Consider the following 288,358-nt stretch of genomic DNA (forward strand, 5'->3'; position numbering starts at 1 on the left):
TGTGGGCACGTCGCACAGCAGTCGGTGCTCTGGCAGCTGAAACCGATGTTGCAGGGTCCTCAGAATGGCAGCGTCCGTGGTGGACTTGCGGAAATGTGCGCAGACGCGGTGCACCTTGCCGAGCAGGTCAGACAAGTGGGGGTAGTTTTTCAGAAAGCGCTGAACCACCAGATTGAAGACGTAGGCCAGGCATGGCACGTGTGGGAGGCTGCCGAGCTGCAGAGCCGCCACCAGGTTACGGCCGTTGTCACACACGACCATGCCCAATTGGAGGCTCAGTGGCGAAAGCCAGAGGTCAGTCTGCTCTGTCAGACCCTGCAACAGCTCGGGGGCCATGTGCCTCTTTTCACCTCAGCTGAATAGCTTCAGCACGGCTTGCTGACGCTTGCCCACCGCTGTGCTGCCACACGTTACCGACTGTTGGCGACGTGCTCACACTTCTTAATTGAGAGGTGGCGGAGGAGGAGGGGGAGGGTTTGGAGGAGGTGGCAGAAAATGCAGCAGATACCAGCACCGAGGTAGGACCCGCTCTTCTGAGTGTGGGTAGGACGTGAGCGGTCCCATGCTCTGACTTGGTCCCAGCCTCCACCAAATTCACCCAATGTGCCGTCAGAGAGATATAGTGGCCCTGCCTGCCAGTACTTGTCCACGTGTCCATGGTTAAGTGGACCGCGTTGGTGATGGCATTATTTATGTTGCGGGAGACGTGCTGGTGTAGAGCTGGGACAGCACACGGGGAAAAATATTGGTGACTGGGGACCGAGTAGCATGGGACCGCCACCGCCATCATGTTTTTGAAAGCCTCCGTTTCCACAAGCCTGTACGGCAGCATGTCCAGGCTGATTAATTTGGCAATGTGCACGTTTAAAGCTTGTGCGTGTGGGTGGGTGGCGGCGTATTTGCGCTTTCGCTCCAACGCTGGTATTAGCGACAGCTGAACGCTGCACTGAGAGACATTGCTGGATGGAGTGGAGGACGGTGGAGGTGAGGGTGTGGGTGCAGGCCGGGAGGCGCTCGTGCCTGTGTCCTGGGAGGGGGACTGGATCTGTGTGGCAGGTTGTGGCACAGGGGAAGAGTCAGTGGTGTGACCCGGAGACGGGGAATGGCCTTCATCCCACCTTGTGGGGTGCTTGGCCATCATATGCCTGCGCATGCTGGTGGTGGTGAGGCTGGTAGTGGTGGCTCCTCGACTGATCTTGGTGCGACACAGGTTGCACGCCACTGTTCGTCGGTCATCCGCGCTCTCACTAAAAAACATCCACACCTTGAAGACCTAGCCCTCTGCACAGAGGCTTGCCGCGAGGGGGTGCTTTGGGAAACAATTGGGGGATTCTTCGCTCTGGCCCTACCTCTACCCCTGGCCACTCCACTGCCTCTTCCAACCTGTCCTGCTGCTGCACTTGCCTCCCCCTCTGAAGCTCTGTACTCAGTAGGCTTAGCAAACCATGTGAGGTCAGTCAACTCATCGTCCAGCTGCTATTCCTCCAAATCCTCTGTGCGCTCCTCCCTTGGACTTACTGCCCTTACTACTACCTCACTGATAGACAACTGTGTCTCATCATCATCGTCCTCCTCAGCCACTGAAAGCTTTTGAGACAGTTGCCGGAAGTCAACTGTGGCTTAATTCACTGCACACAGAGACTTGTAGATAGAGGAGGTTCTATGCTGTGACTTGAAAAAAGTAACCCACTGTCTCGCGCTGATACCTAGGAGTAATTTACTGCTCGCAGAGACTTGTAGATAATAGAGGCTGTGTGGAGTGGGAGAAGACTCTAAAGCCAGTGGATAGTGCTGGTAACTGCGGCTATCTCAACCCCACCAAGGAAAGGGTATTGTGAGACGCTCTGCACAGTGGCAGAGCTGAAATACTTTGCAGCGGCCCCAATAATATTACAGTACTGTTTAGCGGTGAGACCTCTGTCTAATGCACTGCAGACACAGAACGGTATAACTGAAGTCGTTCGCAATAGGCTAGGAGATGTTAGAGAGCAGTTTCATGGTGAGAGCTGGTTGTACGGCCCTGCAGCCTGAGAATGCTATTTCAGAAAGGCTGGGAACAGGCCTAGATGCGTAATACAAAAATGGATGCACTACAACTCGCAGCAGGCCACAACTAAAATGCACACAGTCAGATGTAGCCCTAAGAAGGAACTTTGGGGTTATTGCACGGAGAATCAGGAGGACTGTATAGTGCACAGCTTTCCCTATAGAAGTGGCTGTGTCCCAACACTCTGTGTCTAATGCACTGCAGACAGAGAACGGTATAAATGAAGTCGTTTGCAGTAGGCTAGGAAATATTTGAGTGCAGTTTCATGGTGAGAGCTGGTTGTACGGCACAGCAGCCTGAGAACACTATTAATGAAAGGCTGGGAACAGATCTAGATAAGTAATACAAAAATGGATGCACTACTACTCCCAGCCAGCCACAACTATAATGCACACGGCCAGAGGTAGCCCTAAGAAGGACCGTTGGTGTTTTTGAAGACAGGATCCTACGCTAATACTTTCCCTATATAAGCAGCTCCTTCCCTAAACTCTGCATAATACACTGCAGACTGAGAACACTATAGATGTAATCGCCTGCACAGCCCGAGATGAAAAAAAAAATGGTGCACTACTGCTCCCAGCCAGCCACAACAGTAATGACAGGATCCTGCGCTAACACTATCCCTGTATAAGCAGCAGCACTTTCCCTAACCTCTGCCAGTATGTGTCTGAGGCGAGCCGCGGGCGGGACCACTTTAAGTACTCGGCAGTCACCTGATCTCGCCAGCCACTCACTACTGTGGGGTGGGATAGGGCTGGCACGTCACAGCAGGAAGTGGTAATGCAATTGACTCGAGTACCGTGTGGTGTTTGTCTCGAGTAACGAGCATCTCGAGTACCCTAATGCTCGAACGAGCATCAAGCTCAGACGAGTGTGCTCGCTCATCTCTACTGAAGTCCAATGTCCTGCCCAACTGTCGGCAGGGACCATACCACCCTTTACTCTGAAAAGGCACAAAGTCAATGTCTCTCTACCTGGAAAATCAGACAATCTATGTCAGAACTCAAACCTGGGAATTCCTGTTCTCTAAGCAGCAGTTCTGTAGGCTGAGCTATCCAGCTTGCTGTGTGAGGGTATATATATATATATATATATATATATATATTGCCATATGTGTTTTTTTATGCTTTTATACCTGTATGCAAGTTTTATTCAATTCCAAATGAGAGAAAAAACTTATATGTCGCCTTACATCAGATATTCGAAGGCTGAGAGGGATGTTCTAGAAATTCAGAGAAGAAGAACCAGACATGAAGGACGCGTGTACTTGGCCATTTTCCCAGGAACAAGATATCAAGATGTTCAAATGTACATAATTTTCACTGTCTTAGGCCCGAAATCCGGACTTCTTAGAATTGAGTGGATGATTCTTTGTACTGGAGTTAATTGAATACGTGATTTTCTGTACGTAAGCCAGAGGCGCCTCACTGTCTAAGGCGGAAATCCGGACTTCCCATATATGGTTATGAGCCCATCACCCCGTAGTGGGGAGGGGACAAAGTGTATAAGATCTCATGTAATCTGTAATAAAGCACGTTGACGTCAGCCGAGAGCCATGTCCCGTGTGAGAAACTATACCAGACCTCTGTGTGGTGTCTATTCTTACGGCCGGCAGCGGGGCAAGTGGGGTGGGCCCGATTGGTGCTGTACTTAGAAATTTTAACCCTCATAAATGGCGCAACCAACTGGGGCGGTAAAATCGGAGCTTACAGCGCAATTCACCCGGATCCACGCTACTGAGAAACCGTCCTGCTGCAAACCGAGCCTGATCAACTCACAAGAACTCCAGGTAAGACAAACATATATTTATGTTGTGTTTTACACTGCGAGTCTTGCAGCAGGACTGACTATCTGTGGTTTGTGACCGGACGGGTTGGGTTAAGAGTTCTACACGGTAACTCGTGTGGGCTCCGGGTTTGCCGTCATGGACCACTGACCGTGATATGCGCACCAATGGCTCACCCAGAAACTAGTCTGTAGTCTATTTGTTGTTGAAGTCCGTAGTGTTTTAGCGATAGTGGAGATTGTTTGATTGTTTGGTGTATCTGCAGAAGTTTTTTTTCTCTTTCTTTTCATTTAATCTCACAAGAGAAGGGACCCTCAGGTTAATTTAGTTAGTTGTTAATGGTTTAGCAGAGAGGGATGCATTTTGTGAGATAGGCTTCATAAGAAAAAAGGGACTCTCGGTCGGTTTGCCTTATATATGGGGCTAGCGATTTGATTTCAGAGAGATGCATTTTATGCGTCTGGTTCCATAAGGAGAAGGGACCCTCGGTTGTCTGCCGGTATATAAGGGGCTGACAATTTGAGAATTAAGAGGGATGCATTCTATGGAGCGTGTTATTATTATTATTATTATTGTTGTTGTAATATGCGTAAGATCTTATTAAAGAAGACAGAGCCCCTCAAGGGCTGCCGCCGTGTGGATGAATCTGTAAAATGTAAGAAAACTCTAATGAAAATGTGTGACACCGACCCGCACGGCAGATTACAAAATGGTGTCTGGGAGGAGGTCTTTAGGACCCAGAGGTGCCTTGAAAGACCAAGGTTTGCTAGCAGGAGAGAGAGAGACAGTCAGAGTAAGTTAAGTATATACACATTATTTGTTTAAGAAAGTATCCGTAAGTGAAATGTTGAAAAGTACAGTAAGTGATCAAGAGGGCGTCAGGAGAGTGTCTATTGAAGGTTATATTGGCAGTTAGGTAGGGGAGAAAAGTGCTGAAGGAGCAAGCAAGTCGATAAGTAAGTTACAATGCACGTGATTTGTTGGTAAAGAGAGATGAAATGTGTATAATACAAGATAGATAATATGTATAATCCATACTAGGTGGATGTATATGTGTATATATATATATATACTGTATGTGCAAATAGTTAACTGAGCTTGCTTGTAGGGGAGAAGAGTTTTTGTTGACATGTAGCTGTGAGCTTGTGTTCAGTCTCCAAGGTCAGGAAGATAACAGCGAGAGAGAAAATGCAATAACATCCTTGGTTAATATCTTGGCTTGCTTGCAATGAATTGAAATGAATTTAATTAGTTATACTGTCTTAGTAGGCAGGGAAATATAGTAATTTCTAATGTATATTCTTACTTATACAGGGGTTGAAAATGAATGTTGCAAGGTCCCAGCATATGTGTTAATTATGATTTCAAAATGCAGGCAATAGTTTAAGCTAAAATTTATTCAGTCTGTGTTTTCATATTCGCGGAGAGATAACAGTCAGGGTCACAAGGGGGGCAGAAAAATACCCAGAGATTCTAAAACACTTCAGCGTTTAATACAGCATATAATAGCTTCAGTAGATAAGAAATATAGAATATTTCAGTCACTCAGCAAACTTTTTCACATAATTTGTCAAAGATAGCGCTCATTCACAATCTCATCTCAATAGAATCATGTACTTTATGATAAGCACTCACCTCGGTGTTTTTCAGCTGATGATGTATGTTTGTCAAACTTTTTTTTTGTCCGTGCATCTGCATGGACTGGTACACCTTCAAAGGGGGGCGACGGAGCAGACTTGAGAGCATGGATGGATGAGAGTTAGTGACCCGTGTTCGAGCTGTGGTGGAATGTGTGATGCAGATAATTGACTGGGGATAAAAGTCCTCCTCATGCATGGGACTTTGCTTGGTTGTGATGTGGACGTGTGGACGGTTAAGCTGAAATTAAGTTGGGAAGACGGATGCACGGAGCCAATATCGAAGGGGTGGAGCTAGATGATGTAATAGTACGTAATAATGTTTCATCCCTTCTCTTGCACGAGGGAGGGGGTGAGGATTTTGAGCAGCTAGTTTTTTTTTTTGTTTGTTTTTTTTGTTTTGTTGTTTTTTCTCCTGTCTCAGATTTGATAAGAAATTGCAGGCAGGAACAGACTAATAATGAATTCACTTAAAGGGATCTCACATTTCAAATATTAATAGGTGTTTGTAGATTATTCTTCCCCGGTGTAACTCATGTTTCTGTTATAGGTGCTAACATTTTACAGGCCTTATCTGCATCCATCAAATCTTTTTACAATGTTGTACTACCTTGAAACCTGGTGCTCTTGTTCCAATTGAGTACCCTGGTTTAAAGGGGGGGAGGAGAAGGCATAGGTGATCTAGGTATTGCAAGTCAGCCATTTTAGGTATTGCAAGTCAGCCATTTTAGGTATTGCAAATCAGCCATTTTTAAATTTTTTGCAAGCCATTTTTAAATTTTTAATTTTTTGCAACAAGATTCTGATCTTTTTCAAATAGAATACCAGCATGATTGTCTAGCATTGATGCAACAAGAAAATTTAAGTTTTAAAAAGTTACTGAAAGCCCTTGTTAATAATGCATATTTTGAGTTGTTCTTTATAGATGGTACCCAGGGTGATTCACGACTCCACACTGGATATACAGTGGTTACACAACAAGATGTCCTAAAAAGCAGAATGTCTCCGCATGTCGCAGTACAAGAAGCGGAACTAAAAGCACTCACGGAGGCGTGTGGAGTGGCCACAGGTAAGACGGCAAACATTTACACTGACTCCCGGTATGCATTTGGCATAGCTCATGATTACGGCCCAACATGGAAGGCCAGACAGTTTTTTACCACAGCAGGACAGCCAATTAAAAATGTTGCAGCGGTGCAGGGTCTCATGGAGGCCCTACTTCTACCTGACAAAGTGGAAAGCTAACACCAATTCCTACACCGGAGAAACAAGAGGCAACGCCATCACAGGCCACACAGCAAAGGCAGCGGCCCTCAAGCCGTGAAAGAAAGAAGAAAAGAAGAATTTAACAATAATTTTGGACTTTGACTACACTTGGACTTTGATAACAACTTGGACTTTGATAATAATTTTGGACTTTGATTTGAACTTGGACTTTGATAAAAACATTGGACTTTGATATGCTAAAGACTTTACAGTTAAGAAAAAGACAAATGGACTAAAAAGGGACGGCGCATGGTGAACAGTCAACAGCACTTGCTTACCATAGTCCCTGTGCCTCATGATGGCCCAGCTGACGCACGGAAAGACGCACCTCTCAAAGCAGCAATGATGTCGTTGCTTGAACAAAGACGGGTGGCTCCTTGGTTTTCTGTAGCTGCTGCATCATTTGTCCAGTTTTGCATGATCTTTGCCGTAAAGCAACAGGGCAGAAGTAAAATTTGCCACACCACACTTGCCTAGACCACTCTACCCATTTCAGGGATTGCAAATTGGCTACACTCAGCTCCTACTTTTTGGGAAGCATGAATATGTGCTTGTTGTTGATTTCTTTTCAGGTTGGAGACCTACTCTGTTACCAAAGTAAATAAGCAGGTAACCGCACAGAAGCTCATGAATGAGGTAATCTGCAGATATGGGGTACCGGAAGTGATTGAGTCAAACAAAGGTACAAATGTCACAGATGAAATAATGCAACAGATCATGTCTGTTTTTGGGTATATTCCAGGCTTTCCACACACCCTACCATCCGCGGAGTAGGGGGAAAGTAGATACAAAAGGCAATGAAGGAAATGGTAAAATTTTGAATTGAGTGTCTTCTATTAGTTTTTCTTTTTCCAGGAGGATACATGCCACAGTAGCTGAGCTTGGGGAATGTTTTTCTTGTTAATTTTGTCATAGGCCTCTCCAAGGAATTGTCAATAATGCATTCTGCAGTCTCTGCTTTTCTCCCAGGTCCTACAGATGAGTGTCACAATCTAAAACCAGGTGACAGGGTCTATGTGAAAAAGTTTGAGAGAGAAACCCTGTTTGAATGTCCCTACCAGATGTTGTTCACCACCCCAACTGCAGCCAAGCTCGAAGGAAAGCCCACTTGGATCCACACTTCGCACTGGATAATGATCCTGCATATCCTTTACATGCTATAATGTGGTACAATTCCTCTAACACACACCTTTGACTACTGTACACTAGCCCCTGTTTCAGAACAAATTAATACAATCACATGTGCAATATGAAGAGTACACTGAGGGTGAGAATCCAACACCGCATCGTGCTAAGAGAGACATTGACAGTCAAGGTGGTAACTTTAATCCACATGTATACCTAGATGCAATAGGAGTGCCAAGGGGGGTGCGAGATGAATTTAATTCTAGAGATCAGGTTAAAGCAGGTTTTTGAGTCCTTATTTCCTATTGTCACTGTTAATAATAATGTAGATTAGATGAATTATATCTATTACAATCAGCAGAGGTTTGTAAACTACACCAGAGATGCTTTGCAAGGGTTAGCTGACCAGTTAGGGCCTACTGCATCCATGGCGTTCCAAAATAGAGTAGCCGTGGATATGATTTTAGCAGAAAGAGGTTGGGTATGTAATTTTCTGTATGTGTATTATCCCTTTGATCAAAAAGAGTATGAGTAAGGGACTGGACAATGTGACACCAATGTTTCCCTTGTTTGAAAAAAGATGAAGAGCCAGTTCCGATAATGCCAACCACGTATGTTACCAGAAGAATGGAGAGATGGACTAGTACTGTGTCTGCCTCAGTCTCATAAGATGGACTGTCAGTGGACTTCCCATTTGCCTAGGGAAAGTGCAGAAGACCTTAGGTTCCGGCGAGGGCACACCCTGTGGGGTGTTAACTTGTACAGATAGAGGGTATGGATGCCCGGAAATAAGCCCAGGGAATCCATGGCCTCCTTCTGAGGTGAGGTAGGGATCCCTCCCTTTTAGGAGTAGGGACTTACGGGCAGTGGAGAAACCCTGACGCAAGGGAGAGACGACCGAGGAAGAGTGCAAAGTCTGATGCTTGATCTCCATATTAAGTTTTTTAGGGGGGTTTGTGAGGGTATATATATATATATATATATTGCCATATGTGTTTTTTTATGCTTTTATACCTGTATGCAAGTTTTATTCAATTCCAAATGAGAGAAAAAACTTATATGTCGCCTTACATCAGATATTCGAAGGCTGAGAGGGATGTTCTAGAAATTCAGAGAAGAAGAACCAGACATGAAGGACGCGTGTACTTGGCCATTTTCCCAGGAACAAGATATCAAGATGTTCAAATGTACATAATTTTCACTGTCTTAGGCCCGAAATCCGGACTTCTTAGAATTGAGTGGATGATTCTTTGTACTGGAGTTAATTGAATACGTGATTTTCTGTACGTAAGCCAGAGGCGCCTCACTGTCTAAGGCGGAAATCCGGACTTCCCATATATGGTTATGAGCCCATCACCCCGTAGTGGGGAGGGGACAAAGTGTATAAGATCTCATGTAATCTGTAATAAAGCACGTCAACGTCAGCCGAGAGCCATGTCCCGTGTGAGAAACTATACCAGACCTCTGTGTGGTGTCTATTCTTACGGCCGGCAGCGGGGCAAGTGGGGTGGGCCCGATTGGTGCTGTACTTAGAAATTTTAACCCTCATAGCTGGACAGCTCCCCTAGCATTGTCTCGCTTCTGTTAAACCCAGTTCCTGTTTATCTGTCTGGCTCTGCCCATTCCCTTAATCAGGCACACTATAAAAGCCTGGCTTTGCGTCTCCCTCATTGCCTGTTTATTGTGTTCTGAGCCCTCAAAACAACTCTTACCTCTACCTGCTCCCTTTAACCCCTTAGTGACAGCCTATTTGCACCTCAATTACCAGGCCAAAGTTTGGAAATCTGACATGTGTCCCTTTAACATAGAATAACTTTGTAAAATGTTTGCATATCTAAGGAATTGTGACATTGTTTTTTTTGCCACATATTGTACTTCATTTCTGTGGTAAAAATTGACCAACAGAATTTGTGTATATTTATTAAAAGTGCCAAAATTAAAATGTTTCACATTTTCAACTGCAATATTTCAAATATATGCAAATATGCTGTACACATTTTGATGAGATATATATTTCTATCTCTTTACTTTATTCTGGAAGAACATTTTAAAATCTTGTTTTACCATTAGGGACAGGTACAAATTTAACATTATTAGAATTTTGAGAAACATTTGGTTTTCCTACAATTGACCCCATTACAAAATACACCTCTTAATGTATTCACTGAGGGGGATCAGGAGTAGTTTTACCCCACAGATTTTTTCAGAAGTTATTGCAATTTAGGGGAGAAAAAGTAAAATGGAATATTTTTTTGCAAATATGTCATTTTAAAGACAGTTTTTTTCTATACTGCACATGAAAATGACGATTTGCACTGCAAAATGGATACCCCTGTTTGTCCTGTGTTCAAAACATACCCATTGTAGCCCAAATTTTATGTATATTTGCACAACAGGGCCCAAGCCGAAAGAAGCAGCCGGTGACTTTCAGAACAGAAATTTTGCTTGAAAGTGTTTCCGGCCCCATTGCCCACTTGTAGAGCCCTTGAGCAATCAAAATGATATAAAACCCCCACAAATGACCTCATTTTGAAAATCAGACACCTTAATGAATTTATCTAGGGGTGTACTGCAGATTTTGATCCCACAGTCTTTGAATGAATCTAAGCAAAGCAGAAGGATGTTCATATTTTTTGGTAATTATGGCATTTTAAAGTTTCTTTTTAATACATCACACATATGAATGAAGACCTGCACCCCAAAATGGGTTTGTTTTCAGAAACATACCGGTTGTAGCCCCAGTCTTCTTCCTGGACACATGATTAGGCCAGTAATGGAGGGAACACCCATTGGCTGAATTAATCCCACACCCCATTGCACACTTGTAGAACCATTAAGGTAGCCAACAAGTAACCCCATTTTGAAATCTAGACCCTTTAGCCCATTTATCTAGGTGTGTAGTGTCATTTTTGACCCCACAGTTTTTTTCACAAAAATTATTATAAAGCAAATGAAAAATGAAATTTAATTTATTCACAAATCTGTCACTTCTATTACTGTATTTTTGTTTCTAGCAGGGAAAACTGGGAAGACTCACCCCAAATTTTATAGCCCTAATCTACTTACTGGACACATGGCTAGGCCTATAAACAAAGGAACCCCCTTTGGATTTCAGGCACAAATGAATAAGTTCCAGGCCCCATTATACACTTGTGCAGAAAAAAACGACTCCCTAAAAAAAATCCCCCCCCCCTTTTTGACATTCCCTGAATCTTAGATAAAAGTAGTAAAGTAAAACTGTGTGGTATGTCTGAAAACAGGGGGAAATACAGAGGCTGGTTGGGATGGGCACATGGGGCAATAAGACCGGGTATCCCTCCTCCTCCCATGCTTGCTGCAAACCCAACACTTTTTTTTAGGGTATTTCTTGACCTGAGTGGCAGGGATGGGGTGTAGGAAGTGGCGCTCTGTGAGTCTCCGTAATCTTGCTGAGGTGCGGCGGTCTCACACAGAAGGCGCTCGTCATGCAGCTCCTGGAACTGCAGGGAAGTGAGCGTTCCCAGGGCTTCTTGTAAATTACAACGCCGGGGTCACAGTGAATTCTATCTGTGAGCCCAGCCGTGACCATGCACACGGCCGCATATTGTACTGTGCATAACTGCGTACTCACGCAGGCGGTCATGCACAGTACACCTTTTTTGCTTGTTTATATTTCCTGCACCGTCACTTAGCAAAGACTCGATTACCCTCAGCTTGTACGTAATTGCATTTGGGCTTGAGAAAGGCAACATGCCGAAACGCCGCTGCTTGTTTATGTGATGGGAGAATGAGATCAATATTGGATTAGCACCACTTATGCTGCTGGAACTCCTTTTCTTTTGATTATTGGAGCCATTTAATGAATGACATCACCTACAAGGTAAGTATTAGGACACCCCCCGAAAATAAAACACTGTGCCTCTTTTGGAGCAAAAATTAATAGAAGACAGTATCTTTTTGGGGGGGAAACACAGTATTTAGTGCAAACATGATTTTGTGATTTTCATATGTTTGCCCACTAATATCCAGTTGGTTTCTCTCCTGAGCAGTGGTAGTCGGTATGCTCATGTCAGGGTTGGCGGCTATCGGGGTCACCGTGCCCGCACTGCTGACACTATCGCTCCTGCGGGCTGGTGTGCGGCACAGGGAAACTCCGGCGCTGGTTACCACTCCTGGCCACGTGCCTCCTATATGCCGCATAGGTGCTAGGGACGCGGCGGCTGCTGCCCGGCGCCACATTCCTGTAGCTATGGCAGCCTGCTGCACCTCCTCTGGCTTTTTCTGTCCTGCTAGTGCTGGAGGTGGTTCTCCCAGCAACCTGTGATTATTCTGCTGCTGTCAGGTGCTCCGCCCCAATCAGATGCTGGGGCGGGAGCTCTGACAGCATTTAAACCCCTCAGTTGCTTCCTGACACTGCCAGTGTTTGATTAGGCTTCCTGTCTCTCACTAGCGTTACGCTGCATTCCTGTTTGATAGTGTATTTGACCTTGGCTTTTCTCCTGACCTGTCTCTGTCTCTCCCTGCCTGTACTGCGTTTTCCCCGTCAAGTTCCCTAGCCAGTGTAGGGACTGTCACCCAGTCGCTGCCCAGGGGCTTAGCCCAGGGGGACAAGTAGGCAGGGACAGGGGTTGTGGGCTACATTGCAGGAACCCTCACCTTTTGCTTTCCCTGGTATCCAGATAGAAACACTGGCCAAAATGTTTTCTGGTTCTTACATCCGTCCAGCCAAACTAAGTCCATTTATGGAGGCTGTTTCAGCTCAAGCTAATAAGGTGCAGGTCCTGACAGGCATAGTGCAAGATTTAACCGCACATTTCCAACAGCAGGAACAGGCCGCGGCCAGCGCACCAGCGGTTCCTCCTCCCACTCATGCGGTCAAGCTTCAGCCCAAGGCTACCCGATTTTTTTTCCGGGGACCGGAGACAGTTTTTCTCTTTTCGGTAGGGCTGTAAGCTGTATTTCAGTTTGCGTCCGTACTTCTCTAGAACCGAGTTCCAAAGAGCTGGGATTGTTTTATGCCGCTTGAGAGGTGACCCGCACAATTGGGCTTTTTCCTTACTTACCGACTCACCCATCAGGCAGTCCCTGGACTCGTTCTTTACCGCGTTAGGCCAGATCTATGACGAGCCAGATCAGGCCGGGTATGCAGTCTCCAAGTTATTAGAACTGCGACAGGGTAGACGTGCAGCGGAGGAATACTGTTCCCAATTTCGACAGTATTGCGCTGAGTCAGCTTGGAACGACCGAGCCCTTAAGGACTTATTTCTGAAGGGTCCAAAGACAGACAGAAGAAGCAGCACACCAGTGGATTCTTTTCTTTAAAATGTATATAGCACCAGGAGATGCCTCCTTTATTAAGGTCTCAATCATAAAATGCATAAAATTCGAGGTTTCAGCCCTGCATGGGCCTTTCTCAAGCATATAGTTACAATGAACAGCAGTGCAACATATATAACACACCTCCACCATTCAATTACAAATGCAAATTACCTTTAAATTGGTAGAACCTGAGGGCATCCTCCTGAATGTGCTCATAATGACAATGTTACATAGACGACATCTTTTTCATATGGCAGGGGTCCGAGGATGAATTGCATGCTTTCCATGAGGAACTCAATAATATATACGATAAACTTAAATTTACTTTGAACTTCTCTACTAGCCAAATCCAGTTCCTAGATGTTCTTATCACCATCTCAGGGGATACATTAAAAACTGACCTGTATGTAAAACCTACGGATCGGAATAATGTACTATCTTTTGATAGCTTTCACCCCCCAAGTATAACTCGCTCCCTCCCTTGGAGCCAAATGTTACGGGTCAGAAGAATTGTTGAGGAGGAGGTGTTGGATACACGGCTGAAAAGCATGAGTGAGAAGTTTGTTAAGAGGGGATATCCAACCGCCTTAGTTCAAAAAAGTAGTGCTCAGGCTGCCACTGCACCACGAGAATCTCTTCTTGTTCCTAAAACCTCTGATCATAAACAGTCAAGGGTTCCGTTTGTGTCGACCTACGATATCAACAGCAAACGGGTGGCACACATTATTAAAAAACATTGGCCTCTTTTAGAAAAATGTAATTCTGACATTGAAATGTTTAAGGCCCCTCCACTACTTTCATACCGTCATCCAATATTAGGGATAAAGCGCACGATGGCCACTGCTCTCAAATCACCATATGAGCAGAAAATTACATCCAACCACAGGACTGGCCGTTTTCCATGCTTGGGCTGCACTCGGTGCGGCAATTTGCTAAAAGGTAATACATTTTACCACCCGCGTACTGGTGCTACTTTTCCTATCCATGGTAGATACACCTGTCTTTCAAGTTTTGTTATTTATATGATTATTTGCCCTTGTTGTCTAATTTATATAGGTGAAACTACCACGGATGGGAAGAGCCGCATCACGAAACATGAAAGCACCATTAGAAGTGGCAAAACTGATGTGCCTGCTGCCAAACATTTTATTCAATATAGCAACTAAAATTTCGCATTATCGATAATGTTCCCAAATCAATACGGGGCGGCGATAGGGAAAAACAACTTAAACTGTTGGAGCTTAGATGGATTTTTACCCTTGATTCCTTACAACCGGCTGGATTAAACATTGAGTACAACCCCACCCCTTATTTTTAAGTTTTTGTAAGGCTAGGTTCACACAGGGTGTATTTCCCGCGGAAGTCTGGCGGTTTTGCAACCCAGACGCATCTGCGGCAAATCCGCACCTAGTGCCTTAATTTTGATGCGGTTTTATACGCGTATTTTCTAGCGGTCTTACTGCAGCCAAATCTGCTAGAAAAGCGTTTCGGAAATTACCGCGGCGGAATTTACAGGATTGTTACGTATTTTCTTGCAGATTTCTCGTTGCAGATTTTGAGTAATGAACTGTTTCCTGTGATGTCATGATCCCTGCCCACAACAGGAAAGGAAGTTGGAACACGCTGTTGCAAATAGGCACACCACAGACCCCTTGCTCTGTGACGGGAAAGCACCAGAGCTTGGTTTTCGAGCTTGCAGGAAGTGGGTGAATTTGGTTTGCTGTTGCAAGATGGAAAGTGGCCGTAGAATTCGTCTCCGTAAAGCTTATAGGCGACAATTGCTTATATTAGTATTACTGATGGAGGCTGAAAAATCCAAAAAGGTGAGACAAATGTGACATGAAAATGTGTGTTTCACGTGCTTAACTTGCGATAGTAGTTCTAAAATGATGTATGGTACTGTGCTCTTATGTCCGATAGTGACCTAATCTCTGAAACATTTTTATCTTGCAGACCGGAAGTGCATCCCGCCGTCGGTATTAGGTGCATCCCCTGCTGAGCGAACGGGGGACGAAGGGGCACTTTGCAAGCCTTTACCAAGATTTGAAAAAGTATGTCTAGTATGGCACGAAATTTGGTTCGCCATATTTAAAACAGTACTGTAATGTAATCTCTGTCTCTGTCTCTCTCTCTCTCCCCATCTCTCTCCCTCTCTGTCCCCCCTCTCTCTTTTCCCCCTCTCTCTCTCTGTTTCCTCTCTCTCTCTCTTTCCCACCACCTCTCTCTCTCTGTTTCCCTCTCTCTCTCAGTTCCCCTCCCCCTCTCTCTCTCTGTTTCCCCTCCCCCCTCTCTCTCTCTGTTTCCTCCCCCCTCTCTCTCTCTGTTTCCTCCCCCCCTCTCTCTCTCTGTTTCCTCTCCCCCCCTCTCTCTCTCTGTTTCCCCCCCTCTCTCTCTGTTTCCTCTCCCCCCTCTCTCTCTCTGTTTCCTCTCCCCCCTCTCTCTCTCTCTGTTCCCCCCTCTCTCTCTCTCTCTCTCTGTTTCCTCTCCCCCTCTCTCTCTCTGTTTCCTCTCCCCCCTCTCTCTCTCTGTTTCCTCTCCCCCTCTCTCTCTCTGTTTCCTGTCCCCCCTCTCTCTCTCTGTTTCCTGTCCCCCCTCCCTCTCTCTGTTTACTCCCCCCCCTCTCTCTGTTTCCCCTCTCTCTCTCTGTTTCCTCCCCCCCTCTCTCTCTCTGTTTCCTCTCCCCCCCTCTCTCTCTCTGTTTCCCCCCTCTCTCTCTCTCTGTTTCCTCTCCCCCCTCTCTCTCTCTGTTTCCTCACCCCCCCTCTCTCTCTCTGTTTCCCCCCCCTCTCTCTCTCTGTTTCCTCTCCCCCCTCTCTCTCTCTCTCTGTTTCCTCTCCCCCCTCTTTCTCTCTCTCTGTTCCCCCCCCCCTCTCTCTCTCTCTCTGTTTCCTCTCCCCCTCTCTCTCTCTGTTTCCTCTCCCCCCTCTCTCTCTCTGTTTCCTCTCCCCCCTCTCTCTCTCTGTTTCCTGTCCCCCCTCCCTCTCTCTGTTCACTCCCCCCCCTCTCTCTCTGTTTCCCCTCTCTCTCTCAGTTCCCCTCCCCCCCTCTCTCTGTTTCCCTGCTTTCTCTCTCTGTTTCCCCTCTCTCTCTCTTTCTCCCCCCTCTCTCTGTTTCCCCTCCCCCTTCTCTCTCTCTCTGTTTCCCATCTCTCTCTCTTCCCCCCCTCCGTCTCTGTTTCCCACCCCCTCTCTCTCTGTTTCCCTTTCTCTCTCAGTTCCCCTCCCCCCTCTGTGTTTCCCCTCCCCCCTCTTTCTCTGTGTTTCCCCTCCCCCCTCTTTCTCTGTGTTTCCCCTCCCCCCTCCTCTCTCTCTGTTTCCCCTCCTCTCTCTCTGTTTCCCCCTCTCTCTCTCTGTTTCCCCCTCTCTCTCTCTGTTTCCCCCCCCCTCTCTCTCTCTGTTTCCCCTTTCTCTCTCTGTTTCCCCAACTCTCTCTCTCTATGCTTCCCCCCCCTCTCTCGCTCTATGTTTCTCTGTCTCTGTGTTTCCCCCCAACCCCCCCCCCCCTCTCCCTTTCTTTCTGTGTTCCCCACCCTCTCAATCTCTCACACACACACACTCTCTTTCTCTATAGCCATGCGGAGAAGTTTGTTCAGTTCTGTCGACTACCGATGGAGGCTTTCGAGCGTCTTCTGGAGCTGGTGCACGGGGATCTTACATTTCAGGACACCAACATGCACAAAGCGATCACTGCAGAGGAAAGGCTGCTCATCACCCTTCGGTATGTAACCTTTTTATGCTTTTTTTTAACAATAATCTATTGGTCCAGGCCGCCTGCAGACTGGTTAAATTGGCATGTCGCAAGTTTCCACTGGAATGCCGCTGTTGTAAGCTGGCATTGCATTTCAACCATGATGGTCTGCATGGATCATTCTGGGAGCAGGTTGGAATTTGAGCCCCTGCGGAGTGCTCCACTGACTCACTGTAGTTGCCAGTTCTGACTCGTCCATGTACATATGTGTGAGTCCTTGGAGTACTCTTCAGGTGCATGAGTCAGCTCCCGGAGTGAGCATTGGTTGTCGCTTTATATGAAACGGTTCACGTGTCTATAAATCGCTTGTTTGCCAATCGCGCTGTAGCGCAGACAAACCACGGACATCTAAAGTGTACTGCGTTCTTTTGTCTGCAATGAAATGCGAGCGGCAATGTGCCAGAATTGTGTTGGGAATCGTGCATCGGATGATTTTGAGATGCATAGTTGCTTGATACACCTATGTATGTGGGTCTCGACGACCTGACTTCCCTCCGAGGCAACGATGTCTGGAATGACCGCACACTGTTTTGCTGGACTGCATCTGCACCCAATCATCTGACATCAGACCAACAGACCCCTGCGGCCACACAATCTCTGAGCCGGGCGGCCGGAGAGAGAATCCAAAAATACTCCCACCAGTTTGCACCTACACCGCAAAGCAACATACAGCGCCCGAAGGGTGCAGGTAAATGATTTTTTTCCTAATTCTCTCTCCCCATCTACAACAAAGTTAAAGATGGAGAGAAAGGAAGAGAAAAGGAAGATAGTGTGCTGCAAATTTAATCTGTGGATATTTATGTGTTGTACAGATTTGGCTCTTTTCATTGTACTAATCCTTTTCCCCTTTTTCTCTGCTTCCTTTTCAGCTTTCTGGCCACAGGAGAGAGCTATGCATGCCTGCATCTCCAATTTCGGGTTGGTAAATCAACCATCACTGAAATTGTGAGGTGCACATGCAGCGCCATCTGGCAGAAGTTGCAGCCCATAGTGATGCCTTCACCATCTGAGGATACTTGGCACCGTGTTGCAGCAGGCTTTCAATCAATTGCCAAATTTCCTAACTGCATAGGCGCGGTTGATGGCAAACATGTCCGTGTGCTTCAGCCACCGCACTCAGGCTCTAAGTTTTACAACTACAAGAAATATTTCTCAGTTGTCCTGATGGCGGTGGCTGATGCACATTGCAAATTTGTTTGCATCCATGTCGGCGCCTATGGTAGTACTGGGGATTCTCGGGTGCTGCGAACATCACAGATTGGGATGCAAATTCTTCAGGATGGTGTTACGCTCCCAGCCTCACAACCTTTGCCGGGAACCACACATCCAGTCCCCTTTGTGATGGTATCGGATGAGGCTTTCCCGTTGATGCCAAACCTGTTGCGCCCATACCCGCGGAGAGGACTGAATGCCCGGAAAAGGATTTTTAATTATAGGCTAAGCCGGGCATGTCGAGTGGTTGAGTGTGCCTTCGGGATTATGGTAAGTCAGTGGAGGGTTCTAGGGACTACCCTGATGGTAGACTCTACCACAGTTGATGACCTTGTGAAGGCATGTTGTGTTCTCCACAACTATCTCCGGGAATATCGCTCCGAGGTAGATGACGAAGAACTCGACCCTGCCTTTGACACGGCCATCAACTGGGGTGCTGGTCGCCCGGCTGCTACCGCAGTGCAGGTACGAGAACACTTCACTGACTACTTCCTTAGTCCCGAAGGTGCCGTGCCATGGCAGTACTCCTGTGCCGGTGATGTGCAGCCCTAATTGCAGTTTGATCCCCCGGCAACCAACTCCAGAAGAACGCAGAAGACCACAAGTGAACCAAAAATATGTTTATTTTCTTAACATGGACCGCTGAATGCCATGACATGTACAAAAATGCACAGAAAAAATATTCTGCTGCTATTTCTACTGCTTTGCTTTTTAAAGTTGTTTAAAGGGTTACTTAATTTAAAAAAATGGTTGATTGAATAATAAGTGCCTGAGCAGTACAATTTTCTCATCAAACTTTATTGTGTATTTAGCCTCTGTTCTGTGTGCGCAGAAAGAAGTGCGAATGCGAGCCACAAACGAAGGAACAACAATCCTTTTTCCCATCAGGCACACTGCCGACTCCCCTCTACAGCTTGGGGTATCTCTGGGGGAAATCCGAACATTTGTCTCAACTTGCAAAGCAATGAACGAACAGCTAAATAATAAATAACAGAAGTCATGTCCTTTCAGAATATTTGTACCCCAACCTTGGAGGACAGCCATCCAGCAAGCAGCCAGACGATATGTGTTAAATAATCCACACAGAGGGCATAATTTACATACACAATACTTTCCTTCCAGTATGGTTGCTTAAAAAAAATCAATTTTCACAGCAATGATGCATAAAGCAAGGAATGTGTGGGATTTTGGCTTGTAGTAGCAGGACAGGGAGCACCGGTTCCAGCACATAGAATGTTTCACCAATCTTACTCCTGACCATTCCAGAATTGTTCCTGGGACACCCGGCAATCCCATGCAGTGTTCCACACGATTAGGGCTGCTGATAAGATGCAAACAGCATGTATCAATCACACGACATTGCAGCGATCCCCCAATGACGGTGGGGTCACTGCAGTGTCGTATAACTCCTGTACGTGCCTTCACCACTTTGCGAACTGCCCGCTGGTGAATACAATACTGAGGTAGCGTTTTGTGCGGTTTGTGTCAAAGGGCTATTCATCAGTGACATGAACGACAGCTGTGATGGGGAACCGATCGGCATGTTGTCTGTGAAACCAAAAATTCACAGCTGCAGGGGATCAGTAAATACTTGAATAATGTCACAGACTGTAATCCTCGATTAAAATTGAACTTTAATTAAATACTATATTCTAAAATCCTATCCGGAAAAGAGGGCTTTCATAAAAGAACCTTTAATAAATATGCAGATGATGCATTCCATTAACTCTTGTATATCCAATGAAGCGCCTTGATAAGTTTATTATAGAGAATCTGCTGTGAATGTGTTCCTTAGCAAGTACTCTTACATACAGTAATTAGCTTCTAGCCAGCTCCAGTGTATTTAGCGCACTATATATTGTTCATGCACTTTTTTTGCTGGTTTTTAGATATACACAAATATGATTTCAGTAGCTCTGATCCTTACTGTGTGATTCAATAATAGATATTAAAGATATTGAAGAGAGGTAGGTGGTCTCTAGAGATGAGCGAGCACCAAAATGCTCGGGTGCTCGTTACTCGGGACAAACTTTTCGCGATGCTCGAGGGTTGGTTTCGAGTAACAAACCCCATTGAATTCAATGGGCGACCAGAGCATTTTTGTATTTCGCCGATGCTCGCTAAGGTTTTCATTTGTGAAAATCGGGGCAATTCAAGAAAGTGATGGGAACAACACAGAAACGGATAGGGCAGGCGAGGGGCTACATGTTGGGCTGCATCTCAAGTTCACAGGTTCCACTATTAAGCCACAATAGCGGCAAGAGTGCCCCCCCCCCCCCACTGTCAGCATAAAGATCGTTCTCCTCTGCCACAGCTGTAACAGCTGTGGCAGAGAAGAACGATGTTAGCCCATTGAATTCAATGGAGCCAGCAATACAGCAGGTTCCACTGAAAGCAATGCGCTGCCGGCGATCGCAGGATGAATTGTCGGGAAGAGCGTATAAGGCGACGGGGCGACGTGCCTTCAGCCAATCACAGCCAATGACAATGATGTCATTGAATGGCTGTGATTGGCTGAAGGCACGTGTGTTTTCTGGAGGCGGGGATTTCAAGCCCTGTGTCCAGAAAGCAATGCTCTGCCGGGGACCAGGAGGGAGCGACAGCCTGCAGCAGCGCCGCAGAACGCCAGGAGAGTGAGTAATGATTTTTATTCTTTGCTCCGCTGTATTCCCGGCGTATAAGGTGACAGTTGGGGGGGTCATCTTATACGCCGGTATATATGGTATATATTTTTATTGTAACACATTTCTGGATGAATTGCAGAGAAGGGCTTATATATTTAAGCCCTTCCCGACAATTCATCCCGCGATCGCCGGCAGCCCATTGCTTTCAGTGGAACCTGCTGTATTGCCGACTCCATTGAATTCAATAGGCAAACATCGTTCTTCTCTGCCACAGCTGTTACAGCTGTGGCAGAGAAGAATGATTTGGCTTCTATATGTTCTCAATGGGGTCGGCGCTGCTGCCGCCGGCCCCATTGAGCGCATATAGAGAAGAGAACAGGAATCGCAGATCGCACATAGGTGCGATCTGCGATTTCTATGGCCTAAGAAGGACCGTTGGGGTTCTTGAAGCCTAAAATAACTCCTAACGCTCTCCCTATAGCAACAGCACCAGCAGCAGCACTTTCCCTTATTTATGTCAGAAGGCATCTGTGGCGAGCCACGGGAGAGCAGATTTTAATACTCGGGTGACACCTAATCTCGCCAGCCACTCACTGCAGGGGGGTGGTATAGGGCTTGAACGTCGCAGGGGGAAGTTGTAATGCCTTCCCTGTCTTTCTATTGGCCAGAAAAGCGCGCAAATTTCTCAGGGAAGAAAATGAAAGTGACTCGAACATCGCGTGGTACTCGTCTCGAGTAACGAGCATCTCGAACACCCTAATACTCGAACGAGTATCAAGCTCGGACGAGTATGCTCGCTCATCTCTAGTGGTCTCTCTTGGTTCTGTTCTATAAATAGCTCAACGCGTTTCTTCGCTTCCGCGATTCATCAGGAGTGACAGTGCCATGCACATAGAACCAGATAAAGGAATCAGGATCGAGCACTCTATTGTGAGTACATTAATCCAGTATGCCTTTGGATTAAATGTACAGAGTGCATAAAGTCAAATCGCTAGCGTTTGCACACTCAATAATGAATTTTGAGTTGGTTATGCTGTGCAATTTAATGATCATCCATCATGGTCACTTAAATTGGTTACAGCTAGGATGCACATCCGCTAGTGTCTATTTCTAGATGGAATTAGGCTGCCAGAGACCAATTTAGAGCTATTTAGGGTCTCAGACAACAATCTGGCTCAGTACTAGATGGTTTTTCAACCTAGCTTTCTAAGTACTGACCCTAAATTCTCAAGGTTGCAAGCCCTTTTGTACGTAAGGGTACCAATATTTCACCTAAGGTCCCTATCTGTACTCAGGCACTAGTACTAATCACCAGTAGCCCGGCTAAAGAGGGTGGTAAGCGATCCAAATAAACAAATAAAGAGGATCTGGCAGCAGCTCCAGCCTTAGTGGTAGGCTGGAGGCATCTGATGTGCAATTAGCCGGATGTTCATTTATAAAGCCCCAATGCGACACTCCCCCCTGTTGGTGTGTGCCTGCCAGCCAATCAGCTGTTACTGTAGTCCTTCAATGGGCCTGTTTATAAATGATGCCTTATCTATTGCATAATTGTACCAATCTACTAACAAAGGAGACTCCCCACTGGGAGCATATCATTGCATCCCCCTGTACCATCCGATCTGATGCAATAGTCTTTGATGATGTAAAAATTTGCTCCGCAAAACAGTGCGGTTACTTCCGGGGTCATGTGATTGTTATCACATGACCTACCGCATCATTATTTATCTTATGGAGCGTTTAACTAAATCATCCTTATTTACCTGTTTAGATGTGTAGGACGGAGAGATAACATGCCGCGCTGCTGAATCATAGAATATGAGCCTTGTAGGACTTATGATGATTGAAGTATGCCTGCCAGCAGAACGCCCATATGGCTGGCTCCGCCCCCGGCTCGGTCAGGTGGGGAGTTACGTCATCCCCTAGTTAGTCATGTGACCGGCCGTCATCCTGATCTTATCACGTGTACAGGCGCGTCATAGAAATAGACACTAGCGGATGTGCATCCTAGCTGTAACCAATTTAAGTGACCATGATGGATGATCATTAAATTGCACAACTTAACCAACTCAAAATTCATTATTGAGTGTGCAAACGCTAGTGAGTTGACTTTATGCACTCTGTACATTTAATCCAAAGGCATACTGGATTAACCCCTTCCCGCTCCAGGACGTACCGGTACGTCCTGGGAGCCTGGTACTTCCCGCAACAGGACGTACCGCTACGTCCTGGGGATAGCGCGAGATCACATAAGATCCAGCGCTATCCCGCAGCGGGAGCTGGCTGTCAGTCACAGCCGGCATCCCGCTGCAACAGCAGGGGGGCATTGGAGATGCGCCCCCCGCTGTTAACCCCTTCCCTGCCGCGATCTAAGTAGATCGCGGCAGGGAAAGAGTTCACAGAGGGATCGCGCTCCCTCTGTGTCTCTGGCCGGCTCTCGTGATGTCATTGCGAGAGCCCGGCCTGTCACCATGGCAACAGGACACCAGACACTGGCGTCCTGTATTGCCTATGCCTATGATCGCTGTATAAGCGATAAGGCATGGCAGAGGAGTAGCTCTGCCATGCCTTATGACAGCAATCATAGGCATACTGCTGCAAGTCCCTCATAGGGACTCGAATAGTGTAAAAAAAAGAAAAACATAAAAAAAGAAAAATGTAAAAAAATTTTTTTAAAAACCCTTTTTTATGCTTTTTCTAATATTAGCATAAAAAAAGGTAAAAAAAAATTAAAACCCCACATATTGGGTATTTGTGCGTCCGTAACGATGTGTACAAAAAGTTGAACACGCTTTTTATTTTGTACGACAAAAAGTGTAAAAAAAAACCGCTAAAAAACAGAGACAAAATGCTAATTTTTAGCATTTTGCCTCCCAAAAAATGCAATAAAAGTGATCAAAAAAGCCGTACATTCCCCAAAATGGTACCAATAAAAACTACAGCTCATCTTGCAAAAAATAAGCTCTCATAGAGCTCCGTACATAGAAAAAGAAAAAAGTTACAGGATTTTGAATGCAGCTATAGAGAAAAAAAAAAAGATTTCCAAAAAAAAAGTGGGTTTTATTGCAAAAAAGTGTAAAAACCTAAAAAAAATATAACTATTTTGGTATCGTTGTAACCGTACCGACCTGCAGAAGAAAATTAGTGTGTCATTTTTGCTGCATGATTAACGCTGTAAGAAAAAGACAAAAAAATCTAAGGCAGAATTGATGCGTTTTCTCTCCCTGTTATCATAAAAAAAAAATAATAAAAGTTTTACGATATAGCCTATGTACCCAAAAGTGGCACCGTTAAAAACTACAGCTCACCACGCAAAAAAGAAGCCCTTATACGGCCGCGTCCACGGAAAAATAAAAAAGTTATGGCTTTTGAAAAATGGAGATGGAAAAATCCAAAAAAAATAAAATAAAAATCGCTTGGTCCTCAACGCCAAAATAGGCCATGTCATTAAGGGGTTAATGTACTCACAATAGAGTGCTTGGTCCTGATTTCTTTATCTGGCTCTATGTGCATGGCACTGTTGCTCCTGATGAATCGCGGAAGCGAAGAAACGCGTTGAGCTATATATAATAGAACAGAACCAACAGAGACCACCTACCTCTCTTCAATGAGCTATATATAGAACAGAACCAAGAGAGACCACCTACCTCTCTTTAATGAGCTATTTATAGAACAGAGCCAAGAGAGACCACCTACCTCTCTTCAATATCTTTAATATCTATTATTGAATCACACAGTAAGGATCAGAGCTACTGAAATCAGATTTGTGTATATCTAAAAACCAGCAAAAAAAGTGCATGAACAATATATAGTGCGCTAAACACACTGGAGCTGGCTAGAAGCTAATTACTGTATGTAAGAGTACTTGCTAAGGAACACATTCACAGCAGATTCTCTATAATAAACTTATCAAGGCGCTTCATTAGATATACAAGAGTTAATGGAATGCATCATCTGCATATTTATTAAAGGTTCTTTTATGAAAGCCCTCTTTTCCGGATAGGATTTTAGAATTAGTCTGTGAAAGCACTATCGTGTGAGACATACTGGATGGGATAGCCTGGTGTCCTAGAAAGCCTGTCTGGTTGGTCAGGGTAAGATTGTGATGGAAGCAAGTTTCGTGTGGAGGGCTGGACAGCAAAGGCCGCATTTTTCATTGCCTTTATTATGTCGCAAAAGTCTGCGATAGGCCGTGGCGCCGCAAAGACCTCAAGAGCGGCATAAATAACTGGAGCCATTGCCCACTGACGCTCTGAGGATAATTCACAAATGTGTGCCGCCACTGCCGCACCCATCGTATCCCACTGATCTTCTGTGTCAGCGCGGCGCAACATTGCCAGTGCTTCTTCGGCTGCATCAGGCTGATTTTTTTTTTCCGGGGCCGAGCAGCTACGCTACGACCGGACCGCTCGGAACTGGGCTCCCGGTTGCTCCCTGCCCTGCTACCAGTACTACTGCTGCCCGACGCTGTTTGTCCCGCCACTTCCGTGGTAGCGGAAATGGGGTCCAAATCAGGTGCACTTAGTCGGCTGTCGTCCAAGGTTGGGGTACCTTCAGTAATTTCTGCATCAGCGGACAACTGTGGGGCCTGCTCGGTGGATTCTTGTGAAGCTTCTTGGCTCGCGGATTGCGACGGCTGCAAGTTGCCGCTGGTTCTGTGTAAGATAAAACAAGAATTATTTAGAGGAGGACAACAATTTTGTAAGTTACCAATGAGGCAGGGAGCGAAGAATTAACCTTACGGTCGCAATTGTCTTCCGCTTCTTAGGAACGCCAGTTCCTCGCCGTGTGGACATTTCTTCTTTGAGGGGGAAGAGCCACTTTTCTCACAGTCCTTCTCGTGTTTCTTGAAGTGATCGCGGACAGAGCGCCATCGATTTTTGACATCTTTCACTGCAAGTTGAAGAAAATAATTAGATACAAGGGCAATCTTTTTTTTTTTTAAACTTCTTTGTCTCTTTGGCTGCAAGGAAGAATTCAGTTAAATCAGAAACATTGTCGCTGGCAGAGCAAGCAATACAGCAAACCAGGTACATATAAATGTCTACTTACATATCTGACTTTGAAGGTCAGCTGTGGCGTTGTCCCAATCCGGATACATCCCCGAGCACACCGATAACCAGGCGTCCGCCTTCACATCGCGGTCGCTGTAGCCCTCGTCGGCAGAATTCCAAGTGTGTAACGCGTTCATAGACCAATCCAAAAGGCGGCAATTTGGCTAAGCCAGATTTCGCCCGGCCCAGAAATGGCGCGCCATTCTGTTGTTCTGCTCGCAGAGCCGCGCACAGAAATTTCACTCACCCGCCGCCTGCTTCAGGTCTTAAAATGCGCCACTCCAGGACATCGAAAGAGCTGAAGCTGACCGGCAAGTAGGCGACGGTTACTGCAAGCTCTCGGGTAGGGTCACGTACAGAGAACCGTCGCTGCCCCGTCCGACAAGCACCTCTGCAGGTGCCGAAAGCCATGGTTACTGCCTATAAACTCACCAGCATAATCATTCTGGAGACGTTAATCCCCATGCGCTGGTACCACGCCATCTCTTGTATTTGTCGAAGGTGCGGTAGATTGCTCTTAACTTCCAGGCTGAAAAACAAAAAGGGTAAAGCATGCTTGAAAAAGAAATACATTATAATTAGCCGATCCATTGCATGCAGAAGGGGGGAGTATTGCTAAATCTGATACCACCGCTACGGCAAATTCCATGCAACACTGTGCCAAATTGGTCATGAGCTTGGGAATGAAAAGCGGTGGCCATGCACTTGCCAAAGGTGCTCCTGCACTGCCTGTGCCTCCTCGTGGCGGTTGTAGGGCTGCTGCTGCTGGCGGTGATGACGGTGGTGGTTGCAGGGGTGCCCCCGTTGTCTGTGCTGCCGGTGGCGGTTGCAGGGGTGCCGCCGCTGCCTGAGCTGCCAGTGGCGGTTGCAGGGGTGCCGCCGCTGCCTGTGCTCCGGGTGGTGGTTGCAGGGGTGCCCCCGCTGCCTGTGCTGCCGGTGGCAGTGGCAGGGCTGCCGCCGCTGCCTGTGCTGCCGGTGGCGGTTGCAGGGGTCCTGCCGCTGCCTGTGCTGCCGGTGGCAGTTGCAGGGGTGCGGCCGCTGCCTGTGCTCCAGGTGGTGGTTGCAGGGGTGCCGCCGCTGCCTGTGCTCCGGGTGGTGGTTGCAGGGGTGCCCCCGCTGCCTGTGCTGCCGGTGGCGGTTGCAGGGCTGCGGCCGCTGGCTGTGCTCCAGGTGGCGGTTGCAGGGGTGCCGCCGCTGCCTGTGCTCCAGGTGGCGGTTGCAGGGGTGCGGCCGCTGCCTGTGCTCCGGGTGGTGGTTGCAGGGGTGCCGCTGCTGCCTGTTGCTCCAGGTGGTGGTTGCAGGGGTGCCGCCGCTGCCGATGTTGCTGGTGCACCCGGTGGCGATGCTGCCGATGCTGCTCACCCTGCCTGTGGTGCTGGTGCCACCGGGGACGCTGATGATGCTGCCGCTATGCCAATGCTGCCGGTGGTAGTGATGATGCCGGAGGAGCTCCTGCTCCCTGCTGCTTCTCGCCACGATGTCCCGCTGGAAATGGCGCCAGTATCATAAAATGGCCGCTGTAGCACTTCCTGTGGAACAAACTTTATTGATAATTTTTCAGAAGCGAACATTCTGCTGCGGAACCGCTAGGATAAAACGCAATGAAATAAGCAATTGCAGATTTTATAGCGGTTTTTGCTGCGTTCATGGGGGCCTATGGAGGAAAAAGCGCTGCGGAAACTCCAAGAGAATGGACATGCTGCGTCTTCAAAATCCGCGCCACAGTTGCTTATCCGCATTGCGGCTCAGCGGAAAAAAATACGCCCTGTGAGGACAGCATTTTGGCCAAACACATTTGCACTGCATTGCACTGCAACCGCAACGGTTTGGCCGCAATGCGGATATGCAACGGCAGACAGCAGCAAATACGGGCTAAATCCGCCCTGTGTGAACCCAGGCTAATACTTTTGTAATATTTTTGCATGATTTTTCCTATATGTTGACTCTTGTTTGTTTTTGTTTATAGGGAACCTGAGGACATCTCGCTTTGAATGTGCCCAGTTCTGCTTGACGTTCCGTCACATGTACCATAAATTATATTTTTTCTGATATTTACTTTACATGATTGATTGCCTCTATAACAAGGTTTTTTTTTTTTGATTAAGCAGTCGTTATTATGTACCATGATAGGTTAATCAATAATAAACTTCACTAGCAGCTTAACAGGATATACTCTTGTGTTTATTTAGTATATACAGTTACAAGGTCTGAGGTACAAATGATAAGCAATACCGATCTGCTATCTGTACGTTGCTTTTCATTAAGCACAGTGACATTGTGAGCCATTAAGCTTAAAGGGGTTGTCCCACGCCGAAACGGGTTTTTTTTTTTTCAATAGCCCCCCCGTTCGGCACGAGACAAACCCGATGCAGGGGTAAAAAAAAAAAACGTCCAGTACTTACCCGAATCCCCGCGCTCCCGCGACTTCTTACTTACCTTAGTAAGATGGCCGCCGGGATCTTCACCCACGATGCACCGCGGGTCTTCTCCCATGGTGCACTGTGGGCTCTGTGCGCTCCATTGCCGATTCCAGCCTCCTGATTGGCTGGAATCGGCACATGTGACGGGGCGGAGCTACAAGGATCAGCTCTCCGGCACGAGCGGCCCCATTCGGAAGGGAGAAGACCGGACTGCGCAAGCGCGTCTAATCGGGCGATTAAACGCTGAAATTAGACGGCATCATGGAGACGGGGACGCCAGCAACGGAGCAGGTAAGTGAATAACTTCTGTATGGCTCATATTTAATGCACGATGTATATTACAAAGTGCATTAAGATGGCCATACAGAAGTGCTGAACCCCACTTGCTTTCGCGGGACAACCCCTTTAAGATCTATTGCTACTTAAGTATATTTAAATAGGATGCTTCCTGTTGTCTTGATTGTTGCTAAGCTACAGATCTATATAATGTGCCAACCGAGACGGGCGTCTCCATGCATGTCATGGAGATAATCTTGAGATAATCACATGACTGGCATGTGTCTGACATCTGATGTCCTTCAGGCTTGATGCTCACATGAGGTCGGCGGAGCCAAGCCTGATCATGTGAAGATTGTCATTTGACCGCTTCCATGGTGCTCTCGCGCAAGTTTGCATACCCCTATAGTATGTGATACTTCATCCACAAAGCCCTCCACAGCGCAGCGCCCCCCTATATTGCCTCCCTCATCTCAATCCATCATCCAGCCCGGGCTCTCCGCTCTGCTAACGAAACCAAACTGAGCGCCCCGTTAATTCGAACTTCTCATTCCCGCCTCCAAGACTTCTCCAGAGCAGCACCGATCCTCTGGAACGCACTACCAAAGGCTACCCGGGCAATCCAGGACTCGCAGAAGTTCAGGCGTGCTCTAAAAACGCACCTCTTCAGGGAGGCATACCGCATTCCCTAAACAAACCCCTCTGTACTCCCCCTGATAACATGCTCCCTGACCTACTGACTGCAATCCCTGCTAGCCATCATAAACCGCTCCTGCAGTCATACTGATTCTGCCGTCACACGGCTAAATGTCTGACCATTGTCTATGTGTATAACATCCCTCACTCTCCACCTCGCCATACCGCGCACATCTCCAGCCCCTTTACCTTCTGTATCACCCCACTATTCGTAGTATGTAAGCTGGTTGGAGCAGGACCCTTACCCCTACTGTTTCCATCAATTGATTACTATGTAACTGTGGTTCTGAAATGTTTGTACTTTTGTCTTTCTGTATCCCCCCGTCTATGTAAGCGCTGCGGAATATGTTGGCGCTATACAAATAAAGTTTATTATTATATTATTATTACTACTGGCACCATGCCTGGAGGCTCTTACTGATGATGCCTGAGCACAGGTGAGCATTGGCATTTTAATTACTACAAGTTCTTTGTCATTATGAGCACATTCAGGCCGATGCCCTCAGGTTCTACCAATTTAAAGGTAATTTGCATTTGCAATTGAATGGTGGAGGTGTGTTATATACATTGCACTGCTGTTCATTGTAAATATAAGCTTGAGAAAGGCCCATGCAGGGCTGAAACCTCGAATTTTATGCATTTTATGATTGAGACCTTAAAGGGTTTGTCCTGCGGCAGCAAGTGGGGTCATACACTTCTGTATGGCCATATTAATGCACTTTGTAATGTACATCGTGCATTAATTATGAGCCATACAGAAGCTATTCACTTACCTGTTCCGTTGCTGGCGTCCCCGTCTCCATGGTGCCGTCTAATTTTCAGCGTCTAATCGCCCGAATAGACGCGCTTGCGCAGTCCGGTCTTCTCCCTTCTGAATAGGGCCGCTCGTGCCGGAGAGTGGCTCCTCGTAGCTCCGCCCCGTCACGTCAGGACAGTCAGGAACAATGGGTTCATCATCACAGGTTTCCCTTTTTTTCTGCAACTACGGGTTCCTTCCCCACTTTACCTTATCTGTCTCCTCGTCGTTGGATAATCCGTCGGCTGATTCCTTTACGGAAGAGCTGGACGCAGTCTGAGCCCAGGTTCGCAAGAACTTACTGGAATCGCAGAAGAAGTTGCGGAAACAAGACACTGGAAAATGCACTGACCCTTTTGTAGTTGGTCAACTAGTTTATCTGTCCACTAAAAATTTAAAGCTGAAGGCACCATCACTCAAGATAGCTCCTTGGTTTGTCGGCCCGTCGTCTATTTCCAAGATTATTAACCTCGTTGCCTATGAACTCCTGGAAAGTGCATAACTTGTCTTCCACAAGTCGCTTTTGAAGAGGTTTTTTCCCCCAGTATTGCCTACCTGCAAACCACCTCCTCCCACCCTTGTCCAAGGGAAGATGGAGTTTGAGGTAGAATGTATTCTGGACTCCAGGCGTGTACGGGGCACTTATCAATATTTAGTGCACTGGAAGGGGTTTGGACCCGAGGAGCGGTCTTGGGTTCTGGCCCAGGATGTCCATGCTCCGCGGCTAGTCTGTTGCTTTCAAAGAACCTACCCCCTCAAGCCAGCGCCGGGGGCGTACTGTCAGGGTTGGCAGCTATTGGGGTCACCGTGCCTGCACTGCTGACACTGTCGCTCCTGCAGCTGGTGTGCGGCGCAGGGGAACTCCGGTGCTGGTTACCACTCCTGGCCGCGCGGCTCCTATACACCGCAGAGGTGCTGCCCGGCGCTGCATTCCTGTTGCTATGGCAGCCTGATGCACCTCCTCTGGCTTAGTCTGTCCTGCTAGTGCTGGGGGCGGTTCTCCCAGCAACCTGTGATTATTCTGTTGCAGTCATGCGCTTCACCCCAATCCGCTTCTGGGGCGGGAGCTCTGACAGCATTTAAACCCCTCAGTTGCTCCCTGACACTGCCAGTGTTTGATTAGGCTTCCTGTTTGTCACCAGCATTACTCTGCATTCCTGATTAATAGTGATATTTGACCTCGGCTTTTCCCCTGACCTGACTCCGTCTCCCCCTGCCTGTACTGCGTTTTCCGGACTGATTTTAGTGCTTGGACCTTTGGCTTGCTCCTGGACTGGTTTTTTGTTTCCCTTGGTGCTGTGCTCTGGTTGTTTTGTTTGTCTGTCTATTCGTTCTCTGTTTCCAGGGATTGTGGTGTTCTACATCATTTTCCCTAGCCAGTGTAGGGACTGTCACCCAGTTGCCGCCCGGGGGCTTAGCCCAGGGGAACAAGTAGGCAGGGACAGGGGTTGTGGGCTTTCCCTGGTATCCTGACAGCTTATTCACACTCTTTTCAAACCAAATCATCTGGTGGAGAACATGATGTGAACCGCGTCAGTCATGATGTCTTACTCTGCGCATGTGTAACAATGCCTGTTTGGACGCCGAATTGCATTACCATCAGGCAGGTTGCTATGGTTTCCTGCGTGTTTGTGATCATGCTGCACTTGGGACCAGTGCAGGCGTTGTTCCCACTTGATCGCGGCAACATTGTGCTTATTTTCTGGGGTATAGTGTCCCTGTAGTTGAAAATGGGCTGCGTTAACAGGATCTGGAAACAAGGCAACAGGTATCCAAGGGAACTGTTCAAAGAGCTGATAGCTTAATAAGGAGGGTGACAGCTTGGAGTACAGGAGGTTCCTGGTTCGAGAGGCCTGACATAAACTATTGTCCCATACCATTCTTCACAATAGTAGTTTTAGATGCTCTGGTATTTGCAATTTTGCTAACAATTTCTGTAAAAGCTGCCGGATACTCAAGGTAAGTTCAAGGATCAGCAGTTGGCCACCACCCACACCTGACAGGCATTCAGAAGCGGTAGCCAGTGCTGAATCTGCAGTGACCTGGGGTGTGGCACTACAGTATAAAAGTCGAGAGCAACTGTCCTGGCTGCAGCTCATTTAGCAGAGGCTAGTGATGCCGGATTTCGTTTAATAAGAAGATGGGGCCAGAATAGGGAGTTAAATAGTTAATTTAACTTACTCATGTCAATGTAAAATAATGGCTGCATGATATGAGAATCTCTGGAGTAAGGAGCTTCCATGACATGTGAGATCTGACCTAGCAGGAAAAAGAAGCTCCCTGATTGGTTGAGGGGTGGAGCTAATCACAGCCCAGCTGTAATCAGAGCCTTGAGTGGAGGGAAATTGATTATTTCCGCTCTTCAGATCCGTGGCGCACTAGGAAAATATAAGAGTTGATAGGGATGAAAGATGCAGTTCAGTCAGAGTGGAGAGAGATGGAGAGACCGAAACAGGGGAATAATGCCTGCAGTCAGTGAAGCTATGCCAGTGTCCCCCCCCCCCTTCCCCGTTACTAGAGACACTTAATGACCACTTCAAGAAATGCTGTGTGCAGCTAATTATCAGTGTTGAGGGGCAAACACCCCGAAACAGCTGCGTATAGATTATGTCTTGGCTTTCAACTGGCAGTCATTTTTACAAGGCTTGTATAAAGAGTGTATTGTTGCATTTTCCTTATTTACATATTACCCAGAGGATCGTGAATGGCCTTATAAGTCTTCTCACTCATTCATCTCCTAGGTTCTCACCCTAAGGAGAAAAGATAGCGTTCCTGACCTACATCACAGGCCTCTTGCTAGCCAAGCCAGAAACCTACTGTACACTGATGAGGGACAAACACCCCGAAACAAGTGTCTGTGTATGGATTCTGGCTTGGCTGTCAATTCTCAGTCATTGTTACAAGGCTTGTATAAAGAATCTAACATTGACTTGCAGGAATGCTGCCTTCCCATAGGTGGTGCTGCAGAGGTAATGTTCCATTTCCCTTATTTGCATAATCATTTTACAGCTCAGTAAATGACACATGGAGGTTAATGGAGCTGATTACAGCCATTAATCTGTTTGTGTCATTTACTCAAAAATGCCGGGTAGTTCATTCATGCGATCTGCCATTTGTAAAATTATGTATGCGTGTAAAAGAGGCTTTAGTGGCAGCAGAGATAGCCCCCTGCATCCAGATGTCTTTCTCATCATCTGGGTAATGCGGGTGGTGTTGGCTGCGAGGCGTCTGCAGGGTAACCTGAGGAGGAGGGATGCCTGGCTCTGGTAGATGAGCTTCTTCACAGCACCAGGCCTAAGCCACGACCCCCCTCACGTGGGTTTAGTTTTTACAGCGCTCACGGTGCAGTAGCAATGGCATACAAGCATTGTTCTATGGGCCGCTTCACGTAAGGTGATACAAATCTAAATAAGTTTTATAATGTTTTTTTTATTTTTTAAAAGTACAAACTTTTCTTAAATAAAAACTACTTTCCATCGTCATATTCTGAGACTTGTAACTTTTTTATTCTTTCATGGATTGCGCCGTATGGGGCTCACATTCTGCGGGGTGAGCTGTAGTCTTTATATTTACAATTTTGTATCATATACTACAATACTTCAGTATCACAGTATATAGCGCATTCAATGTTGCCTTTGAAGCCTTAGGCATCCATGTGTGGCAGCCGTGAGAGCTTTCTGTAGGTTTTGGGCGGCCATGCTAACTCATCAGCACCCACCGATCGCGCAGCTGGGGGTGCTGACAGGGCGCAGGAGGGGCACCGCCTTGTGCTGACTGTTTAGACATGCGCTCAGCTTTGACCGTTACAGTTAAATGGTTAAGTGCTACAATCAGAATTATCTACAGAAGCCGGCAGCTGTGAAAACAGTCTATAGCTATAGGGCGGACTCGGCTAACGAGCCAGCTTCACACAATTCAGGATCGCAGGGCGTTTATAGTTGGTCGGCGGTCCTGAAGTAGTTAAAAAATCTAAAATATTTCTGTTCAATTGTGTTCTGCTTCAATTGCATTTTTCAAACATAACAAGTAATGCGCCGTGGGTTGTACCAAATCAGTGGCGCCGTGTGTTGTACCAAATCAGCGGCGCCATGTGTTGTAACAAATCGGCAGTGCCACGTGTTGTAACAAATCGGCGGCGCCACGTGTTGTATCAAATCGGCGGCGCCACGTGTTGTAACCAATCGCAGCACCACGTGTTGTAACCAATCGCGGCACCACGTGTTGTAACCAATCAGCGGCGCCACGTGTTGTAACCAATCAGCGGCGCCACGTGTTGTAACCAATCAGCGGCGCCACGTGTTGTACCAAATCAGCGGCGCCACGTGTTGTACCAAATCAGCGGCGCCACGTGTTGTAACTAATCAGCGGCGCCACGTGTTGTACCAAATCAGCGGCGCCACGTGTTGTACCAAATCAGCGGCGCCACGTGTTGTACCAAATCAGCGGCGCCACGTGTTGTACCAAATCAGCGGCGCCGTGTGTTGTACCAAATCAGCGGCGCCGTGTGTTGTACCAAATCAGCGGCGCCGTGTGTTGTACCAAAGCAGCGGCGCCGTGTGTTGTACCAAATCAGCGGCGCCGTGTGTTGTACCAAAGCAGCGGCGCCGTGTGTTGTACCAAAGCAGCGGCGCCGTGTGTTGTACCAAAGCAGCGGCGCCGTGTGTTGTACCAAAGCAGCGGCGCCGTGTGTTGTACCAAAGCAGCGGCGCCGTGTGTTGTACCAAAGCAGCGGCGCCGTGGGTTGTAACAAAACAGCGGCGCCGTGGGTTGTAACAAAACAGCGGCGCCGTGGGTTGTAACAAAACAGCGGCGCCGTGGGTTGTACCAAATCAGTGGCGCCATGTGTTGTACCAAATCAGTGGCGCCATGCGTTGTAACAAATCAGCGGCGCCATGTGTTGTAACAAATCAGCGGCGCCATGTGTTACATTTGAAAAATGGAATGGATTCAAATGGCAATATTTCCCTTAAAAACAAACCTTGAAATCACTGTGAAAACAATAGAAACGTTTAATTTAGTTTTTATATTTCATCTCTTCTAAATGAAACTATAGAGAAACAACAATGGTTACCTGAGGCTGATACCAGCGAGAACGAGCCCTTAGCTGTATTTTCTTATTATTGCTGTTTTTCAATTTTATAACAAAAAGATCCCCAGAACCTCCCCGGACGTCTCCTGAAGCCTGGGGGGCTCTGAGGTCTGCTCCAGAATGCTGTCCTGTTGAAAGCTTCAATGCCCTCCGAGCTTCAGCCTCCTCACAGAAGACATGATGTATATTCCATCTTGTCCTCCACACCCTGCAGTGAGAGGAAGCAAAGCAGCCTCAGATTATTACCAACCCACCGCCATGTTTCACTTTAGCATCACAAAGCCAGCACCATGACTGATCCGCCGCTCAGTAATATCGCAAGCTACCTATATTGTCAAGAATTCAACCCAGGACCTCCTGTACTCCAGCCGGCATCTCTCCCTGTTGTGCTATCCGGCTTTTGGACAGTTTCTCTGCATACATTAACCTTGTTGCTGGATTCTGTGATCCAGTCTCTGTTCTGGCTCTGCCCTGCCTCTGATTAGGCTTGCTATATAAATCTGTCCCTGCTCTCTCCTTTCTCGTATCATTATTCTGCTTCACAGCACCGTTTGATGTAGCTCCACTTGCCTGTTCCTCTGCAGTTTCTGCAAGACCTCCTGATACTGACTTCTGGCTTCCCTTCTGACTTTGCTACCTGCCTCATACCTCTGCACAGCAAACCTAGACCTCCTGTTACTGACTTCTGGCTCTTTCTTGAGTAATAGACTTGCAGCTATTACACCTTAGGCTCCACCTTAGTGCCTGAAATCGCAACAGCTATGCTTCACTGTCACATCACCGAGCCACCCCCATGCTTTACTGTAAGACCACTGAACCTCCGCCTTGCTTCACTGTAGCATCACCGAACTGCCGCCTTGCTTCACTGTAGCATCACCGAACCACCGCCTTGCTTCACTGTAGCATCGCTGAGCCAGGGCCATGCTTCATTTTAGAATCACTGACCCACCACTATGCTTCTCACCAAGCCACCGCCTTGCTTCATTGTAACATCACCGAGCCGCCATCTTGTTTCACTGTAGTATCACCGAACCACCGCCTTGCTTCACTGTAGCATCGCTGAGCCACCGCCTTGCTTCATTGTAACATCACCGAGCCATTGTCAGACAAATTGTTTCTCATTTTCATCTTTTGTGAGAATGTTATTGCAATCCTGAATGAGTTTGACATCTTTCTGCAACGTCATTCACAACTGTCTTCCCTGTTGAAGGGTCTTTGTCGAGAAAATCAGTAATGATAGAAAGTTTTTGCACCAGGAGTTACAAAAGATGAAAACTCGATGTTTGTAAAGAAAGAAAAATCTGTCAGAGTGTGCTGCTGGGATCTGTAGTACTAAGGTTCCTAGCAGCACAGCTTCATAGGTGAGGGCTAATTGAGCTGGCTGGGTGTGGTAGTCTCCAGCAGCCAATTCCCTTTAGCCTGCAGCACATAAAAAACAGCATCTCTCAGCAGTTGATGCTGGTCATTGTACTGTTCGGATATATCTGTTTTGTGCCCACTCAGAGCTGTGTCTGCATGTAGGCCTGTTGTGTGTCTCTCTGCTTCCTAAAGATGTTTGGACACCTGTAGTCGCTGTCTGTATCATATGCAGACCCCCTCTTCCCATTCTCTGACAAGTGTGGCCTCCAAACATCTGATGTCTCGTCTGTGTGGCAGTTGGTGGATCTCTGACACAGTTCCCTATGTCAGCGAGGTGGCTAACTGTCTATCCCCCTGGTATGAGGATACTTTTAGACTTGCTGTGAGTTTCATCTGTGTGCATGTGAACTCTGGGTGGAGTCATGTTGTATGTACTACCTGTTGTAGTCAGGTGTGAGCAGTCCTGTTTAGTGCTCATTCTGTCTCTGTTTGTGGTGTGAATAGGTTCTATGTGTGGTGGCTGCAAGGAAAGTTGTGTTGCAGCTTATTGTGTGACCTGTGTCCTGTTGTCTGTTCTGTACAGTTTGCAGTGTGTCTTGTGTCCTGTTGTCTGTGCTGTTGCAGCTTGCAGTGTGAACTGTGTCCAGTGCTGCTAGACTCCTGGCTAGTGTAGGGACTAGCGGTATAGCCAGGAGCCTTGAAGTGGCCCGCTAGCTTCCATGTATTGATCAAAATTGCAACTAATACCTGGTATTTATATTCAGCTTTACTATCTGCTACTAATGGTTGCATTTTTGCTGCCGTATGCTGTGTTTTCTGGCTCTGTGTGTCTTCTTGTTCTGTACACTTGTCCCCGTCATGTGGCATGTTTATGTGTCCTGTTCTGGTGCGTGGTTCCTAGGAGCAGCAAGGGCCCAGATCCAAAGACCGCTGGGCCGCCCTTTATGGGGGCAATGTCCCCGCTTAGGTATGTCTGTGTCATCCTCCCTGTAGTTCAGGGCCAGTTGTCTGAAAATTTGTGTGCATCCATCTTGGTTAAAGTCGTGTGGGCCCAGTGCTTAGTTGCCCACACGATTGTAACAAAATCATTTTGGTGCAGAATGTACCTCTTCAGTTTATTTTCTTCCTCTTCTTCACCTTTGTTCGCTTTCACCAAATTTGCCTTAGCTGCGGTTGGAATATTGTCATCAACTAAGAATGGAGCCACAATTTCGAGAACTAAGTACCAGAGATGGTTGAAAAAACTTTCGCAGCAGCCTTAGGGCTCAGTCACACGGGCACTTTTTTGCCTGATTTGCAGATGCGCTTGCGATCTGCAGATATATATACCCAATGCTTAGCAATGGGATCGGTCACATGGCCGTTTTTTATGCGGATATGCCGAGAATTATATGCCACAACGATTTGCAGAACGCATGTAACTGCGTTCTGTGCAAATCGTTGCTCTTGTATATGCGCTCAATGGGGTCAGCAGCAGCTGTAACAGCTGTGGCAGAGAAGAACGATGTTCTCCCATTGAATTCAATGGAGCCGGCAATACAGCTGGCTCCATTGAAAGCAATGGGCTGCTGGCAAGCGCTGGATTAATTTTCCCTGAAAACCATCCAAAAAAGTGTAAAAAAAAAATAAAAAATATATATATATACTCACCTTTTTGTAGGAGATCAGCCGTGTCCAGCCGGCTCTTCTCCTGAACTGCTTTCTGTAGAATTCCGCTGTCATTCAATAGCTGAGAGCTGCCTCTGGTCACAATGCTCAGCCAATCAGAGGCAGCACTCACTCACCCATTCATGAATGGGTGGGTGACAGCTGCCTCTGATTGGCTGAGCACTGTTTGGCCTCAGATTGGCCTCTGATTGGCTCTCTGCATGCAGAAAACTGACTGTATCGCCCGGTGTGAACAGGCAGTCATTCATCTATGTACAATTGCCGATCTACTGTGAATGGAGGCTGGAACAATCCTCGACCCTCTCCACCTCCATTCACTGAGCGATGCTGTGTAAAAGCAAAGTAAGGATTATTGCTGGGACGACCTGTTGGACATCTGCATCCAATAGGTCATTCCGTGTAAAAGGGCCCTAAGATCAGGAAGGAGGGGGGAACAACACATTCAGTAAAGTAGTGAAGCAGCAAAGCCGTGGGGATTATGGTCTGTAGATTGCTGAGGGGCAGCCAAGGGGCCCAGATTAGTTTATATTTGGCACGCTGTCTGTTCTTCCTGGCAGCTTCCCTTCTGCAAAGGGAATCAAACCTGCTGATCCATATCTGTATGGGTGGAGGTTCGCCGACTCCAGCACGCCGGGATTAATAGTTTTGTTGCTGTAATCATTATGGGGATAAATGATCTCCCGTAAGATAAAACGGGTTTGAGGGACCCCAGAGTAACAGTAGTCACCGTGTGACATCTGCCTGTAGTTTGTTCAAGAAGTCGGAGACTTCATTCCAAAAACCTGGAATCTCAGGACAATCCACCCAAATATGGGACATTGTGGAGTGTGATGGCGGCTTCACATCTGCGTCGTCACTTAGAATTTGTTTGACGTTTTTTTAAGTTAAAAATACAGAAGCAAATTGGGACAATACAGAACAATACATATTATTTGCTCTCAGTTTGGGTTCAGTTTGGCTCTGTTCCGTTCACTTTCAACTTTTGGAAATTGAGTGGGGAAAAAAGCGCAGCTTGCAGATTTATTGTTCTTATCCAAAGAAGGAAAAGCAAATGGGAAACAACTTTCTGCTTTGCTTTTTGCATTAAAGTCAATGACAGACAGAAACAACTGGTAACCAGAGAGGGAGGGTAAGAAGAGAAGCGAAGGAAACCCCCGGGGAGAGGAGGGGTAGCGAGAAGCGCCAAAATCCAGGGGAAGGGGAGGAAGAAGCCCACCAGAAGCCAGGAGTGTGCATTGTGTGACTTGGAAGAAGAGCTCTGGCAGACACGTGTGGACTCTACAAGGACCAGAATATCCAGTAATCAGCTACTCTACCCCCCAAAAAAGGTATGTCCATGTACGCGAGCAGTGTGTTATGTGTCACATGTGCGCTGGATCCTCCATTCAGAGGTGTAGTTGTAGATCCGGGGCAAATCACTGTAAGGAAAAGTTTTGCATGCAGGACTTCTTTGTCTGTTAACCTGCCGGACAGCTGAACAGCAAGCAAACGGACCCCATTAAAGTCATAGGGATTCATTTGGCAAGATCACACGCACAGAGCTAGTCCATCCATCCTAACCCCTCACACATCGCACACACATCCTTCTTTATATCCTCCACACATCACACAAAATGCTCTACTCGAATCCATCCTGATCCCCACACATCACACACACAGCTCTACTTAATCCATCCTGACCCAAACACATCACACACACAGCTCTACTCCATCCATCGTGATCCCCACACATCACACACAGCTCTACTCCATCCATCCTGATCCCCACACATCACACACAGCTCTACTCCATCCATCGTGATCCCCATACATCACACACCGCTCTACTCCATCCATCCTGAACCCCCACACATCACACACACAGCTCTACTCCATTCATCCTGATCCCCCACACATCACACACACAGCTCTACTCCATTCATCCTGATCCCCACACATCGCACACACCGTTCTACTCCATTCATCCTGATCCCCATAGAACACACACACAGCTCTACTCCATCCATCCTGATCCCCCACACATCACACACACAGCTCTACTCCATCCATCCTGATCCCCACACATCACACACACACAGCTCTACTCCATCCATCCTGATCCCCCACACATCACACACACAGCTCTACTCCATCCATCCTGATCCCCCACACATCACACACACAGCTCTACTCCATCCATCCTGATCCCCCACACATCACACGCACACAGCTCTACTCCATCCATCCTGATCCCAACACATCGCACACACCGCTCTACTCCATCCATCCTGATACCCCACACATCACACACACAGCTCTACTCTAACCATCCCTCACACATCACACACACAGCTCTACTCCATCCATACTGATCCCCCACACATCACACACACAGCTCTACTCCATCCACCCTGATCCCCTCCACACATGACACACACACAGCTCAACTCCATCCATCCTGATCCCCACATATCACGCACACAGCTCTAATCCATCCATCCTGATCCCCACACATCACACACACAGCTCTACTCCATCCATCCTGATACCCCACCACACAGCTCTACTCCATCCCTCCTGATCCCCATACATCACACACACAGCTCTACATCATCCATCCTGATCCCCCCCGCCCACACACACAGCTCTACTTCATCCACTCTGATCCCCCACACATCACACACAGCTCCCCTCAATCCATCCTGATCCCCACACATCATACACATAGCTCTACTCCATCCATCCTGATCCCCCCCCCCCCCCACACACACACACAGCTCTACTTCATCCACTCTGATCCCCCACACATCACACACAGCTCCCCTCAATCCATCCTGATCCCCACACATCATACACATAGCTCTACTCCATCCAACCTGATCCCCATACATCACACACACAGCTCTACTCCATCCATCCTGATCCCCCACACATCACACACACACAGCTCTACTCCATCCATCCTGATCCCCACACATCACACACACAGCTCTACACCATCCACCCTGATCCCCCACACATCACACACACAGCTCTACTCCATCCATCCTGATCCCCCACACATCACACACACACACACACACAGCTCTACTCCATCCATCCTGATCCCCCAGACATCACACACACACAGGTCTACTCCATCCATCCTGATCCCCACACATCTCACACATAGCTCTACTCCATCCATACTGATCCCCCACGCATCACACACAGCTCTACTCCATCCATCCTGATCCCCACACATCACACACACAGCTCTACTCCATCCATCCTGATCCCCCACACATCACACACAGACACAGCTCTACTCCATCCATCCTGATCCCCACACATCACACACACAGCACTACTCCATCCATCCTGATCCCCCACACATCACGCACAGCTCTACTCCATCCATCCTGACCCCCACACTTCACACACACAGCTCTACTCCATCCATCTTGACCCCCACACATCACACACACAGCTCTACTCCATTGATCCTGAGCCCCATGCATCATACACACAGCTCTACTCCATCCATCCTGACCCCACACATCACACACAGCTCTACTCCATCCATCCTGACCCCCATGCATCACACACACGGCTCTACTCCATCCATCCTGATCCCCCACACATAGAGCTCTACTCCATCCATCCTGATCCCCCACACATCACACACACACAGCTCTACTCCATCCATCCTGATCCCCACACATCACACAGCTCTACTCCATCTATCCCGATCCCCCACACATCACACATACAGCTCTACTCCATCCATCGTGATCCCCCACACATCAAACACACAGCTCTACTCCATCCATCCTGATCCCCCACACATCACACACACAGCTCTACTCCATCCATCCTGATCCCCCACACATCACACACACAGCTCTACTCCATCCATCCTGATCCCCCACACATCACGCACACAGTTCTACTCCATCCATCCTGATCCCCCACACATCACACACACACAGCTCTAGTCCATCCATCCTGATGCCCACACATCACACACAGCTCTACTCCATCCATCCTGATCCCCACACATCACACACACAGCTCTACTCCATCCATCCTGATCCCCCACACATCACACACACACACAGCTCTACTCCATCCATCCTGATCCCCACACATCACACACACAGCTCTACTCCATCCATCCTGATCCCCCACACATCACACACACACACACACACACACAGCTCTACTCCATCCATCCTGATCCCCACACATCACACACACAGCTCTACTCCATCCATCCTGATCCCCCACACATCACGCACAGCTCTACTCCATCCATCCTGACCCCCACACATCACACACACACAGCTCTACTCCATCCATCCTGATCCCCACACATCACACACACAGCTCTACACCATCCACCCTGATCCCCCACACATCACACACACAGCTCTACTCCATCCATCCTGATCCCCCACACATCACACACACACACACACACACACACAGCTCTACTCCATCCATCCTGATCCCCACACATCACACACACAGCTCTACTCCATCCATCCTGATCCCCACACATCTCACACATAGCTCTACTCCATCCATACTGATCGCCCACACATCACACACAGCTCTACTCCATCCATCCTGATGCCCACACATCACACACAGCTCTACTCCATCCTTCCTGATCCCCACACATCACACACACAGCTCTACTCCATCCATCCTGATCCCCCACACATCACACACAGACACAGCTCTACTCCATCCATCCTGATCCCCACACATCACACACAGCTCTACTCCATCCATCCTGACCCCCACACATCACACACACAGCTCTACTCCATCCATCCTGACCCCACACATCACACACAGCTCTACTCTATCCATCCTGACCCCCATGCATCACACACACGGCTCTACTCCATCCATCCTGATCCCCCACACATAGAGCTCTACTCCATCCATCCTGATCCCCCACACATCACACACACACAGCTTTACTCCATCCATCCTGTTCCCCACACATCACACAGCTCTACTCCATCTATCCCGATCCCCCACACATCACACATACAGCTCTACTCCATCCATCGTGATCCCCCACACATGACACACACAGCTCTACTCCATCCATCCTGATCCCCCACACATCACACACACAGCTCTACTCCATCCATCCTGATCCCCCACACATCACACACACACAGCTCTACTCCATCCATCCTGATGCCCACACATCACACACAGCTCTACTCCATCCATCCTGATCCCCACACATCACACACACACACACAGCTCTACTCCATCCATCCTGATCCCCACACATCACACACACAGCTCTACTCCATCCATCCTGATCCCCCACACATCACACACACAGCTCTGCTCCATCCATCCTGACCACCACACATCACACATACAGCTCTACTCCATCCATCCTGATCCCCCACACATCACACACACAGCTCTACTCAATCCATCCTGATCCCCCACACATCACACACACAGTTCTACTCCATCCATCCTGATCCCGCACACATCACACACACACACACACACACAGAGCTCTACTCCATCCATCCTGATGCCCACACATCACACACAGCTCTACTCCATCCATCCTGATCCCCACACATCACACACACAGCTCTACTCCATCCATCCTGATCCCCCACACATCACACACACACACAGCTCTACTCTATCCATCCTGATCCCCCACACATCACACACACACACACAGCTCTACTCCATCCACCCTGACCCCCACACATCACACAACCACACACACAGCTCTACTTCATCCACCCTGACCCCCGCACATCACACACACAGCTCAACTCCATCCATCCTGATCCCCCACACATCACACACACACAGCTCTACTCCATCCATCCTGATCCCCACACACACACCCAGCTCTACTCCTTCCATTCTGATCTCCCACACATCACACACACACAGCTCTACTCCATCGATCCTGATCCCCACACATCACACACACAGCTCTACTCCATCCATCCTGATCCCCCACACATGACACACACACAGCTCTACTCCATCCATCCTGATCCCCAAACATCACACACACAGCTCTACACCATCCACCCTGATCCCCCACACATCACACACACAGCTCTACTCCATCCATCCTGATCCCCCACACATCACACACACACACACACACACACACACACAGCTCTACTCCATCCATCCTGATCCCCCACACATCACACACATACACAGCTCTACTCCATCCATCCTGATCCCCCAGACATCACACACACACAGGTCTACTCCATCCATCCTGATCCCCACACATCTCACACATGGCTCTACTCCATCCATACTGATCCCCCACACATCACACACAGCTCTACTCCATCCATCCTGATGCCCACACATCACACACAGCTCTACTCCATCCATCCTGATCCCCACACATCACACACACAGCTCTACTCCATCCATCCTGATCCCCCACACATCACACACAGACACAGCTCTACTCCATCCATCCTGATCCCCACACATCACACACACAGCTCTACTCCATCCATCCTGATCCCCCACACATCACGCACAGCTCTACTCCATCCATCCTGACCCCCACACTTCACACACACAGCTCTACTCCATCCATCCTGACCCCCACACATCACACACACAGCTCTACTCCATTGATCCTGAGCCCCATGCATCATACACACAGCTCTACTCCATCCATCCTGACCCCACACATCACACACAGCTCTACTCCATCCATCCTGACCCCCATGCATCACACACACGGCTCTACTCCATCCATCCTGATCCCCCACACATAGAGCTCTACTCCATCCATCCTGATCCCCCACACATCACACACACACAGCTCTACTCCATCCATCCTGATCCCCACACATCACACAGCTCTACTCCATCTATCCCGATCCCCCACACATCACACATACAGCTCTACTCCATCCATCGTGATCCCCCACACATCACACACACAGCTCTACTCCATCCATCCTGATCCCCCACACATCACACACACAGCTCTACTCCATCCATCCTGATCCCCCACACATCACACACACAGCTCTACTCCATCCATCCTGATCCCCCACACATCACACACACAGTTCTACTCCATCCATCCTGATCCCCCACACATCACACACACACAGCTCTACTCCATCCATCCTGATGCCCACACATCACACACAGCTCTACTCCATCCATCCTGATCCCCACACATCACACACACAGCTCTACTCCATCCATCCTGATCCCCCACACATCACACACACACACAGCTCTACTCCATCCATCCTGATCCCCACACATCACACACACAGCTCTACTCCATCCATCCTGATCCCCCACACATCACGCACAGCTCTACTCCATCCATCCTGACCCCCACACATCACACACACAGCTCTACTCCATCCATCCTGACCCCCACACATCACACACACACAGCTCTACTCCATTAATCCTGAGCCCCATGTATCATACACACAGCTCTACTCCATCCACCCAGATCCCCCACACATCACACACACAGCTCTACTCCATCCATCCTGATCCCCCACCACACAGCTCTACTCCATCCATCCTGATCCCCACACACACACCCAGCTCTACTCCATCCATCCTGATCCCCCACACATCACACACACAGCTCTACTCCATCCATCCTGATCCCCCACACATCACACACACAGCTCTACTCCATCCATCCTGATCCCCCACACATCACACACACAGTTCTACTCCATCCATCCTGATCCCCCACACATCACACACACACAGCTCTACTCCATCCATCCTGATGCCCACACATCACACACAGCTCTACTCCATCCATCCTGATCCCCACACATCACACACACAGCTCTACTCCATCCATCCTGATCCCCCACACATCACACACACACACACACACACAGCTCTACTCCATCCATCCTGATCCCCACACATCACACACACAGCTCTACTCCATCCATCCTGATCCCCCACACATCACGCACAGCTCTACTCCATCCATCCTGACCCCCACACATCACACACACAGCTCTACTCCATCCATCCTGACCCCCACACATCACACACACACAGCTCTACTCCATTAATCCTGAGCCCCATGTATCATACACACAGCTCTACTCCATCCACCCAGATCCCCCACACATCACACACACAGCTCTACTCCATCCATCCTGATCCCCCACCACACAGCTCTACTCCATCCATCCTGATCCCCACACACACACCCAGCTCTACTCCATGCATCCTGATCCCCCACACATCACACACACACACACAGCTCTACTCCATCCATCCTGATCCCCACACATCACACAACCACACACACAGCTCTACGTCATCCACCCTGACCCCCACACATCACACACACAGCTCAACTCCATCCATCCTGATCCCCCACACATCACACACACACAGCTCAACTCCATCCATCCTGATCCCCACACACATACCCAGCTCTACTCCTTCCATCCTGATCTCCCACACATCACACACACACAGCTCTACTCCATCCATCCTGATCCCCACACATCACACACACAGCTCTACTCCATCCATCCTGATCCCCCACACATCACACACACACAGCTCTACTCCATCCATCCTCATCCCCACACATCACACACACAGCTCTACACCATCCACCCTGATCCCCCACACATCACACACACAGCTCTACTCCATCCATCCTGATCCCCCACACATCACACATACACACAGCTCTACTCCATCCATCCTGATCCCCCAGACATCACACACATACACAGCTCTACTCCATCCATCCTGATCCCCCAGACATCACACACACACAGCTCTACTCCATCCATCCTGATCCCCACACATCTCACACATAGCTCTACTCCATCCATACTGATCCCCCACACATCACACACACACAGCTCTACTCCATCCATCCTGATCCCCACACATCACACAGCTCTACTCCATCCATCGTGATCCCCCACACATATCACACACAGCTCTACTCCATCCATCCTGATCCCCCACACATCACACATAGAGCTCTTCTCCATCCATGCTGATCCCCCACACATCACACACACACAGCTCTACTCCATCCATCCTGATCCCCCACACATCACACACACACAGCTCTACTCCATCCATCCTGATCCCCACACATCACACACACACAGCTCTACTCCATCCATCCTGATCCCCACACATCACACACACAGCTCTACTCCATCCATCATGATCCCCCACACATCACACAGACAGTTACACTCCATCCATCCTGATCCCCCACACATCACACACACAGCTCTACTCCATCCATCGTGATCCCCCACACATCACACACAGCTCTACTCCATCCATCCTGATCCCCCACACATCACACACACAGCTCTACTCTATCCATCCTGATCCCCCACACATCACACACACACACACACACAGCTCTACTCCATCCATCCTGATGCCCACACATCACATACAGCTCTACTCCATCCATCCTGATCCCCACACATTACACACACAGCTCTACTCCATCCATCCTGATCCCCCACACATCACACACATACACAGCTCTACTCCATCCATCCTGACCCCCACACATCACACACACAGCTCTACTCCATCCATCCTGATCCTCACACATCACACACACACAGCTCTACTCCATCCATCCTGATCCCCACACATCACACTCAGCTCTACTCCATCCATCCTGACCCCACACATCACACACAGCTCTACTCCATCCATCCTGACCCCCATGCATCACACACACGGCTCTACTCCATCCATCCTGATCCCCCACACATCACACACACACAGCTCTACTCCATCCATCCTGATCCCCACACATCACACACACAGCTCTACTCCATCCATCCTGATCCCCCACACATAGAGCTCTACTCCATCCATCCTGATCCCCCACACATCACACACACACAGCTCTACTCCATCCATCCTCATGCCCCACACATAGAGCTCTACTCCATCCATCCTGATCCCCCACACATCACACACACACACAGCTTTACTCCATCCATCCTGATCCCCACACATCACACAGCTCTACTCCATCTATCCTGATCCCCCACACATCACACACACAGCTCTACTCCATCCATCCTGATCCCCACACATCACACAGCTCTACTCCATCCATCCTGATCCCCCACACATCACTCACACAGCTCTACTCCATCCATCCTGATCCCCCACACATCACACATAGAGCTCTACTCCATCCATGCTGATCTCCCACACATCACACACACACAGTTCTAGTCCATCCATCCTGATCTCCCACACATCACACACACACAGCTCTACTCCATCCATCCTGATCCCCCACACATCACAGACACACAGATCTACTCCATCCATCATGATCCCCCACACATCACACACACAGTTACACTCCATCCATCCTGTTCCCCCACACATCACACACACAGCTCTACCCCATCCATCCTGATCCCCACACATCACATACACAGCTCTGCTCCATCCTTCCTGATTCCCCACACATCACACACAGCTCTACTCCATCCATCCTGATCCCCCACACATTACACACACAGTTCTACTCCATCCATCCTGATCCCCACATATCACACACAGGTCTACTCCATCCATCCTGATCCCCACACATCACACACACACAGCTCTACTCCATCCATCCTGATCCCCCACACAGCACACACAGCTCTACTCCATCCATCCTGATCCCCCACACATCACACACACAGCTCTACTCCATCCATCCTGATCCCCTACACATCACACACAGCTCTACTCCATCCATCCTGATCCCCACACATCACACACACAGCTCTACTCCATCCATCCTGACCCCCACACATCACACACAGCTCTACTCCTTTAATCCTGAGCCCCATGCATCATACACACAGCTCTACTCCATCCATCCTGATCCCACACATCACACACACAGCTCTACTCCATCCATCCTGATCCCCCACACATCACACACAGCTCTACTCCATCCATCCTGATCCCCACAGATCACACACAGCTCTACTCCATCCATCCTGACCCCCACACATCACACACACAACTCTACTCCATCCATCCTGATCCCCACACATCACACACACACACACAGCTCTACTCCATCCATCCTGATCCCCACACATCACACACACAGCTCTACTCTATCCATCCTGATCCCCCACACATCACGCACAGCTCTACTCCATCCATCCTGACCCCCACACATCACACACACACAGCTCTACTCCATCCATCCTGATCCTCACACATCACACACACACAGCTCTACTCCATCCATCCTGATCCCCACACATCACACACAGCTCTACTCCATCCATCCTGACCCCACACATCACACACAGCTCTATCCCATCCATCCTGACCCCCATGCATCACACACACGGCTCTACTCCATCCATCCTGATCCCCCACACATCACACACACACAGCTCTACTCCATCCATCCTGATCCCCACACATCACACACACAGCTCTACTCCATCCATCCTGATCCCCCACACATAGAGCTCTACTCCATCCATCCTGATCCCCCACACATCACACACACACAGCTCTACTCCATCCATCCTGATCCCCACACATCACACAGCTCTACTCCATCTATCCTGATCCTCCACACATCACACACACAGCTCTACTCCATCCATCCTGATCCCCACACATCACACAGCTCTACTCCATCCATCCTAATCCCCCACACATCACTCACACAGCTCTACTCCATCCATCCTGATCCCCACACATCACACACACAGCTCTACTCCATCCATCCTGATCCCCCACACATAGAGCTCTACTCCATCCATCCTGATCCCCCGCACATCACACAAACACAGTTCTACTCCATCCATCCTGATCCCCACACATCACACAGCTCTTCTCCATCTATCCTGATCCCCCACACATCACACACACAGCTCTACTCCATCCATCCTGATCCCCACACATCACACAGCTCTACTCCATCCATCCTGATCCCCACACATCACACAGCTCTACTCCATCCATCCTGATCCCCCACACATCACTCACACAGCTCTACTCCATCCATCCTGATCCCCCACACATCACACATAGAGCTCTACTCCATCCATGCTGATCCCCCACACATCACACACACACAGTTCTAGTCCATCCATCCTGATCCCCACACATCACACACACACAGCTCTACTCCATCCATCCTGATCCCCCACACATCACACACACACAGATCTACTCCATCCATCATGATCCCCCACACATCACACACACAGTTACACTCCATCCATCCTGATCCTCCACACATCACACACACAGCTCTACCCCATCCATCCTGATCCCCACACATCACACACACAGCTCTACATATATAGGTATCAGTCAAATACATCGTTACAGAGTTTTCGTAATATGCCGATAAACATTCCAAAATTAACACTAGTGCAGCGATATATATTTTAAATCTGGTTGATTGCTCTTTGAGATTTGGCAATATGTGAAAGAGTTCAGCAAAACAAGTTTAAACATATCAGAACTTATTTTTCAGTTCAAATTTCTGCCAATTGTTCCAAATGCTATTAAACTTAGATATACGGTTGTTGAATTTTGCATAAATCTTTTCATAAGAGTAGTGGTCTGAAACTGCGTCTAGGAGGTCCCCAATTGAGGGAGGGGGAATCTTCTTCCATTTTTTTGCTATGATACTTTTGGCGGTTAGTAGACAGTGGCATATCCACCCTCTTTTCTTTTTTGGGATAATTTGACAGTCAATGAGAAGGAGTGCCAGCTGAGGCGAACACACCAAACGTATGCCAGTTATGTATTGAATGGTGTTGAATACCTCACTCCAATAACCATGAATTTGGGGCACTCCCAAAACAAGTGGTATAAGGTGCCTACTTGACCGCAGTTTCTCCAACATAAATTTGAGTAAGTTGGGAGAAATCTTGCCATTTTTGAGGGTGTACAATACCAGTTGGTTAACACTTTATACTGGGTTTAGAGAATGCTGGCTGAACGAGTGGCTTTATTGGCCCATTCAAAGGCTTTCAGCCACGCCGGTAGTGGTGTGGTTTTTTTTAAATGTGTATTCCCAATTTAGTAGACGAATCTTCTTTGCTCTATTTGCATTTTGGGTGATTGTGCTATAGAAAACTTTGATTTGGGAAGCATGAGAGTTTTTGCATCTGAGAAATATGTCTTCTAATTCCTTCGGGAAGGAGAAATTGTATATGTCAGCCCGTTTGAGAAAGGAGAGAATTTTTATATACGAGAAAGATTCTGAGTCAGGTATACCAAATTTGTTTTGGATTGTTTGAAAAGGAAGAGGTTTAGGTTTGTTCAGTATGTCAGAGATGGATTTTACTCCCCTTGACAACCACCTGTTTAGGTTTAGATCCCGGATGAAATATGAGAGGACTTCAAATGGAAGCTCAGCCGGGAGGCCTCTGTATTCAGCTCTACAGCCAAGTGCCAACTGATTCCAATATTGGAGGGTATTTGACATTAATATAGAGATATCTTGGAGATTTATTAGCGGTGAGATCTTTGGAGTCAGGGCTCCAAGAATGGAGGCCTTGATTAAAGGGGTTGTCTCACGCCGAAACGGCTTTTTTTTTTTTTTAATAGCCCCCCGTTCGGCGCGAGACAAACCCGATGCAGTGATAAAAAAATAAAAACAGATAGTACTTACCCGAATCCCCGCGGTCCGGCGTCTTCATACTTACCTTGTGAAGATGGCCGCCGGGATCTTCACCCTCGGTGGACCGCAGGGCTTCTGTGCGGTCCATTGCCGATTCCAGCCTCCTGATTGGCTGGAATCGGCACACGTGACGGGGCGGAGCTACGAGGAGCCGCTCTCCGGCACGAGCGGCCCCATTCAGAAGACAGAAGACCGGACTGCGCAAGCGCGTCTAAAATCGCCAGAAGAGGCGATTTTAGACGGATCCATGGAGACGAGGACGCCAGCAACGTAACAGGTAAGTGAAATAACTTCTGTATGGCTCATAATTAATGCACAATGTATATTACAAAGTGCATTAATATGGCCATACAGAAGTGCTGAACCCCACATGCTTTCATGAGAAAACCCCTTTAAGGAGTCCAGGTGTCTGTCTCCATTCCTATTTTTCTCTATATGGCACCAAGATGAGGATAATTGGGATTTTAACCAAACACCAGATTGACTTAGTATAGAAGCTTTGTAGTAGGTTTGGAGATTGGGTACACCAAGGCCTCCCTGTTTCTTATGTAGGTATAGTATTGACGCTGCTAATCTCGTTTTTTTGTCACACCAAATAAAGTTAAGTAGTTGTTTCTGGAATCTTTGAATCGTGAGTGGGGGAACTGGGTAGGACCATGTACGGAAGAGATACAGCACTTTTGGGAGTAATAGCATTTTATAAAGTGCTATTCTGCCGAACCAAGATGGTTCCTTTTTCCCCAATTCTTCCATCTCCATTTGGAGGGAGGTATATAGGGGATCAAAGTTCGCGGAAATTGTTTCAGGTAAGTTTTGGCATATTTTAGTACCTAAATACGGTATCTCAGTTTTCCATTGGTAGGGAAACTCCCTCTGTATATCCAGTTTTAAGACAGGATCAAAATTGATACCCAATATCTGGGATTTATCAGAGTTTAATTTGTAAAGAGAGGCGTTACTGTATTGCGTGATGCAATTTTTTACACCCCTTAGAGAGTTCAGAGGGTCTGTCATAGTAATAATAATATCATTGGCAAAAATACCTATTTTGTGTTGTCTCAAGCCCATAGATATACCTCTGATCTCTGGAGAGGTTCTGATCATTTCTGCAAGGGGTTCTATTGTCATAACAAATAGCAAAGGAGATAATGGACATCCCTGTCGGGTACCATTTGTTATGTAGAAAGATGAGGACAACACCCCGTCAACCAAGACTTTAGCTGAGGGTTTTGTATATAAAGCCTGGACCGCTCGCAGGAAGCACTCGCCCACCCCAAATCTCCGTAGCACTTCAAATGCAAAGCCCCAATGCACTCTATTGAACGCCTTCTCCGCATCCAGGGAAAGAGCAGAGAAGGCGTCCAACTTGAGGTGATTTGATCCAGCAAGTTTTGTATCTTGGGTGTGCCATCTGTGACACTTCTTCCCTTCGTAAAACCCACTTGATCGTTATGTATGACCTTGGGTAGGACCTCCAAAAGTCTATAGGCCAATATTTTAGCATATATTTTTAGATCAGAGTTCAGGAGGGAAATAGGTCTGAAATTTGCTGGTGTTGTAGGGGGTTTGCCTGGTTTGGGAATGGTTACGATAGTGGCTTGAAGTATTTCTTCATGCGTTGAACCCTGGTCCATCGCTTCGTTAAATAGTGAATTTAGGTATGGGGATAGCAGTTGAGCGAAATTCTTGTAGTACTCATTTGAAAGTCTGTCAGGTCCAGGGGATTTGTGATTTTTTTTTTTAATTTTTTTTTTTAACCCCTTCCCGACCAAGGACGTACCGGTACGTCCTGTGGCCGTGGGGTATATATGAAAAGAGGTTGCGATGCAACCTCTCTTCATACAGTGCGGGCGTCAGCTGTTTATAACAGCTGACACCCGCGGGCAATAGCCGCGAGCGGCCGCGCGGCCGATCGCGACTATTAACCATTTAAATGCCGCTGTCAATTCTGACAGCGGCATTTAAATTCTCCGAACGATGTTCGGGGGTCCCGCAAGGCCCCCCCCGCGGTGAGATCGGGAGAGCCGTGCAGGTGTCATGGCAGCCGGGGGCCTAATGAAAGGCCCCAGGGCTGCCTTAACAGACTGCCTATCAAGCCATCCACACAGGGTGGCTTGAGAGACTGCCTGTCAAAAAGCAGTATGACGTAATGCTATAGCATTACGTCATACTGCAGGAGCGATCAAAGCATTGCATCTTAAAGTCCCCCAGGGGGACTTCAAAGTAATGTAAATAAAAAATCAATAAAGTTTTTTTCTAATTGAAAAAAAAAAAGTTGTAAAAGTTTAAATCAAACGCCTTTTGGCATATCTATTATTAAAAAATCTAAATAATTAAAAATATGTATTTGGTATCGCCACGCTCGTAAAAGTCCGAACTATCAAAGTAGCACATTATTTTTCCCGCATGGTGAACGTCGTCCGAAAAAAAAAATAAAGAACGCCAGAAATGCACTTTTATAGTTACCCTGTCTCCCAAGTCGTATGTATTCCAAAATGGTACTATCAAAAACTACAGGACATCCCGCAAAAAATGAGACCTTGCTCAACTACGGCAACGGAAAAATAAAAAAGTTATCGCGCGCACAAAATGACGGCAGAAAATAATTGAAAAAAATTTAATGTCTTTAAAAAAAAAAAAAGAGGAGTATAGTAAAAAAAAATCTATACAAGTTTGGTATCGTAGTCGTACCGACTAGAGATGAGCGAACGTACTCGGATAAGCACTACTCGTCCGAGTAATGTGCTTTATCCGAGTATCGCTGTGCTCGTCTTGAAAGATTCGGGGAGCGCCGAGGAGCGGGGAGCTGCAGGGGAGAGCCGGGAGGAACGGAGGGGAGATCTTTCTCTCCTTCTCTCCCGCCCGCTCTCCCCTGCTCCCCGCCGCAACTCACCTGTCAGCAGCGGAGCGTCCCGAATCTTTCTGCACGAGTACAGCGATACTCGGATAAAGCACATTACTCGGACGAGTAGTGCTTATCCGAGTACGTTCGCTCATCTCTAGTACCGACCCATAGAATAAAGTTATCATGTCATTTTTGTTGCCGTTTGTGCGCCGTAGAAGCAAGACACACTAAAAGATGGCGAAAGGTCTTTTTTTTTTTTTTCTTTATACCCCACTTAGAATTTTTTAAAAGTTTTTCAGTACATTATATGGTACTTTAAATAGCACCATTGAAAAATACAACTCGTCCTGCAAAAAACAAGCCCTCATACAGCGACATCGATGGATAAATAAATAAGTTACGATTTTTTTAAAGGGGGGAGGAAAAAACGAAAATGGAAAAAGAAAAATGGCCGCGTCATTAAGGGGTTAAGATCCTGTATGGCCTTATGGATTTCTGCATTGGAAATTGGCTTGTTTAATGTTTCTTTTTGGGTGTCCAATGTGGGAAGAGCTAATCTGTCTAGAAAGTTATTTATTAACTCCGGGGTGGGCTGGAAGATGCCGGGGTTATCTCTAAGGGTGCATTCACACGAACGTATATCGGCTCGGTTTTCACCCCGAGCCGATATACGTTGTCTCTCTCTGCAGGGGGGGGTGGAGGATGGAAGAGCCAGAAGCAGGAACTGAGCTTCCGCCCCCTCTCTGCCTCCTCTCCGCCCCTCTGCACTATTTGCAATGAGAGGAGGCGAGGGCGGGGCTAAGGTCCGCGAATTAGCCACGCCCCCATCCCACCTCTCCCCATTGCAATTAGTGCAGGGGGCGGAGAGGAGGCAGAGAGGGGGCGGGAGCTCAGTTCCTGCTCCTGGCTCTTCCATCCCCCCCCCCCCCCTGCACACGAGATCGACGTATATCAGCTCGGTGTGAAAACCGAGCCGATATACGCTCGTGTGAATGCACCCTAAGGTTGTAAAGGTTTTCGTAATAGTCCTTAAAGGAGATGTCTCATGAAAGCATGTGGGGTTATACACTTCTGTATGGCCATATTAATGCACTTTGTAATATACATTGTGCATTAATTATGAGCCATACAGAAGTTATTTCACTTACCTGCTCCGTTGCTAGCGTCCTGGTCTCCATGGTTCCGTCTAAAATCGCCTCTTCTGGCGATTTTAGACGCGCTTGCGCAGTCCGGGTCTTCTTCTTTTCTCAATGGGGCCGCTCGTGCAGGAGAGCGCTTCCGTGTAGCTCCGCAGGAGGCTGGAATCGGCAATGGACCGCACAGAAGCCCTGCGGTCCACCGAGGGTGAAGATGCCGGCGGCCATCTTCACAAGGTAAGTATGAAGACGCCGGACCGCGGGGATTCGGGTAAGTACTATGCGTTTTTTTTTTTTGATCCCTGCATCGGGTTTGTCTTGCGCCGAACGGGGGGGCTATTAAAAAAACAAACCCGTTTCGGCATGAGACATCTCCTTTAAACTGCTCAGCTATTTTCTGGGGGTGGGAAATTTTTACTTGAGGGGCGTTGTTGCTGACGATGAATGGGATTTTTGTTTTCATTAGTTTTTTTTTTACCAGACTTGCCATCAACTTTGAAGGTTTGTCCATGTAGGAATAGAAATTTGCCTTGGAATACATCAGACCCCTATTATAATTGTCTAGTAGCGTTTTTTTTAGTTCTCTCCTCAAGAAAGATAGCTCTATTAAGAATTTGTTTTGTGAAGATTCTTGATGGAGTGATTCCAGCTTATTTATTTTTTCTAGTAAGAGGTCTATCTTTTTCTGGTTTGTTTTTATTTTGTTGTATTTTGAGTTTTATTAGTACTCCTCTCATAACTGCCTTGTGGGCGTTCCACAATGTGGCATTGTTTATATCAGGGGTGGAGTTAAGAGAGAAGTATTCCTCCAAGGCTTTATTGATGATTTTTTTGGTTTTCAGGGATATTATACAGATTGGTGTCGTTGCGCCAAATCTTCGCTAGGGTACAAGGCATGCCCACGTTTAGTTCCATGTATATCGGTGCATGGTCCGACCAAGTGGAAACTCCTATCGTGGAGTCGGTAACTGAAGTGAGAGTTTCTCTGTCCACCAGGAACATGTCTATCCTTGAATATGTTTTGTGCCTCGGGGAGAAAAAGGTGAATTCCTTTGAAGAGGAATTGAGACATCTAAATGTGTCATATAAACCCTCTCTGTGTAACCAAGGGTGGAGGAGCGACATGCTCCTGGTGGATGCTGTGGAGTCTATTTCCTTGTCTGCTATTATGTTGAAGTCTCCACACATAATCAATTTGCCTGTAAGGACTCTTTTGATTTTCTTTATTACCTTGTTCAGAAAAGAAATTTGGGATTTACTAGGTGCATAAATGTTCACCAAAGTGATCGGTGAGTTGTTTATAGAGCCTTGCAATATCAGATATCTGCCCTTGTCATCTGAAATGTGTTTATTAACCCCTTGAGTGGCACGCCCGGAAATTTTCCGGGACGAGCTCCACTGCCCATAGCGATATAGCCCGGAAGATTTCCAGGCTATGTATCACTATGGGAGCTGCAGAGCACAATGCCACAAGCCGTGACATTGTGCTCTGCCTGCACAGTCCCACAGAGAACAAAGCAAGGGCTTTGAAAAACCAGCAGAAGATATTGCCAATCTGCCGGCAATCTCCTGCTTCTAAGTCTCCTGCTTTGTTTATAGGTTGCCATAGAGACCATCGGCTTGTCAGAAGCAAGCCGATGATCTCTGTGGCAGGGAGAGCTAGTGCTTGGCTTTCAGAGGACAGCTAGGTACTAGCTCTTACAGCAGAGATCAGAGAAAACCTCCGATCTCTGCTGTGTTAACTAGAGATGAGCGAACGTACTCGGTAAGGGCGATTTCGCAATCGAGCACCGCGATTTTCGAGTACTTCACTACTCGGGTGCGCCGGGGGGCAGGGGGAGGCGCGGCGGAGCGGGATGTAGCAGCGGGGAACAGGGGGGAGCCCTCTCCCTCTCCCCCCCACTCCCCTCTGCAACCCCCCGCTCACCCACAGCGCACCCGAGTACTTTTCACCCGAGTAGTGAAGTACTCGAAAATCGCAGTGCTCGATTGCGAAATCGCCCTTACCGAGTACGTTCGCTCATCTCTAGTGTTAACCCTTTACATGCTGCAGACTATGTGACTGCAGCATGTAAAGGGCTGTCACTGCAGCATGTAAAGGGCTCTCACAATCGGACCCCCGGAATGTGATCAGGGGGTCCTGATGGGTCCCTGTGGAAGTCCTCTAAAGGGACGTAAAAAAAAAAAAACAAAAGTAAAAAAATTATTAAAAAAAAAAATAAAAACACTTGTCTCCCTTTACTTGGTAAAAAATCAAAAATAAAATCACACATGTGGTATCCCTGCGTCGTAATGACCCAGAGAAGTAAGTTAATGCATTATTTAACCCCTTAATGACATGGCCCCTTTTTTTCTTTTTTCCCCATTTCTTTTTTTTCCTCCCCCCTGTTTAAAAAATCACAACTTGTCCCACAAAAAACAAGCCCTTATATGGCTTTGTCAATGGAAAAATGAAAAAGTTATGGCTCTTGAGACGCAACTGCAAAATTAGTTGAAATTCAATGATTAGACCATTTTAAAAAACCTGCCCTGGTGGGTACGACAGGGTGGTAGGAAACCCGCCACTCAAGGGGTTAAGAGAAAAATGAAGACTATCTCTCAGGGCGATTAGTACCCCAGCGTGTTTTTTGTGGGCATTTGAAAAGTAAACCTGTGGGTATTGTTTATTTGAAAATTTAGGGCAAGATTGTTGGGCAAAGTGGTTTCCTGCAAACATATAATATCTATATTGGACGCTTTAGCATCCTTCCAGACCATTGAGCGTTTGAATGGGGAGTTTAATCCCCTAACGTTTTGGGAGCAAACTTTTATATGCATTGTAAGAGTAAATTATGAGCGTATCTATTTGGAACACATTAGCATCGTAGCATACATATGAACTTAAAACAGAAGTACAGGCGGAAACAGTAATATGCCTGTTAACATTAAGTGGTATATGAGCTGCAATATTCATACTATTCAGGAGGGCAGACCTAAGATAGTCGATCTTATTGCTAGAAAGCATCAAGATGAGCCCTCCAAGGAAAAGGCAGTAAATCTAAATGATTAAACAGATAAAACTTTGGAGAAAAGCAGGTATAAAAACCTGAATCCTGTTGTTGGGGGGAAAGTTCGGCTTGCAGACCCTCAGCCAGGTATTGAAGGTCAGCGTAGAGTGTGTCCAGCGTCCTGTGAGGAAGAACCCTTGGGATGCTTAAGTCGTTTTCACGGAGGAGTGGAAGGGAGCGTGCAGCGATGGGAGGATTTCAGGGGTCTCTGAGACTTACTTGCTTGCGGTTCCTCTGGGAGTAGGATATTCCATTTTGTAAGGACGTTGGCGCCATCTTCTGGTGAGTTTAGAGCATGCACTGCGTTATCTTTGTGAACTATTATTTTAGCAGGGAAACCCCATTTGTAGGGTATTTTTGCAGCTGAGACATCTGGGAGGAAGCTTTTAATTACCTTGGTGAGGAAGGTTTTTAGGTCATGCTGTGGGACACTCTCTGGGATGCCTCTGAACTTGACGTTACATCTCCTGCTCCTATCCTCCAGATCTGTGAGTTTTTTCTTTATGTCTTCTACTTCCTCCTCCAAGGAGTAGTGTGCATCTTTTAGCTTATTGTGGGATGCAGTAACTTCTCCCATTTTGGTTTCAATATGATCAGTCCTCTCTTCCAGATCTTGTATAGAGGTGTTTAGGGTGTTTGACAGAGACTTAATGTCCTTTTGCAGAGATCCCCTTAAAGCTAGGATCATTTGTTTTATAAAATCTTCTGTAGCAGGCATATTGGATGATGGGACACTTATGATGGGATCAGGCTCAGATGTGGGGTCCCCTTGTTGTTGGTTGGTGTGTGGGGAGAGTCGGAGGTGCTGTTTTTCAGGGCTTGATAACGGGGTGGAGAGGGCAGATGATGGTTGAGCGCTCGCCGGTGCCATTTTACGGCCATGTGGAGCTGCACTAGCATTTTCCCCAGAGGTAACACTCACCCCGCGCCTGGATGTGATCTTCGGTGTCCCTTCTCCTTGCAGCTCTTGGTCAGCCTCTTGATTTGTCACGTCTGGTGACCGAGAAGGGGAGACCTCCGCATCTTCTCTGGAGCTTGCAGGTGATGGGGAGCCCTCTTTGCTCAGTGGACCCCGTCTTCCCGGGGCGCGGGTGGTGAAAAAGTCTGAGACTTTGTTTAGTGGCGGTTTGATGCTCCTTCTTTTAGGCATTTTTCTGGAAGGAGCTTTCGGTCTACTTAGATGTTTTTGAGAAGGTTAGGGTCGTTTTTGTTTTTTTTACTGTATAAACTGGAAGGAATCAGAGCTCCTTGATGTATAACTGTCGTTCAGTCCACAATCCCTCCAATGGGGTTTTTGCCTGGCTCAAATACAGTGAAGCAAAGCAATGCTCATCTCAATGTAAGATCAGCTTCAACTCACACACCCTTATGGGAGCTTAAACTATAAGCTTTAGTATGGGGAAGTCGCAATCTTCAGGGCCTCTGTCACTGGCTCATGGGTGCTGCGGAGCTATTCTCCCTGTTATAAGGTCGTTGTTTAAAGTAGGCAGCAAGTTTATCTATGCCCAGCTTTTGGGAGTGGGTAGTCAGCTGTCCTGGGCTCACTTATGTCGGGAGGTTCGGGGAGGCAGTGTGCGGTCTGATGATATCGCTGTCAGTTCTCACTGCACACAGCGTTCAGCCGCGGCCACCGGAGACCAAAATGGCGCCCGGTTCGCCGCGCTTCAGGAGGCTTCTAATTATGTCAGCTCACCGGGAGATCTAGCGGAGGCTGCGCTGGAGCTCCGAACACTCTCCTCCAATATAGAGACTTACTTTTAATATGGGTGAGTCCTCCGGTGTGGCTTCAGAGGTCTTCACCTCTCCGGTTGTGTTAGATGACGGCAATCTCTATCTCTCCCGGTCCCCCCCCCCCCCCTCAACATCCAGATTTTGCTTCTTTCTTTTCTTTGTAGAGATCTTTAGGATTAGTTTTAGCTAATTATTTGCGCTGGAAGTGCATTTAACGTAGCTAGAATACCGGGTATGAGTAGAGCTTAAGGAGACACGTCTGCTCGGGTCTGCATCTACGCCACGCCCCCCACAATAGATACATTTGAAATAAGCAGAACAATCTATAATATGTTAGCCTCCAGGCTGATAACAGAGAAACAATAGCTTCTAAAGCCCTATTTACACGCAGCGATTATCGCTCAAAATTTAAAAACTATGGCGTATGAGTGATAATTGTTGTGTGTAAATGCTACAATCAGCTGAACAATGATTTGTAGGTGATCATAAAATCCATTGTTCAGCTGGAGAGTAGATAACACAGACGTTGAAACAGGGCGCAGAGATAGTAGACCTTCCCCATCTCTATGGCCTAGGTGCAGGAAGTCAAACTCAACTTTCATCTTGTTCAGCTTTCCAACAGGCTCCAAGTTCTCAGCTGGGGTAGTACCCCCTATAAAGTCAGATTGCTGTGTAATGTAACACTACGGTATTACATCATACTGCAGGAGCTATCAAACTATCAAAAGCTCTTGTCCCCTATGGGGACTAAAAATAAAAAGTAAAAATTAGTTTTAAAAAGTTTAATTAAAAAAAGCTAATACGTTTCTTTATAATAAAGAATCTAAATAATAAAACCCAAAAACATATATTTGGTTTCGCCGTGTCCATAAAAGTTTGCTCCATTTTAGTAACACTTTATTTATCTCGCTCCGTGAACTTCGTCAGAAAAAATAACGCTAGAATTTAGCTTTTCATTTTCACCCTGTTTTCAAGAAAAAATGTAATAAAAATTAATCAAAATTCATATGTACTTAAGAACAGTACAAATAGAAATTGGAGGATGTCCTACAAAAAATGAGCCCCCGTACAACTATGCTGACATAAGACCAAAAATTAACAGCTGTAAGAAGATGGAGGCAGAAAATATTTACATTTTTTCCAAAGATATTTTACATTTTAAAAGAAATACAGCAAAAAAAGTGCTACAAGTTTAGTATGGTAGTAATCGCACTGATCCACAGAGTTACGTTGTTGTATCACTTTTGCTGCAGTGTGTACGCCGTAGAACCAACGCCTCCCCCAAAAGATGGCGGAGTTTCATTTTTTTTTTCCATTTCACTCCGCTTAGAATTTTTAAAAAGTTTTTCAGTACATTATGTGGTATATTAAATAGTATAAGTGAAAAATACAACTCGTCCCGCAAGAAACAACCCGCAGACATCTACGTCGATGGATAAATAAGAGTTATGAATTTTTAAGAGTGAGCAAAGTTCTTTTTAAGAGGTTAAAGATAACTGGGATCCTGGTGACATCTGGGATACGGCAGCTTCTACAGATGTGGAAGCGTTATATAGCTGCGTTGTTCATGAAGATGGTCTTCAAGCCGGTCGATCATTTGTAGAGACTCGCAGTCATTTTCTATCTAAGCATAATGATTGTCCTGGGTCTTTGGCGCTGTATACTTACCCACAATTATTCTGTTATCAGTGTCCGGGTCTTCCACCAGCTGTGGGGTACAGCAATGGGGAGCCCCTGTGCCCCACTTATTCTAACCTGCACCTCGGCTGGTGGGGGGTCTACTCTGATGATGGTGGTCGGTGGACGGAGCAGATTGTATTCTGGACTCCATATATTGATGACATTTTTGTGCCATGGCCGGGATCTACAGAGAGCTTTGGTGACTTTGTGTCCCGGCTGAATATCAGCACTAGGGATGAGCGAACCTACTCGGTAAAGCACTACTCGTCCGAGTAATGTGCTTTATCCGAGTATCTCTCTGCTCGTCCTGAAAGATTCGGGGCGCGCCGCTGCTGACAGGTGAGTCGCGGCGGGGAGCAGGGGAGAGCGGGCGGGAGAGAAGGAGAGAGAGGTCTCCCCTCCGTTCCTCCCCTGCAGCTCCCCGCTCCGCGGCGCTCCCCGAATCTTTCAGGACGAGCAGAGAGATACTCGGATAAAGCACATTACTCGGATGAGTAGTGCTTTACCGAGTATGCTCGCTCATCCTTAATCAGCACACTAAAAGGAGATTTTTGGGGGAAATAGTATTGATGACCTATCCTCAGTATGGGTCATCAATAGTTGATCGGCTGGGGTCTGTCGCTTGGCCCCCCCGAGCGATCAGCTGAGTGGGCACATGCTGTCAGTGCTGCATATACACTGAGGTCAGAGCGGAAGCAGAGGACGCCCCAAGGGGAACCATGTTAGGGTCTTTATAGATTAGAATTTAATAGGGTTTTGGTGGTTCTCATTTATTAATTTCCACATAGTCCTGGATGGACAACTTCCAAAAGCCTATGTTTTAGTGTGTATAAGCACAATTACACACCTGACACTGGTTGATGACTGCTGGTCACATTTCAAATCTACAACCATTTGCCCCTTTGTTTTAAATATCATTGGATGTTGTCTGCCTTTTTTGAATAATAAAGTATTTAGATTATATTTTAGGGGATATTACCTAAGGGTGTTTTTGCCTTTGGCAATTAGAATTGTGTTTATATAACCCGGAGTATTCTCATGGCAATTTCATGATATATTTCTGATCTCTGTATAGGGGCTAATGCTTGTGTAGTGTCCGCAGAGCAGGCCCATCGCCAAGGAGAAAGCGGGGGTAGAGATGGTCACTTGTCACGGTGGTCCTATTGTCCCCACCCCAGTTCTGGGTATCACAGGACCCGTCATGTCGCCACAAGGGGGGGTCATAGGAAAAATTAATTGGGATGGTAATCGGACAAAGTTACTTGAAAGTCTTTAGTTGTCACGGGTGATACCACTGTTCCTTTCCTTTGATGGGGCTGCTCCTTAGATTAATTAGAGCCCACACAAAGTAGTACTTTTCTTGACACACTGGGAACAGTCAATGATGTCTGCTTTACTGAACTTGGTAAATCCAACAAAGAATACAATCCAACGATAGAATAGGCAAAGCAGCAGTGGAGGTACATGGGGCTTACATACAAAGTCCACAGTCCCAGTTATCTGTGTCTTGCTTCCTCTACTGGAATCAATGCTCTGAACACTGGCTTCATACAGTAACTCACTGACCATTTGCATACGAACAGCTCCTTCTCTCTCAGTACCCATCATTAGCACTGAGAATGCTTTGCATTTTCCACAGAGGCAGAACATCCGGTAATCTCTCGGCCTTCTCTATTTTCTCCACATACAGATGAATGGTGTCTGTGTGCAGACAGCCTCTCACTCAACTAACTACTTTGCTAACTCTCCATCGCACTCCCTTCCATATTCCATACACCTTGCAAACACACAATCACAAGATTAACAAATGATACATACAAACTGCTACATTTTCCAGACATACGAAGACAATTAACCCTTGAGATGCTGCAGACATGCAATCCACATAATGTTGATTTATGCTACAAGCAAAACAGGGACATTACAAAGGCACAAGACAGACATAGATCATTCAAGCACACTCTGGAAACTTCCATTCACTTTAGCCACTACACTGGTAACTTCAGGCATTGCTCTCATTGAAATCAATACAAGCTCTGCCTGCAGTAACAAGCAACGGCCACTACACAGAAGTCAGCCCGGAGACTTCCTTTGTTTTCTCTACGACCTCTGTGTATTTGCGTCAATGACAGCATGCGCCCGCTCAGCTGATCGCTCAGAGTGTGGAGAGACGGACCCCAGCTGATCAGCTACTGATGACCTATTCTGAGGATAGGTTGAAGAATGCTGTCAGTAGCAGGGTGCACCTAATCACAAGTACATGGTCTGACAAGCATGGCCGCATAGCCTTAAGAGCACACTGGGTTAGTATTAGTGTATCATGACGCCACCAGGAAATCCTGGGGGAGTCAAGACTGACAGGGGGTGACGCCTTCCGAAACTGATTGGTTGGGCAACTGCCAAGGCAGTAGGTCATGGAAGGTGATGAAATGTGTTTGAAAAAGGCATACAGCATCAGCGTCTGCTGCCCCAGCCTAGTAAGCAGTGAGGCAAAAGAGCTGTGAAGTGGCTTCTCCTGAAGCCCACTTGTGCGACTTGATTTAACTTACTGATTCTGGCCGCAGCAGGGGCAACACCATAGAGGGGGGAGGCGCTATCACTGCCAGCCGGCCGGACAATACAGCAGCAGTGTGTGGCGGGACAGAAGCAGGATCGTGAGCGGCGGCGCCGACACATTCTCACAGCAGTCGGCTTCTCGTGCAGGACAGCAGCGGACCCCAGTATTTCACTTACTCATGCCGCCCGCAGCATGGAGGGAGTTGGGGAGAGAGAGATCTCCCGCCTGTTCCACCCCGCACCCCCCAAGTCTTTTCGGACGAGAAGGCAGTTACTCGAAAAAAGCATTGCTCGTTTGAGTAATTGCTCTAAACGAGCATGCTCGCTCATCTCTATTAAGTTTTAATACAAAGCAAAACAAAGAAGCAGGCAGCATCAATGGTGAAAATTCATCCCAAAGGACATAACTTTATTTCTCACCAGACCATCAGCAGCGACGTTTCGACTCGCATATGGAGTCTTTATCAAGATATACACGCAGCAAACCAGAAGCGATAACAGAGTTAAAACCTCCCCCATACAGGTGAAAATCACACCTGCCATGAAGATAGGTGTACGAGGGGCACCAGAGTGCCATCAGATCCTGCTCCACTCCATAGGGTTCAACCGCGGTGTCCCTAATGTTAAAATGCGCATGCGCGGGATCCCTGTTGGTTTTGCAAGGGCTGTCAGGGTGAAAAGTACCAGCTGACGTCATGGCTGCATCTGATGAGTCCAGCTGCGCATTCGAGGGATTCCACATATCCCCGGCGGCGCTATCATAGAAGACAGAGCGGAATCAGTTAGCAAGTCGCTACGACACAGGGCATGCGCGAGACATGACAACTCTCGCGTGAATACTTCATCTAATGTGCAGCAGGCTAGAAGTATATTAACCCCTCTGTGTCATAAATGTCAAGGAACTAGACATGCATACCGATATTACTGCAAATGACATATTAGGATCTACATCTTTGTGTAAGGACTTAACATCTATATATATAAAATTGAATGTATGCGTGTCTGTGTGTGTCTGTCTGTGTGTGTGTATGTTTGTCCTTTATGCGCTACTACACCATTCATCCGATCGCCATGAAACTTTGGGAAGTTGTTGCGTACACTCCAGGGAAGATTATAAGCATAGTACATTTATGCTACGATAAATGGCACGCGTGCGAGCGTCGTCGACAGTTACGACCCCCCCACGTAGATCGTTCGATTTCCATCACTGCCACTAATTCTCTCGCTTCCCAATGTCATAGAAACTTGAAATTTGGCACAAGCATTGATTATGTCAAAAATAGGAAAAGCTAATGGGTCCCAACTCGATTATTCAATTGTAAGCACCAAAGAATTAGCGTCCAAATTTTACGTACGGAATCGAATTCTCTCGCTTCCCAATGTAATAGAAACGTGAAATTTGGCAGGAGCATTGATTATGTCATAAATAGGAAAAGCTAATGGGTACCAACTCGATTATTCAATTCTATGCGCAAAAGAATTAGCGTCCAAATTTTGCGTACGGAATGTAATTTTCTCACATAGAAACTTGAAATTTGGCACGGGCATTGAATATGTCACAAATAGGAAACGCTAATGGGTCCCAAATCAATTATTCAATTCTATGCGTAAAAGAATTAGCGTCCAAATTTTACGTACGGAATCTAATTTTCTCGCTTCCCAATGTCATAGAAACTCGAAATTTGGCACGGGCATTGATTATGTCATAAATAGGAAAAGTTAATGGGAAGTTGTTGAGTACACTACTGGGAAGATTACTGGCATAGTACATCTATCCTACGATAGGTGGGGTGCATGCGAGCGTCGTCGACAGTTATGCCTCCCCAGACAAAGATCGTTTGATTTTCATCTCAAGCACAAAAGCAAAAGGCATTACGAGCAACAGAATGCGTCTTCAACTACAAAATGATGCATCCGCCGAACGTATCACAAGACAATTCCTGGATATTGAGAATGCTGAGGTAAAATAAAAGCTGTGCTGTGATTGGTTGCTATATATTATACCGCTGAGGTAAAATGAATGCTGCGCTATGATTTGTTGCTATTTTTTATATTGCTGAGGCAGAATAAAAGTTGCGCTGTGATTGGTTGTTATATTTTATACTGCTGAGGTAACATATAAGCTGCGCTGTGATTGGGTGTTATATATTATAAAGCTGAGGTAACATGAAAGCTGTGCTGTGATTGGTTGTTATATATTATACCACTGAGGTAACCTAAAAAAGCTGCGCTGTGATTGGTTGTTATCTAGATATATAAAAACGAATGTATGTCTGTCTGTCTTCGCAGCAACGCGCGATGGGTAAACTAGTATATATTAAACAGACACGTGTGTTGATGTTCGTTGACTGAGACACTTTAACAAATGTAGTCCAAAACAGAGGACAACGTGTCATGTTACGCTGTAAGTGAAATGTGGGAAAGTGCATCAAGATCGAAAATCTAGTTAGTTTTTTTCTTTTAAGTATTTGTCTTTATCGCCACCTGTAATTTTCTTAGGGACATGACCGATGCCCCTAAATTTCAATTGGCAGATTGTATGACCCATGACCAGGAAGTGTTTTGGGATGTGAGATCCTCTTTCTTTGTACGTATTGTACTTTTATGGCTTATTACATGAAATCTTATCTCCATTGTCGTCTCTCCAATGTATGGGAGACCACATGGGCAGGAGGTCTTATAAACAATAAAGGAGGATCTACACATATACCTGTTAAGTATATGAAACCTCTCCCCCATGTGTGGGTGGTAGAACTTGTCACTATTGATGAGCGAGTATACTCGCTAAAGGCAATTGCTCGAGTGAGCATTGCCTTTAGCTAGTATCTCCCCCGCTCAAGACTGAAGGTTCGGGTGCCGGCAGCGGGCACGGAGCCACGGGGGAGAACAGGGTGGAACGGAGGGGAGATCTCTCTCTCCCTTTCTTCCCCCCTGCTCCCTCCTGCTGACAGCCATTACTCACCGCTCCCCCGCGCCGGCACCTGAACCTTCTGTCTCGAGCGGGCAGGTACTCGCCAAAGGCAATGCTCGCTCGAGCAATTGCCTTTAGCAAGTATACTCGCTCATCTCTACTTGTAACCCATAGCCATATTGTTACGGCATGAGCACCCTAAGCACGGGAAATTCTCACTTTTTGTTTCTATTAAAACGCTTTTCCCTACAGCCTTTGATGGATTATTATACGACCGAACGAGTTTATCTCTCAGGTTGGGGCCGCGCCTGTATGCCATCATGGGCAAGGTTTTAAATTCCTCTTCCTGAGGGCAGTTTTTAGTAAAATATTAATCAGCAGCACTTAGCAGCCACTTCATGGTGGAGAGATTTATCAGATGCACGCCTCCAGTGGATCAGACCCAGATCCAAACTCCAACAATCCAAATAGAAATAATAGAAGGCACTATCAGCGATGCAAGATGGAATATCCCAAAGGATTAGTTTTATTCCACATGGTTAATACACATCAACGTTTCAGCCTCTGTCAGAGGTCTTTATCAAGCTGCTCCAACATATACAAAGTGCCCAATATATACATCATCCCAAGTGTACACCCATTTTACAATGCCTCCCCCTCATCAGATACACAATTTACCTCTTCAGGATGCAGGTGGATGTGTGACGCCTGGCAGCTACAAAGTCTCAATTCTTCACACAGCCATAATGGCAATTTCAGCGTATCCCAGCAGGCCATGCACATGCGCCATATATAGTCCTCTGTCGGCCCCCGTACAAAGTTCCCGCACTGTCATACATGCGTCATCGGCCCCGCATCATAATGAGTGTGTAGGCGCAAGATAGATCTGGTGTTAACGTGATCCCCAGCACTGTCACCTATGCATCATCCACCGCGCATCGCAATGAATGTGTAGGTGTACGTGTAGATGGTCCCGGCTCTTGCGTAATCCTCAATAAATCGCACATGTGCAGGGGGATCACTCATTCATGCAATACCATATGCTCACTCTAATGAGTGTTGATTAACCATTTTTTGTTCCAAAATGCAGAATAGCAGCGATACCCATTTAATTAGAGCAATGTATAAATATGGGGCGCAAAAAATATATGTGCAGGTTCTGATAGATCAGCTCCACGTTTATGAATGTATGTGATTTAGCTGAAAATCCACTGTCAGTCACCACACCTATGTTCACTGTTCAATGTATTTTAGACCGATGTCTAAATTCACCTGCATATCCCTTACTTATCAGCTACCTGTATCAATTGCATCAGTTAAGATAATAAATAGAGATGAGCGAGCATGCTTGTCTGAGCTTGATGCTTGTTCGAGCATTAGCCTGCTCGATGTACTTGTTACTCTACTTGTTACTCGAGCCGAGCACCACGCGGTGCTCGGGTGCTTGAAAAAATTTCACCCTCTCCTTCCCACATGTTTTCAATGGAGCCGCGGCTGCTGTTGGCGGCTCCGTGGAAAACAATGGTCTGCCAGCACCCCTAAGTTGTTTTTCATGGAAGGGCTTAAACATAAGCCCTTTCCTGAAAAACAATCATTTTAGTGTAAAAAATAAACTTACCTCTCTGCCGCTGCCGTGTTCCCCGCATGCGGCAGATGTTTGTTTCAGTCCTGCTAGTAAAAAGAATTCTCTGCTGCTACATCTGCCACATCTGTGACAGATGCAGGAGGGGAATTCTTTAATGACAGCTGCAGTAGAGGATCCTGACACACATGACAGCTGCGGTAGAGGATCCTGCTGCCGGCACCCGGTAATTGTTTTTCAGGGAAGGGCTTTAAACATAACCCCTTCCCTGAAAAACAATAATTTTAGTGTAAAAAAAAAAAAAAACTTACCTCCCTGCCGCTGTCGTGTCCCCCGCGGGGATGAAGAACACATCTGCCGCATGCGGCAGATGTTTCTTTTCTCCCTGCGAGGAAAAGGAATTCCCTGCTGCACCTGCCACATCTGTGACAGATGCAACAAATTAATTCTTCATCCCTGTGGGGAATAAAGAATTCCATACCACAGCTGTCACAGATGACAGCTGTGGTAGGGGATCCAACTGCCGGCATCCTGAGATTGTTTTTCAGGGACGGGCTTTAAATATAAGCCCTTCCCAGAAAAACAAGAAGAAATGGTGAATAAAAAAAAAAAAAAAGAATACTCACCTTTCTTCAGCTGCCGGTGCATGGGTAATTTCCATTTTTAGATGTTATGCCTTTCCTCTGTGCCCCCATCTTTGTTAATCCACTGTTAGAATGGACAGGTTTATCGCTAATGTCGGGACTCCGCCTGTAGGCTATCATAGGTGCAGTTCTGAACTCATCTATCTGGGGCCAATTTTTTACTTGAAATGGGCCAGTATCGTCTGAGAATCGCATTAATCTTTACACTATGTGGACTGTATGTTGACATAAAAGACATACGTGGTGCCCTTGTCTCCCTGGTTTTAGGGCTCAGCAAATCCACCTCGGCCAACGATCGTGCTTTTTCTGACAAATTGAGACTATCTCTGTTGGATAACCCCTAGTAACAAACTTTTGGCATTTCTGGGTCAACCTGCCATCTACATAATCGTTATGTGTAATCCTACAGACCCTCAAGAGCTAGCTCCATGGCAATAATGTCAACATATATTTCGTGGATGACAGCTGTCAAACTAAAGAAGGTTATTATGATCAGTCGGCTTACAGAATAAATCTGTCTGCAAAACTGAACCTCTCTTTATCACCATAACGTCAAGAAATTGTATCATGTCATATTCTGGGAATATGTTGTCTAATATGCCATGAAACGTATGGAGGGCAGTTTTTAGTGAGAATGGGTCAATACCATCTAAGAATATTGGACACCTTCCCACTAAAGAGTTCATACGTTGATACAAATGGTATATATGGACCCTAGTGTCAGGGTAATAAATCAGTACAGCATCAATCAAATCCCACCCTAAGATCCCGTGGTCGACGGTAAGGAAAAACACCACACACAGGCCTGGTATGCTTCCCTGTACGGGAGTAATGGCGAATGACTTTACTGGCTTACACAGGGTTGTATACCCTCCTGTTGCAACACAAAGCATATAGCATCTCATTGGTCCAGATATATATAGCATTATCATATATGTCCATAATACTGTCCACAGCAAAAATTAATTAGACAGGCAGCTGTATCAATCACATGTTCCTTAGTCGCAGCAGACACTTCTCTTTTTTTCTTCAGACAAGATGTTGCAACTTCCTTAAACTGCCAAGCTAATCGCCGTTGCATCTTGTTCCTTTTTGTAATTCCCAAGACAGTCTACTTCGCCTTGCAAAAGCTCTTTGTCATATCTGATATGATTTTTTAAGGATGCATATTACGTATTTGAATATTTAAGGTTTTTTTTCACAAAACATTGCATAAAATTTGCACGCAGGTATAAAGATATAAAAAGAAAACATATAGCAATATATACACGTGCCCTCACAAACCCCCCTAAAAAACTTAATATGAAAATCCCGCATCACGTCCCACATCTGTTCCTGGTCATCCCTCCTGTGTCAGGGTTCCCTCACCGCCCACAAAGCCCTACTCCTAGGGTGGTGGGATTCCTACCTCACCTCAGAAGGAGGACATGGACCCCCCGGACTATGTTTTTCAGGTATCCATGTCCTCTATCTGTACGAGTTAACACCCCGCAGGGTGTGCCCTCGCTCGAACCTATGGCCTTCTACACTATCCCTAGGCGTATGGGAAATCCACTGACATTTTTAAAACAGGAGACCGGAACAGACGCAGTCTTAGATGTCAGGCATCTCCACCACATCTCCATCTTTTTGATAACGTACTGTAGTTGGCATCAATGGGACCGGTTCTTTTTCTGCTTCTTCTATCTCAACCAGGGGGAATGTCGGTGTCCCATTGTCTAGTCCCTTACTCATACTTTTCTTGATCAGGGGGATAATACACGTACAGGAAATCAATAGGACTAACAGAACAATACCTAGGACCACACCTACTTGTACCAGCATTTTCTGCCATCCTTTCAACCACGAAAAGTACTGGTCCCAGGGATCTGTGACCCCGGAATTTCTCTTGAGTTCCTCTGACAAATCGGTTAGTTTCTTAATGGCAACAGTCACTTTACCTGTAGGCCCAGTATTATCAGGGATATAGGTGCAACAAGTCTCACCAATCATTTTACATACTCCACCTTTTTCTGCTAAAATCATATCCAGGGCCATTCTATTCTGGAACGTCATGGATGCAGTAGGCCCTAGCTGGTCAGCTGATCCCTGCAGAGCATCTCTAGTGTAATTGACAAACCTTTGCTGATTGTAATAGATGTAATTTATCCAGGCTACATTTTTGTTAGCAGTGACGATAGTGAACAAAGATTCAAATCCTGCCTTCACTTGATCTCTAGCCTTGAATTCGTCTGGCACCCCCCTAGGCACTCCTATTGTATCTATGTACACATGGGGATCAAACCTGCCACCTGGATCGTCAATTTCTCTCTCAGCACGATGCGGTGTTGGATTCTTACCCTCAGTGTAGTCTCATTGCACACTTGATTGTATTGATTTGTCCTGGTCCCTGAAACAGGGGGCTAGTGTACAGTAGTTAAAGGTGTATGTGGCTACTTGTGTGTGTTAGAGGAATTGTACCACAATGTCACTGTGACATCCACTTCCGCCCAGGTCCCAAACCCTGCCCATAGCATGTAAAGGATATGCAGGATCATGAGTTCTGTGCTCCGGGACCCAGGGCCTTTTTGCAGTGCGAGGTGTGGATCCAAGTGGGCTTTCCTTCGAGCTTGACTGCAGTTGGGGTTGTGAGCAACATCTGGTAGGGACCTTTAAACCGGGCTTTTCTCTCAAACTTTTTCACATAGACCCTGTCACCTTGTTTCAGATTGTGACACTCGTCTGTAGGACCTGAGAGAGAAGCAGAGACTACAGAATGCGTTATTGACAATTCCTTGGAGAGACCTATGACAAAATTAACAAGAGAATCATTTCCCAAACTCGGCCACTGTGGCATGTACCCTCTGGAGAAAAAGAAAAACTAATGGAAGACACTCAATTCAAAATTTGCCCATTTCCTCCATTGTCTTTTGGATCTACTTTCCCCCTACTCTGTGGATGCTAGAGTGTGTGAAAGGCCTTGCATATACCCAAAGCAGACATGATGCATTGCATTATTTCACCTGTGAAGTGTGTACCTCTGTTGACTTAATCACTTCCGGTGCCCCGTATCTGCAGATTACCTCATTTATGAGCTTCTGTGTGGTTATCTGCTCATTTACCTTAGTATCAGGGTGGGCCTCCAACCTGAAAAAGACTCGAGCAACAACAAGCACATATTCATACTCCCCAACAGGTGTGAGCTGAATGTGGTCAAATTGGCAATCTCTGAAATGGGTAGAGTGGTCAAGGCAAGTGTTATATGGCCACCTTACTTCTGTCCTGACTCGCACATGACAAAGATCATGTTAACTGGACAAATGATGCAGCAGCTACAGAGAACCTAGGTGTCACCCATTCTTGTTCAGTGTCGACGTCATCGCTGCTTTTGATTCTGTGTACCAGCTGGGCCATCATGGGGGACAGGGACCTCTGTAGGCAAGTTCTGTTGATTATTCGCCATACGCCGTCCTGTTCTGTTGCTCCCGTCTTTTAGCCCATTTTGCTTTCCTTCCTCGTTGACTTGTAACTGTAAAGTCCTTGACATATCAAAGTCCAAAGTTTTTATCAAAGTCCAAAGTTTTTATCACTGACTCATGCTGTCAGTATCTATTCTTCTTTCTTCCACGGCTTGAGGGCCGCTGCTTTTGCTGTGCTGTTGGCGAGGGTGTCGTCTCTCGCTTCTCCATTGTAGAAATCGGTGTGAGCTCTCCATTGCCAGGTAGTAGTAGTAGGGTTTCCATGAGACTCTGCACCGCTGCACCATTCTTAATTGGCTGTCCTACTGAGATAACAAGCTGTCTGGCCTTCCATATTGGGCCGTAATCATGAGCTATGCCAAATGCATTTCAGGAGTCAGTGTAAAGAGTTGCCGTCTTACCTTCTACCACTCTACACGCCTCAGTGAGGGCCTTCGGTTCCGCTTCTTGCACTGGGGCATGCGGAGGCAGAGCTTCTGCGTTTAGGACATCTTGTTGTGTGACCTCTGCATATCCGGTTTGGAGTCATCAATCCTCACCCTGATACCATCTACAAAAGAAAACTCAAAATATGCATTGTTAACAGTGGGTTCCAATAACCGTTTTTTTTTTTTTGTTTTTTTTTTGGTATGAATTTTCTTGTTGCATCAATGCTAGACAATCATGCTGATATTCTATTTCAAATAGATCAGAATCTTGTTGCAAAAAATTAAAAAATAGCTGATCTGCAATACCTAGGTCACCTATGCCTCCCCCTCCCCCCTTTGAACCAGGACACTCAATTGGAAGAAGAGTAGCCGGGTTCAACAAGCCAGAGATTAAGTGCTTGGGTTGCACTTGTGTGCATATGCTCTGGATGTCATCACCATGCGGTAGGTGTCCACACAGACATCTCTTTGTATCTTTTCTTGACTGAAAAAGAGGGGTGTTTGCTGGAGGATGTATTTCACAGCAAAACCCCCATTGGAACCAAGTCTCCCACTTGTCCCCAACATATCTTGTGGAAAACTAAAGGGATACTGTTCAACCCAGGAGTGTGTACCCTGGTTTAAAACACATCATCATAGGGGGTACATTCAATTTCCCTATGTCTGTCTTGGGGGTGGCCAACAATTTGTCGGGGCAAATACATGAACCGGGTCCACCAAGAGAACAGTTAGTATACAAAATTTTTCTGAACTGGCACCTGAGGTCTTAACCTGTACCGATCCATCTGGTGGGAATTTGATAGATGCAGATAAGGCTTGTAAAATGTCAGCTCCAGTAACAGAGACATGAGTTACATCAGGGCAGAATAATCCACAAACATCTATCCATATTTGAAACGTGATATTCTTTAAGCAAATTCATTATTAATCTAATCCTACCTACAATGACCGGAAAACAAAAAACAAAACTTTTCCTGGCTGTCTATGATTCTCATCCCCTCCTTTGTGGACAGAGAGGGAGGGGATGAGGGATGACCCATTACGTACTTTTGCATCATCTAGCTCCACCCCTCTGAGTGTGGCTGTATACCTACTTCCTAATATGTTCATTCAAGGTTTGTAGTCCTCGGATACACATCACAAACAAGTAAAGTCTTATGCAGAGGGGAGGGGGAAAATTGCAGTCAATATCTGCATCACACATTTTACATTAATCACAGTGTGAACACGGGTCCAGTCTGCCCCGTCCCTCCTGTGGATATACATATATGTCTGTAGCCGTGTTATAAGCAGACATACATCAATTAAAAGACATTAAGGTGGGTGTTGTAATATTATAAATTACATGATTCTATTGAGATAATATTGAGGTGCCAATTAATATGGAAGAGTGCTATTTTTGACAAATTGTGTGAAAAAGTTTGCTGAGTGACTGAGATATTATCTCCTTATTTAATAAACTGTTAGATTAAACGTTGGTGTCTTTGGCACGCGTGTGCACCGATGCCATTTTAGCCCCCCTTCTCTTCTTCTGACTGACATTCAGGAAGATTCTAACGTCTAATATATATATATATATTTTACTATGTTGTAAATTTACGGTCACAGTTGTGATTACAATTGAATTACTATAGTTTAACTATTCCTTGCAGTTAATTAACATATGCCAGGTGCTTCTGGCAACGCAACATTTTTCTGCATTCCTTAATAGAGATAAGCGAGCACCAAAATGCTCGGGTGCTCGTTACTCGGGACGAAATTATTGCGATGCTCGAGGGTTCGTTTCGAGTAACGAACCCCATTGAAGTCAATGGGCGACCCGAGCATTTTTGTATTTTGCCGATGCTCGCTAAGGTTTTCATGTGTGAAAATCTGGGCAATTCAAGAAAGTGATGGGAACGACACAGCAACGGATAGGGCAGGCGAGGGGCTACGTGTTGGGCTGCATCTCAAGTTCACAGGTCCCACTATTAAGCCACAATAGCGGCAAGAGTGGGCCCCCCCCCCTCCCAAAAACTTTTACTTCTGAAAAGCCCTCATTAGCATGGCATACCTTTGCTAAGCACCACACTAGCTACAACAAAGCACAATCACTGCCTGGATGACACTCCGCTGCCACTTCTCCTGGGTTACATGCTGACCAACCGCCCCCCCCTCCCCCCCACAGCGCACACCAAAGTGTCCCTGCGCAGCCTTCAGCTGCCCTCATGCCACACCACCCTCATGTCTATTTAGAAGTGCGTCTGCCATGAGGAGGAACCGCAGGCACACACTGCAGAGGGGTTGGCACGGCTAGGCAGCGACCCTCTTTAAAAGGGGCGGGGCGATAGCCCACAATGCTGTACAGAAGCAATGAGAAATCCAATCCTGTGCCACCGCCATCAGGAGCTGCACACGTGGGCATAGCAATGGGGAACCTATGTGCCACACACTATTCATTCTGTAAAGGTGTCTGCATGCCCCAGTCAGACTGGTAATATGTACCTTAACAGTAACCGCGTTGGTGGTAATGTGGTGGTGACTGCGGACCTAGTAGCGCGGTTTTATTTTGTTGGTTTTCGGAATGTGGCCAGGATTAAGTGGGCCGTGGCGGGGGGATGGTGGGGGGGCTCTCTTGTAGTGTCGGTAAAGGTGAAATTCTTGGACTGCCACCAGACGAACCAATGCAAAGGCATTTGCCAAGAATGTTTTCCCTGTTGGAGGAGGAGGGGGATGTTTTTGAGGCACTACGTGTCCTCTCCACGTGTCCGTGGTTATATGCACCTTAACAGAAACCGCGTTGGTGGTAATGTGGTGGTGACTGCGGACCTAGTAGCGCGGTTTTATTTTGTTGGTTTTCGGAATGTGGCCAGGATTAAGTGGGCCGTGGCGGGGGGATGGAGGGGGGGCTCTCTTGTAGTGTCGGTAAAGGTGAAATTCTTGGACTGCCACCAGACGAACCAATGCAAAGGCATTTGCCAAGAATGTTTTCCCTGTTGGAGGAGGAGGGGGATGTTTTTGAGGCACTACGTGTACTCTCCACGTGTCCGTGGTTATATGCACCTTAACAGTAACCGCGTTGGTGGGAAATGGCCTCGCCGCCATCATGTCTTTGGGAAGCCTCTGTTTCCACACCCCAGAGACATACCATTAGCAGCGGTATAGGCAGAGCCCATAATTCGTAACATTTCAGCCGTAGCATTAGGACAGGCCCCACTAACATATCACAAGCAGCATTATAGCGGGAGCGCAGTCTTCGTTCCATGTCAGCAATAGTAGCACTCAATACAGGCCCCAGTAACAATTCCGAAGCAGCAGTATAGCGGGAGCGCAGTCTTCCTTCCATGTCAGCAATAGTAGCACTCAAAACAGGCCCCAGTAACAATTCCGAAGCAGCAGTATAGCGGGAGCGCAGTCTTCGTTCCATGTCAGCAATAGTAGCACTCAAGACAGGCCCCAGTAACAATTGCGAAGCAGCAGTATAGCGGGAGCGCAGTCTTCGTTCCATTTCAGTAATAGTAGCACTCAAGACAGGCCCCAGTAACAATTCCGAAGCAGCAGTATAGCGGGAGCGCAGTCTTCGTTCCATGTCAGCAATAGTAGCACTCAAGACAGGCCCCAGTAACAATTCTGAAGCAGCAGTATAGTGGGAGCGCAGTCTTAGTTCCATTTCAGTAGCTGCAGTATAGCCAAGGTCCAAGTTACATTTATGTAGCTAAAGTGTAGGCCAACCCCACACACACTTCTGTACCATGAGTGCAGGCGAAGAACATACAAATTGCTATGATTACACTGTAGGTGAGGGCCCCAAAAAATTGGTGTACCAACAGTACTAATGTACCTCAGTAAAAATTGGCCATGCCCAACCAAGATGGCAGGTGAAACCCATTAATCGCTTTGGTTAATGTGGCTTAAGTGGTAATTAGGCCTGGAGGCAGCCCAGTTTAACGAAAAATTGGTTCAAGTTAAAGTTCCAACGCTTTTAAGAGCATTGAAACATATAAAAATTGTTTAGAAAAATTAGATGAGTGAGCCTTGTGGCCCTAAGAAAAATTGCCCGTTCAGCGTGATTACGTGAGGTTTCAGGAGGAGGAGCAGGAGGAGGAGGAATATTAGACACAGATTGATGAAGCAGAAATGTCCCCGTTTTGGATGGTGAGAGAGAACGTAGCTTCCATCCGCGGGTGCAGCCTACGTATTGCTTACGTATCGCTGCTGTCCGCTGGTGGAGAAGAGAAGTCTGGGGAAATCCAGGCTTTGTTCATCTTGATGAGTGTTAGCCTGTCGGCACTGTCGGTTGACAGGCGGGTACGCTTATCTGTGATGATTCCCCCAGCCGCACTAAACACCCTCTCCGACAAGACGCTAGCCGCAGGACAAGCAAGCACCTCCAGGGCATACAGCGCTAGTTCAGGCCATGTGTCCAGCTTCGACACCCAGTAGTTGTAGGGGGCAGAGGCGTCACGGAGGACGGTCGTGCGATCGGCTACGTACTCCCTCACCATCCTTTTACAGTGCTCCCGCCGACTCAGCCTAGACTGGGGAGCGGTGACACAGTCTTGCTGGGGAGCCATAAAGCTGGCCAGCCCCTTAAAGGCTGTTGCACTGCCTCAGCTGTACATGCTGCTCGATCTACGCACCTCCCCTGCTACCTGGCCCTCGGAACTGCGCCTTCTGCCACTACCGCTGTCGGATGGGAATTTTACCATCAGCTTGTCCGCCAGGGTCCTGTGGTATAGCAACACTCTCGAACCCCTTTCCTCTTCGGGAATGAGACTGAGAAGGTTCTCCTTATAGCGTGGGTCGAGCAGTGTGTACACCCAGTAATCCGTAGTGGCCAGAATGCGTTGAATGCGAGGGTCACGAGAAAGGCATCCTAACATGAAGTCAGCCATGTGTGCCAGGGTACCTGTACGCAACACATGGCTGTCCGCACTAGGAAGATCACTTTCAGGATCCTCCTCCTCCTCCTCAGGCCATACACGCTGAAATGATGACAGGCAAGCAGCATGGGTACAGTCAGCAGTGGGCCAAGCTGTCTCTTCCCCCTCCTCCTCATCCTCCTCATGCTCCTCCTCCTCCTCCTGAACGCGCTGAGATATAGACAGGAGGGTGCTCTGACTATCCAGCGACATACTGTCTTCCCCCGGCTCTGTTTCCAAGCGCAAAGCGGCTGCCTTTATGGTTTGCAGGGAAGTTCTCAAGATGCATAGCAGAGGAATGGTGACGCTAATGATTGCAGCATCGCCGCTCACCACCTGGGTAGACTCCTCAAAGTTTCGAAGGACCTGGCAGATGTCTGCCAACCAGGCCCACTCTTCTGAAAAGAATTGAGGAGGCTGACTCCCACTGCGCCGCCCATGTTGGAGTTGGTATTCCACTATTGCTCTACGCTGCTCATAGAGCCTAGCCAACATGTGGAGCGTAGAGTTCCACCGTGTGGGCACGTCGCACAGCAGTCGGTGCACTGGCAGATTAAAGCGATGTTGCAGGGTGCGCAGGGTGGCAGCGTCCGTGTGGGACTTGCGGAAATGTGCACAGAGCCGGCGCACCTTTACGAGCAGGTCTGCCAAGCGTGGGTAGCTTTTCAGAAAGCGCTGAACCACCAAATTAAAGACGTGGGCCAGGCATGGCACGTGCGTGAGGCTGCCGAGCTGCAGAGCCGCCACCAGGTTACGGCCGTTGTCACACACGACCATGCCCGGTTGGAGGCTCAGCGGCGCAAGCCAACGGTCGGTCTGCTCTATCAGACCCTGCAGCAGTTCGTGGGCCGTGTGCCTCCTATCTCCTAAGCTGAGTAGTATAAGCACGGCCTGCTGACGCTTGCCCACCGCTGTGCTGCCACGCCGCGCGACACCGACTGCTGGCGACGTCCTGCTGCTGCTGACACATCTAGATTGCGAGACAGAGGTTGAGGAGGAGGAGGAGGAGGAGGCTGCTTTAGTGGAAGAAGCATACACCGCCGAACATACCACCACCGAGCTGGGGCCCGTAATTCTGGGGGTGGGTAGGACGTGAGCGGTCCCAGGCTCTGACTCTGTCCCAGCCTCCACTAAATTCACCCAATGTGCCGTCAGGGAGATGTAGTGGCCCTGCCCGCCTGTGCTTGTCCACGTGTCCGTAGTTAAGTGGACCTTGCCACTAACCGCATTGGTGAGGGCGCGTACAATGTTGCGGGAGACGTGGTCGTGCAGGGCTGGGACGGCACATCGGGAAAAGTAGTGGCGACTGGGAACTGAGTAGCGCGGGGCCGCCGCCGCCATCATAGCTTTGAAGGACTCAGTTTCCACAACCCTATACGGCAGCATCTCAAGGCTGATAAATTTGGCTATGTGGACGGTTAACGATTGAGCGTGCGGGTGCGTGGCGGCGTACTTGCGCTTCCGCTCAAAGACTTGCGCTAGCGACGGCTGGACGGTGCGGTGCGAGACATTGCTGGATTGGGCCGAGGACAGCGGAGGTGAGGGTGTGGGTGAAGGCCATGAGACGGTCGTGCCTGTGTCCTGAGAGGGGGGTTGGATCTCAGTGGCAGGTTGGGGCACAGGGGGAGAGGCAGCGGTGCAAACCGGAGGCGGTGAACGGCCTTCGTCCCACCTTGTGGGGTGCTTGGCCATCATATGTCTGCGCATGCTGGTGGTGGTCAGGCTGTTGGTGGTGGCTCCCCGGCTGATCTTGGCGCGACAAAGGTTGCACACCACTGTTCGTCGGTCGTCAGGCGTCTCTGTGAAAAACTGCCAGACCTTAGAGCACCTCGGCCTCTGCAGGGTGGCATGGCGCGAGGGGGCGCTTTGGGAAACACTTGGTGGATTATTCGGTCTGGCCCTGCCTCTACCCCTGGCCACCGCACTGCCTCTTGCAACCTGCCCTGCTGCTGCCCGTGCCTCCCCCTCTAAAGACCTGTCCTGTGTAGGCGTTGCACACCAGGTGGGGTCAGTCACCTCATCGTCCTGCTGCTCTTCCTCCGAATCCTCTGTGCGCTGCTCCCTCGGACTTACTGCCCTTACTACTACCTCACTGCAAGAGAACTGTGTCTCATCGTCATCGTCCTCCTCACCCACTGAAAGGTCTTGAGACAGTTGCCGGAAGTCCCCAGCCTCATCCCCCGGACCCCGGGAACTTTCCAATGGTTGGGCATCAGTGACGATAAACTCCTCTGGTGGGAGAGGAACCACTGCTGCACAATCTGAGCAGGGGCCCGAGAACAGTTCCTGGGAGTGTTCCTGCTCCTGAGCAGGTGTCATTGTAGTGGAGTGAGGAGGCTGGGAGGAAGGAGGAGCAGCAGACAGAGGATTCGGATTTGCAGCACTGGACGGCGCAGAACTCTGGGTGGATGATAGCTTGCTCGAAGCACTTTCTGCCATCCAGGACAGGACCTGCTCACACTGCTCATTTTCTAATAAAGGTCTCCCGCGTCGACCCATTAATTGGGCGATGAATGTGGGGACGCCAGAAACGTGCCTCTCTCCTAATCGCGCAGCAGTCGGCTGCGACACACCTGGATCAGGAGCTCGGCCTGTGCCCACACCCTCACTTGGCCCTCCGCGTCCTCGGCCGCGTCCACGTCCTCTAGGCCTACCCCTACCCCTCAGCATGCTGTATTACCAGTGATTTGATTTCCCAGGCAGGAAATAAATTGGCGCAAGCCTGCAGGCCAAATATAATTTTTTCGCTTTTTTGCAAAGGGAGGGCCCCACTGCGGATATTCAATGAACAATACGTTTAATAACTGTGGTGTGGCCCTGAAAAAGTGTCACACAACTTTAGTGTAGCAGAGTTATTAACTCTGGCAGAGCAGGTATTTGCCAGTCAGGAAAGACAATGGCGCAAGCCTGCAGTAAACCGTAGCTGGTTGCGTTTGATTTTTGTACGTTCTCCACGCAGCACACACGTACACGGAGACCTTAGGACTGACACAGGCAGCCCAAATATAATTTTTTCGCAAATTTGCAAAGGGAAGACCCCACTGCGTGTATTCAATGAACAATAACTGTGTTATGGCCCTGCCTACACAATTCTGTCCCTGTAGTATCAATGGAGGGTGCAATGCTCTGCACAGACGATTTTTTGAAAAAAAAAAATATGCAACACTGCTAACAGCAGCCAGCACAGTACTGCACACGGTTAAATTTGGCCCTAGAAAGGACTGTTGAGGTTCTTGAAGGCTACACTCACTCCTAACACTCTCCCTGCCTAAGCACCACTTCTGTCCCTAATACCGGGTGCAATGCTCTGCACTGCCGATTTTGAGAAAAAAAAAAAAAAAATCCACTGCTAACAGCAGCCTGCACACACGTAGATGTGGCCCTAAGAAGGACCGTTGGGGTTCTTGAAGCCTACACTCACTACAAACACTCTCCCTACAGCAACTCTTATAGAACAGCACTTTCCCTCACTAACTCACACGGCATCTGAGCCGAGCCGCGGGAGGGGCCGACTTTTATACTCGGGTGACATCTGATCGCCCCAGCCACTCACAGCAGGGGGGTGGTATAGGGCTTGAACGTCACAGGGGGAAGTTGTAATGCCTTCCCTGTCTTTCAATTGGCCAGAAAAGCGCGCTAACGTCTCAGAGAGGAAAGTGAAAGTAACCGGAACACCGCGTGGTACTCGTTACGAGTAACGAGCATCCCGAACACCCTAATATTCGCACGAATATCAAGCTCGGACGAGTACGTTCGCTCATCTCTATTCCTTAACCCTCATATTCTTAAAAAGCCCCCATAGGATGTGAGTGGCATATAACTTTTTTTACACTTGTATGAAGGACGTACAACAAAGATTAGACTGCATAACATCAAGACATACAAACATCAAGACAAACAGTAGTTATTATTTGTCACAGACTCTCCATGAACTTGCTTCCTACTCCACCTGTTCTAACAATTTAGTTGATCACTTGAACGTCCATCTGTGACTTTAGACACCAAAAAAACGTACCTTAAAACTTCTAAGACCGTATAATTCATTACATTCATTATAACCTTTTTTATTATTATTAAAAGCAACAGAGCTACTTCCTAAATCAAGAAAGGAGGAAGTAAGGGGGGGGGGGGTCTAAGACCGCAGCTTCGAGCAAGAAGCCTTTCTCTCTCACTAAAAAAACTCGATTAACCCTTGTATACATTCACATACATCCATATCTATCTAACTAGTATCATACACATACTTTTACTATATATCTATAGGTGGCACATTTACACTCTTACACTATATATATATCTCTTGTCACATATCGATTCTCTCTGTTTGCCGCCAACGGGCACAATGTATCACATCTGTTCTAGGGGCGTGAAAATTAACACAGTATTGTACAGAGCGCGGATTCTGTTGACCACAATGGTGACATGTCCAGGATTCAGAACAATCGCTATTATGGGGCGTTGTCCGCTCATTTACAGTTACTTTATCAGGCAAATAATACATATACATATTTAACTTTCCCTAACTGTCCCTCAACTCTTCTTCTACCCAACCCTCCTTTGCAATGGCGGCCGCCGTTTTTCCCCACATTTCAGCACTTTCTAATAAACCTGCATCTTTCAGGGCACCTCTTTTAGTCCTAAGAACCTCTTCCCAGTTGCTGTATTGCAATCTACCATGTGCATCCATGTCACACATTTTCATAAGTCTTCTTACTTTTCACAAAATGAGACCCTTGTCTCTCTGACACCAATTCATCCGCTCGACGGTGGCCCTTAAGGGGCTCCGTCTTCCTTAACAAGGTCTTAAGCATAACAAAACAAGACACAACAACAAAGAGATTCCACAGAATGTACTCCTCTTCTCCAAATTATCAGCTCTGTATATATATAGCAAAATAACCGAGGACCTCTCCTCCTATGGAACCCGTCCCCACAGAATCAATCCCTCTAATCTAAATTGTCTGCCCTTGCACGTCTCACAGAGTACTTCTTCAAATCTAAATTATCTGCTTTTTTACAACAGGGTAACTGAGGACTTCTGCTTCTGTGAGACTAGTATATGGTAAGACAACCGAGGGCTCCTCTTTCTGTGTGAGACAAAAACCTCTGCAGACATATCAAACCATTCCCGCTACTGCTGAAACACTACAAGTTTCACAGTACAAAGTGACTATAGACTAGCCCCTAGGTGGGTGATTGATGCGCTTATCACGGTCAGTGGTCCTTTCCGGCGACCCCTGGGGCTTGCGAGCCACCGTGTGAAGCTCTAACCCAGCCCGTCCGGTCACAGAGCACAGATAGCCCCTCCCGCTGCAAGTCTCAAAGCGTAAAACTCAACACAGAAAATATGTTGGTCTTACCTTGAGTTTAGAGGTGATCAGTCTCGGTTGCAGCAGGGTGGATTCTCCGTGTAGCGGATCCGAACGGTCCGGGCTTTTGGGGGCCCCCCAAGGGCCAAAATAGCCAGAATAACACGTTGGGCGCCAATTGTCAGGGTAATAAATCAGTACAGCATCAATCAAATCCCACCCTAAGATCCCGTGGTCGACGGTAAGGAAAAACACCACACACAGGTCTGGTATGCTTCCCTGTACGGGAGTAATGGCGAGTGACTTTACTGGCTTACACAGGGTTTTATCCCCTCCTGTTGCAACACAAAGCATATAGCATCTCATTGGTCCAGATATATATAGCATTATCATATATGTCCATAATACTGTCCACAGCAAAAATTAATTAGACAGGCAGCTGTATCAATCACATGTTCCTTAGTCGCACCAGACACTTCTCTTTTTTTCTTCAGACAAGATGTTGCAACTTCCTTAAACTGCCAAGCTAATCGCCGTTGCATCTTGTTCCTTTTTGTAATTCCCAAGACAGTCTTCTTCGCCTTGCAAAAGCTCTTTGTCATATCTGATATGATTTTTTAAGGATGCATATTACGTATTTGAATATTTAAGTTTTTTTTTCACAAAACATTGCATAAAATTTGCACGCAGGTATAAAGATATAAAAAGAAAACATATAGCAATATATACACGTGCCCTCACACTAGGTTATATTCACCCTTGGTGTGAGCAAACCTGCTCTAGCTATTGATCGTGCTTTACCAGAAGGAAATGAAATCAACTCAGATGGGTACACCATTGCAAAAATTTTTTGACACATCTCAATAAGTCTCAGATCAACTTGTTCATTATTGACGATATGTCACTCTCTGATAATCTGGCTCATTGTAGGGATTCCAGCATACTTCGTGGATGATCACTATTAAACAGGAGTAAGTTGTTTCGGTCCATAGGCTTACAAAAGGGGTCCGTATCTAAGTTGTTTCATTCTTGACTATAAGTATGTCAAGGAATTGAATTTTATCAGTTGAATACATCAACATAAATTTCAACTCAGAAAGAATATTGTTTAGTTCGTCATGGAAGATAAGTAAATCATCATGCGAACTATTCCATAAAACAAAGACATCGTCAATATATCTCCACCATCTCAGGACCTTATGCCAGGATGGGGAGGTATAAATATATGTCCTCTCGATGTAATTCATAAAGACATTGGCATAAGTTGGGGCTATATTGGAGCCCATCATGGTCCCTCGACATTGGTCGTAGAACGTACCACAGAAGACAAAAAAGTTATTTTGTAGTATAAACTCCAGCAGGTCAGGATCAATTACATACAGTCATTGGACAATTATGAGGAAATTAAACGACCCAGTACAGCCCCAAGGCACTTCATGTATGTAATATTTTTATAAAGAGAGACTACATAGTGTGACAAGTATCATATTGTCACATACCATGATATACTGTAGCATTAGATGTAAGATTATGCATCTAAGACAAATTTTCTCAAGACACGATGCAAAAAACGAGAAGGCTTGTTGAATAAAGAGCCCTCACCCGAAATGATTGGTCTACCCTGAGGGGTTCTCAAGGCTCTTGTGTATTTTTGCATTGTCTAAGAGTCCAGTGCTGGTCTGTGTTTCCAGTAAACAAGATCCTAAAACACCTGATTGAGAATGAATGGAAACAGGCAGAGTAGAGGGTCTCTGTACCAAGGGAATTCAGAGAGAGGCTATTATTTGCCCCTGAAGATATAGACGCATATGACATCACTCCTAAAGTGGACATACAAGTTGCCAATGTGCTGAAGAGAACCTCATTACCGTTTGAGGATTCCTCACAGCTAAGGGATCCGATGGATAGCAAAGTGGAAAACCTGATGAAAAGGTCTTGGGAAGCATGTTCCTTTAGTCTTCAAACAAATGTTGCAGCATCACATTTTTGGTCCAGCACTGGATAAATTACTGGAGAACGCTGCAGATAAGAACAAAGGGTTTCCTATGGAAAGACATTATAAAAGACCATTTAAAGCCCGCTCATCTCCTAAAGAATATAGGGGAAAAGGAAAGACTGGACGATGGTCGTACCCCAAGGGAGGCAAGGGTGAGGGGTGACCTCCTACCCCCACAAAGTCCGACCCAAACCTAGGTCAGGTGGGGGGTAGGCTGTCCAGCTTTGGTAGTCAGTGGAGCGAGATCATCACTAACCCTTGGGCACTACAGGTCATAGAGAGTGGGTACAAAATTAAATTTTCTTCACAACCCCCTAGAAGATTCCGGGTTACCCCTGTTCAGTCAGCATTTCTTCAACACCGTCCTACCCAGGTGATATACAAGACCTACTAATGATGGGGGCCATAACTCGAGTAGCCACAGACGAAAATGGGCAGGGATTTTGCTATCCCCTATTTCTGGTCAAGAAATCCAATGGGTCTTATAGGATGATAATAAATTTAAAGGGGCTGAATAAATTCATCATACATAAGAAATTTAAAATGGAGACAATAAAATCTACCATTCCCCTAATTAGTAAGGATAACGTAATGTGCACCATCGATCTGAAAGATGCATATTACCACATTCCGATCCATCCATTTTACCAAAAAATCCTCTGATTTGCCATATACTCTAATAACATAGCCTGCCATTTTCAATTTACCTGTCTTCCTTTTGGGATTTCCTCAGCTCCTAGGATTTTTTCTAAGGTTGTTCTGGAGATGGAAGCCTATTGGCGTAATAGAGGTATTACCATCGTACCTTATCTGGAAGATATTCTGCTGAAAGTAGAAACTCCTAATCAGATTCCTTGGGTTGGCTGGTTAACAGAGAAAACTTTAGTCTTTTCCCATAACAAAAGAAAAAAATCTTGGGTGTCATCTTTGACTCACTCCCAGTGCTCATCTCTCCCATCAGACAGAAAACAACACATTTTGAAATTTGTTAATTCCTTTTATAAAAAGACTCAGGTCTTGATTACAGACGCCATGAAATTTTTGGGGCGAATGACGTCATGTATAAATATACCCTGGGTTCAACTGCATAGCCGATGCTTACAGTCCCTTATTTTGAAGAAGTGGGATAAACACCAATCCTCTTTAGACAAGAAAATTGGGATACCAGCTCAGGTTAAGAAATCACTACAATGGTGGATGTCCCCTAATAACCTCGCTTGACCCACATCATGGGTACAAGACCGACACGTGCTGCTTACAACTAATGCAAGTAAAACCGGTTGGCGAGCGCATATACAGGGAAAAATGCCCAGGGTTCATGGGACTTCCACATGAGAGCCCAGTCTTCCAACTTTAGAGAACTATGAGCAGTCTGGGAGGCTTTATGTAGTATGGTGTCACACTTTAAAGGGAAACATGTTAAGGTCTTTTTGGACAATATAACTACTGTATCCCTTATTCGCCATCAGGGGGGCACAAGTAATTCACGACTAGAATGTTTAGTGGACAAAATTCTGTTCTGGGCAGAACATCTCACCCTGTTTCTCACAGCTTTCCACATAAAAGGAGCAAAGAACACTGTGGCCGACTACCTGAGCAGGAAAAGGATAGACCCAGGAGAATGTTCACTTCACCCTCAGGTAATAAACAGGACTAAATACACTGGGACTTTATTATCTGTATGTAAAGAATGACTTTACTGTCTGTCTATGTTTCCTCCAGTTCAATCCAGTAAGAGAAGCCCACCAGAGAGATGTTCCCGTCCTCTTCTTCCACAGGACCATCAGGTAGATGGAGATGCCCCTCTGATCTGTAGAAGGCTGTGAAGCTCTTGTCTTCAGTCTTATTAGATGTCTTCTACATGATAATTAATGATCTTTTCTGGTCATGTAAAACCTTCCACACGACTTCTCCAACCGTCTGCTGACTTTTACAATATTTGTCTCACAGCTTTTGTATCTGGATGAAGATCTGACCAATATTAATACTACAGAGACAAATGTGAGGGCCGATCAGCAGTGTAAAGAGGGGATTCCTCCAGGTATCCGCCCAGGTGAGTAGTAACCACTAAATACAGCAGAGGAGTCACAGATTCTCCTAAGTCAGCAGCTGCAGATAGTTATGTAGACTGATAATCTCTGTGATCTGTCAGTTTCCGTTGGATGTTCCCCCATTCAGTCAAAGTACAAACTAAATGTGGATGACATGTGATACCGTTATAGGTGATAATACACGATGGGCATCTATGATATGAGTGTAAAATCCATCTGTAGTGTGGATATAAAATATATCTATGTGAACGAGGCCGATTACTTCACTGCTGCCAGTACTATTGAGAGAAGAGATCTTCCACTTTTAGAACTAAGGAATAGAGATGAGCGAGCACCAAAATGCTTGGGTGCTCGAGTCGAACTTTCCGCGATGCTCGAGAGTTCATTTCGAGTAACGAACCCCTTTGAAGTCAATGGGTGACTCGAGCATTTTTGTATATGACCGATGCTCACTAAGGTTTTCATTTGTGCAAATCTGCAAAACCTACGAAAGTGATGGAAATGACACAGATATGGATAGGGCAGGGCTGCATCTCTAGTTCCCAGGTCTCACTATTAAGCCACAATAGCGGCAAGAATGCCCCCCCCCCCTAACAATTTTTACTTCAGACAAACCCTCATTAGCAAGGCACACCTTTGCTAAGCACCACACTACCTCCAACCAAGCACTGCCTGCGGGACACACCGCTGCCTCTTCTCCTGGGTTACATGCTGCTAACCCCCCCACCCCGCGCGCGCGCACGACCCTGTGTGCGCAGCACACACAAAAGTTTCCCTGCGCAACCTTCAGCTCTTCAGCTGCCCTCATGCCACACGCTGACTGCATAGCCACACCACCCTCATGTCTATTTATAAGTGCGTCTGTGATGAGGAGGAACCGGAAGCACACACTGCAGAGGGTTGGCAGGGCCAGGCAGCAACCCTCTATAAAAGGGGCGGGGCGATAGCCCACAATGCTGTAGAGCATCAATGAGAAATTGACATTCAATCTTCATTCCAATCCTGTGCCACCTCCGTCAGGAGCTGCTAACGTGGGCTTGAGTTACATAGCAATGGGGAATCCATGTGCCCACACAGTATTCATTCTGTCTAGGTGTCGCATAGCTCAATCCACACTGCAAGGGGAAAGCCGTCAGCGCTCTGCCCCCTACCCAAGTCAGTCAGTGTCTTTGTGCCAGACAGGTCAAACACCGCGATGGGAACTAAGTGTGCACCAACAGCATAGGTGGGTCCTAGGCAACCCAAGACATGAACAAAAAATTGATCTGAGCGGCCAAACATGGCAGACTTGCACCGCGCCCACGACATAGGCCTCGGCCCACAGCTTCAGCAATCGTTGGCAGGAAGCGGACTTCGATGCTAGTTCATCTGTGACGGGCTCATTAAATCAGTTAGCTTTCCTTTCACCGCTCCAATGACTGGATTAGCAAAAAAAAGCTCCACAGCCCCAACCTGGCATCCTTGCACTTCCCTCGGGACATAGGCCTCAGCCCACACCCTCAGCAAACGCAGGCATGAACTGGACTTCGATGCTAGTTCATCTGCGACGGGCTCAGGAAATCAGTTATATTTCCTTTCACCGCTCCAATGACTGGATTAGACACGGAAAAGTTGCACAGCCCCAACCTGGCGCAGTTGCAGTTCCCCCGGGACATAGGCCTCGGCCAACAGCTTCAGCAATCGTAGGCAGGAAGCGGACTTTCACTGCACCCAGGACATAGGCCTCTGCACAAACCCTCAGCAATCGCGGGCCTAGAGCGGACTCTAATGCTAGCGTAGCTGTGACCATCTCATTAGCGCTGTATCGCTCCTCTTGTTTGTCCCAATGCAGTGCCCCGGATAGCTGAGGTAACGTGAGATAAAGTACAGGTTGGCTTCGGCGAACACTGCATGCCCTCATCAGGCTGGGTTTTTTTACAGTCACAGGTAGGTACAACTCCGCTATGGGAAGTCTGTGTGGACCCACAGCATGGGTGGGTCCCTGGAACCCACCGACGGTACATAAATAAATCCCATTGCAGTGCCCCGGATAGCTGAGCAAACGTCAGATAAAATACAGGTTGGCTTCGGCCCACACTGCATGCCCTAGTCAGTCTGGCCTTTTTTCATAGTCACAGGCAGGTACAACTCCGCTATGGGAAGTCTGTGTGCACCCACAGCATGGGTGGCTCCCTGGAACCCACCGACGGTACATAAATAAATCCCATTGCAGTGCCCCGGATAGCTGAGAAAACGTCAGATAAAATACAGGTTGGCTTCGGTCCACACTGCATGCCCTAGTCAGTCTGGCCTTTTTTCATAGTCCCAGGCAGGTACAACTCCGCTATGGGTAGTCTGTGTGCACCCATAGCATGGGTGGGTCCCTGGAACCCACCGACGGTACATAAATAAATCCCATTGCAGTGCCTCGGATAGCTGAGCAACCGTCAGATAAAATACAGGTTGGCTTGGGCCCACACTGCATGCCCTAGTCAGTCTGGCCTTTTTTCATAGTCACAGGCAGGTATAACTCCGCTATGGGAAGTCTGTGTGGAGCCACAGCATGGGTGGGTCTCAGGAAGCCATTAACGGTACATAAATAAATCCCATTGCAGTGCCCCGGATAGCTGAGCTAATGTGAGATAAAGTACAGGTTGGCTTCGGCCCATACTGCATGCCCTAGTAAGGCTGTTTTTTTTGGGAAGGGCAGATACATAGAACACCGCGATGGGAAAACTTAGTGCACCCATACTATGCACAGACCCCTGTAATATTCCTGTTGCAAAGGTATAAGCTGACCCCACTAACAGTTATGTTGCAGAAGTCTTGGTAGACCCCAGTAACATTTCTGTAGTTACAGTATAGACAGACCCCAGTAACATTTCCGTAGCAGCAGTATAGGCAGAGCTCAGTAACATTTCTGTAGCTGAAGTATAGGCAGACCCCTGTAATGTTAATGCAGTTACGCTCCTCTCCTTTGGCCAGTTTCTCCAATAACTGTGGTAACACCAGAGAAAATACATGATGCGCATTGCTGATCCACTGACCCCAAGCGGGAGGAGGAGGTGGCATTACAAGGCCAAGACAGCATGACCAGGACCCGCTATAGTCTGTGTGGGAAGCACATTAGCGGGCCCAGGGTCAGGCTCTGTTCCGCGCCTCCACCTTGAATTTTGCCTCCATGGGCATAATCAAACCTTCTGATACGACTAAGAGCCAATGGACAAGAGTAAAGCCACAGAACAAAAGTGGAAGCGACAACAGCAATGTGGAAAAGCTAGTATTTTCTGAGACAAGAGGGGCATTTGATAGCAATGAAAAGGACATTCTAGGTGCTAAAAGTCTGAACTCCTCCTCATCTCAATCAGAAATATGGAAAGGCTTCATTCATATGTTTTCTGTTGACCATTTCAAAGTGTTAGCAATGCATGTTTCTGGCTATACCACTCATCTTTGTCAGGAATTACCAAAGATGATCACAAGTAAAGGCCTCATCAATCAGTCCAAAATCAGTCCAGCCTGCTTCCACCAAGGATATGTGCCTGCTGCTACTCTGTCCCCAGCCCTGCAGCGATGCTGTGTTCTATAGTCAGCTCTATTCCTACCTCAGCTGTACACTAAAATATGTAATTATTATCAGTACAAACAAGATGGAAGCCACTATTGCTCTACCGGTCGGCTGAATGCTTCAGCTAGGAATAATCGAATACAACCCCGTTGTATTTAGTTGGTTTTCAAAACTGTGGCCAGAATTAAGAAGGACGGCCGGGGGCATTCCTATTGTGCCGTTTTAGGTGAAATTCTTGAACCGCCACAAGACGGACCAAAGCTAAACCATTTGCCAAGAATGTTTTCATTGTTGGAGGAGGAGGAGGGGGAGGGTTTAGAGGAGGTGGCATAGACCGTCGCAGACACCAGAACCGAGGAAGGACCCGCTATTCTGAGTGTGGGTAGGACGTGTGCGGTCCCAGGCTCTGACTCGGTCCCAGCCTTCACCAAATTCACCCAATGGGCCGTCAGGGAGATATAGTGGCCCTGCCCGCAAGTACTTGTCCATGTGTCCGTGGTTAAATGGACCTTCCCAGTAACCGCGTTGGTGAGGGCACGATTGATGTTGCGGGAGACGTGCTGCTATAGGACTGGGACAGCCAACCAGGAAAAATAGAGGCGATGGGGGACCGAGTAGCGTGGGACCACCACCATCATGTTTTTAGAAAGCCTCCGTTTCCACAAGCCTGTACGGCAGCATCTCCAGGCTGATCAGTTTGGAAATGTGCACATTTAATGCTTGAGCGTGCGGGTGCATGGCGGTGTATTTGCGCTTGGGCTCCAACGTTTTCGCTAGCGACATCTGGACGCTGCGCTGAGAGACATTGCTGGATGGGGCCGAGGACAGCGGAGGTGAGGGTGTGGGTGCAGGCCGGGAGATGCTCGTGCCTGTGTCCTGAGAGTGGGGTTGGATCTGAGTGGCAGGTTGGGGCACAGGGGGAAATGCAGTGGTGCAACCCGGAGGCGGTGAACGGCCTTCGTCCCACCTTGTGGGGTGATTGGCCATCATATGCCTGCGCATGCTGGTGGTGGTGAGGCTGGTAGTGGTGGCTCCCTGGCTGATCTTGGCGCGACAAACGTTGCACATCACTGTTCGTAGGTCGTCCGCGCTCTCAGTGAAAAACTGCCACACCTTTGAGCACCTTGGCCTCTGCACAGTGTCTTGGCATGAGGGGGTGCTTTGGGAAACAGTTGGGGGATTATTCACTCTGGCCCTGCCTCTACCCCTGGCCACCCAACTGCCTCTTCCAACCTGTTCTGCTGCTGCACTTGCCTTCCCTTCTGAAGACCTGTCCTCAGTTGGCTTATCAAACCAGGTGGGGTCAGTCACCTCATCGTCCTGCTGCTCTTCCTCCGAATTCTCTGTGCACTCCTCCCTCGGACTTACTGCCCTTACTACTGCCTCACTGATAGACAACTGTGTCTCATCATCATCATCGACCTCCTCAGCTACTGAAAGCTCTTGAGACAGTTGCCGGAAGTCCCCAGGCTCATCACCCGGACCCCGGGAACTTTCCAAAGATTGGGCATCGGTCACGACAAACTTCTCAGGTGGGAGAGGAACCATTTTTTCCCAATCAGAGCAGGGTCCCGAGAACAGTTCCTGGGAGTCTGCCTGCTCATCAGAATGTGTCATTTTCATGGAGTGAGGAGGCTGCGAGGAAGGAGGAGCAGCAGCGAGAGGATTCAGAGTTGCAGCAGTGGATGGCGTAGAAGACAGGTTGCTGGAGACATTGCTGGATGCACTTTCTGCCATCCACGACAGGACTTGCACACACCTCATTTTGTAATAAAGGTCTATGACGTGGACCCAAAAATTGTGATATGAAGCTGGGGACCCCAGAAACTTTCCTCTCTCCAAATCCCGCAGCAGCCGGCAGCGATTCACCTGGACCAGGAACTCGGCCTATGCCCACACCCTCACTTGGATCTCCGCGTCCTCGTCTGCGTCCTCTAGCCCTACCCCTACCCCTCAGCATGGTGGATTACGAATAGAGCAGACACAGAGCGGTGTAAAAATTTTTGTGAATTATTGGCATGCAGTTGAAGGCAGACAGCGCTTATGTTACACAAACTGCAGCCTGAAATAAATTATATAGAAGGCTGCAAGCAGGCCTAGCTGTGCAATATGCAATAGTGATGCACCTGAACTCCCAGCAGCCACGCAGTGAAATGCAGATGGTCACAGCTAGCAGTAAGAAGGATTTTTTTTTTTGAAATGCAATGCAGGCTATATAGCGTGTATGTGACTTTCCCTCTATCAGGGGCTGTCGACGTACACTGTGCGTGCAGTTGACGTCAGACAGAGAGCGGTGTAAAACATTTTTGAATTATTGGCGTGCAGTTGGAGGGAGACAGCACTTATATTACGCAAACTGCAGCCAGAAAAAAACTATACGGAAGTCTGCAAGCAGGCCTAGCTGTGCAATAGTGAGGTACTAAAACTCCCAGCAGCCACGGAGTTAAATGCACACAGTCACTGGTAGCCATAAGGAGGACCGTTGGGGTTCTTGTAGACAGGATTCCACACTACCACTGTCCCTGCCTCCACACCACTCTCCCTATACTATGTAGTACAGACTGCAGCCTGAGAACGATATAGCCTGCACGCCCGATATAAAAAATAAAAAAAAATGAGCAAGACTGCTACCAGCAGCCAAAACAGTAATCCACTAGGTCAGATGTGGCCCTAAGAAGGACCGTTGGCGTTCTTGGAGACGCCAACACTCTCAGTATAGCACCAGCAGCACCCTCTCTAATCTCTGCCAGCATGTGTCTGAGGCGAGCAGCAGGCGGGACTGATTTAAATACTCGGCGGTCACTTGATCTCACCAGCCACTCACTGCAGGGGGGTGGGATAGGGCTGGAACGTCACAGGAGGAAGTTGTAATGCCTTGCCTGCATGTCTATTGGCCAGAAAATGGCACAAAACTTTCAGGGAAGGAAATTAAATTGACTCGAATACCGCGTGGTGCTTGTCTCGAGTAACGAGCATCTCGAGTACCCTAATACTCGAACGAGCATCAAGCTCGGATGAGTGCGCTCGCTCATCTCTACTAAGGAACCATTAGCTTCTATTAGACTACTAGAATACAGATTGTGGAGACATAGAACCGATAACAGAAGATTTCTTGGAGGATGGAAGGTTGGTGCTATGAGTGTCAGGAATGCTTCTCTCCAGAGACTGGAAAAAACAAATGGGTAGGAGAGCGCTCGGGAACGTAACCAAAATGCAATGACTATAGTGTATCAAACAACCAATAACTATACAAAATCCACTGATATGTGAAGACCTGCAGGCCCCAAAGAGGACACCAGGCACAGTGCCCAGGAAACAAACAGGGAATGAAAGGAAGAAACCTGTATTTTGGCTCATCATTATCGTATAACAAATCTCACTGCAAGCAGGAAATATTAATATCCTCTTCTACTCCTTGAGTAAAGTAGGGTATACAGTTGCAGATTCAATGGTTGCATTTGACGTCAACCAGGCTAAACAGAAACATGTCTCAACACTCATACACCTTTAATATCTGAATAAAATTGCACAACTGTTTATACTGCATGTATGATAATGTAAAGTTTTTAGCTCATATTTTGATCAAAACATGGGAGCCCATCCTCTGAATGAAGGTGAACCTTATTGGATGGCTTCCCATTTTCTAAAGACCTCTCTCTTTGGGCCAAATGCATCTTCAATGTAACAATATAGTCCGGTATCCTGATCTCCTCCTCCCCTCTACCTTGGTTTCATGATAAAGCTAATGTAGCTCTCAGGGAGTGTGTGAGATGGACACCATCTAATAGCACTGATTCACTGGAACCTTTTATAGTTCTCCACTGAGTATGTACTAGCAGCATTGTGACACCGACATATGAACCTATTGCATTTTTTATTGCATTTTGGTATGCGACTCATAATTCATATATAAATGTTCTAAAATATCAATATCAGTTTTACCTATGTTCAATAATACTGAAATCAGCTTTATTCTTGGCAGATGACGGTATTGGGAGCTCAGAGAGCCATCTGATATCTGTAGATTGTGAAGCAGTTGATAATAGTAAACAAGATGCATATGAAAAACCTGCCCTTATCACAGATATCCCCTCAGCCCTTGACAGCATCGATCCATCATCTGATCCTCTTATACAGTTCCCGTCTTCTGATTCATCACAGGCTGATAAGCAGAAGAAAACTCATGAAAGGCCAGAACATCAAAGAGCTCACAGAGGAGAGAAGTCCTTGTCATGTTCAGAATGTGGGAAGTGTTTTACTAGCAAAGGAAATCTTGTTGCACATCTGAAAATCCACACAGGGCAGAAGCCATTTTCATGTTCAGAATGTGGGAAGTGTTTTACTAGCAAAGCAATTCTTGTTAAACATATGAAAATTCACATAGGGGGAAAGCCATTTTCATGTTCAGAATGTGGGAACTGTTTTACTACAAAAGCACCTCTTGTTAAACATCAGATAACTCACACAGGGGAGAATGCATTTTCATGTTCAGAATGTGGAAAGTGTTTTACAGTGAAATCAAAACTTACTAGACATCAGAAAATTCACATAGGGGAGAAGCCATTTTCATGTTCAGAATGTGGGAAGTGTTTTATAACAAAATCAGATCTTGTTAGACATCACAGAAGTCACACAGGGGAGAAGCCGTTTTCATGTTCAGAATGTGGGAAGTGTTTTACTAGCAAAGCATATCTTGTTAGTCATCAGAGAATTCATATAGAGGAGAAGCCATTTTCATGTTCAGAATGTAGGAAGTGTTTTACTAGCAAAGCATATCTTGTTGCACATCAGAGAATTCACACAGGAGAAAATACATTTTTGTGTTCAGAATGTGGGAAGTCTTTTATTAGCAAAGCAATGCTTGTTGGACATCAGAGAACTCACACAGGGGAGAAGCCATTTTCATGTTCAGAATGTGGGAAGTGTTTTACTACCAAAACATATCTTGTTGCACACCAGAGAATGCACACAGGAGAAAATACATTTTTGTGTTCAGAATGTGGGAAGTCTTTTATTAGCAAAGCAAGGCTTGTTAGACATCAGAGAACTCACACAGGGGAGAAGCCATTTTCATGTTCAGAATGTGGGAAGTGTTTTATAACGAAAGCAGAACTTGTTAGACATCAGAGAAGTCACACAGGGGAGAAGCCATTTTCATGTTCAGAATGTGGGAAGTGTTTTTCTAGCAATGTATATCTTGTTAGTCATCAGAGATTTCATAGAGGAGAGAAGCCATTTTCATGTTCAGAATGTGGGAAGTGTTTTACAATGAAATCAAAACTTGCTAGACATCAGAACATTCACACAGGGGAGAAGCCATTTTCATGTTCAGAATGTGGGAAGTGTTTTTCTAGCAATGTATATCTTGTTAGTCATCAGAGATTTCATACAGGAGAGAAGCCATTTTCATGTTCAGAATGTGGGAAGTGTTTTACAATGAAATCAAAACTTGCTAGACATCAGAACATTCACACAGGGGAGAAGCCATTTTCATGTTCAGAATGTGGGAAGTGTTTTACAATGAAATCAAAACTTGCTAGACATCAGAACATTCACACAGGGGTGAAGCCATTTTCATGTTCAGAATGTGGGAAGTGTTTTACAATTAAATCAGAACTTGCTATCCATCAGAGAAGTCACACAGGGGAGAAGCCATTTTCATGTTCAGAATGTGGGAAGTGTTTTACAATGAAATCAAAACTTGCTATCCATCAGAGAAGTCACACAGGGGAGAAGCCGTTTTCATGTTCAGAATGTGGGAAGTGTTTTACAGTGAAAAGAGATCTTGTTATACATCAGAGAACTCACACAGGGGAGAAGCCATTTTCATGTTCAGAATGTGGGAAGTGTTTTACAGTGAAAGTAGGTCTTGTTAGACATCAGAGAAATCACACAGGGGAGAAGCCATTTTCATGTTCAGAATGTGGGAAGTGTTTTACAATGAAAGTAGGTCTTGTTAGACATCAGAAAATTCACACAGGGGTGAAGCCATTTTCATGTTCAGAATGTGGGAAGTGTTTTACTAGCAAAGTATATCTTGTTGTACATCAGAGAAATCACACAGGGGAGAAGGCATTTTCATGTTCAGAATGTAGGAAGTGTTTTACTAGCAAAGCATATCTTGTTGTACATCAGAGAATTCACACAGGGGAGAAGGCATTTTCATGTTCAGAATGTGGGAAGTGTTTTACTAGCAAAGCATATCTTGTTGTACATCAGAGAATTCACACAGGGGAGAAGGCATTTTCATGTTCAGAATGTGGGAAGTGTTTTACAGTGAAAGTAGAGCTTGTTAGACATCAGAAAATTCACACAGGGGTGAAGCCATTTTCATGTTCAGAATGTGGGAAGTGTTTTATAACGAAAGCAGAACTTGTTAGACATCAGAGAAGTCACACAGGGGAGAAGCCATTTTCATGTTCAGAATGTGGGAAGTGTTTTACTAGCAAAGCATATCTTGTTGTACATCAGAGAATTCACACAGGGGAGAAGGCATTTTCATGTTCAGAATGTGGGAAGTGCTTTACTTGGGAATCACAATTTCTTACACATCTAAGAATTCACACAGAAAAGTAACTATTTTCATTTTGAAAACTGATCTAATTTGCAAATTGTACAAAAAGGTGACTTCATTTATAGTATTTTTGAAATAAAATACCACATAACTAATGGCTTTCCCAGGCTTTTTTGACATCTAAGCCTCTAGAGGAAGAGAATATCGCCTCCCCCCACCCCACACTTCCACAAAAATTGAAGGAGCAGTGTTTTGTGTCCAAAAACAGGTAAAACCAGCTTTGAACAGCAGAAAACTTAACCAGGGCTCAAGCTACAGCTGCATGGCCAAAAGGAATGTCTTCGTGTAAAAGGGCAGGAAATGGCTGGCTGGAGAGAAACATAAAAGTATCTCCTTTGGACAAAACATCAAGAATGAATAGAGCATGCTCAAGAGAAGCTCCTCCCAGTTGAATGATCTCACAGCTACCTCACAAATACCTCCCTTTGAGAATGACCTATCAGCACACAACATGAATTACCTAACTTCCTGTGTGTTAAAGCTTAGAACCTTTTTGGTGCACATGATCTTTTTATGCGCATTTGTGCACCAAAGGTCCCGTAGAAAGTCACCGAGGCAGTGAAAATTCTTTTAATATAGTTAAATCAATCACCAGAGAAGAAATAAGATGTGACCTTTATTGATTATCTCATTGAAAAATATATATTACTTAGGCGGACAGATACTAAACATAGCGAACACGACCATATACTATGGAATGGGTTTATGGATGGTCACCCAGACCACATGTGCTTGGTCTGATACATAAGAGGGGAACTGAACGGCATTTATAGAGACCGTTAGTGCCGTCTGTGTCTACAGCAAAGGTTCCTATTCTTGTTTCACCATAAACAAATGTTTGATTAAAAAAAGTTATGTCTCTATAATAATGTCTTGTGAGTCACAGCTAATGCTACAATAGCTCCTTGCATTAGCTCTCGTATACCCCTACAACATATACACACATTCAATCTCAGTCTCAGTCTAGTGTATGAAACAAGGCGGTAAGTCCATGTTCCAGGATGCCCACCTTCTACCACGGCTGATCTTTAAATAATGGTAATCCATGATGTCACTCAATCGGGTGCCTACAATGGATATGACTGCCGGGGTGGAAAATATCCATTTCCGGGGTTAGTATTAGCAGCCCGCAGCATAGGGGCTTGTGGGCGTCACTAAACGGCGCAACACGCATGCGCCGTATCAACTGAGTCACAGTAACTCCTAGAGAAAGGAAGCCGTGTTGTGCGCATGCGCGAGAGCGTCATCGCGTAAAGCATTACTGCGTGATCGCGTCGTCACATGACAGACCGTGTCCTCCAGTCCATTACCATTATTTAAAGATCAGCCATGGTAGAAGGTGGGCATCCTGGAACATGGACTTACCGCTTTGTTTCATACACTAGCGGTATGTATTTTATCTTTTCTTGTATGTACATATTTCACTAGGTTTTACTATTTTGGTTCCTTTTATGGGACACTCACTAATTCAAATGTATATGCATGCATGTTTTGTCTGTATATGTTATATTTACTTTCTGTATTGTCTGATGTTGATTTGTAGGCTTGATAAAACCGTAAATGGTCGAAACGTTGCCTTTCTTAACGATGAAACAATAAAGTCCTGTTTTTTACAATAATGTTTTGAAGCACGGGTTATGCTGCCACCTCCTTGATATCTATACATTTGATCAGTTTAAGGGATTGTTGGTCTACAACCTTGACGGTGGCTTGGCATTCTTTGCGATTTTTGACACACCTGTTTTTCTTCCTTCCCCAGTTGGGTTTGTCCTTCTGGGGATAAGTCTGAGTGCTGTTGCTACACTAATTTTTGGAGCAATTTTCTAAGGAAAAGGGAGATATCTTTCACCCAATGGTTGGAGATGCAGGGCTTGGGTAACTATCTAGAGCAAAGGATCAAGTCTATAGAAGGTACACAGTTTTGTTTTTTTTATTAAACCTGAGTTAACATGTATATTACACCATGCGGAGGAGAGCTCCGATGTGGGACCTCTGTTCTGCATAGTGTTAGAAACGTGTTGGACCTCACCTGACATGGGAGCTATGCAGGGAAATCTCAATGTGATCTGACAATAGATTCAAAAGGGTGAAAAACTATTAGATGGCACTCGTATGTCCTGTGATGTGCATGCGTGTGCGATGTGAGGATTTCCATTGCACTATTTTCACACATGTGAAATCTGCATATGACTATTGCAATTTTTACAGAAGTGATGTGATGGGCTTTAAATTAAAAAGCCTAAAGTGGCTCCCAAGGTGGTCTATATGGACCCCCAGCGGTCAATTTTTGACTTACTGGGGGTCCATGTCGGCAGGAAAAAAAATTGGGGTGCACGAGACATAAATGGAGGTCCACGTGAGCCAACTACATTTGGGCAGGTCATCAACATTAAGGCTTTCTGTAAATGACATAATCCACCTTCCACAGATTGCGCACATAATGCTTATAAGAGACATAGACATTACTCACCGCTGTTAGATTTCATAACATTGTTTATGCAGAGTTCACGCAAAACTTCTTGGGCTCTGGCGATAGACAAAACAGACCTGCGCAGGAGCTAATTTACCTATAACGTTTCTACTGCGCATCATTTTCACGTGATACGCCAGAGCTCAAAAGGTTTTGCGCGATCTATATCTGCTTTGTGGTCGGCCATGTTCATGATTTACAAGTTCTCATACCGGCAGCAACACATCGTGCGCGGACCTGTGGCTTATCCTGCAGTATGGAAAGGGGTTTTAGCGCGGTTGCCAATCTTCTTACGAAAAAAAGAAATCGCTTGCAAATCACTGAATGTGGAGGTCTGAGACTAAACCTCACTAATGTGAAGCCAAATATTGAACAATCGCTATCAGAGCGCCCGGCTCGTCCCGCCCATTAATAGCATTATTTGTGCAGTCGTTTTATGTAAGAATTTTACTGGGTTCTGATTTGTTTTGTCCCAAATGTTTACTTGCATTTTGTGTCTTTTCAATAAAGATCTAAATAAAAATTGTAAATCATACATGTTTTTCTTTTTTTTACGATTGTCCACTCTATAAAAAACCTGATCTAAGTGAACTGCCAGCTGGGAAAAACCCAATGAACTTTAAGAGCTCAGTCAGACAAGCGTTTTGGGGGTTTTTTTGTGCGCCTATGTGCGCCAAAAAATGCACTCCATGCATGTTGAAAATGGGCATGGCTGCAGCACCGGGTCAATTGCTTTCAATGGGGCAGGCGTTGCAGCCGTCCCATTGAAAGCAATGGGTTGCAGGCAATCCCTGCAGTGATTTTCAGGGAAGAACTTGAAATATAAGTCCTTCCCTGAAAATCATCCCTAGCTGCTGTAAAAAAATATATACATCACCTGTCGTTGTCAGGGCTCCAGCACTCCTTCTCGCTGGCTCCCCGACACTGTTCTGAAGTGCTTTCTCCTGGCCAGGGACTGAAAAATCCCCGCCTCTTAAAAGTGCTGGGTCTGATTGGCTAAGTGCTCAGCCAATCACAGGCAGTGCTCAGCTATTCATTGAATGAAAGCTGAGCGCTGCGTGTGATTCGTCACAGCGCTTAACCAATCAGAGGCAGCGCTTAGACATTTATTGAATTCAATTAATTGCTGAGCGGTGTCTCTGACTAGCTGAGTGCTGTGACCAATCACAGGCAGCGCTTAGCTGTCATTCAAACTCTCTCCCTCTGCCCGATGGTATCGCGCGTGCAGTGTATGCATGCTTCCTCCCAAACTTGGTGACGGCTGCCTCTTTTCATGCGATTTTCAGCCACGCTGTAAATCATTGTGCCCATGTGAAAGCGGCCTCAGTCTGTGACATAAATAACAAGTAGTCTTCATTTTTCAGGTGACTGCAATGCCATGTGATAGCGTTATATAAAAGTAGGGTGAAGTAAAAGTCTGTCTGTTTAACAGGTTTTATAATGAGAAAACGGATCTCCAATGTGTGAAAGTATTAGGGCTTCTACCCAATGGCGCTTTGTTACGCTGCAATATCGCTACGTTTTTTCATGTTTCATGGGACTTTTTAATGTTAAAATCGCATCCCACAAAAATCAAAAAGCACAAACTTGTGATTTTTGTGCTTTGCGATTTTAACATTAGAAAGTCCCACTGGAAAAAACACAGTGATATGGCGGGATTAAAAAAAAAACACTAATGGGCAGGCTCCCTCAATTGGGAGGGAGGTTATATTTTTTGGTGGAGATTTTTTAGTAAATGTATCACATAACTCCTTCCCATTTGAAAAGGCCACCAAAAACATTTTGATTAAAAATGCAGTCTTCCTCCCAAATACTTTCACAGACCGGAAATCAATTATCTCATTTTTACACCAGTTAAACGGATGTTTCCAGACTTTTGCCTCACTATGTATAATATTTTCCTAAGAGAACTAAGCGCACCCCACCTTCTTTGAATTCTATGGTTTTACAGGTGAGGGAGATAATAAAAAAAAATCTGGCCTTTATAAGGTCTTAGCCCAGTGATGGCGAACCTTTTAGAGACTGAGTGCCCAAACTGCAACCAAAACCCACATATTTATTGCAAAGTGCCAATACATCAGGGGGCGGGGCTTATCACGACGTATGATTTTACCTCTGTCGTTCTAAAAAGGACAGGGCTGTTTCAAAATAGACAGGGGGCAGATTTTGACTACTTTTTGAATACAGAAATGCTGCAGAATTTGGCACAGAAATTTCAGCTGAGGACATTCTGCCGCATTTCTACCATGTGTAAACATACCCCAGCGTAACAGTGACCCCCACGGCGGCCCCAGCGTTAACAGTCAGCCCTGCCCCAGGGGCTCCAGCGGTAATAGTGACCCCCCCCCCCATAGCGGCCCCAGTGGTAATAGTGACTCCCCAAAATTCGGCTCCAGCAGTAATAAGTAAAAAGCCGCAATGGTAATATTGACGCCCCACAGTGGCCCCAATGGTAATAGTGACCCCCCATAGTGCCCCAGTGGTAATAGTGACATCCCACAGTGGCTCCAGTAGTAATAGTGACAACCCACACTGGCCCCCAGCAGTATTAGTGACATCCCACAGTGGCCCCAGCAGTAATAGGGACATCTCACAGTGGCCCCGGCAGTCATAACGACACACCACAGCAGTAATAGCGACATCCTACAGCAGCCCCAGCAGTATTAGTGACATCCTACAGCAGCCCTTGCAGTAACAGTGACCCCCCACAGTGGCCCCAGTGGTAATAGTGAGTCCCCACAGCAGCCCCCAGTTGTAATAGTGACCCCCAACAGTGGCCTCCAGCAGTAATAGCGACATCCCACAGCAGCCCCCAGTAGTAATAGTGACATGCCACAGCGGATCCCAGTAGTAATAGTGACATCCCACAGCAACCCCAGTAGCAAAAGTGACATCCCACAGCAACCCAGTAGTAATAGTGACATCCCACAGCAACCCCAGTAGTAATAGTGACCCCTGAGACCCACATACTTACACCTTTCTACTCGTCGAAGCGCTGCTGCTCCTCTGCTCGGTGCAGCTGATGTCACTGATCCTGGGTGCACACTGTGACATCAATGTGCTGCTGGACACCTCCTCCCACTGCTCTCGCGGAACTTAAATGGAGATGTCAGGGGAGGGGTGTGCGCCTCACAGTGTGCGCTGGGATTAGCACCGCTAGCAGCACCGCTGACGGAATACCAGCAGGGGAGTCGTGGCACCCCTGCCAGTATTCACTAACATGGTGAACGGCCAACAGAGGCACGTGCCAGCAGGGAGGGCTCTGTGTGCCGCAGGTCACCACCACTGTCTTAGGCTAACTTCACACGGGCGAGCACAATATGAAGTCATGAATCCTTCTCCCGTATTGCGCTCACCATCTATGTGAAAGCCCTGAGGATGCGAGACATTTTCATGTGGAAGTATCCTCGCATCACTTGGGCGGGAAAGGAATTGCGGAGTTTCTCCCATTGTTTTCAATGGGAGTTCTTGCATTGCATTGCGTGCACTTTGTAAATGGCACGATGCTGCCGCCGACCCTATTGAAAACAATGGGAGCTGCGATGCGAGAGCATTCAGTAAGATAGAACAATGGGAGCTGCGATTTGTTTCCTGCACATGTTTACCCTCCTGAGTCAGTAAGTATATGGCAGTTTTCAGTGATTGTGTTTACATTTCCCTTTTTGTGAGGCATTAATATATTAGCATATTTTTCTTTCTCCACTAATTAGCGGAGTGATGTCTGTCTAGTTTTTTTTATGGAGCAATATGTATTTTTTATCGCTAGCTTTTTTGGATACTTGCAACTTTTTGATTCATTTCTTTTCAGAAAATGTGAGGCGTACTTTCTAAGAGGTTTTCTTCACATAGCAAAGCAATATGTAGGGGATTTTTCTCATTATAAAATACTAATAAAAACTTTTTTACATTTTTTTTTAAATCAATGAACAAGAAAATAAATGTAATAGACTCAGTTTGTGCTCTGTGATTTCACATGAGGTCAGTATGTCTAAAAATAAATAAAAAATGTACTCAAAGCCTGATGTTGTTACGGTATTAGGCCTCGTGTCCACGGGGACAATCAGCCCACGTGGATTTCTGCTGCGGATGCACTATAATTGTCTTTTTTTTTCATGCAGGAGATCAATTGAGATATGAGCTCTATGAGCTCCTGCACACGTGATCTGTATTAAAATGGAGCATGATGCTTTTTTTCCCCCACACGTGAAATCCGCAAATCACTTATAATACCATCCGCGGCTATTTATTTAACCGTGAATGGTCAATGCATTTCTATGGGATGCGGATTCGCTAAATATAATTTCCCTGTAGATAGGAGGCCTTAAATGGGAAAAGAAAACCAGAAATGTGAGGAATTGTAGGAACAGACGACTCAAAACTTTTCCCCTCAAATTATTAGTTTTCCCCCAACGGAAGGACATTTAACAGACCCGCGTTAGACCGCCTTTAATGGAAAAAGAAAAAGACAAATGACGAGACACTGAGGAAGACGGGTAAAGGCAATAACCAAATCAGAGCCCACGTGGGACAAGAACAGGACAATGTCAGAGTAGATCAACTATTACCCACTGAGACAAGGTCATTAGAGATGAGCGAACCTACTCGGCCACGCCCCTTTTTCGCCCGAGCACCGCGATTTTCGAGTACTTCTGTACTCAGCCGAAAAGATTCGGGGGGCGCTGTGGGTGAGTGGGGGGTTGCAGCGGGGAGTGGGGGGGGGAGAGGGAGAGAGACGGCTCCCCCCTGTTCCCCGCTGCTACCCCCCCCGTGCCGCCACGCCTTCCCCGCCCCCTGGCGCCCCCCGAATCTTTTCACCCGAGTACTGAAGTACTCGAAAATCGCGGTGCTCGATCAAGTAATTACTCGAAACGAGTAGGTTCGCTCATCTCTAAAGGTCATCCTTCTGGGATCATCTTACAGATAAAAGCTGTATGGAGAAATACTAATAATCTCACAGAGGCATGGGGCATCACAAGTACCCGGGATTCATTGTGACAACATGACATATTTATAGTCTTGTTTATTAGCAGTTGCCCTACTGCGGTTGTGCACAGAATATACATAATGGTGGAAAAACAGGAATTTCCTCTAATTAGTTACATTTTACATCTGTTAATTTTAATTAAAATCACCATCTTTGGAGCCTTTGCTTTGGAGATGAGCTACCCCTGAAAACAACAGCAGCGAAGAGAAGAAGGTAAAGAAGAAAACCTTTATACAGGAAAAGTAAGTTTATGTTCCCAAGCACCCTGATCTGGCTGCTGACCCTGGTATGCCCCAAGGCCATGACTTGTCCCAGTAGTGGGAATGGAGGAGTGAAGAAGGTATTGGACAAGTAGAAACAGCAGAATTAAGAGTCACGGCCAATCAGGAGCAGGTCTGACTTGGCTGTTACTCCTCTGTCCCTGAAACACCTGTCAGCTGTGGGAGGAAAGCAGAGGGTGGTGGGCGACTCCGCTGATCGTACCACTCATCCTGAATATCCTGATACAGAACAGAAGATCCTAAAGCAAGAAGAACTAGTCTTCACAATAATGCCACGGATGATATTCTGGTATATTAGCGCGGGTCTCCAGCCTCAGCCAGTGATATTTGTCGGGGAAGTGTTTTCCTTGCCTTCAGGCTCTGAGGATAGCACTTTGCAACAGCACCTCCTGGAGGCCTGGGTGTGAGACTGGGGGTGGGGGGGTGGAGGAATGACTGTAGAAGGCAGAGTGAGGGAACTGACTTAACCCCTTAGTGACAAAAGCTTGTTTGCGCCTTAGTGACGGAACCAAATTTTGGAAATCTGACATGTCACTTAACATATCATAACTCCGTAAAGGTTTTGCATATCCAAGTGATTCTGACATTGTTTTTTCCCCACATGTTGTGCTTCATTTAGGTGGTAAAAATAGACTGATAGAACATGTGTATATTTATTAAAAGTGCCAATATTGGGAAGATTTTGAAAAAATTCTCATTTTTTCACATTTTCAACTGTAATTTCTCAAATATGTGCAAAAATATTGTACAAATTTTTGCTAAGATATATATTTCCATCTGTTTACTTTATTCTGAAAGCACATTTAAAAAACTTTAGTTTTTTTTAACCATTTAGGAGACGTACAAATTTAACATTACTTTTCAGCATTTTGAGGAACACTTTGTTTTCCTACACCAAGCCAAGATTGCAAAGACTCATAGCTGTCAGAATGATAGATACCCCCACAAATGACCCTATTTTAAAAACTACACCCCTTAATGTATTCACTAATGGGGGTCATGAGTATTTTGACCCCACCGTTTTTTTAGGAATTAATGCAATTTAGAGGAAAAAAAAAAAAAATTTCATATTTTTACAAATATGTCATTTTAAAGACATTTTTTTTCTATAGCGCACATAAAAAAAGGGAATTGACACCCCAAAATTGATACCCCTGTTTGTCCTGTGTTCAGAAATATACCCATTGTGGCCCTAATATTATGTCCGCATGCACAACAGGGCCCAAAATGAAAGGAGTAGTCAGTGTTTTTCAGAACAGAAATTTTCCTTGAAGGCCTTTTATGCCCCATTGCCCACTTGTGGAGCTCTTGAGCGGTCAAAACCATAGAAAACCCCCACAAATGACCCCATTTTAAAAACTAGACCCCTTAACGAATTCATCTAGGCATGTACTGTGTATTTTGACCCCACAGTTTTTGAATGAATTCAACTAAAGCAAAAGTATAAAATTGTGATTTTCGTTTTTGTGGCAATTCTGTCATTTTTAAAACAGCTTTTTTTGTACAGCACACACATGAATAAAGACTTGCACCCCAAAATGGCTACCCCTGTTTCTCCCGTGTTCATAGACATACCCATTGTGGCCCTAATTGTATGTTTGGGTGCACAAAGGAGCCCAAATGAAAGGAGTAGTCGGTGGCTTTCCGAACAGAAATTTTACTTGAAGGCCTTTTATGCCTCATTGCACACTTGTAGAGCTGTTGAGCATCCAAATCCATAGAGAACCCCAACAAATGACTCCATTTTGAAAACTAGACCCCTTAACGAATTTATCTAGGGGTGTACTGCCCATTTTGACGTCACAGTTTTTGAATGAATTCAAGCAAAGCAGAAGGAAAAAATTGTGGAAAAAAAAACAGACCTTGATGATCTTGAAAAATGAAACAGAAGAAACAACCTGCTCATTAGGGGAATACCAGAAGAGGTAGAGGGGCAACACCTTGACGCATGGGCGCAAACATTCTTCCAACAACTGCTAGACAGACCTTCAGAGCACCCCATAGAGATTGACAGACTCCACAGGGCCTTGGAACCCAGAGCGCTTGACCCCAACCGACCCAGGGACATAATTTGTAGAATCCACTTTTTTTAAGGTAAGGACGTCATTCTACGTAAAGCCAGAGAGAAAGACGAGTTAAAATTCAAAGGTAGGTCTATCCTGATACTGCAGGACTTGGCACGCCATACTCTTCGCTTGAGAGGAGCACTCAAACCACTACTGACAGCCATGAAAGCACAAGGGATCACATATAGATGGGGATTCCCGCTTTCCCTGACAGCGAAAAAAAGAAGGAAAGACAGCTGTCTTCCGCACACTGGGAGACCTGCCATAACTGTTAGGAACTTTCCAATTGCCAATGCTGTCATTGCCAGACTGGCCTGCTGTACCAACAGTCTTAGCACACACTGCCCAGGAGCAATGGCAAACCATGCGTTCTAAACCACATTGAGAGAAACGCAAGATAACTGAAAGGAACACTTGAAATTATAAGCTAAATCAGCCATGGGAAAAAAGTTATTATCTTGATTGATGCCGAGCAAAGATGTCTCTGTGGCAGGCAAGAGAGGCTACGACTTCCACAGCAGAAATTTGAGTGCTATTTGAGACGCTCAAGCTCCCTATTCTTCTCTTCACATCCTCCGTGTTTTTTTTTTCTTCCCCCCTTTTTCTGCTAGCTTAATATAAATGGACATAGTTCGAATATGGACGTTAATGTTAACAATTTTCTCTTTCAGAATTTAGATTCTGGGATTCGAGATTTAGGCAAAGAAATAATATCAGAGCCCTTACAGGTTTGTCTTTACTATATTCCTACTGATTATCTCACAATCTCAATAAATAAATAAGCCGTCCTTAATAGAGATGAGCGAACGTACTCGGTAAGGCCGGTTTCGCAATCGAGCACCGCGATTTTTGAGTACTTCACTACTCGGGTGAAAAGTACTCGGGGGCGCTGTGGGGCGGGGCGTGGCGTGGTGGAGCAGAAGGTAGCAGCGCGGAACAAGTGGGAGCTCTCTCTCCCTCTCCCCCCACTCCCCTCTGCAACCCCCCGCTCACCGACAGCGCCCCCGAGTACTTTTCACCTGAGTAGTGAAGTACTCGAAAATCGCGGTGATCGATTGCGAAATCGGCCTCACCGAGTACGTTCGCTCATCTCTAGTCCTTAACCATATATTTACTAAATTCCATTTTCCCACCCCCATTTTTCTTTTATGTTTCTTTAGTTTTACTAATTTTATTTGGTGTCCTTGAGTCGCTCTGGCAGCCCTCTTGTTTCTCCCTCCAAAGAGAGAGACAGAGCAATCAATAGGTGCCTCACAAGTTCTTTTTTTTTGTTTAAGACTCCAGGTAGGGGTTTATCGCGAAGCTTTATTTTGTTTCCTATCGCCCGGGGTGGGGTGTGAGGAGATACACTTGTCCTTGTTAGAACTTCTTAAACCCCGAACAGGGTGACCAACTTCATTTTGGGCAGATGCTGGCAGTAGGTGGGCCAGCAGTTCACTCTGACAGTAACAGCAGCTACTCAATGCTGCAAAAGGTTTTTCTCACTAAACCTTTTCTGTTATATTTTTCTCTCTTTTTTTAATTACTATCCTAGCGCTCTACTTTCCTACCCATCCTACTTCCCTCTCCCTACATATACCGGCCATCATCTATATCCTGTACCCAGAAAATCCAATGGCTTACCTAACGTTTGGTACTTGCAACGTAAGGGGTTTGAATAAACCAGCCAAAAGGAATCCAATACTCGATCCTTTAAATCGCAATAAGATCATGATCGCTCTTATTCAAGAAACGCACTTCCAGGACACCAAAATCCTAAATTGGTAATCTAGATATTATATGACATGGCACCATAGTCCTTACTCCTTGAAAAAGGCAGTGGACACATCAATCGCAACACATAAGCAGTTCCCTCATAAATTAATATCGACAGAGAGGGATATTGAGGGACAGTATCTTTTCCTTAAATTTCTAATACTTAACGAGATAGTTACTGTTGCTAATGTCTATTTCCCAAACCAGGATCAGAAGCGCTTTGAGGTCCTAGGGCTGGGGGCACTGACGGCCTTTGCTGATGGGTCCAAGAGTATACTTGGAGGGGACTTTAATGTCAGCATGGATCCGACACATGACTCCTTAGGGGGGGGAAGACCGGGGTTTCCCCCACCCCATTACATAGACTGAAGTGAGAGTTAGCAAATTTTCAATTAGTGGACTTATGGAGGACACTACATCTGGGGAAGAGAGATTATAGCTTCTACTCCCCTATCCACAACAGCTACCATAGATTAGACTATATATTTGTGTCTCACGGCTTATTAGACAGCGGCCCCTCCTGCTCCATAGGATCATTTCTTTGGCCAGGCCAAGCTCCTGTTGGGGGTCCCTGAGGATGGCACAGGGAGCCCAGATGGGTTACAATTGGCGCCTCAATGATAACCTACTAGACGATCCGATATGTTTGAGGGAAATTATACAAGCCATAGATAATTTTCAGACAGATCATGGGACAGATACCACCCCGGCACCCATGAAGTGGGAGACGCTCAAATGCCTGATTCGGGGGATTTTCATATCCCACGGCACCCGACTTAAAAGATATAGAACAGCAATACTGAAAAGACTACAGGCACAACTGGATAGTCTGGAAACGACTAACAATACAACCCCCCACAGATTAATTGGCGGCGGAAATCTCAACCCTGCACCATGATATACTGAGTATACTAGATCAAGCCTCACTATGCCAATGTGATAGATCAAGGGGAGAATTCTATGAATTTGGGAATAAGAGCAGCAGGGGTCGGGCAAGGACACTTAACCTAAGAACGCCCCAGATATATGTATTTGCGGTCAATGCCCCGGGGGAGGCGCTGGTACATGATAATACAAGGATATTAAAGAGTTTCCACACATTTTACCATGACCTGCATAACTTACAGCAGGGAAAAACAGAGGTGGAATGGGAACTGGAGAAAGAGAGGGATGAATATATAGCAACATTTGCTCAAAACATATTACAAGTACAGATAGGCAAGACCTTGAGGAAGACTTCACTATACAGGACTTAAAGGAAGCTGTTTCATCTTTGAAACAAGGTAAAAGCCCAGGCCCAGATGGCTTCACGCCCCGATTTGTTTTAATCATTTGGCCCCATTAATGCTGTCTGCCTTCAATGCAGTTTCTACATCACACCCCTTCCCTGCTCAAGCTTTACAAGCAGTAATTACAGTCCTCCCGAAGCCCCGAAAGGACCCTGCAAGCTGTGGGAGCTACAGGCCAATAGCATTATCAAATGTGGATATTATATTATACTCTAAAATGCTAGCAGTCCACTTGCAGCCACATGTCCCATAGCTGATACACGCAAACCAGGTGGGCTTCGTACCAGGAAGAGAGGCAGGGGACAATACTATTAGAACTCTGGCTCTCGTGTCCAAAATTTCTGGATCTAGGGATCCCCTCTGTCTCATGTCTGTAAATGCCGAAAAGGCTTTTGACAGGGTGGATTGGGGATTCTTGGAGGCAGCTCTTAGACAAATAGTCTTGGGCCCCAAATTTTTGATGAACCCACCCTCCCCCCAACTGTGCGACAAGTAATGGTGACAGCCCCCCCGCCCGACAAGAAATGGTGATGGCCCCCCTCCCCCAGCCGTGTGACACGTAATGGTGACAGCCCCATCCACCCCCGGGCAACAATAATGACAGCCCCCACCAACTGTGCAACAAGTAATAATGACAGCCCCCACCTGACAAATAATGGTGACAGTCCCCCCTCCCCCCACCTGTGCAACAAGTAATAGTGACTGCCGCTTCCCCCATTCACCTTGCGACAAGTAATAATGATGGCCCCCCTCCCCCCACCCGACAAAAAATGGTGACAGCCACTCCTCCTCTCCACCCGACAAGTAATGGTGACAGCCCCCAGTAGTAATACTTACCCTCCAGCTGGTGGACGCTCCTCCTGGATTAGCTTCATTGCAAACTGTCGCACGTTCCCAAGCCAGCAGGTGATGCTGCGCATGCGCGAACAGACAGGACGCGCGTCCACGGCCCGAGAAGCACTAATGACAGACCCCACCTGACAAATAATGGTGACAGCCCCCCTCCCCACATCCATGCGACAAGTAATGACAGCCCCCCTCCTTCCCCCCAACCACTGTGCGACAAGTAAAAATGACAGCTACCACCTGACAAATAATGGTGACAGCCCCCAGTAGTAATACTTACCCTCCAGCTGAAGACTGGTGGACGCTCCTCCTGGATCAGCTTTATCGTGAACTGCCGCACGTTCCAGAGCCAGCAGGTGATGCTGCGCATACGCGAACACATGGGACGCACGTCCACGGCCCGAGGAGCACTACTGCGCATGCGCGAACAGGCAGGACATGTGTCCACAGCCAGACAAGAGGAGCAGGCAGAAGAAAGAAATTTGTCAGACAGCAGGAATGATGGAATGGTAGGCATATAATAGTGGAAAGCAAATAATAGTGACAGCCCCCTCCCCCCAGCCGTCAACAATAATGACAGCCCCCCCCCCCATCCCCCACTCACCATGGGACAAGTAATAATGACAGCACCCACCCGACAAGTAATGGTGACAGCCCTCCAGCTCCCAGTAGTAATACCTACCCTCCAGCTGAGGACCGGTGGACGCTCCTCCTGGATCAGCATTATCGCAAACTACAGCACGTTCCAAATGCTGTTGAAACAATCTGCACAAAACCTGTGCAGATGACATGTGGTCCTGGATTTTATTCCGCAGCATGTTAATTTTAATGTGTATTAATAGCCCATCCAGTAATCCAGCGTTCCTCCCTGTATTTTTTTAATGGCCCTCTCCGTTTTATAACGATAGAAGTAAAAAATCATATGTCATAATACGCCACTCCCCTAATCCTCCCCTGACCACACCTTGGGGCTCCATGAGAAACTTTTGCTTCAAAAAGGGCTCGACGCCTGAAAAAGTTTGGGAACCACTGCTGTAGACCAAGCCCTCCTTTTTATATCAACCCTTCATCTCAATCTCTTTTACCAAAGTCCAGGGATTTAGGCCTAACCAAGTCATCCACACCAGAGCGGTGTTAGCCAAATCTCTTCCCCCTCCCCCCCCCCCCCCCCCACTACCCTCTGCAACCCCCCGCTCACCTCCGGCGTCCCCCGAATCTTTTCGCCCGAGTAGTCAGTTACTCGAAAAAAGCGGTGCTCGATTGCGAAATCGCCCTAAACGAGTACGTTCGCTCATCTCTAATCACAATCTGTGCTTACAGATGAGTTTTCAGGAAGAGCTATTATCCTCCTGTCATTCACAGCGAGTCTACAAGCCATCATAAGGTGGGATCTACACGGCCGATAAATGGTTCAGATTCCTCAATCCAGCTAAAATCTGAACGATGAGCGAGAATTCTCTCCGCATGCAGAAAACTGACTGTATCGGCCGGAGTGAACAGGCAGCCGCTCATCGATGTACAACGGCCGGTCTACTGTGAATGGAGGCTGGATCGATCCCCGACCCTCTCCACCTCCATTCACTGAGCGATGCCGTGTAAGAGCACAGGAAGGATATCGCTGGGACGACCGGTCGGACATCTGCGCCCCACAGGTTATTCCGTGTAAAAGGGCCCTAAGATCGGGGAGGGGGAACAACACATTCAGTAAAGTGGTGAAGCAGCAGAGGCGTGGGGATTATGGTCTGTAGATTGCTGAGGGACAGCCAAGGGGCCCAGATTAGTTTGTATTTGGCTCGCTGTCTGTTCTCCCCGGCAGCTAACTCTTCCATCCTGCAAGGGAATCACATTTGCTGGTCCATATCTGTATGGGTGGAGGTTCGCCGTCTCCAGCCCGCCAGGATTAATAGTTTTGTCGCTGTAATCATTGTGGGGGTAAATCATATCCCATGGGGCAAAAAGAGTTTGAGGGAGTAACAGTAGTGACCGTGTGACATCTGCTTGTAATTCGTTCAAGAAGTCGGAGACTTCATTCCAAAAACCTGGGATCTCAGGACAATCCACCCAAATGTGGGACACCGTAGAGTGTGATGGCGGCTTCACATCTGCGTCGTCCCTCAGTATTTGCTTTCCTTAAAGGGGTTGTCCCGCGGCAGCAAGTGGGGTTCAGCACTTCTGTATGGCCATATTAATGCACTTTGTAATATACATCGTGCATTAAATATGAGCCATACAGAAGTTATTCACTTACCTGCTCCGTTGCTAGCGTCCTCGTCTCTATGGCTCCGTCTAATTCTGATGTCTTCTGGCATTTTTAGACGCGCTTGCGCAGTCCGGTCTTCTGCCTTGTGAATGGGGCCGCTCGTGCCGGAGAGCTGGTCACCTCAACGTCATCGTAGCTCCACCCCGTTACGTGTGCCGATTCCAGCCAATCAGGAGGCTGGAATCAGCAATGGACCGCACAGAGCCCATAGTGCACCATGGGAGAAGACCCACGGTGCACCATGGGAGAAAACCGCGGTGCACCATGGGAAAGGACCAGCGGCCATCTTAGGGAGAAGATTTTTATAACTTCATATTTCGTCAGATCGGTGAGTAGCAAGCGGTTTAAAAACCGCTTTAAATTGCTATTTTATGCCAGGGGGACAGGGGGAATGGGGTAAGGTAAAATTTTGATGTTTGCCGCGAGACAACCCCTTTAAGTTAAAAAAAAACAGAAGCCAATTGGCCCAACAGAGAACTATCCATTGTTCTGCTCTCCGTTTGGGTTCAGATTGACTCCGTTTCATTTACTTTCAGTTTTTGAAAATTGAGTGGAAAAAAAGCCTCCTTGTTCTCTGTAAGGCCTCCCTCACACGGGCGTTTTTGTACTGCGTTCAGCCATGCGTTTTCAGCGCTGCGCTAAACGCTGTACAGCGCTCCCATTCATTTCTATGGGACTGCTCACACAAGGCTGAAAACGCTGCGCTTTGACAGCGATGCATGTTCTATCCTTGGCCGATTTCAGTCCTGCGTCGCCCATTGAAATGAATGGGCAGCGGTTTCAGCACTGCTGAAAACACGGCAGAGCTTGGTTCCCCCGTTTATGGCAGTGTTAACCGCAATAGATTTGTCAGTGCAGGGGAAGCCTGGAGCAAAGCAGAGATCAGCGACCGCGACCCGGACGGCAGAGGCTAGGTGAGTATTGATTTTTTTTTTTTCTTTCAGCATCCATGGCTGCACGCAGGCATAAAGAATGGCAGCGCTGCTGAAACCGGGTGGGATCTGGAAACACTGGAGAGGAAGAGGGAGGGAAAAGAAGGAGATCCCCAGGGAGAGGAGGGGGAGGGAGAAGCCAGAGAATCCTGGGGAAGGGGAGGAAGAAGCCTACAGGAAGTCAGTAGTGTGCCTTGTGTGGCTTGGAGGAAGAGCTCTGAGACACGTGTGGAGTCTACAAGGACCTGGATATCCAGTAATCAGCTACTCTACCCAAAATAGGTAACGTAGTAACATAGTATATTAGGCTGAATGAAGACAATGTCCACCTACTGCATACAAATAACAGTGTGGGAAAAGTGTCCTGGGTCAGAGAACGCGTTTCGAACTCTTATGGAGTTCTTGATCACCTCAATGTTCCTTGAACATACAATTGTTTAAATAGACTTAAGTAACTAATTATAAACAGCACCTGACCTTTAACCCCCTCTGTTGATCACCTCTAGTACACATATGATTAAAGAGGGCCTGTTCCTACAATCAGGCAAGCAGTATGCATGAATGGCATAGTGTTACAATATACATTCATGATAAGGTGTGGTACAGGTTCCATGTAGAAGACTTGAAGGTGTCAGAGGTAGCAGAGCTAAACTTGTGCTATGTAGCAGTAATGAGTCTGCCCTTTGTAGAAAAGCTCAATGTTTGCATTGTAGCAATGCTGAAGGTGTAAGGTGTGGTACAAGTTCCATATAGGAGACCTTGTTGTCGTAGAGGTAGCAGAGCTAAACTTGTGTCATGTAGTAGTGATGAGTCTGCCCAGTGTAACAGAGTTGAATTTGTCCTATACAGCGAAGCAGAATGTTTTTTTTTTTGTTAATATAAGTAAGAAGTTTAGTCTCCATTATTAGTGCGAGACACATATTAAAGAATTTCTATAGAATATATATTATAGTTAACATAAAAACAGGGTAATATTCTTTAATTAATATCCGTAGTAACGATCTATAAATAACAGGTTTTGGGAACCAGTGACACCTGAAGATATGAAAATAAGAAACAATAAATATAAATGAGAACAGCATTCAAATTAATGGATGCTTATTAGAGGTGAGCGAACCTACTCGTTTCGAGTAATTACTCGATCGAGCACCGCGATTTTCGAGTACTTCAGTACTCGGGTGCAAAGATTCGGGTGGCGCCGGAGGGAGGTGTGACGGAGCGGGGGTAGCAGCGGGGAACAGGGGGGAGCCCTCTCTCTCTCCCTCTCCCCCCCACTCCCCGCTGCAACCCCCCACTCACCCACGGTGCCCCCCGAATCTTTTCACCTGAGTACGGAAGTACTCGAAAATCACGGTGCTCAGGCGAAAAAGGGGCGTGGCCTAGTAGGCTTGCTCATCTCTAATGCTTATTTATATAGCAATGGCTGTGATTGGCTAACGCAGCACCGGCTTTCATTGGCTGACGCCGTGCTGAGTTAGCCAATCAGAGCATTAGCTTGAATGCCCCGCCTCCAGAAAGCAATGCTCTGTCGGCGTGGAGGAGGGAGAGACGGCCTGCAGCAGCGCCACGGGAGGTGAGTGGTGATTTTTTTTTCTACACTGTATTCCCCGCATATTAGCCTACAGTTGGGGGTCGTCTTATACGCCGGAAAATACGGTATATTATCTTTTAGGGGATATTACCTGTGGGTATTTTTTGCCTTTCACAAGGGGGGGAGGGGGTTGGCTTGCAGTCAGTTTGCCGCTTCTTGGCCGCTTCTTTTACCTATTAAAAGACTAGTGTGTGTCATATTAGAGCTCCCTGTCTGGTCACAAAGAGAGTGAAACACACAAACTTGTGGTGTTAGCTGTATTGTCTGCCCCCCAATCTCACGCACAAGTTCTTCTGGGGCAGTGCCAGATACTGTGCAAAAAGTCAGAATTAGACTCGGAACATCGAGGGCATGCATGCAATCTTGTCGGGCCTCTGGGATGTGAATCCATATATTGCTCCATGTATAATTGTGAAGTAGGTTTCTCGCCATCTTTCATTTGTAACAGCTTTTCTTACAGAGGCCCACCCTTCAACTATTCCCTGGGGTATCTCCGGGTCCCATAGCGCTCTGACCCATCTCCTGAACAGCAGAGAATTGTCCTGTACCTCCCATCCGTCCCTAAATCTAGAGTACAGATCAGAGATTGAATGCCTCCGTGAAGTATCTCTGATAAGTACCATGTTTCCCCAAAAATCAATCCTACCCGACCTACCAGCTTTTCGGGGGAGGCTTGAAATATAAGGCCTTCATCGAAAATAAGACCTAGCTAACATGCCCCCCCCCAATCAATAATCACCTGGTCCGCTTCGTCCCAATGGTCTCCGGCGGCACTGCGGCAAACTGCTGAGTCCTCCCCATCTGCTATCTTAGCTTCTGCTGGTGACTGGGCTTTGTAAACCCCATCTCCAGCAAAGTGAGCTCTGTGATTGGCTAATTGAGTGCCATCAGCCAATCACAGCTGGCGCTTGATTAGCCAATCACAGCGTATTCAAAGCCCCCTCACCAGGTAGAAGCTCAGCTGTGAGACGAGGAGGACACAGTTTACCACAGTGCCGGCGAAGACCATCAGATGCCGCGGACCAGATGAGTATAAGCCCCCGCAAAATAGGACACTGCGCCCTTCTGGGGCAAAAATTAACATAAGACAGTGTCCTATTTTTGGAGTAACACGGTATACCAATAGGGTTAGGTATCGCCTCCTTGGAGATGTCAGCCAGTCTAGCATGTAGAAAGCTCCGGATTTGTGCATAAGGTAGACAGTGAGATGCAGGTAGATCATATGTGTCGCACAGCTCTTTAAACGTTCTGTATCTAGGTTCTTCTTGATGAAGGTGTTGTACCATCACTATGCCTCTGCTACGCCAGAGCGCGAACATTGTGTTAACCTGGCCCTCCCTGAACTCCGGATGGCCCCATAGATCCATGTGTTTTGACAATTTGGAGGAGAATCCATAAGCTTTACGGGTTATTTTCCAAGCGGTAATAGTATCTTTTATCATAGTGGAGTGTTTAGCCCCTGGTGGGAGACTAGAGAATCCCGCGTGTAAAAGAGCGTTTGGGCTCCACGGATGTGATAACCCTGTTTCACGTTTGTAGTATGAAAAGTTGTCGGCTTTCTGCAGCCGGTCCAAGGAGAGTCGCATAAGACTCGCCACATTGTATGTGCGCATATCCGGGAAATTGAGCCCCCTCCCCCCATTTTTGGAAAGCATAAGCTTTTTCAAAGTGATACATGGGTGTTTGTGGGACCAAATAAACACTGAGAATGCGGAGTATAACTTTCCCAAATCCTGTCTGTGTAACAAGAGTGGGATAGTTTGTAAAGGATAGAGAAGCTTCGGGATACTGAGCATCTTGATGAAATGGAAGCGCCCCAATAATGATAGTGGGAGGCTAGTCCATCTGTTAAGTCTGTTGGTAACTTTGTGTATGATTGGGGGGTAGTTCATCTTCTATAAGCTTTCGAGGCTCTTACCTATGTTTATTCCTAGATGTTTAATAGAGGTCTTTGCTACGGTGACAGGGACTCTTTTAGGATCTATGTTATTTGCTCTACCCCGGGGGGGTAAATATCCAATACTTCACACTTTGTAGTGTTAACCTTGAAACCTGATTGTCCCCCAAATGATTCGAGTAAATCAAAAACCTTCAGCAAGTCTCTATGTGGCCGTGCGAGTGCCAGTAAAATATCATCTGCGCCCAAAAACTTGCATAAAGAAAGGAAGAGAAGAACAGATATGTTAAAACCACATGAAAAACAACCCCTAGTGAAATTGAACCAATTTATATTTAAAGAATTGCAGAACACGGCTAGACAACCGACTATAGGCATGGGGGTGTATTATATTCAAGATTGAGCCCATGAGGGGAAAGTGTATCAAGATCGAAAATCTACTTAAGTTCTTTTCTTTTAAGTATTTTCTCTCTATTTCCACCTGTAATTTTCTTAGGGACATGATCGATGACCCCAAATATCAATTGGCTGATTGTATGACCAGGAAGGATTTTGGGATGGGAAGATCCTCTTTCTTTGTACGTATTATACTTTTATGGCTTATTATATGAAATTTTATCTCCATTGTCGTCTCCCCAATGTTTGGGAGAACACATGGGCAGGAGGTCTTATAAACAACAAAGCAGGATCTACGCCTATTCCTGTTAAGTATATGAAACCTTTCCCCCAGGGGTGTAACTATAGAGGATGCAGGGGATGCGGTTGCACCCAGGCCCAGGAGTCTTGGGAGGCCAATAAGGCCTCTCTTCTCCATATAGGGAGCCCAGTACTATAAGTAAAGCATTATAGTTGGGGGCCCTGTTACAGGTTTTGCATCGGGGCCTGGGAGCTTCACGTTACGCCTCTGCTTACCCCACAACCTTTGGTGGATTAGTATATGACTGAACAAGTTTCTCTCTCAGGTTAGGCCTGCGCCTGTATGACATCATGGGCAATGTTTTAAAGGGCAGTTTTTAGTGAGAATGGGCCAATACCGTCTAAGAATATTGGACACCTTCCCACTAAGGGGTTCATACATTAATACAAATAGTATATGTGGCGATTAGGTTATATTTGCCCTTGGTGTGAGCATACTTGCTCGTGCGATTGATTACGCTTTACTAGAAGCTGATAAAATGAACTCAGATAGATACCCCCTTGCAAGAAATTTTTGACACATCTCATTAAGTCTTACATCAACTTGTTCATTATTGACAATATGTCAAACTCTGAGAATCTGGCTCCATGGTTGGGATTTAAGCATACTTTGTGGATGACAACTATTCAACAGGATTACGTTGTTTCGGTCCATAGGTTTACAAAAGGGGTCCGTATCTAAAGTTGTTTCATTCTTGACTATAAGTATGTCAAGGAATTGAATTTTATCAGTTGAATACATCAACGTAAATTTAAACTCAGTAAGAATATTGTTTAGTTCGTCATGGAAGATAAGTAACTCATCATGCAAACCATTCCATAAAACAAAACCATCGTCAATATATCTCCACCATCTCAGGACCTTATGCCAGGATTGGGAGGTATAAATATATGTCCCCTTATCGTGGGACGAAAAAAAAAGTTTCAATTTTCAAAAGAAATTATGACAATTGAGGTCCAGTTGGAACCAGTTCATACTTGGTGTAATGACAAAAAATACAATCCTTTTGACAAAACATTAAGTTCAGAGTCTATGAGAGATTTAGCAGAAATGTTTACCACTAGTGGGGTTTCATGTCCTGAGGTAAGCGTCTGGACCCCAACCCCATCAATACTGTTCCCTTCCTCAAAGATTTAATAATAGGCCCTCTTGGGAAGCTTGCTTTTTCGAGGGCAGACAATCCAATTCGTCTGACAACTTTTCCCTCTTTTTTTACTTGCTCCTATACAGGAATAGACATACAATATGAGAGTTTTGGGGATTGTTAAAAAAGTACTACCCCCCAACTAATCCCAAGCCTGAAGGCAAGCATGGCACAGCTGTTGGTGATGGAAATGCTGCCCTTCAGCCTAGTGATGTCTCCTGCAATGTGATGCTCTGTGCTAACCCAGAGTACCAGATGCCCAGCTGCTATTTCTTTACCCTGGACCTCCATGTGAGTGATAGCATTCTGCCATGCTAGGGACAACTTGTCAGTTTTAGGGGGCACCTGACCACAGATACAGGGTCCAGCAAGCATGGCCAGGGACAATACATATTCCTAATCATACACTGGGTCAATGTCCTGGAGATGGGCTTAAAGCCATTAGAGGTGGCTCGTCTTTCATGGCACCTCAAAGACTTGTGGGACATTCATCTGTCTGTCCCCTCTTCACCCCCCTCCTCCTCTTCCTTCCTGTTTTTCTGCATTCACATCCAGTTGGTTCTCCTCTAGCAGACTTGTAGCGGCTGTTGGAGCTACCACCAAACTGCCTCATCTGTGATGTGCCTACATGGTGGGATTTCACATTCCATGTGTTGCTGAGGCTAAGCCAGCAGCAGAGAGCGGTCACGGAGTACCGGATGCTGGATGCACTTAGTAAATGTAAATGTAATTTTTTACTTTGGATTTCTGTGGTTTTTATATTGGATCGTCTTTCTGTGCACTCAGGTCCCCGCAGTTCAGGATCCTCTATTGTCCTTCACTACATAATTTCCCTGATCATCCCATCAAGGATGCAGAAGGACAGGAACAAGATGGCTGAAAGTGTATTAAATCTCTCCCTAGAGATAATATTCCAGCTTACTGGAGAGGTGAGAGATTCTGATGATGTCACATTACATCATTTTTATCTATGGTAATAACAGATGATGTCACTTGAGAAGGGAGTGATCCTGATGATGTTGCAACACCCCAGAGGGCTGACCTTGAGCACCTGGCTAATGTGAAGAGCTGGGAGGGATAAGTGCAGACTCGTTGCGGTGGCACTTACCAGGGTCTGGTCCCGGAGGGATAACAAGTTGCCAAGACCAGAGCAGGATTGCAGGTCAGCTTCGACCTGCATTTGTCACCAATCCTGGATTGGATTGGGAACACTCCAGAGGAGGATGGTGGGTAGGGGTCACTCCACAGACTCACTGGCAGACAATTATTAAACAAGGCTTAGCCAATAAACACCCCGCATGGCAGACGCATGGGTGTCACAATAAAGTACCTCTGTGTGGTGATCCTAACTACGGATGGACGCACAGGAAAAGCCTGAAGTGTGAACTGGTACCTGGTAGGGTGGGCTCCGGTATACAGAACTATTTGGGGCTGCTCTCGCTCTAGGGGTTTTGTTAACTCACTCCATCCACATCCAGACTCCACTCACTGTGGGATGTCGCTCCTCTTCCTCCATCTTCACCTACATGGAAGCTGAAGGTGCTTCCATGTGGCCCTGTATTAGGATTCTCAGGTAGAAAAGAAGAAAGACACAGATTGAAGACCTCTTCCCGCTCTTAAGCACTCACACTTATAACTTCACTTATACCACATGACATGAAAAACTGTTACATTCACTTGCATGCAATGATTTCATTACTGTTAACCTTTCAAGCGCTGCAGCTGTGCATCACACATACTTGATATGACAGGACAAGCTTTGCACAGTGAATCCAAATAGGACAAAACATGTATGAAATTTATGGAGGGAACCAGGATTGTGTTCTGGGCCACTGCAATGTCACATTACCTCATTCTTATTAATGGTAATTACAGATGATGTCACTGGGGAGCTGATGGACTTTGGAAATGTCTGCAGTGATCTTTATTACTGTCTCCCCATATCAAGGATTACACAGTAGAGAAGAAGACCTCTAGTGATGGCTGTCGGGCCCCTGTGTATGATGGATGCGGAAGACCCCTGAGCCCAATCATGGGGCCCCCATCTCACCCCCTGATACATGAGGACATCAACGTACAGAAGATTCTAGAACTCACCAACAAGATGATTGAGCTGCTGACTGGAGAGGTGACGCTGCAGGGAATGCTGGGACATTATACAGTAACAGCACTGGAGGCTTCTGGGTGATGACTTTATATTGTGTTGTCAGGTTCCTATAAGGTGTCATGATGTCGCTGTCTATTTCTCCATGGAGGAGTGGGAGTATTTAGAAGGACACAAGGATCTGTACAAGGAGGCCATGATGGAGACCCGCCAGTCGCTGCCATCACCAGGTAATAGACAGGACTAAATACACAGGGACTTTATTATCTGTATGTAAAGAATGACTTCAGTGTCTGTCTGTGTTTCCTCCAGTTCCATCCAGTAAGAGAAGCCCACCAGAGAGATGTCCCCGTCCTCTTCTTCCACAGGACCACCAGGTAGGTGGAGATGTCCCTCTGATCTGTAGAAGGCTATCTTCAGTCTTATTAGAGGTCTTCTACTTGTGTGATGAGGCCGGTGGAGATGGCAGGATTACCGCTGACCAAAGACATTACATGTTCTCTGGAACTTCTCCCAGTTTTCTGGCGGTGGAGACTGCTGGTGGGAATAAGGAGCCAACAGGTTGGATTTATATCTATCTGCTCCTTTATTTTCCCCGAGACAAGCAGCGGATGTGTCTGGTAGACGCTGATATCCTCCACTGAGACAACGTGCAGCATGTCCAGCCATGCCGAATATACATGTGTATGAGGTTCCTGAGGGGTCATTGAGCCGCCATCTAATGTCTATGTCAGGCTACTAGACCTGCAGCTATGTGGCACAGATAACTACTCCTGTCAGGTCATTTTGGGTTATAATGATGATTAATGATCTTTCTGGTCATGTAAAACATTCCACATGACTTCTCTTCTGCTGACTTTTACAATATTTGTCTCACAGCTTTTGTATTCAGATGAAGATCTGATGAATATTAATACTACAGAGACAAATGTGAGGGGCAATCAGCGGTGTAAAGAGGAGATTCCTACAGGTAACCGCCCAGGTGAGTAGTAACCACTGAATACAGCAGAGAAGAGTCACAGATTCTCCTCGGTCAGCGGCTGCAGATGGTTATGTAGATTTATAAGCTCTGGGATCTGTCAGTTTTCGCTGGATGTTCCCCATTCAGCCAAAGTACAAACTAAATGTGGCTGACATGTGATACCTTTATAGGTGATAATACACGATGGGCATCTATAATATGGGTGTAATTATGGGCACCACATCGTAATAATGACACCATTATCTTATGTATTGTATCCATTAGAAGAATAAACGTTTTCAAATAGAATCTGAGTGTAAAATCCATCTTTAGTGCGGATATATAATATATCTATGTGAACGAGGCAGATTTCTTCATTGTTTGCTGCCAGTTCTATTGAGAGAAAAGTATCTCAACAAATTTTAGAACTAAGAAACCATTAGCTCCTATTAGACTCCTAGAATCCAGATTGCGGAGACATAGACCCGATAACAGAAGATTCCTTGGAGGATGGAAGGTTGGTGCTACGAGTGTCAGGAATGCTTCTCTCCAGGAACTGGAAGGAAGAAACCTGGGTGCCAGATCATCATTATAGTAAAACAAAGCTCACTGCAAGCAGGAAAGATTAATATCCTCTTCTACTCCTTGAGTAGAGTAGGGGATACAGTTGCAGATGCAATGGTTGTAATTGACGTCAACCAGGCTAAATAGAAACATGTCTCAGCACTCGTACACATTTGATATCTGAACAAAATTGCACAACTCTTTATACTACAAGCATTAAAATGTAAGGTTTTTAGCTCCTATTTTGATCAAAACATGGGGGCCCATCCTCTAAATGAAGGTAAACCTTATTGGATGGATTCCCATTTTTTAAAGACATCTCTCTTTGGGCCAAATGTATCCTCAATGTAACAATATAGCCCGGTATCTTGGTTTCCTCCTCCCCTCCATCTTGGTTTGTGATAAAGCTAATGTAGCTCTCAGGGAGTGTGTGAGATGGACACCATCTAATAACACTGACTCACAGGAACCTTTTATAGTTCTCCACTGTACATTTACTAGCAGCATGGTGACACTGATATATGAAGCTATGAAGACAGAGGCTTCACAACAAAAGGGAAAAGAAGCAAAAGAACACCTTTGTGGCTAAACATCACAATCTACTAGTCCTCACTCTGAGCTCTACTGTTAAAATGTGATCTATTTGCTTATTATTGTTTAATGGCATTTTGCTATGCACCTCATATTTTAAATAGAAATGTTCTAAAATATCAATATCAGTTTTACTTATGTTTAAAAATACTAAAATCAGCTTTATTCTTGGCAGATGATTATACCGGGAGCTCAGCGGGACATCTGATATATGCAGATTTTAGCAAACAACATACATATGAAGAACCTGCAATTATGACAGATATTCCCTCAGCCCTTGACAGCATCGATCCATCATCTGATTCTCTAATACAGTTAACATCTTCTGAGCCATCACAGGCTGCAAAGCAGAAAAAAACTCATGGAAGACGAGAGCATCAAAAAAGAGCTCACAGCGGAGAGAAGCCGTATTCATGTTCAGAATGTGGGAAATGTTTTATTAGCAAAGCAATTCTTGCTGCACATCAGATAAGTCACACAGGGGAGAAGCCATTTTCATGTTCAGAATGTGGGAAGTGTTTTACTAGCAAAGAAAATCTAGTTGCACATCAGAGAATTCACACAGGAGAAAACACATTTTCATGTTCAGAATGTGGTAAATGTTTTAATGTGAAATCGCATCTCCTCATACATCAGCGAAATCACACAGGGAAGAAGCCATTTTTGTGTTCAGAATGTAGGAAGTGTTTTATTAGCAAAGCAATTCTTGCTGCACATCAGATAAGTCACACAGGGGAGAAGCCATTTTCATGTTCAGAATGTGGGAAGTGTTTTACTAGCAAAGAAAATCTAGTTGCACATCAGAGAATTCACACAGGAGAAAACACATTTTCATGTTCAGAATGTGGTAAATGTTTTAATGTGAAATCGCATCTCCTCATACATCAGCGAAATCACACAGGGAAGAAGCCATTTTTGTGTTCAGAATGTAGGAAGTGTTTTATTAGCAAAGCAATTCTTGTTAGACATCAGAGAAGTCACACAGGGGAGAAGCCATTTTCATGTTCAGAATGTGGGAAATGTTTTACTACCAAAGGATCTCTTGTTGCACATCAGAGAATTCACACAGGTATCAATCCCTATTCATGTTCAGAATGTGGGAAATGTTTAAATGTGAAATCACAGCTTACCAGACATCAGAGAACTCACACAGGGGAGAAGCCATTTTCATGTTCAAAATGTGGGAAATGTTTTACTAGCAAAGCACATCTGGTTAGACATCAGAGAATTCATACAGGCGAAAAGGCATTTTCATGTTCAGAATGTGAGAAGTATTTTACTAGCAAAGCATATCTTGTTGCACAACAGAGAATTCACACAGGGAAAAAAACATTTTCATGTTTAGAATGTGGGAAGTGTTTTACTATCAAAGAATATCTTGTTGCACATCAGAGAATTCACACAGAGGAAAAGCTATGTTCATGTTCAGAATGTGGGAAGTCTTTTACTAGCAAAGTATCTCTTGTTAGACATCAGAGGACTCACAAAGGGAAGAAGCCATTTTCGTGTTCAGAATGTGGGAAGTATTTTACTAGGAAAGCATATCTTACTGCACATCAGAAAATTCACACAGGAGAAAATACATGTTTGTGTTCAGAATGTGGGAAGCTTTTTAGTACCAAAGGATCACTTGTTGCACATCAGAGAATTCACACAGGGGAGAAGTCATTTTCATGTTCAGAATGTGCGAAGTGTTTTATTAGCAAAGCAATTCTTGTTAAACATAGGAGAAGTCACACAGGGGAGAAGCCATTTTCATGTTCAGAATGTGGGAAATGTTTTACTACCAAAGGATCTCTTGTTGCACATCAGAGAATTCACACAGGTATCAATCCCTATTCATGTTTAGAATGTGGGAAATGTTTTAATGCGAAATCGCATCTTACCAGACATCAGAGAAGTCACACAGGGGAGAAGCCATTTTCATGTTCAAAATGTGGGAAATGTTTTACTAGCAAATCACATCTGGTTAGACATCAAAGAATTCATACAGGGGAGAAGCCATTTTCATGTTCAGAATGTGGGAAGTGTTTTACTAGCAAAGCACATCTGGTTAGGCATCAGAGAATTCATACAGGCAAAAAGGCATTTTCATGTTCAGAATGTGAGAAGTGTTTTACTAGCAAAGCAATTCTTGTTACACATCAGAGTGTAACTCACACAGAAAAATAACTATTTTCATTTTGAAAACTAATCTAATTAGCAAATGGTACAAAAAAGGTGACATCATTTATAGCATTTAAAAAAAAAATAAAATACCACATTACTAATGGTCTTTTCTGTGCATTTTTTACATTATTTCCTTCAAAAACTGCTATGATTGGATGTTAACTAAAGGTCATTAAGGAGTTAATAAATATGCTGCAAACAGTGGCTTTTTTTGCAATTGCTGAAGGGGAAAGGTTTGGAACTTCTTATTCTGCCATTTTTCTAATGGCTTCTTTATTAGGGCGGCTTCATACGACTGTATTTGCATACTGTAGCAAGGTAGTTCACAGAAAAGACTGCAGAGGGTGTGAACTAATGTACTGCACACTAATGAGCAGGTACAGCCACTGGCGTAACTATAGGGGATGCGGTTGCACCCGGGCCCAGGAGCCTTAGGGGGCCCATAAGGCCTTTCTTCTCCATATAGGGAGCCCAGAAATATAAATAAAACATTATAGTTGGGGCCCTGTTACAGGTTTTGCATTGGGCCCCAGGAGCTTCAAGTTACGCCTCTGGGTACAGCTGTATGGGTGTGTCTGGAAAAGGTAAAACCTCCAGACACATTCCGTTTCCTGCTGAAAGCCAGAGAGAAAGGCTGTAGTTAGGAACTGGGAGCCTAAGATCTGGTACGGACCAGACTGTTCCAATTACGTATCTGCCAGGAAGGATGACCCCTAGATACCCTTGGTCAGGATAGTGACAGGGACCCTGGGGGTTTTGTAAACCCTGAAGCTGTCATATATTCCAGCGTGTTGATGCTGTACCCTTTTTGCTGTGGTAAAGCTGTCAGAAGCCAGAGTTTTAACTGATCTAGTCTCCTGAGTCTCTACGGAGTGGTGCCAACCATCATAGATGGAGAAGATGGCAATACCGTAAGGGAGTAACCCCTAAGTGTCGTGGCTTGTCGGTCGCAACAGCGTCGTGACATGGTGGCTTCAACACAGGCAAAGACCTGTTGCCTTGTTAAGCAGGTAAAGGGTTAATGCACCATGTGCAAAGTCTTCTAGTTCAGTCTGCCTTTGGTGCATGGTTGCATGCTGGATTAGTCATGACTGGGAGTAGGGTGGAGGCGTGGTTTTTCTATTCACTCAGGTTCAGAAGGACTATATATTCTCACCCTTCCTAGTGATCAGTGCTGCTTATTCCTTTCCATAGTGGAGAACTTTGAGTTTGGAGGTCTGCTATACTGGGTGTCTTTTTTTACTTGCAGATAAGTCACTGCGGGTTTTTTTCAGTTGTATTGTAGCTTTTCATTTCTGTTTGCTTTGCATATCGTTTCATCTCTCCAGGGGGTTCCTATAGGGACAATCAGGGCCCCGAAAGAAGACCATGATTTTATTGAGACAATTTCCCCGCTTCAGGCAGGGACCTGTCACCCCCCTACCCCCTGGTAGGATAGGGCCAGGCTTCCTTCCACCTCTCTGGAGTGGTGCTACCATCCCGCATAGCGTGGTGTGTGGCTTTTTTTACAACTTTGTGTACGTTCCCTGTTGCCATTTTGTACCTTGCATCTACACAGAAGACACGACATATATGATTATTATGGAGGGGCCAGAGATGCGTGTTTTGGGCCACTACAGGGGCTCGTCCTTAGTGCTCCAATCAGCGCTGACCTGTCAATAACAAGTTCACGCACTAGTATTGGTAGATCGCACATTCGTGCTAGAGTACAGCTGCCATCTCCCCCTGGGGGCTCATCCTCAGTGCTCCAATCAGTAAAGACCTGTCAAACAACAGGTCCTCTCTTCTAATCTCATGATGATATCAGTGCATACGTGCATGATCTCCCTCTAATGTAAGTAGCAGTCTAAACAAAGCATCCATACTGCCCATGCTCAGATTCTGTGAGGCAGGGGTAATAGGTCCTTGTATATACCGCCACAGTCTTGCGCATGCGTACTGCATTATGACAGAACAGGGCTACAACAGGATGCTGTGACTTTGTGTCTCCCAAAACAAGGGAACATACGAGGTAATAATGCGTGGAGCTCAAAGCTCCTACTTAGATGGAATTATTTGATTATAAGATAGAATAAATAGAAGATCATCATACTGTAATGCCCCAATAAACTTATTGTCCATATGGCTGGAGGCCTAGTCCTTGTCACGTGATGCCAACACTCTAACTGGACACTCAGGATGATATAGCGCAGAAATAACGGAGACGAATCCAGTGGTATTATAGTAATCAGAGTGTGCAGATTTACTAACTTTGAAAATTGCAGTAACAACTTAGATAACTTTTCTCTGAAATATATTTGCAGCAAATACACCAAAATGCAACAGTAAACAGACAATTTTCAATCTATATTGCCCCCTCTCCCATTGGGTTTTATCATTTTAATGCCTTCGAAAGTTAGCACATCAGGATCATCATTATGATATAGTCTGATACGTGTGGCCAGGCTCGTGTGTTCCCCTCTGTTTGTGTGTCTTACATGGGACAAAATTATTTGTCTCAACTGCTGCACTGTTTTTCCAATGTAATCTTTAGGACATGGGCATGAGGCTAGATATACCACTCAATAGGTTCTGTAGTTAATGAAGTCTCTTATTTTGTATGTCCTATTGGTCACAGAGCTCGTATATCTAGGCCCTCTTTTGATGAATTTACATGCTTTGCACCCTCAGCAGGGATCATAGAGTTGGAAGCGACCTCCAGGGTCATCAGGTCCAACCCCCTGCTCAGTGCAGGATTTACTAAATCATCCAATACAGATAGTTTTCCAGACTTTGTTTGAATACTTCCATTGAAGGAGAACTCAGCACCTCCTGTGGCAACCTGTTCCACTCATTGATCACCCTCACTGTCAGAAAGTTTTTTTCTAATATGTGTCTTCTCCCTTTCAGATTCATCCCATTGCTTCTAGTCTTTCCTTGTGCAGATTATAATAGGGCTGATCCCTCTGCCATGTGACAACCCTTCCGATATTTGTAGACAGCTATTAAGTCTCCTCTCAGCCTTCTTTTTTGTAAGCTAAACGTTCCCAGATCCTATAACTGTTCTTCATAGGACATGATTTGCAGACCGCCCACCATCTGTAGCCCGATTGGATGAAAGCCATGTTTCTGTCATTGGTCCTGGTGTGAAGTGGCTATGAACCAGGCGGTCTCGTAGGTTCATTGAGGGATTCCACCAGATCTTTGTCCCTCCACAAGACATTTCAGTATTTATTAATGACCATCCTCACATGTTTTGACTGATCTATAAAAGTGCCACTGACTCTGATCTGTTGCTGTTTGTCTATTTTATGTTTGTCAGTTAGGAGCTCCATTCTAGTTATTCCTTCTACTGACTTAAAGGCTGTTGTCACAATTTCTTCTATCAATGAATCTTTCTGTCATCTCTACTGCTTTAAGGCCAAATTTCTGATCATCTGGACAGTTTCTCTTGGCACGTAGGAATTGGCCTTTGGGGATGCCCTGTATTTGTGGAAGTGGGTGGTGACTACTCCACTGGAGTAGGTTATTAGTGGCTGTAGGTTTACAATATATCATCATTTGCAAGACCCCTGTGTCGGCTTTTGAAAGTAATAGATCCAAGAAAGTAATTTCTTTAGGGTTAATCTCGGCTGTAAAGAATAGACCCAAACTGTTTTGATTTAAGCAAGCCACAAAATTATGAAAGTCATTTGTAGAGCCAAACAGTCACTGAAAATGGCCATATACTTACTGACTCACGAGGCCAAACGTGCACCACCTCAGCATGCAGATAGCAAACTGCTAAATGAGGGAGCTAATTACACCTATGAGGGACACCTGATAAAACAGCCGCTCACACAGCCTCTTAATATAGAGGGAGGTGGCTGCTTGGTGTATACTCTCACACGGAGTAGATACAAAGTGGCAGACCTTCTGATACATGTAGTCCACCATGCAGACCAGCAACCTATTAAAGACACCATAATAGTTCAGAGGGTTGCCCTGCACCTCAATAAGTGAGGTGTAGGTTTATTTTACTGTATATTTTGCACGTGCCAGTTGTACGCCATTCTATGCCAAAAAAACACAGACCGATGCTCTCAGCCATTGGAATGGCCAATTAGTTTCATGAGTTCAAGATGTGTTCTCTGCCAGTAAGGGCTTGCTCTCCCGAGTGATATTCTTGCACTAGTTTTATGCGATGCGCACAAAATCCGCACGAATGTGAAAAATTCCTCTCAATGGATTCATTCATTCATACTGGGGATTCTTTTACTCCTAGCATCACTGCGAGGAAAAAAGCAAATCGCAGCATGTTTTATCTTTGGTTGTGCCCTCAGAACGCCTCGCCCATTGTATTCAATGGAGCCTTAACTCTTTGCAATCCAATTTCGCTGCCACCCACACTCTCGAGCTCCTATTTATTTTTAGTGAGAGAGCGTGTTGTGGATTCCTTGGAATTACTCAATTACAGAAACACAAATAAATGGGGTAATGATGATTTTATTAGCATTTTTTAAAATGAAACGTGAGTTAATATGTATATTACACCATGCAGATGAAAGCTCCAATGTGGGACCGCTGTTCTGCATAGTGTTAGAAACATGTCGGACCTCGTCTGACATGGGAGGGAAATCTCAATGACAGATGAGGTCTGACACTGGATTGGAAAGGGTTAAAAGCCATCATATGTCCTGTGATGTACATGCCAATGCGATGAATTCCATTGTGCTATTTTCACACGTGTGAAATCGGCATATGACTATTGCAATTCACCGAAGTGATAGGTTTTGAATCAAAAACTCTTCCCATCGCCAAAATCATTGGTTCCCAAAGTGGTCTGTATGGACCCCCAGGGGTTGATTTTTGACTTGCTGGGAGTCCATGTCAGCAAGAAAAGAATTTGGGGGTGCACAAGATGTAAATACGGGGCCACGTGAGCCAACTACATTTGGGCAGGTCATCATCAACATTAAAGGGGTTGTCACGCGGCAGCAAGTGAAGTTAAACACTTCTGTATGGCCATATTAATGCACTTTGTAATATACATCGTGCATTAAATATGAGCCATACAGAAGTTATATACTTACCCCCTCTGGTGCTGGAGTCCCCGTCTCCATGGCGACGATCAAACTTATCCTCTGGTCACCGCAACAGTCGCGCTTGCGCAAAGAGGAATCCTCTTCTGCAGGCTCCAGGCTCACGAGCTGCGTCCTGGCTCCTCCCCCTGCTCAGCGTCATCGCGTAGCTCCGACCCAGTCACATGGTGCCGATCAGCCAATGAGGTGGCTGTAATCGGCAGTGGAGCTCAGACTGGAGAAGAACATCCACGGTGCACCATGGGAGAAGACCCGCAGTGCACCATGGGAGAAGACCAGCGGTGCACCTTGGGAAATGACGGTGGCCATCTTGAAAGAAGATTTTTATAACTTCATGAAACAGCGTCATGGTGAGTAGAAACGGTCTAAAAAAACGATTTACATGGGTAGTTTGTGATGCTTGCTTAACATGGGGGACTGGGGTGTGAAAATTTTTTCGTTTTGGCCGCGGGACAACCCCTTTAAGGCTTTCTGTAAATGACATAATCCACCTTCCACAGATTGCACACATAATGCTTATAATAGACATAGACATTACTCACCGCTTTGATATTTCTTAACATTTTCATAAAAATGCAGAGTTCGCGCAAAACTTCTTGGGCTCTGCCGATAGACAAAAATGACCTGCGCAGCTACTTTAATCTATAATTTTTCTACTGCACATCTTTTCTCAAGATCCGCCAGAGCTCAAAAGGTTTTGCGTGATCTATACCTTCATTGTGGTCGGCCATGTTTATGTTCATGATTTACAAGTTCTCATACCGGCAGCAACACATCGTGCGCGGACCTGTGGCTTCTCCTGCATTATGGACTATCACAAGAAAGGTTTTGTTAGCTCTTCCATCGTCATACCTCGTGGAAAGGGGTTTTAGCGCGTTTCTTACGAAAAAAAGAAATCGCTTGCAAATCACTGAACGTGGAGATCTGAGACTAAACCCCACTAATGTGAAGCCAAATATTGAACAATCGCTATCAGAGCGCCCGGCTCGTCCCGCCCATTAATAGCATTATTTGTGTAGTAGTTTTATGTAAGAATTTTACTGGGTTCTGATTTGTTTCGTCCCAAATTCAAGTATTTACTTGCATTTTGTGTCATTTCAATAAACTGATTTTTAGTATTTTTGAGCTCCATAATCATGTGAGGGATTGTTTGATGCTAAATGAGTTCTGGGTTTAACGGCTCCATCACATATAATGTATTCCATCTTCAGCCATTCACCATGTGACATAAATAGAGATGAGTGAGCACCAAAATGCTCGGGTGCTCGTTACTCGGGACGAAATTATCGCGATGCTCGAGGGTTCGTTTCGAGTAACGAACCCCATTGAAGTCAATGGGCGACCCGAGCATTTTTGTATATCGCCGATGCTCGCTAAGGTTTCCATTTGTGAAAATCTGGGCAATTCAAGAAAGTGATGGGAACGACACAGAAACGGATCGGGCAGGCGACGGGCTACATGTTGGGCTGCATCTCAAGTTCCCAGGTCCCACTATTAAGCCACAATAGTGGCAAGAGTGGCCCCCCCCTCCCAACAATTTTTACTTCGGAAAAGCCCTCATTAGCATGGCATACCTTAGCTAAGCACCACACTACCTCCAACAAAGCACAATCACTGCCTGCATGACACTCCGCTGCCACTTCTCCTGGGTTACATGCTGTGAGTAGTATTCAGCTGCCGGGGATTTAAAATCCCCGCCTGCTGAATGAGTTGCTTCTGATTGGTCACAGCCTGACCAATCAGAGGCAGCCCTCACTCACACCCATTCATGAATGGGTGAGTGAGGGCTGCCTCTGATTGGCTCGTGAGGGCTGCCTCTGATTGGTCAGGCTGTGACCAATCAGAGGCAACTCATTCAGCAGGCGGGGATTTTAAATCCCCGGCAGCTGAATACTACTCACAGCTGTTCAGAGCAGTTGAGGGAAACTGCAGCCTGCTGTGCTGAACTCCGTCTGCCGGGACCAGGTGAGTATATATATATATTTTTTTTTTCCACATTTCTGGATGAATTGCAGGGAAGGGCTTATATATTTAAGCCCTTCCCGACAATTCATCCCGCAATCGCCGGTAGCCCATTGTTTTCAATGGAGCCGGCTATATTGCCGGCTCCATTGAATTCAATGGTCAGTGCTCGTTTAATCGAGACGAGTACCGCGTGGTGCTCGTCTCGAGTAACGAGCATCTCGAGCACCCTAATACTCAAACGAGCATCAAGCTCGGACGAGTATGCTCGCTCATCTCTAGTTAAAAGCCATCATATGTCCTGTGATGTACATGCCAATGCGATGAATTTCCATTGTGCTATTTTCACACACGTGAAATCCGCATATGACTATTGCAATTCACCGAAGTGATGTGATGAGTTTTGAATCAAAAACTCTTCCCATCGCCAAAATCATTGGTTCCCAAAGTGGTCTGTATGGACCCCCAGGGGTTGATTTTTGACGTGCTGGGAGTCCATGTCAGCAAGAAAAGAATTTGGGGATGCACAAGATGTAAATACGGGGCCACGTGAGCCAACTACATTTGGGCAGGTCATCATCAACATTAAAGGGTTTGTCCCGCGACAGCAAGTGGGGTTAAACACTTCTGTATGGCCATATTAATGCACTTTGTAATATACATCGTGCATTAAATATTGGCCGTACAGAAGTTATACACTTACCCCCTCCGGTGCCGGCGTCCCCGTCTCCATGGCGACGATCAAACTTATCCTCTGGTCACCGCAACAGTCGCGCTTGCGCAAAGAGGAATCCTCTTCTGCAGGCTCCGGGCTCACGAGCTGCGTCCTGGCTCCTCCCCCTGCTCAGCGTCATCGCGTAGCTCCACCCCAGTCACATGGTGCTGATCAGCCAATGAGGTGGCTGTAATCGGCAGTGGAGCTCAGACTGGAGAAGAACATCCACGGTGCACCATGGGAGAAGACCCGCAGTGCACCATGGGAGAAGACCAGCGGTGCACCTTGGGAAATGACGGTGGCCATCTTGAAAGAAGATTTTTATAACTTCATGAAACAGCGTCATGGTGAGTAGAAACGGTCTAAAAAAACGATTTACATGGGTAGTTTGTGATGCTTGCTTAACATGGGGGACTGGGGTGTGAAAATTTTTTCGTTTTGGCCGCGGGACAACCCCTTTAAGGCTTTCTGTGAATGACATAATCCACCTTCCACAGATTGCACACATAATGCTTATAATAGACATAGACATTACTCACCGCTTTGATATTTCTTAACATTTTCATAAAAATGCAGAGTTCGCGCAAAACTTCTTGGGCTCTGGCGATAGACAAAAATGACCTGTGCAGCTACTTTAATCTATAATTTTTCTACTGCACATCTTTTCTCGAGATCCGCCAGAGCTCAAGAGGTTTTGCGCGATCTATACCTTCATTGTGGTCGGCCATGTTTATGTTCATGATTTACAAGTTCTCATACCGGCAGCAACACATCGTGCGCGGACCTGTGGCTTCTCCTGCATTATGGACTATCACAAGAAAGGTTTTGTTAGCTCTTCCATCGTCATACCTCGTGGAAAGGGGTTTTAGCGCGTTTCTTACGAAAAAAAGAAATCGCTTGCAAATCACTGAACGTGGAGATCTGAGACTAAACCCCACTAATGTGAAGCCAAATATTGAACAATCGCTATCAGAGCGCCCGGCTCGTCCCGCCCATTAACAGCATTATTTGTGTAGTAGTTTTATGTAAGAATTTTACTGGGTTCTGATTTGTTTCGTCCCAAATCCAAAATATTTACTTGCATTTTGTGTCTTTTCAATAAACTGATTTTTAGCATTTTTGAGCTCCACAATCATGTGAGGGATTGTTTGATGCTAAATGAGTTCTGGGTTTAACGGCTCCATCACATATAATGTATTCCATCTTCTGCCATTCACCAAGTGACATAAATAACACGTCGCCTTCATTCTGCAGGTCAGTGCAGTTACAGCAGGACCAAATCTACGCGTTTTATACATGTCCTAGTTTTTGTAGAATAGAAGCATTTTTCATAAAAAAAATATATACTTTGCATTAATAGATTAGAATATTTTTATTTTTCTATCAACAGCTGAGTGAGGGCTAATTCACACATCTGTATATCGGCCTAGTTTTCATGCCTGGACAAACAGGGGGATCCATTTTGGGGTGTCACTCCTTATTCTCATGTGAACTATAGAAAAAAAATGTCTTTAAAATGACATATTTGCAAAAATGTGAATTTTTTTTTCTCTTCTAAATTGCATTAACTCCTGAAAAAAAACTGTGCAGTCAAAATACTCATGACACCCCTCAGTGAATACATTAAAGGGGTTGTCCCACACCGAAACGTTTTTTTTTTTTATTCAATAGTTCGGTGCGAGACAAACCCAATGCATGTGTTAAAAAAAACAAAACGTTTAGTACTTACCCGAATCCCCGCGCTGCGGTGACTTCTTCCTTACCTTACTAGGATGGCCGCCGGGATCTTCACCCACGATGCACCGCGGGTCTTCTCCCATGGTGCACTGTGGGCTCTGTGCGGTCCATTGCCGATTCCAGCCTCCTGAATGGCTGGAATCGGCAGACGTGACGGGGCGGAGCTACGAGGACCAGCTCTCTGGCACGAGTGGCCCCATTCACCAGGGAGAAGACCGGACTGCGCAAGCGCGTCTAATCGGGCGATTAGACGCTGAAATTAGACAGCACCATGGAGACGAGGACGCCAGCAACGGAACAGGTAAGTGAATAACTTCTGTATGGCTCATAATTAATGCACGATGTACATTACAAAGTGCAATTATATGGCCATACAGAAGTGCTGAACCCCACTTTCTTTCGCGGGACAACCCCTTTAAGGGGTGTAGTTTTTAAAATGGGGTCACTTGTGGGGGTGTCTATCATTCTGACACCTATGAGCCTTTGGAATCTTGGCTTGGTGCAGGAAAACTAAGTGTTCCTCAAAATGCTGAAAAGTAATGTTAAATTTGTACATCTCCTAAATGGTTAAAAAATAACACGAAAGTAAACTGATGGAAATATATACCTTAGCAAAAATTTGTACAGTATATTTGCGTAATTACAGTTGAAAATGTGAAAAAAATGACAATTTTTTCAAAATTTTCCCAATATTGGCACCTTTAATAAATATTCATAAATACGATCAGTCTATTTTTTCCACCTATATGAAGTACAACATGTGGCGAAAAAACAATGTCAGAATCACTCGGCTATGTAAAGCCTTTACGGAGTTATGATATGTTAAGTGACACATGCCAGATTTTTACAATTTGGCTTCATCACTAAGGCGCAAACAGTCTTCGTCACTAAGGGGTTAAGACCAAATATGTAGAATCCAGATGGGTTATCAAGCTGGAAATAGAAAAGTGCCTGATCTTGGATATTCTTATGGGAGGTCAAGAGTTGTGCCCCAGCCAAACAATGGGTGCAAAGACCTCATAATGGGAATTAAGCCTTATCTTTTTACAAGCCGGCAAGTTGTCTTTGGAGGATACTTTAATAATGTCAGGAGGTTCTGTGAATGAGGAGGTTCCAATGACCAACTGGCCTATGATAGCTTTGCGTTAAATAGCATAGTTAGTGAGGCACACCTTGTGGGACTCCACGTTCGGCACACCTCAGGGCGCACAGGGTTCACTTACTTCAAAGGTAGTTATTGCAGGTCTAGAATAGATAGATTTTATTTACAGGAGGAAGCTGTCTCCTCACTATTATCAGTGGTGGGGGTAGAGTTCTCCAATAACTGTATGATTCTTTTTTCTCTGAATGTTACAGAGACCCCTCATATGAGTAAATGTTTATGTAAGCTAAATCTGTCATTTCTGGAAGAAACTGAAATAAGACAGTCATTTGAGGATTTCCTTCAGAGCCAGAAACCACTACTGGGCCTAATGCAGCAGTAAGTTAGAGTGGTGGGAGCTGTTCAAACATTGGGTGAGCAGGTTCTTTCGACAGCTTTCCAACCTTAGAAGCCTGAACAGAAAACATATGTATCAGCGGCTGAGGAGGAAACTCAAGCATTTGTTCTTGACTGGGGGTAGCCATGAGGAGATCTCCAGGGTGAAATTCTTGCTCAGGAGATGTCAGTATGATAGACACGCATCTTTGGTTCTTGAGGGGGATTTTGGGAAGTATCGCTCACCCAACCCCTACAAGAATTGTAAGGTGTCAGTTAGTTGTAAATTGGTCATGGTCTCTTAGTACAGGGTCCCTATCAAAATGTCCAGATCAGGGATTCTGGGGATCGTCATATCCTTCTACTCACGTCTCTTGGGTGGGAAGGAACTTAATTGGGACAGAGTCTTAGCTTTCCTACTGGAGACCATTCTTGAACCAGGAGTAAACCCCTCTTTCTGTGTTTTGACAGAAGCAATTACAGAAGAGAGAAATGGACTGGCGATCGATGGGCTTAGGTCCAAAACGTTGCCAGGCCCTGATGGTTTAACATCTGAGTCTTATAAAGCCCTCAATAAAACTTTGGTTCCCCTCTTGACTGAGGTTTTTAACGAATGTCTATTCTCAGGCATTCTGCCTGAGTCAATAAGGAAGTCCACCCTAATTATTTTGTCAAAAGGTAACGATCCATTACGGATTGAGAATTGGCGTCCCATAGCCCACCTCAATGCAGACAGATTCTGGCAAAAGTGCTATTCAGTAAGTTAGTGAGATTTGCACCCCGGCTCTTTTCTGGGACTCAGCACTGTTATGTTTCTGGTCAAAGCACGTTTAGCACCATGCTGAGTGTTCAGGAGGCTGTCTAGCAGGGCAGGACAGGTCTCTGGAAGGGGTATTTACTTTCCCTAGATCAAGCAAAAGCTTTTGATCAAGTAAATCATCAGTATCTTTGGTTTGTCCTTTTGAGTTGCTGTCTGCCGGTAGGGTTTGTAAATTGGTTAAAAAAAATTTGTATTCAGGGGCTGAAACTTTCCCACTTTTGAATGGTTGGGTTGGCTGTCCTTTTCGGGTCGGGTTTGGCGTCCGCCAGGGATGCCCTCTGATTCTCTTTCTCTTCACATTCGTTGTCGATTCCTACATCAAAAGGGCAAATGGGGGACCATTGGCAGGGGTGGGCATGGACCTGGGGCTCCGAAGTTTAGACTTAAGGACAGTGGCATACACTGATGATGAGGTAGGGTGGGTGATGTTGGAAGTTGACTGCTACTAGGAGGTCTCGGGTCAAAAATCAATCAGGTAAAGTGTGAGAGTCTCTGGCTGGGAGGGGAAGATCTGGGATTTGACCTTCCGGACACTCTCCCAGAACCTCAGGTCTCTGCTAAAACTTTAGCTATTGAATTTGACCAAGGGAATTATCCCAAGAAAAACTGGGAAGGCATATTGAGGAATGCCGCCCAAAAGGTGGATCAATGGAAAGGGTGGTCTTTGACCCTGAGAGAAAGGGTCTGCTTGATCAATACCTACCAGCTTCCTTAGTTATTATATGTGGGAAGTGTACGCATTTTGCCAAAACCTCTTTGACCATAGGTCAACAACCTGTTTTTTTAGCTGTTATGGGGAAATAAGTTGAACTTAGTCAAAAGGGAGGTTACTTACTGTAGGAGGAGACTAGGCAGTTTGGTGACCTGGTGAAGGTGCATTCTCTGGAGTTTGAGAGGCTGGGTGGGCCTAGAGTGGCCTTCCTTAGGAGGGGGTTTTGTTTTTAAGTTGAAGTTGATTGTAAGGCTTACATGACTTGAAGCAGGGCTGGAGGGCCATAGAGCCCTAGGAGGTATTGATTATGTTTCATCATATGTATTTATGCCCGGAGGTCAGGTATTATTTACTTTTATGTTAAAAAAGGGGGGCGGGTGGTTATTATGTCATGGGAAAGGGGTGGTATTACGTTGTGTGTTATAGGAAAGTGTCTGGTATGTGTTAAAGAAGCTTGGTTTAGAGAGCAAGAAGAGGAGACCTAATGTTTATATTCATATCCCCAAAAATCTTTATATTATATTTCACGTACTGGTAGTTGTTGGCAGTGGACCAGGGTGTGGGTATATGGTGGGTATGGGGTTTATGGTATGGTATAAGGCACATATTTTTAACTATGATAATTAATATGTGTTTCTATGTTTTATTTTAGCACATGGAGTCTGTAGAACGATCAATTATGTTTTTGTTTGTAGATAAATTGGTATAAATGGGACATGCATAAATGGTTTTGTGGCCGGACGGACTCTCTTCTCTTGGTTTTATAATATATTGTAAATTTATTTTATTTGCTTTTGATTTTTGCATATTTTATGACTTGGACTGCTATATTATGCTTTATTTTGGCAACTTTTCTGTTATTTTATTATGTTTTTTTTACTTTTCTAATAAAAAGATTTACATCCATCCTGATCCCCAAACATCACACACACAGAGCTCTACTCCATCATCCCTGACCCCTACATCACACACAACTCTACTCCATCCATCCTGATCCCCACACATCACACACACAGCTCTACTCCATCCATCCTGATCCCCACACACACAGCTCTGCTACATCCATCCTGATCCCCACCCACAACTCTGCTACATCCATCCTGATCCCCACACACAGCTCTGCTGCATCCATCCTGATCCCCACACACACAGCTCTGCTACATCCATCCTGATCCCCACACACACAGCTCTGCTACATCCATCCTGATCCCCACACACACAGCTCTGCTATATTCATCCTGATCCCCACACACACAGCTCTGCTACATCCATCCTGATCCCCACACACACAGCTCTGCTATATTCATCCTGATCCCCACACACACAGCTCTGCTACATTCATCCTTATCCCCACACACAAAGCTCTGCTACATCCATCCTGACCCCACAGACGTGACACACACAGCTCTACTCCATCCATCCTGATCCCCCACACATCACACACACAGCTCTACTCCATCCATCCTGATCCCCCACACGTCACACACACAGATCTGCTCCAGCTATCCTGATCCCCCACACGTCACACACACACAGGTCTACTCCATCCATCCTGACCCCACAGACGTCACACACACAGCTCTACTCCATCCATCCTGATCCCCCACACATCACACACACAGCTCTTCTCCTTCCATCCTGATCCCCCACACATCACACACACAGCTCTACTCCATCCATCCTGATCCCCACACAGCTCTACTCCATCCATCCTGATCCCCCACACATCACACACAGGTCTACTCCATCCATCCTGATCCCCCACACATCACACACACAGCTCTACTCCATCCATCCTGATCCCCCACACATCACACACACAGCTCTACTCCATCCATCCTGATCCCCACACATCACACACAGCTCTACTCCATCCATCCTGATCCCCCACACATCACACACACAGCTCTACTCCATCCATCCTGATCCCCACACATCACACACACAGCTCTACTCCATCCATCCTGATCCCCCACACATCACACACACAGCTCTACTCCATCCATCCTGATCCCCCACACATCACACACAGCTCTACTCCATCCATCCTGATCCCCACACATCACACACAGCTCTACTGCATCCATCCTGAGGTGGACGTGTCAGAGTGCAGCAGTGTGTGCTCAGCTGTTGGAGAGTGAAGACGTGCAGGCAGCCTCTCCCTCTTCCAGGGGGAGAAGGTCTGCTTTTCCCCAGCGAGTATGCAGTCGCCTGGGGCATCCACTGCCTCCCGGGATGGACCGGCGGGGGGCAGCGAGAGGCAGCCGTTCCAAGAGCCAATACAGAATTAAGGAGGTCGCAGAGACTGAGAGTGCAAGCGGCAGAAAATAAAGGTAAGCCCCAGGTGGAAGATCTGTACTCCTGGGGTGAAAGAAAGGATGGAGAGACAGCGGAGCAATTAGCCACCCGCTTTAATAAGTACAAGCGGGAGTTTGAGGCAATAAGCGGCAAATTGAAGAAACTGCAGCATGAAGTGCAGGGTCTGAAAGCCGTGCTAGAGACATGCTCAAGAGACCAAAAGAAAGACTATCAGGACGAAATAAAGAACATAATGGAGGAAATTAGGAAACTGACGGCAAGAAAAGACGCTATAAAGGCAAACGGAGGCAGCATGTCGGAGAACTGGAGACACCAGGAGCGCTTTAATAGGAACATTCTGTCCTATACCAGCAGTGAAGAGAGTGCAGAGGAAGGCTGCAGAGGGAAAACCAGCTTTTTACAAGCCTGCAGCAGCATTCAAACACTGCTAGATCGCAGGGGGTTAATGAACAGAGCCCCGGAGGCAGCCAAGGAAAGCAGAAGACGGGTCATGAGTCTGACGCTAGCATCCCGGCAAGACAAGCCGACCCGCCCCTCTCAGGTTCATCCATGGAAGAGGAAAGTGACAGCGGCGGGTATCTACTTAGCGAGATCCCTAAAATGGAGGCCCCCCCAGGATTTGAGCAAGCTGTGTTTTGGGAACGAGACACCTGAAAAGGACACCCGTATCCGCGCAAAAGGCCAGGCGAAGAAGGCTACAGTGGAAGTGGTAAGTTTAAGATATGTGCCACTTCCTGATAATGCAATCCCTGCGGCAGGGGGTCACCCGGTGTCTGAAGTGGCACCGGGAGCCAGTCAAAAGGGAGAGAAAATAGAACCATTGGTAGCCCCCCGTGTCCAGTCTGGCAAGGTGCTTGCTGCAGGGTCAGACTACAAGGGGGAGGGGCATAGTAATGATGGTTTCGCGGGCTCGGTGGAGCAAGTACAGTCGGATCATGTAATTAAGCAGGTCTCCTCAGACCAGGCTACTGTGGTGGAGGTACAGGAGCCGGGTGAGGAGACAAATGATGCCATTGAAGATATGGATTGTTTGCCAACAGTAGATGAGCAGTGCCCTGGAGGGGGGAAGAACGCACAGGTGGCAACGCAGCAGCGGCCGGTGGTCTCTCCTCTCCAGGACAAAGGAAAATATACTAAAACAAAAGAATTTAATACATCAAGAAAGGGCAGAGGCGATGCCAGTGTAAAATCAGCAGTGCCAGCAACATGCAATGTAAAATCTGAATCCCAAACTCTCTCGGCTCATACAGACATGGGGCTAGTGTCCAGCGGGGAGTTAGGAGTTAAGGCAGCGGATCGGGCACAGGAGATGGAGCGGCGGGCAGCTGAAGCAGCGGGGAGTGGAAAGGCAGGAGTGATTAAAAAGGGGCAGCTGATGAATGAAAGTAAAAAGCAGTCCGGGGTTCTCAGCACTCAGAGGGTTAAAAATGTCCAGGAAAAAAAAAATAGATGTAAAAGCAGTAGCGCCCAGGGAAGGTGCTACCGGGAAATCAGTTGGGGCAAGTAAGACAGCGCCAGGCCCGAGTGCTAGAGAAACCGCGCCAAAGTCAGTCTCTCTGGAAGATGGTAAAATGAGAAGAGCTGCGAGTTGTAAGAGTGTGGCTAAAATAAAGGAGGGTAAAAGAAGAATGAGTGAGAGCGGTCGGGATGGCCGGCTGGGGGGGACCAATGCCATGCTGCAAGAGGCTCGTCGGGGACCCTTTCGGTGCAGGCCAGCCCAAAGAAAGCAGCAGGGAAGACAGTACAGCAGTTTCCCAAAACAAGAGGGGAGGGGGAACTGAGGAGGGACAAAAGGGAAATAAAAGAAAGAATGGTGAAGTGCATGAGGGGATGAAAGTCATAAAGCAAGTAGAAGCAGAGGGAGAGAAGGAGATTATAATAGATAAGGGAAATGAAGGGCTAAACACTGATAAAGGGGAGGAGGGGAGTGTTGAAAGAACAAAACTGAATAAAATGCAGAATAACAAAGGTGTGGAGGTTGAGGAAAGTAGGGGGAGTGAGGGGAGGGGGAAGAGCGTGGGTGCAGGCGAGAATGCAGGTGAAGGATGTGGGAGTGCAAAAATTATGGAAGGGGGAAAAGGGGTTAAGCCTCCCCAGCAAGGGAGCAGGAGCAATAATGAAATGAGTGGAGATGAGAGGGGGGCTATGCCGGGCCCTTCATCTAGGCCCTCCCCGCAGTAGTAGCCCCCCGGTGGCCCCTGGGGCAAAGAGCTATGCTGGTGCAGTTCAGGGTGATGCGAGGAGGGTTTTGTCTGGTGGCACGGATAGGGATTTAAGACAGCAACTCACGGCCGCTCTGAGACGGGGCGAGAGGTCTGCCCTTATAGATGGTGAGCAGGTGGATTTAAGTTTTTGGGTTCAACGGTTTGGTCTTTCTGCCTTCCGAGAAAATACGGGAAATTGGTCACTCCCAACAGGCGGGCCTAGGGGAACCAGAAGGAATGCAGTCCGTCTTCGGTGGGAAAGTGATGAAACATGCCCTAGGAGGAGTGAGGTGGTTGAACTACTGCTGAATATGGGCTTCAGGGCACATAACATCTTTGCTCTGATCCATCCCTTCGGTACCCCGGAGTTCGACATCAGTTTTGTAAGGCCAGAGGGTTTGGAACTCTTCTAGACTAATTACGAGCTGGTGAAGAATCGGCCTGGCTGGCGGGATTTCAGGGTCTCCCCCCTGTCCCACCAGGACGATGTAAAAACGGTGACTGTATTAACGCGTAATGAGTCTCTGTCTTCGCTTGATATCATGACCTGGTTAAGTCGTTTTTGAGAAGTTAAGGGTGCCCCGGTGAAAAACCGGGATGAATATGGTATCTGGTCCGGAGCATGGACTTTTCTGGTCCAGCTGAGCCGGGCGGGGAACTCAGTGACCCACATCCCCTCCTCGGCCTATCTGGGTAGGGACAGGATCTCGGTCTTCTACCGGGGACAGCCAAAAGTGTGTCACCGATGTGGCGACCCCACCCATTTTAGTGCAGACTGCACTCAGCAGGTGTGCTTCTCATGTGGAGGGGTAGGCCATACAGCCGCATCGTGTAGGGACATACGCTGTCACCTGTGTGGTGTTCTAGGACAGCCCTACAGCCGCTGCCCTCGTTCTAGTGCCAACGCGGCCCCTGAACCCACGGGTAGACCTCAGGAGACGCAGGGTGAAGGTCTGCCAGTGGGGGAGGGTGTTGACGGGGGTACTGGGGCTGAGGGTCCAGTGAAGAACGGCAGTAAGACAGCAAGTCAGATGAGACGCTTGGAAGCCAGGAAGGCGGCAAGGGCAGGTGAAACATCTGGGAAAACCATTGGTACGGTCCCCGCCCCTGCTCTTGGGAAAGCTCCTGCTACTGAGGCTCCAGGGGAGAGCGAGTTGGAGACCGAGAGACTGCAGAGGGAAGAGGGGTCTGCCTCTGGCGCCGCTCTGTCATCAAATGAAGATGGCAGAGAATGGCTGGGAAAGAGGCGGAAAAAGGATGTGAAAAAGAAAAAACAACCAGGTAAAAGGAAATCTTCTCCTGCCCCGGGTCAGAAACTCTTTCAAACCGTTTTCAATCCCTTGAGGGGGAACCTGAATCTCCCTTGCTGGTGGGGGTGACGGGGGAACCCAAGAGGGGTGGGGAGGGGCCGGAGGATGTGACCCCCCCCCCTCCCATCCTTGGGAAGACTGAGTCCCAGGGGAGGGAGGAGGTACCGAAGCCACCAGACAAAAGTTTGGCGTCCCCTGAAGAAGGAGGGGCAACAATCAAGGGCATGGATATGTCTGCGTCATTAAAGAGAGGAGGAGAGGAATGTGGGTTTTCGGGTGAAGAAAGGGGAAGGAATAAGATAACAGTCATCCAACCTTAATCACCTTAGATGGCGGCACTCAGTCCTTGACGCTGGCGACCATTAATGTAGCCAGCATTAAGTCAAATACTGCAAGATTTATGGCCTTTGATTTTTTCAGCCGTGTTGAAGCTGATATTTTTGCAGGAGACCAGGCTAACAGATTTAGCCAGTATATATCAGGCAAAGAGGGAGTGGACGAGTGGCCCTTCCTATTGGTCTCTTGCAGCCGAGCAGTATAGCGGAGTGGCGGTTCTTTTTAATACCGCAGATGTCACATGCCGACGGGTGATTGAGGTGGAAATGGGGAGGTGTTTGGTCCTAGACGTCCTTGTGGGAGGTCAAGAGCTACGACTGATTAACATCTATGGTCCTCAAAGTCAATGTGAGCGAAAGGACCTTTTCACAAGGATCAAGCCGTATCTTTTTTCAAGCCGGTTGGTAGTCTTTGGTGGAGACTTCAATAACGTCACGAGGCTCTGCGATAGGGGAGGTACCAAAGACAGACTGGATTATGATAGCGTTGCTTTGAATAGAATAGTCAGTGAGGCTCGCCTGGAGGACATCCACATCAGGCATGCCCCAGGCAACATGGTGTTCACCTTCCATCGAGGTAGTAGTAGGTCTAGGATAGACAGGTTTTATTTAAAGGAGGAAGCTGTCTCTTCACCTTTATTGGTGGTGGAGGTGGAGTTCTCCAACCACTGTTTAATTATGTTTACTTTGAATCTTACAGATACCCCTCGGATGGGTAGAGGTTTATGGAAATTGAATTCGGCCCTAATGGAAGAGGCGGAGATAAGACAGTCCTTTGAGGAGTTCCTTCAGAGCCAGATTCCGCTTATGGGCCTATGTAACAGTAAGTCAGAGTGGTGGGAGATTTTCAAGAAAAGGGCAGAGAGGTATTTCCGTGAGCTCTCTAACCTCAGATCCTTGTCTTGTTATCGTTTATATCAAGGACTGAGGAGGAAACTCGAGCGGCTTGTCTCGGCAGGGGGCGACCGTGAGGAAGTCTCCAGAGTGAAATCCCTGTTAAAAAGGTGCCAGTATGATAGGTACACATCCTTGGTTTTTGAGAGGGATTTCGGGAAATTCCGCTCGCCCGACCCCTACAGAAACTGTAGGATGTCAGTAAATAGTAAGATGGTTACAGGACTGATTGATAGTACAGGGTCTCTGAAGAGGTCCAGTTCAGAGATCCTGGAGGTAGTCAGATCCTACTACTCGGGCCTTCTGGCAGGGAAGGATCAAGATCGAGACAGGCTGTCGGCTTTCCTGGCTGAAACCATTCCTGAAGAGAGAGTGACCTCTGGGCTTGACGTTTTGACAGACGCTATCAGAGAAGAGGAAGTGAGACTGGCCTTTGATGGGCTTAAGCTCAAGAAAACGCCAGGTCCGGATGGCTTATCATCCGAATTCTACAAAACCTTTAAGGAACAGTTGGTTCCCCTATTGACTGAGGTATATAATAATGAGTGCCTTTCCTCGGGTACTCTGCCAGAGTCAATGAGGAGGTCAGCCCTGATCATCTTGTCAAAGGGTAAGGATCCGTCCCGGATTGAGAATTGGCGTCCCATAGCGCTGCTCAATACGGACCGGAAGATTTTGGCTAAGGTGCTGTTTAATCGTTTGGTGCGTTTTGCACCGGAGCTGCTTTCGGGTGATCAGCACTGTTCTGTTCCAGGTCGAAACACGTTTAGTGCTGTGCTGAGTGTCCGGGAGGTTGTGGAGCAGGGCAGGGCTGGGAACTGGAGAGGGTTCTTGCGGTCCTTGGATCAGGCAAAGGCTTTTGATAAGGTTAACCATGAGTACCTCTGGTCGGTGGTTTTGAAATATGGTCTGCCGGTAGGGTTTGTCAATTGGTTAAAAACTTTGTACAAAGGGGCTGAGAGTTTCCCGCTGGTGAACGGTTGGGCTGGGCACCCCTTTTTTGTGGGCCCGGGGTTCGTCAGGGCTGTCCCTTAAGCCCCCTGCTATACGTGTTTGCGATCGACCCCTTTTTAAGGAGGTTGGGTTGTGGGCCGTTGGCGGGGGTTGGGGTGGGCCTGGGGGACTCTGGGCCGGCACTAAAGGTGGTGGCCTACGCCGATGATGTCACGATTTTCGTCTCTCCTCGCGAGGAGGCGGGATGGGTGATGTCGGTGGTTGTGGAGTATTCAGAAGTAACTGGATCCCAGCTCAACTGGGATAAGTGTGGAAGTCTCTGGTTGGGAGAAGGAGATCCTGATTTTAGTCTCTCGGACACCCTCCCAAGACCCCAGGAGTCATTAAAAATTCTGGGCATCCATTTCGGCCAGGGAAATTATCCCGAGACAAATTGGGAAGGCAGACTAAAAGATGCTAGTCAAAAGGTGGACCAATGGAAGGGATGGTCTTTGTCCCTGAGGAAAAAGGTGAGCCTCATCAAAACTTTCCTGCTCCCCTTATTTATCTATCTAGGCAGCGTGTGCATCTTGCCAGTCTTCTTGGACACGGATCTATAGCCTGTTCTTCCAGCTGTTATGGGACAACAGGCTGAACCTAGTGAAGCGAGAGGTTACATACCGCCCAAGGAGACTAGGGGGATTGGGTATGGTCAATCCAGTGGTGTTTTTAGTCAACACCTTCTTGAAGATTAATCTAGTCAACTTCCGCAATGAGGAAAGGGCTCCTTGGTGGGTAGTTTCCTCTAAGTCATGGTTTCGGCCCTTTCTCCAGGATTGGGTGAGAGGAGGGCGAGTGAAAGACCTACGCATGCCGCAGGGACATCTCCCGGCTTACGTTACTCCGGCTCTGAAGCTTATCCGTCGATGGGGCTTGGGGGCTGTGGAGGTTGAGACTCTTTCGAGGAGGTTTCTTGATAGGAGGGTCCTGACCTCCCGTTTCCAAAAGCCATTGGCCCTCAAGGACTGCCCAGGCCAGGACCTGGAGAGTGGGTTGGTTTTGTTAAATTTAGTGAGGGTCCCTATGAAGTTTTGGGATTTGGCCTGGCGCTCTTTCCACTGAAAGCTGTATGTGAGGGACAATCTGAAGTATAGGAGCATGGAGGAAAGAAATTGCCCCCGTGAGGAGTGTGGCTCTACGGTGGAAACCATGGAGCATTTCCTACTTCAATGTCCCTTCAATACAGAGGTATATAGAAGGGTGGGGATTTCCATCGGCTGGCCCCGGCTGGCTGGACTCTCCTATTCGGAGTGGGCATATGGAGCTTTCAGAGTTCTGGGTGGCCGGGATAAATGCACGTTATATTTAGTCAGCCTAGTGGTTAGATATTTCTTGTGGCACACAATGTGTCTAGTTTCGACGCGTTAGAAAATCCTCCCGGTGGAAATAGTATGTAGGGGCATTCTTGATGACCTGGGGAAGGTACGTTCTTGGTAGGGCAGCAGGTTGGGAGCGTCAAAGGCATCTCGGTTATGGAGGGGCCTTTCTTTTGCGGTGCCCTAGCCTGTTTCCCTTTCTGATTCCTGGTGGTGGGCTGGTTTTTCTCACACTAATAGCTTTTTGTTTTGTTTTAAGTACAAAAGGAGAAATAGGGCTTGCAAATGACTGAACCAGGACTCAATGGTAAGACGGTGATGGTAAGAGGGGGAAGGTCATTTTCTTTATATTGAAGAGAATTAAGTGTGTAACAAGAATTTAATTAAATTATATTGAGAGAAAAAAAATTATAATTTGTGTATATATGTATATAATATGCTGTAAATATTAAATTACAGTTAGTGTTGGGGGAAAAAAAAAAAAAGAAAAAAAATGTAATTAATTAAAAAAAAAAAATTGTAGGAAGGTTATAGTATAACTTCGTAGGGGAACAGAAAATTGTAGAAATAATGTAAATATTTCATGTTATCTTCTTTTCATGTCTTAAGGGCCCGGCCTAGCGTAGGGGGGTTTATGAGGGGAATGTTCTAGGTGGTACTGTTATTTCATTTCAAATGAGAGAGGAAAAAAAAAAAAAAAACTGGCTTTAGATTATTTTTATTTATTTGTTTGTTTCTCTTTCTCTGGGGAACGTATACTGGCATTGCTGATTTGTCTGGCATCGAGGATCTTCTGGCACCAGAGAGTCCATGGGCAGTAAGGGAAGATACGGACAGAAAAACTAAAGCAGAGGAGGCAAAGAACAAAAGAGAAGCTCAAGAAAGGTCAAGAGAGGATGAGGAGGTCCTTATTTTTCTGTTTTGTTCAGAAGAAGCAAGCTTCCTGAGCGGACATTGTACGGACTGGAATACACATGTTGTGTTAATTTGTGTTTGATGCTCCAAACTGTGGAGAGAGTCATACTTTTGTTTTGACAATTACTGTTATGTTTCCTAATTTTATAATAAAATAGAGTTCCATCCATCCTGATCCCCACACATCACACACAGCTCTACTCCATCCATCCTGATCCCCACACATCACACACAGCTCTACTCCTCCATCCTGATCCCCACACATCACACACACAGCTCTACTCCATCCATCCTGATCCCCACACATCACACACACAGCTCTACTCCATCCATCCTGATCCCCACATATCACACACACAGCTCTACTCCATCCATCCTGATCCCCACATATCACACACACAGCTCTACTCCATCCATCCTGATCCCCACATATCACACACACAGCTCTACTCCATCCATCCTGATCCCACACATCACACACACACACACACACACACACACACAGCTCTACTCCATCCATCCTGATCCCACACATCACACACACAGCTCTACTCCATCTATCCTGATGCCCACACATCACACACACAGCTCTACTCCATCCATCCTGATCCCCACACATCACACACACACAGCTCTACTCCATCCATCCTGATCCCCGCACATCACACACACAGCTCTACTCCATCCATCCTGATCCCCCACACATCACACACACAGCTCTACTCCATCCATCTTGATCACACACACAGCTCTACTTCATCCATCCTGATCCCCCACACATCACACACACAGCTCTACTCCATCCATCCTGATCCCCACACATCACACACACAACTCTACTCCATCCATCCTGATCCCCACACATCACACACACAGCTCTACTCCATCCATCCTGATCCCCACACATCACACACACAGCTCTACTCCATCCATCCTGATCCCCCACACATCACACACACAGCTCTACTCCACCCATTCTGATCCCCCACAGATCACACACACAGCTCTACTCCACCCATTCTGATCCCCCACACATCACACATACAGCTCTACTCCATCCATCCTGATCCCCCACACATCACACACACAGCTCTACTCCATCCATCCTGATCCCCACACATCACACACAGCTCTACTCCATCCATCCTGATCCCCCACACATCACACACAGCTCTACTCCATCCATCCTGATCCCCCACACATCACACACAGCTCTACTCCATCCATCCTGATCCCCCACACATCACACACACAGCTCTACTTCATCCATCCTGATCCCCCACACATCACACACACAGCTCTACTCCATCCATCCTGATCCCCACACATCACACACAGCTCTACTCCATCCATCCTGATCCCCCACACATCACACACACAGCTCTACACCATCCATCCTGATCCCCCACACATCACACACACAGCTCTACTCCATCCATCCTGATCCCCACACATCACACACACAGCTCTACTCCATCCATCCTGATCCCCACACATCACACACACAGCTCTACTCCATCCATCCTGATCCCCACACATCACACACAGCTCTACTCCATCCATCCTGATCCCCACACATCACACACAGCTCTACTCCATCCATCCTGACCCCCACACATCACACACAGCTCTATTCCATCCATCCTGATCCCCCACACATCACACACACAGCTCTACTCCATCCATCTTGATCACACACACAGCTCTACTTCATCCATCCTGATCCCCCACACATCACACACACAGCTCTACTCCAGCCATCCTGATCCCGCACACATCACACACAGCTCTACTCCATCCATCCTGATCCCCACACATCACACACACAGCTCTACTCCATCCATCCTGATCCCCACACATCACACACACAGCTCTACTCCATCCATCCTGATCCCCCACACATCACACACACAGCTCTACACCATCCATCCTGATCCCCACACATCACACACACAGCTCTACTCCATCCATCCTGATCCCCACACATCACACACACAGCTCTACACCATCCATCCTGATCCCCACACATCACACACACAGCTCTACTCCATCCATCCTGATCCCCACACATCACACACACAGCTCTACTCCATCCATCCTGATCCCCACACATCACACACACAGCTCTACTCCATCCATCCTGATCCCCACACATCACACACACAGCTCTACTCCATCCATCCTGATCCCCACACATCACACACACAGCTCTACTCCATCCATCCTGATCCCCACACATCACACACACAGCTCTACTCCATCCATCCTGATCCCCCACACATCACACACACAGCTCTACTCCATCCATCCTGATCCCCCACACATCACACACACAGCTCTACTCCATCCATCCTGATCCCCCACACATCACACACACACACAGCTCTACTCCATCCATCCTGATCCCCCACACATCACACACAGCTCTACTCCATCCATCCTGATCCCCCACACATCACACACACAGCTCTACTCCATCCATCCTGATCCCCACACATCACACACACAGCTCTACTCCATCCATCCTGATCCCCCACACATCGCACACACAGCTCTACTCCATCCATCCTGATCCCCCCCACATCACACACAGCTCTACTCCATCCATCCTGATCCCCACACATCACACACACAGCTCTACTCCATCCATCCTGATCCCCACACATCACACACAGCTCTACTCCATCCATCCTGACCCCCACACATCACACACACAGCTCTACTCCATCCATCCTGATCCCCACACATCACACACAGCTCTACTCCATCCATCCTGATCCCCCACACATCACACACACAGCTCTACTCCATCCATCCTGATCCCCATACATCACACACACAGCTCTACTCCATCCATCCTGACCCCCACACATCACACACACAGCTCTACTCCATCCATCCTGATCCCCCACACATCACCCAGTAGGGATTACAAGGAGCACAGCAGCGTCCTGTATACACTGATCACCTCCTGGTCATGTGACCCCTGACTCCTCCCACACAGGTGATCACATGATGGTGACATCATCATAGGTCCTGTAAGCAAATAGCTGTTGTCCAGCTCTGCGAGTGGAGTTCTATGTGTCAGGTCAGTGAGAAAAGATTAACCCCTTCATGACTTCTGAGATAGGAGACAATTGATTGGGGGAGGTGAGGATTAACCCCTTCAGTCCTGACAGTTTGATCCTAATAATAATAATAACCTAATCACTGATATTGTTCCCGACTTAAGCAGCCCCTAATCTGTGGTATGTTGCTGCGCTGATCACGGATCTGACCCGGACCAATGGTTATGGGCGCTCGTTCTGAAGATAGTTTATAAAGATATTCATATAGATATTTCAGTTATAGTGTGTTATCGGACCCCCCGGTACGATCTGATGACCTCGCTGCCAAGTTGGTAAATATGGAAGCCCGTGATGAGGAGATTTGCTAACAATTATCTATCCATAGCATGAAATCACTCCATGTTATGTTAAGACTAGAGATGAGCGAGCATTGCTCATCCGAGCAAATGCAGGGGGGCAGCGCATTTGCTCGGACCGGCATTGATTATGTCATAAATAGGAAAAGCTAATGGGTCCCAACTCCATTATTCAATTCTATGCGGAAAACAATTAGCGTCCAAATTTTACGTATGCAATCTAATTCTCCAACTTCCTGATGTCATCTATATATATAAAATTGAATGTATGTCTGTCTGCGTGCGTGCGTGCGTGTGTGCGTGCGTGCGTGCGTGTTTGTCCTTTATGCGCTACTACACCATTCATCCGATCGCCATGAAACTTTGGGAAGTTGTTGAGTACACTCCTGGGAAGATTATAGGCATAGTACAAATATCCTACGATAAATGGCGCGCGAGCTTCGTCGAAAGTTACGCCCCCCCCCCCCACGTAGATCGAATAAGTAAGCCACCTGCTATTGTGATGTCATCACTGATGTCATCAACATCGGACGCCCTTGAACATGCCCCAACATGTTCTATAAAGCGGCATTGTGATGTCATTAAGGCTCTATTATGACACGTACAGCTTGGAACCACTAGAGCACGCCAGCCAATTACCATTGGAGTTGGAAGTGGGTAAACAAGTACTAGGATATCTTCCTAAGAAGCCACAGCAGCCGGATAAATTGTATGTTCCACCCAACGGCTATTTTATTCAGCCCGCAAGGGGGAAGCAGCGGCCTACAAAATCTCATTCAGGTAGGTAGGTTCAGTTCTTGGAGGTTGGGGAATGCTTATGGGCAAGGCCTTATGTCTCATCCCAACTCGATTATTCAATTCTAAGCGCAAAAGAATTAGCGTCCAAATTTTATGTACGGAATTTAATTCTCTCATTTCCCAATGTCATAGAAACTTGAAATTTGGCTCGAGCATTGATTATGTCATAAATAGGAAAAGCTAATGGGTCCCAACTCGATTATTCAATTCAAAGCGCCAAAGAATTAGCGTTCAAATTTTACGTACGGAATCTAATTCTCTCATTTCCTGATGTCATAGATAGATAGATAGATAGATAGATAGATAGATAGATAGATAGACTGTATGCAATAACCCAGATAGATAGATAGATAGATAGATAGATAGATAGATAGATAGACAGACTGTATGCAATGACACGTACAGCTTGGAACCATAAATACTAGAGCACGCCAGCCATTTACAGTCAGTCTCCATTGGAGTTGGAAGTGGGCAAACATGTACTAGGCTATCTTCCCAAGAAGCCACAGCAGCCGGATAAATTGGATGTTCCACACAACGGCTATTTTATTCAGCCTGCAAGGGGGAAGCAGCGGCCTACAAAACCTCAGTGGTCGCTGCTGCCGTCATCTAGATATATAAAAACGAATGTATGTATGTCTGTCTGTCTTCGCAGCAACGCGCGACGGGTACGCTAGTTTTATATAAAGGAAACGTCGCATGGTTACCTCCACGTGGTGTTTCCTGGGTAACGCAGAGAACTATGCAAAATGGTGAACATATGTTTTTTCCTCAGTATCTCTAAAGTAACCACGACTTCATAAGATTTTCCGTGTGAACACCAGATAAACACCAGTACCAAATTAACTCGGGCGAAGCCGGGTATATCAGCTAGTAATATATATATATATATATATATATATATATATATATATATATATATATATAATATTAATTGTGCACCAAGAACAATGGAATGATGCGATTCCTCCTGTAGTCTGGTTTTTGGCTTTAAACTCATTTGTCCCTCCCCCGGGTACCCCTATTTCATCACTATAAATACCTGCATCTAAAGATCCACCCAGTAGACGACGTCACAGTCTACGCAGAGATTCTTCATGTCCTGGTGGGGGTGTGATTGTGTGTCCTGTCCACCCAGCTGCGAACAGCTGAAAGGGGAGGAGTACTCTTGTAGGTGCTCACTTACCTTTCCAAAATTTGGGCAGGGTTGCACGCATCCTACCATCACCACAAATCCACCAGACATCCTGCAATGGAGGTAACACATGTTCAAATTGCGGCTTCCTTCACATGAGCGCATATGAAAGTGGGATCTGAGTGTGAAATGGTTGGCCGATTTGCGCTGTGATCTGATGCATTAGATTCCAATGCATCAGATCACATGGGCGTATTTCGAGACGTATATACGCCCAGGCAAGCCAATGTAGGCGTTTTTATGTCGGGCCCAAAGATAGTCCTGGAACTATCTTTTGGGCTGGAATACGTTGGCCGCTGCATGGCCTCCTATGGGAGCCCATGGCAGCGGCCACAGGTGGGAGGGAGTTTAGCAGTGTAGCCAGTTTTTTCTCCCCAAATGTTGTGCATATTGGCCGGCCGTGAAAACGGACAGCCGATATGCGCTCATGTAAAAGAAGCCTGAATCTGTAATTGCTCAGGAAAGTATAGGGCTAAACGAGGTGCTGAACCAAACAGATTCTCAGAAGGACTGAGACCTCCCTGATTGATGGGTGTGTGTCTTATCGAAAAGAGAGCCAAGGAAAGACACTCAGGCCAAGGTTTAGTGAATTCAGTCATTGCTTTCAAAAATGTTTTTTATTTTTAATTTCTGGTCCCATTCAGCCTCTCTACTCTCCCACTGCTTTGAGGATGGTAGGGTGTGTGGAATGCCTATTCTATGCCTAACATCCCTGCCATCTCAGTAAAGTGAGTACCATGGTCCCTCTCAATGGTTTCTGGGACACCAAACTTACAGACCACTTCAGGAAGAAGCTTCTTGGCTGTATTTTTGGCATTAGCCACAGAAATACGAAGATGTATTGTAACGGTCCAGATTGAAGAAGTTGTATGTAGTCGATTGGCAACCTTTGGAAGGGGTACAAGGGCCTAGGAGTGTGTTTAGAAGGGGTTTTAACAGTCCTACCTGGGTTGGACAGTACTAAAGTTATACATCCCTGAGTATAAGGCCGCCTGCAGATGGCCGGGTCAGATCCCGCTGCAAGAATTCTCGCAGCGGGACCCGACTTGCACCCATGCAGCGACCAGTGCAGGTCTTACCTTCTCCCGCGGCTCCGGCTCTTTGATTTGCCAGCTGCCGGCCAGCCGGCGCATGCGCAGAGCAGAGCCGGCGGCCCGGGAGTGACACTTCTGTGCGGGCCTCTGCGAGACCCGCACATGAAGTGTCCACATGCCACTGGAATCTGAAGTGGCTCCTTTTGCTTACAAACCTGACACTTCATAGGAACATGCTTGTTTATAAAAAGGCAAAAGAAGATGTTGTGAGTAGAGATGAGCGAGCACCAAAATGCTCGGGTGTTCGTTACTCGAGTCGAACTTTCCGCGATGCTCGAGGGTTCGTTCAGAGTAACGAACCCCATTGAAGTCAATGGGCGACCCGAGCATTTTTGTATATCGCCGATGCTCCACTAAGGTTTTCATTTGTGAAAATCTGGGAAATTCAAGAAAGTGATGGGAACGACACAGAAACGGATAGGGCAGGCGAGGGGCTACATGTTGGGCTGCATCTCAAGTTCCCAGGTCCCACTATTAAGCCACAATACCGGCAAGAGTGGGCCCCCCCCTCCAAACAATTTTTACTTCTGAAAAACCCTCATTAGCTATGCATACCTTAGCTAAGCACCACACTACCTACAACAAAGCGCAATCACTGCCTGCATGACACTCCGCTGCCACTTCTCCTGGGTTACATGCTGCCCAACCACCCCGCACGACCCAGTGTCCACAGCGCACAAAGTGTCCCTGCGCAGCCTTCAACTGCTCTCATGCCACACGCTGGCCTCATATTTTTATAAATAGTCACAGGCAGGTACAACTCCACAATGGGGATTCCATGTGCACCCACAGCATGGGTGGCTCCCTGGAACCCACCAGCTGTACATAAATGTATCCCATTGCAGTGCCCAGCACAGCTGAGGTAACGTCAGATGAAATGCAGGTGGGCTTCGGCCAAAACTGCATGCCCCAGTCAGACTGCGGTTCTTTATAAGTAGACACATGCAGTTACAACTCCGTGTGGACCGACAGCATAGGTGGGTCCCAGGAAGCCACCGGCGGTACATAAATAATTCCCATTGCATTGCCCAGCACAGCTGAGGTAACGTCAGATGAAATGCAGGTGGGCTTCGGCCCACACTGCATGCCCAGTCAGACTGGGGTTCTTTATAAGTAGATACATGCAGTTACAACTCCATGTGGACCGACAGCATAGGTGGGTCCCAGGAAGCCACCGGCGGTACATAAATAATTCCCATTGTATTGCCCAGCACAGCTGAGGTAACGTGAGATGAAATGCAGGTGGGCTTCGGCCCACACTGCATGCCACAGTCTGACCGGGGTTTTTAATACATAGACACTGGCACGTACAAATCACTAATGTGAAGTCCGTGTGGACCCACAGCATAGGTGGCTCCCTGGAACCCACCGGCGGTACATAAACAAATCCCATTGCAGTGCCCTGCTCAGCAGAGCTAACGTCACATACAATACAGGTGGGCTTCGGCCCACAGTGCATGCCCCAGTCAGACTGGTAATATGTACCTTAACAGTAACCGTGTTGGTGGGAAATGGCCTTGCCACCATCATGTCTTTGGGAAGCCTCCGTTTCCACACCACAGTGACATAGCATTAGCAGCGGTATAGTCAGAGCCCAGAATTAGTAACATTTCAGCGGTAGCATTAGGGTCAGGCCCCAGTAACATATCACTAGCAGCAGTATACGGGGAACACAGTCTTAGTTCCATTTCAGTAGTAGTAGCAGTCAAGACAGGCCACAGTAACATTCCCGTTGCAGCAGTTTAGGGAGATAGCAGTCTCTTTCACGTTTCAGTAGTTGCAGTATAGACAAGGCCCCAGTTACATTTATGTAGCAAAAGTGTATGCCAACCGCACACACCTTGCTGTACCATGAGTGCAGGCGAAGCCCATAAAAATTACTAGGATTACACTGTAGGCGAGGGCCCCAAAAAATTGGTGTACCAACAGTACTAATGTACCTCAGAAAAATTGCCCATGCCCAACCAAGAGGGCAGGTGAAACCCATTAATCGCTTTGGTTAATGTGGCTTAATTTGTAACTAGGCCTGGAGGCAGACCAGTTAAAATAAAAATTGGTTCAGGTGCAAGTTTCAACACTTTAATGAGCATTGAAACGTATAAAAATTGTTTACAAAAGTAATATGACTGAGCCTTGTGGGCCTAAGAAAAATTGCCCGTTCAGCGTGATTACGTCAGGTTTCAGGAGGAGGAGCAGGAGGAGGAGGATGAATATAATACACAGATTGATGAAGCTAAAAGGTTCCCGTTTTTTATGGTGATAGAGAACAATGCTTCCATCCGCGGGTGCAGCCTACGTATTGTTTAGGTACCGCTGCTGTCCGCTGGTGGAGAAGAGAAGTCTGGGGAAATCCAGGCTTTGTTCATCTTTATGAGTGTAAGCCTGTCGGCACTGTCGGTTGTCAGGCGGGTACGCTTATCTGTGATGATTCCCCCAGCCGCACTAAACACCCTCTCTGACAAGACGATAGCCGCAGGACAAGCAAGCACCTCTAGGGTATACAGCGCGAGTTCAGGCCACGTGTCCAGCTTCGACACCCAGTAGTTGTAGGGAGCAGAGGCGTCACGGAGGACGGTCGTGCGATCGGCTACGTACTCCCTCACCATCCTTTTACAGTGCTCCCGCCGACTCAGCCTTGACTGGGGAGCGGTGACACACTCTTGCTGGGGAGCCATAAAGGCCTTGGAGAGTGTTCCCCTGCCTGCGCTGTACATGCTGCCTGATCTCCGCGCCTCCCCTGCTACCTGGCCCACGGAACTGTGCCTTCTGCCACTAGCGCTGTCGGATGGAAATTTTACCATCAGTTTGTCCGCCAGGGTCCTGTGGTATAGCATCACTCTCGAACCCCTTTCTTCTTCAGGTATGAGAGTGGAAAGGCTCTCCTTATACCGTGGGTCGAGCAGTGTGTACACCCAGTAATCCGTAGTGGCCAGAATGCGTGTAACGCGAGGGTCACGAGAAAGGCATCCTAACATGAAGTCAGCCATGTGTGCCAGGGTACATGTACGCAACACATGGCTGTCCTCACTAGGAAAATCACTTTCAGGATCATCCTCCTTAGGCCATACACGCTGAAAGGATGACAGGCAAGCAACATGGGTACCCTCAGCAGTGGGCCAAGCTGTCTCTTCCCCCTCCTCCTCATGCTCCTCCCCCTCCTCCTCCTCAACGTGCTGAGATATAGACATGAGGGTGCTCTGACTATCCAGCGACATACTGTCTTCCCCCGCCTCCGTTTCCGAGCGCAAAACATCTGCCTTTATGCTTTGCAGGGAACTTCTCAAGAGGCATAGCAGAGGAATGGTGATGCTAATGATTGCAGCATCGCCGCTCACCATCTGGGTAGACTCCTCAAAGTTTCCAAGGACCTGGCAGATGTCTGCCAACCAGGCCCACTCTTCTGTAAAGAATTGAGGAGGCTGACTCCCACTACGCCGCCCATGTTGGAGTTGGTATTCCACTATAGCTCTACGCTGCTCATAGAGCCTGGCCAACATGTGGAGCGTAGAGTTCCACCGTGTGGGCACGTCGCACAGCAGTCGGTGCACTGGCACATTAAACCGATGTTGCAGGGTGCGCAGGGTGGCAGCGTCCGTGTTGGACCTGCGGAAACGTGCGCTGAGCTGGCGCACCTTTCCGAGCAGGTCTGACAAGCGTGGGTAGCTTTTCAGAAAGCGCTGAACCACCAAATTAAAGACGTGGGCCAGGCATGGCACGTGCGTGAGGCTGCAGAGCCGCCACCAGGTTACGGCCATTGTCACACACGACCATGCCCGGTTGGAGGCTCAGCGAAAGCCAGCGGTCGGTCTGCTCTGTCAAACCCTGCAGCAGTTCGTGGGCCGTGTGCCTCTTCTCTCCTAAGCTGAGTAGTTTCAGCACGGCCTGCTGGCACTTGCCCACCGCTGTGCTGCCACCCCGCGCGACACCGACTGCTGGCGACGTGCTGCTGCTGACACATCTTGATTGCGAGACAGAGGTTGCATATGAGGAGGAGGAGGAGGAGGGGGGTGCTTTAGTGGAGGAAGCATACACCACCGCAGATACCACCACCGAGCTGGGACCCGCAATTCTGGGGGTGGGTAGGACGTGAGCGGTCCCAGGCTCTGACTCGGTCCCAGCCTCCACTAAATTCACCCAATGTGCCGTCAGGGAGATATAGTGGCCCTGCCCGCCTGTGCTTGTCCACGTGTCTGTTGTTAAGTGGACCTTGGCAGTAACCGCGTTGGTGAGGGCGCGTACAATGTTGCGGGAGACGTGGTCGTGCAGGGCTGGGACGGCACATCGGGAAAAATAGTGGCGACTGGGAACCGAGTAGCGCGGGGCCGCCTCCGCCATCATGTTTTTGAAAGCCTCCGTTTCCACAAGCCTATACGGCAGCATCTCCAGGCTGATCAATTTGGCTATGTGCACGTTTAACGCTTGAGTGTGCGGGTGCATGGCGGTGTACTTGCGCTTGCGCTCAAACAGTTGCACTAGCGACGGCTGGACGCTGTGCTGAGAGACATTGCTGGATGGGGCCGAGGAAGGCGGAGCTGAGCGTGTGGGTGCAGGCCGGGAGACGGTCGTGCCTGTGTCCTGAGAGGGGGGTTGGATCTCAGTGGCAGGTTGGGGCACAGGGGGAGAGGCAGTGGTGCAAACCGGAGGCGGTGAACGGCCTTCGTCCCACCTTGTGGGGTGCTTGGCCATCATATGCCTGTGCATGCTGGTGGTGGTGAGGCTGGTGGTGGTGGCTCCCCGTCTGATCTTGGCGCGACAAACCTTGAACACCACAGTTCGTCGGTCGTCTGCACTCTCAGTGAAAAACTGCCAGACCTTTGAGCACCTCGGCCTCTGCAGGTTGGCATGGCGCGGGGGGGGCGCTTTGGGAAACAGTTGGTGGATTATTCGGTCTGGCCCTGCCTCTACCCCTGGCCACCGCACTGCCTCTTCCAACCTGCCCTGCTGCTGCACGTGCCTCCCCCTCTAAAGACCTGTCCTCAGTAGGCTTAGCAAACCAGGTGGGGTCAGTCACCTCATCGTCCAGCTGCTCTTCCTCCGAATCCTCTGTGCGCTCCTCCCTCGGACTTACTGCCCTTACTACTACCTCACTGATAGACAACTGTGTCTCATCGTCATCGTCCTCCTCACCCACTGAAAGCTCTTGAGACAGTTGCCGGAAGTCCCCAGCCTCATCCCCCGGACCCCGGGAACTTTCCAAAGGTTGGGCATCGGTCACGACAAACTCCTCCAGTGGGAGAGGAACCATTGCTGCCCAATCTGGGCAGGGGCCCGAGAACAGTTCCTGGGAGTCTGCCTGCTCCTCAGAATGTACTCCAACAATACATAAGTGCCTGCAGCACTACAGCAAACCCTTATCCAAGGGGAAGCTCTCCCTGCCTGCTCCTCAGAATGTGTCATTTTCATGGAGTGAGGAGGCTGGGAGGAAGGAGGAGCAGCAGCCAGAGGATTCAGAGTTGCAGCTGTGGACGGCGTAGAAGACTGGGTGGTCGATAGATTGCTGGATGCACTTTCTGCCATCCATGACAGGACCTGCTCACACCGCTCAGTTTCTAATAAAGGTCTACCACGTGGACCCATTAGTTGTGAGATGAATCTGGGGACCCCAGAAACTTGCCTCTCTCCTAATCCCACAGCAGTCGGCTGCGATACACCTGGACCAGGAGCTCAGCCTGTGTCCACACCCTCACTTGGGCATCCGCGTCCTCACCCACGTCCTCTAGGCCTACCCCTACCCCTCAGCATGGTGTATTACGAGTAGAGCAGAAACAGAACGCTGTAATTAAATGTGCCGCTTATTGGCCTGTGGTTGGAGGCTGACTTCGCTTACGGAACGCACAGCGGAGCCAGGAAACAGTTATGCGCAAACCTGTAGTGAGACCTAGGTGCGTATGACTGAGCTACTGGAATTCACAGGGCAGAACCAGTCAAGTGGCCAAAGGCCAGTGGTAGGCCTTAAGTATTTTGCCTCAATTTTTTAAAATGGTGAGCTGAAAAACCAGAGACACCGCATGCAGCGGATATAATGTGTACTGTTTCCCTCTGGCAGGATGACGACAATGATGTTACGGAACGCACAGCGGAGCCAGTAAACAATTATGCGCAAGCCTGCTGTAACGCTTAGCTGGGTATTAATTAGCGACTACTACCCCCAGCAGACACGCAGTAAACTGAAGACGGTCACAGGCAGCCCAAATATAGTATGTTTTTGAAAAAGCCCACTGCCTATATAGCCAGTATACCTCTTTCCCTGTACCACTGACCCTGCCTCACCAGTACTGCCCCTATACTCTGTAAAATGACTGCAGACTGAGGACGCTATGGTCTGCACGCCCGATATACAAAAAAAAAAAATGTGCAAAACTGCTAAAAGCAGCCTCAACAGTACTGCACACGGTCAGATGTGGCCCTAAGAAGGACCGTTGGGGTTCTTGAAGACTGAAATTAAACCTAACACTCTCCCTATAGCAGCAGCAGCACTGTCCTTGATCTCTCTCAGCGTGCATCTGTGGCGAGCCGCGGGCGGGGCAGATTTAAATACTCGGGTGTCATCTGATCTCCCCAGCCACTCACTGCAGGGGGGTGGTATAGGGCTGGAATGTCACAGGAGGAAGTTGTAATGCCTTCCCTGTGCTTCTATTGGCCAGAAAAGCGCGCACATTTCTCAGGGAAAGAAATGTAATGGAGTCGAGCACCGCGTGGTGCTCGTCTCGAGTAACGAGCATCTCGAACACCCTAATACTCGAACGAGCATCAAGCTCGGACGAGTACGCTCGCTCATCTCTAGTTGTGAGACATTAAGCGATGGTGACATGTCTTCTTCTTGGCAGGTGGCCAGAACTGCTGGTGGGAGGAGTAACAAGGCTGCTTCTTTGGCTGCTTGGTATGCCAAGGCATTGGTCTGGCCTTAGCGTCTGGAGACTTGTCTTAGGTATGTGCTTTGACATTAAGGCTGGCCACCTGTTTTTGTAAGAGAAGGGCAGGCATTAGTGCTTCTACTTGTGACTGATGTCTTATTGGCTAGCCCATGAACAGATTGGACCATAGTCATGTGCAATGCCAAAGGCATATCTAGAGTCTGTGTAAATATTACTGTCTTGTGCCAGTGTACAGGCGTGTGTGAGGGCCTGCAATTCATCCTGTTGGGCTGAGACGTGTGCAAGTAATGACTGTTGATGAAAGACAGTGGTCTGTGTGGTGACTTCATATCCAGTGTGAAATAGTCCATCTACAGCCTACCTGGAGCCATCAACAAACAAGGTTAAGTCGGGACTGGGTAATGGAGTGTCCGTGATGGATCAAACGCACAAGTTTCCATCTGCATGCTGGGCAAAGTTGTGAGGTTCTTGAATCGCTTGGTCAATGTCAACCTGTTCTGGTAAGAGGGTGACGGGATTCAAAGTCTGATGGTGGGTGATGGTGACGTTGGCAGGAAGGCACATTGGAGTCTCAGATGACGGACTACAGACAAATGCTTAGGCTGAACCTGTGTTAGAATGAAAGAGATGTCATGTGGTGCTAACACTTGTACCTCATGATCCAAAACTAGGTCCACTGACTTGTCCAACATCCTGGAGACTGCTGCTACTGCTCGTAGACAGGAAGGTGATCCTCTGGCGATGGGGTCTAACCTACTGGAGTAGTAAGCTACAGGTCGTTGGTGCCCTCCGTGCTGCTGTGTGAGGACTGCTGCTGCGTGTCCATTGTTCTCATGGCAGTAGAGCCTGAATGGTTTGCCGTAGTTGGGCAGGCCCAAGGCTGGGGCCACCAAGATGGCTGCTTTAAGCTACATCAGCTGCAAGGCATTCACAATCCATGGTCTACAATAAGAAACAAGTCCTAGAAAGGTATGTAGTTTACAGTCAGAAGCCGCTACCTTAATGTTCATAATGGCAGATTTACGGTCCTGGGTGAGATGATGAGCTTCTGACGTGAGACAATGTCCAAGAAAAGTCACAGATGAACATCAGAATTGAAGCTTCTTCTTTGACGCCTTACATCCAGGAATCGGAGCAGAGAAATTGAAGTTTCTACGCATGTAGCTTTGTCTGGAGCACAAAGCAAAAGGTCATCAACGTATTGTAACAAAACAGCCTGTGATTCAGGTTGCCAGCCTTCCAACACTTGACCCATGAGCTGTGAGAACAGGTAGGGTGGATTCTGAGTTCCATGTGGCATCAGAACCCAGGTATATTGTTTGCCTATGTGTGTAAAAGCAAACAAATACCTGCTGTCTTTTATACAGAGGGATAGAGAAATACATGGCAATGGGACTCTTGGTTTCAACCTGACCTGAACTGGAATACTGCTAGTCTGCCTATATTCGTTGTTCCCTCACTCCAAAGGTGGGGCTAGAACTACTTGTAAGCATTGTTCCAACTCCTCCTCTGACAACAAATGTGTGCATACGGCTATAGGGGTTTCTGAAGACTGACAAAATGCAGCTAGTATACAGATTTCTTTCTATGTTAACTGACCCGTGATTTTAACTGACCCAACAATCGGGTAATCAGAGAATGGTTGAGTGTAAACTTCACTTCCATGGGTTTAGACAAAGGAGTATCTTTTGGTGTTCCATCTACACCTACACATGAAAGGTTTTGCTTACTGACGTCACTCTCTTTGACATGTCTGTGTATTACACTAGTGGCTGCTCTAGTGTCTACCAAAAAGGGGAGAGGACCTTATAAACCTACAGTCAGAGACAATAGGTACTGGGCTTCTTCTGGATTTGCTTACTTGCAAAGGGCAGATTACCTGTTTCCTAATGGTCAGAGGAGGACGTTCTGGTTTTAGACTGTCCATTCTGAGACTTAGGAGGTGCCCTACATTGTCTACGCTTGTGGCCCTGTTTGCCACAGTTGAAGCAAGTGATAGCTTTCCGGGATTCATGATTGCCCTGGTTTACAAATACTGTGTATCCCCAGGATGACTTGGGGATATATGGCTGTGAGGTGACAGAATGACATGAGGATATATATCTGTGAGGTGACAGGATGACTGGGGATATATAGCTGTGAGGTGACAGGATGACGTGGGGATATCTGGCTGTGAGGTGATAAGATGACGTGGGGATATATGGCTGTCAGATGGCAGGATGACGTGGGGATATATGGTTTTGCTTGACTTAATAGGAGTGAGCTCCTATTCTCTCCAGTAAATGTTAATTCTTTTTGATCTCTGTGGTTTTTATTTTAATTAATCTTCTTTCCTATCAGGTCCTACAATATAGTAATTATCTTCTGTATAACAATTTCATTGATTGACCAATCAAGGATGGAGAAGGAAAGGAACAAGATGTCGGAGAGTATATTAAATCTTACCCTAGAAGTAATCTTCCATCTTACTGGAGAGGTGAGAGATTCTGATGATGTCACATTACATCATTCTTATCTATGGTAATAACAGATGATGTCACTGGAGAGGTGATGGACTCTGGAAATGTCTGTGGTGATATTTATTACTGTCTCCCCATATACAGAATTACACAGTAGTGAAGAAGACCTCTAGTAATGGCTGCTGGGCCCCCGTATGTGATGGATGGGGAAGGAACTTGAGTCCAATGACAGGGCCCCCACTTCACCCCCTGATACATGAGGACATTAATGTACAGAAGATTCTAGAACTCGCCAACAAGATGATTGAGCTGCTGACTGGAGAGGTGACGCTGCAGGAAATGCTGGGACATTATACAGTACAGCACTAGAGGCTTCTGGGTGATGACTGTATATTGTGTTGTCAGGTTCCTATAAGGTGTCAGGATGTCGCTGTCTATTTCTCCATGGAGGAGTGGGAGTATTTAGAAGGACACAAGGTTCTGTACGAGGAGGCCATGATGGAGACCCGCCAGCCGCTCCCATCACCAGGTAATAGACAGGACTAAATACACGGGGACTTTATTATCTGTATTAAAGAATGACTTCAGTGTCTGTCTGTTTCCTCCAGTTCCATCCAGTAAGAGAAGCCCACCAGAGAGATCTCACCGTCTTCTTCTTCCACAGGACCACCAGGTAGATGGAGATGTCCCGCTGATCTGTAGAAGGCTGTGAAGCTCTTGTCTTCAGTCTTATTAGATGTCTTCTACTTGTGTGATGAGGCCGGTGGAGATGGCAGGATTACCGCTGACCAGAGACATTACATGTTGTCGGGATCTTCTCCCAGTTTTCTGGTAGTGGAGACTGCTGGTGGGAATAAGGAATAGCAGGTTGGATTTATATCTATCTGCTCCTTTATGTCCCCCGAGACAAACAGATGTGTCTGATAGACGCTGATCTCCTCCATTGGGACAATGTGCAGCGTGTCTAGCCATGCTGGATATACATGTGTATGAGGTTCCCAAGGGGTCATTGAGCCACCATCTAATGTCTATATCCAGCTACTAGACCTGCAGTTATGTGGCTCAGATAACTACTTCTGTCAGGTCATTTTGGGTTATAATTAGAGATGAGCGAGCATAGTCGCTAAGGGCAATTGCTCGATCGATCGAGCATTGCCCTTAGCGAGTACCTACCCGCTCGGGAGCAAAGATTCGGCTGCCGGCGGCGGACGGGGGAGAGCGGGGAGGAACTGAGGGGAGATCTCTCTTTCCCTCTCTCCCCCCTGCTCATGGCCGCAACTCACCTGTCACCTGGCAGCTGAACCTTTGCTTCCGAGCAGGGAGATACTCGCTAAGGACAATGCTCGCTCATCTCTAGTTATAATGATGATTAATGATCTTTTCTGGTCATGTGAAACCTTCCACACGACTTCTCCAACCGTCTGCTGACTTTTACAATATTTGTCTCACAGCTTTTGTATCAGGATGAAGATCTGACCAATATTAATACTACAGAGACAAATGTGAGGGGCGATCAGTGGTGTAAAGAGGAGATTCCTACAGGTAACCGCCCAGGTGAGTAGTAACCATTAAATACAGCAGAGAGGAGTCACAGATTCTCCTTGGTCAGTGGCTGCAGATAGCTATGTAGATTTATAAGCTCTGGGATTTCAGAGCATCTATAATATGGGTGTAAAATCCATCTGTAGTCGGGATATATAATATATCTATGTGAACGAGGCCGATTCCGTCATCGTTTGCTGTCAGTACTATTAAGAGGAGAGTATCCTCCCAATTTTAGAACTAAGGAATAGAGATGAGCGAACGTACTCGTCCGAGCTTGATGCTCGGGTGAATATTAGGGTGTTCGGGATGCTCGTTACTCTTAACGAGCACCACGCGGTGTTCGAGTTACTTTCACTTTCATCTCTGAGACGTTAGCGCGCTTTTCTGGCCAATTGAAAGACAGGGAAGGCATTACAACTTCCCCCTGTGACGTTCAAGCCCTATACCACCCCCCTGCTGTGAGTGGCTGGGGAGATCAGATGTCACCTGAGTATAAAAGTCGGCCCCTCCCGCGGCTCGCCTCAGATGCCTTGTGAGTTAGCTGAGGGAAAGTGCTGTTGTGTGGGAGCTGCTGTAGGGAGAGTGTTAGGAGTGAGTGTAGGCTTCAAGAACCCCAACGGTCCTTCTTAGGGCCACATCTATCCGTGTGCAGTAGTGTGGAGGCTGCTGTTAGCAGTGTTGCCCTTTTTTTTTTTTTTTCAAAATCGGCTGTGCAGAGCATTGCGCCCTGCAGTAATACTACAGGGACAGAAGTGGTGGTTAGGCAGGGAGAGTGTTAGGAGTGAGTGTAGGCTTCAAGAACCCCAACGGTCCTTCTTAGGGACACATTTAACCGTGTGCAGTACTGTGCAGGCTGCTGTTAGCAGTGTTGCATTTTTTTTTTTTCAAAATCGGCTGTGCAGAGCATTGCGCCCTGCAGTAATACTACAGGGACAGAATTGTGTAGGCAGGGCCAGAAGACATATATTATTGATTGAATATAGTCAGTGGGCCTTCCCTTTAAAAAAAAAGGGAAACATTCTATTTGGCCTGCCTCTGACAGTCCTCAGCGTTCTGGGTACGTGTGTGGTGGGTGGAGAACGTAAAGAAATCATACGCAGCAAGCTACGTTTAACAGCAGGCTTGCGCCAATTTATTTCCTGCCTGGGAAAAATCACCGCTCTGCTGCACTTCATATAACACTGCAGTTCTGTGGAACACATTTGTTATTGATTGAATATAGTCAGTGTGCCTTCCCTTTAAAAAAAAAAAGGGAAACATTCTATTTGGCCTGCCTCTGACAGTCCTCAGCGTTCTGGGTACGTGTGTGGTGGGTGGAGAACGTAAAGAAATCATACGCAGCCAGCTACGTTTAACAGCAGGCTTGCGCCAATTTATTTCCTGCCTGGGAAAAATCACCGCTCTGCTGCACTTCATATAACACTGCAGTTCTGTGGAACACATTTCTAATCTGATTGAATATAGTCAGTGGGCCTTCCCTTTAAAAAAAAAAAAAAGGGAAACATTCTATTTGGCCTGCCTCTGACAGTCCTCAGCGTTCTGGGTACGTGTGTGGTGGGTGGAGAACGTAAAGAAATCATACGCAGCCAGCTACATTTAACAGCAGGCTTGCGCCAATTTATTTCCTGCCTGGGAAAAATCACCGCTCTGCTGCACTTCATATAACACTGCAGTTCTGTGGAACACATTTCTAATCTGATTGAATATAGTCAGTGGGCCGTCCCTTTAAAAAAAAAAGGGAAACATTCTATTTGGCCTGCAGGCTTGCGCCAATTTATTTCCCGGCTGGGAAATCACTGGTAATACAGCATGCTGAGGGGTAGGGGTAGGCCTAGAGGACGTGGACGCGGCCGAGGACGCGTAGGCCCAAGTGAGGGTGTGGGCACAGGCCGAGCTCCTGATCAAGGTGTATCGCAGCCGACTGCTGCGCGATTAGGAGAGAGGCATGTTTCTGGCGTCCCCACATTCATCGCCCAATTAATGGGTCCACGCGGGAGACCTTTATTAGAAAATGAGCAGTGTGAGCAGGTCCTGTCGTGGATGGCAGAAAGTGCTTCGAGCAAGCTATCATCCACCCACAGTTCTGCGCCGTCCAGTGCTGCAAATCCGAATCCTCTGGCTGCTGCTCCTCCTTCCTCCCAGCCTCCTCCCTCCACTACAATGACACATGCTCAGGAGCGGGAACACTCCCAGGAGCTGTTCTCGGGCCCCTGCTCAGATTGGGCAGCAGTGGTTCCTCTCCCACCAGAGGAGTTTATCGTCACTGATGCCCAACCATTGGAAAGTTCCCGGGGTCCGGGGGATGAGGCTGGGGACTTCCGGCAACTGTCTCAAGACCTTTCAGTGGGTGAGGAGGACGATGACGATGAGACACTGTGGTGTTCAAGGTTTGTCGCGCCAAGATCAGACGGGGAGCCACCACCACCAGCCTCACCACCACCAGCATGCACAGGCATATGATGGCCAAGCACCCCACAAGGTGGGACGAAGGCCGTTCACCGCCTCCGGTTTGCACCGCTGCCTCTCCCCCTGTGCCCCAACCTGCCACTGAGATCCAACCCCCCTCTGAGGACACAGGCACTACCGTCTCCTGGCCTGCACCCACACCCTCACCTCCGGTGTCCTCGGCCCCATCCAGCAATGTCTTGCACCGCACCGTCCAGTCCTCGCTAGTGCAAGTCTTTGAGCGCAAGCGCAAGTACGCCGCCACGCACCCGCACGCTCAAGCGTTAACCGTCCACATAGCGAAATTTATCAGCCTTGAGATGCTGCCGTATAGGGTTGTGGAAACGGAGTCCTTCAAAAGTATGATGGCGGCGGCCCCGCGCTACTCAGTTCCCAGTCGCCACTACTTTTCCCGATGTGCCATCCCAGCCCTGCACGACCACGTCTCCCGCAACATTGTACGCGCCCTCACCAATGCGGTTAGTGGCAAGGTCCACTTAACAACGGACACGTGGACAAGCACAGGCGGGCAGGGCCACTACATCTCCCTGACGGCACATTGGGTGAATTTAGTGGAGGCTGGGACAGAGTCAGAGCCTGGGACCGCTCACGTCCTACCCACCCCCAGAATTGCGGGCCCCAGCTCGGTGCTGGTATGTTCGGCGGTGTATGCTTCCTCCACTAAAGCACCCTCCTCCTCCTCCTCAACCTCTGTCTCACAATCTAGATGTGTCAGCAGCAGCAGGACGTCGCCAGCAGTCGGTGTCGCGCGGCGTGGTAGCACAGCGGTGGGCAAGCATCAGCAGGCCGTGCTGAAACTACTCAGCTTAGGAGAGAAGAGGCACACGGCCCACGAACTGCTGCGGGGTCTAACAGAGCAGACCGACCGTTGGCTTGCGCCGCTGAGCCTCCAACCGGGCATGGTCGTGTGTGACAACGGCCGTAACCTGGTGGCGGCTCTGCAGCTCGGCAGCCTCACGTACGTGCCATGCCTGGCCCACGTCTTTAATTTGGTGGTTCAGCGCTTTCTGAAAAGTTACCCACGCTTGTCAGACCTGCTCGTAAAGGTGCGCCGGCTCTGCGCACATTTCCGCAAGTCCCACACGGACGCTGCCACCCTGCGGACACTGCAACATCGGTTTAATCTGCCAGTGCATCGACTGCTGTGCGACGTGCCCACACGGTGGAACTCTACGCTCCACATGTTGGCCAGGCTCTATGAGCAGCGTAGAGCTATAGTGGAATACCAACTCCAACATGGGCGGCGCAGTGGGAGTCAGCCTCCTCAATTATTTTCAGAAGAGTGAGCCTGGTTGGCAGACATCTGCCAGGTCCTTGGAAAGTTTGAGGAGTCTACCCAGGTGGTGAGCGGCGATGCTGCAATCATTAGCGTCACCATTCCTCTGCTATGCCTCTTGAGAAGTTCCCTGCAAAGCATAAAGGCAAATGCTTTGCGCTCGGAAACGGAGGCGGGGGAAGACAGTATGTCGCTGGATAGTCAGAGCACCCTCCTGTCTATATCTCAGCGCGTTGAGGAGGAGGAGGAGCATGAGGAGGATGAGGAGGGAGAAGAGACAGCTTGGCCCACTGCTGACGGTACCCATGCTGCTTGCCTGTCATCCTTTCAGCGTGTATGGCCTGAGGAGGAGGAGGCGGAGGAGGAGGCGGAGGAGGAGACGGAGGAGGAGGCGGAGGAGGAGGATCCTGTAAGTGATCTTCCTAGTGAAGACAGCCATGTGTTGCATACAGGTACCCTGGCACACATGGCTGACTTCATGTTAGGATGCCTTTCTCGTGACCCTCGTGTTGCATGCATTCTGGCCACTACGGATTACTGGGTGTACACACTGCTCGACCCACGGTATAAGGAGAACCTTTCCACTCTCATTCCCGAAGAGGAAAGGGGTTCGAGAGTGTTGCTATACCACAGGACCCTGGCGGACAAGCTGATGGTAAAATTCCCCTCCGACAGCGCTAGTGGCAGAAGCCGCAGTTCCGAGGGCCAGGTAGCAGGGGAGGTGCGGAGATCGAGCAGCATGTTCAGCACAGGCAGTGCAACACTCTTTAAGGCCCTGGACAGCTTTATGGCTCCCCATCAAGACTGTGTCACCGCTCCCCAGTCAAGGCTGAGTCGGCGGGAGCACTGTAAAAGGATGGTGAGGGAGTACATAGCCGATCGCACGACCATCCTCCGTGACGCCTCTGCCCCCTACAACTACTGGGTGTCGAAGCTGGACACGTGGCCTGAACTCGCGCTGTATGCCCTGGAGGTGCTTGCTTGTCCTGCGGCTAGCGTCTTGTCAGAGAGGGTGTTTAGTGCGGCTGGGGGAATCATCACAGATAAGCGTACACGCCTGTCAACCGACAGTGCCGACAGGCTTACACTCATCAAGATGAACAAAGCCTGGGTTTCCCCAGACTTCTCTTCTCCACCAGCGGACAGCAGCGATACCTAAGCAATACGTAGGCTGCACCCGCGGATGGAAGCATCGTTCTGTATCACCATCCAAAACGGTGACATTTCTGCTTCATGAATCTGTGTATAATATTCCTCCTCCTCCTCCTGCTCCTCCTCCTGAAACCTCACGTAATCACGCAGAACGGGCAATTTTTCTTTGGGCCACAAGGCTGACTCATATAATTTTTCCAAACAATTTTTATACATTTCAATGCTCTTACAAGCGATGAAACTTTAACTTGAACCAATTTTTCGTTAAACTGGGCTGCCTCCAGGCCTAGTTACCACTTAAGCCACATTAACCAAAGCGATTAATGGGTTTCACCTGCCATCTTGGTTGGGCATGGCCAATTTTTTCTGAGGTACATTAGTACTGTTGCTACACCAGTTTTTTTGGGCCCTCAACTACAGTGTAATCATTGTAATTTCTATGTTCTTCGCCTGCACTCATGGTACAGAAAGGTGTGTGGGGTTGGCCTACACTTTTGCTACATAAATGTAACTGGGGCCTTGTCTATACTGCAGCTACTGAAATGTGAAAGAGACTGTTATCTCCCTAAACTGCTGCAATGGGAATTGTTACTGGGGCTTGTCTTGAGTGCTACTATTACTGAAATGGAACTAAGACTGCGCTCCTCCTATACTGCTGCTTCGGAATTGTTACTGGGGCCTGTCTTGAGTGCTACTACTACTGAAATGGAACTAAGACTGCGCTCCTCCTATACTGCTGCTTCGGAATTGTTACTGGGGCCTGTCTTGAGTGCTACTACTACTGAAATGGAACTAAGACTGCGCTCCCCCTATACTGCTGCTAGTGATATGTTAGTGGGGCCTGTCCCTAATACTACCGCTGAAATGTTAATAATTCGGGGCTCTGCCTATACCGCAGCTAATGGTATGTCACTGGGGTGTGGAAACAGAGGCTTCACAAAGACATGATGGCGGCGAGGCCATTTCCCACCAACGCTGTTACTGTTAAGGTGCATATAACCACGGACACGTGGAGAGGACACATAGTGCCTCCAAAACATCCCCCTCCTCCTCCAACAATGAAAACATTCTTGGCAAATACCTTTGCATTGGTCCGTCTGGTGGCAGTCCAAGAATTTCACCTTTAACGACACTACAAGAGAGCACCACCACCATCCATCCCCCCGCCACGGCCCACTTAATCATGGCCACATTCCGAAAACCAACTACATAAAACCGCGTTACTAGGTCCGCAGTCACCACCACATTACCACCAACGAGGATACTGTTAAGGTACATATTACCAGTCTGACTGGGGCATGCAGTGTGGGCCAAAGCCCACCTGTATTGTATCTGACGTTAGCTCTGCTGAGTAGGGCACTGCAATGGGATATATTTATGTACCACCGGTGGGTTCCAGGGAGCCACCCATGCTGTAGGTGCACACGGAGTTTAACCTACATCTGTCCACTTCTAAAGAACCCCAGTCTGACTGGGGCATGCAGTGTGGGCCGAAGCCCACTTGCATTAAGCACGACATTACTACCTCAGCTGTGTTGGGCACTGCAATGGGATATTTTTATGTACCGCCGGTGGCTTCCTGGCACCCACCCATGCTGTCGGTCCACAGGGAGTTGTAACTGCATCTGTTTCCACTTCTAAAGAACCCCAGTCTGACTGGGGCATGCAGTGTGGGCCGGAGCCCACCTGTATTAAGCACAACATTACTGCCTCAGCTGTGTTGGGCACTGCAATGGGATATTTTTATGTACCGCCGGTGGGTTCCAGGGAGCCACCCATGCTGTAGGTGCACACGGAGTTTAACCTACATCTGTCCACTTCTAAAGAACCCCAGTCTGACTGGGGCATGCAGTGTGGGCCGAAGCCCACCTGCATTAAACATGACATTACTACCTCAGCTGTGATGGGCACTGCAATGGGATATATTTATGTACCGCCGGTGGGTTCCAGGGAGCCACCCATGCTGTGGGTCCACAGGGAGTTGTAACTACATGTGTCCACTTCTAAAGAACCCCAGTCTGACTGGGGCATGCAGTGTGCGCCGAAGCCCACCTGCATTAAGCACGACACTACTACCTCAGCTGTGTTGGGCAATGCAATGGGATATTTTTATGTACCGCCGGTGGGTTCCAGGGAGCCACCCATGCTGTAGGTGCACACGGAATTCCCATTGCGGAGTTGTACCTGCCTGTGACTATTTATAAAAAACCGCGGTCTGACTGGGGCGTGCAGACACCTTGACAGAATGAATAGTGTGTGGCACATAGGTTCCCCATTGCTATGCCCACGTGTGCAGCTCCAGATGGAGGTGGCACAGGATTGGATTTCTCATTGCCTCTGTACAGCATTGTGGACTATCGGCCCGCCCCTTTTATGGGGGGGTCGCTGCCTAGCCATGCCAACCCTCTGCAGTGTGTGCCTGCTTTTCCTGTGGCAGACGCACTTATAAATAGACATGAGGGTGGCGTGGCATGAGGGCAGCTGAAGGTTGGGCAGGCACAGTTTGGTGTGCGCTGTGGACACTGGGTCGTGGGGGGGGGTTTGGGCAGCATGTAACCCAGGAGAAGTGGCAGCGGAGTGTCATGCAGGCAGTGATTGTGCTTTGTTGGAGGTAGTGTGGTGCTTAGCTAAAGTATGCCATGCTAATGAGGGCTTTTCAGAAGTAAAAGTTGTTGGGAGGGGGGGCACCCACTCTTGCCGCTATTGTGGCTTAATAGTGGGACCTGTAAACTTGAGATGCAGCCCAACATGTAGCCCCTCGCCTGCCCTATCCGTTGCTGTGTCGTTCCCATCACTTTCTTGAATTGCCCAGATTTTCACACATGAAAACCTTAGCGAGCATTGGCGAAATACAAAAATGCTCGGGTCGCCCATTGACTTCAATGGGGTTCGTTATTCCAAACGAACCCTCGAGCATCGCGAAAAGTTCGTCCCGAGTAACGAGCACCCAAGCATTTTGGTGCTCGCTCATCTCTACTAAGGAACCATTAGCTGCTATTAAACTCCTAGAATCCAGATTGTGGAGACATAGACCCGGGTAACAGAAGATTCCTTGGAGGATGAAAGGTTGGTGCTATGAGTGTCAGGAATGCTTCTCTCCAGGGACTGGAAGGAAGAAACCTGGATGCCGGATCATCATTATCGTATAACGAATCTCACTGCAAGCAGAAAAGATTAACCTCTTAGTGACCACCCCATAGTGTTTTTAAGTCCTGGCTGGCTGGGCTTTAATATGCATATGCACCAGGCGTCATTACGTCATCTGCATACACATAGGGCTAGAAAACCCAGGAAATTTAAACATACCCTGCTCCCGGCTAGTACAAGTAGCTGAGAGCAGGAAACGGTTCCAAGTCACGTGATCGCTGTTATCCAATGAATAACAACGACTATGTAAAAGTAAAAAAGTGTAAATAAAAATTTTAAAAAGTTTGTTTTATGTTCCCTCACAGATCATATCCATGAGGGGAGATGAAATTACATACCTAGGACCCCGGATTTATCTGCGGACCTTACCCTGGCTTCTGCACAAAATGGCAGATGCATGCATAAAAGCTGCGAATTGCTGGCGTTATTTAAAATCTCCTTGTACCTGGCTATTAAACGTAGCTGCGAGCCTAGAGATTTCACAGGGGGTCACGGTACCCGGTCCTTGTTCATGTGATCGGCGTTATCCATTGTATCTCATAAAAGTAAATAAAAGTTAAAGTTTCACCTCCCTGTCACCGATCTGATCTGTGAGGGAAGGTGAAATTACTTACCTAAGGCCTGCGACGATGTCCCCCGATGGGATCCTTGTCCGCGGACCTTTCCCCAGCTTCGGCCGCCTCTACCTAATGGATAATGGCGATCACTTAAAAGTTAAGACCGTGAAAGTTTAATGCTCCTTTTGGTTTGGGCCCAATTGTGCATATGGACATAAGATTACTGCCCCAATGGGTATGTCTCTAGAGGCAAGACAAACAGAGGGGTCCATTTTGGGTTGAAAGTCTTCATTTATATGTGTGCTGTACAAAAAAATGTTTTTCAAATGACACAATTGTCAAGAAAATGAAAATCACAATTTTTTCTTTATGCTTTGCTTGGATTCACTCAAAAACTGTGCAGTCAAAATATGCAGTAAAGCCCTAAATGAATTCATTAAGGGGTCTAGTTTTCAAAATAGGGTCATTTGTGGGGCTTCTCCATAGTTTTGGCCGCTCAAAGGCTCTACAAGTGGGCAATAGGGCCTAAAATGCCTTCAAGCAAAATGTCTGTTCTTAAAGCCACCAGCAGCTCCTTTCAGTTTGGGCCCCGTTGTGCATGCAAAACATAATATTAGGGCCTGAACATCATGATCTACTGGTCCTCGCTCTGAAGTCTACTGTTAGATTGTGATATTATTGCTTATTATTGTCTAATTGAATTATTCTAAGCAACTTGTAATTTATATAGAAATGTTCTAATATATCAGTAACATTTTTACTTATGTTCAAAAATACTAAAATCGTCTTTATTCTTGGCAGATGATGGTACTGGGATCTCAGCGGGACGTCTGATATCTGCAGATTTTGAAATAGATGTTATTAGTAGACAAGATACTTATGAAGAACCTGCCATTATCACAAATATTCCCTCAGCCCTTCACAGCAAAGATCCATCATCTGATCCTCTTATACAGGTCCCATCTTCTGATCCATCAGTAACTGATGAGCAGAAGAAAAGTCACAGAAGACAAGAACATCAAAGCGCTCACAGAGGAGGGAAGCCGTATTCATGTTCAGAATGTGGAAAGTGTTTTACTGTCAAAGCAAATCTTGTTATACATCAGACAATTCACACAGGAGAGAAGCCATTTTCATGTTTACAATGTGGGAAATGTTTTAATGTGAAATCGCAGCTTACCAGACATCAGAGAATTCACACAGGGGAGAAGCCATTTTCATGTTCAGAATGTGGCAAATGTTTTAATATCAAAGCAAATCTGGTTATACATCAGCGAATTCACACAGGCGAAAAGGCATTTTCTTGTTCAGAATGTGGGAAGTGTTTTACTAGCAAAGCATATCTTGTTACACATCAGAGAAGTCACACAGGGGAGAAGCCATTTTCATGTTCAGATTGTGGAGAGTGTTTTTCAAAGAAATTAGATCTTGTTACACATCAGAGAATTCACACTGGAGAGAAGCCATTTTCATGTTCAGAATGTGGGAAATATTTTTCAAGGAAAACAAATCTTGCTGAACATCAGAGAATTCATACAGGGGATGAGCCATTTTTCTGTTCTGAATGTGGGAAATGTTTTAATGCAAAATTGAAGCTTACCAGACATCAGAGACTTCACACAGGAGTGAAGCCATTCTCATGTTCAGAATGTGGCAAATGTTTTACTAGCAAAGCAAATCTTGTTGCACATCAGAGAATTCACACAGGGGAGAAACCATTTTCATGTTCAGAATGTGGAAAATGTTTTACTTGGAAATCACAAGTTGTTTACCATCAAAAAATTCACATAGACCAATAGAGTAACCTTTTTTATTTTGAAAATTCATTTCAAATGTTACAAGAAATAAGTACAAAAAGGTGACTTCATTTACAGCTTTAGGCTGGATTCACACGAACGTATATCGGCTCGGTTTTCACGCCGAGCCGATATATGTCGTCTCTCTCTGCAGGGGGGAAACCTGGAAGAGCCAGGAGCAGGAACTGAGCTCCAGCCCCTTCTCTGCCTCCTCTCTGCCCCTCTGCACTATTTGCACTGAAAGGAGGCGGGACGGAGCGGGGCTAAGTTCCGAGAATTAGCCCGGCCCCATCCCGCCTCTCCTCATTGCAAATAGCGCAGAGGGGCGCAGAGGAGGCAGAGAGGAGGCGGGAGCTCAGAGCACTGCTCCTGGCTCTTCCAGGCTCCCCCCGCAGAGAGAGACAACATGTATCGGCTCAGCGTGAAAACCGAGCCGATACATGTTCGTGTCAAAAAACAGAGTATGCTCGATTTTTATGTGCATTTGTGCACGAAAGGTTCCCTGAGAAGTCTATGGGAAGGGCACAAATGCGCACTCAATACCCGTGCAATTCTTAGGGAAAAAAAACTTATATGGAACTCATTAGGCTACATAGTGTTTTAAATCATGGCACAAGCGTTTTCATACATACATTCGTATGAAGGTTCCCTTGGGCAGGAATCATAGCAAAAAAAATGCAATCTGAAAATGTATGTCAAAAAACAAAAAAATATCCCCAAAAGTGCAGGATGAAGAAGTGTGTAAGTCTAAGGCTGGGTTCACATGGGATGGATTTGCTGTGGAATTTCTGTGCGGAAAGTGCGCACGCAGCTCCTAAACCCGGGGTTAAAGGTGGCTTCATACGAGCGTGTTTTTGTGTGTGCATACGCGCACAAAAACAGGCGTCTATCACAAGCAATGCATTCTCTATGGTGTGTTCACATGTCTGTGCTTTACAGGCGTGCACAATAGGGAATGCACAGATTGTTTTCAATGGAGTTGCGGCTGCTGTCGGCTGCTCAATTGAAGGCAATGGTCTCCCGGTGCACCGAACTTTTTTTCAGGGAAGAACTTTAAATATAAGCCCTTCCCTGAAAAACAAACATTTTATTGTAAAACAAATTATATATATGTACTTACCTGTCCGCTGTGGCCGTGTCCCCCGCGGGGATGAAGAACACACCTGTGACAGGTGCAGCAGGGAATTCATTATTTCCAGCGAGGATGAAGAAAACATCTGCCGCATCACCCCAGCCTTAGGGGTGATACCACATTGTGGAAATTTTCTGCTAGTAAATTCTTGACAAAATCCGCACGTGACTTTGTGGCAGATTTTTGTGCAGATTATCACAGTGAATTTCACACATTGTATTAGGGGCTTGTTCACACCAGTGACATTCTTGTGTGAGTTTTATGCGTTGTGCAAAAAACTTGCACAAATATGGAATCTATTCTTTTGGATTGATTCATTGACACTAGCGATTTTTATTTATTTTTTTCTTCACAGCATCGGTGTGAGGTAAAAAAGGAATCTCACCATGTTCTTTCTTTGGTTGTTCCCTCGGACCGCCTCACCTATTGTTTTCACGGGGACCTTTAACCCTTTCCAATCCAATTTCCCCGCCGCCCGCCCTCTCCAGATCTTATATATTTGGGCTGGAAATACACGTTATGGATTCTTTAGAATTACTCAACAGAAACACAAAAAAATGATGTCCTGATGATTTTATTACAAATTTTTAAAAAGTTAAACGGGAGTTAATATGTATATTACACCATGCGGAGGAGAGCTCCAATGTGGGACCGCTGTTCTGCATAGTGTTAGAAACATGGGAGTTATGCAGGGATATTTAATGTCAGACATTGGGTTGGAAAGGGTTAAAAGCCATCACACGGCACTCGCATGCCTTGTGATGTGCATGCAACTGCGATGTCTCATTGAAATCTATAGGAGCCACTTGTAATCCTTGTTTATGCTTGAAACACTGGACTCACCCTCTGGGAGCGGCAAGTTTAACAACAGCAAAAATAGCACAGGTCCTGGTTCAGTAGATGATGGTACAGGTATGAAGGTTGCAAATAGTATCCCTGTTTCCTTAATGCCACCTGTTGAACAGGTACAGAAGGTAAGGGTGTGGATTGAGGTCCACTTGCCCCCTCCAGCAGCAACATCTGGCAGCCGTTATGCCGGCGTCACAGCTGGATGGAGGGGGAAGCGTCCTCCTTGCCTTCAGGCTCTGTGGATGGCAATTTGTAACAGTGCCTCATGGAGGTTTTGAGAAGGGGGAAGAGCACAATGAATGTAGGAGGTGAAGTGAGAAACATAACTTTCTGGGTAGAGAGAGATGGGCTTGATACCTTCCAAGAGCAAAAGGAGAGACCATATGGTCCCTGCTGATAGCTGGGCAGGATTTTGGTCTTCAATGGAGAAACTATTATACTTTCCCCTTATTGGCAAGGTGGTGGAGCTTCTACTGAAGATTGGTTTAAGGGTGGATGACATCTATGACCTGATCCTTCCCTGTAGCATGTCAGAGTAAGACATCAGCTTTGTTCACCAGGAGGGCATTAGCTCTTTTGAGGAACTATGAGCTAGTGAAATACAAGCATGACTGGTGAAGTTTCCCAGCACAAGTGGTGACCCATCAGAGTGAAATCAAGAGTGACCATTTTGACCCATAATGAGTCACTCTCTTACTATGACATTATGACTTGGCGCAGTTGGGAAAAGTGAGATGATGGACAAGCTCCCCCCCCCCCCCCCCCCCCCACCCTCTCAAAAAAAACAAAAACAAGATGAACATGGCATCTGGCCCAGAACCTGGACATTTATGGTTGAATTTAAATATTCAGGGAACTTGGTGGCCCACATACCATCTGCAACCTTCCTCAGTATGGATTTTATCTTGGCCTTTACCCGTATTATAGATGCCCATCGTGTATTATTGCCTATAACGGTATCACATGTCCATTTAGTTTGTACTTTAGCTGAATGGGGAACATCTAGCGGAAAATGACAGATCACAGAGCTTATAAACCTACATAACTATCTGCAGCCGCTGACCGAGGAGAATCTGTGACTCTTCTCTGCTGTATTTAATGGTTACTACTCACCTGGGCGGTTACCTGTAGGAATCTCCTCTTTACACCGATGATCGCCGCTCACATTTGTCTCTGTAGTATTAATATTGGTCAGATCTTTATCTGGATACAAAAGCTGTGAGACAAATAATGTAAAAGTCAGTAGATGGTTGGCGATGTCATGTGGAATGATCATTAATCATCATTACAACCAAAAATGACCTGACAGGAGTAGTTATCTGAGCCACATAGCGGCAGGTCTAGAAACCCGACATAGATATCAGATTGCAGCTCAATGACCCCTGAGGAACCTCATACACATGTATATCCGGCATGGCTAGACACGCTGCATGTTGTCTCAGTGGAGGAGATCAGCGTCTACCAGACACATCCGCTGTTCATCTCGGGGGAGCAGATAGATATAAATCCAACCTGTTGGCTCCTTATTCCCATCAGCAGTCTCCACCGCCAGAAAACTGGGAGAAGATCCAGAGAACATGTAATGTCTCTGGTCAGCGGTAATCCTGCCATCTCCACCGGCCTCATCACACAAGTAGAAGACATCTAATAAGACTGAAGACAAGAGATTCACAGCCTTCTACAGATCAGAGGGACATCTCCATCTACCTGATGGTCCTGTGGAAGAAGAGGACGGGGACAACTCTCTGGTGGGCTTCTCTTACTGGATGGAACTGGAGGAAACACAGACACTGAAGGCATTCTTTACATACAGATAATAAAGTCCCCGTGTATTTAGTCCTGTCTATTACCTGGTGATGGGAGCGGCTGGCGGGTCTCCATCATGGCTTCCTTGTACAGATCCTTGTGTCCTTCTAAATACTCCCACTCTTCCATGGAGAAATAGACAGCAACATCATGACACCTTATAGGAACCTGACAGCACAATATACAGTCATCACCCAGAAGCCTCCAGTACTGTTACTGTATAATGTCCCAGCATTCGTTGCAGCATCACCTCTCCAGTCAGTAGCGTCAGTTCGTGCCACGTGTCCAGCTTTGACACCCAATAGTTGTATGGAGCAGAGGCATCACAGAGGACAGTGGTACGATCGGCTATGTACTCCTCACCATCTTTTTACAGTGCTCCCTCCGACTCAGGCTTGACTGGGAAATGGTGACACAGCCTTGCTGGGGAGCCATAAAACTGGCAAAGGCCTTGGAGAGTGTTCCCCTGCCTGTGCTGGACATGCTGCCTGATCCCCGCGCCTCCCCTGCTACTTGGCCCTCAGAAATGCGTCTTCTGCCACTAGCGCTGTCAGATAGGAACTTAAGCATCACTTTTTCCACCAGGGCCCCGAGGTATTTCATCACTCTCTTACCCCTTTCCTCTTCGGGAATGAGAGTGGAAAGGTTTTCCTAATACCGTGGGTCGAGAAGGGTGTACACCCAGTAATCCGTGTTTGCCAGAATGCGTCTAACATGAGGGTCACGGGACAGGCAGCCTAACATGAAGTCAGCCATGTGTGCCAGAGTCCCAGTACACAACACATAGCTGTCCTCACTAGTAGGATGACTTTCAGGATCCTCCTCCTCTTCAGCCCATAGACACTGAACAGATGAGAGGCAAGCAGCATGCGTACCCTCTGCAGTGTGGCCAACAGTCTCTTCCTCCTCCTCCTCTTCCTCACCCTCCTCCTTCAAAACACGCTGAGAAATAGACATCAGGGTGGTCTGGCTATCAAGCGACATACTGTCATTCCCCATCTACTGTTCCAACTGCAAAGCGTTGGCCTTTATGCTTAGCAGCGAACTTCTCAGCAGGCAAAGCAGCGGGATGGTAACGCTAATGATGGCCGCATTGCCGCTTACCATTTGGCGCGGTGGGCGTGTCATGTGACGTGGCAGGCGTGTCACATGATGCGTCATGCGGGAGCGAGGACGCCGGATCCGCAGGTAAGTTTGGGGTCTTTGGGGGGCGCCGTGACGGGCTCCGCCGCGGAATTCACGCGGCGGAGCCCGTCACAGCCGTGTGCAGCCGGCCTAACACTTTCCCTGTATAAGCAGCAGCACTTTCCCTAACCTCTGCCAGCATGCGTCTGAGGCAAGCCACGGGCGGGACCAGTTTAAGTACTCGGCGGTCACCTGATCGGCCCAGCCACTCACTGCTGTAGATGTGTCCAAGGCTGGCACTTTACAGCAGGGGAAGGGAAATGAAATTGACTCGAGTACCACGTGGTGTTCGTCTCGAGTAACAAGCATCTCGAGTACTTTAATACTCGAACGAGCATCAAGCTCTGACGAGTGTGCTCGCTCATCTCTAGTGGACATGGAACCTGTCATCAGAAGCTGAGGCTAATTAAACCATAAAAGGGGGGGGCACTTGTCACTTTACTGGAAGTGGGTGTGCGATGAGATATGTAGATGTATTACTATAATGATTGGTCCGAAATTGATTTTAAGGGGGAACACCATGTGAGTTTGTTAGTTGTGATCAAGACATAAATGTGTTTTGAAATACGTGTAGATGTAATCATGGTGTTACACCGTATCTGCTATTTGTAATTTTATGGATTTTTTGGTGGATTAAAAAGTGTTTTTAAAGAGACGGCTTTTGTCCTTTATGTGCAGCAGATGTAATAAGTTATATGTAATGGTGCCATTAAAAACAGAACTCATTTACCAAAAAACAATCACATGATTATGTAGATAAAAAAATAATAAAAACAGGTTAGGTTGGAACAAAGTTTCATTGTTATTTTTCTCACATCATCATTCATTTGTGCTCTAAATTATTTTTTCTTCTTTTCTCTTGTGTGACATGGAGGGGCTGGCAAATTGTAACCTGGGGTGCAAGTACACAGCATTGAGCTAAGTCCAATGAAAAATAAAAAGTTCTAATATATTAATACAATTTTTTCAATCAAAAATGATTTTATTATACAAAAGTAGAAATATAGATTCGTATAAATACACACACATATATTTATATACATACACACATATAGAGTCATGGGAAAACTACGAACACCCTCCTTGCATCCTTTGGTTTTACATATCAGGACATAATAAACATCTGGTCATAAGCAGACCTTAACATCAGGTAATTATAACCTGAGATGAACAACAACACATGACAAAATACACCGAGTCATTAAGAAAAAGAAAGCCAAAATGCAGAAGCAGTGTGTGAAAAATTACGTACACCATTACTGCTTCAATAGAAAGTAAAAGGAAAATTAGCAGCCAGATGTAATAAAATATCCACCCATCACTTCTGTGATATTGCGATCCTCAGGCGCGTGTTTGATGTGCGCTAAAGGATCACAAGTGTTTCCCATTAATTTCAATAGGAAACATCACATTGCACTCGTTGCACTTAACACGGCATGCGAGAGCCATGCAATGTATTTTATTGTCCTATTGAAAACAATGGATGATGCATTACTAGGGAGCGCCAAAAGATAGAACATGCTACGATTTTTAACCTTGCAGTATCGCTGTGCGGGAAAACAAAAAAATTGCTAATGTGAATGACTCCATTCAAAAGAATGGAGTTCATATTCAAGCGAGTTTTGTTAATCTCACGATGCAGAAACTCACATGAGGCTATCGCTCAGGTGCATGTAGAAGGTACATGGGAAGCTATTTGGAAACTTGGCATTAGAAATCCAGGAGGACAACATCACATATAGAAGATTACCATTAGTCCTGTGGAACATTTTTAAATTGATCTTAAAAATGTCATTGAGGAACGTGTTAATTCAGACATCTTCAATGATAAGCAGGCAAACCCCTGTGTACAGAACATCCCGTCTAGAGATGAGCGAACGTACTCGTTTAGAGTAATTACTCGATTGAGCATCGCTATTTTCGAGTACCTGGCTACTCGGGTGCAAAGATTCGGGGGGCGCCGGGGAGTGCGGGATGGTGTGGTGGAGTGGGGGGGTAGCAGTGGGGAACAGGGGGGAGCTCTCTCTCTCTAACTCTCCCCCCCACTCACCTCTGCAATCCCCCGCTCACCCACGGTGCCCCCCGAATCTTTTCACCCGAGTAGAGAAGTACTCGAAAATCGCGTTGCTCGAGTACGTTCGCTCATCTCTAATCCCGTCACATCAATCTTTCATGTCTTGCCTAAGATCATAATTAGAGATGAGCAAGCATACTCGCTAAGGCTAACTACTCGAGTGAGTAGTGCCTTAGTCGAGTATCTGCCCGCTCGTCTGTAAAGATTCGGCTGCCAGCGCGGGTGATAGGTGACTTGCAGGGGGGAGAGAGGGATCTCCCCTCCGTTCCTCCCCACTCTCCCCCGCCGCTTGCTGCCCGCCGCCGGCAGCCAAATCTTTAGAGACGAGCGGGCAGATACTCGACTAAGGCACTATTCGCTCGAGTAGTTAGCCTTAGCGAGTATACTCGCTCATCTCTAATCCTAATTCCTTCAATAGACCACTATTGTGTCCCATCATTGCTGCCATTGGGTCTGTAAATGAGAACAAATGTAAATGGGTGGATATTTTATTACAACTATTGGTACCAAAAGCATCCGGTTACATTACGGATACTAAGGAGGTGCTGAAGGTCTTCCAGGATTATAATTGGAGGGAGTGCTTTTCATGGTTAACATGGGATATCAAAGCCCTATATTCTAGCATAACACACAATATAGCATGGTATGTGATTGAAAGGAGGCGATGGAAAGAGGAAGCTGTTACATATAGAAGCCTTTTAAATTTTTGAGTTGCGGTTTAAATTATAAGAATGACTAACCCCTTAGTGACAGAGCTTTTTTGCTTTTTTCCATTTTTGTTTTTTCCTACTCCCTTTTAAAAAATCGTAGCTCCTTTATTCCCCCATCGACGTCGCTGTATGTGGGCTTGTTTTTTGCGGGATAAGTTGTATTTTTCAATGGCACTATTTATTGTACCATATAATTTACTGAAAAACTTTTTAAAAATTCTTAGCGGAGAGAAATGGAAAAAAAACGACATTCCACCATCTTTCGGTGCGTCCTGTTTCTACAGCACACAAATTGCAACAAAAACGACCTGATATTTTTATTCTATGGGTCAGTACGATTGCTACGATACCAAACTTGTATAGTATTTTTTTTGCTGTAGTACTTTTATTTTTTTTTTAAGATATTTAATTTTTATCAATTATTTTCTGCGGTCATTTTGTGCGCGCAATACCTTTTTTATTTTTTCGTTGACGTAGTTGAGCAGGGGCTCATTTTTTGCGGGATGTCCTGAAGTTTCCAATAGTATCAATTTAGAAAACATACGACTTTTTGATCACTTTTTATTGCGTTTTTTCTGGGAGACAGGGTAACTAAAAAAGTGTATTTCTGGCGTTATTTTTTTTTTCAGATGGCGTTCACCGTGCGGGAAAAATAATGCACTACTTTGATAGATCGGACTTTTACGGACGCGGCGATATCAAATACATATTTTTATTTTATGATTTTGATTTTTTTAATAATGGATATGGCAAAAGGGGGGTGATTTAAACTTTTATAACTTTTTTTTTTTTTAACAATTAAAAAAACTTTATTGATTATTTTTTTTTACATTACTTTGAAGTCCCCCTGGGGGACTTTAATATGTGATGCTTTGATCGCTCCTGCAGTATGACGTAATGCTATAGCATTACGTCATACTGCTTTTTTACAGGCAGTATTTCAAGCCACCCTGTGTAGATAGCTTGATAGGCAGTCTGCTAAGGCAGCCCTGGGGCCATTGATTAGGCCCCCGGCTGCCATGACACCTGCACGGCTCCCCCGATCTCACCGCGGGGGGGGCCGTGCGGGACCCCCGAACAGCGCTCGGGGGATTTAAATGCCGCTGTCAGAATTGACAGCGGCATTTAAAGGGTTAATAGCCGCGATCGGCCGAACGGCCGAGCGCAGCTATTGCCCGCATGACCGCACTGTATGGAGGGAGATAGCGCCACTACCTCCCTCCATACACGTCCTGCAACAGCAGGACGTAGCTTTACGATAGGGCCGTCACTAAGGGGTTAATTATAAATTTACTGAGGGGTATTATAGAGGGTGTTTTTTTTTTTCCTGCCCTCTCCTCTCATTTCATCTGACACTGATAGAGTTAATGAAACATTTACATATCAGGTGATCTGTATTACTTTTAAAACTGAGTTTTTTCATTCAGTTGTATGGCCACTCTCACACGTGTTCAGAAAACGCTGCTCAAAATCACAGCATTTTTACCACGATTTCTAGTAGCATTTTTGAACGCAGTGTACAGCATTTGACAGCACTTTTTAATGCACCCCATCATTGACATGAAAAAGTAAATACTTACTTTTCTGTATGAGTTTTTAGATGGTTAAGAACTTGTGATTTTTGAGTAAAACATTTCCCACATTCTGAACATGAAAATGGCTTCTCCTCTGTGTGAATTCTCTGATGCATAACAAGTTGTGCTTTGGTAATAAAACATTTGTCACAATCCGAACAAGAAAATGGCTTCACTCCTGTGTGAATTTTCTGATGTCCAATAAGGTTTGATTTCTGAGTAAAACATTTCCCACATTCTGAACATGAAAATGGCTTCTCCCCTGTGTGAGTTCTCAGATGTGTAACAAGACTTGCTTTGCTAGTAAAACACTTCCTACATTCTGAACATGAAAATGGCTTCTCCCCTGTGTGGTTTCTCTGATGTTCAACAAGATTTGATTTATTTGAAAACCATTTCCCACATTCTGAACATGAGAATGGTTTCTCCCCTGTGTGACTTCTCTGATGTGCAGCAAGACCTGCTCTGCTAGCTAAACATTTGCCACACTCTGAACATGAGAATGGCTTCTCCCCAGTGTGATTTCTTTGATGTTCAACAAGATTTGATTTATTTGAAAACCATTTCCAACATTCTGAACATGAAAATAGCTTCTCTCCTGTGTGATTTCTCTGATGTGCAGCAAGACCTGCTCTGCTAGCTAAACATTTGCCACAATATGAACATGAAAATGGCTTCTCCCCTGTGTGAGTTCTCTGATGTTCAACAAGTTGTGCTTTTCTAGTAAAACACTTCCCACATTCTAAACATGAAAATGGCTTTTTCCCAGTGTGAGTTCTCTGATGTTCAACAAGATGTGCTTTTCTAGTAAAACACTTCCCACATTCTGAACATGAAAATGGTTTTTCCCCTGTGTGAGTTCTCAGATGGTCAGCAAGACTTACTTTGCTAGCTAAACATTTGCCACAATCTGAACATGAAAATGCCTTCTCCCCTGTGTGAATTCTCTGATGTTCAACAAGATTTTCTTTTCTAGTAAAACACTTCCCACATTCTGAACATGAAAATGGCTTTTTCCCAGTGTGAGTTTTCTGATGTCTAACAAGATGTGCTTTTCTAGTAAAACATTTCCCACATTCTGAACATGAGAATGGCTTCTCTCCTTTGTGACTTCTCTGGTGACTAACAAAATTTACTTTACTAGTAAAACACTTCCCACATTCTGAACATGAGAATGGCTTCTCTCCTGTGTGAGTTCTCTCGTGTGCAGCAAGACCTGCTCTGCTAGCTAAACATTTGCCACAATCTGAACATGAAAATGGCTTCTTCCCTTTGTGAGTTCTCTGATGTTCAACAAGACTTGCTTTATCACTAAAACATTTCCCACATTCTGGACATGAAAATGGCTTCGCTCCTGTGTGACTTTTTTGATGTTTAACAAGATCTGTTTTCAAAGTAAAACATTTCCTGCTTTCTGTACATGAATACGACTTATCTTCTCTGTGAGTTCTTTGATGTTCTCGTCTTCTGTAACTTTTCTTCAGCTTATCAGACTGTGATGGATTAGAAGATGAGACCTGTATAGGAGGAAGAGATGATGGATCTTTGCTGTGAAGGGCTGAGGACATATCTGGGATAATGACAGGTTCTTCACATGTATCTTGTTTATTATTATCTGCTTCATAATCTGCAGATATCAGATGTCTTTCTGAGTTCCCGGTACCATCATCTACTAAGAATAAAGCAGATTTTACTATTATAGAACATAAATAAAAATTATAATGATATTTTAGAACATTTCTATATAAATTACTAATCCCATAGAAGAATGCAACTAGACAGTAATAAGCAAAAAGATCACAATCTAACAGTAGACTTCAGAGTGAAGAGTAGTAGATCATGATGTTCCTCCACCAGGCTGTTATCTCAGTGTTTTCCCCTTCTGTGGTGAAGCCTCCATCTTCATAGGGTCATATGTCAGGGTCACCATGCTTCTAGTAAATGCTCAGTGAAGAACTATAAAGGTTCCTGTTGGCCAGTTCTATTAGATGGTGTCTGTCTCACATACTCCATGGGAGCTACATGCATTTTATCACAAAGCAGGGTAGAGGGGAGGAAGAAACCAGGATACCTGGCTATATGTTTACATTAGCTGATATGAGTTAATTTGGCACAGGTGTTTACCTATTGTTTACACAGAAAATTTTATGAAGTTGTGGTTAATTCAAGGGAACTGAGGAATAAAATATGTATACACAAAAGGAGCATTAGATTCTCTTCAGACTGCATGTACCGATGTGCCTCTGCAGGATGTGCCACCCCTTGCACTCTCCTCAATTTTTGCCTTTAAAGGTAAACCCCTTTTTATTCAAATTTACCTACAGACTGGAGATTGCAGCCATTTCTTAGCCTTAAAGGCATGCTCCATCCCTGCAGTCCATAGCCGCTTCCTTATGTACTTTACAGCTTTTAAATATATGCACAGAGGTCAGTTATATTCTCCTCAGTATATACACCCGGAGGTCAGTTATATTCTCCTCAGTATATATACGTAGAAGTAGATTCTTTTCAGTATATGCACATAGAAGAGCATTAGATTCTCCTAAGTATATACACATAGAGGTATGGTAGATTCGCTTCAGTATATACACAGAGGAATGTTATATTCTCTTCAGTTTTGTGAGTGCAATTTAGATCGGTTCATAGAAATTGGTTTATTTTGATGATCCCTTTAAGACATTTGGAGAGACTGTCATGCCCCGTTCATGAACCATGAAACACTTCGTAATCTTGTACTTTCCCAGAATGTTGGAGACACAATTATTTGCCAATTTATCTCAGAAATGGTATCAGGATGTGCTTAGAATTGCTGAGTGTGGAGGGGTTATCCTTTAATTGTTTTGTTTACACGACATCTGCAAATTCCAATGTGTTTACCCCAAAAATGATATTTTAGCTTGGGAAAATCATTTTGTAGCCAAAAATGTATATGACCATATATCTTGCATGAGTGACATTAGTATAATCCAGCCCATATATATATGATGGTTACGCCTTTCCTTCTAATAAAATTATGGTGTTGGGCGACTGAGATTCAGAACTTCATTACCATTAACTGGATTCAGATCTCTTGTCTGAGTTTTTGGTTAACGGCTACGTCACTCGTGACTCATACTTAACAATTTTACCTGATCTAGGTGTACTTCTTTAAAAAATCTTCAACAGTTTATACACATAGAGGTGAGGTAGATTCTCCTCAGTATATACACGTAGTGGTCAGTTAGATTCTCCTCAGCATACACATAGCTATGAGGAAGATTGTCTTGAGTATACAAATGATTTCTCTAGGCTTTATGGTTTCTGAGAAAATAATTATCTCATGTATGGTGGATTTTCACACAGTTTTTCATGCTTAAAATAGAATATTGAAGTTGAGACTCCTTTACTTTTCGTAGTGTCTTAAATGGCAGCTGATGGGCAACTGGTTGATACTGCATAAATCCTTATACCACAGCGACCCTTTTACTTTTCCTATTTACAACCTAAAGAATGGTCGTGCCAAATTTCACATTTGTGCGGTGTAGATGTGTGTTATTAGTTACATTACATAGGGGGGTCACTTACTTTTGCACTTAAAATTAAATATTAAAGTTGCAGCCCTTTTACTTTACATATTTAGGACCTAAAGAATGGTCATGCTAAATTTTATGATTGTATGACACCAGGAAGTTAGAGAATTAGATTATGAAAATAACATTGGGATCACTTGCTTTTGTACATAGACTTGGAAAATCAAGTTGTGACTCCTTTACTTTTCCTATTTAGAACCTTAAGAATGGTCATTCCAAATTTCAAGTTTGTATGACAGCAGGAAGTTAGAGAATTAGTGGCAAGTGAGTCAGTCAGTCAGTGAGGGGTTTCGCCTTAATAACTATAGATCTAAGATTCATTTGGAGACTTTTTTGGCCCAAATATAAATATCTATTAGAATTAGGAATCCAACCAATAAAGTGAATATGGTGGATTTGGCAGATATGGCATGCTTTGATAAAAATATGAGCTAAGAACCTTGCATTTTCCTGTAGGTAGTATAAACAACAGTTGTGCATTTTTATTCAGATATTACATGTGTATGAATGCCGAGGCATATTTTTGTATAGGCTGGTTGACATTAACTTCACTCATTTCATCTGCAGCTGCCTCCCCTGCTCTATTCATGAAGACAGGAGACTCCCTTTCCTGGCACACAAGGGCAATCTTGTTCTTACACAAAAACTTTAATGAAGGGGGAGGGAAACATCTTTTACCCTCTCCTTGGTCTGTTCTGGATCACTGCAGTTACCATGACCTTGCTTTTTATGCCTATTTAGGATCTCTTCCCTAGTACAGCAGCCGCTACAGTAAGACCAAAATTGCACTTAACCCACAGTGTACACCACATAGCATATACCAGATTTCAGCTAATGTACCATTTTGTGGTCCCTCATACACTAAATACAAGTTAGGTAATCTAGCCACATCACTGCTAGCAGGCACAAGGGGGACCAGTACCATCCTACCGTTCATCTCCAGTGGTGGCGCAACAGCAGCATGCTATGGGCACATAAAGAATTAATCACATCATCACCCATGTGGTGAAAGCAGGTAGGATTAGTCCCCCATTCACTAGTCAGAGAAACAGCATCATTCATTAACTTCTTAGGGTCAGTGTTGCAGCATCATCATCGTTTGGCTCTTCTTTAGGGATTACAGCTTACAGGCGCAGCCCAGCCCATCATAGCAGATCTGTAGGAGAACTACTTGATCTTCACCTGCTAAATTTATCTTCCTTTTGGACATTCCCCCACACACACTTATAATATTGCTTGATTATAAAAGTGGTACCAACCAAATATAACGTGTCCTTCAGTAAACAATCCCTCATGTGGACGTTTCCTAAGATGATATTAATCTTTGCTGCTTGCAGTGAGATTTGTCATATGATAATGATGATCCAGCATCCAGGTTTTTTCCTTCCAGTTCCTGAAGTGAAGCATCCCTGACACTCATAGCACCAACCTTCCATCCTCCAAGGAATCTTCTGTTATCCGGGTCTATGTCTCCACAATCTGGATTCTAGGAGTCTAATAGGGGCTAATGGTTCCTTAGTTCTAAAATTGGGGAGATACTCTTCTCTCAATAGTACTGGCAGCAAACGATGAAGGAATCGGCCTTGTTCACATAGATATATTATATATCCGCACTACAGATGGATTTTACACTCAGATTATAGATGCCCATTGTGTGTTATCGCCTATAACGGTATCACATGTCATCCACATTTAGTTTGTACTTTGGCTGAATGGGGAACATCCAGCAGAAACTAACACATCCCAGAGCTTATAAATCTACATAACCATCTGCAGCCGCTGACCGAAGAGAATCTGTGACTCTTCTCTGCTGTATTTAGTGGTTACTACTCACCTGGGCGGTTACCTGTAGGAATCTCCTCTTTACACCGCTGATCGCCCCTCATATTTGTCTCTGTAGTATTAATATCGGTCAGATCTTCACCCTGATACAAAAGCTGTGAGACAAATATTGTAAAAGTCAGCAGACGGTTGGAGAAGTCGTGTGGAAGGTTTTACATGACCTGAAATGATCATCAATTATCATGTAGAAGACATCTAATAAGACTGAAGACAAGAGCTTCACATCCTTCTACAGATCAGAGGGACATCTCCATCTACCTGGTGGTCCTGTGGAAGAAGAGGACGGGGACATCTCTCTGGTGGGCTTCTCTTACTGGATGGAACTGGAGGAAACACAGACAGACACTGAAGTCATTCTTTACATACAGATAATAAAGTCCCCGTGTATTTAGTCCTGTCTATTACCTGCTGATAGGAGTGGCTGGTGGTCCTCCATCATGGCCTCCTTGTACAGATCCTTGTGTCCTTCTAAATACTCCCACTCCTCCATGGAGAAATAGACTGCAACATCCTGACACCTTATAGGAACCTGACAACACAATATACAGTCGTCACACAGAATTCCTCCAGTGCTGTTACTGTATAATGTCCCAGCATTCCCTGCAGCGTCACCTCTCCAGTCAGCAGCTCAATCATCTTCTTGGTGAGTTCTAGAATCTTCTGTACATTGATGTCCTCATGTATCAGGGGGTGAGGTGGAGGCCCCGTGATTAGTCTCAGGGGTCTTCCCCATCCATCACACACAGGGGCCGGGCAGACATCACTAGAGGTCTTCTTTATTACTGTGTAATCCTGTACATAGGGAGACAAGATAGGGTGTGTGTGTCTTCTCTGCCGATGCGCGCCAACCTAAGCTCTCTTGATAAAGCCTATGTGGCGATACATGTTGGCAGGGCATGTGTTACATGTTTTTTAGATTAGTTTATGGATGGCTCAACTATAGAAATAATGATTATAGATAACTGGGCGTTGAGGCCGTCCTTTGTGGTCTGACAGAGACCTCTCTCACATCTGTAGCCTCGGTCACAACTGAGATTGTTGCATCATCAGCATATCAGTTTACTGGAAGAGTATTACAGCGTAATTTACTGGCAAGTGAAAAAATTGTGCCAATAAACTTCAAATCGCCAACCATTTTCAGTCGCTGGTTTTCCACGCTGCATTAAAAGATAGATCTTGGCCTATCTTTTAACGAAAAACGCTGGAGGCTCCCATAGAGCTGAAAAAAAGGGAGTAAGAGGGAGTTTACCTGCGTCCGATGCCGGGAAAAGAAGACAACTGACTTTACTTTAGCTATTTAGGCTAATAGAAGTCATTCTGCCAATTTTCCGCGTTGCAGCAAATTTTTCAAGCAATACGCTCACGTGAATGGAAAAGAAAGCACTAATTAAAGGGGTTGTCCCGCGATAGCAAGTGGGGTTATACACTTCTGTATGGCCATATTAATGCACTTTGTAGTATACATCATGCATTAAATATGAGCAATACAGAAGTTATTCACTTACCTGCTCCGTTGCTGGTGTCCCCGTCGCCATGGTGCCGTCTAATTTCAGCGTCTAATTGCCCGATTAGACGCGCTTGCGCAGAAGGGTCTTTTCCCTTCGGCTCGGTCCGGCAGCAGCGGCGTTCTGGCTCCGCCCCATTCTACGCATCATCGCGTAGCTCCGCCCGTCATGTGTGCCGATTACAGCCTCCTGATTGGCTGGAATCGGCACACGTGAGGGGGCGGAGCTACGTGATGATGCGTAGAAGGGGGCGGAGCCAGAACGCCGCTGCTGCCAGACCGAGCCGAAGGGAAAAGACCCTTCTGCACGAGCGTGTCTAATCGGGCGATTAGACGCTGAAATTAGACGGCACCATGGCGCCGGGGACGCCAGCAACGGAGTGGGTAAGTGAATAACTTCTGTATGGCACATATATTTAATGCACGATGTATATTACAAAGTGCATTAATATGGCCATACAGAAGTGTATAACCCCACTTGCTATCGCGGGACAACCTCTTTAATCTCGGGACTTTATCGCGGCTATTCTTCATGATTGTGATATTCGGACTTGTGTGGCCAGCTTGAAAACGCATACGATTGTGTGACTGAAGCCTTAAAATGCCTTTGTCTGTTTGAGCACATATGTCAATAAAGTATATAATTTTATATCATTCTCTTTGGGAGGGCATAACTATCAGACTATTTTTTTGCCATTGACAATTTTTTTTTTTAGAAATTATGCTTATTTAGCCAGGTATACACTAGGGCTGCTCCCTTTCTATACAATGATGTAATGTGACATCTTCAGAATCTCTCCCCTCCCCAGTGACATCATGTGTTATAACCACAGATAAGAATGATGTAATGTGATATCATCAGACTCTCTCCCCTCCTCAGTGACATCATGTGTTATAACCACAGATAAGAATGATTTAATGTGACATCATTGGAATGTCTCACCTCCCCAGTAAGATGGAAGATTATCTCCAGGGTGAAATTTAATACACTCTCCACCATGCTATCTCTGTCATTCTCCATCCTTGATGGGCCAATCGGGATAATTCTTTTACATAGAAAATAACAGAGGTTCCTGTATTTTGGGGACCTGAGTCAAAAGAAGATGAGAAAATGTAAAATAAAGAAAATAAGGGGAAACAATTTAGTAGATATTAATATAGAGACAGCCCATCCCCCGTGTAATCACCTCTGTATTTCACCTTCACAACCAGGTCCGTATTATCGTTAGAACAATTAGAGCACTGGTTTATGTCCCTATGATCTCGGCTTTTCAGGCGAGTCCCCAACTCTGATGGACTGAGGAAGGCCCCCAACACTGGTTCTCACCAGTTTGCTAGAATCGATGAGCAGCTGTTAAGCCCTTTTCTGTTGGTAGACCCCCCCCCCCCCCCAACAACAACAACAACGAAATCTACATACTCATCCATTTCTTCCCCAAGCCGCCCCAGACTGCTCCTTCCTACCTATGGGTATTTCTACATACTGTTACACATGACCAGCGCTGGACACTCTCGGATCTCAGACTCTGAGACCAGGAATTGGCCACAGCAGTCATGCGACAGCATCTACCCGCACTACCCGAAAGGAAGAAGAGCAGTCTAGAATGGATTGGGGAGTAAAGCAGGCAAGTGTGCCATTTTCTTCCACCAACAAAACGGACCCTAAAAGAGCTTTACTGTTTATGGAGGTAGAGAAGGCAGCAATATTAATGATGGTTCTAGTAAAGGTGGTATTGCCTATGGGAGCAGAAAGGATGGGATTATTAACTATAAAGGCAGAGAGGGGCATTATTACTTATGTGGGCAATAAAGACAGCGTTATTATTTGTTGGAGCATTATTGCTGATGGGCTATAAGCGTGATATTACTGATGGAGGCATAAATCAGGACACGATTACTGTGTGGAGGACAACAAATACTATATAGCACCTAATTACTGTCTGGGGCACTATGGATTGTGTAGAGGTGTGGAAAATGTAAGGTGGGTGATGGAAAAGCAAAGCGTTAAAGATATCTGTGTGTCAAATTCTGCAGAGACAAGCTGTGGCTGGAAGAAATTATCATAAGTCTGGGCCCGGATAGAGGAGAAAAGGATAAAACAATTACATCAACCAAAGAGGACACTAACTGTAGTCATTGGATTAAAGCTAATTTCACAGTCGATATCACGCTCGCCAGCATGTGATTTTGCAACGGATGTGAGGTGTTCTTGTTTCAAAACCACCTTGCATAACTTCCGGGTAGTAGCGATTCTCCATTGTGGCTGTTAGTTGCTGTAGAATATCGCGGAGTGTCTCCCATTGTTTTTAAAGGCAGACTTTGCATTGCACTCGCGTGCACCTAGCATGTCCTGCGATGTTTCCGCTGACCCCATTGAAATCAATAGGCAGTGCGATGTGATGGCATGCCAAAAGATAGGACATGCCATGATTTTTCCCACGCCACAATGTGATGCAGGAACAAAAAATTGCTTATGTGTATGGCCCCATTCAAAAGAATTGGTTTCACATTCGTGCGAGATTTGTGCGTCTCGCAATGCACAAATCTCATGCGATTTTCTCAGCCGTGTGAAAACATCCTAAAACCACTGCAATCACTATCACTGTTACAGCTGGTATCTATTATTTAGAAAAATATTAAGCCTCTGAGAGGGTCACTGAGGAGCACTAATACTGTGAGGGAGTCATTGAGGGACACTTATACTGTGAGGGTGTCACTGAGGGGCACTAATACTGTGAGGGAGTCACTGAGGGGCACTAATACTGTGAGGGGGTCACTGAGGGGCACTAATACTGTGAGGGGGTCACTGAGGGGCACTAATACTGTGAGAGGGTCACTGAGGGGTATTAATACTGTAAGGGAGTCACTGAGGGGCACTAATACTGTGAGGGAGTCACTGAGGGGCACTAATACTGTGAGGGAGTCACTGAGTGGCACTGATACTGTGAGAAAGTCACTGTGGGGCACTGATACTGTGAGGGGGTCTCTGAGGGGCACTAATACGATGAGGGGGTCACTAAGGGGCACTAATACTATGAGGGAGTCACTGCGGGGCACTAATGCTGTGAGGGGGTGACTGAGGGGTATTAATACTGTAAGGGAGTCACTGAGGGGCACTAATACTGTGAGGGAGTCACTGAGGGGCACTAATACTGTGAGGGAGTCACTGAGTGGCACTGATACTGTGAGAAAGTCACTGTGGGGCACTGATACTGTGAGGGGGTCTCTGAGGGGCACTAATACGATGAGGGGGTCACTAAGGGGCACTAATACTATGAGGGAGTCACTGCGGGGCACTAATGCTGTGAGGGGGTGACTGAGGAACACTAATATTGTGAGGGGGTCACTGAGGGGCACTAATACTGTAAGGGAGTCACTGAGGAGCACTAATACTGTGAGGGAGTCACTGAGGGGCACTGATACTGTGAGGGGCTCACTGAGGGGCACTAATACTGTGAGGGAGTCACTGAGGGGCACTAATACTGTGAGGGAGTCACTGAGGGGCACTAATACTGTGAGGGAGTCACTGAGGGGCACTAATACTGTGAGGGGCTCACTGAGGGGCATTAATACTGTGAGGGAGTCACTGAGGGGTACTAATACTGTGAGGGAGTCACTGAGGGGTACTAATACTGTGAGGGGGTCACTAAGGGGCACTAATACTGTGAGGGGCTCACTGAGGGGCACTAATACTGTGAGGGAGTCACTGAGGGGCACTAATACTGTGAGGGGGTCACTGAGGGGCACTAATACTGTGAGGGGGTCACTGAGGGGCACTAATACTGTGAGGGGCTCATTGAGGGGCACTAATACTGTGAGGGGCTCACTGAGGGGCACTAATACTGTGAGGGAGTCACTGAGCGGCACTAATACTGTGAGGGGGTCACTGAGGGGCACTAATACTGTGAGGGGGTCACTGAGGGGTATTAATACTGTGAGGGAGTCACTGAGGGGTACTAATACTGTGAGGGGGTCACTGAGGGGCACTAATACTATGAGGGAGTCACTGAGGGGCACTAATACTGTGAGGGGGTCACTGAGGGGTACTAATACTATGAAGGAGTCACTGAAGGGCACTAATACTGTAAGGGGGTCGCTGAGTGGCATTAATACTGTGAGGAAGTCACTGAGGGGCACTAATACTGTGAGGGAGTCACTGAGGGTCACTAATGCTGTGAGGGAGTCACTGAGGGCACTAATACTGTGAGGGAGTCACTGAGTGGCACTAATACTGTGAGGGAGTCACTGAGGTGCACTTATACTGTGAGCGAGTCACTGAGCGTCACTAATACGGTGAGGGAGTCACTGAGGGCACTAATACTGTGAGGGAGTCACTGAGTGGCACTAATACTGTGAGGGAATCACTGAGGGCACTAATACTGTGAGGGAGTCACTGAGTGGCACTAATACTGTGAGGGAGTCACTGAGGTGCACTTATACTGTGAGCGAGTCACTGAGCGTCACTAATACGGTGAGGGAGTCACTGAGGGCACTAATACTGTGAGGGAGTCACTGAGTGGCACTAATACTGTGAGGGAGTCACTGAGTGGCACTAATACTGTGAGGGAGTCACTGAGGGTCACTAATACTGTGAGGGAATCACTGAGGGGCACTAATACTGTGAGGGAGTCACTGAGGGGCACTAATACTGTGAGGGAGTCACTGAGGGGCACAAATACTGTGAGGGACTCACTGAGTGGCACTGATACTGTGAGAAAGTCACTGTGGGGCACTGATACTGTGAGGGGGTCACTGAGGGGCACTAATACTATGAGGGGGTCACTGAGGGCCACTAATACTATGAGGGAGTCACTAAGGGGCACTAATGCTGTGAGGGGGTGACTGAGGAACACTAATATTGTGAGGGGGTCACTGAGGGGCACTAATACTGTGAGGGAGTCACTGAGGGGCACTTATATTGTGAGAGATTTACTGAGGGGCACTAATACTGTGAGGGGGTCACTGAGGGGCACTGATACTATGAGGGAGTCACTGAGGGGCACTAATACTGTGAGGGAGTCAGTGAGGAGTACTAATACTATTAGGGGGTCACTGAGGGGCACTTATACTGTGAGAGATTTACTGAGGGGCACTTATACTTTGAAGGGGTCACTGAGGGGCACTAATACTGTGAGGGAGCCACTGAGGGGTACTAATACTGTTAGGGGGTCACTGAGGAGTACTAATATTGTGAGGGGATCACTGAGGGGCACTAATACTGTGAGGGGGTCACTGAGGGGCACTAATACTATGAGGGAGACACTAAGGGGCACTAATACTGTGAGGGGGTCACTGAGGGGCACAAATACTGTGAGGGAGTCACTGAGGGGCACTAATACTGTGAGGGAGTCACTGAGGAGCACTAATACTGTGAGGGAGTCACTGAGGGGCACTGATACTATGAGGGAGTCACTGAGGGGCACTACTACTGTGAGGGAGTCACTGAGGGTCACTAATACTGTAAGGGAGTCACTGAGGGCACTAATACTGTGATGGAGTCACTGAGTTGCACTAATACTGTGAGGGAGTCACTGAAGAGCACTAATACTGTGAGGGAGTCACTGAGGAGCACTGATACTATGAGGGAGTCACTGAGGGGCACTAATACTGTGAGGCGGTCTCTGAGGGGCACTAATAATGTAAGGGAGTCACTGAGGAGTACTAATACTATTAGAGGGTCCCTGAGGGGTACTAATACTGTGAGGGGATCACTGAGGGGCACTAATACTGTGAGGGGGTCACTGACGGGCACTAATACTATGAGGGAGTCACTGAGGGGCACTAATACTATGAGAAAGTCACTGAGGGGCACTAATACTGTGCGAGAGTCACTGAAGTGTACTAATACTCTTAGGGGGTCACTGAGGGGTACTAATACTATGAGGGGGTCACTGACGGGCACTAATACTGTGAGGGGGTCACTGAGGGTCACCAATACTGTGAGGGGGTCACTGAGGGGCACTAATACTGTGAGGGGGTCACTGAGGGGCACTAATACTGTGAGGGGGTCACTGAGGGGCACTAATACTGTGAGGGGGTCACTGAGGGGCACTAATACTGTGGGGGGGTCACTAATGGGGGAATAATACTGTAAGGGAGTCACTGAGGGCACTAATACTGTGAGGGAGTCACTGAGTGGCACTAATACTGTGAGGGATTCACTGAGGGGCACTTATACTGTGAGGGAGTCACTGAGCGTCACTAATACTGTGAGTGAGTCACTGAGGGCACTAATACTGTGAGGGAGTCACTGAGTGGCATTAATACTGTGAGGGAGTCACTGAGGGGCACTAATACTGTGAGGGGGTCACTGAGGGTACTAATATTGTGAGGGAGTCACTGAGGGGCACTAATACTGTGAGGGGGTCGCTAAGGGGCACTAATACTGTGAGGGAGTCACTGAGGGGCACTAATACTGTGAGGGAGTCACTGAGGGGCACTAATAGTGTGAGGGAGTCACTGAGGGGCACTATTACTGTGAGGGGGTCGCTAAGGGGCACTAATACTGTGAGGGAGTCACTGAGGGGCACTAAAAACTGTGAGGGAGTCACTGAGGGCACTGATACTATGAGGGAGTCACTGAGGGGCACTAATACTGTGAGGCGGTCTCTGAGGGGCACTAATACTGTAAGGGAGTCACTGAGGAGTACTAATACTATTAGGGGGTCCCGGAGGGGTGCTAATACTGTGAGGGGATCACTGAGGGGCACTAATACTGTGAGGGGGTCACTGAGGGGCACTAATACTATGAGGGAGTCACTGAGGGGCACTAATACTATGAGAGAGTCACTGAGGGGCACTAATACTGTGCGAGAGTCACTGAGGTGTACTAATACTATGAGGGGGTCACTGAGGGGTACTAATACTATGAGGGGGTCACTGACGGGCACTAATACTGTGAGGGGATCACTGAGGGGCACTAATACTGTGAGGGGGTCACTGAGGAGCACTAATACTGTGAGGGGGTCACTGAGGGGCACTAATACTGTGAGGGGGTCACTGAGGGGCACTAATACTGTGGGGGGGTCACTGAGGGGCACTAATACTGTAAGGGAGTCACTGAGCGTCACTAATACTGTGAGGGAGTCACTGAGGGAACTAGTACTGTGAGGGAGTCACTGAGTGGCACTAATACTGTGAGGGAGTCACTGAGGGGCACTAATACTGTGAGGGGGTCACTGAGGGTACTAATATTGTGAAGGAGTCACTGAGGGGCACTAATACTGTGAGGGAGTCACTGAGGGGCACTAATACTGTGAGGGAGTCACTGAGGGGCACTAATACTGTGAGGGAGTCACTGAGGGGCACTAATACTGTGAGGGAGTCACTGAGGGGCACTAATACTGTGAGGGGGTCGCTAAGGGGCACTAATACTTTGAGGGAGTCACTGAGGGGCACTAATACTGTGAGGGAGTCACTGAGGGGCACTAATACTGTGAGGGAGTCACTGTGGGGCACTGATACTGTGAGGGGGTCACTGAGGGGCACTAATACTATGAGGGGGTCACTGAGGGGCACTAATACTATGAGGGAGTCACTGAGGGGCACTATAGCTGTGATGGGGTCACTGTGGGGCACTGATACTGTGAGGGGTCACTGAGGGGCACTAATACTATTAGGGGGTTACTGAGGGGCACTAATACTATGAGGGGGTCACTGAGGGGCACTAATACTATGAGGGAGTCACTGAGGGGCACTAATGCTGTGAGGGGGTGACTGAGGAACACTAATATTGTGAGGGGCTCACTGGGGGGCACTTATACTGGGAGAGATTTACTGAGGGGCACTATTGCTATGAGGGAGTCACTGAGGGGCACTAATCCTGTGAGGGGGTCACTGAGGGGCACTAATACTGTGAGGGAGTCACTGAGGGGCACTAATACTATGAGGGAGTCACTGAGGGGCACTAATACTGTGAGGGAGTCACTGAGGAGTACTAATACTATTAGGGGGGTCACTGAGGAGTACTAATATTGTGAGGGGATCACTGAGGGGCACTAATACTGTGAGGGGGTCACTGAGGGGCACTAAGACTGTGAGGGGGTCACTGAGGGGCACTAATACTGTGATGGGGTCACTGAGGGGCACTAATACTGTGAGGGAGTCACTGAGGGGCACTAATACTGTGAGGGAGTCACTGAGGGGCACTAATACTATGAGGGAGTCACTGAGGAGCACTCATACTGTGAGGGAGTCACTGAAGAGGACTAATACTGTGAGGGAGTCACTGAAGAGGACTAATTCTGTGAGGGAGTCACTGAGGGGCATTGATACTATGAGGGAGTCACTGAGGGGCACTGATACTGTGAGGCGGTCTCTGAGGGGCACTAATACTGTAAGGGAGTCACTGAGGAGTACTAATACTATTAGGTGGCCACTGAGGGGTACTAATACTGTGAGGTGATCACTGAGGGGCACTAATACTGTGAGGGGGTCACTGAGGGGCACTAATACTATGAGGGAGTCACTGAGGGGCACTAATACTATGAGGGAGTCACTGAGGGGCACTAATACTGTGCGAGAGTCACTGAGGTGTATTAATACTCTTAGGGGGTCACTGAGGGGTACTAATACTATGAGGGGGTCACTGACGGGCACTAATACTGTGAGGGGGTCACTAATACTGTGAGGGGGTCACTGAGGGGCACTAATACTGTGAGGGGGTCACTGAGGGGCACTAATACTGTGAGGGGGTCACTGAGGGGCACTAATACTGTGAGGGGGTCACTGAGGGGCACTAATACTGTGAGGGGGTCACTGAGGGGCACTAATACTGTGAGTGGATACAAAGAGCGTGGCCTAAAATAATTTGCCATGTCATGCTATGCATGCTGCAAGGGTTTCTTTTCTATTCCTTTGCACATGTTAGAAGATATGATCTGGCTGCAGCTTTATTGCCAAAAGGTAAAAAGAAGTCATGGCCCAATAATTGTCATGATGGGGAATCATAACTGAACCGCCCCATGGTGGCGGCAGCCATTATTTTGCCGCTCGCAGGGTTTCCATACAACAGAACCTTCCCAACAAATCCATTTCGATTTGCTTGAGAAATGTTGTTGTTGAGCTGAATGTTCTGAGGGTGAAATAAAGATGTCGTCACGCAGTGGATGCGCTTCTCCTCGCTCTTTGGGCTATGAGGAGATATTGGGGTGTAGATGTTGGATTCTCTCTTTTTGTATGTACTGGAATATGGCAGCCGGCACAAGGTCAGTGGGCCCATAGAAGTCTATAGACGTGCCGAGCATGCGCAGTAAGAGCGCATCTCAGGGAAGACATTTCACTGCGCACACTCAGCTTCATGTTATATTATATGGGCTCCATTGATGACAATGAAACCCACAGACATTTATGGAAGGTGCCGAGCATCTTGGGAGCAAACGGATGATATCTGTTGTACAAGCAAGCACCAAAGTTTGGAAAGCGCCGCTCGGGTGAGAAAAGAGTGCGGCCAACAGTGCAGACTGGAGGGGAGAGCAGCGGGATGAAGATTGCACACACTGGACTCCGGGTTTGGACACACGGACTGCAGGGAATTACTGACCTCAAGAACTCTGCAATATTTCTATAATAAGTAAATTAGAAATTTTTTCATTTTTTAGATTTAAGATTTTTAATTGCATTTATGTTTATTGGACACCCCCTTAGTAGAGGCGCTCTGGTGGTCTTCTGCGCCCATATCCCATGGAAGCTGAAGACCGCTGCACTGACCTGCAGGATATGCGTGCGGAGCCTACTGCATTGAAGGTGGATGTGAAGTCGCTTGCCTGTTCGCACAGAAGATTCTAGCCAGATTCTAGCCACAATTGTATGTATGCCTGTCAGATGTTTGGGCGAGGGCGGAAAATCACATTAGATATAAAATTCCCTAAACGCTGAATAATATTAGCCCCTGGTAGGAAAACAGGTAACACATATCAGTCACCTCTCTCAAAGTATCACCGATAGTTTCTAGCGATTACTGGAATACTCAGTTCATTTTGACATTTGGCTGATTTAACGAAAATCATTGTCACTCAGGACAGTCAATTCCAACTCCCATTAAAGTTAATGGGATTAAAAATTGGATTAACTTATTTGCCCTCCAAAATATCTCTAATGCAGCCAGTGGTCCCCACACTGCATGGGAAAGCAGCCACACAATTGGGGAACATGGTGCTCCTCCAACAAATTGCTCAAAATAGTATACAGTGGTGTAGGGGTCTACTGTAGCACACGGGTGTCACTGAAAACAAAAGAAGGCCCACATAGTGATGTCATATATTTTGCAAGGACAAATTCTTCCAGGTGAACACAACACTCAAGCACGGACCTCCTCCAAGGAACAGCTGTGGAGCTACCAAACTTTTTGTTGTGCAAGACAGCACATATGCCCCACGGTCTTCTTTCTGGGCCCTGATTGTCCCTATAGGAACCCCTGGAGAGATGAACCAACGCGCAAAAACAGAAATGAAAAGTAACAATACCACTGAAAAAGAACCTGCAGCAACTTATCTGCAAGTAGAAAAACATCCAGCACAGCAGAGCTTTAAACTCCAAGTTATCCACTATGGAAGCAGCACTGCTCACCAGGAGGGGTGAGAATATGTAGCCCCTCTGCACCTAGAAAACTGGCAGAGTGAATAGAAAACCACACCTCCACTCTACTCCCAGGCATAACTAATCTAGCATGCAACCATGCAGCAAAGGCAAACAGCACCAGCAGACTCTGCACATGGTGCATTACCCATTCACCTGCTTAACAAGGCAACAGATCTTTTTCTGTGTTGAAGCCACCATACCACGACGTTGTTGCAACAGACAAGCCGCGACGCTTTATTTTGGAAGCTGAGGACAATATACAGTAATCTGTCAAAACAAGTTCCAAAGGACTCTTGGCTTAGCCAATGTCAAGACCACAACCAATCCAACCGTTTCGAAACAAGGGGATGCCACCAAATATAACTTTGCACCAGTAGGCTGTTCAAGACAGTTTGAAAACCCTTCCCCTGCTCCACCATTTGGTCCTCCCAATAGAGATTTTACCGGGTAATCAGAAGACGCAGTGCTCAGCAATGTTGGATTCAGGATCGGAAGGAAACTTCATGGACTTAACTTGTGACAAAAACATTGTAACCAGGCTAAAGCCCATACCAATTGATATGGAAACTGTGGATGGGTCAACCTTGTCCTCGGGACCCGTCACGCAGGAGATAATTGAATTGGAGCTCTGTATGACACCTGACCATCAAGAAACGATCACCTTCTAGGTCATCTCATTCCTTAAAGTTCCAGTGATTCTCTGGATCCCCTTGTACACATAATCTATCAACTAGGAATCAAGGACTATTGCCTTCCCTTCAGAATACTGTAAAGACAACTGCCAGATAGCACCATCCAACCCCTAAACCAGTGCAAGACCTGGAGGATGGTCAAGAAGACTTTGAGAAATTACCAGTTCAATACCATATGATCAGGGATGTCTGCAGCAAGAAGAAAGCTGACCACCTGCCACCTCATCGGCCATATGACTGTCCTACTGAGCTGCTCCATGGATCTTCTATTCCATTTGGGCGTATCTACAACCTTGCGGAACCAGAGTTAAAACCCCTTCAGGAATATTTGGATGAAGATCTAAAGAAAGGCTTCATCTAGCCTTACTCCGTCCCGGCGGGAGAACCTATTTCCTTAGTTGAAAAGAAAGACACTACTTTTCGACTATGCATTCACTGGGAACTAAGCAAGATTACTAATAATAATCACTATCCTCTCCCATTAATCCCAGAACTGCTAGAGAGGCATCAGGCAGCAAAAGTCTTTACTAAACTAGACCTTAGAGAAGCATATAATCTAATATGGATCCGCCCTGGAGATGAATGGAAGACTGCTTTCAGAGCGAGATATGGACACTTTGAATCTGTAGTGATGCCGTTCAGGCTCTGCAATGCCTCTGCTACCTTCCAGCACTTTATCAATGACGTATTTCGAAACCTGTTGAAACAATTCACAGTGGCATATCTCGACAATATCCTCATCTTCTCTGACAATTTAAAGGAACATCACAGGCATGTTCACGTGGTCTTGGAAGGACTCCAACTGAATAACCTCTACTTCAAACTAGAGAAGTCCGAGTTTGAACAGACCCAAATGCAATTCCTGGGATACATTATCTCCCCAGATTGCTAAAGCATGGACCCCAACAAGATTAAAGCCATCCTGGATTGGCCCATTCCAAGAAATCTGAAGGAAGTACAGCGCCTGATCGATTTCGTGAACTTCTAAAGAAGAGTTATCAAGGATTTCTCAAAAGTCATCTCTCCCATCACCTTTCTCACAAAGAAAGCACACGTTTTCCTGGTCCCCGGAGGTGCAAGTAGCTTTGGAGAAACTAAAGACTCTTTTTACTTCAGCACCAAGACTGATCTGTCCAAGACCAGAATTGCCTTTTGTAGAGGAAGTAGACACCTCCAACTCCGGAGTGGGAGCTATTCTATCACAACGAGTTGGCAATAGGCTGCAACTATATCTTCATGCATGTTTTTCCTACACCTTATCACCCACAGAGAAAAAACAATGATGCTGGAAGCAAGGAACTTCTGGCCATAAAGGTGGCTTTCACTGAATGGAGGCACCTCTTGAAAAGAGCCCATCACCTAGTGACGGTTCTTACTGAGCATAAAAATTTATAATTTCTCCGTACAGCCAAGAGGTTATCTGCAAGACAAGCAAGATGTTCTTCTCCAGGCTAAAATTTCATTGTGTCCTACTGTCCCGGTTCCAGAGATGGCAAGGCAGATGCATTGTCCAGGATATTTTCGGAGCCTGAAGAGCGGTCTAATACAGTCTACACAATTCTTGTCCCCCAACATTTTTTGGGGTATCCTGCACTCTGAAGACCTTCTAACAAAGCCTAAGGGAGGATACAAAAATGACCACTTCCTGAGTTGTCCCTCTAAGGATGTGAAGCTGTCTTTCAAGGATAGACTTTGGAGGTGAGAACACCAACTATATGCTCCCAAGGCTGGTCGACTCAAAGTTTTTAAAAAGGTCCAGGAGCCCTGCAAAGAAGTGGCAGACCGACATCATCAAGCGGCTCCTCCTTTCCAGGTTGGAAAGTAAGGTATGGAATTCTACCAGAAATGTGAAAACCTATGTACCTTCTCCAAAACTTGGGAAAACGTTTATTGGACCTTATCTAATTTCAGCCAAGGTTTGCCAAGTGGCTTTCAGCTTTAAGCTCCCAGGGAGCCTAAAGATTCACACAGTTTTTCATGAATTCCTACTGAAGCCACTCCGAGAGAATACCTTCACAGGTAGACAGCAACTGCCTCCTTCTCCTGTGAAGGTTTAGGTGCACGATGAGTACATTGTTGAAAAGATCTTGAACTTCCGAATATACTGAGGAAAACTGAGCCTTCTGTGGTGCAGAGTGTAAGCTCTCGCTCATGACCTGAAGGTTGCAAGTTTAATCCCCGTCTAGTTCAGGTAGCCTGCTCAAGGTTGACTCAGCCTTCCACCCGATGAGTACATTGTATACAAATAACTAGATTTTGTATTTATTTTATTTAAACTGCAGTACCTGCAGTGCATTTGCAGTAATATAGGCCAGAGGAAAACTTGTGGGAGCCAAAAGAAAACATACATGCTCCAAGGCTCTCAGGGGAATTTCACAAAAGTTATCACAGGAAACCAGGCCCGGGGATGTACATAGGGTATCCTCGAAGGAGCAGCCCACTGTTGGGAATTGAACCAGGGATCTCCTGCTCTCCGGTCAGTGGCTCTCACTACTGAGCCATCCATGCTGTGGACAGTACTCTTGCATTACTATCAGCCTTGTTCCATAATCCCGGTTATTTAGCTCCTTCTGGTCCTGACCCCGCCTATGTCTTGATTGCACTTGCTATAAAAGCCTGGACCTGCCACTGCACCATCACGTCATAAATCTGCTTCACTGCACTGTTTGCCGGCTTCTCCGCTATTCCTGTAAGACCTCCAGATACTAACTTCTTGCTTCCTCTCTGACTACGCTACCCACCTTATCCCTTTGTGCTGCAAACAGAAACTTCTCATTGCTGACTTCTGGCTCTCTATCTGACTATGCTACTGATCTTTGGAGTCAACAGGCACATCTTTTTTTTTGCAATTATGGTTTCCATCAGTGTTTGGGGTCATTTACTAAATCAATATTGAAGTTTCCCCAAGAAAATTAATTCCCATTCAGCCTCGAGGCAGTTTGGGAGGATTTATGAATTGGCCAATCAGTGCTGCAGCTCAGCCAATTCATAAATCCTGCCTCCACAATGCAATGGCTGTGATTGTCTGAGCAACAGTCGAAGAACCAATCATTGCAGTACTCAATGAACCAATCATAGCCATCCCATTGGTTCATCGTTCACTGCATTGATTGGCTAAGCAGCACTAGAGAACCTATCTGAGTCATTGCTTCCTGGAGGCGGGATTTATCAATCCCGTAACCAGGAAATGAACTTCTATGAGTGGCCGTGGACTGCAAGAAGCAAGACGGAGCTCTGGAGGGCAGCAGGAGGGACTTGAAGCGAGTCTACCAGGTAAGTATAAGACATTCCCTGAAAATAAGACCTAGTGCCCCTTTTGGGGCAAAAATAATATGACAGGGTCTTATTTTCAGGAAACACAGTATTACTACTGGGGCCGATATTGGGGTCACTATTTCTACTGAGGCCACTATGTGTGTGGCAGCATACCTTAAGCTGACTTAGAGTATGTTTATACGTGGCGGAAATACTGCAGAATGTCCACATAAATTTCAGCTGCAAATTCCGCAGCATTTCCATATCCAAAAAACTGTCAAAATTTGAACCATTGGTGATGATTTTGACTGAAAAATCAGCCATGTACCCACAGCTGATTTCATACTATGCAGCGCTCGCCCTTACCTTCTCTGTAGGTTTCCCGCAGTCAGCACTCTCCGGCTTCTGTTTCAGCGCTGCTGGTCAGGTGAGGCCACTACAGACTGCTGGGATCCGGAGAGCGCAGACAGTGGGATGCCTTCGGAGAAGGTGAGGGGAGTGTCACAAATTTTGACTGTCTTTTGGATGCAGAAATACTGTTGAATTCGCTTCCTGTCTTTTTTTGAAACAGCCCTATACTTTCTATAGAGACGGAGGTTAAATGCTGCGTCCTGATAAGCCCCGCCCCCTGGTCACACCCCTCAGTCCCGCTTTGACCCTAGGAAAATCTGGTCACCTTAGGCTGGCTGTCCGCAGGCGAGGTGTCAATGTGAGATCCGCGGCGATAAATTGCACGGATAGAAAGCGCAGCTTACTGGACACGAGCGGAGAGTCATAGCGGGACTAAAACTGCGGGAGGCTGCGATTCTCTGCGGTGAGCCTATCATTAATATAGGCTCATCACAGAGACCTTCTCCGCCACGGTGGAATATCGTTAGCGAAGTTCCGTGGCGGCCGTGGACAGGCAGCATTAATAGATGTGATGCGGTTTTTAACCCCTTAACACTACAGGGAATACAGTTATGTCCAGCAGGATCGGGTGTGTATGGAGGGGGATCGTGGGTAGTTCTCGCTCCATACAATGCGGGTGCCGGCTGTTTCTTACAGCCAACACCTGCCTCAAACAGCTCCGCTAAGCTGCGCCGCTCATTGGAGCCGTTTACCCTTTATATTATAAACTCCACTTATTAAATTATATAGTATCATTGTAAAATACAGCTTGTGCCACAAAAACCCCGAAACCGTGGACTTGGGGGGGATACGTTTGTTTTTTTTTAAATGGGGAGGAAGAACTAAAATAGAAGAAAAAAGCAAAGGGCCGCGTTGTTATGGGGTTAATCACAACCGCTCAGCATTGCCGTGTAAAGCGCACCCTGAGATGCACGGTTTCAGCCGCTGCTGGTGTGACTCTTTAGGCCCTTTTACACGGGACGATAGTCGTTGTGGCTATTCAGCCTCCTGAGCTTCTGCAGGAAGGGGTTGGTGTCTCCTGCAGTGGGGTCTGTCCCTGTGTAATAGGATTGTCCCTCTCTCTAAGCCCCCGACTAACAGAGACTAAAGGACAGATTACTGGGCTACTAGGGGTCTTAGGCCCAAACTCTGCCAGTCTAGAAGGGGTTAATCCTCCCCCCAGCAGTCGTGAAGGAGTTAATTCTCCCCTTTCTCCAGCAGTCCTAAAGGGGTTAATATTCCACTCCCCTCCCCCACAGACCTGACATAAGGGGGACACACAGATTCAGAGACCTGGACAGCAGCCTTGTACTTACGGGACCTGTGATGATGTCACTGTCATGTGATCAGTCACCTGTGTGGGAGGAGATAGGGATTACATGGGGGGCGGAATCAGTGGATACAGTGATCTGGGTGTCGGTTGTGATCCCTGCTGGAGGAGCTGTGTGTGATGTGTGGGGGATCAGGATGGATGGAGTAGAGCTGTCTGTGTGATGTGTGGGGATCAGGATGGATGGAGTAGAGCTGTGTGTGTGATGTGTGGGGATCAGGATGGATGGAGTAGAGCTGTGTGTGTGATGTGTGGGGATCAGGATAGATGGAGTAGAGCTGTGTGTGTGATGTGTGGGGGATCAGGATGGATGGAGTAGAGCTGTGTGTGATGTGTGGGGGATCAGGATGGATGGAGTAGAGCTGTGTGTGATGTGTGGGGATCAGGATGGATGGAGTAGAGCTGTGTGTGTGATGTGTGGGGATCAGGATGGATGGAGTAGAGCTGTGTGTGTGATGTGGGGGGGGATCAGGATGGATGGAGTAGAGCTGTGTGTGTGATGTGTGGGGATCAGGATGGATGGAGTAGAGCTGTGTGTGTGATGTGTGGGGATCAGGATAGATGGAGTAGAGCTGTGTGTGTGATGTGCGTGGGGGGGGGGATCAGGATGGATGGAGTAGAGCTGTGTGTGATGTGCGTGGGGGGGGGGGATCAGGATGGATGGAGTAGAGCTATGTGTGTGATGTGTGGGGGATCAGGATGGATGGAGTAGAGCTGTGTGTGTGATGTGTGGGGATCAGGATGGATGGAGTAGAGCTGTGCGTGTGTGATGTGTGGGGGATCAGGATGGATGGAGTAGAGCTGTGTGTGTGATGTGTGGGGATCAGGATGGATGGCGTAGAGCTGTGTGTGTGATGTGTGGGGATCAGGATGGATGGCGTAGAGCTGTGTGTGTGATGTGTGGGGGATCAGGATAGATGGAGTAGAGCTGTGTGTGTGATGTGTGGGGATCAGGATGGATGGAGTAGAGCTGTGTGTGATGTGTGGGGATCAGGATGGATGGAGTAGAGCTGTGTGTGTGATGTGTGGGGATCAGGATGGATGGAGTAGAGCTGTGTGTGTGATGTGCGTGGGGGGGGATCAGGATGGATGGAGTAGAGCTGTGTGTGATGTGTGGGGATCAGGATGGATGGAGTAGAGCTGTGTGAGTGATGTGTGGGGATCAGGATGGATGGAGTAGAGCTGTGTGTGTGATGTGTGGGGATCAGGATGGATGAAGTAGAGCTGTGTGTGATGTGTGGGGATCAGGATGGATGGAGTAGAGCTGTGTGTGTGATGTGCGTGGGGGGGGGATCAGGATGGATGGAGTAGAGCTGTGTGTGATGTGCGTGGGGGGGGGGATCAGGATGGATGGAGTAGAGCTGTGTGTGTGATGTGCGTGGGGGGGGGGGGGGGATCAGGATGGATGGAGTAGAGCTGTGTGTGTGATGTGCGTGGGGGGGGAGGGGATCAGGATGGATGGAGTAGAGCTGTGTGTGATGTGTGGGGGGATCAGGATGGATGGAGTAGAGCTGTGTGTGTGATGTGTGGGGGATCAGGATGGATGGAGTAGAGCTGTGTGTGTGATGTGTGGGGGATCAGGATGGATGGAGTAGAGCTGTGTGTGTGTGATGTGTGGGGATCAGGATGGATGGAGTAGAGCTGTGTGTGTGATGTGTGGGGATCAGGATGGATGGAGTAGAGCTGTGTGTGTGATGTGTGGGGTATCAGGGTGGATGGAGTAGAGCTGTGTGTGTGATGTGTGGGGGATCAGGGTGGATGGAGTAGAGCTGTGTGTGTGATGTGTGGGGGATCAGGATGGATGGAGTAGAGCTGTGTGTGTGATGTGTGGGGGTCAGGATGGATGGAGTAGAGCTGTGTGTGTGATGTGTGGGGGTCAGGATGGATGGAGTAGAGCTGTGTGTGTGATGTGTGGGGATCAGGAGGGATGGAGTAGAGCTGTGTGTGTGATGTGTGGGGATCAGGATGGATGGAGTAGAGCTGTGTGTGTGATGTGTCGGGATCAGGATGGATGGAGTAGAGCTGTGTGTGTGATGTGCGTGGGGGGGGGGGGGATCAGGATGGATGGAGTAGAGCTGTGTGTGATGTGTGGGGGGATCAGGATGGATGGAGTAGAGCTGTGTGAGTGATGTGTGGGGATCAGGATCGATGGAGTAGAGCTGTGTGTGTGATGTGTGGGGGATCAGGATGGATGGAGTAGAGCTGTGTGTGTGATGTGTGGGGATCAGGATGGATGGAGTAGAGCTGTGTGTGTGATGTGTGGGGGAACAGGGTGGATGGAGTAGAGCTGTGTGTGTGATGTGTGGGGGATCAGGATGGATGGAGTAGAGCTGTGTGTGTGATATGTGGGGGATCAGGATGGATGGAGTAGAGCTGTGTGTGTGATGTGTGGGGGTCAGGATGGATGGAGTAGAGCTGTGTGTGTGATGTGTGGGGGTCAGGATGGATGGAGTAGAGCTGTGTGTGTGTGATGTGTGGGGATCAGGATGGATGGAGTAGAGCTGTGTGTGTGATGTGTGGGGGGTCAGGATGGATGGAGTAGAGCTGTGTGTGTGATGTGTGGGGGATCAGGATGGATGGAGTAGAGCTGTGTGTGTGATGTGTGGGGGGTCAGGATGGATGGAGTAGAGCTGTGTGTGTGATGTGTGGGGGGTCAGGATGGATGGAGTAGAGCTGTGTGTGTGATGTGCGGGGATCAGGATGGATGGAGTAGAGCTGTGTGTGTGATGTGTGGGGATCAGGATGGATGGAGTAGAGCTGTGTGTGTGATGTGTGGGGGGTCAGGATGGATGGAGTAGAGCTGTGTGATGTGTGGGGGATCAGGATGGATGAAGTAGAGCTATGTGTGTGTGATGTGTGGGGATCAGGATGGATGGAGTAGAGCTGTGTGTGTGTGATGTGTGGGGATCAGGATGGATGGAGTAGAGCGTTGTGTGTGATGTGTGGGGATCAGGATGGATGGAGTAGAGCTGTGTGTGTGATGTGTGGGGATCAGGATGGATGGAGTAGAGCTGTGTGTGTGATGTGTGGGGATCAGGATGAATGGGGTAGAGCTGTGTGTGTGATGTGTGGGGGGTCAGGATGGATGGAGTAGAGCTGTGTGTGATGTGTGGGGATCAGGATGGATGGAGTAGAGCTGTGTGTGATGTGTGGGGATCAGGATGGATGGAGTAGAGCTGTGTGTGTGATGGGTGGGGATCAGGAGGGATGGAGTAGAGCTGTGTGTGTGATGTGCGTTGGGGGGGGGATCAGGATGGATGGAGTAGAGCTGTGTGTGAAGTTGTGGTGATCAGGATGGATGGAGTAGAGCTGTGTGAGTGATGTGTGGGGATCAGGATGCATGGAGTAGAGCTGTGTGTGTGATGTGTGGGGGATCAGGATGGATGGAGTAGAGCTGTGTGTGTGTGATGTGTGGGGATCAGGATGGATGGAGTAGAGCTGTGTGTGTGATGTGTGGGGGATCAGGATGGATGGAGTAGAGCTGTGTGTGTGATGTGTGGGGGATCAGGATGGATGGAGTAGAGCTGTGTGTGTGATGTGTGGGGGATCAGGATGGATGGAGTAGAGCTGTCTGTGTGATGTGTGGGGATCAGGATGGATGGAGTAGAGCTGTGTGTGTGATGTGTGGGGGTCAGGATGGATGGAGTAGAGCTGTGTGTGTGATGTGTGGGGGTCAGGATGGATGGAGTAGAGCTGTGTGTGTGATGTGTGGGGGTCAGGATGGATGGAGTAGAAGTGTGTGTGTTATGTGTGGGGATCAGGATGGATGGAGTAGAGCTGTGTGTGTGATGTGTGGGGATCAGGATGGATGGAGTAGAGCTGTGTGTGTGATGTGTCGGGATCAGGATGGATGGAGTAGAGCTGTGTGCGTGATGTGTGGGGGGTCAGGATGGATGGAGTAGAGCTGTGTGTGTGATGTGTGGGGGATCAGGATGGATGGAGTAGAGCTGTGTGTGTGATGTGTGGGGGGTCAGGATGGATGGAGTAGAGCTCTGTGTGTGATGTGTGGGGGATCAGGATGGATGGAGTAGAGCTGTGTGTGTGATGTGTGGGGGTCAGGATGGATGGAGTAGAGCTGTGTGTGTGATGTGTGGGGATCAGGAGGGATGGAGTAGAGCTGTGTGTGTGATGTGTGGGGATCAGGATAGATGGAGTAGAGCTGTGTGTGTGATGTGTCGGGATCAGGATGGATGGAGTAGAGCTGTGTGTGTGATGTGCGTGGGGGGGGGGGATCAGGATGGATGGAGTAGAGCTGTGTGTGATGTGTGGGGGGATCAGGATGGATGGAGTAGAGCTGTGTGTGTGTGATGTGGGGGGATCAGGATGGATGGAGTAGAGCTGTGTGTGTGTGATGTGTGGGGATCAGGATGGATGGGGTAGAGCTGTGTGTGTGATGTGTGGGGGGTCAGGATGGATGGAGTAGAGCTGTGTGTGATGTGTGGGGATCAGAATGGATGGAGTAGAGCTGTGTGTGATGTGTGGGGATCAGGATGGATGGAGTAGAGCTGTGTGTGTGATGTGTGGGGATCAGGATGGATGGAGTAGAGCTGTGTGTGTGATGTGTGGGGATCAGGATGGATGGAGTAGAGCTGTGTGTGTGATGTGCGTGGGGGGGGGGATCAGGATGGATGGAGTAGAGCTGTGTGTGATGTGTGGGGATCAGGATGGATGGAGTAGAGCTGTGTGAGTGATGTGTGGGGATCAGGATCGATGGAGTAGAGCTGTGTGTGTGATGTGTGGGGGATCAGGATGGATGGAGTAGAGCTGTGTGTGTGTGATGTGTGGGGATCAGGATGGATGGAGTAGAGCTGTGTGTGTGATGTGTGGGGATCAGGATGGATGGAGTAGAGCTGTGTGTGTGATGTGTGGGGACAGGATGGATGGAGTAGAGCTGTGTGTGTGATGTGTGGGGGATCAGGGTGGATGGAGTAGAGCTGTGTGTGTGATGTGTGGGGGATCAGGATGGATGGAGTAGAGCTGTGTGTGTGATGTGTGGGGGATCAGGATGGATGGAGTAGAGCTGTGTGTGTGATATGTGGGGGATCAGGATGGATGGAGTAGAGCTGTGTGTGTGATGTGTGGGGGATCAGGGTGGATGGAGTAGAGCTGTGTGTGTGATGTGTGGGGGATCAGGATGGATGGAGTAGAGCTGTGTGTGTGATGTGTGGGGGATCAGGATGGATGGAGTAGAGCTGTGTGTGTGATATGTGGTGGATCAGGATGCATGGAGTAGAGCTGTGTGTGTGATGTGTGGGGGATCAGGATGGATGGAGTAGAGCTGTGTGTGTGTGATGTGTGGGGATCAGGATGGATGGAGTAGAGCTGTGTGTGTGATGTGTGGGGGATCAGGATGGATGGAGTAGAGCTGTGTGTGTGATGTGTGGGGGTCAGGATGGATGGAGTAGAGCTGTGTGTGTGATGTGTGGGGGTCAGGATGGATGGAGTAGAAGTGTGTGTGTTATGTGTGGGGATCAGGATGGATGGAGTAGAGCTGTGTGTGTGATGTGTGGGGATCAGGATGGATGGAGTAGAGCTGTGTGTGTGATGTGTCGGGATCAGGATGGATGGAGTAGAGCTGTGTGCGTGATGTGTGGGGGGTCAGGATGGATGGAGTAGAGCTGTGTGCGTGATGTGTGGGGGATCAGGATGGATGGAGTAGAGCTGTGTGTGTGATGTGTGGGGGGTCAGGATGGATGGAGTAGAGCTCTGTGTGTGATGTGTGGGGGATCAGGATGGATGAAGTAGAGCTGTGTGTGTGATGTGTGGGGGGTCAGGATGGATGGAGTAGAGCTGTGTGTGTGTGATGTGTGGGGGGTCAGGATGGATGGAGTAGAGCTATGTGTGTGATGTGCGGGGATCAGGATGGATGGAGTAGAGCTGTGTGTGTGATGTGTGGGGATCAGGATGGATGGAGTAGAGCTGTGTGTGTGATGTGTCGGGATCAGGATGGATGGAGAAGAGCTGTATGTGTGATGTGTGGGGGGTCAGGATGGATGGAGTAGAGCTGTGTGTGTGATGTGTGGGGGATCAGGATGGATGAAGTAGAGCTGTGTGTGTGTGATGTGTGGGGATCAGGATGGATGGAGTAGAGCTGTGTGTGTGTGATGTGTGGGTATCAGGATGGATGGAGTAGAGCGTTGTGTGTGATGTGTGGGGATCAGTATGGATGGAGTAGAGCTGTGTGTGTGATGTGTCGGGATCAGGATGGATGGAGTAGAGCTGTGTGTGTGATGTGTGGGGGGTCAGGATGGATGGAGTAGAGCTGTGTGTGTGATGTGTGGGGGATCAGGATGAATGAAGTAGAGCTGTGTGTGTGTGATGTGTGGGGGATCAGGATGGATGGAGTAGAGCTGTGTGTGTGATGTGTGGGGGGTCAGGATGGATGGAGTAGAGCTGTGTGTGTGATTTGTGGGGGATCAGGATGGATGGAGTAGAGCTGTGTGTGTGATGTGTGGGGGTCAGGATGGATGTAGTAGAGCTGTGTGTGTGATGTGCGGGATCAGGATGGTTGGAGTAGAGCTGTGTGTTTGATGTGTGGGGGGGATCAGGATGGATGGAGTAGAGCTGTGTGTGTGATGTGCGTGGGGGGGGGATCAGGATGGATGGAGTAGAGCTGTGTGTGATGTGTGGGGGGATCAGGATGGATGGAGTAGAGCTGTGTGTGTGTGATGTGTGGGGATCAGGATGGATGGGGTAGAGCTGTGTGTGTGATGTGTGGGGGGTCAGGATGGATGGAGTAGAGCTGTGTGTGATGTGTGGGGATCAGGATGGATGGAGTAGAGCTGTGTGTGATGTGTAGGGATCAGGATGGATGGAGTAGAGCTGTGTGTGATGTGTAGGGATCAGGATGGATGGAGTAGAGCTGGTTGTGTGATGTGTGGGGATCAGGATGGATGGAGTAGAGCTGTGTGTGTGATGTGTGGGGATCAGGATGGATGGAGTAGAGCTGTGTGTGTGATGTGCGTGGGGGGGGGGGGGATCAGGATGGATGGAGTAGAGCTGTGTGTGATGTGTGGGGATCAGGATGGATGGAGTAGAGCTGTGTGAGTGATGTGTGGGGATCAGGATCGATGGAGTAGAGCTGTGTGTGTGATGTGTGGGGGATCAGGATGGATGGAGTAGAGCTGTGTGTGTGTGATGTGTGGGGATCAGGATGGATGGAGTAGAGCTGTGTGTGTGATGTGTGGGGATCAGGATGGATGGAGTAGAGCTGTGTGTGTGATGTGTGGGGACAGGATGGATGGAGTAGAGCTGTGTGTGTGATGTGTGGGGGATCAGGGTGGATGGAGTAGAGCTGTGTGTGTGATGTGTGGGGGATCAGGGTGGATGGAGTAGAGCTGTGTGTGTGATGTGTGGGGGATCAGGATGGATGGAGTAGAGCTGTGTGTGTGATGTGTGGGGGATCAGGATGGATGGAGTAGAGCTGTGTGTGTGATGTGTGGGGGATCAGGATGGATGGAGTAGAGCTGTGTGTGTGATATGTGGGGGATCAGGATGCATGGAGTAGAGCTGTGTGTGTGATGTGTGGGGGATCAGGATGGATGGAGTAGAGCTGTGTGTGTGTGATGTGTGGGGATCAGGATGGATGGAGTAGAGCTGTGTGTGTGATGTGTGGGGATCAGGATGGATGGAGTAGAGCTGTGTGTGTGATGTGTCGGGATCAGGATGGATGGAGTAGAGCTGTGTGCGTGATGTGTGGGGGGTCAGGATGGATGGAGTAGAGCTGTGTGCGTGATGTGTGGGGGATCAGGATGGATGGAGTAGAGCTGTGTGTGTGATGTGTGGGGGGTCAGGATGGATGGAGTAGAGCTCTGTGTGTGATGTGTGGGGGATCAGGATGGATGGAGTAGAGCTGTTTGTGTGTGATGCGTGGGGGATCAGGATGGATGGAGTAGAGCTGTGTGTGTGATGTGTGGGGGGTCAGGATGGATGGAGTAGAGCTGTGTGTGTGATGTGTGGGGGGTCAGGAAGGAAGGAGTAGAGCTGTGTGTGTGATGTGTGGGGGATCAGGATGGATGGAGTAGAGCTATGTGTGTGATGTGTGGGGATCAGGATGGATGGAGTAGAGCTTTGTGTGTGATGTGTGGGGATCAGGATGGATGGAGTAGAGCTGTGTGTGTGATGTGTCGGGATCAGGATGGATGGAGTAGAGCTGTGTGCGTGATGTGTGGGGGGTCAGGATGGATGGAGTAGAGCTGTGTGTGTGATGTGTGGGGGATCAGGATGGATGGAGTAGAGCTGTCTGTGTGATGTGTGGGGGGTCAGGATGGATGGAGTAGAGCTCTGTGTGTGATGTGTGGGGGGTCAGGATGGATGGAGTAGAGCTCTGTGTGTGATGTGTGGGGGATCAGGATGGATGGAGTAGAGCTGTTTGTGTGTGATGCGTGGGGGATCAGGATGGATGGAGTAGAGCTGTGTGTGTGATGTGTGGGGGGTCAGGGTGGATGGAGTAGAGCTGTGTGTGTGATGTGTGGGGGATCAGGGTGGATGGAGTAGAGCTGTGTGTGTGATGTGTGGGGGATCAGGATGGATGGAGTAGAGCTGTGTGTTTGATGTGTGGGGGATCAGGATGGATGGAGTAGAGCTGTGTGTGTGATGTGTGGGGGATCAGGATGGATGGAGTAGAGCTGTGTGTGTGATATGTGGGGGATCAGGATGCATGGAGTAGAGCTGTGTGTGTGATGTGTGGGGGATCAGGATGGATGGAGTAGAGCTGTGTGTGTGATGTGTGGGGGATCAGGATGGATGGAGTAGAGCTGTGTGTGTGATATGTGGGGGATCAGGATGCATGGAGTAGAGCTGTGTGTGTGATGTGTGGGGGATCAGGATGGATGGAGTAGAGCTGTGTGTGTGTGATGTGTGGGGATCAGGATGGATGGAGTAGAGCTGTGTGTGTGATGTGTGGGGATCAGGATGGATGGAGTAGAGCTGTGTGTGTGATGTGTCGGGATCAGGATGGATGGAGTAGAGCTGTGTGCGTGATGTGTGGGGGGTCAGGATGGATGGAGTAGAGCTGTGTGCGTGATGTGTGGGGGATCAGGATGGATGGAGTAGAGCTGTGTGTGTGATGTGTGGGGGGTCAGGATGGATGGAGTAGAGCTCTGTGTGTGCTGTGTGCGTGATGTGTGGGGGGTCAGGATGGATGGAGTAGAGCTGTGTGTGTGATGTGTGGGGGATCAGGATGGATGGAGTAGAGCTGTCTGTGTGATGTGTGGGGGGTCAGGATGGATGGAGTAGAGCTGTGTGTGTGATGTGTGGGGGGTCAGGATGGATGGAGTAGAGCTCTGTGTGTGATGTGTGGGGGATCAGGATGGATGGAGTAGAGCTGTTTGTGTGTGATGCGTGGGGGATCAGGATGGATGGAGTAGAGCTGTGTGTGTGATGTGTGGGGGGTCAGGATGGATGGAGTAGAGCTGTGTGTGTGATGTGTGGGGGGTCAGGATGGAAGGAGTAGAGCTGTGTGTGTGATGTGTGGGGGATCAGGATGGATGGAGTAGAGCTATGTGTGTGATGTGTGGGGATCAGGATGGATGGAGTAGAGCTTTGTGTGTGATGTGTGGGGATCAGGATGGATGGAGTAGAGCTGTGTGTGTGATGTGTCGGGATCAGGATGGATGGAGTAGAGCTGTGTGCGTGATGTGTGGGGGGTCAGGATGGATGGAGTAGAGCTGTGTGTGTGATGTGTGGGGGATCAGGATGGATGGAGTAGAGCTGTCTGTGTGATGTGTGGGGGGTCAGGATGGATGGAGTAGAGCTCTGTGTGTGATGTGTGGGGGATCAGGATGGATGGAGTAGAGCTGTTTGTGTGTGATGCGTGGGGGATCAGGATGGATGGAGTAGAGCTGTGTGTGTGATGCGTGGGGGATCAGGATGGATGGAGTAGAGCTGTGTGTGTGATGTGTGGGGGGTCAGGATGGATGGAGTAGAGCTGTGTTTGTGATGTGTGGGGGGTCAGGATGGAAGGAGTAGAGCTGTGTGTGTGATGTGTGGGGGATCAGGATGGATGGAGTAGAGCTGTGTGTGTGATGTGTGGGGATCAGGATGGATGGAGTAGAGCTGTGTGTGTGATGTGTGGGGATCAGGATGGATGGGGTAGAGCTGTGTGTGTGATGTGTGGGGGGTCAGGATGGATGGAGTAGAGCTGTGTGTGATGTGTGGGGATAAGGATGGATGGAGTAGAGCTGTGTGTGTGATGTGTGGGGATCAGGATGGATGGGGTAGAGCTGTGTGTGTGATGTGTGGGGGGTCAGGATGGATGGAGTAGAGCTGTGTGTGTGATGTGTGGGGGGTCAGGATGGATGGAGTAGAGCTGTGTGTGTGATGTGTGGGGGGTCAGGATGGATGAAGTAGAGCTGTGTGTGTGATGTGTGGGGGGTCAGGATGGATGGAGTAGAGCTGTGTGTGTGTGATGTGTGGGGGATCAGGATGGATGGAGTAGAGCTGTGTGTGTGATGTGTGGGGGTCAGGATGGATGGAGTAGAGCTGTGTGTGTGATGTGTGGGGATCAGGATGGATGGAGTAGAGCTGTGTGTGTGATGTGTGGGGGGTCAGGATGGATGGAGTAGAGCTGTGTGTGTGATGTGTGGGGGTCAGGATGGATGTAGTAGAGCTGTGTGTGTGATGTGTGCGGGATCAGGGTGGTTGGAGTAGAGCTGTGTGTTTGATGTGTGGGGGGGATCAGGATGGATGGAGTAGAGCTGTGTGTGATGTGTGGGGGATCAGGATGGATGGAGTAGAGCTGTGTGTGATGTGTGGTGATCAGGATGGATGGAGTGGAGCTGTGTGAGTGATGTGTGGGGATCAGGATGCATGGAGTAGAGCTGTGTGTGTGATGTGTGGGGGATCAGGATGGATGGAGTAGAGCTGTGTGTGTGTGATGTGTGGGGATCAGGATGGATGGAGTAGAGCTGTGTGTGTGATGTGTGGGGGATCAGGATGGATGGAGTAGAGCTGTGTGTGTGATGTGTGGGGGATCAGGATGGATGGAGTAGAGCTGTGTGTGTGATGTGTGGGGGATCAGGATGGATGGAGTAGAGCTGTGTGTGTGATGTGTGGGGGATCAGGATGGATGGAGTAGAGCTGTGTGTGTGTGATGTGTGGGGATCAGGATGGATGTAGTAGAGCTGTGTGTGTGATGTGTGCGGGATCAGGATGGTTGGAGTAGAGCTGTGTGTGTGATGTGTGGGGGGGATCAGGATGGATGGAGTAGAGCTGTGTGTGATGTGTGGGGGGTCAGGATGGATGGAGTAGAGCTGTGTGTGATGTGTGGGGATCAGGATGGATGGAGTATAGCTGTGTGTGTGATGTGTGGGGATCAGGATGGATGGAGTAGAGCTGTGTGTGTGATGTGTGGGGATCAGGATGGATGGAGTAGAGCTGTGTGTGTGATGTGTGGGGATCAGGATGAATGGGGTAGAGCTGTGTGTGTGATGTGTGGGGGGTCAGGATGGATGGAGTAGAGCTGTGTGTGATGTGTGGGGATCAGGATGGATGGAGTAGAGCTGTGTGTGATGTGTGGGGATCAGGATGGATGGAGTAGAGCTGTGTGTGTGATGTGTGGGGATCAGGATGGATGGAGTAGAGCTGTGTGTGTGATCAGGATGGATGGAGTAGAGCTGTGTGTGATGTGTGGGGGTCAGGATGGATGGAGTAGAGCTGTGTGTGTGTGATGTGTGGGGATCAGGATGGATGGAGTAGAGCTGTGTGTGTGTGATGTGTGGGGATCAGGATGGATGGAGTAGAGCTGTGTGTGTGATGTGTGGGGATCAGGATGGATGGAGTAGAGCTGTGTGTGTGATGTGTCGGGATCAGGATGGATGGAGTAGAGCTGTGTGTGTGATGTGTGGGGGGTCAGGATGGATGGAGTAGAGCTGTGTGTGTGATGTGTGGGGGATCAGGATGGATGGAGTAGAGCTGTGTGTGTGATGTGTGGGGGGTCAGGATGGATGGAGTAGAGCTCTATGTGTGATGTGTGGGGGATCAGGATGGATGGAGTAGAGCTGTGTGTGTGTGATGTGTGGGGGATCAGGATGGATGGAGTAGAGCTGTGTGTGTGATGTATGGGGGGTCAGGATGGATGGAGTAGAGCTGTGTGTGTGATTTGTGGGGGATCAGGATGGATGGAGTAGAGCTGTGTGTGTGATGTGTGGGGGTGAGGATGGATGGAGTAGAGCTGTGTGTGTGATGTGTGGGGGGGGATCAGGATGGATGGAGTAGAGCTGTGTGTGATGTGTGGGGGGTCAGGATGGATGGAGTAGAGCTGTGTGTGATGTGTGGGGATCAGGATGGATGGAGTAGAGCTGTGTGTGTGATGTGTGGGGATCAGGATGGATGGGGTAGAGCTGTGTGTGTGATGTGCGTGGGGGGGGATCAGGAATTGATGGAGTAGAGCTGTGTGTGTCGGGGGGGGGGCAGGGATCTCGATGGATGGAGTAGAGCTGTGTGTGATGTGTGGGGATCAGGATGGATGGAGTAGAGCTGTGTGTGTGATGTGTGGGGGATCAGGATGGATGGAGTAGAGCTGTGTGTGATGTGTGGGGGGATCAGGATGGATGGAGTAGAGCTGTGTGTGTGATGTGTGGGGGATCAGGATGGATGGAGTAGAGCTGTGTGTGTGATGTGTGGGGGATCAGGATGGATGGAGTAGAGCTGTGTGTGTGATGTGTGGGGGATCAGGATGGATGGAGTAGAGCTGTGTGTGTGATGTGTGGGGGTCAGGATGGATGGAGTAGAGCTGTGTGTGTGTGTGATGTGTGGGGATCAGGATGGATGGAGTAGAGCTGTGTGTGTGTGATGTGTGGGGATCAGGATGGATGGAGTAGAGCTGTGTGTGTGATGTGTCGGGATCAGGATGGATGGAGTAGAGTTGTGTGTGTGATGTGTGGGGGGTCAGGATGGATGGAGTAGAGCTGTGTGTGTGATGTGTGGGAGATCAGGATGGATGGAGTAGAGCTGTGTGTGTGATGTGTGGGGGGTCAGGATGGATGGAGTAGAACTCTATGTGTGATGTGTGGGGGATCAGGATGGATGGAGTAGAGCTGTGTGTGTGTGATGTGTGGGGGATCAGGATGGATGGAGTAGAGCTGTGTGTGTGATGTGTGGGGGGTCAGGATGGATGGACTAGAGCTGTGTGTGTGATGTGTGGGGGATCAGGATGGATGAAGTAGAGCTGTGTGTGTGATATGTGGGGGTCAGGATGGATGGAGTAGAGCTGTGTGTGTGATGTGTGCGGGATCAGGATGGATGGAGTAGAGCTGTGTGTGTGATGTGTGGGGGGGATCAGGATGGATGGAGTAGAGCTGTGTGTGATGTGTGGTGATCAGGATGGATGGAGTAGAGCTGTGTGTGTGATGTGTGGGGGATCAGGATGGATGGAGTAGAGCTGTGTGTGATGTGTGGTGATCAGGATGGATGGAGTAGAGCTGTGTGTGATGTGTGGTGATCAGGATGGATGGAGTAGAGCTGTGTGTGTGATGTGTGGGGGATCAAGATGGATGGAGTAGAGCTGTGTGTGTGATGTGTGGGGATCAGGATGGATGGAGTAGAGCTGTGTATGATGTGTGGGGATCAGGATGGATGGAGTAGAGCTGTGTGTGTGATATGTGGGGGATCAGGATGGATGGAGTAGAGCTGTGTGTGTAAGTGATGCACATGGAGCTGAGCTGGCTGGGTGTGTGGTATGTCCACGGAGCAGAGCTGGCTGGGTGTGTGGGATGTCCACGGAGCAGAGCTGGCTGGGTGTGTGCGATGTCAACGGAGCTGAGCTGGCTGGGTGTGTGGGATGTCAACGGAGCAGAGCTGGCTGGGTGTGTTGGATGTCAACGGAGCAGAGCTGGCTGGGTGTGTGGGATGTCCACGGAGCAGAGCTGGCTGGGTGTGTGGGATGTCCACGGAGCGGAGCTGGCTGGGTGTGTGGGATGTCCACGGAGCGGAGCTGGCTGGGTGTGTGTGATGTCCGTGGAGCAGAGGAGGCTGTGTGTGTGTGATATCCATGGAGCAGAGCTGTGTGTGTGTGTGATGTACATTACTTATTAGGAGCAGGCATGTTTATAGCTATACAAATGATAATTGAATATACTCCATATAGTATTAACCCATTAAGGATCAATTGTGATGAATATATGGCCAGTTTGGAGGAGGCATATGAAATGCTCTGCTGTGCCTCAGATTCAGAAACCGAGACAGACGCTTTCTCAGATATAGCTTTTTTCATGAGTGACAGCGACAGTGCTTCTGACTCTTGTAGGGCTGCCAGCGCAGACGTACAAGGAGAATTAGCAGGGCCCAGTAGTGCTGCAGTGCAGGAAATACCGGTTCCTCCCATTGAAGCCACCAGTCTTGTGTGGACACCCACCACATCATTTACCCGAAAAATAGCTGACTTCACCGCCACCCCAGGAATAAACCTGGATGTCACAATTTCTCCTTCATTGATTATTTTTCACATTTTATAAGTGATGAACTACTGATGAAAATAGTCCACAAAACTAATCTGTATGCTAGACAGCACATTGCTCAGCATCCCTCTTCTACGGACGCCAAAAAAATGGAAGGCCAGAATCCTGTACAAGTTAAAAAAAATTCTTGGGACTCACGTTGAATATATGGGGATTGTCAAGAAGCCCAGGATTAAAACCTACTGGGCAGCTAGTACCACGCATGCATTATCTGCAATAGGAAATTGGAAGATAACAAAAAAAATCTCTATGCGAGAATGTACGGGAAAAATTCTAGCAGGAACAGCAGATATTAGGGGAAGGGAGGAACTACAAGCTTCTATGTGCAAGTGGTCTGGTGTTCAAATTCCGGACTAGCTTATGCGATAACATTGTTGGTCTCAGGGGTGTGGCTCTGTTCATGTTGTTTAAAAAAGAAAAAAAAAGACGCCCCTTCCTCATCCGCAGCATGGTCCGTCAACACTCTTCAAGGGTCAAGGCCAGCAGAGTCACTGAGTTCCATCTCGGAGGAGTCCTTGGAACCCCTGTCAGAAGGGGAATTAGAGGACCCGCTGCCACAAGCTGAGGTTGATGAGAAATATTATTTCTCTTCAGTCGATTTGGAACACCTCATTAAAGCGGTGAGGGAGACCATACAGGACCGAAGAGGACCGTCCATCCAGGACAAGATGTTTGGGAACTCCGGTCCAGGAGGAAAACTATCTTCCCAATAAATTAGACCCTGCAGCAAGTCATCTCGAATAAATGGCAGGAGCCAGAAAAGAGACTTTCAGTCTCAAAAGAGATCAAAAAACGTCTGGCATTCGCGCCAGAAGATGTCCGCATCTATAGAGAAACCCCAAAGGTGGATATGCAGTTAACCAAAGTGGCTAAAAAACCCTGCTGCACTTGGAGGATGCGTCACAACTTTCAGACCCCATGGACTACAAGGTTGACTGACTAATGAATAAAATGTGGGAAGCGACTTCCTTAACCATTGAAGCAACATCAGTAACCAGGTCTATGGTCCTGTGGCTGAACCAGATGGAGACCTCGATAAAGGAACAGGCTCCCAGAGAGGAGTTAGCTAGCTGCCTCCCCATTCTAAAGATGGCTACAGGATTCCTAGCGGACTCCTCAGTGGAATCAGTCAGATACGGTGCGAAAACTGCAGTCCTGAGCAATAGTGCAAGGGCAGACGTGACTTCAAAAGAACAAGCACTGCGCGATTCCTTTACAGGGAGAGTACATGTTCGGTCCTGTCCTGGATAAAATCCTAGAGGAATCGGGGGACAAAAATAAAATCCTTCCAGATAGGCTCCTTCCTAAGAAGGATGCGGCAGCCACCTCCAGAGACCAGAGGGGAAAACAGGGAGGTGGGCGTACCCCAAAGGAGATCGGGGTAAGGAAATTCAGCAAGTTTCTGACCCAATTGTGGGGGTAGACCGTCACGATATCTGGGCCTAAAAGACTTAGGAGTCATTATGCAGGTTCCTGAACAGGAAAGGTGCAAGGGCTTTTATTCCCCACTCTTTCTTAATCAAAAAAAAACAAATGGATCTATAAGAACCATATTAAATCTCAAGGCCCTAAACAAATTTATTTCCTACAGAAAATTTAAAATGGAAACTGTCAGATCCACCGTACCTCTAATAGATCTCGACAGCGTCATGTGTACCATAGACCTTAAAGACACATACCACAATGTCCCAACAACTGCCACCCATTACAAATACCTAAGATTTGCCCTGCAAATGGGCAATGTAATTTTTCACTACCAATTTATGGCTCTGCCGTTCGATATCTCAACTGCCCCTAGAGTCTTCACGGAAGTATTGATAGAAATGATAGCCTACTTTAGGAGAAATCAAATCCTTCTCTTCCCTTATCTGAACGATATCCTGCTAGTGTCAAGATCAGCAGAAACCATATGTACAGACTTGTCCGTAGTCTTGTCTACATTAGACTACTTCGGACGGATAGTAAACAGACAAAAGTCAGACCTGATCCTGCGTATGCAGAAGATATATCTAGGAGTACTCCTAGATTCCTGCACCCAGGAATCACAGCTCCCCCCGTCCAGGAGTAAGGACCTTATTCAATCGGGTTTATTCCTATGTCAAGCAACAACAGTATCCATTAGGGAGGTAATGAAACTTTGGGCTTATTAATAGCTTGTATACAAATAGGCCCATGAGCCCAAGCCCATACCCGACAGCTGCAATGGTTTATCCTTGGCAGTTCAGACAAACGGCAAACCTCCCTAGATAAAAAGGTGAGGCTGACCGCTCAAGTCATGCAGTCCCTGCGCTGGAGGACTTCTCAGAGTAACCTTAACAAAGGTACCCCTTGGTTACGAGAACCATATATATCCATCACGACGAATGCAAGTAAGACGGGGTGAGGAGCACGAGTACCTGACTTTTCAGAGAACTTGGGACTCTCAAATAGCTGCACACTCATCCAACTTTAGGGAGCTAAGGGCAATATGGGAGGCCCTTTGTGTGGCAGAACCCCAGGGAACACGACACCCGCACCTTCAACAGCTGGCAGCAAGGATACTATACTGGGCAGAATCCACGGTGCTATTTCTCTCAGCGATCCACCTGAAGGGGTCTATAAATACTGTTGCAGATTTCCTCAGCAGGCAAAGCATCCTCTCAGGAGAATGGAGTCTGAATCAACCAGCTTTCGATCTCCTAATGGGTCAGTGGGGGCAACCACAGATCGACGTCTTTGCCACAAAAACAAATACAAAATGCCGGGACTTTTATTTCCTCAATTCAAGGGACAATCCATGTGGGGTAGACGCCCTGTCTCAGAGCTGGAACACAGATATGGCGTATGTGTTTCCCACCTTCCCACTGATCCCTCAAATCCTCAAAAAGGTTCAGGTCAGCTGAGCAGCGGTAATCCTAGTCACCCCTATGTGGCACAAGAGACCTTGGTATTCCCTACTGAAGACCCTAGCAATCCAGGGCCTGCTTCAGCTACCCGTCAAGGAAGACCTCCTATTCCAGGGTCCACTAACTTACTTGGGAGTTGGGAAACTGAAGTTAGCAGCCTCGATGCTGAAGGTATAATACTTCGGGAGAAAGGGCTCTCACGAAAAGTAATTACAGCTTTGGGTAAAAGTCACAAACTTTAACCACAGCTATTTACAATAAAGTGTGGGTGAAATTCTCGGAATACCGTAATCTAAATCGATATTGTGAGCCCCCAAACGTAGATATAACCATAATCCTGGATTATCTGCAAGCAGGCCTAGGAAAGGGCCTAAGTTCAAGTACTCTTAGAGTACAAGTGGCAGCATCAGGATTCTGTTTGGACTTTCCCTTAGCAGAGCATCACTGGGTCCACAGGTTCCTTAAAGGGGCTGACAGACTCCGGCCCTTTATCAGGGAAACCTTTCCTACGTGCGGCCTAAACTAGGTCCTAAACAGTTTTTAGGAAAGCCACCCTTTAAACCCCCTCTCCTAACTTTCCATAAAGTTGCTCATGCTTAGAATCTCTCTCCTGGTCGCCATAACCTCCGTGCGGAGAGTGGGGGAGATACAGGCATTATGTTGTGTGGAGCCACATATGATAGTACAAGGTGATAAAATCATCTTTAAGCAAGATCCCGCTTTTCTTCCAAAAGTCATGTCTAAATTTCACAGAGAACAGGCAATTACCTTACCCTCTTTCTGCCAGAACCCCCGTGATGACAAACAGAGAGAATTCCATAGCCTAGATGTCAGGACGACTGTTCTAGCATATCTAGAAGCAACCCAATCCTTTTGGAAGCATAATAACCTCCTTTGTCCAATTTCAGGGTCCTGTCAAAGAAAAGACAGCGTCTAAAAGTACCATTGCAAGGTGGATCAGGAGGGCCATCCAGGGGGTATACAACGCCCAAGGTCTTGACCCTCTGGAAAATATCAAAGCCCACTCTACAAGATCCCTCTCCTCCTCGTGGGCAAAAAAGCACAGGCCTCCGCTGAGCAAATCTGTAAATCGGCTACCTGGTCCAGTCTGCATACATTTATTAAGCACTATAGGGTTAATGTGCAGTTTGACAAAGACCTGGGATGTGGACGGAAAGTCCTCCAGGCAGTAGTCCCGCCAAAATCATATTCTGTAACAGTGTAAAATTGATACTTTTAGGGTGCCTCCACACTGGCGATTAAATCATCATTTCCCAGCGCTGCGAGAAATCGCAAAAATATGAAGCCAATGGCTTCAAATGGCTCCATGCACATGTGCAATGCTTTAACGCTTGCGATGCAGCGTTAAAACAAATTCGCAGCTTGTCCATTCTTTTTGTGATCTCGCCCTATTGTATCTAATGGGGCTGGCGGCAGCAGCACCAGCCCCTGTGAAATCAATGAGAGATGCTCACGGTCTTCTAAAACTGCTGTGACAGCAGTGGCAGGGGACTCCCCGTGGCAAGGATTTTTTGGGAAGGGGGGGGGGGGGGCTTGAAATATGAGCCCTCCCCTGAAAATAATTCATGAACTATAAAAAAAATACCGTATATACCGGCGTATAAGACGACTTTTGAACCCCGAAAAATCTGCTCTGCAGTCGGGGGTCGTCTTATGCGCCGGTAATACAAAAAAAAAAAAAGTGTAAAAAAAAAAAAATTTTATTACTCACCTCCCACGGCGTTCTGTCGCGCTCCGGCAGGATGTCGCTCGCTCCGGCAGGCTGTCGCTCGCTCCTCGTCCCCGCCGCAGCATAGCTTTCTGAATGCGGGGCTTGAAATCCCCGCTTCCAGAAAGCTAATACACACGCCGGCAGCCATGACAGCATTGAATGGCTGTGATTGGCTAAAGCACACGTGGCTTCAGCCAATCACACTATTCAATGACATCATTGAATGGCTGTGATTGGCTGAAGGCGCACGTGTTAGCAATCACACCCATTCAATGATGTCATTGAATAGTGTGATTGGCTGAAGCCACGTGTGCTTTAGCCAATCACAGCCATTCAATGATGTCATGGCTGCCGGCGTGTGTATTAGCTTTCTGGAAGCGGGGATTTCAAGCCCCACATTCAGAAAGCTATGCTGCGGCGGGGACGAGGAGCGAGCGACAGCCTGCCGGAGCGAGCGACATCCTGCCGGAGCGCGACAGAACGCCGTGGGAGGTGAGTAATAAAATTTTTTTTTTTTTCTCCACTGAATACCGGCGTATAAGGTGACAGTTGGGGGGTCGTCTTATACGCCCCGTCGCCTTATACGCCGGTATATACGGTATATATGTGTATATATATATATATATATATATATATATATATATATATCACCTTGGAAGCACTATCATCTCTGGCAAATCTTCTAGCAGGTCTCTGGCCCTCTTCTTCTCTTTCTCTTCTGGCCAGGAATTTAAAAATCCCCACCTCTTGAAAGCACTGCCTCTGATTGGTTGAGCGCTATGACCAGTCAGAGGCAGCGCCCAGCCGTCATTGAATGACAGCTGAGCACTGCCTCTGATTGGGGGCAGTTGTGGATACTCTTATGGCTAGTGGGGAAAAGTGACACCTAAAACTTATGTCACAGTGGTTAAAAAAAAAAAGTTTTCTTAGTAGTAAAAGCTATATGAATTTTGAGAATCCAAATACTAGAGTTCCTACAATGCGGACTAGGAAAAGGACTGAGTCCTGGAACCATGAGAGTACAAGTGGCAGCTCTTAGTGCCTTTTCTTTTTTTTACACCTGCTTTGTAGAAAATAAGCAGGTTAAAAGGGATTTAAAAGGGGCTGAAAGGAAAAAAACATTCATCAAGAAAATAGTCCCTCCTTGAGAACTAAATATCGTCCTAGGTAGTATTTGTAAAACCCCTTTCAAACCCATAACTGTAAAAAAATGTTATCCACTGCTAGAAGGATGGGGAAAGTACAGGCCCTATTGTGTAGAGAACCATTACTTAAACTTTTAGAAGACCATATAATTTTAAAAATGAAAGCCTCTTTTGATCCTTTCATGGAGAGCAGGAGATTATATTACCCTCCTTCTGTCAAACTTTTAAAAACCGTAAGGAGGAAACCACATAACCTAGATGTTAGATGAGCTGTGATGACATATATATGCAGGCGTCACAATCATTTAGGAGATCTGATAGTCTTCATTCAATTTCAGAGCCAAAACAAGGGGAAGGTGGCCACCAAAGATACTATTGCTATATGCATCAGAGAGGCTTATATATCTAAGAAGTCAGGTCCCCCGGAGCAGATTAAACCCCAATCCACTAGGGCTCTTGTGTCTTCATGGGCTGAGAGGACTGATGCCTCAAGCAAGCAGATATGTAGAGTGGCCACATGGACTGGTCTCCACACTTTCTAAACATTATCATTTAGACTTAATCTGGTAAGGATACTGTTTTCTGGAGAAAAGTCCTGCAGGCTGTGATTCCTCCCTAAACCGGTTTCCAATCTGGTATTACTTCCAGTAATGCTGTCAGGATGGCCAAAATGGAAAATGTAGTATTAGTTTTACCCACTAATTCCTCTTCCGTGAGTCCATCATGACAGCACACATTTCCCACCCGCTATGAATTATATTTTTGAGACGTAATGATATTTTATGTTATAAATAGAGATGAGCGAACGTACTCGTCCGAGCTTGATGCTCGGGCGAATATTAGGGTGTTCGGGATGCTCGTTACTCGTAACGAGCACCACGCGATGTTCGGGTTACTTTCACTTTCCTCTCTGAGACGTTAGCGCGCTTTTCTGGCCAATTGAAAGACAGGGAAGGCATTACAACTTCCCCCTGTGATGTTCCAGCCCTATACCACCCCCCCGCTGTGAGTGGCTGGGGAGATCAGATGTCACCCGAGTATAAAAGTCGGCCCCTCCAGCGGCTCGCCTCAGATGCCTTGTGAGATAGCTGAGGGACAGTGCTATAGTGTTGGAGCTGCTGTAGGGAGAGCGTTAGGAGTTAGTGTAGGCTTCAAGAACCCCAACGGTCCTTCTTAGGGCCACATCTAACAGTGTGCAGTACTGTGGAGGCTGCTGTTAGCAGTGTTGCACTTTTTTTTTTTTTCCAAATGGGCCGTGCAGAGCATTGCGCCCTGCAGTAATACTCCAGGGACAGAATTGTGTAGGCAGGGCCAGAAGACATATTTTATTGATTGAATATACGCAGTGGGCCTTTCCTTTAAAAAAAAGGGCAAAAATTCTATTTGGCCTGCAGGCTTGCGCCAATTTATTTCCTGGCTGGGAAATCACCGCTCTGCTGCAGTTAATAACACTGCAGTTCTGTGACACACAGCAGGGCCACACAACACATTTATTAATTGATTGAATATAGTCAGTGGGCCTTTTCTTTTAAAAAAAAGGGCCAAAAAATTCTATTTGGCCTGCCTCTGACAGTCCTCAGCGTTCTGGGTATGTGTGTGCTGGTTGGAGAAGGTAAAAAAAATCATACGCAGCCAGCTAAGTTTAACAGCAGGCTTGCGCCAATTTATTTCCTGGCTGGGAAATCACCGCTCTGCTGCAGTTAATAACACTGCAGTTCTGTGACACACAGCAGGGCCACAACACATTATTGATTGAATATAGTCAGTGGGCCTTTCCTTTAAAAAAAAGGGAAAAAATTCTATTTGGCCTGCAGGCTTGCGCCAATTTATTTCCTGGCTGGGAAATCACCGCTCTGCTGCAGTTAATAACAGTGCAAGACTGCAGTTCTGTGACACACTGCAGGGCCACAACACATTTATTATTGATTGAATATAGGCAGTGGGCCTTTCCTTTAAAAAAAAAAAAAGGGAAAAAATTCTATTTGGCCTGCAGGCTTGCGCCAATTTATTTCCTGGCTGGGAAATCAAATCACTGGTAATACACCATGCTGAGGGGTAGGGGTAGGCCTATAGGACGTGGACGCGGGCGAGGACGCGGAGGCCCAAGTCAGGGTGTGGGCACAGGCCGAGCCAGTGCGGTGGCCAGGGGTAGAGGCAGGGCCAGACCGAATAATCCACCAACTGGTTCCCAAAGCACCCCCTCGCACCATGCCACCCTTCAGAGGTCAAGGTGCTCTACGGTGTGGCAGTTTTTCACAGAGACACCTGACGACCGACGAACAGTGGTGTGCAACCTTTGTCGCGCCAAGATCAGCTGGGGAGGCACCACCAACAGCATGCGCAGGCATATGATGGCCAAGCACCCCACAAGGTGGGACGATGCCCGTTCACCGCCTCCGGTTTGCACCACTGCCTCTCCCCCTGTGCCCCAACCTGCCACTGAGATCCAACCCCCCTCTGAGGACACAGGCAGTACCATCTCCTGGCCTGCACCCACACCCTCACCTCCGCTGTCCTCGGCCCCATCCAGCAATGTCTCTCAGCGTAGCGTCCAGACGTCGCTAGTGCCACAGTTTGAGCGCAAGCGCAAGTACGACACCACGCACCCGCACGCTCAAGCGTTAAACGTGCACATTGCAAAATTGATCAGCCTAGAGATGCTGCCGTATAGGCTTGTGGAAACGGAGGCTTTCAAAAGCATGATGGCGGCAGCGGCCCCGCGCTACTCGGTTCCCAGTCGCCACTACTTTTCCCGATGTGCCGTCCCAGGCCTGCACGACCACGTCTCCCGCAACATTGTACGCGCCCTCACCAACGCGGTTACTGCCAAGGTCCACTTAACAACAGACACGTGGACAAGCACAGGCGGGCAGGGCCACTATATCTCCCTGACGGCACATTGGGTGAATTTAGTGGAGGCTGGGACAGAGTCAGAGCCTGGGACCGCTCACGTCCTACCCACCCCCCGAATTGCGTGCCCCAGCTCGGTGGTGGTATCTGCGGGGGTGTATGCTTCCTCCACTAAAACACCCTCCTCCTCCTCCTACGCAACCTCTGTCTCGCAATCAAGATGTGTCAGCAGCAGCAGCACGTCGCCAGCAGTCGGTGTCGCGCGGCGTGGCAGCACAGCGGTGGCCAAGCGTCAGCAGGCCGTGCTGAAACTACTCAGCTTAGGAGAGAAGAGCCACACGGCCCACGAACTGCTGCAGGGTCTGACAGAGCAGACCGACCGCTGGCTTGCGCCGCTGAGCCTCCAACCAGGCATGGTCGTGTGTGACAACGGCCGTAACCTGGTGGCGGCTCTGCAGCTCGGCAGCCTCACGCACGTGCCATGCCTGGCCCATGTCTTTAATTTGGTGGTTCAGCGCTTTCTGAAAAGCTACCCCCACTTGTCATACCTGCTCAGAAAGGTGCGCCAGCTCTGCGCACATTTCCGCAAATCCCACACGCACGCTGCCACCCTGCGGACACTGCAACATCGGTTTAATCTGCCAGTGCACCGACTGCTGTGCGACGTGCCCACACAGTGGAACTCTACGCTCCACGTGTTGGCCAGATTCTATGAGCAGCGTAGAGCTATAGTGGAATACCAACTCCAACTTGCGCGGCGCAGTGGGAGTTAGCCTCCTCAATTCTTTACAGAAGAGTGGGCCTGGTTGGCAGCCATCTGCCAGGTCCTTGGAAAATTTGAGGAGTCTACCCAGATGGTGAGCGGGGATGCTGCAATCATTAGCGTCACCATTCCTCTGCTATGCCTCTTGAGAAGTTCCCTGCAAAGCATAAAGGCAGACGCTTTGGAATCAGAAACGGAGGCGGGGGAAGACAGTATGTCGCTGGATAATCAGAGCAACCTCATGTCTATATCTCAGCGCGTTGGGGAGGAGCATGAGGAGGAGGGGGAAGAGACAGCTTGACCCACTGCTGAGGGGACAGATGCTGCTTGCCTGTCATCCTTTCAGCGTGTATGGCCAGAGGAGGAGGGGGAGGAGCATGAGGAGGAGGGGGAGGAGCATGAGGAGGAGGGGGAAGAGACAGCTTGGCCCACTGCTGAGGGGACAGATGCTGCTTCCCTGTCATCCTTTCAGCGTGTATGGCCAGAGGAGGAGGAGGAGGAGGATCCTGAAAGTGATCTTCCGAGTGAGGACAGCCATGTGTTGCGTACAGGTACCCTGGCACACATGGCTGACTTCATGTTAGGATGCCCTTCTCGTGACCCTCGCGTTACACGCATTCTGGCCACTACGGATTACTGGGTGTACACACTGCTCGATCCACGGTATAAGGAGAGCCTTTGCACTCTCATTCCCGAAGAGGAAAGGGGTTCGAGAATGATGCTATACCACAGGGCGCTGGTGGACAAACTGATGGTAAACTTCCCATCCGACAGCGCTAGTGGCCGAAGGCGCATTTCCGCGGCCCAGGTAGCAGGGGAGGCGCAGAGATCAGGCAGCATGTACAGCGCAGGCAGGGGAACACTCTCTAAGGCCTTTGACAGCTTTATGGCTCCCCAGCAAGACTGTGTCACCGGTCCCCAGTCAAGGCTGAGTTGGCGGGAGCACTGTAAAAGGATGGTGAGGGAGTACGTAGCCGATTGCAGCACCGTCCTCGGTGACGCCTCTGCCCCCTACAACTACTGGGTGTTGAAGCTGGACACGTGGCCTGAACTCGCGCTGTATGCCCTGGAGGTGCTTGCTTGTCCTGCGGCTAGCGTCTTGTCAGAGAGTGTGTTTAGTGTGGCTGGGGGAATCATCGCATTAACCACGACATTACCTCAGCTGTGATGGGCAATGCAATGGGATATTTTTATGTACTACCGGTGGGTTCCAGGGAGCCACCCATGCTGTAGGTGCACACGGAGTTTAACCTACATCTGTCCACTTCTAAAGAACCCCAGTCTGACTGGGGCGTGCAGTGTGGGCCGAAGCCCACCTGCATTAAGCACAACATAACTACCTCAGCTGTGTTGGGCAATGCAATGGGATATTTTTATGTACCGCCGGTGGGTTCCAGGGAGCCACCCATGCTGTCGGTCCACAGGGACTTCACAATAGGGAGTTGTACCTGCCTGTGTCTATGAATTAAAAACCGCGGTCTAATTCTACATTTTAAGAGGCAAAAAATAAGGTAAAATAAGTCCTTTAAAAGTACTAATATACAGGTCAGGTCAGTGGAGTGCATATTAACGGAAGGGATACATAAGGCATCCGGCATATTGAATTGCCAATAAAATGTGAGACCAGACCAAAGAACATTTCAAAGTGGCATATGTTGCAACAAGCTTTGGCTAGTATGATTTGTGCAACTAGCCCCTGTGTGAGGGCATGTGTATATATTGCTATATGTTTTTATATTTTTATACCTGCGTGCAAATTCTATGCAATGCTTTGTGACAAAAAACGTAATAATCAAATATGCATTCTTAAAAAATCATATCAGATATGACAAAGAGCTTCTGCAAGGCGAGAAGACTGCGTCTTGGGAAATTACAAAGAGGAACAAGATACAACGGCGATTAGCTTGGCAGTTTAAGGAACTTGCAACATCTTGTTCGAGGACTGAGGAGGAAAAAAGAGAAGTGTCTGCTGCGAATAAGGAACATGTGATTGATACAGCTGCCTGTCTGATTAATTTTGCTATGGATAGTATTATGGACATATATGATGATGCTATATATCTGGACCAATGAGATGGTATATGCTTTGTGTTGCAACAGGAGGGTATAAAACCCTGTGTAAGCCAGTAAAGTCACTCGCCATTACTCCCGTACAGGGAAGCATACCAGACCTGTGTGTGGTGTTTTTCCTTTACCGTCGACAACGGGACCTATTAGGGTGGGATTTGATGCTGTACTGATTCATTACCCTGACACCAGAACTGGCTATGTAGTTTTCGTTGGTAAAAAAAAGCAGTAGGACGAATTAGCAGAGGAATGGGACAAACGAAAGGATGGGTCACCTTAGCACAAACGTGCGCACATTTAGAAATCTATATAATGTGTAAGTGTAAAAAGAAACACTATATATATATATATATATATATATATATATATATATATATATACTGTATACAAAACACACACACACACATATTGTTGTAGTGTAGTTAGCAGAGTGACCAGTGGGAGGCTCCAGAACAGTCACTCTGCTAACTAATGAGAGAGAACACCTGTGTCAGTGTGGCAGGAAAGAAAGGAAAAGCTTTGGTTCCTGCCACACTCAGGAGGTTGTTGTGGAGTTCCTCAGTGTTGGAGGAGACTGCCCTCTCTGGGATAGGGGCTTGTTAGATCCCAGAGATGAGCATATAGAGGGATTGGTTGCCTTGGGACCCCTGGAGATCATGTGTTTTTGAGGCTGACAAGCTGCAAGGTCTCGACAGCGAAGACTCCCCTGAGATCACTCCATGAATTTGATGGTATGGACTTAGACTAGAAATGAGCGAGTATACTCGCTAAGGCTAACTACTCGAGCGAGTAGTGCCTTAGCTGAGTATCCTCCCGCTCGTCTATAAAGATTCGGCTGCCGGCGCGGGTGACAGGTGAGTTGCGGCGGTGAGCAGGGGGGAGCGGGGTGGAGAGAGGGAGAGAGAGATCTCCCCTCCGTTCCTCCCCACTCTCCCCCGCCGGCCCCCGAATCTCTATAGACGAGCGGAAGGATACTAGGCTAAGGAACTAGTCACTTGAGTAGTTATTCTTAGCGACTATACTCGCTCATCTCTAACTTAGACATATTGCTCTGATACGTTGAGGCAGTAGACCTGATAATTAGAGCTAAAGATCCTGTATTAGTTAGCAGCTAGACAGCCAGAGATTGTTTTGGCATGTGCCCTGTGATGCCTTTTACAACACTGTGAATACTGCTGAACTGCTGCAATAATAATAACTCATTACCACGGGTGTATTTTCACTACATATTACCCTGTGAATGGAGTCAATGAAGGTAAATGGATTTTCATTTATCCATTCACACTATTGTATAGTAATTGCATATGACACGTGTAAAAACAAATGCCAGCCTGCTCTTTTTATCGCGTATTATACACATAAGAGCCCTATTGATCTCTAGGAGTGCAGGTAATAGACAATGCTTATGCAATTATGTGTGTATCACTGGCATTTTTTTCATGCATTTTGCTAGGAAATATCCAAATAAAGTTAAAAAAATCAAAACAGAAAGAAGTTGTCACATGTGCTGTGCAGGGCTTGTTTTCACAATAGCCAGCACCTTTAATTTAGCAAAGCTCATAAGATTGATGCCAGAGCACCCAGCCATCTGGAACAGCAGTGTACCGGAGTGCCAAGACATTATTGCTGCTACAGCATATCTACAATCTGGATGACATTTTTGTGGAGTCTATTGATCCAGACTCCTGCTGTAGCTGGCAGCTCTGTATCTGTGGGTCCTACCTTATTGGTTCTGTGGAGGAGTGCTGTTCCCATACTACTTGTATGGAGTGCCAAGACATAGTGCTCTGGGACGGCGCCTGGGACTAGCTGGCAGCGGAAATGCACCCAGACTAGTGGGAGTCCATATCCAACAGGCAGAAAAGGGATGTGAGAGTTTTCTTTTCCTATATTTTGAGTGATGTATTTTAACCTTTTGTGCATTATCATTGTATGGTGGCTGGGTTCACATAATTTCAATTTTTTTTGCTGTTTGAACTATAGTTTAGCCGCTGTATAGCTGAAAGGACCACCACCGAAAATCCTCTGATAAACTTCCAATAGTAATTTGGGAACCTCAGAAACCTCTGAAACGTCTTCACATTCTCTGGTAACATCCAGTCCAGACCTCACCGAATCCATCTTGAAACCTCTTTGGGAAATAACTCTTCACTGTCAGGACTTTAAAACATAACCTTTAATAAAGCAATTAAAATTTAAAATAGTACTCACAAAGACCGACACACATAATACATAATGGTATGTATTCGAGGCAACGAATAACCGTTTTAGGGTGATAATACACCCCCACAACGGTAGTATCTACAGTCTTGGGAAACTGGTAGTGCCCAAGACCGAGATTATTTGTGCTTGGTATTAGCACCAAGAAGGCTTAATCAATATCTGGTCCTAAAACGGTTATTCGTTGCCTCGAATACATACCAGTTAAGGCATCACACTATACCTAGAAAGCACGATATATGGCATCTACATTTTCAAGAATCCTCTGAGATACACTTCCAGAGTTATTAATATTTTTCTTTATGTATTATGTGTGTCGGTCTTTGTGAGTACTATTTTAAATTTTAATTGCTTTATTAAAGGTTATGTTTTAAAGTCCTGACAGTGAAGAGTTGCACATAACATTTTGGACTTTACTTGCCCCCAGTGACTCTTTGGGAAATAAAGTGTCCTACAAATGGGATCTCTTCTATGGGAAAAAAAAACACCTTTTTCGCAAACTATTACCGCCCAAAGCTTGGAGGACCTGACGACCATGAGAAACCTGTGAATTGGAATCACATGAAAAGATAAGAATATCGCCGAGCTATACCAGAACGAAGTGGCCAATAATTTCATAGAAGACCTCATTAATAAAAGACTGGAGAACTGCAGGAGCGTTTGTTAAACCAAATGGCATTACCAAGTTCTCCAAATACCCTTCAGGGGTGTTAAATGCAGTTTTCCATTCGCCCCCCTCCGTAATCTGAATTAAAGGGGTTGTCCCGAGGCAGCAAGTGGGTCTATACACTTCTGTATGGCCATAATAATGCACTTTGTAATGTACATTGTGCATTAAATATGAGCCATACAGAAGTTATAAAAAGTTTTATACTTACCTGCTCCGTTGCTGGCGTCCTCGTCTCCATGGAGCCGACTAATTTTTGGCCTCCGATGGCCAAATTAGCCGCGCTTGCGCAGTCCGGGTCTTCAGCAGTCTTCTATGGAGCCGCTCGTGCCAGAGAGCGGCTCCGTGTAGCTCCGCCCCGTCACGTGCCGATTCCAGCCAATCAGGAGGCTGGAATCGGCAGTGGACCGCACAGAAGAGCTGCGGTCCACGAAGACAGAGGATCCCGGCGGCCATCTTCAGCAGGTGAGTATGAAGACGCCGGACCGCCGGGATTCAGGTAAGCGCTGTGCGGGTGGTTTTTTTAACCCCTGCATCGGGGTTGTCTCGCGCCGAACGGGGGGGGGGTTTAAAAAAAAAAAACCGTTTCGGCGCGGGACATCTCCTTTAAATGATATGCCCCTCGTAGATCTAATTTTGAAAACCAAACGGCACCACTCAACTGTGCGAACAGATCTGGAGTGAGAGGCAATGGGTACGGATTACACTTGGTCATCTTGTTAATCTCCCTGAAATCAAGACCGGTCCATAAACCCCCATCTTTTTCTTAACAGATGATTAACTTTATTTCCTGAAAATAAAAGGATCAAAAAGTTGCATGAATTCCAAAAAGCTAGCAATAAAATGCATACTGCCCCATAAAAAACTAACATCACTCAGTCGATGGAAAAATAAAAATATTCTAATATATTGCAAAATATTTTTTTAATAAAAAATGCTTTCATTGTATAAAAGGAGAACATCTATGAAACTTAAAAAATGTAGTATTGCGGTAACTGCACTGACCTGCAGAATGAAGGCTGCGTGTTATTTAAGTCACATGGTGAATGGCAGATGTAATAACGTTTTCTATAATGGTGCCGTTATATGCCAGTAACTGCACTCACCTGCAGAATGAAAACTACTCATTTATTTTTAGTTCAAAAAAGTTTTATTTCTAATTATTTTGTAAAACATTACAAATTAACAACACAAAATCAAGTAAAAACATGATGAAAACATGGAGCGTTCCCACCTATGATGTTGTGTGCATAGTAGTAAGAATAGACAAAAGAAAGCAAAATAACAACATTGCTTACTGTTGGGCTGTAGTTAGCCTGTTATCCACGCAGGAGAGGAAATTGACAACCCGGTAAGCAGTAGAGATGAGCGAGCACCCAAATGCCCGGGTCCGCGTTATTCAAGTCGAGCTTTTTGTAAAATTCGAGAGTTCTACTGGAGTAACGAACGCTATTGACTACAATGGGAGACTCGAGCATTTTTGTATATGGAACGCAGGGTCCTGAGCTTTTTTTTTTCTTGGTTCGTCTCTCTCTCTCTCTCCTCTCTCCCCTTCCCGCCAGACCCAAAAATTTCGAATGACGCGCGCTGTGGTGGGGAGGGGACAAAACAGGCACGTCACAGCGGGGAGGAGCCAAAAGCTGGGGTGGGGTCAAACACGATTTGATGCTCGTTCGAGTAACGAGCACCGAGTACGCTAATACTCGAATGAGCATCAAGCTCGCGAGAGTACGTTCGCTCAACTCTAGTAAGGAACCATGTGGGAACTCGTATATAAAGTAGCGATACATCTAGCTCGTCTAACTGTTAGGGAAAAAACTAAAACAGAGAGAAACTGACACATGACAAGAAACGGAAGGTGAACAAAGAGGGGGGCTGAGAGGGGAAAGTGAGGTCCGATTCAAAAGACACCCATGCAGAGCAGTGGCAAGACGTAACGCAGACTCAGCTTAAAGCTGGCCGGTGTCAATCCACGTCTTAAACCTATCGAAGGACTGGAACGAGATCCAAACCTGCCAGGTTCTGTAATACTAGTCATGGGCATCATTCTCAGGGGGCCCCATTTTTTCATAGTGCATGAGATCATTAAGCTCCCCTACCCACATCCCTCTTGTAGGGGAGGTCATAGACAGCCACAATCTGGGCATAATCCCACCATATATGGGACACAGTGCCTCTGTCGTTGTTACACCTCCAACACATGGGTTGGGTTTGAGGAGACATTTTATGCAGGACAGGATTTTAAAGTTAAGATCTTGTATTTTGCAAATAGAAGAAAGTTTGTAGCACAGGACCCAGGCCCTCTCCCATTCCCCATGTGGAATACTTCTACCCAACTCCACTTCCCAGGCCTCCACATAGCCTGGGGACAACAGCTTATAAAATCTGGATATTATGTGTCTCTGAGAAACTGGGGACATACATATTTGCTCAAACAGAGCGAGCCAGAGGGAGACACTCCCTTACCCGTGATCTCAAGCCCAGGTGTGACATTGAAAACTTAAGAATTTACTGGCAAAAAATCTCCACAATGCAGCAACCCGCCCAAAACCAATGTCAGACGGGCATACTTGGCATTTGTACACAGGAAAAACTTGCGCGCTGAAAATAGAACCTACTGATTTAAATAAGTTGGCTCTAAAGATAAGCAAGCGTCCAAATGCTCGGGTCCTCATTATTCGAGTCGAGCTTTTCGTAAAATTCGAGAGCTCTACTTGAGTAACGAACCCTGTTGACTACAACGGGAGACTCGAGCATTTTTGTATGTGGGCGGCTGGGTCCCAAGCTTTTTTTTTTTGGTCTCTCTCTCTCTCCCCCTCTCTCCTGCCAGCCAAAAAATTTGCTGTTGACGAACGTGCTGCGGCAGGGAGAGGCCAAAACAGGCACATCACAGCGGGGAGGAGCCAAAAATGGGGCGGGGTCGAAAACGGAGTGATGAGCACTATCGAGTATGCTTATACTCGAACGAGTATCAAGCTCGGCAGAGTACGTTCGCTCAATTCTAGTTGGCTCACATAGGCGTATATGGCATGCCAATTCGGTCATTTGTAAAACTCTGCAGCGTGCTCTATTTTTCTGCACAGTGGCCCAGGAAAAGAACACATCTTGAATTCATTTTTTGGCCATTTCAATGGCTGACCACATTTGTGCATCTCCCATAGCATATCTGGGACGTAGATGTGCACAAAAAAAGTATGCTGGTTTTTTTTTTTGGTAAAAATGAAACCATTGAAATAAATGGATTCTATTCTCTGTGGATTGTGCACACAAATGTTGCACGTGCAAATACAGTCATGTGAAGCCACCCTAGGAAGCCATTAGAAAAATGCCCAATTATGAAGATCCAAACCTACACCCTGCTGCAATTCCAAAAAGCCACTCTTTACAGCACATTTAATAACCCCTTAATGACCTTTAGTCAACATCCAACCATTGCAGTTCATGCTGGAAAAACTACATTAGTATTGTAGGTTTTTTTTAAAGAAAAATGCTGTACATGAAGTCATCTTTTTGTATTTTAATTCTTGTACCATTTGCTAATTAAACACGGTTTTATAAAGAAAATAGTTACTTGTCTACATTAGTTCTTGGATTCCCACATTCGGAACACGAGAATGGCTTCTCTTCTTGTGATTTTTTTGATGTGTAACAAATTGTGATTTATCTGAAAAACACTTCCCACATTCTGAACATGAGAATGGCTTCTCTCCTGTGTGACATCTCTGGTGTCTAACAAGTAGTGCTTTGCTAGTAAAACATTTGCCACATTCTGAACATGAAAATGGCTTCTCTCCCGTGTGACTTTTTTGATGTGTAACAAGATGTGCTTTATGTGAAAAACACTTCCCACATTCTGAACATGAGAATGGCTTCTCTCCTGTGTGAATTCTTTGGTGTGCAACAAGCTGTGATTTGATATAAAAACACTTCCCACATTCTGAACATGAGATTGGCTTCTCTCCCGTGTGAATTCTCTGATGTGCAACAAGATGTGATTTCATATAATAACATTTCCCACATTCTGAACATGAGAAAGGCTTCTCTCCTGTGTGACTTCTGTGATGTGTAACAAGTTCTGATTTATAAATAAAACATTTTCCACATTCTGAACATGAAAATGGCTTCTCCCCTGTGTGATCTCTCTGATGTCTAACAAGCTTTGATTTCACATTAAAACATTTTTCACATTCTGTACATAAGAATGGCTTCTCTCCCGTGTGAGTTCTCAGATGTATAACAAGCTTTGATTTCTTAATAAAACATTTGCCACATTCTGAACATGAGAATGCCTTCTCTCCTGTGTGATTTTTTTGATGTGTAACAAGATGTGATTTATCTGAAAAACACTTCCCACATTCTGAACATGAGAATGGCTTCTCTCCTGTGTGAATTCTTTGGTGTGCAACAAGATGTGATTTGATATAAAAACACTTCCCACATTCTGAACATGAGAATGGCTTCTCTCCCGTGTGAATTCTCTGATGTGCAACAAGGTGTGATTTCATATAATAACATTTCCCACATTCTGAACATGAGAAAGGCTTGTCTCCTGTGTGACTTCTGTGATGTGTAACAAGATCTGATTTATAAATAAAACATTTTCCACATTCTGAACATGAAAATGGCTTCTCCCCTGTGTGGTCTCTCTGATGTCTAACAAGCTCTGATTTCACATTAAAACATTTTCCACATTCTGTACATAAGAATGGCTTCTCTCCCGTGTGAGTTCTCAGATGTATAACAAGCTTTGATTTCTTAATAAAACATTTGCCACATTCTGAACATGAAAATGGTTTCTCCCTTGTGTGATTTCTCTGATGTCTAACAAGATTTGATTTCTGAGTAAAACATTTCCCACATTCTGGACACGGATACGTCTTCTCTCCTCCGTGAGCTCTTTGATGTTCTCCTTCTCTGTGACTTTTCTTCTGCTTATTAGTTTGTGATGGAGCAGAAGTTGGCACCTGTATAAGAGGATCAGATGATGGATCTTTGCTGTGAAGGGCTGCAGGGATATCTGTGTTAATGGTAAGTTTTTCATCTTTATCTTGTCTACTATTATCATTTGGATCAAAATCTTTAGATATCAGATGCCCCTCTGAGCTCCCGTTACCGTCATCTGCCAAGAATAAATTTGATTTTACTATTATTGAAGCCAAGTAAAAATGATATTAATATTTCAGAACATTTCTAAATAAATTACAAGTCGCATAACAAAATGAAATTAGACAATAAGCAGCAAACAGATCACATTCTAACAGACCTCAGAGAGTGAGGACCAGTTGGTCATGATGCTCAGCCACCAGACTGTTCTTTTGCAGATTTCTCCTTCTGTGGTGAAGCCTCCATCTTGGTGAAGCCACCATGCTTCTAGTAAATGCTCAGTAGAACCATAAAAGATTCCTGTTGGTCACTGCCATTAGTTGATGTCCATCTCACACATTCCTTGAGAGCTACATGCACTTTATCACAAACCAAGGTAGAGGGGAGGAGGAAACCAGGAAAACTAGCTATATGGTTACATTGAAAATTAGTTTGGAGGCTTTCTGGGTCTAAAGAGAGATGCCTTTAAAAATTAGGAATCCATTCAAAAAGGTTCACATGAATATGGTGGATGGGCCCCCATATTCTAATCAAGGTTTGAGCTAAGAACCTTGCATTTTCATACAGGTAGTATAATAAACAACAGTTGTGCAGTTTTATTAAGATATTAAATGTGTATGAGTGCTGAATCCTGTTTTTGACTGGCCTGGTTGACATCAACTGCAGCCATGGCATTGGCAGATGTCTACTCTGCTTTACTTATGAAGAAGGAAGATTCCCTCTCCTGACACAAATGGGCAATCTTACTCTTGTACAAAAACTTTGGTGAAGTGGAAGGGAAACTTCTCTTGGCCAGCCCTTGGCTGTTCTCTAGATCATTGCAGTCACCATGACCTCGCTTTTCATGCCTATTCAGGGTTTCTCCCCTAATGCAGCAGCCACTACAGTACGACCAAAATTGCCCTCACCCCTAATGTACATTACATAACATACACCAGATTCCAGCTAAAGGCACCATTATGTGGACCCTGCTACTGTAAATACAAATTGAGTAACTTAGCCACATCACTGCTTATAGTCACAAGGGGGACCAGTGCCATCCTACTATTTATCTCCAGTGGTGGTGCAACAGCAGCATCATATGGGCAGATAAGGAATTGATTGCCTCACCACCCATGTGGTGAAAGAGGGTCAGACCAGACCCCTCTTCACTAGTCAGGAACACGGCATCAGTTAACTTCTGAAGGGCAGTGTTTGGAGCATCATCACCGCTTGGCTCTTCTTTAAGGAAGGTTTCCAGCTTGCATCTTACAGGCGCAGCCCAGCCCATTGGAGCAGATCTGTAGGAGAGCTATTTCATCTTCACCTGCTAAATCTAACTTCTTTTTGGAGATCATTGTCCCACACGCACCTGCTTGTATATTAAATGGTTCCAATCAAATATCACATTTCCATCAAAAAACAAGCCCTCATGTGAACGTTTCCTAAGATGATATTGCATTGAGATTTGTTATAGGATAATGATGATCCGGCATCCAGCTTTCTTCCTTCCAGTCCCTGAAGAGAAGCATTTCTGACACTCATAGCACCAACCTTCCATCCTCCAAGGAATCTTCTGTTATCCAGGTCTATGTCTCCACAATCTGGATTCTAGGCGTCTAATAGGAGCTAATGGTTCCTTAGTTCTAAAATTGGCGAGATAGTCTTCTCTCAATACTACTGACAGCAAACGATGAAGGAATCGGCCTCGTTCACATAGATATATTATATATCCGGACTACAGATGGATTTTACTCAGATTTTCGATTTCAAAACATTTTTTCTTCTAAATAATGGATACAATCCATACGATAATCACGTCATTATTATGATGTGGTGCCCATAATTTCACCCATATTATAGATACCCATCATGTGTTATCGCTAGAGATGAGCGAGCATGCTCGTCCGAGCTTTATGCTTGTTCGAGCAGTAACGTACTCGATGGTGGTTATTACTCGCTCGAGCAGCACGCGGTGCTGAAGAAAATTTTATGTCCCCGCCCCGCATGTTTAGCGCCATTTTTTAGCCACTAAAACATGCAGGGGAGGCTTTACCACTTCCTGCTGTGATGTGCCAACCCTGTGCACTTCTACAGCAGTGACTGGCTGGGCTGATCAGGTGACCGCTGAGTATTAAAACTCTGGTCACCTGAGGCTCGCATCACACGCCCGCTGCATGAGCTTAGCGATAGAGCTGCTGCGATAGGGAAAGCGTTAGGGTAGGGATTAGGTTGTAGTTAGGCAGGGATCCTGACTACCAGAACCCAACAGCCCTTTTTAGGACTACTACTCCTCTCATTGTGTGCATCAGCATTTTGGCTGGCTGGGAGCAGTAGTGCACACAAATTTTTTTTCAAGCATCCTGGCTGTATTTTGCCCACTGTTACCGGTTTTATGCAGTGTACTCCCAGGGGTGTACACAGAGTACATAGCAAGTAACAAAACTCCTATCATTTCTCATTTTTTTAGTTTTTTGTGAGCTTAAAGCGTACACTATATACCCGTGTGTTGGTGCTGTGAATCTACGCTATCTAACAACAGTATACACGCTAGAAAAACATTTCTGGGCCTGCTCAGAGCGTACTCTATATACCAGTGTTTTGGGGGCTGTGAAATTGCGCTATCAAACAACCGTATACGCACTAGAAAAATTTACCTGGGCCTGCTGAGAGCGTACTCTATATACCAGTCTCTGGGGGCTGTGAATTTGCGCTAACAACAGTATACACGGTTTTAAATTTTTCTGGGCCTGCGTAGAGCGTACGGTATATACCAGTGTCTGGGTGCTGTAAATCCGCTATCTAACAACAGTATACACTGTTTATTGTGTCTATTTTGGCCTATAAGCCTACGCTAAATAACATGCATTTTGCGTAGCATTTAGCCCAAGTGCTTTATCCAATATGATGAAGACTAGGGATAAAGGTCGAGGACGTGGATGTGAATGTGGGCATCCAAATGAGGGTGTGGGCAGAGGCTGAGGTCCTGGGCGGGGTGAAAGAGTGCCTGCTGCTGAGGGATTAGTAGACCACCGCGTAACCCCGCTCCCCAGCTTCATCTCACATTTTGCAGGTCCACATGGTAGACCATTATTACAAGCTTTCAGAGTCAGGGTGATGAGGGTGGAGACTTCCAATTACTGTCTCAAGAGCTATTTGTGGATGATGATGATGATGATGATGATGATGATCATGAGACAGAGTTGTCTGTCAGTCAGTGAGGTTGTTGTTAGGGCAGTAAGTCTGAGGGAGGAGCAGACTGAGGATTTAGAGGAAGAGCCGGTGGATGATGAGGTGACTGACCCCACCTGGCTTGCTAAGCCTACTGAAGACAGCGCTTCAGAGGTTGAGGCAAGTGCAGCACCAGAATAGGTTGGAAGAGGCAGTGGGGTGGCCAGAGGGAGAAGCAGGGCTAGAGAAAATAATCCCCCAACTGTTCCCTACAGCACATCCTCGCCACAAGCCTCCGTGCAGAGGGCTAGGTGTTCGAAGGTCTGGAGTAGAGATGAGCGAACGTACTCGGTAAGGGCGATTTCGCAATCGAGGACCGCGATTTTCGAGTACTTCACTACTCGGGTGAAAAGTACTCGGGTGCGCCGGGGGTAAGCGGGGGGTTTCAGCGGGGAGTGGGGGGGGGGGAGAGGGAGAGAGAGAGGGCTCCCCCCTGTTCCCCGCTGCTACCCCCCACTCCCCTCTGCAACTCCCCGCCCCACAGCGCACCCGAGTACTTTTCACCCGAGTAGTGAAGTACTCGAAAATCGCGGTGCTCGATTGCGAAATCGCGCTTACCGAGTATGTTCGCTCATCTCTAGTCTGGAGGTTTTTATTGAGAGCGCGGACAACCGACGAACAGTGGTGTGCAACCTGAGCCGCACCAAGATCAGCAAGGGAGCCACCACTACCAGCCTCACCACCACCAGCATGCGCAGGCATATGATGGCTAAGCACCCGATGAGGTGGAACGAAGGCCATTCACTGCCTTCGGGTCACACCACTTCCACAGAGATGCAATCCCCCTCCCAGGACGCAGGCACAAGCGTCTACCAGCCTGCACCCACACCCTTACCTCCACGGTCCTCCACTACTTCCACCAATGTGTCCCAGCGCAGCGTTCAGCTGTCGCTAACCCAAGTGCTGGAATGAAAGTGGAAATACGCGGCCACCTACCCACATGCACTATCTTTAAACGTGCATATTTCAAAACTACTCAGCCTGGAGATGCTGCCATACAGGCTAGTAGAAACGGAGGCTTTCCGCAACCTGATGTTGGCGGCCGTCCCTTGGTACTCAGTTCCCAGTCACCACTATTTTTCCCAGTGCGCCATCCCTGCCCTACACCAGCAAGTCTCACGGAACATAAACCGTGCCCTCACTAATGCAGTTACTGGAAAGGTCCACTTAACCACCAACAAGTGGACAAGTGCTGGTGGGCAGGGACACTACATCTCCCTGACGGCACATTGGGTGAACTTGGTGGAGGCTGGGACCAAGTCTGACCCTGGGTTCACTCACGTGCTACCCACACCGAGGATTGCGGGTCCTACCTCGGTGATAGTTTCTATGACTTATTATGCCACGAAACACTCCTTCTCCTTCACCACTTCCACCTCTCAATTACCATGTGTGAGCACGTCACCTGTAGTCAGTAGCTCGAGGCGCTGTAGCACTGCCGTGGGGAAGCGTCAGCAGGCCGTGCTTAAACTCCTGAGCTTAGTTGACAAGAGGGACACCGCCCAAGAGCTGTTACAGGGTTTGACAGAGCAGATAGATCTGTGACTTTCGCCGCTGAACCTCCAACCAGGCATGGTCGAGTGTGATAATGGGCATAACCTGGCGGCGGCTCTGCAGCTTGGCAGACTAACACACGTGCCATGCCTGGCCCACGTTTTCAATCTGGTGGTTCAGCGCTTTCTTAAAAACTACACCCATTTGTCTGACCTGCTCAGCAAGGTGCGTCACATGTGCGCACATTTCAGAAAGTCCACCACAGATGCTGCCACGCTCAAGACACTGCGACATCGCTTCCAGCTGCCAGTGCACCGACTGTTGTGCTAGTGCCCACACGCTGGAATTCTACATTGCACATGTTACTTTTCCTGCTGAGAAGGTCGCTGCTAAGCATTAAGGCTGACGCTTTGCGGATAGAACAGGAGATGGGGGGATGACTATGTCGCTTGATAGGCAGACCACCCTCATGTCTGTTTCTCAGCGCGTATTGGGGGAGGAGGGGAGGGGGAGGGGGAAGAGACTGCTGCCCAAACTGCAGAGGGTACCCATGCTACTTCCTTCACATCTGTTCAGCATATATGGGCTGAAGAGAGGGAGGAGGAGGAGACTGAGAGTCATCCTCCTAGTGAGGACAGTGATGTGTTGCGAACTGGTACCCTGGCACACATGGCTGACTTCATGTTAAGCTGCCTTTCCTGTGACCCTCGCGTTAGATGCATTCTGGCCAACAGAAGAAGTTCTGGCCAACACGGATTACTGGGTGTTCACCCTTCTTAACCCACGGTATAAGGAGAACCATTCCACTCTCATTTCCGAAAAGGAAAGACGTACGAGAGTGATGCAATACCACAAGGCACTGGCGGAAAAGCTGATGCTTAAATTCCCATCTGACAACGCTAGCGGTAGAGGACATAGTTCAGTGGGCCAACTAGCAGGGTAGACGCGGGGGACAGACAGCATGTCCAGCGCAGGCAGGGGAACACTCTCCAAGGCCTTTGCCAGTGTTATGGCTCCCCAGCCAGACTGTGTCATGACTCCCTATTCTAGGCTTAGTAGGAGGGAAAGATAGCGAGGGAGTACGTAGCCGACAGTACCGACGTCTTCCGTGATCCCTCTGCTCCATGCAACTATTGGGTGTCAAAGCTGGACATGTGGCAAGAACTTGCGCTGTACGCCTTGGAGATGCTGGCCTGCCCAGCCGCTAGCGTGTTATCAGAGAGGGTGTTTAGTGCTGCTGGGGGAATTATCAACTGACAGCGCCGACAGGCTTACACTCATAAAGCTAAACAAAGCCTGGATTTCCCGACTTCTCTTCTCCACCACTGGAAAGCAGCAGAACATACAGATTCTTTAAGCTGGAACAGGAGAACCATGCACCTATATCATCCCAAAAAAGGAGAGAAGTAGCTTGGTCTATCCCTTTCTGATCTTCCTCCTCCTCCTAAACCAGCATGTCAGCACGCTGAACAGCCAAAAGGCTCTGTAAAAACTAATTTTTTTTCGGAGGGCTGCCTCCAGGCTCTGTTAGCAAATTAAGCAAGAATGAGCTCGATCTTTAAAAAATGTTTCTGGGTTGCACTCTGGGTAAACAAATTTTTCAGGGGTACACCTGTACTCTTGGTACACAATTTTTTTCCGGGCTTCGCCTATACTCTTGGTACACAAACGTTTCAGGGGTTCGCCTATGCTCTTGGTACACAAATGTTTCAGGGGTTCGCCTATGCTCTTGGTACACAAAGGTTTCAGGGGTTCTCCTATACTCTTGGTACACAAATGTTTCAGGGGTTCACCTATACTCTTGGTACACAAAGGTTTCCCAGCGTGGTGTCCAGCTATCTGACACATACACAGAATGAATTATCCTGCTTTGGCCACTCAAATTTCTTCATGGTTCATGCTGTCATTGTAGCGATCAAAGGAATCGTAACTGATTTAATGAAACTTTCACAGGTGCACTGTATACCTGTGGTGGCAACTTTTGAGACACCTCCTGCTTCAAACCAATCTTTGGTTTTAGAATCAGTTGTTGAATTGTGCAGATGCTTAGAAGTACTAGCATCCAAGTCCGCTTTATGGCCACATTTGTGACTCCTGACAATTTAGTGATGGAGGTGGCACCGGATTGGAATTCTGATCAGCACTGTATAGCAAGACAGAACTGACTGTACACTGCGTATTTTTCGATTAAAATGGACGTAAAATACCTGAGTGGTAGACAGCCGGTTTAGTTTGGGTCTGATAAACGCACGCATCCCTGGGGGTCAGAGCTCGTCGCCATGTATTATCTCTGGTTTTACCACAGTTATCCAAGTTACTGGATTGGAGCAATCGAAGAAAGCGTAACTGATTTAATGAGACGTTCACAGGTTCACTGTATGCCTGTGGTGGCTACTTTTGTAACACCTCCTGCTTCAAACCAATCTTTGGTTTTAGAATGGGTTGTCGAATTGTGCAGATGGTTAGAAGTACTAGCATCGGAGTCTGCTTTATGGCCACATTTCTGGCTCCTGACAATTTTGTGATGGAGGTGGCACAGGATTGGAATAATTCGAGCCCAACGGTCCTTTCTAGGACTACAACTCCTCTCATTGTGTGCATCATCAGTTTGGCTGCCTGGAACCAGTAGTGTGCACAAAGCATTCGCAAGCATCCCGGCTGTATACTGCATACTGTTACCGGTGCAACACAGTGTACTGCTACTGGTGTACACAGACTACATAGAAACTAACAAAACTCCTCATTTTTCATGTTTTTCGCTGTATTTGGCTCAAATCATTTGCGTACTTTGCCAAAGTGTGTGTCCTGTTGATCCACACCATAGAACAAGACTGTACACATTTTACACTGTCTATTTTTGGCTTAAAGCGTACGCAAAATACCTCGCAGTTTGTGTAAGTTTTTGACGCAGTGCTTTATACAGCATCATGAAGACTAGGGGTAAGGGTCGAGGACGTGGGTGCCCGAATGAGGGTGTGTGCAGAGGCGAGGTTCCGGGCGGGGTGCAACTGTGCCAGGTTTGGCCACTCAAATTTCTTCATGGATCATGCTGTCCTTGGAGCAATCAAAGGAACCGTAACTGATTTAATGAGACTTTCAAATGATCACTGTATACCTGTGGTGGCAACTTTTGCGACACCTCCTGCTTTAAACCTATCTTTTGTTTTAGAAAGGGTTGTTGAATTGTGCAGATGGTTAGAAGTGCTAGCATCCGAGTCCACTTTATGGTCACGTTTTTGGCTCCTGACAATTTGGTGACGGAGGTGGCACCAGATTGGAATAATGAAAACCCAACAGTCCTTTCTAGGACTACAACTCCTCTCATTGTGTGCATCATCAGTTTGGCTGCCTGGGACCAATAGTGCGCACAAAGAATTCGCAAACATCCCGGCTGTATATCAAGACAACTCATTGTACATTGTCTGTTTTTGGATGTTCGCGGACATATAATGCCCTGAGTGGTAAACAGCCAGATTAGTTTAGGCCTGATAAATGCACGCATCCCTGGGGGTCAGCGCTGGTCGATATGTAGAATCTGTTGCAGATCTGCTGCCCAGCGTGGGGTCCTGCTTTGGCCACTCAAATTTATGCATGGATCACCCGATCCTCATAACGATCAAAGGAAGCGTAACTGATTTAATGAGACTTTCACAGGGTCACTGTATACCTGTGGTGGCTACTTTTGCGACACCTCCTGTTCAAACCAATCTTTCGTTTTAGAATGGATAGTTGAATTGTGGAGATGTGCAGAAGTACTGGCATCCGAGTCTGCTTTATGGCCACGTTTGTGGCTCCTGACAATTTGGTGACGGAGGTGGCATGGGGTTGGAATAATTGGAACCCATGTTCTTTCTAGGACTACAACTCCTCTCATCATCAGTTTGGCTGCCTGGGACCAGTAGTGCGCACAATGCATTCGCAAGCATCGCGCCTGTATAACAAGACAACTCATTGTACACTGTCTGTTTTTGGATGTTCGCGGACGTATAATGCCCTGAGTGCTAGAGAGCTAGCCGCCCATTTCATAGGAGCATTCACAGGAAGCGTAACTGATTTGATGAGACTTTCACAAGTTCACTATATACCTGTGGTAGCTACTTTTGTGACACCTCCTGCTTCAAACCAATCTTTGGTTTTAGAATGCATTGCAGAATTGTGGAGATGTGCAGAAGTACTGGCATCTGAGTCCCCTTTATGCCCACATTTGTGGCTGATGACATTTTGTGGCGGAGATGGTATGGGATTGGAATTATGATTGTACATTAATTTATCAGCAATTCTCATCAGCATTGTATCGCCCACAATTTCAAAGAGGGTCGCTGCCAGGCCCTGCCAACCCTCTGCAGTGTGTGTCTCCTGTACCTCCTCATCCAATACACACTTATAAATAGACGTGAGGGTGGTGTGGCTATCAAACAACCGTGTGGCATGAGAAAAATTTGAGTACGCTGTGGACGCAGGGTCGTGAGGGGGGGGGGGGGGGGGGGGGTTGGACAGCAATGCCAGCATGTAACCCAGGTGAGGAGGCAGTGGTGTCACCCGCAGGCAGTGATTGTCCTTGGTTGCCGTGTGGTACTTAGCTGAGATGTCCCAGCGAGTGTGCCTTGCTAATGATAGTCTGTCTCAAATAAATTGTTAGGGGGGTTACTACCAGGTTCTTGCCCACAATTTGGCTTAATAGTGCGACCTGGGAGCCTGAGATGCATCCATGCATGCTACCTTTGCCGTTCCCTATCCGTTTCTGTGGTGTTTCCATCACTTTCTTATGTTTTCAGGTGATTCACACAACCTCCCCTATGCTGAGCATCGGTCAACTTGAAAAATGCTTGAGTCTCCCATTGACTTCAATGGGGTTCAATACTCGAAACGAGCTCTCGAACATTACGAAAAGCTCGACTTGAGCAATGAGCACGCAAGCTATTTGGTGCTTGCTCATCTCTAGTTATCACCTATAACGGTATCACATATCATCCACATGGGGGAACATCCAGCAGAAGCTGACAGATCATAGAGCTTATAAATCTACATAACTATCTGCAGCCGCTGACCGAGGAGAATCTGTGGGTCTTCTCTGCTGTATTTAGTGGTTACTACTCACCTGGGCAGTTACCTGTAGGAATCTCCTCTTTACACCGCTGATCGCCCCTCACATTTGTCTCTGTAGTATTAATATCGGTCAGATGTTCATCCTGATACAAAAGCTGTGAGACAAATATTGTAAAAGTCAGCAGACAGTTGGAGAAGTCGTGTGGAAGGTTTTACATGACCAGAAAAGATCATTAGTCATCATGATGACCAAAAATGACCTGACAGCAGTAGTTATCGGAGCCACATAGCTGCAGATCTAGAAGCCGGACATAGATATTAGATGGCGGCTCAATGACCCCTCAGTAACCTCATACACATATATATTCAGTGAGGCAAGAATAGTCCAGAAGGCTTAGACCTATTCACTGACTGTACTATTAAAAGCTAACTTTTATTAATTACGATTTAAAACCATAAGTGGAGAAACTCAACAAACAAACTTCTGGTAAAAATATTTGGTCAGCTATAGAACATGTAGTGAAATGTAGCAAGGACTCATAAAGAACAAGGATCTGTTATCAACACAAATCTCACCTCTCAGTAGAATTGTAAGGCGAGGGGTTATTGAATTGTGCGTCACAAAAAGTACTAAGAGAAAAATATTGATGCGAGACCGACGCTCATCCCTGATGGATTGGGGAATTGCTGTAAACCCCCCCCCCGCGGTTTTCAAAAGATAAACAGCAACTTGTATTTAGATAGTCCAACGCGTTTTGCTCAAGGTGAGCTCCTCAGGGACTAAAATGGACCTCTAATGGATGTATGTACAGAAGTGCAATAAGGGTTCGCTATCTGACACCGGGCAGTATCACTAGTGTAGCATCCTTTCCAAAAAGATAACCCATTCCCACTGTTGGCATTATAGAGAGGTTAGCAGTAACCAGAGGAAGCAGATTGTCCTATACTGTGCATCATCCAGTGAGTAGTTCTCCCTCAAAAGAGTTCAATCCTCTTTGTCTTGTTATAAATCCCTTCTACATATAGTCTTAATACATTGTGCTAATTCTACTTATACTCTGATCTTTCTGATACTCTAATTTGAACCCAGAGCAGCTTGCCAGTTATAAATATAATATAATCTTATTTCTTCCCCTTCCCTCTTTCTAGATAAGAAATATTAGCTCTTCTAAGTCTATAGTCCTAGCAGAAATGAGAATAGCACAATGACAAAAAAATCAACTCAAGGAAATAAAATGATGAGCATGTAAAGCAACAGCCCAGATGGTAGGCTGCTGGTGCATGTATATTCGGCATGGCTGGACACGCTGGAGGCTGTCTCAGTGGAGATCAGCTTCTACCAGACACATCCGCTGTTTGTCCGTGGGTGAAATAAGGGAGCAGATAGATATAAATTCAACCTGTTGGCTCCTTATTCCCACCAGCACAAAACTGGGAGAAGATCCAGACAACATGTAATGTCTCTGGTCAGCTGTAAAATCCTGCCATCCCCCTCAGCCTCATCATACAAGTAGAAGACATCTGATATCAATAAGCCTACAGGCTTTTTCTTGCACCCCACTTTGACCCCTTAGCTTGACGTTTGTGGGCGATTTTGGTGTCATTAGCTTTTTGACATCTTCACCACCGCCATAAAATCCTAAAATTTCAGTATAGTACATTGTGTGACTTGTGAGGCCAGCTCAAAGTTCCTTTGTTAAGTGTAGTGGCAGCAAGTCTAGGAACTATGAAGTGTTCCTAAGCAAGCATGAGCGGGTGGTGCTGAAGGGAAGCGGGCAGGGCTGAGAGAGCGAGCAGTGCTGAAGGCGAGCAGGTGGTGCTGAAGGAGAGCGGGCTGTACTGTATTCTCTCTTTGTAGTAGGTCCAATCTATGGAGTATACCAAAGATACAAGATATTACTGCAGGATACACCAAATATACTAGGGGCTCCACAGTAAGATATACTATCCAAAGTGGTGTAATATACAGACATGTAATATACAGTATTTGACATTCCCATGTCCCCCAAGCCATGGATGGCAAACAGTTCAAGCCAAATCCTCGGTTCAACACTTTTAAAAACATTTACAACAATTTCCCCAAGCTTTTTATGTTTGCGTAGTGAATATCGGGTCATTCTAGTATAATAAGACTTAAGACAAGAGCTTCACAGCCGTCTACAGATCAGAGGGACATCTCCATCTACCTGGTGGTCCTGTGGAAGAAGAGGACGGGGACATCTCTCTAGTGGGCTTCTCTTACTGGATGGAACTGGAGGAAACACAGACAGACACTGAAGTCATTCTTTACATACAGATAATAAAGTCCCCGTGTATTTAGTCCTGTCTATTACCTGGTGATGGGAGCGGCTGGTGGGTCTCCATCATGGCCTCCTTGTACAGATCCTTGTGTCCTTCTAAATACTCCCACTCCTCCATGGAGAAATAGACAGCGACATCCTGACACCTTATAGGAACCTGGCAACACAATATACAGTCATTACCCAGAAGCCTCCAGTGCTGTTACTGTATAATGTCCCAGTATTCCCCGCAGTGTCACCTCTCCAGTCAGCAGCTCAATCAGCTTGTTGGCGAGTTCTAGAATCTTCTGTACATTGATGTCCTCGTGTATCAGGGGGTGAGGTGAGGGCCCCGTGATTGGGCTCAGGGGTCTTCCCCATTCATCACACACAGGGGCCCGACAGCCATCACTAGAGGTCTTCTTCACTACTGTGTAATCCTGTATATGGGGAGGCATTAATAAATATCACTGTAGATATTTCCAGAGTCCATCACCTCTCCAGTGACATCATCTGTTATTACCATAGATAAGAATGATGTAATGTGACATCATCAGAATCCCTCACCTCTCCAGTAAGATGGAAGATTATCTCTAGGGTGAGATCCAATATACTCTCCGCCATCTTGCTTCTGTCCTTCTCCATCCTTGATGGCTCAATCAGGATAATTTTTTATACAGAAAATCACAACAGAGCTTCCTGTATTTTAGAGACGAAAGAAGATCAAAAAATTTAAAATCCAAAGAAAATCAAATATAAAATAACTTTTACTTGAAAAAATAAGGAGAAACAATTGAGGAGATATTAATACAGACAGCCCATCCCCCGTGTAATCACCTCTGTATTTCACCTTCACAACCAGGTCCGGATTATCATTAGAACAATTAGAGCACTGGTTTATGTCCCCATGATCTCGGCTCTTCAGCCCCCAACTGCCTGCTCTCTGGTGGACTGAGGAAGGCCCCAACACTGGTTCTCACCAGTTTGCCAGAATCGGTGAGAAGCTGTTAAGCCCTTTTCTATTTGTTGGTAAACACCCCCCCCCACCACCACCACCACCAAAATCTACACACTCATCTGTTTCATTCCCCAAGCCACCCCAGACCGCTCCCTCCTACTTCTTGGTATGTCTACATGCTGATACACACGACCGGCGCTGGACACTCTTGGATCTCAGACTCTTAGACCAGGAATTGGCCAGAGCAGTCATGTGACAGCATGTACCCGCACTACCCGAAAGGAAGAAGCACAGTCCTGAATGGATTGGGGCCAAAGCAGGCAAGTGTGCCGCTTTTTTCTATCACTGAAACCAGGGTCATAAAGGGGCTTTATTGTTTACAGCAGTAGAGAAGCCAGCATTATTAACCCCTTAGTGACCACCGGATCGTGTTTTTACGTCCTGCCGTTGCAGGACGTGTATGGAGGCAGATAGCGCTGCTATCTCCTTCAATACATCGCAGGTGTCAGCTGTTTTTTACAGCTGACACCTGCGGGCAACAGCCCCATTCGGTAGTCCGGCCCAATCGGGACTGTTAACCCTTTTAATGCCGCTGTTAAATCTGACAGTGGCATTTAAATCCCCCTAACTTGGTTAAATCGGGGAAGCCGTGCAGGTGTCATGGCAGCTGGGGTCCTTCTGCAAGACCCGAGGGCCGTCAAGGCAAAATGCCTATCAAGCCATCCTCGAGGAGTGGCTTGATAGGCTGCCTGTCAGAATGCAGTAAGATGTAATGCTATGGCATTACATCATTCTTCATAAGCGATCTAAGCATCGCTAGTTGTTGTCCTCCAGGAGGACTAAAAGAAAAAGTATAAATAAGAACAATAAAGTTTTATTAATTATGTTAAAAAAAGTAATAAAAGTAAAAAAAAAACCTTTTGCCATATTTACAATAAAATAATCTAAATAATAAAACAAAAATACATATTTGGTAACACTGTGTCTGTAAAAGTCCGTTCTATCAAAGTAATGCATTATTTACTGTGCACAGTGAATGTTGTCCGACAGAAATGCACTTTTTTGGTCACCCTGTTGCTAAGAAAAAAAAAAAAAAATCGAATAAAAAGTGATCCAAAAAGTCCTATGTATTCCACAATGGTACCATCGGAAACGACAGGAAGTACCACACAAAATCAGCCCTCACACAACTGTATCAGCAAAAAAATAAAAAACGTATTTAGCGCAGAAGATGGAGACAGAAAATAATTTTAAAAAATTAATTATATTTACAAAAATATATAAGTAGTACAGCAAAAAAAAAAAACTATACAAGTTTAGTATTGTAGTGACTGACTCAAAGAATAGAGTTATCGGGTCATTTTTGTTGCCGTTTGTCCGCCGTAGAAACAAGACGCACTGAAAGATGGCGAAATGTCAGGGTTTTTTTCCCATTTCTTTCCACTTAGCATTTTTTTAAAAGTTTTTCAGTACATTATATGGTACTTTAAATAGGACCCTTGAAAAATACAACTTGTCCCGCAAAAAACAAGCCCTCATACAGCGACGGCGATGGATAAATAAAGGAGTTAAAATTTTTTAAATGGGGGGAGGAAAAAATGAAAATGGAAAAAACAAAAAAGTGTGGTCACTAAGGGGTTAATTATGGGGCCAATACAGGCAGAATTACCTACGGGAGCAGAAAGGACGGTATTACTAAATATGAAGACAGAACAGGGCATTACTACTTTTGTGGGCAATAAAGGCAGCATTATTATTTGTGGGGGCGGAAAAGGGGGCATTATTGCTGATGGGCCATAATCGCATTGTTAGGGGCATAAATCAGGACACCATTAGTGTGTAGAGGACAATGAAAAACAGCACTGACTGTATAGCTCCAGATTACTGCCTATAGATTATGTAGTGGTATGGAAAATGCAGGGAGGGTGCTAGAAAAGCAAGGCACTAAAGATGTCTGTTTCAAATTCAGAAGAAACAAGTTTTGGCTGGAAGAAATCATCGTGGCAGTCTGGGCCCGAATAGAGGAGAAAAGGATAAAAGAATTACACTATTTAGAGATGACACCAACTGCAATCAATGGAGAAACAGCACTGCAATCACTATCACTGTGTAGAGCTTGTATGCATTGTTTAGAGCTATCCTAATACTGTGAGGGGGTCACTGAGGGGCACTAATACTATGAGGGAGTCACTGAGGGGCACTAATACTATGAGGGAGTCACTGAGGGGCACTAATACTATGAGGGGGTCACTGAGGGGCAATAATACTATGAGGGGGTCACTGAGGGGCACTAATACTGTGAGGGGGTCACTGAGGGGCACTAATACTATGAGGGGGTCACTGAGGGGCACTAATACTATGAGGGGGTCACTGAGGGGCACTAATACTATGAGGGAGTCACTGAGGGGCACTAATACTGTGAGGGGGTCACTGAGGGGCACTAATACTGTGAGGGGGTCACTGAGGGGCACTAATACTATGAGGGAGTCACTGAGGGGCACTAATACTATGAGGGGATCACTGAGGAGCACTAATACTATGAGTGGATACAAAAAGAGTGGCCTAAAAAATTTGCTTTGATGCGCTTTGCATGTTATAAAGGTTTTTCCTCCTTTCCTTTTGCACATGTTGGAAGTTATGGTCCGGCTGCAGCTTTTTTTCTGCCAAGAGGTAAAAGAAGAAGGCATGGCAAAATAATGGTCATGATGGGGAATCATAACTGAGCTGCCCCATAGTGTCGGCAGCCATGATCTCACTCCGCTCGCAGGGTTTCCGTTTAACAGAACCTTTCCCAAGAAATCCATTTCAATTTGCTTGAGAAATGTTGGGCTATGAGGAGATATTGGGGTGTAGATGTTGGGTTCTCTCTTTTTGTATGCACTGGACCATGGCAGCTGGCACAAGGTCAGTGGGCCCATAGAAGTCTATAGACGTGCCGAGCATGCGCAGTAAGAGCGCATCTCAGGGAAGACATTTACTGCGCACGCTCAGCTTCATATTATATTATATGGGCTCCTCTGATGATAATGGAACCCACAGACATTTATGGAAGGTGCCGAGCGTCTTTGGAGCAACTCATGATATCTGTTTGGTTCTCTTTTTGCAGGCAGTTACAAAGTATTTTGCTTATTGATGCATTTATTTCTAATCACTATATACATGAATCTAAGATAAATAAGCCTAACTGCTTTTTCTTGCACCGCACTTTGACCCCTTTGCTGTAACTTTGGTGGATGATGTTGGTGTCATTAGATGACACACAGGCTCACCGCTGCCGTAAAATCATCAAATGTGAGTTTAATACATTCAGGGACTGTGAGGCGGGTTGAAAGTTACAATGTTAATTCTATGAGGGGAGTGAGCTGCTGTGCTTCAGGCATGCGCTGGAATGAGTGAAGCATTGCTAAACTGCACCACACACTGCCCAACCACCAGGGTGCCCATACAATGCCTGCAGGAATGCCCCGCCACTCACCCGCTTGACTACTGCAGCTGTAACTCTTCACAGACAACAGAGAGCAGAGCACTGGGGGGGGGGGGGGGCAGGCGCAGCTGCTGCAGGGCTCCATGACTCGCTACTCCACGACCCTGCATGCCGGTCCGATGGACACTTCCTAGCTAGTGGCCTGGATCTCTATTGTCTGCAGGGGAGCTCCTCGGTCTCTCTCTTAGGCCATCTTTTATTCTCCTGTGGAGAGTGATAGAGATAGCAACACAGAGAAACAGACAGATGGCGATAGAGAGACAGCAAGAGAGATAGAGTGAGAGAGACAGAGAGAGATAGCAATAGAGGGACAGAGACACAGAGAGAGAGCAAGCAATAGAGGGATAGAGAAAACGACAAAGAGACAGACAGAAAAAGAGCAATAGAGAGACAGAGAGAGAAACAGACAGATGGCGATAGAGAGACAGCAAGAGAGATAGAGTGAAAGAGAGTGAGAGAGATAGAGAGAGATAGCAATAGAGGGACAGAGACACGGAGCCAGAACGCCGCTCGTGCCCGGACCGAACAGAAGGCAGAAGACCCTTCTGCGCAAGCGCGTCTAATCGGGCGATTAGACGCTGAAATTAGACGGAGCCATGGAGACGGGGACGCCAGCGCAGGGAAGGTGAGTGTATAACTTCTGTATGGCACATATTTAATGCACGATGTATATTACAAAGTGCATTAATATGGCCATACAGAAGTGTATAACCCCACTTGCTGCCTCGGGACAACCCCTTTAATGCTACAAAAGGGGCTACTTGCCCACTAATAAAGCAGAAATGAGGAAGCTTTCATACGCTGGACCTCCGTGTCGGTGTGATTTCTTCTCTGTGTGCACAACCTCTTAGCATTAATCAGGAAGGGTGCAAACGTTCCCATTGATTATTCCGTGGACCCCAAAAGGTTATCCACGACAGCTGACTCTCTGCTCATGCAGGTGGGGACTCAGTTCCCCGCTTTCAGGGACTGGAGGAACAATACATCTCTGATGAGATTACCAAAATATAAGAAGAGGGTGCGTGATGTGCTGGAGGAATACTTCAACCTCAACGACTCTTCCGAGATGTGTCAATTCACACTATGGAATGCACATAAACCTGTAATCAGGGGTATTATAATCCAACAGAGCTCTATATGTAAACAGGAGAAAAACAAACTTTTGAAAGACACCATGCTACAACTGACAAACGTAGAAAAAAACATGCAAAACACCCGCAACCTCCCTGCGCCACGAACACCCCGCAACCTCCCTGCGCGACGAACACCCCGCAACCTCCCTGCGTGACGAACACCCCGCAACCTCCCTGCGCGACGAACTCCCCGCAACCTCCCTGCGCGACGAACTCCCCGCAACCTCCCTGCGCAACGAACTCCCCGCAACCTCCCTGCGCAACGTACTCCCCGCAACCTCCCTGCGCAACGTACTCCCCGCAACCTCCCTGCGCAACGTACTCCCCGCAACCTCCCTGCGCAACGAACACCCCGCAACCTCCCTGCGCAACGAACACCCCGCAACCTCCCTACGCAACGAACACCCCGCAACCTCCCTACGCAACGAACACCCCACAACCTCCCTACGCAACGAACACCCCGCAACCTCCCTACACAACGAACACCCTACAACCTCCCTACACAACGAACACCCTACAACCTCCCTACACAACGAACACCCAACAACCTCCCTACACAACGAACACCCAACAACCTCCCTACACAATGAACACCCAACAACCTCCCTACACAACGAACACCCAACAACCTCCCTACACAATGAACACGCTACAACCTCCCTACACAACGAACACCCTACAGGCTCCCTACACAATGAACACCCAACAACCTCCCTACACAATGAACACCCTACAACCTCCCTACACAATGAACACCCTACAACCTCCCTACACAATGAACACCCTACAACCTCCCTACACAATGAACACGCTACAACCTCCCTACACAATGAACACCCAACAACCTCCCTACACAATGAACACCCTACAACCTCCCTACACAATGAACACCCTACAACCTCCCTACATAATGAACACCCTACAACCTCCCTACACAATGAACACCCAACAACCTCCCTACACAATGAACACCCTACAACCTCCCTACACAATGAACACGCTACAACCTCCCTACACAATGAACACCCAACAACCTCCCTACACAATGAACACCCAACAACCTCCCTACACAATGAACACCCTACAACCTCCCTACACAATGAACACCCTACAACCTCCCTACATAATGAACACCCTACAACCTCCCTACACAATGAACACCCTACAACCTCCCTACATAATGAACTGAAAACAAGATTAAATTTGAAAAATAGTCACTCACGTACATAAACATGAAAAAAATGTGAAATCTCTGAGGGCCACATACTACATAGCCAACAATAAGTTTACTTGTTTTATGGCCAATAGAGTTAAACAAAAAAAGAATAAAATCAAAAGTTCTGTCTGATAGATCCCACATCCGGATACAAAGCAAACAACCCTTAGAAATAGACGAAATCCTCAGGAAATTCTACGCTACACTATATAACCTCAAAAAGGACCGGTCCCTTTCACATCCCGATAAAGAGGGTATAGATGGGTTCCTCTCATCAGTGCGGCTCCCAACACTAAAAGAACAGCTGGATAAGGTAAACTCCCCCATTGTATCCCAGGAAATTGTAAAAGTTATAAATAATTCCAAAAGACATAAAGCCCCGGGGCCAGACAGTAATTATTAGGACTAGAGATGAGCGAGTATACTCGCTAAGGCACATTACTGGAGCGGGAGCGGCGGGGAGATCTCTCTCTCTCTCTCTCCCTCTCTTCCCCCCACTCCCCGCTGCAACTCACCTGTCACCCGCGCCGGCCCCCGAGTCTCTAGAGACGAGCGGTGAGATACTCGGCTAAGGCACTACTCGCTCGAGTAATGTGCCTGAGGCTGGATTCACACGAACATATATCGGCTCGGTTTTCACGCCGAGCCGATATACGTTGTCTCTCTCTGCAGAGGGAGGAGGATGGAAGAGCCAGGAGCAGGAACTGAGCTCCCACTCCCTTTCTGCCTCCTCTCCGCCCCTCTGCACTAATTAGTATAAATTAGTCGCGTCATTGAGGGCCCTTTTACACGGACGACTGTTGGAGCTTCACGTAGGAGCATCGCTCAGTGAGGGGTGGCGGAGCGCTGGGGGTCATCCCACCCACCTCCATTCCCAGTGAACAGGCGTCGCTCATCGCGCACGCGGGACGGACGGCGGCTGATATTTCTGTCCGTAGAACCTGAATGATGAATTAATCGTCCGCCGTTCTGTCGCTGCCGCCATTTACATGGAACAGATCCCCACGATCCATCGACCGCCTGAATGATAATCGCGCGGTGTAAGAGGGCTCTAAGGGGTTAAAGTTCTGCACCAAATATATTTATGGGGACAAAAACATCTAAACCTACAAGTAAGAGAAGTGACGTTCCTCTAATATCACCGCAGCGCCCGGCGGATTTACACGGCGGATTATGTGCGCTCAACGAGGACAGAACTGACACGGAAACGGAAGCCGTTATTTATGGCGCGGCGTTTATACGGCGATTTATCTCTTGTAGCGACGCTGCGACAACAACTGCTGCGCGTTCTGTACTTCTGCAGGTCGGCAAGACTCTCCTCCGTTATTTCCGATGTGTCAGTAAAGCATCGCGCTGTAATCGTATGCCGGCAGGGGGTCACATGACTGCGGTAATTAATCTTTACTGTCTGATATTCGCCCGTACCGCCATGTAACGCATTCACCTCACAAAAACTGTCACAATCACGTAAAAAGAAGGCAGGTTTAAGAAAAGGACCCTGGTCGGGGCTCTGGGGTGGATATTATACTCACCCGGGTAAATACAACCAAAAGGATACCAGTCCTGAAGGGTTAATCCTCCCCCACTGACCTGAAGGGGTTAATCTTTCCCTCCCCCACTGACCTGACATGAGGGGACACACAGACCTCCACCTGCAGAGTCGGACAGCAGCCATGTGCTTCCAGGACCTGTGATGTTGTCACTGTCATGTGATCACCTGTGTGGGAGGATTAAGGGTCACATGACCAGGGGGTGATCTGCTGTGCTGGGTGAGCTGAAGGGATGTGTGGGGTCAGGATGGATGTAGCAGAGCCGTGTGTGCGTGTGATGTGTGGGTAAGGTGACCACTAGAGATGAGTGAGCACCAAAATGCTCGGGTGCTCGTTACTTGGGATGAAATTATCGCGATGCTCGAGGGTTCGTTTCAAGTAACGAACCCCATTGAAGTCAATGGGCGACCAGAACATTTTTGTATTTCGCCGATGCTCGCTAAGGTTTCCATGTGTGAAAATCTGGGCAATTCAAGAAAGTGATGGGAACGACACAGCAACGGATAGGGCAGGCGAGGGGCTACATGTTGGGCTGCATCTCAAGTTCACAGGTCCCACTATTAAGCCACAATACCGGCAAGAGTGGGCCCCCCCCCTCCCAACAACTTTTACTTCTGAAAAGCCCTCATTAGCATGGCATACCTTTGCTAAGCACCACACTACCTCCAACAAAGCACAATCACTGCCTGCATGACACTCCACTGCCACTTCTCCTGGGTTACATGCTGACCAACCCCCCCCCCCCTGCACGACCCAGTGTCCACAGCGCACACCAAACTGTCCCTGCCCAGCCTTCAGCTGCCCTCATGCCACGCCACCCTCATGTCTATTTATAAGTGTGTCTGCCAGAGGAAAAGCAGGCACACACTGCAGAGGGTTGGCACGGCTAGGCAGCGACCCTCTTTAAAAGGGGCGGGGCGATAGCCCACAATGCTGTACAGAAGCAATGAGAAATCCAATCCTGTGCCACCTCCATCTGGAGCTGCACACGTGGGCATAGCAATGGGGAACCCATGTGCCACACACTATTCATTCTGTCAAGGTGTCTGCATGCCCCAGTCAGACCGCGGTTTTTTATAAATAGTCACAGGCAGGTACAACTCCGCAATGGGAATTCCGTGTGCACCCACAGCATGGGTGGCTCCCTGGAACCCACCGGCTGTACATAAATGTATCCCATTGCAGTGCCCATCACAGCTGAGGTAACGTCCGATTAAATGCAGGTGGGCTTCGGCCCACACTGCATGCCCCAACCTGACCGGGGTTTTTAATACATAGACACAGGCAGGTACAAATCCCTAATGTGAAGTCCCTGTGGACCCACAGCATGGGTGGCTCCCTGGAACCCATCGGCGGTACATAAATGTATCCCATTGCAGTGCCCTGCTCAGCAGAGCTAACGTCACATACAATACAGGTGTGCTTCGGCCCACAGTGCATGCCCCAGTCAGACTGGTAATATGTACCTTAACAGTAACCGCGTTGGTGGTAATGTGGTGGCGACTGCGGACCTAGTAGCGCGGTTTTATTTAGTTGGTTTAGGAATGTAGCCAGGATTAAGTGGGCCGTGGCGGGGGGGGGGCTCTCTTGTTGTGTCGGTAAAGGTGAAATTCTTGGACTGCCACCAGACGGAACAATGCAAAGGTATTTGCCAAGAATGTTTTTATTGTTGGAGGAGGAGGGGGATGTTTTTGAGGCACTACGTGTCCTCTCCACGTGTCCGTGGTTATATGCACCTTAACAGTAACCGCGTTGGTGGGAAATGGCCTCGCCACCATCATGTCTTTGAGAAGCCTCCATTTCCACACCCCAATGACATAGCATTAGCAGCGGTATAGGCAGAGCCCAGAATTAGTAACATTTCAGCGGTACCATTAGGGTCAGGCCCCAGTAACATATCACTAGCAGCATTATAGGGGGAGCACAGTATTAGTTCCATTTCAGTAATAGTAGCACTGAAGGCAGGCCCCAGTAACAATTCCGAAGCAGCAGTATAGGGGGAGCACAGTCTTAGTTCCATTTCAGTAATAGTAGCACTGAAGACAGGCCCCAGTAACTATTTCGAAGCAGCAGTATAGGGGGAGCACAGTATTAGTTCCATTTCAGTAGTAGTAGCACTGAAGACAGGCCCCAGTAACTATTCCGAAGCAGCAGTATAGGGGGAGCACAGTATTAGTTCCATTTCAGTAGTAGTAGCAGTCAAGACAGGCCCCAGTAACAATTCCGAAGCAGCAGTATAGGGGGAGCAGCACAGTATTAGTTCCATTTCAGTAGTATAGCAGTCAAGACAGGCCCCAGTAACAATTCCGAAGCAGCAGTATAGGGGGAGCACAGTATTAGTTCCATTTCAGTAGTTGCAGTATAGACAAGGCCCCAGTTACATTTATGTAGCAAAAGTGTAGGCCCACCCCACACACCTTGCTGTAGCATGAGAGCAGGCGAAGCCCATAAAAATTACTAGGATTACACTGTAGGCGAGGGCCCAAAAAAATTGGTGTACCAACATTACTAATGTACCTCAGAAAAATTGCCCATGCCCTGTGAGGGTATATATATATATTGCCATATGTGTTTTTTATGCTTTTATACCTATATGCAAGTTTTATTCAATTCCAAATGAAAAAAACTTATATGTCGCCTTACATCAGATATGCCAAGGCTTTAGAAGGCTGAGAGAGATGTTCTTTAAATTCAGAGAAAACCACCGAACCAGACATGAAGGACGCATGTACTTGGCTGTTTTCCTAGAAGCCCATATCAAGATGTTCAAATGTACATAATTTTCACTGTCTTAGGCCCGAAATCCGGACTTCTTAGAATGGAGTGGGTGATTCTTTGTACTGGAGTTAATTGAATACGTGATTTTCTGTACGTAAGCCAGAGGCGCCAGTATCAAGATAATGACTGTTATATGATTTTCACTGTCTCAGTCCGCAAATCCGGACTTCCCATATATGGTTATGAGCCCATCACCCCCTGGGGGATGGGACAAAGTGTATAAGATCTCATGTAATCTGTAAAAAAAGTACGGCGTCGACGTGGGCACAGCCGCAGCCATGTCCCGTGTGAGAAACTAAACCAGACCTCTGTGTGGTGTCTATTCTTACGGCCGGCAATGGGGCAAGTGGGGTGGGCCCGATTGGTGTTGCACTTAGAATTTTAACCCTCATAAAAATTGCCCATGCCCAACCAAGAGGGGAGGTGAAACCCATTAATCGCTTTGGTTAATGTGGCTTAATTTGTAACTAGGCCTGGAGGCAGCCCAGTTAAAATAAAAATTGGTTCAGGTGCAAGTTTCAACGCTTTAATGAGAATTGAAACGTATAAACATTGTTTACAAAAGTAATATGACTGAGCCTTGTGGGCCTAAGAAAAATTGCCCGTTCGGCGTGATTACGTCAGGTTTCAGGAGGAGGAGCAGGAGGAGGAGGATGAATATAATAAACAGATTGATGAAGCTAAAAGGTCCCCGGTTTTGATGGTGATAGAGAACGATGCTTCCATCCGCGGGTGCAGCCTACGTATTGTTTAAGTACCGCTGCTGTCCGCTGGTGGAGAAGAGAAGTCTGGGGAAATCCAGGCTTTGTTCATCTTTATGAGTGTAAGCCTGTCGGCACTGTCGGTTCACAGGTGGGTACGCTTATCCGTGATGATTCCCCCAGCCGCACTAAACACCCTCTCTGACAAGACGCTAGCCGCAGGACAAGCAAGCACCTCCAGGGCATACAGCGCAAGTTCAGGCCACGTGTCAAGCTTCGACACCCAGTAGTTTTAGGGAGCAGAGGCGTCACGGAGGATGGTCGTGCGATCGGCTACGTACTCCCTCACCATCCTTTTACAGTGCTCCTGCCGACTCAGCCTTGACTGGGGAGCGGTGACACAGTCTTGCTGGGGAGCTATAAAGCTGGCAAAGGCCTTGGAGAGTGTTCCCCTGCCTGTGCTGTACATGCTGCCTGATCTCCGCGCCTCCCCTGCTACCTGGTCCTCGGAACTGCGCCTTCTGCCACAAGCGCTGTCGGATGGGAATTTTACCATCAGTTTGTCCGCCAGGGTCCTGTGGTATAGCATCACTCTCGAACCCCTTTCCTCTTCGGGTATGAGAGTGGAAAGTTTCTCCTTATACCGTGGGTCGAGCAGTGTGTACACCCAGTAATCCGTAGTGGCCAGAATGCGTGTAACGCGAGGGTCACGAGAAAGGCATCCTAACATGAAGTCAGCCATGTGTGCCAGGGTACCTGTACGCAACACATGGCTGTCCTCACTAGGAAGATCACTTTCAGGATCCTCCTCCTCCTCCTCAGGCCATACACGCTGAAAGGATGACAGGCAAGCAGCATAGGTACCCTCAGCAGTGGGCCAAGCTGTCTCTTCCCCCTCCTCCTCATCCTACTCATGCTCCTCCTCCTCCTCCTCAACGTGCTGAGATATACACAGGAGGGTGCTCTGACTATCCAGCGACATACTGTCTTCTCCCGCCTCTGTTTCCGAGCGCAAAGCGTCTGCCTTTATGCTTTGCAGGGAACTTCTCAAGAGGCATAGCAGAGGAATGGTGACGCTAATGATTGCAGCATCGCCACTCACCATCTGGGTAGACACCTCAAAGTTTCCAAGGACCTGGCAGATGTCTGCCAACCAGGCCCACTCTTCTGTAAAGAATTGAGGAGGCTGACTCCCACTGCGCCGCCCATGTTGGAGTTGGTATTCCACTATAGCCCTACGCTGCTCATAGAGCCTGGCCAACATGTGGAGCGTAGAGTTCCACCGTGTGGGCACGTCGCACAGCAGTCGGTGCACTGGCAGATGAAACCAATGTTGCAGGGTGGCAGCATCCGTGTGGGACTTGTGCAAATGTGTGCAGAGCCGGCGCACCTTTCCGAGCAGGTCTGACAAGCATGGGTAGCTTTTCAGAAAGCGCTGAACCACCAAATTAAAGACGTGGGCCAGGCATGGCACGTGCGTGAGGTTCCCGAGCTGCAGAGCCGCCACCAGGTTGTGGCCGTTGTCACACACGACCATGCCCGGTTGGAGGCTCAGCGGCGCAAGCCAGCAGTCGGTCTGCTCTGTCAGACCCTGCAGCAGTTCGTGGGCCGTGTGCCTCTTATCTCCTGAGCTGAGTAGTTTCAGCACGGCCTGCTGTCGCTTGCCCACTGCTGTGCTGCCACGCCGCGTGACACCGACTGCTGCCGACGTGCTGCTGCTGACACATCTTGATTGCGGGACAGAGGTTGCGGAGGAGGGTGGTTTAGTGGAGGAAGCATACACCGCCACAGATACCACCACCGAGCTGGGGCCCGCAATTCTGGGGGTGGGTAGGACGTGAGCGGTCCCAGGCTCTGACTCTGTCCCAGCCTCCACTAAATTCACCCAATGTGCCGTCAGGGAGATATAGTGGCCCTGCCCGCCTGTGCTTGTCCACGTGTCTGTTGTTAAGTGGACCTTGGCAGTAACTGCGTTGGTGAGGGCACGTACAATGTTGCGGGAGACGTGGTCATGCAGGGCTGGGACGGCACATCGGGAAAAGTAGTGGCAACTGGGAACTGAGTAGTGCGGGGCCGCCGCCGCCATCATACTTTTGAAAGCCTCCGTTTCCACAACCCTACACAGCAGCATCTCCAGGCTGAGAAATTTGGCTATGTGCACGTTTAACGCTTGAGCGTTCGGGTGCGTGGCGGCATACTTGCGCTTGCGCTCCAACACTTGCACTAGTGACGGCTGGACGGTGCGCTGACAGACATTGGTGGATGGGGCCGAGGACAGCGGAGGTGAGGGTGTGGGTGCAGGCCAGGTGACGGTAGTGCCTGTGTCCTGAGAGGGGGGGTTGGATCTCAGTGGCAGGTTGGGGAACAGGGGGAGAGGCAGCGGTGCAAACCGGAGGCAGTGAACGGCCTTCATCCCACCTTGTGGGGTGCTTGGCCATCATATGTCTGCGCATGCTGGTGGTGGTGAGGCTGGTGGTGGTGCCTCCACGGCTGATCTTGGCGCGACACAGGTTGCACACCACAGTTCGTTGGTCGTCTGCACTCTCAGTGAAAAACTGCCAGACCTTTGAGCACCTCGGCCTCTGCAGGGTGGCATGGCGCGAGGGGGCGCTTTGGGAAACTGTTGGTGGATTATTCTGTCTGGCCCTGCCTCTACCCCTGGACACCGCACTGCCTCTTGCAACCTGCCCTGCTGCGGCCCTTGCCTCCCCCTCTGAAGACCTGTCCTCAGTAGGCGTAGCAAACCAGGTGGGGTCAGTCACCTCATCGTCCTGCTGCTCTTCCTCCAAATCCTCTGTGCGCTCCTCCCTCGGACTTACTGCCCTTACTACTACCGCACTGATAGACAACTGTGTCTCATCGTCATCGTCCTCCTCACCCACTGAAAGGTCTTGAGACAGTTGCCGGAAGTCCCCAGCCTCATCCCCCGGACCCCGGGAACTTTCAAAAGGTTGGGCATCGGGCACGACAAACTCCTCCAGTGGGAGAGGATTCGGAACCCTTGCTGCCCATTCTGGGCAGGGGCCTGGGAACAGTTCCTGGGAGTCTGCCTGCTCCTCAGAATGTGTCATTGTAATGGAGTGAGGAGGCTGGGAGGAAGGAGAAGCAGCAGCCAGAGGATTCAGAGTTGCAGCAGTGGACGGCGCAGAACTCTGGGTGTTCGATAGATTGCTGGATGCACTTTCTGCCATCCACGACAGGACCTGCTCACACTGCTCATTTTCTAATAAAGGTCTACCGCGTGGACCCATTAATTGGGAGATGAATGTGGGGACGCCAGAAATGTGCCTCTCTCCTAATCCCGCAGCAGTCTTCTGCGATACACCTGGATCAGGAGCTCGGCCTGTGCCCACACCCTGACTTGGGCCTCCACGTCCTCTAGGCCTACCCCTACCCCTCAGCATGGTGTATTACCAGTAGTGCAGAAACAGAACGCTGTAATTAAATGTGCCGCTTATTGGCCTGTGGTTGGAGGCTGACTTCGCTTACGGAACGCACAGCAGAGCCAGGAAATAATTTTGCGCAAGCCTGCTGTAACACTTAGCTGGCTGCGTATGAATTAGGACAACTACCCCCAGCACAGACCCAGTACACTGAGGACGGTCACAGGCAGCCCAAATAGATTTTTTTCCCAAATGTTTTTGGAAAGGCCCACTGCCTATATACACTGTATATGTCTTCTCTCTCTGCGTCACCACTACTGGCCCTGGAGTATGTAAAATAACTGCAGACTGTTGCACTGTGGACTGGAATACAGCGGTGATGTAACAGCCAACACAGAGCCAGGAAATAATTTTGCGCAAGCCTGCTGTAACACTTAGCTGGCTGCGTATGAATTAGGACAACTACCCCCAGCACAGACCCAGTACACAGAGGACAGTCGCAGGCAGCCCAAATAGATTTTTTTTCCCAAATGTTTTTGGAAAGGCCCACTGCCTATATTCAATAAATATGTCTTCTGTCCCTGCCTCACCACCACTACTGGCCCTGGACTATGTATAATTACTGCAGGGCGCTATGCTCTGCACAGCCGATATACAAAAAATGTGCAACACTGCAAAAAGCAGCCTCCACACTACTGCACATGGTTAGATGTGGCCCTAAGAAGGACCGTTGGGGTTCTTGAAGCCTAAAATACTCCTAACGCTCTCCCTATAGCAACTCCAGCAAGACAACACTTTCCCTGATCTATGTCAGAACGCATCTGTGGCGAGCCGCGGGAGGGGCCGATTTATATACTCGGGTGATACCTGATCTCGCCAGCCACTCACTGCAGGGGGGTGGTATAGGGCTTGAACGTCGCAGGGGGAAGTTGTAATGCCTTCCCTGTCTTTCTATTGGCCAGAAAAGTGTACTAACGTCTCAGAGATGAAAGTGAAAGTAACTCGAACATTGCGTGGTACTCGTCACGAGTAACGAGCATCTCGAACACGCTAATACTCGAACGAGTATCAAGCTCGGACGAGTTCGTTCGCTCATCTCTAATAAAAAGCGATCAAAATTTTACATGTTCCAAAAAATTAGATAAATGAAGACTGGAGTTCATCCCGCAAAAAACAAGGCCCTCTAGAGCTCTGGCAATGGGAAATAACATTAATACGGCTCGTGGAATGTGGCGACACAAAAGCAAACCTTTAAAAAAAAAAAGTTTTAAATGTACAAAAATAGCAAAGCCCAAAAAAACTGTATAAACTCGGTATCGCCGGAATCGTGGGACTCAGAGAATAATGATATCACATAATTTATTCTGCACGCTGAACGCCGTAAAAATTAAATAGAAAAAGCAAATGGCAGAATTCCTTTTTTTTCCCCCAATCTCCCTACAAATTTTTTACAAAAGTTATGCAATACATTATATATACCCAAAAATGATGCCATCAAAAAGTACAACTTGTCCCGCAAAACACAAGTTATGGCTCTTGGAACGCGACTGGAAAATTATTTGAAATTAAATGATTAGACCATTTTAAAAACCTGCCCTGGTGGGTCTGACAGGGCGGTAAGAAACCCACCACTCAAGGGGTTAAAGGAGATATGCGTTGGACTATAAGTTTTGCCCAAATTTTGAGATCTGCGTTTAGCAGGGATATAGGTGTGTAATTGCTACATTGATCTGGGTCGTTCCCTTCTTTCGGTATTAGAGTGATGAAGGCCACTAGGGATCGTTTAGGAAGATTCACACCTGATAAGAGTGAGTTGTATAGTTTTGTAAAGACTGGAAGGATAATTTAGAGAATGCCTTATATTATAGGATTGGTAGTCCATCTGGACCTGGGCTCTTCCCATTGGGTATTTGTTTGACTTCGGAAGGGGTGAATGGGTTTAGCAAATTAGATTTGTCCTCCTCATTTACTTTAGGAAATTTAAGAGTCTCTAGACAGGCTAATGCTGTAGTGGCAGAGTGATTGTGGATATTGAATGTTACTGGTCTACTTAGGCTGATCCTATTTTATTGCTCTAGGGCAGTGATGGGCAACCTTTTGAGCTCGGTGTGTCAAAATTCGCCAAAAAACGGAGCATAACTCGGGTGGTATGTCACGTCGAGAAAAAAGCCTTAAATTCGCGATATTTATAGTTCAAATAACAAAAATGTATAATTGTAATGTATAACTGTATTTAATAAACCCAAAACACCATTAGCACAGGCCCTCGCCTCTCGCTGCCTCCCCCTCACTTATCTCAGTAATGATGAGCCCCCAGCAGCGACAGCGCCCCCCAGAGGAGTCCCGCAGCAGTGACAGCACCACCCAGAGCGTTCCCCCAGCATTGACAGCACCACCCAGAGCGGCCCCCCAGCAGCGACAGCACCACCAAGATCGGCCCCCCAACACCGAAGCACCACCCAGAGCGGCTCCTCAGCAGTATGCGGCCCCCACCAGCAGTATCTGCCCCCCCCCGAGCAGTATCTGCCCCCCTTACAACGCCCCCCCAGCAGTATCTCCCCCCACAGCAGTATCTGCCCCCCTTACAGCGCCCCCCCTAGCAGTGTCTGCCCCCCTTACAGCGGCCCCTCCAGCAGTATCTGCCCCCCTTACAGCGGCCCCTCCAGCAGTATCTGCCCCCTTACAGCGGCCCCCCAGCAGAATCTGCCCCCCTTACAGCACCCCCCCAGCAGTATCTGCCCCCTTACAGAGCCCACCCGGCATTATCTGCCCCCCTTACAGCGGCCCCCCCAGCAGTATCTGCCCCCCTTACAGCCCCCCCAGCAGTATCTGCCCCCCTTACAGCGGCCCCCAAGCGGTGACTGCACGAGACCCACGTACTTACCTCGTGGATGCTCTGCTCCTCCTGTGCCCGGCGCCCTCCAGCAGCGATGATCTCCGGCGCACACTGTGACGTCAGTGTGTTGCAGGACGCCTCTTCCCCTGGACGCTCCCGCGGAACCAACAGGTAAGAGACGTCAGGGGATGGGGGGAGGAGGATCCCGGCTACACACTGACATCACAGTGTGCGCCGGGATAAGCGCTGTTAGTAGTGCTGGTTAATGAATACCAGCAGAGGAGTCACAGCCCCTGCCGGTATTCATTAACGGGATGACCGGCCGCGTGTCAGCGACTATGGCTACGCGTGTCATAGGTTCGCCATCACGGCTCTAGGGGCTTTTCTAAAGGAACAGAACTTTGAATTTTACTTTATTTTACTCTGTAAGAAGTATTACATGGTATGTAATATTGGGCATTTGCTTAACTTTGTAATCCCCCGACTATATACATGAGTGTAATGTTAAAAGTCATGAATAATGATTTCACCTTTCGAAAAACAATAAAAATTTTGTTAAATAAGAAAGAGCAATTCTGGCTTTGCTTATTTTTTTGCTGACAGTGCTCACCCTGTGGGGCAAATACTCCATTAGTTTGAAAGATTGAACTTTTATAGTCTCAGCAATACCAAATATGCTTTTAAGTTCATTTATTTAGATTAGGCAACTTGCTATGTTTTGATCACTCCTGCAGTATGATGTTATGCATAGCATTACATAATACGGTGATCTGACAGACATTCTATCACGCCACGCCACAGGCATGGTTTTATAGGTAATCTGCAATGGAAGCACAGGGGTCTTTTAGAAGGCCCCCAGCTGCCATGGCAACAGCAAAGCATTCCACAATCTCATCATGGGAGCCCGTGTGGGATCCGTGAACATCAACTGAGGCATTTAAATGCCGCTGTCAGAATTGACAGGGTTAAAAGCTTCGATCAGCGCTACTTATTGGAGCTGTTGCTGGCGGGTGTTGGCTGTTAGAAACACAAACTCCAGGACCTAAACGCACATCCTGAAGCATAAAGCTCTTAAACCAGTTGTTTTAGTCACCTCTATTACACGATCTCTGTAACTTTCACAAGCCTGTCTCAAAGCACAACATCTTGTCTGCAGTAAGATCACATATCATACACACATATCAGACAGCTTTACTACATCAATACTGATCCCCACACATCACACACACAGCTCCACTCCATCCATCCATCCTGATCCCCCACACATCACATACACAGCTCCACTTCATCCATCCATCCTGATCCCCACACATCACACACAGAGCTCTACTCCATCCATACTGATCCCCCCACACATCACACACACAGCTCTACTCCATCCATCCTGATCCCCACACATCACACACAGCTCTACTCCATCCATCCTGATCCCCCACACATCACACACAGCTCTACTCCATCCATACTGATCCCCTACACATCACACACAGCTCTACTCCATTCCTCCTGATCCCCCACACATCACACACACAGCTCTACTCCATCCATCCTGATCCCCACACATCACACACACAGCTCTACTCCATCCATACTGATCCCCCACACATCAGACACACACAGCTCTACTCCATCCATCCTGATCCCCACACATCACACCCACAGCTCTACTCCATCCATCCTGATCCCCACACATCACACACATAGCTCTACTCCATCCATCCTGACCCCCACACATCACACACACACAGCTCTACTCCATCCATCCTAATCCCCACGTATCACACACACAGCTCTACTCCATCCATCCTGATCCCCACTCATCACACACACAGCTCTCCTCCATCTATCCTGATCACCACACATCACACACAGCTCTACTCCATCCATCCTGATCCCAACACATCACACACAGCTCTACTCCGTCCATCCTGATCCCCCACACATCACACACACAGCTCTACTCCATCCATCCTAATCCCCACACATCACACACACAGCTCTACTCCATCCAACCTGATCCCCACACATCACACACACAGCTCTACTCCATGCATCCTGATCCCCACACATCGCACACACAGCTCTACTCTATCCATCCCGATCCCCCACACAGCTCTACTCCATCCATCCTGATCCCCCACACATCACACACATAGCTCTACTCCATCCATCCTGATCCCCACAGATCACACACACAGCTCTACTCCATCCATCCTGACCCCCCACACATCACACACAGCTCTACTCCATCCATCCTGATCTTCCCACACATCACACACACGGCTCTACTCCATCCATCCTGATCCCCCACGCATCACACACAGCTCTACTCCATCCATCCTGATCCCCCACACATCACACACACAGCTCTACTCCATCCACCCTGATCCCCACACATCACACACACAGCTCTACTCCATCCATCCAGACGTGGGCATGTCAGAGTGCAGCAGTGTGTGCTCAGCTGTTGGAGAGTGAAGACGTGCAGGCAGCCTCTCCCTCTTTCAGGGGGAGAAGGTCTGCTTTTCCCCAGCGAGTATGCCCTCGTCTGGGACATCCACTGCCTGGACATGTCACCATTGTGGTCAACAGAATCCGCGCTCTGTACAATACTGTGTTAATTTTCACGCCCCTAGAACAGATGTGATACATTGTGCCCGTTGGCGGCAAACAGAGAGAATCGATATGTGACAAGATATATATATATAGTGTAAGAGTGTAAATGTGCCACCTATAGATATATAGTAAAAGTATGTGTATGATACTAGTTAGATAGATATGGATGTATGTGAATGTATACAAGGGTATATCGAGTTTTTTTAGTGAGACAGAAAGGCTTCTTGCTCGAAGCTGCGGTCTTAGACACCCCTCCCCCCCCTTACTTCCTCATTTCTTGACTTAGGAAGTAGCTCTGTTGCTTTTAATAAGAAAAAAGGTTGTAATGAATTATACGGTCTTAGAAGTTTTAAGGTACGTTTTTTTGGTGTCTAAAGTCACAGATGGACGTTCAAGTGATCAACTAAATTGTTAGAAAAGGTGGAGTAGGAAGCAAGTTCATGGAGAGTCTGTGACAAATAATAACTACTGTTTGTTCGTATGTCTTAATGTTTGTATGTCTTGATGTTATGCAGTCTAATCTTTGTTGTACGTCCTTCATACAAGTGTAAAAAAGTTACATGCCACTCACATCCTGTGGGGGCTTTTTAAGAATATGAGGCTTAAGGAATGCAGAAAAATGTTGCGTTGCCAGAAGCACCTGGCATATGTTTATTAACTGCAGGGAATAGTTAAACTATAGTAATTCAATTGTAATCACAACTGTGACCGTAAATTTACAACATAGTAAAATATATATATATATATATTAGACGTTAGAATCTCCCTGAATGTCAGTCAGAAGAAGAGCAGGGGGGCTGAAATGGCACCGGTACCCACGTGCCAAAGACACCAACGTTTAATCTAACAGTTTATTTGTATAACAGTTTATTAAAGGAGATAATATCTCAGTCACTCAGCAAACTTTTTCACACAATTTGGAACAAATAGCACTCTTCCATATTAACCCCTTGAGTGGCACGCCCGGAAAAGTTCCGGGAGGAGCTCCACTGCTCATAGCAACATAGCCCGGAAGATTTCCGGGCTATGTATCACTATGGGAGCTGCAGAGCACAATGCCACAAGCTGTGACAGTGTGCTCTGCCTGCACAGACCCACAGAGAACAAAGCAAGGGCTTTGAAAAACCAGCAGAAGATATTGCCGGCATATCGGCAATGTCCTGCTTTGTTTACAGGTTGCCATAGAGACCATCGGCTTGTCAGAAGCAAGCCGATGGTCTCTGTGGCAGGGAGAGCTTGGTGCTTGGCTGTCAGAGGACAGCTAGGTACTAGCTCTTACAGCAGAGATCAGAGAAAACCTCCGATCTCTGCTGTGTTAACCCTTTACATGCTGCAGTCTATGTGACTGCAGCATGTAAAGGGCTGTCACTGCAGCATGTAAAGGGCTGTCACCATCGGACCCCTGGAATGTGATCAGGGGTCCTGATGGGTCCCTGTGGAAGTCCCCTAAAGGGACAAAAAAAACCAAAAAATTTTAAAAAAATTTAAAAAAAAAAAGTAAAAAAATAAAAAAACACTTGTCTCCCTTTACTTTGTAAAAAATCAAAAATACAATCACACATGTGGTATCCATGTGCGTCGTAATGACCCAGAGAAGGAAGTTAATACATTATTTAACCCCTTAATGACATGGCCCCTTTTTTATTTTTTCCCCATTTCTTTTTTCCTCCCCCCTGTTTAAAAAATCACAACTTGTCCCGCAAAAAACAAGCCCTCATATGGCCATGTCAATGGAAAAATGAAAAAGTTATGGCTCTTGAGACGCAACTGCAAAACTAGTTGAAATTCAATGATTAGACCATTTTAAAAAACCTGCCCTGGTGGGCACGACAGGGTGGTAGGAAACCTGCCACTCAAGGGGTTAATTGGCACCTCAATATTATCTCAGTAGAATCATGTATTTTATAATATTACAACACCCACCTCAATGTCTTTTAATTGATGTATGTCTGTTTATAACACGGTTACAGACATATATGTATATCCACAGGAGGGACGGGGCAGACTGGACCCGTGTTCAGACTGCGATGAATGTAAAATGTGTGATGCAGATATTGACTGCAATTTTCCCCCTCCCCTCTGCATAAGACTTTACTTGTTTGTGATGTGTATCCGAGGACTACAAACCTTGAATGAACATATTAGGAAGTAGGTATACAGCCACACTCAGAGGGGTGGAGCTAGATGATGCAAAAGTATGTAATGGGTCATCCCTCATCCCCTCCCTCTCTGTCCACAAAGGAGGGGATGAGAATCATAGACATCCAGGAAAAGTTTTGTTTTTTCTTTTCCGGTCATTGTAGGTAGGATTAGATTAATAATGAATTTGGTTAAAGAATATCACGTTTCAAATATGGATAGGTGTTTGTAGATTATTCTGCTCTGATGTAACTAATGTCTCTGTTATTGGAGCTGACATTTTACAAGCCTTATCTGCATCTATCAAATTCTCACCAGCTGGATCGGTACAGGTTGAGACCTCAGGTGCCAGTTCAGAAAAAATTTGTATACTAACTGTTCTCTTGGTGGACCCGGCTCATGTATTTGCCCTGACAAATTGTTGGCCACCCCCAAGACAGACATAGGGAAATTGAATGTACTCCCTATGATGTGTTTTAAACCAGGGTACACACCCCTGGGTTGAACAGTATCCCTTTAGTTTTCCACAAGATATGTTGGGGACAAGTGGGAGACTTGGTTCCAATGGGGGTTTTGCTGTGAAATACATCCTCCAGCAAACACCCCTCTTTTTCAGTCAAGAAAAGATACAAAGAGATGTCTGTGTGGACACCTACCGCATGGTCGATGATTTCTGCGAGGGGAACAAGGTTACGGTTCTGGACAACCCCCCCCCACCCCCTAGTGGTCCTCACCCCTCATGACATCCAGAGCATATGCACGCAAGTGCAACCCAAGTACTTAATCTCTGGCTTGTTGGATCCAGTCTCCTCCTTCCAATGTTGTACCACTTTGAACCCGGCTACTCTTCTTCCAATTGAGTATCCTGGTTCAAAGGGGGGAGGCATAGGTGACCTAGGTATTGCAGATCAGCTATTTTTTTACATTTTTTGCAACAAGATTCTGATCTATTTGAAATAGAATATCAGCATGATTGTCTAGCATTGATGCAACAAGAAAATTCAGACTAAAAAAAAAACAAAAAAAACCCAAAAACTGTTATTGGAACCCACTGTTAACAATGCATATTTTGAGTTTTCTTTTGTAGATGGTATCAGGGTGAGGATTGATGACTCCGAACCAGATATGCAGAGGTCACACAACAAGATGTCCTAAACGCAGAAGCTCTGCCTCCGCATGCCTCAGTGCAAGAAGCGGAACCGAAGGCCCTCACTGAGGCGTGTAGAGTGGTAGAAGGTAAGACGGCAAACGTTTACACTGACTCCCGGTATGCATTTGACATAGCTCATGATTATGGCCCAATATGGAGGGCCAGACAGCTTGTTATCTCAGTAGGACAGACAATTAAGAATGGTGCAGCGGTGCAGAGTCTCATGGAAACCCTGCTACTACTACCTGGCAATGGAGAATTCACACCGATTTCTACAATGGAGAAGCGAGAGACGACACCCTCGCCAACAACACAGCAAAAGCAGCGGCCCTCAAGCCGTGGAAGAAAGAAGAAAAGATACTGACAGCATGAGTCAGTGACAAAAACTTTGGACATTGATACAAACTTTGGACATTGACACAAACTTTGGACTTTGATACAAACTTTGGACTTTGATACAAACTTTGGACTTTGATATGCTGAAGACTTTACAGTTACAAGCCAACAAGGAAGGAAAGGACAAATGGACTAAATATGGGAGCAGCAGAAAACAGGACGCTGTATGGCGAACAGTCAACAGAACTTGCCTACAACAGTCCCTGTGCCCCATGATGGCCCAGTTGACGCACGGAAAGATGCACCTCTCAAAGCAGCAATGATGTCGACGCTTGAACAAGGACAGGTGGCCCCTGGGTTCGCTGTAGCTGCTGCATCATTTGTCCAATTTTGCATGAAGTAAATTTGCCACATAACACTTGCCGGGGCCACTCTACCCATTTCAGGGATTGCAAATTGGCTACACTCAGCTCCCACCTGTTGGGAAGTATGAATATGTGCTTGTTGTTGCTGATGTCTTTCCAGGTTGGAGACCTACACTGGTACCAAGATAAATGAGCAGGTAACCACAGAGAAGCTCATAAATGAGGTAATCTGCAGATACGGGGCACCGGAAGTGATTAAGTCAACAGAGGTACACACTTCACAGGTGAAATAATGCAACACATCATGTCTGCTTTGGGTATATGCAAGGCCCTTCACTCACTCTACCATCCACAGAGTAGTGGGAAAGTAGATACAAAAGACAATGAAGGAAATGGGCAAATTTTGAATTGAGTGTCTTCCATTAGTTTTTCTTTTTCTCCAGAGGGTACATGCCACAGTAGCTGAGCTTGGGGAATGATTCTCTTGTTAATTTTGTCATAGGTCTCTCCAAGGAATTTTCAATAACGCCTTCTGTAGTCTCTGCTTCTCTCTCAGGTCCTACAGACGAGTGTCACAATCTGAAACAAGGTGACAGGGTCTATGTGAAAAAGGGTCTATGTGAGAAAAGCCCGGTTTAAAGATCCCTACCAGATGTTGCTCACAACCCCAACTGCAGTCAAGCTCGAAGGAAAGCCCACTTGGATCCACACCTCGCACTGCAAAAAGGCCCTGGGTCCTGGAGCACAGAACTCATGATCCTGCATATCCTTTACATGCTATGGGCAGGGTTTGGGACCTGGGCGGAAGTGGATGTCACAGTGACATTGTGGTACAATTCCTCTAACACACACAAGTAGCCACATTCACCTTTAACTACTGTACACTAGCCCCCTGTTTCAGGGACCAGGACAAATCAATACAATCAAGTGTGCAATGAGACTACACTGAGGGTAAGAATCCAACATCGCATTGTGCTGAGAGAGAAACTGACGATCCAGGTGGCAGGTTTGATCCCCATGTGTACATAGATGCAATAGGAGTGCCTAGGGGGGTGCCAGACGAATTCAAGGCTAGAGATCAAGTGAAGGCAGGATTTGAATCTTTGTTCACTATCGTCACCGCTAACAAAAATGTAGCCTGGATAAATTACATCTATTACAATCAGAAAAGGTTTGTCAATTACACTAGAGATGCTCTGCAGGGATCAGCTGACCAGTTAGGGCGTACTGCATCCATGACGTTCCAGAACAGAATGGCCCTGGATATGATTCTAGTAGAAAAAGGTGGAGTATGTAAAATGATTGGTGAGACTTGCTGCACCTATATCCCTGATAAGACTGGGCCTACAGGTAAAAGTGACTGTTGCCATTAAGAAACTAACCAATTTGTCAGAGGAACTCAAGAGAAATTCCGGGGTCACAGATCCCTGGGACCAGTACTTTTCGTGGTTGAAAGGATGGCAGAAAATGCTGGTACAAGTAGGTGTGGTCCTAGGTATTGTTCTGTTAGTCCTATTGATTTCCTGTACGTGTATTATCCCCCTGATCAAGAAAAGTATGAGTAAGGGACTAGACAATGTGACACCGACATTCCCCCTGGTTGAGATAGAAGAAGCAGAAAAAGAACCGCTCCCATTGATGCCAACTACAGTACGTTATCAAAAAGATGGAGATGTGGTGGAGATGCCTGACATCTAAGACTGCGTCTGTTCCGGTCTCCTGTTTTAAAAATGTCAGTGGATTTCCCATACGCCTAGGGATAGTGTAGAAGGCCATAGGTTCGAGCGAGGGCACACCCTGCGGGGTGTTAACTTGTACAGATAGAGGACATGGATACCTGAAAAACATAGTCAGGGGGGTCCATGTCCTCCTTCTGAGGTGAGGTAGGAATCACACCACCCTAGGAGTAGGGCTTTGTGGGCGGTGGGGGAACCCTGACACAGGAGGGATGACCAAGAACAGATGTGGGACGTGATGCGGGATTCTCATATTAAGTTTTTTAGGGGGGTTTGTGAGGGCACGTGTATATATTGCTATGTGTTTTCTTTTTATATCTTTATACCTGCGTGCAAATTTTATGCAATGTTTTGTGGCAAAAAAACTTAAATATTCAAATACGTAATATGCATTCTTAAAAAATCATATCAGATATGACAAAGAGCTTTTGCAAGGCGAAGAAGACTGTGTCTTGGGAAATTACAAAGAGGAACAAGATACAACGGCGATTAGCTTGGCAGTTTAAGGAACTTGCAACATCTTGTCTGAAGAAAAAAAGAGAAGTGTCTGCTGCGACTAAGGAACATGTGATTGATACAGCTGCCTGTCTGATTAATTTTTGCTATAGACATATATGATGATGCTATATATCTGGACCAATGAGATGCTATATGCTTTGTGTTGCAACAGGAGGGGATAAAACCCTGTGTAAGCCAGTAAAGTCACTCGCCATTACTCCCGTACAGGGAAGCATACCAAACCTGTGTGTGGTGTTTTTCCTTACCGTCGACCACGGGATCTTAGGGTGGGATTTGATTGATGCTGTACTGATTTATTACCCTGACACCGGGATGGACCGGCGGGGGGCAGCGAGAGGCAGCCGGTTCCAAGAGCCAATACGGAATTGAGGAGGTCACAGAAACTGAGAGTACAAGTGGCAGAAACTAAAGGTAAGCCCCAGGAGGAAGATCTGTACTCCTGGGGTGAAAGAAAGGATGGAGAGACAGCAGAGCAATTAGCCACCCGCTTTAATAAGTACAAGCGGGAGTTTGATGCAATAAGCGGCAAATTGAAGAAACTGCAGCATGAAGTGCAGGGTCTGAAAGCCGTGCTAGAAACATGCTCAAGAGATCAAAAGAAAGACTATCAGGACGAAATAAAGAACATAATGGAGGAAATTAAGAAACTGACAGCAAGAAAAGACGCTATAAAGGCAAACGGAGGCAGCATGTCGGAGAACTGGAGACACCAGGAGCGCTTTAATAGGAATATTCCGTCCTATACTAGCAGTGAAGAGAGTGCAGAGGAAGGCTGCAGAGGAAAAACCCAGCTTTTTACAAGCCTGCAGCAGCATTCAAACACTGCTAGATCACAGGGGGTTAAAGGGGTTGTCCTGCAAAAGCAATTGAAGTTAAACACTTCTGTATGGCCATATAAATGCACTTTGTAATATACATTGTGCATTAAACATTGGCCATACAGAAGTTATATACTTACCCCCCCTGTGTCGGCGTCCCCGTCTCCATGGCGCCGGCCAAATCCTTCTACTTGCTTGATTTGACGCGCTTGCGCAGTCTGTCTTGTCTGTCCCGTAGCAGGGGTCGCTCCAGCGGGCTCGCGCCGTACAGCAAGGAGAAGGATTTGGTCGGTGCCATGGAGACGGGGACGCCGACACGGGGGGGGGGGGGGGGGGGGGGTAAGTATATAACTTCTGTATGGCCAATATTTAATGCATGATGTATATTACAAAGTGCATTTATATGGCCATACAGAAGTGTTTAACTTCAATTGCTTTTGCGGGACAACCCCTTTAATGAACAGAGCCCCGGAGGCAGCCAAGGAAAGCAGAAGACGGGTCACGAGTCTGACGCTAGCATCCCGGCAAGACAAGCCGACCCACCCCTCTCAGGTTCATCCATGGAAGATGAAAGTGGCAGCGGCGGGTATCTACTCAGCGAGATCCAGAAAATGGAGGCCCCCGGGGATTTGAGCAAGCTGTGCTTCGGGAACGAGACACCTGGAGAGGACACCCGTATCTGGGCAAAAGGCCAGGCAAAGAAGGCTACAGTGGAATTTGTAAGTTCAATATATGTGCCACTTCCTAATAATGCAATCCCTGCAGCAGGGGGGCACCCGGTGTCTGAAGTGGCATCGGGAGCCAGTCAAAAGTTGGCATCGGTTGGGTTGGGCGCCCCTTTGGTGTGGGATCCATCAGGGCTGTCCCTTAAGCCCCCTGCTATACGTGTTTGCAATCGACCCCTTTTTAAGGAGGTTGGGTTGTGGGCTGTTGGCGGAGGTTGAGGTGTGCCTGGGGGGACTCTGGGCCGGCACTAAAGGCGGTGGCCTACGCCGATGATGTCACAATTTTCGTCTCTTCTTGCGAGGAGGCGGGATGGACGATTTCGGAGGTTGTGGAGTATTCAGAAGTAACTGGATCCCAGCTCAACTGGGATAAGTGTGGAAGTCTCTGGTTGGGAGAAGGAGATCCTGATTTTAGTCTCTCGGACACCCTCCCAAGACCCCAGGAGTCATTAAAAATTCTGGGCATCCATTTCGGCCAGGGAAATTATCGCAAAACTAATTGGGAAGGCAGACTAAAAGATGCTAGTCAAAAGGTGGACCAATGGAAGGGATGGTCTTTGTCTCTGAGGGAAAAGGTGAGCCTCATCAAAACTTTCCTGCTCCCCTTATTTATCTATCTAGGCAGTGTGTGCATCTTGCCAGAGTCTTCTTGGACACGGATCTATAGCCTGTTTTTCCAGCTGTTATGGGACAACAGGCTGAACCTAGTGAAGCGAGAGATTACATACCGCCCAAGGAGACTAGGGGGATTGGGTATGGTCAATCCTGTGGTGTTTTTAGTAAAAACCTTTTTGATAACTATTCTAGTCAACTTCCGCAATGCGGAAAGGGCTCCTTGGTGGGTAGTTTCCTCTAAGTGATGGTTTTGGCCCTTTCTCCAGGATTGGGTGAGAGGAGGGCGAGTGAAAGACCTATGCATGCCGCACGGACATCTCCCAGCTTACGTTACTCTGGCTCTGAAGCTTATCCGTCGATGGGGGTTGTGGAGGTTGAGACTCTGTCAAAGAGGTTCCTTTCCTCCCGTTTCCAAAAGCCATTGGCCCTCAGGGACTGCCCAGGCCAGGACCTGGAGGATGGGTTGGTTTTGTTAAATTCAATGAGGGGTCCTATGAAGTTTTGGGATTTGGCCTGGCGCTCTTTCCACGGAAAGCTGTATGTGAGAGACAATCTGAAGTAAAGGAGGACGGAGGAAAGAAATTGTCCCTGTGAGGAGTGTGGCTCTACGGTGGAAACCATGGAGCATTTCCTACTTCAATGTCCCTTCAATACAGGGGTATATAGAAGGGTGGGGATTTCCATCGGCTGGCCCCGGCTGACTGGACTCTTCTATTCGGAGTGGGCATATGGAGCTTTCAGAGTTCTGGGTGGCCAAGATAAATGTACGTTATATTTAGTCAGCCTAGTGGTTAGATATTTCACGTGGCACGCAAGGTGTCTAGTTTCGACGGGTCCTCCCGGTGGAAGTAGTATGTAGAGGCATTCTTGATGACCTGGGGAAGGTACACCACACACACAGCTCTACTCCATCCATCCGGACCCCCCACACCACACACACAGCTCTACTCCATCCATCCGGACCCCCCACACCACACACACAGCATCCAGCAAGAGTCTGCGCTTAGTGGTTCATCGAGCGCTGGCTCTGATTGGTTCTCAAGCGGCGCGATTCAGCAAATCACAGCCGTTGCCTTCTGGAGGCAGGGATTTTGAACTCCTGACCATGAAGCGCTGAGGGAAAACTACAAGCAAGTCTGCCGGTGACCTGAGGAGACGTGCGGCGGAGTGAGTAGCGCCTCTTAGTTGATGTGTTGTCGTTTTTTCATGAAGCTAGAATTTATTTTCGGGCTTTTACAGGAGGATTTCTTACAGTAAAAGATGCATCGCATCGCGCAAAAAATGCATTTTCGGGTGATGCAATGCAACAAAGGGGATGGCTCCATAGGAGAACATGGGCTACTAAACATTGCAAATCGCGGCAATATTTAGCATCCTGCAATGTTTTATTCTCGCAGTGTAGCAGCCGACACAACATCGTTAATGTGAAGGAACCCATTGGACAGCGCAGGGTTCACTTACATGTGATTTGTAGCGCTGTCGCAGCGCAAGAAAAAAAACGATTTTGTCGCAGCCTAAATCCACGGATGCGCAATGAGGGAATGAGCAGCTAGGCTGGAGCATTGTGCAGGGAATCCTTATCATGTAAGTGAGGAAGTACGTTACACACCTGATGGCGATGCGTACGTGGTAATGAGTGCTGCTTCCTGATTGGTCTGTGGGATATATATATATTAGCTTACCCGTCGCGCGTTGCTGCGAAGACAGATATACATACATACATACTTTCGTTTTTATATATCTAGATAACCAATCACAGCGCAGCTTTTTAGATTACCTCAGTGGTATAATATAACCAATCACAGCGCAGCTTACATGTTACCTCAGCTTTATAATATATAACACCCAATCACAGCGCAGCTTATATGTTACCTCAGCAGTATAAAATATAACAACCAATCACAGTGCAGCTTTCATGTTACCTCAGCAGTAAGAGAAATAACAACCAATCACAGCGCAACTTTTATTCTGCCTCAGCAATATAAAAAATAGCAACGAATCACAGCGCAGCATTCATTTTACCTCAGCTGTATAATATATAGCATCCAATCACAGCGCAGCTTTTATTTTACCTCAGCATTCTCAATATCCTATTTATGACATAATCAATGCTCGTGCCAAATTTTGCACTTAGAATTGAATAATCGAGTTGGGACCCATTAGCTTTTCCTATTTATGACATAATCAATGCTCGTGCCAAATTTCTCGTTTCTATGACATTGGAAAGTGAGAAAATTACATTCTGCACGCTTTTGCGCATAGAATTGAATAATCGAGTTGGGACCGCTACTTTTATTCTGCCTCAGCAATATAAAAAATAGCAACCAACCACAACGCAGCATTCATTTTACCTCAGCGGTATAATATATAACAACCAATCACAGCACAGCTTTCATGTTGCCTCAGCAGTATAAGAAATAGCCACCAATCACAGCACAGCTTTCATTTTACCTCAGCATTCTCAATATCCAGAAATTGTCTTGCGAAACGTTCGGCGGATGCATCATTTTGTAGTTGAACAGCTTTTCCTATTTATGACATAATCAATGCCCGTGCCAAATTTCAAGTTTCTATGTGAGAAAATTACATTCCGCATGTAAAATTTGGACGCTAATTCTTTTGCACATAGAATTGAATAATCGAGTTGGGACCCATTAGCTTTTCCTATTTATGACATAATCAATGCTCAAGCCAAATTTCACGTTTCTACGACATCGGGAAGTGAGAGAATTAGTGGCAATGATGGAAATCGAAAGATCTACGTGGGGGGGGGGGGGGGGGCGTAACTGTCAACGACGCACGCGCGCCATTTATCATAGCATAAATGTACTATGCCTATAATCTTCCCAGGAGTGTACTCAACAACTTCCCAAAGTTTCATGGCGATCGGATGAATGGTGTAGTAGCGCATAAAGGACAAACAGACAAACAGACAGACAGACAGAGACACGCACGCAGACAGACATACAGACAGATAGAAACGCAGACAGATAGACATTCAATTTTATATATATAGATCTGTGTTTTGTACAATGTTACACGGTGAGAAAGATCCGTTTGTATATTATCTATATATATAAAATTGAATGTCTGTCTGTCTGTCCTTTATGCAAACCCTAAACCTAACTCCCGCTGGTCTCGTGAAGTAGCACTCATGCACATCTCCAAAGGGGGGGTGTACCCAACAACCAATGAGGTCGCTGGAATCGCTCACTGCTACTGAAGTGCGGCTGCAATACAATATATGCATGCTGCGGTGTACCCCCTCAGTCATGTGACCCCTGACTCCTCCCACACAGGTGATCACATGACAGTGACATCATCACAGGTCCTGGGCGCACACTCTGCTGTTCGTCTCTTCAGGTCTGTATGTCCCCTTGTGTCAGGTCAGTGGGGAAGGGGAGGATTAACCCCTTCAGGGCTGCTGGGGGGGGGGAGGAGGGAATTAACCTCTTCAGTACTGGTGTAGTTTGAGCTGTATTTCCCAGAGGGAGTATAATATCCACCCCAGAGCCTCGGACCAATAACATTCTGTGTCGATCTGTGCGTGGTCGTAACC

General features: G+C 47.1%; 4 protein-coding genes, 1 long non-coding RNA gene and 1 pseudogene across 7 annotated transcripts in view; 4 read left to right on the forward strand and 2 right to left on the reverse strand.

The window, feature by feature from the left end:
• The first annotated feature begins 14,889 nt into the window (after window positions 1-14,889).
• Window positions 14,890-18,670, forward strand: LOC136628731 (uncharacterized). Its single transcript, XM_066604832.1, has 4 exons — window positions 14,890-14,982; window positions 15,113-15,135; window positions 16,730-16,876; window positions 17,776-18,670. Exons 1-4 carry the CDS (start codon window positions 14,890-14,892, stop codon window positions 18,668-18,670), a joined length of 1,158 nt encoding a protein of 385 aa, XP_066460929.1.
• A 20,693-nt stretch (window positions 18,671-39,363) lies between these two features.
• Window positions 39,364-177,427, forward strand: LOC136628732 (zinc finger protein 850-like). Its single transcript, XM_066604833.1, has 7 exons — window positions 39,364-39,425; window positions 87,560-87,648; window positions 87,731-87,795; window positions 87,959-88,061; window positions 95,589-98,098; window positions 125,018-126,689; window positions 176,658-177,427. The coding sequence occupies exons 2-7, from the start codon at window positions 87,630-87,632 to the stop codon at window positions 177,335-177,337; spliced, it is 5,049 nt and encodes a 1,682-aa protein (XP_066460930.1). The 5' UTR covers window positions 39,364-39,425; window positions 87,560-87,629; the 3' UTR covers window positions 177,338-177,427.
• On the forward strand, window positions 142,246-149,719 carry LOC136629245 (uncharacterized). Its single transcript, XR_010792937.1, has 2 exons — window positions 142,246-142,292; window positions 149,423-149,719. It is a non-coding gene; the product is annotated as an uncharacterized lncRNA (long non-coding RNA).
• Window positions 177,428-186,268: 8,841 nt separating the features above from the next.
• LOC136629137 (oocyte zinc finger protein XlCOF7.1-like) lies at window positions 186,269-209,829 on the reverse strand. The gene is made up of 7 exons (XM_066605285.1): window positions 209,811-209,829; window positions 194,523-194,667; window positions 192,688-192,867; window positions 192,481-192,604; window positions 192,334-192,398; window positions 192,068-192,170; window positions 186,269-188,333 (listed from the first exon to the last, which is right to left on the reverse strand). Exons 2-7 carry the CDS (start codon window positions 194,598-194,600, stop codon window positions 186,667-186,669), a joined length of 2,217 nt encoding a protein of 738 aa, XP_066461382.1. The 5' UTR covers window positions 194,601-194,667; window positions 209,811-209,829; the 3' UTR covers window positions 186,269-186,666.
• Window positions 209,830-239,814: 29,985 nt separating this feature from the next.
• The window catches only part of LOC136629139 (oocyte zinc finger protein XlCOF6-like), a 913,937-nt gene continuing 865,393 nt past the window's right edge, over window positions 239,815-288,358 (reverse strand). For 2 of the 3 annotated variants that reach the window (XM_066605288.1, XM_066605289.1), the window contains exon 6: window positions 239,815-243,728. In XM_066605288.1, coding sequence (XP_066461385.1) covers window positions 242,185-243,728 — 1,544 coding nt within the window. In that variant the 3' untranslated portion in view covers window positions 239,815-242,184. Of the gene's footprint in view, window positions 243,729-253,514; window positions 253,618-255,648; window positions 255,714-255,795; window positions 255,920-256,001; window positions 256,182-256,308; window positions 256,441-264,064; window positions 264,123-264,155; window positions 264,224-288,358 lie in introns of those variants that run through there. The other variant, XM_066605287.1, reaches the window with a different exon arrangement.
• Window positions 288,122-288,358, forward strand: part of LOC136627169 (zinc finger protein 850-like) — a 532,511-nt pseudogene continuing 532,274 nt past the window's right edge.

The sequence above is a fragment of the Eleutherodactylus coqui genome, chromosome 5 (genome assembly GCF_035609145.1).
Source record: "Eleutherodactylus coqui strain aEleCoq1 chromosome 5, aEleCoq1.hap1, whole genome shotgun sequence".
NCBI classification, from domain to species: domain Eukaryota; kingdom Metazoa; phylum Chordata; class Amphibia; order Anura; family Eleutherodactylidae; genus Eleutherodactylus; species Eleutherodactylus coqui.

Excerpts from the sequence above, each read along its gene's own strand:
- LOC136628732 (XM_066604833.1), top strand. Across the intron at positions 98,099-125,017 it reads GAATTCACACAGGGGAGAAG|CCGTATTCATGTTCAGAATG; the intron begins GCATTTTCATGT and ends AGCGGAGAGAAG. Across the intron at positions 126,690-176,657 it reads GCATCAGAGAATTCATACAG|GAGAGAAGCCATTTTCATGT; the intron begins GCAAAAAGGCAT and ends CAATTCACACAG.
- LOC136628731 (XM_066604832.1), top strand. The coding sequence starts at position 14,890 with ATGGAAAGTGGCCGTAGAATTCGTCTCCGTAAAGCTTATAGGCGACAA. Across the intron at positions 15,136-16,729 it reads GGAAGTGCATCCCGCCGTCG|CCATGCGGAGAAGTTTGTTC; the intron begins GTATTAGGTGCA and ends CTTTCTCTATAG. Across the intron at positions 16,877-17,775 it reads AGGCTGCTCATCACCCTTCG|CTTTCTGGCCACAGGAGAGA; the intron begins GTATGTAACCTT and ends CTTCCTTTTCAG.
- LOC136629137 (XM_066605285.1), bottom strand. The coding sequence starts at position 194,600 with ATGGAGAATGACAGAGATAGCATGGTGGAGAGTGTATTAAATTTCACC. Across the intron at positions 192,171-192,333 it reads TTCTTCCACAGGACCACCAG|CTTTTGTATCAGGGTGAAGA; the intron begins GTAGATGGAGAT and ends TTTGTCTCACAG. Across the intron at positions 188,334-192,067 it reads TCCTACAGGTAACCGCCCAG|ATGATGGTACCGGGAACTCA; the intron begins GTGAGTAGTAAC and ends TATTCTTAGTAG.